This window comes from Mytilus californianus, unplaced genomic scaffold, assembly GCF_021869535.1.
Source record: "Mytilus californianus isolate M0D057914Y unplaced genomic scaffold, xbMytCali1.0.p SCAF_2, whole genome shotgun sequence".
Lineage (NCBI taxonomy): Eukaryota > Metazoa > Mollusca > Bivalvia > Mytilida > Mytilidae > Mytilus > Mytilus californianus.
The window spans coordinates 23,195,323-23,467,280 of NW_026262668.1; the positions used below are offsets into that span (position 1 = coordinate 23,195,323).

Below are 271,958 nucleotides of genomic sequence, written 5' to 3' on the forward strand. Positions count from 1 at the left end.
AATTCCTTTAGCAATGCTAGTGATCAGATAAGGGAAGGTCCGAATTTATTTAAATAAGATTATTACATAAATGAATTATGAACACACTTGATTTTCGAAAACATTTTTACACGGAACACTTAATTTATCACTTTGAACTTTTTAACTAATTTCCATTAACATTTCTTGTTTCAAAAACTTAGTAAAAAAAACAGTTTCAAAACGACAGACCATAGTACTAGTTATTTAAAAAAAAAATATATATAATTACATTTTCCGTATCAAGTTAGTTAGGAAAGGTTGCATGCACAACCATGTCTATTATAATCTTTTTTTGTGACCCGGGAAACTGTTTAGGCTTTCCTTGTCGGGTAAAACAACCGTACGCTTGACAAGATATCGACACTCAATTACGGCTACGTTAGGTTACTGCTTGTTTTGGTCCTTTGTGGTTTATAGATATATCGTGGTTTTTATTCAGGGATGATGTCAAAATGGCCGCACGCGGAGAAGTGATACTCTAAATTTAAAATCGATGGTGATCTCTTATCTAGCAGAATTAAACTTTAATATTTATGAATTTGTGGTTTTTTATACATAATCAACATAATATCAATTTTTCATATTTTTGCGAAGTTTCCCTTTAAACGTCAGGTTGTCGATGATTTTTTTTTACCTTTTTATTATGTTATGATATTTTTTTCATTTCAACTTTTAGAATACAAGCAACCTTTTGTAAGGACATTTTTCTTCTATCCATTGACACAAGTTAAACCCTTAAAAATTCGCGTGCGTTTGAAACTGTATATATACGATCTATATCGATAGGTACTTCCTTAAATATCATTTCTTCAAAAAGCTTCTATTCTACTGCTTTTGTTAAAAAAAAACCCAGAAAACTCGGAAATCAACGGCAAAAAAACCCTGTAAATGAGACTCGAACCTTGAAGAAAGTCCTTTAACATCCCATTGAAAAGACTGAAAAAGTATTGTATTGACATCCGGCTAAATTGCTGGCTATCATAATCCAGAAAATACTTCAGCCATTCTTTCTAGTTGAAATATGTTAAAATAATATCAGAAAAAATATATTGAACAAAAAATAATCTGCGTGAGATTCGATCGTAAATCGCGTTGTCTAAGAGCGGTTACCACTACACTACGTTGTCAACGTCATAAAATTTAGTAAAAATATGTATTTACACCTACTGTATGTTATAGATTTTTTAACTTTTCTCCTCTTTTTCTACTTTTCTAAAAAGAAATCTTGGACTGGTGCAAGCTAACTCTCAAATTGATTACTTTACATGTTTACTCATTAAAACAATTTTCACGTTAATATTAAATAAAACTTGTTCTTTTCGGCGGTGATCTTTCGCAAAGTCGTATGCAACCGACTCGGTACAGGGTGTCTTGTCCCGAATTTACATATTATTCTGAGTATTTTTTACCCAAAAAAGAAAAATAATTTTTAAAATTATTAAAACTATATGTCGTTTTATTTTATGAGGTGAATAGTAAATATTTAACAAAATTAGGTAGACTTACTATATATTATTCATTTATCTTGTCAAATTTTAATTATTGTCCTGTAATATGGCACTTCTGTGGTGATTGTAATACCAGAAAAATAGAGAAAATACAGGAGCGTGCCCTAAGATTTATATATAAAGACTATTGTAGTACTTATCAACAACTGTTAATTAAATCAAAATTACCAAGTTTAAAAATCAGAAGAATTAGAATGATAGCAATAGAGGTGTATAAAATTATTAATAAACAGTGTCCATTATATCTACATGAACTTATTGAAATTAAAAAATGTGATTACTCTTTTAGAAATAACAACATAGCAGATGTTCCCAGGGTAAGGACAACTATCCATGGGCTAAACTCATTCAGATATGCAGGAGCCAAACTCTGGAACGAACTGCCGAATAAGATGAGGGAAGAAATGCCTTTGGGTCAGTTTAAAAGTTTGGTTGGTAATTGGGAGGGCAGTTCGTGTCAGTGTTCCTCCTGCAGATCCATGTACAAGAATTGTGGACACTTTTGAGGGAGATAACTCAATTTAAGAAATAATTCTTTTGAACTGGGTTTCTAATCTCCTTGACTCATCTGGTGTCCAGTTCGCAAGATAAGACAACACTCGATATGTGTCGCGATGGTCTATATATGATCATATATGTGTTAATTGATTAATCAGTGGAAATCGTTTAACATGTTAACTATCAGCAAGGATTTGTATAGTTTTAAATCCTTGCTATCAGCAAGACACTTGGTTTTAAAGGGAAAGAAAAATCATATTTAAATATGCAATTCCTTGGGCTGTAGTAGAAACAGAGACATATAATACAATTGTATTATATGTCTCTGGTAGAAAGAATTCACGACTAACTATGTCAAAAAAAGTTCATAGTTTAATTTTCATTTGGCATAATTACAAATCTTTCAAGAGAATCTTCTTTGTTCTTCTTGATTATAATAAAAAAAAAATCGGAAAAAAAGGTATTTACTATCTGTTTTATACGCCTCTGAAACCGTAAACAATTGACTTTACAATGCTACATACACAATGAGGTCATAAGTAAAGGTATTTTTTCACAGTCCTGAGTTGCAAGTAAATGGCACAAAGTCACACGCCTGACCGTCACACACTTGATAAGACAAAAATTCACAATTAAATAGTAAAACTGTTTACTATCGTTTGAATATATTAGAGAAGCTTAAATTATTGAAGTACTTTATTTTTATCACATAAATTCATTATACAGCTTGGGATATTGTTCGTTAGAATTGATAAATGAATTAAGACTTATCAAAATTAAATTCATGCAAAGGATATATTTCTTGGTACCATAAAGCCAGTCAAGTAATAACAAATTTTCGCAGCCTATTTTCTAAATAATCACTAGATCATTATGAGTTCTTTTACCGTGAATTAATTTTGTTTACAAAGTTGTTTCTACTTATAATTATTAATGTTCAAGAAAACACAAAATATTATTATGAAATAAGTTTTTCACATTGCAAATCAGAGACAAACTATCTCTAACCTGACTTCTGTCTGGTATATCATGGAAGTAATATTGAAAGGAATAACAACGTCGTCACTTCAAAGGTTTCATCTGCGTTACCGCCCATCTTTCGATAACTCGTTAATTGGTTTAATATATGGCATGGTAATTGACTCTCGGCATGTGATAGATCAAATCACTGACACTTTTCGGTCATTTTCGTGTTCCCGGAAAATTACGAATAGACCAGTTGTTGTCGTATGTACGTACGAAGTAACCCGAATAGTTCACTCGTTACATTCCGCTGCTGTACGCTACCGAATAGAGTCAGTCATTCAATGTTGATTTTAGTCTATTTTTCCTATTTATGTCTTTTTCGATCTTAATAGTTTAGGCCGACAGTTATCACATATTGAATTTAAGAAAAAGGGTGGATCATTTTCAATTTTAATACTTAAAACCAGTTAATTAAGAAGCCATTTCTGAAAGTTAAGAAGATGATTGTACAAAAAAATATGTGTCGACCCCCTTTTATTAAATACGAATAATCCAAGTCTTCCGTGTATACCAGGCAAATCAAATATTCACAATTTTAAACGTTTCTATTCTTTAATTTGTACATAAACAAATTCATATAAAATAAATTTGCGGTTAGACAGATAGCGTCAAGCTCGTTTTGTATGGTTGATTTTCTTTTTGCTGTAACGTGCTACATTAATATTAGTATTCAATTGTAAACACTTTTTTAAAATAGATATAAATTTAACATGTTTACGAACTTATGATCCCGATTTTAATTGTCCAGTTTCAATAACGTTATCAATTACTTGAAAGTAAATATTTTTATAAATCTCGATAAACTTGGCACATTTCAACAGTAAACTATTCTATGTCTACATCTGTCTACATTATTTTGTTCAACATCATGTGAAACCTGATCGATTCATCGGTATTTAACTGTTTTACTCGGGATCCGCTTTTAACCGGAAAATACTTTTAGAACAGTTTAAAACAAACGGTAAAAAGCAAAAATATGCTAAATTAAATACAATTTTCCATGCTAAACTGTTGTAGGTTGAACAATTCTCGTCCGTTTTTCAAGTTTTTTACATCATACGACTTCTTTCTGAAGGTAGAGGTTTTATATGACACAGCGCCACCTTCTTATTAATAGACCTCGGATTTCACACAGGTGCTTTATAATTACTGGACTCGATAAAATCACGTGACTGATAAGAAATTCCAGATGCCATTTTACAACCGCGGTATCACAGATAGTAACCAAAGGGGTATTGCCGCTGAGACTATAATTGGATAAAATCATATGACTTTAGTACAGAGCTCTGCAGGCTGTTAATACATGCTAATTAGTCGTTGTTATTCCTTTTAAATATTACTTCCATGGGTATATATACCATCTTCGTGTCCGGGGCTTTTATGTCCTACATTTGAAATGTATCCTCTTAATTCTAACAACAAATGGATATATTGGCTTTAATATAAATAAAAAGATGTGGTATGATGAAAACTTTCCGTCAATTGAAAGAACAAAATACGAGGATGTTAACAACTATAGCACACTGTACGTCATTCAACAATGAGTAAAACCCAGTTCTACATGTTATAAAAAGTTATATTATAAAATGCCCCGGTATGAAAAAATGAGAAATCATTTAAAAGAGAAAAACAATGGCCTGATTTATGTTATAGTATAGTTAAAAGATTAAAATCGCAACTAGTTAAAATAGCGGTGTTTTTTTCTAATTTTAAAAATCCATTTTTCGATTTTGAGACGCTTTAAAGAAGATTTGGGTAAAAAAGACTAAACCTGTGAATTTTAGAAAGTCTATTTGATAGATTTTGACAATTTTAAGGCTATAATAATTTTAAAGAGGTACATTAAAAGGCAATCTCACGTTTTTTCTTCTATTTTACTAGTGTGAAATACATACAGGTTGGTATAATTCCTATTTTTCGAAATATTTGCCTACTTCGTGTCAATTTTCGCTGTATCTGTATAACCTTTAGATAATGATGTTTATTCTTTACATAAACCCATATTGAAAAGAAACGATGGGAGTAATATGCAAAAACAAGACACAATACAATTTCATATGAAACTTATAAACTTCGAAAACATATGCGGTGTGAATATAAATTTTTCAATAAACTATAGAGCTTCATCTTCACATGTGTATCCGGGATCGTTTTCCGTCTTCCTCAAGCAAGTTTAAAAAGCAATTCATATTGATGAAGATAACCAATGTTTTCATATAAATTTACCTGCAAAATCGCTAAATAAGTTCATGAAAAAGCGTTATAGGTCTGCTATATACAACTTTTTATACAGCCATTGTATGAGGGTTCTTTGAATTTTAGACATAAACAAAACATGTCTATCCCCAAAAAAAAATTGTAATCACATATAGCCCGGTAAGCAGAAAGGCAAAATAGATTTTCAAAAATATTTAATATGCACTCATGTGGGACGGTAATTTTTATATAGACACCAATAGGAGGCTAATTGGAACTTAGACGATTAACTGGGGAAAAGGCATAGGATAGCAAAATTTCGGTACCAAATATAAGATGTGTGGCATAACCTTAAACAAACCAGAGTTAAGTTCTTTTCTAGAACTTGTCTTTTTTGTGTTTTCTTTATGCACGTTCTGTTAATCTATACTGAGGTTCAAAAGGGGGAGGGTTGAGACTTACAAAAGTAAGTTTAACTCGACCACATTTCCATATACATGTACTAGTACCTGTCCAAATTTTGGGGACCTCGTAAGTAGTTGTCGTATGTCATATCTTATTTGTGTTCGTTATTTGGAGAATGTTTGTGTTTATAACAGACATTAAGAAAAATAAGAAGATGTGGTATTATTGTCAATATTAGAAAACAATCCACCAGAGACCGAAAAACGAGGATGTAAGCAAACACCATTTTTTTTAAAATTCACATTGAACGTATAGACTCTGGGCGATTTCGATCTTGACATTTTTATAAAGGCATGTCTATTGTTGAGTATTTAAGTTGCCCTGTAAGAGCCGGTCTTTTGGAGAAGGCTATATATTGCTCTCTAGATGTCTTAGTTATTTATGCGCATGGTTGGGTTGCTATCTCATTTACCAGAAGTTCATGACTTCTGCATTTACTTATACCCCAAATCTACCTTCATTCGTAGAAAAAGTTTGGTCTGATAGAAATGATTACACTGATGTTGAAAGGCAAAGTAATATTATTTTTGAACCTGTTGCACATATCAAATAATATGTCAAAGAGTGCCCAACTGTTTTTGAATTTATTATTATGATTTAACTGTTGAATAAGTATTTTTTTATATCATCGGACATTTGAATGTTCTAGATGCACAATTAACATATTGTCGCCAATATTTCAAAATTCAAAATTTTAGTTAAATCTCTCATGCACACTAGACATGCTAGACGCGGTACGTCTAAACACTGCTAAGGAGTCCTTAGTGCACTAAGGACGTATACTATGCCACTAAGGACTAGATGGGGTGCTGTTACATGTATTATTTTTTCATTTTAAGTTAGAGATTGATATTTAATGCATAAATTAAAATTTTTTTAGAAAAATAATCACAAATAAACGAGTTATTAAGCATTGTTTAAGCACGTGCCCATTTTTCTTTGATATGCCGAAAATCAGTGAACCGATTGACACGTGCCTATACCACAACAACTGAATAAACAATCATAATCTTTTTATTTTAAGTAATTAACAATTGTATCGAAAAGATTAATGCTTAATGATTTATAATTAAATATGTTGTTCTTATTTGCAATGATTAAAAGGACAAATAATTTTATTTATTGTTTATATCTTTCTCGACAAAGTTATTTGCCATTTGTGCACGACTTTGATGTTCGCCAACTAATAAGTTAAGAGTGTGGTCAGCTTGTTAAATGTTTATGTAAGAGCATGGAAGTAATATGTAGAGATACCAAGACAAAAGGAATAGATATATTTATAAGTTTTTTGTTTTAATTTTAATTCCGACAAAGATGCGTGTTTCATTAAACTTTATGAGTAAATTCCGAAAAAAAAATACCAAAACCTGGTGTTTGCTTCTCCACTTTCTATTACTGCTTCATACTTAGTACGAATTACGATTGAATTGGAAAAAAAATCATGTGACGTCCTTGGGGTTATTCAAAACCACTAGTTTTCAACCAGTTTGATAGCTGTTTACAAAGGCTTCATACCGTATTATTTTTTTTATAATTGTTCGACATTTTTTTTTTTAAAGTATAAGAAGTTTAAATATCATTATCGAACTTTGAAGTTTCATTTTCCAATATATAAAGGAGACAAATGTTTTTTTTAAATGTTCCACAGTTTTTAGCACATTATTTACGAAAATTATCCCGTATGTGTTAATTTAGAGCTATAGATATAATTTTGACATAAAAAGGTTATGCTTCGTACGAATGCCTTGAAAATATGCTTTTTCATGGGGAATCCGATTTGTATTTTTTAACCAAATTGTCTGTTTAAGATATTGTATGAAATAATGACTATGTTGTATGTGCTTTACTCATTGTTGAAGGCCGTACGGTGACTTATAGTTATTAATTTCTGTGTCATTTTGTCTCTGGTGAAGAGTTGTCTCATCGCCAATCATACCACATCTTCTTTCTTATATTGGTTGCATGTAGTAAATATTTATTATCATATTGAATTCGTTTTTGTCCAGAAATATATTGCTCAAACGTTTTCTTCATATGATAAAAAATTTGAAAATGAACCATAGCAAACGCATAAGATAATTTCTGCCCAAACAGTTCATATATGAAATTAGTGTGGTTGCATGTAGTAAAGATTAGTAAAGATTTATTATCTTATTGATTTCGTTTTGTCCAGTAATACATTGCTTAACGTCTTCATATATCAAGGATTTGTATAGTGACTATACAAATCCTTGCATATATGAAAATAAATTTAGATAAATTGCTCTGGAAACAAATCTATCATTTACAAGAAATAATTACAAAATACTCTTGAGAATCTGAAAAAAAAAAACATGAATAAAATTTTAACAACTTATTCAGTGCGAAGTCAAATCAAAATTGATCACTGAAATATAATCTGAAAACAATTCATTTATTAGTATCCAACTTTTCCAATATTGTCGATTAAACACAACAGATAGCAGGATTCCCGTGTAATCAGTTATGGAATTTGACACGTGTCTAACGGTTCATTGATTTTCGGCATATCAAAGAAATACAGGCACGTGTCTACACAATGTTGAATAACTCATTTATTTGTGATTATCTTTCTATAAAATTTGAAATTAATGCATTAAATATCAATATCTACCATAATATGAAAAGACATTAAAGGTAATAGCACCCCATCTAGTCCTTAGTGGCATATCATAAGTCCTTAGTGCACTAAGGACTCCTTAGCAGTGTTTAGACGCACCCTGCTAGACGGGGCTATATATGTTCATGTATAAACATCCCTGAGTACAGAAGTTGACGGAGTTATAATACTTTATAATTACTGTCAAATGAATATCAAAATCAGCATGAATGTCGGTCTACATCTTTCATTAATTGAATAGCTGGCAGATGATAAAACAGCGGGTGGTTGTTGTTTAAATTCACACCTTAATATGGTTAAGATAAGAACACAATAAACGATACTTGTACATACCTTTTTCCTTCCAATAAATAAAATATGTATTATACATAATAAGTGTTTACGAGAAAGAAAAACAATTAAATGTTACTTTTCCCGAACCCTACAAAACTTGAATAGCAATACACAAATGCTTTGCATTTTGAATTAATTCATCATCCAACTTTTAGTATTTCAAATTCACATTGATTCCTTTGTTATTAGGTGTGTACTGCAAATAAGCTCTTTGTAATTCATTAGCAATTTTCTAATCACACAAAATGTGTTTAAGTTCTATCTATATATTTAAATTATCCGGATAATGTTTAAAATTTAAACAATTTTTAATCAGGACTAAAATTCAATTTAATATTTTCGTCATCATGAATTTATTTTAAACAATAATTGAAAAATGATTAATATTATTTTTTTTTAAAGTTTCGACGCTATCTTATATCAAACATTTTCCGTCTTTCCCAATATGGTACGTATAGATATCGGTTTCAGTTCTTTACAATATACGTATACATGAACTGACGTTTGAGAACGAAATAATCACCATATTCAAACTTCCAGGGACACCATCAAATGTAAACTTAAAATATTTTTTTTTGCACCTTCAGAAAGAAGAATTATACAAAAATAACATAGGACATGGCGAAATAATGTCACTGCAATAATGAATTTTATAGGAATTTTTTACTACCACTCGCCATCATTGAATTTGGTTAAGTCATGGAAGTAATATTTAAATATTACTTCCATGGTTAAGTTATGTAGGAAAAACGTATCTTTTCATGGGAAATTTTCAAATCATTAGGGACACCACTTTAAAATAACATAAAATGATTTTTTTTTACATCAAAATAAAGATAAATCTAATAACTTTTTCACCTGCCATGGCAATAGTTTATGATTGTACAAATAACATGTTGACAAATCATTTTAAAGCAACTATCATGTTTTTTCCATATACAACAATGTTAAATTTTATCAGTCCAAAAGTGCTCCCTTGTTGGTCACTGATAACGTTACCCCCGCTGAGCTGTCCCTGATTCTTGTGTATGTCAGTGAGTTGTAGATCATTTATTTATTTATCTTGTATACTCTGGCTTTTATATTTTCATGCATAACTTTTTATTTGTGTTTTAAATGCTTGAATTACTTTTAGTGCTTTATATAATAGCTATTGCATGAATGTTAGTTTATCTGCATTTTATGTTTGCTTTATATGCTTTAATTTTGCTTACAAATTGCTGTGCTTGAAAAGATTATTTATTCTTTGCATGATGTGCTTACTGTTTTATGTATTGTGCTTGTCATATATGTATGTCGGATAAAAGCTCTACAGAGCTTATGTTGTATTGTTATATGTATAACTGACTTTAAATAAATCTTTTATGCTTATGCTTATGCTTATGGCTGTTTATCGTGTGTGCCAAGTGCATATGTTTTCACCATGTAATGTGTTGATTTAAATCGATAAAACACAATCCACCTTGATAAAAAGATGAAAAATACAATTTGAAGTATGATGGCAAAATCTTAAAACTAAAAACCACACCTATCGAAGTATTCTTGCTTTGTTGAGGGCGTCTTGCAGTAACAGCCGAACGCGGATATTTTCAGCCCTTTCTCCGATTTCGATCCTAAACTACTATTTCGACGAAAATTGTTGTTTTTTAGGGGAGATTTTTGAGTCCCTCCGCCAACGCTGGGACTATTAAACTATAATAGTCCCAGGCCAACGTGAGCTAAACATTTCTTTTCTTAATCGGGAAACCCCATTTGTATGCCATCTTTATCACTAATTTTTACTGTGGCCCACGTTGGCGGAGGCCTTTTAAAACGAAGATATTGCAGTCCACAATCAACACTTTTCTATCTTTTGACGTAATTAACGGCACTTTAAGGTCAAGTTACAGTAAATGGAATATGTCACAGATTTCAGTAAAAATTTTCATACAGCTCTGGCTCGATGAACTACAACTGAAAATCGAAAAAATAATGCATTTATCTCATTTATCATTAGAATAACTGATTGAATTCTTTCAAAATGGGTGAACATTTGTATAGAAAGCACATAACATCGGCGAAAAACCGTCTAATATAATTAGTTGAAAATAATGCATGATTTTGCGCCATTTTTTCCGACTATAGCTTCTTGGGGCCTTCAGCGAACCCCAGACTCTTCGCTGATTTTTTTCAACTTTTAAAAGACGCTAGTTACAGCCCAGCTTTAATACCTTGTACGTATGCAATATATGTAGTTTGCAATTCAGAAGATTAACTTCCCATATCCAGAAATCAACGCCACTTTGCTTATTTGAATATTATATGCCAGCTTTAGCTGGCACTTATGATAGAAGCATCGAATTGGAATAAAGAACGATAACTCTCTCTACATGAGCAATCTAAAAAAGTTTCGTCACTCTCGTTAAATCTCGTACGATTTTTTTTTTTAATTTTCGAAGTAGATCAAGTCAAGTTATTTAACTCTTAAAAATATTTGTTTTCTTTTTTTTTCATTATATTTATTAAACAAACATTGTATTCTTGCTTGGCTCCAAATATAAGGTCCATTCTTCAAATAATGAAAACGAAATTAGCATTGGAATATCCGTAAGGACAATTTCAGGACATTAGTTTAACCCTTATATTTTTGATGGCTGCCAGATTCTCGTTTAATCGCGATCTTGAAAAAACGGGACAAAACGGAATAAATTTGATGTTAAAGGGAAATCACACTATTGTTTATACGCATCGCTCTCGGCGCCGCTATAGTGTCGTGACCGTATTATGACGTCGCCGTTTCGAGTCCGTCGTAAAGGTTGCTAATTTCTAAAATGGCGGCCCGCTCAAAGGGAAATGCAAATGACGTTTTGATTTAAGTGCAAAAAATGAAAATGCTACTCGAAACGGACAAAATGTATGGCAAAAAAATAGCCGAAAGTGGTATTGATATGGTCTTGAATTACCTTACGATTGGGTTTAATTCAAATGAGTTACTCTTTTTAAATAAAGATATTATTATTATTATTATTATTATTATTATTGAGTTAGTATTTACATACAATACCATTTATACAATTATTTTTCTTAAAGGTTTATTAATTTCACCGAAAAATATTGTTAGATATGAGAAATATCAACATTTTTTGTTGATCTGGTCTTTATTATTTGTAGCGAAATCCGTCAGCTCAACTTTTTTTTTGTAGAAAAACTTTTTTTATTTACTGTAAAGTTTATATTTTCATATATTAACAATTTTTTTTATCTCGCAGATTTCTTAGTTTCACGAAGAAAAAAAATATTTAAAAACAAAAGAGATATTTATAACACTTTTTATCGATTATTTCAGTATAATCAAAGCGTACATCGGCGAATGTGAAATCCGTCCGGTCAACTTTTTTTTTAGAAAAACATTTTGTTTTACTATGAAGTTTAAATTTTCATAAAAGATAACTATTAATCTCGCAGATTTCTTAGTTGTATGAAAAAATATTGTAAAACAAAAGAGATATTACTAGTAACAATTTTTGTCGATCAGTTCAATATTGTAAAGCGTACATCAGTGAGTGTGAAATCCGTCCGGTCAACTTTTTTTTGTTAGATTTTCATAAAATATAGTCTAATAACAAAAAAGTTCTGACTATTTATATCGCATCCGTTCAATACGGGCAATTGTCCTGTCATTAGTGTAACCCAACTGTTGGCAGCGTATCGTCGCGATGCGGTATGTTGGAATATACTGGGAAAAATAACAATATACCAGGAGTAACAGCATGTAAGCGTACAGCTTCCGGAATTTGTAGTTTTCTGTCCAACAGAGGGATGCAAATAAGAACAATGAGTTTCGATGTTCCTTTGGTGTCAAACGCCTCTCTCTCTCTCTCTCTCTCTCTGTTTCTTTTTTTTTTTGGGGAAGTGGGGTATGGGGGCACAAACACATGAACACGAGTGATTCGTAGAGTAATCATATTTGTTGAAATATCAAACGTTATTTAAGAATAACGCCAGTTAAACATCACTGTAAAAGAAGCATACAAAATTTTACATCGGTTGCTGGCTGTCGAAATCAAAGAAAATTTAGCACCGTATTATATAGTACATTATACGCAATCTTCCTTTAATGCTTTGTACAGGCTTACATAATTTGGGCACCAAAAAAAATCATATTTTGTAGTATTTCTTCATACTGTCAATTATAGCGAACTGTACGACCAGCAAGTTAAAAAAAATAAGGCCGCTAGACGTCAGAGCAATCTGGGAATATCAAACACTATGCCTAGTTATTTTTGTACTATTGATGACCGTACTGCCTACAACAACAACAAAAAATCCACACTGTATATTTGGCTTTACAAGACTCCAACAAGAGAAATATTTAACACATACACATGTATTTATGTAGAGTAACATGTCTTTCAGAGTGCTAATCTGTAACCATCACATTAAGGTCCGTCTTGTGAAAGAGTATTCATCTCATATAGAAAAAAAATTTGTGCTGATATTCATGTAATATTTGCCACTGAAAGTTTTGCAAAAATCAAGAAAAAACGAACACAAAAACAAAACAAAAACTAGTAATTCAGATGTAGGTTCGTGTTCAGATCACTCAATGTGATCACTTGCATGTCAACAAACAGTGATATAGGGAGATTGTCAGATTCCGATCATGACTGTAAAGGACAGCCATTTGTTTAATACAAAGGTAGCTGATTTACTCTTGATACCTTGGTTCTTTAAAAAAAAAACGGCCAACATGATATAGCAGAGTGCTGAAAGTAGCACACACAATCAATCAGTTATTTTCAAATTACCTATCATTAATCAGTTTTGGCAAAAAAAGTATATAGGCTATACCATACTGAACATAAATGTGATAAAAGAATATACAACTCAAGAAAGAGAGGTGCACCAACAGAAAATAGAAACTGCAATCTTTCTTTTAATTTCATCCGATCTCAGATCTCAAAATTTTAACTTTTACCAGAATTTATTCTATCTTACAGTATAACTCGGAAGTTTCTAAGTGGAACTCGAGCTTTAACTAGAACTCTTACTCGAATAAACATTCGAACTAAAAATAAAACTGGAACTTTAACGCTATATTTAGCTGGAACTCGAACTCTTATTCTACATCAAAGGTTATCCACACTCTTATTTGTCATCTGATAAAAAAATTCGTAAGGGTTCCACGGAACCCAGTGTCTCGCCTACTTTTGCTGTTAATCGCAGGCTCAACAAAAATGAGGAAAAAAAATCAATAAAAATATTCCTCTCGATACTATCTTTTGATTATAAGAAGCTTCTGTCCAAGTTTGGTATAAATCTAGGATAGTTTATGGATCTAATAAATGTTTTAAAAACTTTAACTGCATACTGTATGTAATGTTAACTGGAAGAAAAACTAAGTCCATTTATAAGTAAAATACGGATAAACAGGTACAAAATTTTGACAAAATTTCCTTCGAGATACAAGCTTTTGATCATAAACAAGCTTCTGTCCAAGTTTGGTACATATCCAGGATAGTTTAAGAAAGTTATTGAAATCTTAAAAACTTTAACCACAGAGTAAATGTATTGTTTCCTGGTAGAAAAACTAAGTCCATTTATAAGTCAAATATGGAAAAACAGGAATTTTATTTTTACAAAATTTACTTCTGGATACTATCTTGTGATCATAAACAAGCTTCTGTCCAAGTTTGGTAGAAATCCAGGATAGTTTAAGAAAGTTATTAAAACTTCAAAAACTTTAATCACAGAGTGAATATTTGTGCACGCCGCCGCCGACGACGACGACGACGCCGACGACGCCGACGACGGAATGTAGGATCGCTATGTCTCGCTTTTTCGACTTTAGTCGAAGGCTCGACAAAAAAACTAGAGTTAGATAAAATATATCGACATGTCCACAGAAACACGGATAGATGTAGCAGAACAAGAACAAAAAACTAGATCCGTTTATTACAAATTAAAAGATTTTTTTAAATACATCAACTGGGAACATTATATGTTCCTGATTTCAATATGGCGATGTGTATTTCATTGTCAATTAACTCTAAATTATCAGATGCATTGTATTTCTCATAACATACCAACGTTGAGCGATTAATCGAACGGTAATAAAATATACGTAATACATAAAGTTTTAATACACAGGCGATGAACATTGAACATATTATGTACAATGAACATGAAACGATGTATGAAAAATGGGTGCGGGATGATAGAACTCAGAAAAAAATTTGGTTTCCACAGTTCGAATAAATTATGAAGCGTTGTGTAATTACGGAACCAATTTTAAATTCCTACCGAAAATAGGTTTCTTTTAACGTGCTGAGTTTGTGGCATTTTTAACACGGCATTTCAGGTTTTATCTTCCCGGTGCGAATGGACAAGCTAGTGAAATTATGGTAACGAAATTATTCTGCCTGCAGTCTAAAAGGAACGTGTTACTTTTCAGCCCGGATACCCTCAGTCTTCCGAGGTAGAAGATTCTTTATCTGGAAGCCGAAAACTATTTCTATAATACGGCATGAAGCAAACATTCGTTTTCCCCATACAACAAATGCAATTTAAAAAATGAGATGACTTTATTACTTTATAATAAACTGTTCAGTATTGTATCTATGTTTAACGATTCGATAGATTGATAAAGATATCAATGAATAATCAAAATACCTTAAAAAATGTTCAAAAATGATATTATATTTTGTAGTGAAAAGGTTTAATTCAACCCAAGCGTTGCAAGAAATGCTGTTATGCCAGCAACGTCGTTCTATAACGTTAAAAGGTTATAGTTCCCGCCAAAATTCAATAATAAAGATTATTTCCGTTTTAGCGGATTTAAAACATCGGTGACCCCCCTTTTTTATTTATGCTTTTAAAATCTTCCCTGAAGCTGCAACTTATGCAGAAGTTTGAAGGGAAAAACATTAGTAGATTTTTTTTATTTCAAGAAAAATCTATTATAAATAGCAATTAAAAATGGCGGGAAATGTTCAAATGCCTTCAAAAATAAGGAAACCGAGACAAATAAATGTTCATTAGGTACAAGTTACATTTGACTGTTTTTGTTATTCCAGTTAAACATGGTTTTTCAATAAGTTTGTCTTTTTTTAACAATTTAGAGCGGTATTTCTATATTTCGTTATAACGCGATTCTTTAAGTTTTGATGACGTCATATCTCGAAAACAACATCGGTGACCCCAATTTTTTTTTCGCCTAAAATATCTTAATAAGTATGATCTGTCTACATGCAAAATTTCAATGAATTATTATTAGTAGTATAAATAGTGTGATTTCCCTTTAAATGTGACATGAATTCTTATTTGTTTACAAAAACAAGAATTTAGAAATTTTAGTAACTTGTGCAGTTTATTTCAATTTTATTGTACCACGGAAACAACCGAAGTTTGGACAACAACATCTTACGCCGTGTTTCGTCGTCTGCTTCATCTTTCCATTATCAGTGACAAATCTCCTAAATTACCACAGGTACTTCATTTAAAAGTCACAATATCATAATTAATGATAACATTTGAGTGTAAAAGTTCCGTCCAGCCATGGGAACACAGAAAAACCCTCTGCAGTGCAAGCAATAAATTTTGGGAGAAACGTAGCCGGACCTGGTGAAGGTAGTAAAATCTGCTACAGAATTTCCCATATCAAGTTACAGTGATAATGAAGTTGGTTATACTGTGGAATGTGGTCACTGTTATTCCTAGCTAACAGACAAATGCAGGTGTAATTCAAAACTTAACAAAAGTTTTAAAAAAAATATATATATTCAAATTCACAATCTTCTAATTTGGAGACTGTCACTGTACTTCCTTTGACAAACTCTCAACAAATCTTGTCATTAATTATGACACATATCTACCTAAAACAGTCCCAGGAGATGGAGACTGTTTTTTTTTCACTCTCTAAGTTTAATCATAGTAAAAGGAGACTTGAGTCTGAGTGATACATTTAGGTATATATTGTATGCTCCCATATTGTCCGAAATTGGATTTTATGGGAATTACAATGGAGTTATGATAACCCATGATAATACCATGACTTTTGATAGGTATAGAGCATGTAACTTGGAAGTATGTGGGCTACATACATCTTTTGAAATTCAAGCTGCAGACACATTATTTGGAGGCAATATAAATATTTGCCTCCAGCAGTCACCAGTATATTTTATGCGTCAGTTTAAACCTGATCAAAACATTTTCACTTTACCGAATACTTTTATCAGGTGCACATTTCAACCTATTATAGCAATAAACAATTATGGCTATAACGTCACAGTACCCAAATTGCACCAAGTACCCAATTTTCACCCTATGTGTATGTATGTATTCAACAAAAATAACTGCAGAAATCTTACAAGTTTTTTTTGAGACACAAATCGTTCACAGTGAGAATATACATGTATCAACAGATGAAGCATTCCTGGGAAAAAGTAAATCTACGAAAACATCAGTGTCGTCACCATGCGAAGTTATCTAATTATCATCTTTTAAAAATGTTAGCAACTTCACAACTACAAGTTAATTTTCATGACCAAAAAAGTACAAACAAAACAGCAATAAAATGCTTCGCCAAGCACAGCCTGATACAACCACAGATGTAGATTTAGCATATAAAAAACACCAAAAATTTTATGTCAGTTGAAATCAAACATATTTTAATTTTGGACCCTTCAAACTTTAATATGGACTGATTTGAAAACAGGTATCAGGTGAGCCCAAACATTTCTATTCAGCAGCAGTCTCCAACTACATATCTCCTTAATTTTATATGATAGTCCCACAAAAATGTTGAAAATGTGTACATTTAATTTTTTTTCTAGATTCTCTCATGTCATGCATGTGAAAGCGGTACCTTTTTGGTCACTATTTATGTGTTGCGTCTTAATATGAATTGTAACACTTTATAGTGACTGACCAGGTCAAACAAATACTTCTCAAGAAACATGCAGCAAAAGAAGACAACTTGGAACAGCACCAGCCACGCCAGACTATGTAGGAATAAAAACTCAAATCGGAATAGCATGGACGATATGTTAGTGATATGTCCTTGTGAATAGTAAGGAAAGCTATCAATAATTCCGCAATTTTATCAGGTTTATCGTACATTTTCTGTTCAAATTTTCACACAATCAGTGAATCGTTCAAAAAGGCTAAACTAACGTTTTATTACCAGCTGATTACTGTGAAAGTTTCAAACAATGACAAGTGTTTCATTCATGAAATAACGTGTGCGTTTCTGTGAAAAAAATCATGTGCAATTTTGTGAATTAAAGGGAAAGAAGATCCTTTTGCGGTGCACTTGTGCATGTCAATTGCGAACTAACCCAGTATATTTTCATTATCATGACCAGTCCACTGATAATGACGTCAACATTATCAAGGACAAGGAGTATACACATCAAAGGAAAAATGCACAAATTACCGATAAAATGAATTACACACACTGTTTCGTGTGTATCACCTCCCATATCAGTATTTGTTGCATTTATATATAAATGAGAAATAATCAATGTAAAAATGGTAAATTTTTGGAGAAAAAACCCAACAATTATGGAAAAAAAACAACCCAAAAATGTTGTTTTTGACCACTGACTCCTAAACTGTTGGTACCATAACCCCCAAAATCAATTCTAACATTCCTTTTGTGTATTGAACCTTCTGGTACAATTTCATACATTGTCATAGAGATCCATTTACTTAAACTAAAGTTATTGTCCGGAAACCAAATGTGTCTTCGGACAGCAACAGCGACATGATAGCATTACTCGAAAGCAAATGTTTGACATATTCCCCATTTCGATTCTCAATTTTATATTGCCGTCGTATAAAAACTTGAAAAGTAAGCTAATAAAACAAATTATGCAAGAAATGACATAAAACCGACTCTGAATTAGTACATGAAATTGATGTAGAAACCCACAAAAAGAAGATGATCAGGAATACATTTATACTGCTGAGCAGTGTTCTCCCCTCAAATTTTAAATAACATCCTAGAAAATAGATGAATCTTTAGATTATCAACTTAACAATCCTATTTATGGTTCCTTATATGCTTAGATGAAAATAAAAAACCTGATCAAAACATTATTCTAAGCAGGCTCACTGTAAATTCAAACTCTTCTTTTAACAATCAGAATGATCCTCTTATATGAGATGCAGGAAACTGGGAATACAATATGAACAACCAGCTAATTTAGAAAGTAAAAATAATTCAACAAACAGAAAGCGTTGTTTGCAATACTAAATAAAAAAAAACGCTACAACTTTTAGATATTGATGAAAAAGATATTCCAAATCATCCACCTTTTCATGAAAATCAACAAAAAATTAATTTAATAAAGTTATGGATTGTATAACTGTACAGTATTCATAGTTTTGAAATTAAACAAATGTCTTATTGTTTTAAATTTTATAAAATTTGCAAAGAAAGAAAAATGGATTTGAAAATGACAAGATAATGAATGTAAGCATTGTCATTTATAAATATCACCAATAAATTCATTTTCAGCAGAAACCAATAAGGGAGCAACCATTTAGCTTCAAAGGGGGGTATGGTTTTTTGTTTGAGTCAGATTTTTTACACGTGAAGCACTTCAATGCTATCAATCAAAATTATTTAGTCAAAATATAAACACTAGAAGGTATGGTTAAAATCTGGATTCAGAATATTTTTTTTTGTCCTCTGCTTGAACAGAGTATTTTTGTCATCAATTTTTAAAGAAAAATACTAGTCCAAATAATTATGACGTCCAGGAAGGCTATTTTAAATTTTTGCTTTGATGCTTCCTGCGACACACCAAAAAAAAATACCATACCTCTTACTGCCTTTTGAAGTTCAATGATCTTTCCCTAAACATTTTCCATCTAAACTTATTATTTTATTTTAGACAAAACCTATATGTAGGACATTCGTCCTGAACATGCATGACATATTTGCCACTGGGCGTTAAGCAAACCAACAATCAATCAATATGTAGGACATAGTTTTGGTAAGCTGGCATTCAAGGTAGCGCCTTCCTCATATTACTAAAGAAATCGGATACGGGTCACGGAAATAATATGCCAGCTTTAGCTGGCACTTATGGTAGAAGCATCGAATTGGAATAAAGAACGATAACTCTCTCTACATGATCAATCTAAAAAGTTTCGTCACTCTCGTTAAATCTCGTACGATTTTTTAAAAATATATTTCGAAGTTGATCACGTCAAGTTATCTAACTCTTAAAAATTTGTTTTTCTTTTTTTTTCATTATATTTATTAAATAAATATTGTATTCTTGCTTGGCTACAAATATAAAGTCAATTCTTCAAATAATGAAAACGAAATTAGCATTGGAATATCCGTCAGGACATTGTCAGGACATTAGTTTAACCCTTATATTTTTAATGGCTGCCAGATTCTCGTTTAATCGCGATCTTGAAAAAAGGGACAAAACGGAATAGATTCGATGTTTAATACGACATGAATTTTTATTTGTTTACAAAAACAAGAATTAAGAAATTTTAGTAACTTGTGTAGTTTATTTAAATTTTATTGTGCCACGGAAATAACCGAAGTTTAGACAACAACATCTTACGCCATGAATCGGCATGACGTTCATCGTCTGCTTCATCTTTCCATTATCAGTGACAAATTTCCTAAATAACCACAGGTACTTCATTTAAAAGTTACAATATCATAATTTAGGATAACATTTGTAGTGTAAAAGTTCCGTCCAGCCAAGGGAACACAGAAAAACCCTCTGCAAGCAATAAATTTCGGGAGAAACGTAGCCGGAGGAAGTAAAATCCGGTGCACTGCCTCTGATTGACCATGACCATTATTATTCATCTGCTACAGAATTTCCCATATCAAGGTACAGTGATAATGAAGTTGGTTATACCATGGAAGTATTATATTGACTACTTCCATGGTTATACTGTTGAATGTGATTTCTGTAGCTCACAGACAAATGCAGGTGAAATTCAAAACTTAACAAAAGTTTTAAACAAAGAAAATATATTCAAATTCACTATCTGTAGACTGTACTTCCTTTGACAAACTCTCAACAAATCTTGTCATTAATTATGACACATATCTACCTTAAACAGTCCCAGGAGTTTAATCATAAATTAAAACAGCTGTAAAAGGAGACTTGAGTCTGAGTGATACATTTATAGGTACATATAAATTGTATGCACCCATATTGTCCAAAATAGGATTTTATGGGAAGATGGAGTTATAATAACCCATGATAATACCATGACTTTTGATAGGTATAGAGCATGTTACTTGGAAGTATGTGGGCTACATCCTTTGAAATTCAAGCTGCCGGCACATTATTTGGATGCAATATAAATAATTGCCTCCCGCAGTCGCCTGTATATTTCATGCGTCAGTTTAAACCTGATCAAAATATTTTCCCTCTACTGAATACTTTTATCAGGTGCACATTTCAACCTATTAAAGCAATAAACACTTATGGCTATAACGTCACAGTTCCCAAATTACACAGAGTACCCAATATGCACCTATTCAACAAAAATAACTGTGGAAATCTTACAAGTTTTCTTTGAGACTAAACAATTTGTATTGTTATGATTTGACATTATACATGTCTTTTAACATAGGTTAATATATTTAGATATACACGAATCGCTCACAATGAGAATATATCAACAGATGAAGCATTCCCGGGAAAAAGTAAATCTACGAAAACGTCAGTGTCGTCACCATGCGAAGTTATCTAATTATCATCTTTTGAAAATGTTAGCAACTTCACAACTACAAGTTAATTTTCATGACCAAAATAAAATAAAGTACTAACAAAAAAGCAATAAAATGCTTCGCCAAGCACAGCCTGATACAACCACAGATGTAGATTTAGCATATAAAAAACGCCAAAAATTTTATGTCAGTTGAAATCAAACATATTTTAATTTTGGACCCTTCAAACTTTAATATGGACTAATTTGAAAATGGGTATCATGTGAGCCCGAACATTTCTATTCAGCAGCAGTCTCCAAGTACATATCTCCTTAATTTTATATGATAGTCCCACAAAAATGTTGAAAATGTGTACATTTAATTTTTTTTCTAGATTCTCTCATGTCATACATGTGAAAGCGGTACTTTTTTGGTCACTATTTATGTGTTGCGTCTTAATATGAATTGTAACACTTTATAGTGACTGGTCAGGTCAAACAAATACTTCTCAAGAAACATGCAGAGAAGAAGACAACTTGGAACAGCACCAGCCATGCCAGACTATGTATGAATAAAAACTCAGATCGGAATAGCATGGACGATATGTTAGTTATATGTCCTAGTGAATAGTAAGGAAAGCTATCAATTATTCTGCAGATAACGCAATTGTATCACTGTGGGTTATTGTACATTTTCTGTTCAAATTTTCACACAATCAGTGAATCGTTCAAAAAGGCTAAACTAACTTTTTATTACCAGCTGATTACTGAAAGTTTCAAACAATGACAAGTGTTTCATTTATGAAATAACTTGTGCGTTTCTGCGAAAAAAGTCATGTGCAATTTTGTGAATTAAAGGGAAAGAAGATCCTTTTGCGATGCACTCGTGCATGTCAATTGCGAACTGACCCAATATATTTTCTTTATCATGACCAGTTCACTGATACTGACGTTGACATTATCAAGAAGTACACATCAAAGAAAAATGCACAAATTACCGATAAAATAATTTACACACCCTGTTTCGTGTGTATCACCTGCCAAATCAGTATTTGTTGCATTTATATATAAATGAGAAATAATCAATGTGCAATTTTGTGAATTAAAGGGAAAGAAGATCCTTTTGCGGTGCACTTGTGCATGTCAATTGCGAACTAACCCAGTATATTTTCATTATCATGACCAGTCCACTGATAATGACGTCAACATTATCAAGGACAAGGAGTATACACATCAAAGGAAAAATGCACAAATTACCGATAAAATGAATTACACACACTGTTTCGTGTGTATCACCTCCCATATCAGTATTTGTTGCATTTATATATAAATGAGAAATAATCAATGTAAAAATGGTAAATTTTTTGAGAAAAAAAACAAAAATGATGGAAAGAACAACCCAAAAATGTTGTTTTTGACCACTGACTCCTAAACTGTTGGTACAATGATTATGATAACCCCCAAAATCAATTCTAACCTTCCTTTTGTGTATTGAAGTTGAACCTTCTGGTACAATTTCATACATTGTCATAGAGATCCATTTACTTATTAAACTAAAGTTATTGTCCGGAAACCAAATGTGTCTTCGGACAACAACAGTGACATGATTGCATTACTCGAAAGCAAATTTTTGACATATTCCCCATTTCCATTCTGAATTTTATTTTGCCGTCGTATAAAAACTTGAAAAGTAAGCTAATAAAACAAAATGCAAAAATGACACAAAACTGACTCTGAATTAGTACATGAAATTGATGTAGAAACCCACAAACAGAAGATGATCAGGAATACATTTATACTGCTGAGCAGTGTTCTCCCCTCAAATTTTAAATAGCATCCCAGAAAATAGCAAAATCTTTAGATTATCAACTTAACAATCCTATTTATGGTTCCTTCTGCTTAGATCAAAATGAAAAACCTGATCAAAACATTCTTCTAAACAGGCTCACTGTAAATTCAAACTCTTCTTTTTTAACAATCAGAATGATCCTCTTGCTGATATGCAGGAAACTGGGAATACAATATGAACAACCAGCTAATTTAGAAAGTAAAATTAATTCAACAAACAGAAAGCGTTGTTTGCAATACTAAATAAAAAAACAGCTACAACTTTTAGATATTGATGAAAAAGATATTCCAAATCCTCCACCTTTTCATGAAAGTCAACAAAAAATTAATTTAATAAAGTTATGGATTGTATAACAGTATTCATAGTTTTGAAATTAAACAAATGTCTTATTGTTTTAAATTTTGTAAAATTTGCAAAGAAAGAAAAATGGATATGAAAATGCACAAGATAATGAATGTAAGCATTGTCATTTATATAAATCACCAATAAATTCATTTTCAGCAGAAAACAATAAGGGAGCAACCATTTAGCTTCAAAGGGGGGAGGTATGGTTTTTTGTTTGAGTAAGATTTTTTACACGAGAAGCGCTTCAATGCTATCAATCAAAATTATTTAGTCAAAATATAACACTAGAAGGTAAGGGGAAAATCTGAATTCAGAATTTTTTTTTTTGTCCTCTGCTTGAACAGAGTATTTTTTTTCCATCAATTTTTTAAGAAAAATACTAGTCCAAATAATTATGACGTCTAGGAAGCGGCTATTTTAAATTTTTGCTTTGATGCCTTCCTGCGACGCATCAAAGCAAAAAAATACCATACCCCTCCTGCCTTTTGAAGTTCAATGATCTTTCCCTAAACATTTTCCATCTGAACTTATTATTTTATTTTAGACAAAAACTATACAGATATGTAGGACATTCGTCCTGAACATGCATGAAATATTTGCCACTGGACGTTAAGCAACCAACAATCAATCAATATATAGGACATAGTCATGGTATAAAGCTGGCATTTAAGGTAGCGCCTTCCTCATATTAATGAAATGATAGGGAATTTTGAAAAAAATGTCTGTTTAAGTGTTTTAACTTTAATTTAAGTGATAGACAGCAGAGGCGGATTTAAGGGGGGGGGCCCCTTTTGTGGGAAAATTTTGGTTGATTATATAGGGAATCACTGAAGCATGACTGGAACGGGCCCCCTCTTAGGCAGTCAGTGGGTCCCCACATATGAAAATTTCTGGATCCGCCACTGGAAAGGTTGCCGGGACAGAAAATAAATATACACAACAATATACACCATTTAAACGAAACAAAATGATTGTCGTTGCAAAAATCAAGGTTCCTGAGCTATTTTAAAAATCGAAGCGAGAGGCTTTTAACATTGCAGTATAAAATACAGGCTAAAATGGCTGAAAAGTCAAATTTGTAAACTTCGTGTTGAAAATTGGCTAACAGTAACAAGGTCATTACAAAAACAGGTTGCCGGGATGAAACTTGAAACTTGAATGTCCAAAGAATAAGCAAGTCCAAACCTCGTATGTGTAGTCGTTGAACTCTAGGTTCCCACGTAAAGTTAAAATGCCCCTATTTCAAGAAGAATAAACTCACGAAAACACGAAAAATTCACTAAATTCGCGTTCATTGTTTTGATTTTGACCGCCTGACAACTTTAGTCTTTACGGAAATATCAGAGTGATAATAAACAAGGACTCTGTGACGGGCAACTTATAATATCCGTGTTTTAAAGATTTTAATGATATCAAGCCAGTCCAGTTCAAACTATTATCACGTGGTACAATTCTCATTTACATATTATGAATATTAATTAGCATAAAATGTTCTCCTGGGCGCAGCTTGATACGACCGCAGAGGTCGAAGCCTGAACAGTTGGGGCAAGTATGGACACAACATTCAAGCTTGATACAGCACTGAATTTGAATTGTGATTAAATATTTGACACAGCATAGGTTTCTGACACAGAATGAATGTGGTCTAAGAACTTAAAATTTTTTAATTTATTTATTCAAACCATATCATTATTATTTGCTTTTATATATAAATCAGAAATAACCAATTTAAAATGGAAAATTTTAAAGAAAAAAAAGGAAAAAAAAAAATCCCCCCCCCCCCAAATTTTTAGAACCCCCTTATGATTCATCACCCCCAAACTCAATCCCAGCCTTCCCTTTGTGGTATGGTACCTTGCAGTACAATTTCAGAGAGATCCATACACTTGAACACAAGTTATTGTCTGGAAACTAGAAAAATGCTTGTTTTTTGGCCCCAAATTCCTAAACGTTTAGGGCAATTACCCCCAAACTCAAACCCAGCTTTCCCTTTGTGATATGGAACCTTGTAGTACAATTTCGTAAAGATCCATACACTTACACACAAGTTATTGTCCTGAAACTAGAAAAATGCTTGATTTTTTGCCCCTTTTTGGCCCCTAATTCCTAAAATTTTGAGGCAATTATCCCCAAAATCAATCTCAGCCTTACCTTTGTGGTATGGTACCTTGCAGTACAATTTCAGAGAGATCCATACACTTGAACACAAGTTATTGTCTAGAAACTAGAAAAATGCTTAGTTTTGGCCCCTTATTCCTAAACGTTTTGGGTAATTACACCCAAACTCAATTCCAGCTTTCCTTTTGTGATATGGAACCTTATAGTACAATTTCATAAAGATCCATACACTTACACACAAGTTATTGTCATGAAACTAGAAAAATGCTTGTTTTTTGCCCCTTTTTGGCACCAATTCCTAAAATTTGGAGGCAATTACCCCCAAAATCAATCCCAGCATTTCCTTTGTGATATGGAACCTTGTGGTACAATGTCAGAGAGATCTATACACTAACACACAAGTTATGATTGGAAGTTACCCCCCCCCCCCCCCCCCCCCAGAATATCAAATGGTCGTCCCCTTACTGGATTGAAATACACAAAGACGTAGATAACCTAAATATTAAATTAAAAATATGTTTCATAACAGGTAAGATATTTGAGGAATGTGGAATACCTACAAAAACAGCCTGCTCCAAGCTGGGACTATTATACTAACTTAGTATAATAGTCCCAGCTCAAAGCTACAAAAATATTCCCAATAAAAAAAAAAATCTAGAGAAAAACATACCATGGACTACAACTAGAAAATTAATGCAGAATGATTAAAAAGGAACAAAAAACAAGAAAAAAAATGAACCAAATTCAAAAGCATCTCTGAAAGAATGCATACCAAGTTTAACAATGTAATTCAAACAGGATTCAGGGCTCAGCAACAAAAGCACAACACCCTACTGGAAATATGTAAAAATGAAACGTGAAGACTCATTCAACATTTAAGGAATGACTGTAATATTTTTTCTGTCTATGACGAAATAACATCAAAAATGTGGTGCACACTGAATAACCCGCGTAGCGGGTTATTCTAAAGTGTGCACCACATTTTTTATGTTATTTCGAAAAGACAGAAAAAATATTACAGTCATTTCTTATAATTTAATTCTAAATTCCATTTTAAACCGGAGTAAACCATGAAAAACGTTGATGACGTCACGGTCACATGACAAAATTATGTCTATGAGCTGATAAACAAAACAACGTCAGCCAATCAGAAGACGCGTTACATCCAAAATTAAATTATTAAAAAAGGAACAAATCTTATTAATGACAGCACAGGAAAGCAGATCTAAAGCTATTACTTTAAAGGTATAGATCTGTATTTACAAAGTTCACAAACAATAAATCCTTAAACCATACACCTTATCGCTATTCCCGCTTGACCCGAGAATCTGTCCCGCTCGAACTTTTGACGTCATACAACAATCACTTTTCCATTGTGGCGTCAGACATTTTCTATTATGACGTCAAAATTTTACGGGAACTTGTGTGATGTCCAGTAATGGCGGACAAATAGCGATAAGGTGTATTGCTTCAGATCCGGATACACATATAAGACGCAACTTCTTACAACTTTAAATGGCTTCTTTCAAGAACCCGAGCATAATAATCCAATGCCACACAACAAACCATTGCATAAGCTCAAACATTTTCAATGTGGGATTCAGGTGAAAATATATATTTAGGCTTGTTCGGTGGCATTTTAAGGTGTTCGGTGGTGTTAGGCAGTGCCAGTGTGCAGCGTTGTTCGATGGTAAAAAGACTTACCGCGACTTTGTTAGTAAATACTATACAACAAGCATATATGATTTAAAGTGGTTTGAATACCAGACATTGCTCGTTTTCAGATTATATTTCGATAGCTACTGTTCGAAAAAAAAACATGTAACATGAATTTCATGTCCAACCATTTGAGCCCAAAATAGTAATAAAACCCTTTCATGGAACACTATTTAGTAAAAAAAAAAAAACTACAGACAAAGTATAACTGATATCAGAGACATCTGGGAACAGTATATCTATATCAATATATATGTTCCTGGAGACATATAATATATGTCTCTGCTGATATAAAGTGAAAAGAAGGTAGATTTGAAACAATATTACTGGTACCACTTTGACGGCACCAGATGACTTATGCAGGAATGTAAAATACTTTTGACCAAATCATAATCAAACAGAAATAGACACACGTAATGCGTGACTGAAATTGTACAAGGGTCAAAATTATGTAAAATGTACGTCAATTAACACTAAAACTCGTTAACTGACCATAATTTGATATCAAATGGTAAAACAGTAAAATGAGTACCAGAAAAGATGACTGAAACTGCTGTAGAAACTGAATTAATTGATTTTTATTCTAAAATCCTGCACAATAAAAAAAACTAATCCACTACTGAATGATATCTCAATACCAATTAAAACACTCCTCAAGATTTTAATATTGGCAAATTGACAGGAGTCACAAGCACAGTGTTAATTATGCAGGTGTATATTTACTAACAGAATGTAAGTTAAAACAAATGATTGTAGTATATTTTTATTCTCAACAGCTGCAATGATTTTATTATTTTTTCTGCATGATGATAACACTAACTCAGTAACTCTCCAATACTAAAATAAATAAATATATATATATATATATATATATATATAATTATATAAATTTGCATTGCATTGAACACTTAAATTTGTGGTTCACATATACCTAAGAATTCCATGAAAATAAGCACATCACGAATAAGAATGAATCCACAGTTACTTCCAATAGAAATAAAATCTAAACAGCAAATACCAAGCAAATAACCTTCCTCCTCCACAGAATCCCTATCGAACAATATAAATGTATAACACCCATGCATTCATCCATCCATTCATCCAAACAAATATGATTATACATCATAATAACAGTTATACTATTTTATTAATTTAAAACACAAATTCTGCTTCAAATTATGTTAATATGAAAACAGACACATCATATTAAATACCAATATAATATAAAACTACTTCTAATAAACTGCTTCGCTGAGCGCAACTGGATACGCCCGCAGAGGTCCAACCCTGAACAGTTGGGGCAAAAATGGACACAATATTCAAGCTTGATACAGGTCTGAATTTGGATTGTAATTAAATATTTGACATATTATAGGTTTCTGAATAAATGTAGTCAAAGAACTTGAAATTGGTTATGTGAAAGATTTCTTGCTGTTGTGCAATACACTGTGCTGTTGCGTAATACTTAGTAAATCTGTTGTCAGACTATAAACAAATAAAATCTTATAACTCTGAAACATAAAATCGAAAAACTTATAAAAATCAAAAGGGAGCTTACAAAAATAGATATGAACAATTTACCAAAGTTTCATAAAAAATGCTTTTGAGTTATTGTCTGAAAACTGGAAACCCCCCTTTTTGTAATGAATAAAACCCCATAAATCGGAAACGTATAGTCTGAATTTATAAAAATCAAATGGGAGCTCATGTCGATAAAAATAAACAATTCACCAAAGTTTCTTGCAAATTAGTAAAATTGTTTTTTAGTTATTGTATAAAAACTGGAAAATCCCCCCTTTTTTAATGAATAAAACCCCAAAACTTGGAAACGGTAAATCCCAAATTTATTAAAAACGAAAGGGAGCTCGAGTCAATAGATATGAACAATTCACAAAAGTTTCTTGCAAATTGGTGAAATTGTTTTTGAGTTATTGTCCGAAAACTGGAAAATCCCCCCCTTTTCAATGAATATAACCCCAACACTTGGAAACAGTAAATCTTAAATTTATAAAAAAAAAACGAAAGGGAGCTTATGTCAATAGATATGAACAATTCACAAAAGTTTCATGCAAATTAATGAAACTGTTTTTGAGTTATTGTCTGAAAACTGGAAAATCCCCCTTTTTAAATGAATAAAACCCCAAAACTTGGAAATGGTATATCAGAAATTTATTAAAAAAGAAAGGGAGCTCACGTCAATAGATATAAACAATTCACCAAAGTTTCATGCATATTGGTTAAAGCGTTTTTGAGTTAATGTCCGACATGTTGATGACGGACGGATGGACAGACGGACGGGCGGGCGGACAGACGGACGGACAGACGGTCAACGGTATACCATAATACGTCCCGTAAACAGGCGTATAAAAATGATTCGTTTCAATGAGGAAATCATTTCATGAAGTTCATAAAAAGTTACAAATGAAAGGCAGCAACAAGCTGGGACTGAGTCGAGGCTTAACAAAAGTAAAAGTATATTTCCTCTATCACAACACAGATGTCAATCTTCAATCACTGCTTTATCCTTAAATTTCCCAGCTCAGTGAAAATAATGATTAACTTAAAATAGACTTGTCTACCAAAGAAGACCTGTGTCACCTAGTTTCTCTAAATAATCATGATAATTTTAATAAGCAGAAATGCTAAAGTACATGTACCTTGTTTTTGTATGGGAAAAAATATTTCTGATAAAGAATTAAACAAGACTACACACGCTGAAATGTCTAGCCAGCTTAACTGAACATGATTGAATTTAATGCTGAAAATCTTTAAGAAAAAGGTTCTACAGGTATTACATAAACTTAAAATTATCATTAATCCATGATAATGAGGTCTAGGTAAGATGAATCATGGCAGATAGACATGCATACCTTATGATCATTCCTAAATAGAGTATTGAAAACAAGTAAAGTTGACCTATTGCTTTACTGTATCTTAAAAAAGGACCAAAACCAGGAAAACTAAAACAGCACGAACATGAGGTCAAGTTCTAGAGATACATGTCGGACAGACTTGTACACATTAAATCAATCCAGATAAAATAAATAGTGTTGACCTATTGCTAATAGCATCTTAAAAATTCGTAAGGGTTCCGCAGAACCCAGTGTCTCGCCTACCTTTGCTGCTAATCACAAGCTAAACAAAAATGGGGAAAAAATTATTAAAAATTGTCCTATACATACTATCTTTTGATTGTAAGAAGCTTCTATCCAAGTTTGGTAAAAATCCAGAATGGTTTATGAATCTCATAAATGTTTTAAAAACTTTAACTACAGAATGTATGTAATGTTAACTGGAAGAAAAACTAAGTCCATTTATAAGTTATATGCAGAAAAACAGGAAATAAATTTTTACAAAATTTCCTTCTAGATACTAGCTTTTGATCATAAACAAGCTTCTGTCCAAGTTTGGTACAAATCCAGGATAGTTTAAGAAAGTTATTAAAATTTTTAAAACTTTAACCACAGAGTGAATGTAATGTTAACTGGAAGAAAAACTAAGTCCATTTATAAGTAATATACGGAATAACAGTAAAATAAATTTTTACAAAATTTACTTCAGGATACTATCTTATGATCATAAACAAGCTTCTGTCCAAGTTTGGTAGAAATCCAGGATATTTTAAGAAAGTTATTAAAATTTTAAAAACTTTAACCACAGAGTGAATGTAATGTTAACTGGCAGAAAAACTAAGTCCATTTATAAGTAAAAAACGGAAAAAAAAGATTTTTTTTACAAAATTTACTTTTGGATACTATCTTATGATCATAAACAAGCTTCTGTCCAAGTTTGTTAGAAATCCAGGATAGTTTAAGAAAGTTCTTTAAATCTAAAAACCTTTAACCATAGAGTGAATATTTGTGGACGCCGCCGACAACGGAATGTAGGATCGCTATGTCTCGCTTTTGTGACAAAAGTCGCAGGCTTGACAAAAATGGACCTAACAACTAACACTTAACTTTGACCATTCAACCATAAAAAGGTAAAAGTCAATTGAACCCTTTGTAGGGGTACATGTACACTTTATGCGATCATTTCATACACCAAATATTGTTGACTTATTGCTTATAGTAACTGAGAAAAAGACCTAGCCATGAAACTCTACATTGAAAAATGAACCATGAAAATGAGCAGATAAACACTGGCAGACTGAAATATACACATTGCAATGATTCTATTTACCGAAAATAGTGTTTTCCAATTGCTAAGTGAGAAAATCACCTAATATTAAAACTGTGGCAGTTGTTGAGCCATGAAAATGAGGTTAAGGCCAACTAACATGTTAGTATGAGACTTCTTGCACAAGGACATACGAATACAGAATATGTAGGTCTTCCATCAAGGACAGCAGTCATGCCAGACATATGACTTCGTACACAAGGGCATATGAGTACAAAAAATGTAGGTCTTCCATCAAGGACAGCAGACATGCCAGACATATGACTTCTTACACAAGGGCATATGAGTACAAAATATGTAGGTCTTCCATCAAGGACAGCAGTCATACCAGACATGAGACTTCTTACACAAGGGCATATGAGTACAAAAAATGTAGGTCTTCCATCAAGGACAGCAGTCATGCCAGACATGAGACTTCTTACACAAGGGCATATGAATACAAAATATGTAGGTCTTCCATCAAGGACAGCAGTCATGCCAGACATGAGACTTCTTACACAAGGGCATATGAGTACAAAAAATGTAGGTCTTCCATCAAGGACAGCAGACATGCCAGACATGAGATTTCTTACACAAGGGCATATGAATACAAAATATGTAGGTCTTCCATCAAGGACAGAAGTCATGCCAGACATGAGACTTCTTACACAAGGGCATATGAGTACAAAATATGTAGGTCTTCCATCGAGGACAGCAGACATGAGATTTCTTACACAAGGGCATATGAGTACAAAATATATAGGTTTTCCATCAAAGACAACAGACATGGCAGTATGACACTTCTAACACAAGGGCATATGAGTACAAAATGTATAGGTCTTCCGTCAAGGACAACAGTCATGCCAGTATGAAGTTTGTAATACAAGTATGAAATACCTTTATGAAGATCAAAAATATTTTCCATGAACATTTCATTTTTTAAATGCATAAAATACAAAAATAATTTTAACAGGATGCTGTTACGAAGTCTCCCAAACAAAGTTCCCATAATTACAGTCATTCCCATGGTTGCCAGACATAGGGAAAAGTCCAGTAAAAATTGTTTTGGTCCAGTAAAGTGATATGCATTAGTGACCCTGGGAACTGACCCTATATATCATTCAAATCTTCGTGACATGCACACTTGCCAACTTTTCAAAATCTCCATGGGGGATTTTAAGCACAAGAGAACCTTATGCTCCTCTTATATTGTCATAAGTGTTCTTAATCAACTACTGTATTGTTTGAATTAGTATATATGTGCTTAAATACCCTTTTTACTAACTGAATGCCTGTTTTAAGGTTTTAAGTTTATATAATAAAGAATTTCAAAATTCAGGTCAACACCTCTTATGGGGGATATCCCCCATAAATCAGGATAGTCAGGTCTGGACATGACGAACAGGAATATATATGGTTTAGGGGTGGGGATCTTGACCATTTACAAGACATTTAAACATATTTAAATGACATGGGGTGGGGATGACCCCTTGGGTCTTACCCTGTATATCATTCAAATCATCTTGGCATGACAAACCAGAATACATACGGTTTAGTGGTGGGGATTTTCGCCATTTACAAGATATTAGAACTTTCTCAAATGGCAGGGGGTGGGGTGATCCCTGGGGACTGACGCTATATATCATTAAAATCTTCGTGACATGATGAATAGGAATATATATGGTTTAGGGGTGGGGATCTCGACCATTTACAAGATATTAGAACTTTCTCAAATGGCAGGGGGTGGGGTGACCCCATCTTCGCTAGCCAAGGGTTACGATCCACTTCCCTCCTCTCTGGATCGTAACCCTTGGCTAGCGAAGATGGGGTGACCCCTGGGGATTAATCCTTTATTTCATTTGATGTGCTGTATCATGATTAAATTTAATAGAATTTGGATTAGTGTTTCATGTTATTGCTGTTTGCCAATAAATCAAGAACTAAAAAGTAATTTTTTTAAATTATACTTCCAAGATTATATACACACATTTTAAAATGTTAAAAATGGGTGAAACATCCTCATTTAAGGGCAATTACTTCAAAAAGGAGTAAAAAACTTCTGAGGATATGATGGACAAAGACAAATTTTGCATTGCAACAGGCCTCCAACATACACCTCAGTGTTGTTTCAAGGGTTCTTTAAAGTAAAGAGTGCATGGCTATATATGAATATTTATATGGTTAATGGGTTGGAATCTTAACTATATTCAATATATTTACTCCCCTACCCCCATTGTAGACAAAATATATGATGCACTTAAAAGGTCTTGTCATGATGTCTCATAAAAAGATGTAAATGTGGGTAATGACTTAACTCATTACATTTACTATGTGTTAACTTTCTATTTTAGGCCAAATACGTCTTATTTCAACCTATTTAAGACATCTTAGTGACATCACAATCAACAATTCTAAACTTGAGTGTCCAGATTATATATATTCTGTTTATCAATAGAACTGACATTGTTTTGAATGGATTAAGCACTTGTATAATTTTTGCCATGTAAGAAGCCAAATAATGGCCCTTATTATAACTATATCCTCCGTTGTATGACAAACATCAAAAAACATTTTGCCCTAAATTTTGAAATCTAATACTTAAAAGATCATTGCATTTTACAGTAAAAATAAAAACAAAAGCAGTTCTATCACATCATTGATTGTTAATAATATTTTAAAATAATACTGTACATAAAAGAAAATTCCACATTAAAACCAAAAAACAAATGCAGGATGAAGTTTTATCACATCCTTAAACACATGCCTTGTAAAACAAGGAATTATTTGAATCTGGAATAATTTTGAATTCTGGAAAATTGATAAGAAATGTATGATGAAAATTTAAACCCCATTTAGGCGGATAAGCCATTCATGCATTGCTAAGGCAGGTAGTTAGTTCATACTGAAATATCAGTGAAAGTAAAATTAACCTCTAAGCCATGCATGCATGGTTAATAACCCTCTTTAGTTTGGTTAGTTTTTATCATACATTTCTTATCAATTTTCCAGAATTCAAAATTATTCCAGATTCAAATAATTCCTTGTTTAAACATATCTAGATAAAAAAAGGTCTTCTCACTTTTAGGCACATCCAGCATTTATGTCAATGTATGAACATGATTATTGTGGTGAAAGTATTGAAACTCACCTCTACCATTTGCCAAAGTAGTTTTGTAAACTTACATAATACATATATAAGCAAATTTTTGTTCTTCCCTCGTGATTATTCGAACTCATGCTGGGAGGTATATATATATATATACCCTGACACACACACAGATATTTAGTCTTTCCTGAAATTGTTGTTGTGCAATTTCCATAGATTAAAGGTATAGTTGTCATTTTTATTTTCTCTATTTTTGGTACTATGATTTTTTTTCTCCATAAAAGTAGAAACACCTACAGACTATCATCAACCAAATGTATTAGTTTCCTGAAAAAATCTTTATATTTTAATATTTAAATAAAAAGCTGTGCCATGAGCGCATGATACACCGTCACCTTTTTAGCTCGTCTTTATGCTTTAAATAATTTATATGATCAACTACAAATACTGAGAGCACTGCTAAAATAGACCCATCCCCTAATAAAAAGACATGCACACACAGTGCCTGAGTGGTACCCATTGCCACAAAACATGATTTTTATAGTTTGTTCTTGTTTTGTACTGTTACACAACTGTCCAAGGTTCAGGGACGGTTGAGCACTCACAAACATGTTTAACCCTGCCACATTCTTTAAGTGCCTGTACAGGAGCCTGTAGTTCAGTGGTTGTCATTGATTCATGTCTGTCATATTTGTTTTTCGTAAACTGTTTTGTTATAAATTAGGCCTTTAGTTTTCTCAATTGAATTGTTTCACATTTTTCATGTCGGGGCCTTTTATAGCCGACCACAGGGTATGGGTTTTTTCTCATTGTTGAAGGCCGTACGGTTGCCTATAATTGCTTACATCCACTTCATTTGAACTTTGGTGGATAGTTGTATCATTGGCAATCGTACCACATCTCCTTATTTTTAAAATGAACAATTTGGCACTATTAAGGCTACCTCAAGTTTAATTAAGTTTGTGGCCTCGATTTTTTAACAAATAAAATTCTATAACTGTCCAAAGTGTGAAAACTGGACAGTTTTCAACAATTTTTCAACTAATAAAGTTCCATAACTCATTAATGTCAAATCAGAAATTTATCAAAAACAAAAGGGAGCTTATTTTAATAGATATAAACAAGTCAACAAAGTTTCATGATAACTGTTAAAAGCATGTTTGAGTTATTATCAGAAATACTGGAAAATCCCCCCTTATTTATGAATAAAGTCACAGTACTCGGAAACTTAAAATCTAAAATTTATAAAAATCGAAAGAGGGAGCTTATGTCAATATATATAAACAATTCTTCAAAGTTTCATGAGAATTGGTGAAAGTGTTTTTGAGTTATTGTCCAACATGTTGACGACAGACGGACAATGGTATATCATAATATTATAAATTTGTTTATTTTGACTAACTTCATTCGTTCAGGAATAGTCACATGTTAAACTATATTTTCAAAGGTCGATTGAAAACGGCGGATAGAAAAGTGATATTGCACTGTTAGTTTTAGAATATCTGAAAACTGATATACTTTGTGACATATAATCTAATGAATTTCGTGATATTGTTAAAAGTTTTTTAAAATTGTATATTTATGATCGATTATTTGAAAAAAAATCTTCAAATATTTAAGATGTACACAAAAAAACATAAAAAATAATTGAAATAACAACTAATATGTTGTAATTGTCAAAGAGACAATATGATATTTATAAAATTTCAACAAAATTAAATGAATGAAAAATAGAATATAATACACTGATGATTTTGATACAACTATGGTAGGAAATTAATAATATAACAATTACAGCCTTCGTCCTCAATCAATTTACTTCTTTCAGGTCAATATATCCTTGTATTAACCTCATACAAAGGCTATAATTGTATAATATATGGCAAACAGTTTTACTATTATTCTAACTTCAAAATATTTCATATAGAATATAAGATATCTTATATAATCTAGTTTTTATAAGATATCTATCTGATATATTATATGAGATATCTTATATATTATATAAGATATCTTATAAAGTTTATAAGATATCTTATAAATATTTTTTATATAAGATATCTTATAACTATATTTTTTATATAAGATATCTAATATATTTTATAAGATATCTCATATAGTTATTAAGATATCTCAGATAATTTATAAAATATTTTATAGAGAAAATTATATGAGATATCTTATAAACAAAATTATATGAGATATCTTATAAATTATGAGATATCTTATAAACTATATGAGATATCTTATAAAGTTTATTAGATATCTTGAAGTTAGAATAAATAGTAAAACGACTTGCCATAATAATACGTCCTGTAAAGTGTAAACAGGCATAAAAAAATATAAATCTGTCATTTTACATAGAGATTAATACATGGCCTTTTCCATATCGGCCCGGGTATCATCCCGAGACCCCCATATCAGCCCGAGACGTAGTCGAGGTGCTGCTATGGGTCGAGGGATGATACCCGGGCCGATATGGAAAAGGCCATGTATTAATCTCTTTATCATATACTTCCGACAATTGTTTTATGTAAGGCAAATAAACAAATGAAATAACTAAAACAGTCAAAAACTTTTTAAAGAAGTTAAATCATGAATCCAACAAATACACTATAATTATCCAACAATAGCATCACTACCTCCATATATATTATGGTACCATTTCCTATAGAGGCATTTTGAAACATTAAAAATTTGGAAGCTGGAAGCATGGAGGAAGTATTTACAGTTTTATGATCATTATTACTACATGTTGTACTATATGAGATGATTCATAATTGTCAATGGCATTTGTTAGCAAGTACTAATTGTAAACTAGCATCATTTTGAAAATCTATATCATCGGATTTAGCCATGTTAACATCTTTTTTTCAATAACAGCTGGTTCTATATAAACAGATTTACCACTGGATCCAATAAACCTTATCGCTATTTGTCCGCCATTACTGGACATCCCAAAAGTTCCCGTAAAATTTTGACGTCATAATAAAAAATATCTGATGACACAATGGAAAAGTAAACATACGATACCGGAAATACCGGAAGTAACTTGCACGAGAGGCACTGTTATGGGTTTTTTGCACAAGACGCCCCTGGTATGGGTTATCAGCCCGGGTGGGAAATTATGGCTTGTGTACTTCCGTTCATTACACATATGCAAAAGCTATCATATTAATGCTAAGTATATGATAAATGAAGGTAAAGAACATTTCAATAAGTCAGTCTTATATAAACCTTATCTGACATTTTGTTTTATGACAACATCAAACAGAAATGATAAAAAATTAAAAAGTTATTCATACAGACAATAAAACAAATCAAACTTTTGCTTAATCATGTTAATGGCAAAGATGTTTGGACCAGCTGTTTTCCATCCTTTTGGGTTTTTTTTTATAGCACAGAATACAAATCTCAATAGATTTCAGGGTATTAACATTTCTGATAGTTCTCATACATTAGGTACATTAAAAGCACTTCTCAAAATCAATATTTTAAACTTGAAAGACAATGTTTTTTAAAATGTCCTTTTCTGTTTGAGAACCAGGGCTCTTGGTCATAAAACTATACTCATACTCAGAGTACAAAATGTATGCTCGAAGGAACAAATCCAGTATTTTGATTGGTTGAATTCTGAGTCTGAGTCTGATGATCGTACTCCAAATGTTTATGACAAGGCCAGGTGTCGTCATTCCTATAAAGTAAATTAAAAATAATATAACACTGGTTTTGAAAGTCTTTATAACCAAGAAAATATACTGTTGACACAAAAGACCGTGACAGAAGGGGCAGGGGGGAAAATCTTCACAGATTCAAATGTGGCAATGCTAATACAACTGCATTCAAAATATCAGTGTCATACCATAACTTGATCCCTTTAAACTGACACACACAACAATTGTTGAAGCTGTGGTTTCATCTTCACTGAAATTTTCACCTTAATGACTTATTTGAAATGTATTTAGCAAGTGTCGGTTAAATGTTTTTTTTTTTTAAACTAATCTGCTTAAATTTTGTATATTTTCCTGAAGTAAGCTTTTTTATGTATTCTATATGTATTACAGCATTTTCAAAAAACGAAAACAACACGTTCTAAATTTCATGCGTCCAAAGCGCTTTTCTGGATTTACCATCATTAGGAACGTCGAATATTTGAAAGCCAAAGATATATAAGACCTGAAACATTTGAAGAGCTATATGACCAAAAAGAACAATTCAACAATTATTATGATCATAGCTGTTCTTACAATGAAAACACTTATTTTGCCTTTGTTTTGTATTTGTAAAAAATCTCATCAAAGATATCAGGCTTATAGTTTTTAAAGGAGACCTTAAGCTTTCAGGATAAAACAATATCTGTATGATAGACTCTGGTATGAATTATATCCTGTTTTACCTGGCATCAAACTGTTACCATTCCTCAGCTTTCTGCAAAATCTTATCAACATTCTGAGGCACTTTACAGACATTTTAAATTGTAATTCTAACTATTTACCAGTACTTGTATTATATTATAGATAGCATACTGATAAATGTTTAACCTTCAACATGTTGCTATATAAGTTTTATTAGTATGAGATATTGATATTTTGTTAATTTTATGAGTGTATTGAATGTAACCCGCAAAAACACAAAATGCAATTTTACATGGTTACATATACCACAGACTACTGAAAATTTCCTTCTATTATTATGTCAAAAATAGAACTAAAACATTAAAAATTTTAATATTTATAATCTAGGAATCTTTTAAAACCAAGGGCTCCCATTAGATATTCTAATTTGATTTCTGAAGATTAGATGATTTTAATACTGACAGCCGCTTACAAAGCTGTATTGCTTTTGAATAAAGTACTAATATTATTACAAATACTGTTGAGTTTAATTGAGTTTTATGTTGAGATTTCATGAAACTGGTTAAGAGTATTGCTTCTGCCAAAGTTTCATAAAATTCTATGAAGGTTAGACAAAATAATTGATGTGTAACAAACTTTAATCCAAGAATTTATTTATTTGTTAAATGTAAAAAAAACTAAGTCCATTTAGTATCGTTTTCATAACCGTGTGGACGAGACTATTTTTTGACGTGCTCAAATCTCCCATTGACTGGGTTAAATTAGGTGAACGTTCGCCTGTAACGTCCACTTATCACGTGGTATTTATTATAGACATTTTAACTGTGGGGTCACCAAAGGTTCTCAACGCCTAAATCAAATAATTCGAAAAACTAGTACAGGAATAACCTTTGTGTTTTGATTAATACTGAATACTTAAACGTTCTTTACTTGCGTCTTTGTTATGTTTTGATAAACAATTTTTGTGGTATCGCACGTTCTTTAAAAGTAACAATTCATGTGTTGGCTATTATCTTTTTCAGAAGTCAAAGCGATTTACCCATTGCTGTTGTCTAATTTTTTCACTTAGTATCTTATCTTTTATCTTGTGTAAAATTTTATTTTAGAACGAATGCATGATCAACTCTCAATAGTTGTGCAATTACAAAACATAGACAAAATATACTTTTGTACGGTCTTTTTCCCACTTGCAAGCTTAAGATATTGGACAGTAAAAAGCTATTTGGATCAAACCTTATGAAATTTGCATTTTACTTCACGAAATACTAGTAGGTAAAATGTATAGTTTGGTGTATTTTGGAAACTGGAACTTTTCTGCTAAACTACTATACTTGTGAAAAACCCTTGGTAGCGGGTCCCGGTAAAGTGAGAAACGGAACAGAAACGAAACAGAGCGAAACGAAACGAAACATGGCGAAACAAAACGAAACATGTAAATTGAGAAACGAAACACAACGAAACGAAACAAAATCTGTATTTTGAGGAACCACCTATAGAAAATCTTCCTGACATAGCCGAAGATCAATGTGGGTTTAAAGGGCCCTTTTGATTGATATCATCTAATTGTTTGCTTAAAAATCGTCAAAAAAACAACATTGGTGGTATGTTTATCTTTTTGGACAATTATGCCTCCTTCTTTCCTTAAACTCTGGATCTGTCTCTGCTTTTTTTTTATATATGTATACAAAAGATCTCGTTTAATCCAAAGAGAACGTGTGATTAACGGTTTATTCGAACACACATTACACACTGGGATTAACTTCACTGTTTGCCGCACTGGAAAGAACGCATTACATACCAATTCTATTGAGCTTTGTATATTTCTATGCTTTATCAAGTCCCACATATTGTTATCATTAATAATATTATGATATATTAGTATGTATAACTTTTCATTCGATCACGTCTGTTAATATCATTGTATATACAATAATATGCAATAGGTTTTTATCATTTATTGTTTATGAGTTTGTGCCAAGAAAGGTATTTGATTGATGAATGAAACACTTACATGTACGTATCCCAAGTGAAAAAACCATAGCCAAAATATGTAAATGGTATGGACACTTTGCCATACATAACTTTAGGTAGTAGGATCCAAATGTTCAAGTTGGATGCATTCACCCTATATGTGGCTACAACATTGTCAAGTCCGACCTGGGACGTCAAAGGGGGGATTGACCACGTTGCGACCTGGCGTCTCTTTTGAAAGTACATGTGACCTTTAAAATGTTAAAACTGAGAATCAAATCAGTTTAGAACTGAATAGTTGCTTAAAAGTGACCTGGTGACCCGAGGCAATTTTTAATCGTGACCTTATGATCTAACTTGAGTGGTACTGGAGCACAGTCACTTTTCTCCTTTTATTCATACAATATTGTATGTTCGACTCGTCATGTTCTACTTTCTTTTTTAAACTTACGGTACCGAATATTGTGTTTTGTTATTCGCCATTTATCTTGACAGACGCGTGTTACTAGGTAAAGTATCTACCACATTTTCAAAAGATAAGCTACGAAGTACATACGGCATCTTCATACTGCATCTCCATACAGTTGAAGTCGATGGTACCTGTTGTAAGTAGTTTAAAAGGTTAATATGAATTGAACTTGTATTAAACGAGATTATGTCTTGCCTGATTTGCAACAAAATGAAAGAAGAAGCATGTCATCATGGTCATGGACTGCCATAATAAAAATTCTTTGAAACTTTAAAACAAAGAAGAAACGAGTTCAAACTAGAATATGTTATAGTGACGAATTAGAAATGGAAATATTGTGTAGACACCTATCTATTGTTGAAATTATACTATATGTTGCTTTCTAGGTGTCCTTAGTTTGTTCTTGTCGTTTGGTTGCTGTCTTATTGACGAGTAACCTACATTTCATACAGTTTTAGTTCCCTTGAGTGTACTTTTGAATCGGTGCATAAAAAATCATAACTAAACTGGTTGTTGTGTATAGATTAATTGTCTTTCTTTCCCTCAATAATTCTAGGAAGGTGAACCAAAGAGAGATGTACACAGACACTTGTTTCTATCAATATATAATACATATGAATAGTCGACCTTCCCATGTGGAGATGTACCTAAATTAAAAATATTAATATGTAAACAGAAAATAATGTTACACTTTTCAATCTTTAACTTCCCTTCCCTCCATTTTTTTTACTGTATCAATTTTAAAGACATGTCGCTTCTAAACAAAATCTGATTGATCTGCAGCTTACCCCCCAAACCTGCTTTGATACAAACTTGAATATGTTCCTCATTAAATCGATCACAAAACTTAAAAGGCATACATATCTAAATAGTCGTAATTAATTCCATTGAGCACGAAACTATAATCCGAATCAGATTTTATTTATTTGAATATTCTAAAATACATTTCTTTTTCGGCAGAAATTACAAAATAAAATATTATTATCTGGTTTGACTAGGAAACACTGATTTCATATGTAATGGTACACAAAATATTATAAAATATTATATGTCCCACCCTTTGAGTGGAAAACATATCATGTTTTAGCATAAAATCGTCTATTTTGGAGTGAAAAAAATTGGATGATTTAAATAAGTTAGATGTTTTTGATGGTCTTTTGGATTCTGTTGACAGTTTTGACTTTTCTACTCTAATTAAATGGTCGTTTTGTAGATCTGAATGCAAATTTTCTACTCTTTACACTACACCTCCACACAATCTTATCAAACAAAAGTTTTCTTATTTAATTAAATGGTCGTTTGGTAAATCTGAATGCAAATATATTTGCTGCAATTCATTTAAAGCCTTCTTCTCTAATGTGAAAGGTAAATATGCTAGATATACTTATTGGAGGTGGGATGAGATGATTGAAGCTGTTAATTTCCCCTTGATAATATTTATGTACGTTTTGGCAACAAAGTTTATCGACAGGTTGTAGGTATTCCAATGGGCACTTATTGCGCCCCTTTAATAGCAGACTTGTTTTTGTACTGTTATGAATCATAGTTTATGACCACACTAAGTAAAGACCCGTCAAAATTGCATTTGGTCCAAGGACACAGTTATCGTCCTTTGGTTTACGAATATAGTCCCTAGTGTGAACAATGTATAACTTGCATTTTTTTTTGATACACTTTCCCAATTTATTTCTTGATATTTTATGCATGAAATATTAAGTAAGAGGATGAAATTACATGTTAAAAAAATTTGGGTGCTGAATCATTATGTTAAGTAGTGATTTGGTCCAGTTAAAAAAGGTCAAAAATTAGAATGTTTGAAGCTGTCAAACTGAATTTTGGCCCCCCTTAACACAGAATTGTCAATATTTTGAGTTAGAGCTGGTAGAAGTTTCTATAATTTTGATATTATTTGTATCAATAGTAGTACACTACACTGTAAAAATCTTTTTGAGATAGAGCAGGTGCGATTTTTTTAATTTGAATTTATTGTCTAAAAGAAATGCACTACGAAATAACTGTATTCTCGGGCCATTTAACTGATAAATTCAAAAACACTTACCTTTATCTTGATGATATTTTATCGTTAAAAAATCAAGAATTTTCTAAATATACTGCCAAAATTTACGACAAAAGGGACGATTATTCGTTCCCGATTGTTATTTTTCCCTTTTTGGATGGTGATGTTCCATTGGCACCATCTTATGGTGTTTGAATTTCACAACTCGTTCGCTATGCCCGTGTCTGTTGTGACGTTTTTGATTTTAACGAATGTAATCTATGTATTACTGGTAAATTATGAAGCCAGGGATTTCGTTACCACAAATTACTTAAAACCTTTACTAAATTCTTCCATAGATATAAAGATTTTGTTTTGAAGTTCAAATGGGATAGCACATCCTAATTTTTTATGGAAATGTTGTTTACCGTGCCCGGAAATTTAGAAACGATCCTGGTAAACTTGTCGATCCGTGAAATAAACTTATTCTAAAAGGTTACCAATTCAACACTGTAATTAGATCATTGAAAATTGTTTTATTGGTATCAATATTGATTTTGTTGTCAGTAAATTAAAAGCTAACTAAATATTATTGTTATATAATTCATATGCACATTCATGGATCTACAATCTGTCGATACCTGTATCTTGGCATTACACAAGGTTGTGTTTTTTCCTCTGACTGTTTATGACGTCTGTACACTAAATCCATTGGATGTTGGATGTGTACAGATTGATAATTTAGTCTTAGATGCATGATTTTTTTATTTACTTGTTAGTGACTTTGAACTAGCTGCCAGTAACTTCAAGTACTCTCAGATCAGTACTTAGTGTCTTTTTGCATGTTGTTGGGATATACAAGTACCCGGCCACGTCCACTCTGTGTTTTTGTTAGATGTATGGTATTTGTATCCATCTGATGAGTTAAGCCTTCCCCAGACGATCCCCAGTAACAGCTATTCTAATTTCAATGTTCCCTCATTGTTGCACGTGACCAGAAGCCTTGATATTAGAACAGGCTCTGCAGCATAGCTGACGCACCTAAGCCTCACATTTAACAAAACAAGTTGACTAATTGCAACTAATGCACGAAGATACCAATGCAAATGACGAGTAATTTTTTCAAAGTTGAATGGAATATTCGGTGTCTTCGGCTATGCACATATCTCGTCAGGAAGATTTTCTATATGTCATTCCTCAAAATACAGATTTTGTTTTGTTTCGTTGTGTTTCGTTTCTCAATTTACATGTTTCGTTTCGTTTCGCTCTGTTACGTTTCGTTTCGCTCTGTTTCGTTTCTGTTCCGTTTCTCACTTTACCGGGACCCCTTGGTAGCAGAATGATTATGCACTGACTAGTCTTCTTTTTCTGAGTTTGTGTGTGTGTGTTGTTTTTTTTTTTGTGAGGGAGGGGGATTGGTTTTTTTCTCATTCACATACATGTACATGAACATTACTTTTTTAATTTTAGTGTCGATTTTTTTTTTCGTCCCTAACTTTGAATGTAAATCAATTATTTTTTTTCCCTCTTTTTTCTGCAACAAAGTATTTTTTTTCCTTTCCAATTTTTTTTAGAATCAATTTATTTTTTTTTTAAAACGGCCCAACTTACACACACAGAATAATTGACGGCAGTTTATATATCAACTTCGTCCTTTTTAAGATCACAATGAAAATGTGCATATGGAAATGTGAAGATATGATTGAAGCTTTAAATTTTCTCCTGGACAACATATATGTACTTTTCCGCAATAAAGTGTACAGACAGGTAGTAGGTATTCCTATGGGCACTAATTGCGCCCCTTTAATAGCAGATCTACTCCTATATTGCTATGAATCACAGTTTATGGCCAAAATCAGTAAAGACACGTCATTGTTACATTAAGTTGACACATTCAACAATACCTACCGCTATCATGATGATATTTTTTCATTAAATAATCCAGAATTCTCTAAATATACTACCGAAATTTACCCAAAGGAACTTATTTTAAATAAATCTAACATAAACAGCAGTAGTTGTCCTATTCTAGATTTAGACATTTCAATTTCTAAAGGGAAACTCCATACAAAAATTTACGACAAAAGAGACAATTTTTCATTCCCTATGGTTAATTTTCCTTTTTTAGACACAATGTTCCTTTGGCTCCATCATACGGTGTTTATATATCCCAACTCATTTGTTATGCCCTTGTGTGTAGTGATGTCATAGATTTTAACGAATGTAATCAATTTGATTTTTGATTTTTTGTATTTTAACGCCACTTTTTAGCACTGCTTTTGGGCTATTTCGTGGCGGCCAGTTTTTATTGGTGGAGGAAGCCGGAGTGCCCGGAGAAAACCACGGACCTTCGATAGGAAAACTGACACTCCTAGTCAATTAAGATTGGAGTCAAGTGCACTCGCACGAGCAGGGTTCGAACTCACAACCTGAGTGTTGACTGGCTAGTGATTACAGTAGTAACTAGATATCATTGAGATGGGAGCCATCTCTGTGGGCCCTGCTGTGAATAATGTGTGGTAAAAAAATTATATCGTTATCATTGGACATGGGGTTGTCAACTGAAACCAAAGTTTTTGACCTTGACCTTTGACCTAGGAAGTTGTACATAAATTATGACACACTTTCTGGTGTTGGTTTATATGCATGTCAAGTATAAGCTTTGAAAGCATTATAAACGATTCTCAAGATATAGAGCGGACACGATCTTTACCATAGGACATGGGGTTGTCAACTAAAACCAAAGTTTTTGACCTTGACCTTTGACCTAGGAAGTTGTACATACATTATGACACACCCTCTGGTGTTGGTTAATATACATGTCAAGTATAAACTTTGAAATCATAACGGTTCTCTAGATATAGAGCGGACACAATTTGTTACGGACAGACGGACGGACAGACAGACTGATCACTATAGGGAGTCCGCCATTCGGCGGGCCCTAACTACTTAGACCACTAAGCCACCAAGGCCCCTCTAATGTAATCAATGTTTCACTGGTAAATTATTATGTCAGGGATTTCGTTACCATAAATTACTTAAAACATTTACTAAATTCTTTCATAGCTAGCTACAAAGATTTGATCAGTAAAATTGGCTGTATTTATTAAAAATGGTATTTCACATCCTAAATTTTACGGTAATATTGTACTAAAAGTAAAAGTGCGGAAATCACTATGTGATCCGTGAAAACTTATCGACCCTTTAAACAAACTTATTAATAAAGGTTATCTTATTAATGTTGTAATAAGATCTTTGAATATTGTTTTCATTGGCACTAACATCGATTTTGTCATCAACAAATTAAAACATAACTAAATTTGTATTCTTTTTGAATGTTTTTTTGGGATGTATATATACACATCCACGTTTATTTTCTATTTAGAAATTGTTTTATCTATACATAACATCATACATATTTATTATAAGGTTAAATCCTAACTATCCTTCTGCCTGTCGTTACTTTTATTTTGGCATTGCACAAGTCATGTCTTCTTTGACTGTCCATGGCATTAAAACACTAAATCCCTGCCTGGGATGAGTTTTAACTGATTTTAGTCTCTGATGCATGATTTTTTATTATTAATTGTTTTTGGCTTTTTACTAGTAACTGCGAGTACTCTCAAATCGTACTTTCGTGTTAATTTGACCTGTTGACACAATTTGTAATGCATTTCTGTTATTCAGTGTTTACTTATTTTGTGTTATATCTCGTCTTACTATTTTTAATATGTACCACCTTTGATAAGTATTTAGTATGACAAAAAAAATTTCACTTCTGTACTCGTACTATGAATAAAAAATTTATTTTGTAAAAAAGGTTTCTGTACTAAACTTGCAACAAAATTATTATATTTAAATTTACCTGTGCACATTACTTATTTAACGCCATTTTGTCCTAGGTTAAAGTTGTCTTTTTGACATTGAAACATCTTTTTTATTTATATTGTGTCATAGATCAAACTTAATCGTTCAGTGTATATTTACTTGTTTTTGTGTATTGTCTTTTTGATCTAGTTAAGCCATTTCAATTAATATTTTATTGTGTGTCTTTTTATGTTGTAATGTTATACCACTGTTTCAGGTTAGGGTGAAGGTTGGTGCCTGTTTAAACATTTAAACCTGCTGCATTTTTATGCACCTGTGAGACTGTTGTTCAGTGGTTGACATGTCATATGCGTATAGTATTAATATTTAAGGTATAGACAGGTATAGACATGTCATATGTGTATTGTTTTATTCAGTGGTTGTCGTTTGTTGGTATGGTTCATAAGTGTTTCTCGTTTTTTATATAGATTAGATTAGATTAGACCGTTTGAATTGTTTTACACTAGTCTTTTTGGGCCCTTTATACCTTGCTGTTCGGTGTGAGTCAAGGCTCCCTGTTGAAGGCCGTACTTTGACCTATAATTGTTTACTTTTTATACATTGTGACTTGGATGGATAGTTGTCTCATTGGCACTCATACCACATCTTCTTATTTATATATAATATATGTACAATGCAGGAAATTAATTTTTAAAATGTGGTCAAAATTTGCTCGAAGCGGAAATAAGCAACAGCTTAATATGGATTGAAATTGAAATAATTGCTATAATTTACACAACGTTACTTTTTCCAATATAAACATTCAAAAATTATTATTTTTTTTTATTTACAACACTTTTTTCAAAGACCACATTGTGACTTCGAGATTGAGTTCAACCATGAAAGCACTTTTCCTTTTCTTTCTTCTGCTGTTAATTTAACTCAGTTATTTTTTGTCATGAATTGGTATGTTCGAGCATATTGTTTTTCTTTAATTGTTTAACATTTCTTACCGATATAACATGTTACTTTTATTATTCTTCCCTTAGTTTATTTATTTTGTATTCAAAATTATTTATTTTGTAAAAATATTTCCTTTCTCTATTGGTACTGTACAGGTATACCTATCAACAAAATTATTTTCATTTACCTGTGTTTAAAGTTATTGCAAATGGATGGTATTTTTGTTCGAGCATATTGTTTTTCTTTAATTGTTTAACATTTCTTACCGATATAACATGTTACTTTTATTATTCTTCCCTTAGTTTATTTATTTTGTATTCAAAATTATTTATTTTGTAAAAATATTTCCTTTCTCTATTGGTACTGTACAGGTATACCTATCAACAAAATTATTTTCATTTACCTGTGTTTAAAGTTATTGCAAATGGATGGTATTTTTGTTCGAGCATATTGTTTTTCTTTAATTGTTTAACATTTCTTACCGATATAACATGTTACTTTTATTATTCTTCCCTTAGTTTATTTATTTTGTATTTACATTGTGTCATAGGTCAAATTTATTTGTTCAGTGTATGTTCAATGGTGTTAATATGTCCTTTGATTGAGTTAAGCTATTTCAGTTGATATTTTATAGTGCGTCTTTCTATGTTGTGATGTTACACTATTGTTTCAGAAAAAGGGTGAAGGTTTGGTACCATTAAAACGTTTAAACCCGCTGCATTTGTTTGCACCTGTCCTAAGTCAGGAATCTGATGTTCAGTAGTTGTCGTTTGTTGATGTGGTTCATAAGTGTTTCTCATTTCTCGTTTTTTATATAGATTAGACCGTTGGTTTTCCCGTTTGAATGGTTTTACACTAGTAATTTTTTGGGGCCCTTTATAGCTTACTGTTCGGTGTGAGCCAAGGCTCTGTGTTGAAGACTGTACTGTGACCTATAATGGTTTACTTTTATAAATTTTGACTTGGATGGAGAGTTGTCTCATTGGCACTCATACCACATCTTCTTATATCTATTGATATCATCTTGTATGTTTTTAAATATGAAGAAAAGGGAATCCGGTTGTATGTCAATGAGACAAAAACAAATAAAATAAACAAGAGGCTCTCAAGAGCCTGAATCACTCACCTGTATTTCAGAGGAGAAGATTTTTAAATGTTAGCAAACTTGATGAACAAATTGTGTAAAATTGTCTTTAAAGGGCAATAACTCCTTAAGGGGTCAATTGACAATTTTGGTCATATTAACTTTTTTGTAGATCTTACTTTGCTGAACATTATTGCTGCTTACAGTTTATATATATCTATAATAATATTCAAAATAATAACAAAAAACTGCAAAATTTTGTTAAAACTACCAATTCGGTGGCAGCAACCCAACAATGGGTTGTTCGATTCGTCTGATAATTTCAGGGCGATAGATCTTGACCAATTAAACAATTTTACCCCATGTCACATTTGCTCTAAAAGATTTAGTTTTTGAGATATCAGCCAAAAACTGCATTTGACCCTTATGTTCTATTTTTAGCCATGGTGGCCATGTTTGTCGATGGATACAAACTTCGGATATAATTTATAAACAAGATACCCTAAGGAACATTTAGTTAAAGTTTGAAGGTAATTGGCCCAGTAGTTTAAGAGGAGAAGATTTTTAAATGTTAGCAAACTTGATGAACAAATTGTGTAAAATTGTCTTTAAAGGGCAATAACTCCTTAAGGGGTCAATTGACAATTATGGTCATATTAAATTTTTTGTAGATCTTACTTTGCTGAACCTTATTGCTGCTTACAGTTTATATATATCTATGATGATATTCAAAATAATAAAAAAAACTGCAAAATTTTGTTAAAACTACCAATTCAGTGGCAGCAACCCAACAATGGGTTGTTCGATTCATCTGAAAATTTCAGAGCTGATAGATCTTGACCAATTGAATAATTCTACCCTATGTCAGATTTGCTCTAAAAGCTTTAGTTTTTGAGATATAAGCCAAATTTGACCCCTATTTTCTATTTTTAGCCATGGCCCCCATGTTTGTTGATGGATCAAAACTTCGGATAAAATTTATAAACTAGATTTTAAGGAACATTTAGTTAAAGTTTGAAGGTATTTGGCCCAGTAGTTTCAGAGTAGAAGATTTTTGAAATAGTTTACGACGACGACGACAGACGACGGAAGACAACGGACGCCAAGTGATGGCATAAGCTCACATGGGGCCCTTTGAAAGAACCTTAGTGAGCGCGCTCACATACCACACGTCCCCACATTGTCATTGGAGAAATAAAATAAGTGTAAGAAAAAAAAATTGTATCAGAAAAAAAAATTGAATCATAATTTCCTGTCAATATGCACATCTACATAGTATGTCCTTATTATCTACACAGTTTCATGAAATTCTGTTGTGTGGTTTGAGAGGAGTTGCAATGAAAAAAGGTTGCAGTAGTATATTGGGCAAATAAGTTCAAAGGGGCGTAACTCCTGGAAAAAAAATTGAATCGTAATTTCCTGTCGATATGCACATCTACGTAGTATGTCCTTATTATCTGAAAAGGTTTCATGAAATTCTGTTGTGTGGTTTGAGAGGAGTTGCGATGACAAAAGGTTGCAGTAGTATATTGGGCAAATAAGTTCAAAGGGGCGTAACTCCTGGAAAAAAAATTGAATCGTAATTTCCTGTCTATATGCACATCTACGTAGTATGTCCTTATTATCTGGAAAGGTTGCATGAAATTCTGTTGTGTGGTTTGAGAGGAGTTGCGATGACAAAAGGTTGCAGTAGTATATTGGGCAAATAAGTTCAAAGGGGCGTAACTCCTGGAAAAAAATTGAATCGTAATTTCCTGTCGATATGCACATCTACGTAGTATGTCCTTATTATCTGAAAAGGTTTAATGAAATTCTGTTATGTGGTTTGAGAGGAGTTGCGATGACAAAAGGTTGCAGAGTATATTGGGCAAATAAGTTCAAAGGGGCGTAACTCCTGGAAAAAAAATTGAATCGTAATTTCCTGTCGATATGCACATCTATGTAGTATGTCCTTATTATCTGAAAAGGTTTCATGAAATTCTGTTGTGTGGTTTGAGAGGAGTTGCGATGACAAAAGGTTGCAGTAGTATATTGGGCAAATAAGTTCAAAGGGGCGTAACTCCTGGAAAAAAAATTGAATCGTAATTTCCTGTCGATATGCACATCTACATAGTATGTCCTTATTATCTGAAAAGGTTTCATGAAATTCTGTTGTGTGGTTTGAGAGGAGTTGCGATGACAAACTGTTGCAGTAGTACATTAAAGTAAATAAGTTCAAAGGGGTGTAACTCCTAGAAAAAGAATTGAATCGTAAATTTCCTGTCGATATGCACAACTACATAGTATGTCCTTATCATCTAAAAAGGTTTCGCGAAATTCTGTTGTAGAGGAGTTGCGATGACAAGAAACAGGACTGACGGACTGACGGACTGATGGACAGACGGAAGGACGGGTCAAAAACATTATACCCTCCGCAACTCTTTGCATGGGGTATAATTAAAGGTAAATGATTCAGTATTATTAACAACAAATGTACTACAGTTGTCCACACTGTAAGGGAATACCTCTATTGGTAAAATACGGAAAAATGAAAATAAACATTTTCAAAATTTCCTAAAATTCCATGAAGGTTTAACAAAGTTACTGATGACTGAAAAACTTAAACCTGATCAGACTAGATCTGTATGTTAACTGTAAAAAAACCCTCAAAATACGGAAAAATGAAAATAAATATTTCAAAATTTTGCTCTGGATACTGATTTTTGGTTATAAACAAGCTTCTGTCCAAATTTCCTAAAATTCCATGAAAGTTTGACAAAGTCATCGATGTCTAAAAAAAGTTTAACCACAGCCTGAACCTAAATGTTGACGACGGAATTTAGGATCTCGCTTTCGCGACATAAATGTTGCAGGCTCAACAATAAAAAAAGCCACTAATGCTCCCATATTTGTGATTTTTTTTTCATTCATCATTGTTAAATTAGAGCAGCTTTGTAGTTTCAGACGATAACTAGAGGCTCTCAAGAGCCTGTGTCGCTCAACTGATTCTTCTTTGGCAGGGGTTAAAAAATTGTGTTACAGCTCACTAGCCCAGGACTTGTTGGTAGCAGGTTTTTACTAGCCCTGTTAGTAGAACTGCTAGCCAATCAAAACTGGCCTGCTAGCCCGAGTATGCCTTACAAATTTAGAATTTGTTGCATAATACATAGTAGGTGTCCTTTGTTTTGAAGGCGGCAATATACACTGTATCTAATAAAATAAATTAAATAAATTGTTGTTTTATTAATTATAACAAGGATCTCTAGACATCTTTTGGGATTTCCCTTGTACTAACACAAGTTATTAAACTAAAGTTAGAGTGCGAAAACCAATGTGTCTTCGGACGACGACGACGACGACGCCAACGTCATACCAATATACGACCACAAAATTTTTTTGTGGTCGTATAAAAATTACTTTATAAGAACAATAACTCCAACAAGATGTCAATTGACAATTTTGCTCATGTTGACCTTTTCTTGATATTTTTGCAGTTTACAGTATATCTCAATCTATAAAGATACATGTATTAAGGTCTTCATCAGCACCTCATAAGGAACATTTATGCCATGTTTGATTTCATTCCATTCAGTGCTCCTCTAAAAGAAGCATTTGTATGTATTACCTGTAGAGTCTTATGTTAAACTAAGTCCCCTGCTGGCGGCCATCTTGGATGATGGTTCGGCTACAAAGTAACAACACTTGGTCAGCACCTTATTAGGAACATTCATGCCATGTTTGTTTTCATTCTACTCAGTGGTTCTCTAGAAGAAAACATTTGTATGTATTTCCATAGGGTCCTATGTTAAACTTACTCCCCCTGCTGGCAGCCATCTTGGATGACAAATCAGCTACAAAGTAACAACACTTGGTCAGCACCTCAAAAGAAACATTCATACCACGTTTGGTTTCAATCCATTAAGCGGTTTTCTAGAAGAAGACATTTGTATATATTTCCCATAGGGTCCTTTGTTAAACTAAGTCCCCCGTTGGCAGCCATCTTGGTAGATGGATTTGCTACAAAGTAACAACATTTGGTCAGCACTTCATAAGGAACATTCATGCCAAGTTTGGTTTCATTCCATTCAGTGGTTCTTCAAAAGAAGTCAGGAATCTGATGTTCAGTAGTTGTCATTTGTTGATGTGTTTCATAAGGGAGCTACCATTTGATTTTTATGGGGGGGCTAGGGTGAAATTTGAAAAAAATAGGCAGGACAGGAGTTTTGAGTAAAAAAAAAAGGCAGGATGAGCAACTTGGTAAAAAAAAAATTCAGGATGACAATTTGTGTAAAAAAATTCAGGATAAACTAGTAAAACTAGAGGCTCTAAAGAGCCTGTGTCGCTCACCTTGGTCTATGTGCATATTAAACAAAGGACACAGGTGGATTCATGACAAAATTGTGTTTTGGTGATGGTGATGTGTTTGTAGATCTTAATTTACTGAACATTCTTGATGCTTACAATTATCTCTATCTATAATGAACTTGGCCCTGTAGTTTCAGTGGAAATTATTTTGTAAAAATTTACAAAATTTATGAAAATTGTTAAAAATTTATTATAAAGGGCAATAACTCCTTAAGGGGTCAATTGACCATTTTGGTCATGTGACTTATTTGTAGGTCTTACTTTGCTGTACATTATTGCTCTTTACAGTTTATCTCTATCTATAATAATATTCAAGATAATAACCAAAAGCTGAAAAAATTTCTAAAAATTACCAATTCAGGGGCAGCAACCCAACAACCGGTTGCCTGAATGGTCTGAAAATTTAAGGGCAGATAGATCTTGACCTAATGAACAATTTTGTTTTTGAAAGATTTGCTAGAAATGCTTTGGGTTTAGATATATGAGCCAAAAACTGCATTTTACCCTATGTACTATTATTAGCCATGTCGGCCATCTTGGTTTGAGGGCGGGGTCATCATACACAATTTTTAAACTACATACCCTAATGATGATTGTTTACAACTTTAGTTAAATTCATCTTAGTAGTTTCAGAGGAGAAGATTGAAAAAGATAACAAAAATTTACGAAAAATTGTTAAAAATTGACTATAAAAGAGCAATAACTCCTTAAGGGGTCAACTGACCATTTTGGTCATGTTGACTTATTTGTAGAACTTACTTTGCTGAACATTATTGCTGTTTACAGTTTATCTTTATCTATAATAATATTCAAGATAATAACCAAATAAGGCAAAATTTCCTTAAAATTACTAATTCAGGGGCAGCAACCTAACAACGGGTTGTCCGATTCATCTGAAAATTTCAGGGCAGATAGATCTTGAGCTAATAAACATTTTTACCCTTGTCAGATTTGCTCTCAATGCTTTGGTTTCAGAGATATAAGCCAAAATCTACATTTTATCCCTATGTTCTATTTTTAGCCATGGCGGCCATCTTGGTTAGTTGGTTGGGTCACCGGACACATTTTTTAAACTAGATACCCTAATGATGATATTGGCCAAGTTTGGTTAAATTTTGCCCAGTAGTTTCAGAGGAGAAGATTTTTGTAAAAGTTTACGGACGACGGACGACGGACGCCAAGTGATGAGAAAAGCTCACTTGGCCCTTTGGGCCAGGTGAGCTAAAAAAGGCAGGACCGAATAGAGAAAATATAAAAAGGCAGGACAGAGATTACAACTAAAAAAAAAAGCAGGACAAAATTTTTCATCCTAGCCCCCCCATAAAAATCAAATGGTAGCTCCCTAAGTGATTCTCGTTTCTCGTTTTTTATATAGATTAGACTGTTGGTTTTCCCCTTTGAATGGTTTTATACTAGTAATTTTTGGGGCCCTTTATAGCTTGCTGTTCAGTGTGAGCCAAGGCTCTGTGTTGAAGACCATATTTTGACCTATAATGGTTTACTTTTATAAATTTTGACTTGGATGGAGAGTTGTCTCATTGGCACTCATACCACATCTTCTTATATCTATTTTGTATGTATTTCACATAGGGTCCTTTGTTAAACTAAGTTCCCCGCTGGCAGCCATCTTGGATGATTGATTGGCTACAAAGTAACAACACTTGGTCAGCACTTCATAAGGAACATTCATGCCATGTTTGGTTTCATTCCATTCAATGGTTCTCTAAAAGAAGACATTTGTATGTATTTCCCGTAGGGTCCTATGTTAAACTAAGTCCCCGCTGTCGGCATACTTGGATGATTGATCGCCTACAAAGTTACAACACTTGGTCAGCACCTCATAAGGAACAATCATGCCATGTTTGGTTTCATTCCATTCAGTAAAAGAAGACATTTTTATGTATTGTCCATAGGGTCCTATGTTAAATGAAGTCCCCCACTGGCGGCCATCTTGGATGATTGATCGCCTACAAAGTTACAATACTTGGTCAACACCTCATAAGGAACATTCATGCCATGTTTTATTTCATTCCCTTTAATGGTTTTCTAAAAGAAGACATTTGTATGTATTTCCCATAGGTTCCTATGTTAAACTAAGTCCCCGCTGTCGGCATACTTGGATGATTGATCGCCTACAAAGTTACAACACTTAGTCAGCACCTCATAAGGAACAATCATGCCATGTTTGGTTTCATTCAATTCTGTGGTACTCTAGAAGAAGTTCAAAATGTAAAAAGTTAACAACGACGACGACGGATGCCAAGTGATGAGAAAAGCTAACAAGGACCATGTGAGCTAAAAATAAGGTATGACCCCAAGTAAATACTAAAAGGTGATTCTTTACAGTGGGTTTCTCAATCATCATGATAAGTAATTAAATTTAAGAAGATGAATTTGAAAATTAACCAATTAAAATCAAGAATTTCCTTTGGTTGGTTAACAGTGATGTTTGGGGGGAAAGGTTATCTATTTGTCTTTACAAGCATGCAAATTACTATGGATTGATGTATACAGTATTTACTTAAAACATTTTAAGCACAGGTAGTTGGTAAAACAAATTTTGGTGGTGGGGTTTGAAAAAAATGCCTTCATAAAGTCTATATACTTTTTCCTAAAAAAAGACGTTATCAAAATTTATGGTAATAAGCAGAGCAAACAAATTTAATTACTCAGCTGTAAAAATATCTGTTGATCATATTAACAAATTATCAACATTTTTTTTATGACAAAAGAAAATGGAATACAGTACATCTATTAAGTAAAAGTTTGCTAGACTTACATGCAAGTCTTATGCAACAGATCCAAATGCACTGACTCAAGGTCCACAAGCACTTCTGTTATCACCTCTGTGATGATGGTAAGAAGAAAATTCCTGAACATCAAGCTTGCGCAAAATCTGAAGAAAAAAAGTGTAAAAGAATTATTAAAATTATAAAAATATTCATTCCCATTCTTTAAATAATACAAGTAAAAAAAGAGGGCAAAGCCAACAGATGATCCAATTGTTTCACAGTGTCTTTATTAAGGCAAGAGTGCACTGGCTGAAATGTCTTGTCTGCATTTCTTATTATGATTGATTTTAATTTAGAAAGTCTTTAAAATAAAGGTTATACTACAAGTATCACATAAACTTAACATTGACCAATAAACCATGAAAATGAGGTCAAGGTCATAAGAATCCTACCTGTCAGACATGTACATCTAACAATCATTCCTTACATCAAATATGGTTGACCTACTTGTAATAGTATCTGAAAAACGGACCAAAATTAAATAACTTTAACCTTGATAACTGATCCATGATATGAGGTCAAGGTCAGGTCAACGCTGGCTGATCTACATGTAGAACTTGCAAGGATCCAAAATACCAAACATAAGTATCCTATTACTTAAATAAGCAAGAAATTCATAGGTGAGAAATTCAAATGTAAAAAAAAAACCACTATAGTTTTTTTAAGCAGTCGCTGAACCATCAAAAATGATGTCAAGAACAATGGACATATGACAGACAGATACTTTGTATCATGAAAGAGAAGCAAAAGATACCAAAGGGACATTCAAACTCATAAATCAAAAACAAACTGACAACACCATGGAAAAAAAAAGAAAAAGATCAATAGAGAAACAACAGTATACAAAACATAAGGCACATATATCCAAAGTATGAAGCATCCAGGACTTTTTCCTTCTGAAATATATACAAATAGTTCACAAAACCACTGGATTAGATCATTATGTCCTGCATTTGGCAAGACAAAAACAAACAGTTAATGTTCTTGTGTAATTTTTATTGTCTTCCTAAAAATCCAGCTGTAACTATTATGAATAATTCCTTCAATTCTTTGTAAGTTCATTGCAACATCCTGGATGAAGATGTTGAAATTGGAAGTATATAATTCCAATTTTCCTAGAATGGATATTGCGTGTCCCTAGTTTGTCTAGGCTTTAGAAAAATGCAAGTTCCGTTTTTACATAATTTTTTGTGCTGAATGGAAGACTTTTTACAGCCAGTTCATTACCATTTCTACTGGCTTCACTCTTATGGGCAAATAATCTCCACGCAAATGAGATGTGCCAATGCTTATACAACTGCATACCAAATATTATTGACCTACCACTAGTGGTTCTCCATAAACAGACCTAATCACAAAAGAATACATTGTTGATGACGCTGCCACCTACGACACAAAAAACAGCATACCTATGTCTCGCTTTTTGACTTTGTCAAGTTGAGACAAAAAATGAATCATAATTTCTTGTGCACATTTACATAGTATGTGTCCTTATTATCTACAAAGTTTCATGAAATTATGTTGTGTGGTTTCAGAGGAGTTGCGATGACAACCTGTTGCAGTATTATATCTAGGCCAAAATTCAAAGTTCAAAGGTACATAACACATAGGAAATAAATGGGGAATGTGTCCATGGGACACAGATGATGCCCCCGCTGGCATATAACTTTAAAAAGGGACATAGCTCAAGAACTGTAAAAGTGACGCTACCCAAAATTGTAATTGATCTGAGTTTTGTGGTAATATAAGCATTGTGTATAAGTTCATAACATTTAGTTGAGGCAAACTTAAGTTAGAGAAAGGAAACAAAAAAATCAGCAATTTTTCCATTTGTAAAGGAGCATAACTCTAGAACAGTAAAAGTGACGCCACCAAAATTCCAAATTGATCTGTGTTTTGTGGTAATTAGCATTGTGCATAAGCTTCATAACATTTGGTTGAGGCAAACTAAAGTTAGAGAACAGAAATGAATATTTTAGCAATTTTTCCATTTGTAAAGGGCATAACTCTAGAACAGTAAAAGTGACGCCACCAAAATTCGAACTTGATCTGTGTTTTGTGGTAATAAGCATTGTGTATAAGTTTCATAACATTTGGTTGAGGCAAACTAAAGTTAGAGAACAGAAACGAAAAATTCAGCAATTTTTCTATTTGTAAAGGGGCATAACTCTAGAACGGTAAAAGTGACGCCACCAAAATTCGAACTTGATCTGTGTTTTGTGGTAGTTAGCATTGTGTATAAGTTTCATAACATTTAATTGAGGCAAACTAAAGTTAGAGAACAGAAACGAAAAATTCAGCAATTTTTCCATTTGTAAAGAGGCATAACTCTAGAACGGTAAAAGTTATGCCACCAAAATTCAAACTTGATCTGTGTTTTGTGGTAATGAGCATTGTGTATAAGTTTCATAACATTTGGTTGAGGCAAACTTAAGTTAGTGAATGGAAACCAATTTTGGGACGTATGTACGGACGTTCAGACGGACAAGGGTAAATCTTAATGCCCCTCCCCTATGGAGGGGGCATAAAAATAAAAGAAGAATGTGTCTGAGGATACGAATGCTCCCGCTCAAGCTTTGCAATTTTCTCAGATAAAAAGGGGCATTACTCTATAACGGTAAATGACTCACTGCCCAAGTTCGAATCTGTCTGCTTGATGTGGTTCTTAGCATTTACCAGTTTTATTAAATTTGGATGAGGAAAACTTAAGTAACATTACACGAAATCTCGGATTTTTAAGAGGTATGCAAATGTTATGGAAATGTATTCAGACACCGACATTTACATATATTTACAAACCGCTGCATATAGCTTATCTTGTCGTCTTTACATGTAGTAAATATCAACATTTCTTATGCTTTACCCTCCTATGGGCGGTTATGAGAGACCGCGGTTTATAAAATATATTAACACCTAATCAAACCTTTTAAAAGTTTAGAATTTACATATATGTATGACCATCTCAAAACTTTCGCAAAATTATGTATTTGTATACCTCTGCAAATGGAAATCTTTGTCATGGATTTTTCTATGATGTGAAACTAAAAATTTTGCAATTGTTCCAGTTATAAAGGGGCATAACTCTAGAACGGTTAAAGTGACGCCACCAAAATTCAAACTTGATCTGTGTTTTGTGGTAATAAGCATTGTGTATAAGTTTCATAACATTTGGTTGACTAAAAATTTTGTAATTTTTCCTTTTATAAAGGGGCATATCTCTAGAACGGTTAAAGTGACGCCACCAAAATTCAAACTTGATCTGTGTTTTGTGGTAATAAGCATTGTGTATAAGTTTCATAACATTTGGTTGAGGCAAACTTAAGTTAGAGAACGGAAACTAAAAATTTTGCAATTATTCCATTTATAAAGGGACATAACTCTAGAACGGTTAAAGTGACGCCACCAATATTCAATGTTGATCTGTGTTTTGTGGTAATAAGCATTTCATAACATTTGGTTGAGGCAAACTTAAGTTAGAGAATGGAAACGAAAAATTTAGCAATTTTTCCATTTGTAAAAGAGCATAACTCTAGAACGGTTAAAGTGACACCACCATAATTCAAACTTGATCTGTGTTTTGTGGTAATAAGCATTGTGTATAAGTTTCATAACATTTGGTTGAGGCAAACTTAAGTTAGAGAACGGAAACTAAAATGGTTAAAGTCATGCCACCAAAATTCAAACTTGATCTGTGTTTTGTGGTAATAAGCATTGTGTATAAGTTTCATAACATTTGGTTGAGGCAAACTTAAGTTAGAGAACGGAAACTAAAAATTTTGCAATTTTTCCATTTGTAAAGGGGCATAACTCTAGAAACGTTAAAGTGAAGCCACCAAAATTCAAACTTGATCTGTGTTTTGTGGTAATTAAGCATTGTGTATAAGTTTCATAACATTTGGTTGAGGCAAACTCAAGTTAGAGAACGGAAACCAATTATGGGATGTACAGACGGACAAGGGTAAAACTTAATGCCCCCACCGCTACTGCTGGGGCATAAAAAACAGATATGAAACAAAAATAATAATAACAAAACATGTATCAGTACACAGGCTTGAACAGGTTTCTTTTGCTTTTTGATTTTTAACGTAATTTCCAAAGCTAAAGAGAATAAAACTTGTAGAAAAATATGCTGAGCTGCTTAACTCGCATCTCTTTCAAAAAAGATATGAAACAAAAATAATTACAATAAATGTGGAATGTGTCCATGGGACACAGATGATGCCCCCGCTTGCATATCATATAAAATTATAAACAGACATAACTGAAAAACGGTAAAAGTGACCCTACCCAAATTTGAACTTGATCTGCGTTTTGTGGTAATAAGTATTGTGTATAAGTTTCATAAAATTTGGTTGAGGCAAACTTAAGTTAGAGAACAGAAACGAAAAATTTGGCAATTTTTCCATTTGTAAAGGAGCATAACTCTAGAACTGTTAAAGTGACACCACCATAATTCAAACTTGATCTGTATTTTGTGGTAATAAGCATTGTGTATAAGTTTCATAGCATTTGGTTGAGGCAAACTAAAGTTAGAGAACGGAAACGAAAAATTCAGCAATTTTTTCATTTGTAAAGGGACATAACTCTAGAACGGTTAAAGTGACGCCACCAAAATTCAAACTTGATCTGTGTTTTGTGGTAATAAGCATTGTGTATAAGTTTCATAACATTTGGTTGAGGCAAACTCAAGTTAGAGAATGGAAACCAATTTTGGGACGTACGTTCGTACGTATGTACGTACAGACGTACAAGGTTAACACATAATGCCCCCACCGCTACGGCGGGGGCATAAACTAGAGGCTCTCAAGAGCCTGTGTAGCTCACCTGTATTTACTGATGCTTTGGAAATCATGTAAAATATGACTAACAAAGGTGGCCTTTGTTAGTCTTGTATCATTTTTTAATTTTAGTTTCCTGTGTATAATTTGGAGTTTAGTATGACGTCCATTATCACTGAACTAGTATACATATTTGTTTAGGGGCCAGCTGAAGGACGCCTCCGGGTGCGGGAGTTTCTTGCTGCATTGAAGACCCATTGGTGGCCTTCGGCTGTTGTCTGCTCTATGGTCGGGTCGTTGTATCTTTGACAAATTCCCCATTTCCATTCTCAATTTTATTAAAATCATAATTAATAGTATTAGATATTAGATATTATAATGATATCTAAGATAATAATAAAAAACTGCAAAATTTCTGTAAAATTACTAACTCAGGGGCAGCAACCCAACAACGGGTTGTCGGATTCGTTTGAAAATTTCAGGGCAGATAAATAAAAATCTGATGAACATTTTTGCCAACTGTCAGATTTGCTCTAAATGCTTTAGTTCCAGAGATATAAACCAAAAACTGCATTTTACCCCTATGTTCTATTTTAAACCAAGTCAGCCATGATGTTTTGGAAGGCGGGGTCATCAAACATTTTTTAAACTATATACCCTAATAATGATTATGGCCAAGTATGGTTAAATTTGTCTCAGTAGTTTCAGAGGAGAAGATTTTTGTAAAAGATTACAAAAATTTACGAAAAATTGTTAAAAAATGACTATAAAAGGGCAATCACTCCTAAAGGGGTCGACTGACAATTTTGGTCATGACGACTTATTTGTAGATCTTACTTTGCTGAACATTATTGCTGTTTACAGTTTATCTCTATCTATAATAATATTCAAGATAATAACCAAAAACTGAAAAATTTCCTTAAAATTACCAATTCAGGGGCAGCAACCCAACAACAGGTTGTCAGATTTGTCTGAAAATTTCAGGGCAGATAGATCTTGACCTGATAATCAGTTTTACCCTATATCAGATTTACTCTTAATGCTTTGGTTTCAGAGATATAAGCCAAAATCTACATATTACCCCTATGTTCTATTTTTAGCCATGGCGGCCATCTTGGTTGGTTGGCGGGGTCATCGGACACATTTTTTTAACTAGATACCCTAATGATGATTGTGGCCAAGTTTGGTTAAATTTGGCCCAGTGGTTTCAGAGGAGAAGATTTTTGTAAAAAGCTAACGACGACGGACGATGGACGCCAAGTGATGAGAAAAGCTCACTTGGCCCTTTGGGCCAGGTGAGCTAAAAATATCATCAGTCCGACATTTAAAAAGCACCCTGCTAGTTTTTAATATCATTAATTATATCTTCAGTTCTATTTTGAATTTGGGAAGAACAATATCTACTTCATCAATTCAAATATTTGCACGGTCTCTGAAACCATCAATACTTAAACTTTGCTGCAAAAAGTACTATACAATATTTATAGATTATCACATGCCCTTTTCCATATTGGCCCTGGTATCATCCCGAGACTCCCATATCAGCCAGAGGATTTAGCCGAGGGTCGATATGGGTCGAGGGATGATACCAGGGCCAATGTGGAAAAGACATGTTATAATCTAATTATCTCATATTCAATTTCTGCAGAAAAGAGAAAAATGTTCAATTATAACTATTTAGTTTACCACAACAGGTAAATTCTAAAAAGATTTATCACATTTTCCATTTTTTTTTTTTTCATTTACTGCATACAAATTTATTGTAACATTTCCCATTATTTTTTAATATTGTAATACACAAAAGCGACAATTTGCCATAACTAGGGCCAAATCGACAACAGTTGGTTGGACATTGTTTTTAGTGGACATTGTAGCAGAATTCGCAGAATACAAACACCGTCATTGTTCGCCTTTGTCGTTAAGGACGCAATGACGTCACATCATTTGGAATAGGGGCACAATAACCAATAACCACTTTTTTGCCCCGGGCAGCAATATGAGTAGGACAATTTTGCGGTTATTACATATGCAAAACTCAATGTTTTCGTAACAAATATGTGATAAATGGATTTATTCCATATTATTATTATTTTAGTAGGTTTCTCTGTAAGAATTGGATTTTAAATAAAAAAGCATATTCACCTGAAGAAAAGTGTTATTCACCGCGCTAAACGTCACACGCTTTTACATGTAACGTAAAATGTTTGATGTGCAATTGGTTTGGGTAAATATTTGTCATTAAATACATTGTTTTCTCTCGGAATATGGAATAAAACAATTATTGTCTTTTGTTTCGGTAAATATGTGGTTTAACTGACTTTTGAAAAACTGATATTCATTTTGGATGTCGGCCTCAGTGAATATCAATTTTTCAAAAGTCAATAAAACCGCATATTTACCTCATCAAAAGACAGTAATTGTATAATACTTTCTTCGTAAATGCGAAATAATGCACACATCTTACAGCATTTACTAGGGTCTGGATAGGATCTTTCATATCTGTATTCTATGATAATTTAGATCATATTTCTCTATGTTTTATATTTTGTGTCCATTATCATGATTATTTTCTATTCTGTATATATAAGACCCATTTTATCTTATCTTTTGGGAGTCGATTATTTTCTTGTTTTATCTTTTGATTCTAATCAAGACCCTCATTTACATTTGCTGTACATGTTAGATATAAACCGCAGTCTTGCAAAGCTATACCTGTGTAAAGATTTGTTAACAATATCAATGTTTCATATTATAATTATGTAGTAAATAAAATGCATTTCTTTACGTAAATGAACGAATCCGACAAATGTTTGCAAATATAAACAAACATTTGACAGCATTTACTTTGGTTTTAAATGTTTTATAAACCGCGGTCTCTCAAAACTTTACATACCTGTGTAAAGATATGTTGCAAATATCAATATTTATCAAAAAACTATAATACTGGAAAGTATAAGTAAATAAAATACATTTCTTTACATACATGAACGATATCAACAAACGTCTGCAAATATAACATAAACATTTGACAGCATTTACATTGGTTGTAAATGTTTTATAAACCGCGGTCTCTCAAAACTTTACAAAGCTGTGTAAAGATAAGTTGCAAATACCAATATTTATCAAAATAACTATAATACTGGAAAGAATGAGTAAATAAAATACATTTCTTTACATATATAAACCATATCGACAAACGTTTGCAAATATAACATAAACATTTGACAGCATTTACATTGGTTGTAAATGTTTTATAAACCGTGGTCTCTCAAAACTTTGCATACGTCAGTAAAGATATGTTGCAAATATCAATATTTATCAAAATAACTATGATAATGGAAAGTATTAGTAAATAAAATACATTTCTTTACATGCATGAACTATGTTGACAAACGTTTGCACATATAACACAAACATTTGACAGCATTTATGTTGGGTGTAAATGTTTTATAAACCGTAGTCTCTTAAAACTGCCCACACCTCTGTAAAAGAGGTATGCAAATTGTAAACTTTGCATACATCTCCCCTCCAGGAAAGTGCATGCAAATCTATGGCCTATCTTTACATATCTTTGGAATATGAGTAAAGCTATGGAAATAAAATAATTATCTTTAGCATATCTTTGAGGACCTCCTAAATAATGTCAAAGTTAATAATACATTTACATATACATTATTAGGTCCACAAATATATCTGGAAGAAAAGTAGTTATATTTGTCAATCATTTACATGACTGCCCAAATTGATGTATATCTGCCTTTTTGTTTAGTGTAAGAATGTGGAAATGAAAATGGGATGGACAGAAAGCCAGGACAGACAGACAAACAGAAAGACAGAAGGACAGACAGACAAACGGAAAGACAAAAGGACTGACTGTCAAGGGTAATACTTAATGGCCCCTTTGCCTATGGCGGTGGCATAAAAGAATGAATCATAATTTCCTGTTGATATGCACATTTACATAGTATTTCCTTATTATCTACATAGTTTCATGAAATTCTACTGTGTGATTTCAGAGGAGTTGAGATCACAAGAACAGGACTGAAGGACAACTGAAGAACTGACAGGTCACAAACATTATACCCTATGCAACTTGGTTGCGTATGGTATAATAAAACAAAAAATTGAGAATGTGTCCATGGGACACAGATGATGTCCCGCTTGCATATAATGTTATAAAGGGACATAACTAGAGATCTGTAAAAGCCAAACTTGATCTGTGTTTTGTGGTAATAAGCATTGTGTATAAGTTTCATAACATTTGGTTGAGGCAAACTAAAGTTAGAGAATGGAAACGAAAAATTCAGCATTTTTTCAATTTATAAAGGGGCATAACTCCAGAACAGTAAAAGTGACGCCACCCAAATTCGAACTTGATCTGAGTTTTGTAGTAATAAGCATTGTGTATCAGTATAGGGGGAGGGTTTAGATCTCACAAAACATGTTTAACCCAGCCACATTTTTGCGCCTTTCCCAAGTCAGGAGCCTCTGGCATTTGTTAGTCTTGTTAGTCTTGTATGTTTTTGTAATTTTAGTTCATTTATTAAGTCAGAGTTTAGTGTGACGTCCATTTTCACTGAACAAGTACACTTTTATGCAGGGGCCAGCTGAAGCCCACCTCTGGGTGGGTGATTTTCTCGCTGTGTTGGAGACCCATTGGTGACCTTGGGCTGATTTCTGCTCTTTGGTCTGGTTGTTGTCTCTTTGACACATTCCCCATTTCCATTCTCAATTTTATTCATAACATTTGGTTGAGGCAAACTAGAGTAAAAGAGAGAAACCAATTTTGTGACGTACATACGGACATATAGATAAGGCTAACACTTGATGCCCCCTCCGCTGTGGCTGGGGCATAAAAAGCACAGTGGATGCTAGGGTTAATACAGTTAGGCTATATGGAGTCAATATCAAAAGAGAATAACTCTAACTGATAACAAATACTTTGACTTTCATTAATAAAAATATATTATGACATTGTGTTATTGTGACATCAAATAATTATGACATCATAACATTACTAAAGATCTAAATGTTTGACATCTAAATTCATTGTGAAAATGTCTACATGTCTACCATGTAGGTCAGAAACTTCTGAAATAAATGGGGAATGTGTCCATGGGACATTCATTATTTTTCTTGAGTATTGATTCATTGACACAAGCCCAACATATAATTTGATATACAAATCCATACCTTAAAGGTTGATACAAAATATATAGGAATAATCAATCTGAAATTTTAAAATAGCAACCGTAAAAAAATCATACTTGAAAGATGTTCTCAATTTCCTGTTCAGTGTAAGACAGTTTACTGAGGTCATCAGTCAAACTGTTCAGACTACGAAGATTGTTGTAATCATCCTCACTTATTGGTGGGTTTCTCCTAGCTGTATCTCTTAATATCCAAATAAGTCTTATAAGCAAAGACAGTTCAAGTTTCTCTGAGGTTGGCTTGTCTGAAAAATAAAGGTTGAACTGTTATTAAAGTTTAAGAATAATTAACCATAATGAAAAGGGTATGCAATAGTCATTTGAATTGACTCTCAAATGGTCAAAATTATTTTGATTCAAACAATATATATTGATAAAAATATATAAAGTTTGAATGAAAATAATTTTGACCATTTGAGAGTCAATTCAAATGACTATTGCATACCTTTTCAATATGGTTAATTACTCTTAAACTTTAATAACAGTAAATATATATTTTGATTGTGTAAAATTTTCAACAGAAAATATTCTAAACTCTGAAACATTTAAGTGTCACATAAATTTTTCATGAAGGTTCAAAAATAAAAGTAACACATACTAACAAAAGCTGATTTAGACCTGAACATTTCAATCATGATATAACAGATGTAACTTGTAAGTAATTCAATGGTTGGAACATCACAAGAAAAATCTAAATATTAGGCAGGTCATGTGATCTTCTAGCTATATATATAGTATGCTATAACACTGTACTGTTAACTAGAAGTGTGAGTGAACATATAAAAGGATAACCCAGTCTAGCAATACTATCAGCATATTGAAGTTGTTAATTTTATTTATCATCCGTTGAACAAGTAAGATCAGAATTTTCTTCCTTTAAGCACATCCTCGGGTAATGTTCTACAACTGTGTGAAGTTTCATCAATATCTGCACAGCCATTTTGGAGCAGCTGTGTTTAAGATAAGACTATTACCACATATTACAATACTAAAGTAAGTAAGTTGGATTATCTCCCCTTTAACTGTAGGACAGGTTTTGTATTCCTGAATGCAGTGTCTGTGGTTTTCTCCAATTACAGCTGTTTAAGAGGAGTAACACTTACATCATGGACCGACGGACAGACAGACAGAGAAACAGACAGATTCATATACACCCCCTCCAAAAAAAATTTATTGATTGATTGGTGGTTGCTTTATGCAGCATCAACAGTATCTCACATGGTATATAATAAGGCAACAATTTACTCATGGCTGATAAAAATCAAAACAGTACCATAACAGGACATGATAACATTGTAATTTTGGGTACCATGCATTTAACTTGTAAGAAGTGAATTTTGATGTTGCATTACTAGTAACATGAAGAAAATAAAATGTATTGGAAATTCTTGTTGATTTTTGCCTGCTGAATGCTTTGTTTGAATAAATTTAGTAAGGCCACATTTTAATACGCAAATACTTATCCCACTGTCAAACATCGGAACAGTATTTGAGTTCATCCACTGAGACTAAATATAACAAATCAGACATATTTAGGTTTTTGTTTTCTGGTATTCCATGATCAAATTATGCTCAGATAAATCCCAAGTTAAGAAATTATAATTTTATATGTTGCATTGCCATTTATATGTTTCACTGGTAACATTGAAGCTTTAATCACTGTCATGATTGGTTTATTTGTATATAAAGGTTGGCAGACAGATAAAAATCAATAAATAAACATTTAAAACTTCCCTACAGAATACTTTCAGCTACCAGTATATGTTTGGCTCAAATGAATTAATCAGCATCTGTGAAGGACTTCTAACAATGCATTCCCTAGTATATGTTCTATTAATCACAAAAATTATAAAGGTACCATTCAATAATGATTCTAGTTGTGTTGGTGTGATTTGTTTTGCTTCTTTGTAATCTATCAAAGTTGTTTTCTTTCTACTAATTACTGCTGGAAGTCTATCTGGTGGAAACTCCTTGTCAAATTTAACTCTTGCAGCTTTATTAACCATTCTGTTAATCTGAATAGCTCTTTCTTCTTCCTCATCAGTATCACTGTTTAGGTAAATAAAAAGCAATAACATTCATTAACTTTCAAAATCATCAATATTTTACATGCTGTTTAAAAAATGAAACAAATAAGAAATTTATTCCATGAAAGCTGCAATAGTAACTTAATAATAGAGACTTTACACATAAGTACCTGCAAGAATATCACAGGTTGTGGTTGTCAGTGAACATACAATATACTGAAAGTTTATATTAGAGGCTGTTTTGATCTTGTTGGAAAGCTCTTAAGCTTACTTGAAGTAACTGTCAAGATAAATAGAAATGTTTATTATTATTGGACATTAATAATTTTGTAAGGCATTATATATCTTCTTCAGAGATTTCACTGTGGCTGCATTGATAATTACAAATATTATGTCTTTTTTGTCAACTTTACATAGTTTGATTGATTAATGAAGCTCGAAACAAATGTACAAACATTACTCTTTACTAAAACTATTAAAAACATTTTTTGAAAAAACTCTTAAAGTCATATGAAATGAGTTTCTTGTAATTTTAGTGTTAAGGAAATTATTGAATCAATGCATGCATATATGTGACCAGGGAAAAAGCAGCTTCGTTTATTATTTTGGACTTTAATATACATTTCTCAATTTTGATATTTTAGACTTTAATTCTCTGTGTTTTATAATTCATATTATTTTCGTTTCTATTTACATTTCATATCCAGGACTTAAAATCAACATGCTTTGATATGCATTTAATTCTCAGTTTGGACATTGAGTGACATGTTTCACTCCGTTAGCTAATTAGTGACATTTTAACTTTTTCATAATTATATGTTTTTAAATATCATAATCAACTTTATTCTTCAAGTTCTAAAAATAGTTTAATCTTTGTCAGTGAACAATATCACTAAAATTAATGGTTATTTGTTATGTTTATTCTTGTCATTTCAATTGTGTATAAATAATTGTTTATAATTTTGATAAGCAAGATTTGGACTCAGGACTTTACACTGAACACAGTCCATCTGTAATAAAAGTATATATATATCCATGCTGAATTATTGATTTATTCATCGCTAGTTCCAGAGTCTCAAGAGTTAATTTTCACCAGAGTTTCAGTCTCAGAAGTGTCATTGCTATTCAGAGCATTCGTTCATTGTGTGATCAGGTGCATGACACAGTTTCAGTAACAAGAGGCCATTCAGTCAGGCTCTTGTTACACAACCTTATAGGTCACCCAGTTTCCCCGGTGACAGATTTGTGACTTCTATGCTCAGCACACGATCCAGAGACCTCAAGCAGCCAAGCGAGTTCCGCAAACAAGTATCATAGACAATATTCAGCGATGGAGTACAGCTTTCGACCACAGTGGAGACCATGGAATGTCCAGTCAGTTTACAGTCCAGCATGTGGAAGATGCGGAGCTTAAGAAATAATTTACTTGATAAATAATTAATATAAATCTTCACAATTTTAGATAAGTGTAAAGCAAATTATTATGTAACCCCTTGAGGGTTAAATGACAATAGAGAATTAAGGATTAGAGAAGTGTTATATATTCAAAAGGGATTTCTTACTTTTTAAGATAATTTAGGTTATGTCACAAAGACTTGATATTTGGGAAAATAGATAAACTAGCATTATTATGTAAAGTAAATATATTGAGTATTAATGTTATGTAAATTGAATAATGAAAAACAATATATGTTGGTTGACCATGTAGTAAGGGACAGTTGTGTTTTAGACTTTGATTTAGACAGTTATTGGATTGATATTAGACATGTTATTATATTATGTCTCGTGAACTTATGTGATTATTGTGATTGATAAATTATACTGTATGCTGAATTAATAAACAATTATATATAGAACTTGAATCTGTGTTACGTTAACATGTATTCATATGAAAGATACCAGCTAGTTCCCCCAACCTAGCAAGATGAGTAACCAGGTCAGGAACGAGCATAGTACTGGCCTTGGTTATATATATACTAAACTAAGTCAACATAGGGTTGAACGTTGTTTTCAATTTAGATATGTGTACAAAACTAGGTCCTATATGCACGCTTTTTACATTTATTACTAATCTATGACATATTATCGACAAATAATATTTCATTCAGTCTTTGTTAATTGCAAGGGAATAAACTTTTGAGGTTTATTGCTGAAGTTTACCAATTGTAACATTGATATACAATCAACTCAAAATTGTGGAGCATCTGAAAAATAAGTGAAATATTTTTTTTTATATTTTCCATGCGTTCGCCTTTGTTAATTAAATATTTCCACAACAGTTGTTAAATGATTTGTTGTATTAAATTTGTTTTTAAAGAATCAATTAATACTATTTACCTTCCAAAGCATGTTTGTTTACATTCTTTCATCACAGTTTTTACCTCACACTTGCACATGTTGCGCTGTGCAGTGGTCGAAGTTCTAATGAGAGGTCTCATAGTTTAGGTCACTGCATACGGTAAAATATCAGTGAATTAGAGAACAGGAAGACAAAATTTCAATAGCAGTACATTTCTGAAGATTATTTGATAAGATAAAGGTTTTACTTTACAAGAAAGTCCACATACACTTGTTTTATAGGAAAACTTAGCCATTGAAGTATATAAAACATATTCAACTTTTTTTTAAGTTTGAAGTATCATTTGACTTTAATCAATAGCCCATAAATAAATAAACCAATAGAAAATTTCAGAAAAATATGATAAAAAAAAAGGAATTCATTGAATCTGGAATAATTTTGAATTCTGGAAAATTGTTAAGAAATGTATGGTGAAAACTAATTAACATAATGAAGGTGTATATTGCAATGGTCTGAAAATTATTACATGCAATCTCAGTCATATTTGAAGAATTTTAAGTTGTACAACTCAAACAACATTAATTTTGTTATCTTTTTTTGTTGTAAATCTTCATCAGGAATGTTTAAACACAAAAATAGAAGACATTGATGTATGAGATACCTGAACAGATGAAGTGCTTAATGACCAAAAGTATCTAAAAAGAATAGCCAAATCCATCAAAGATAATCTTTGCCTGGGAGAGTTTAAACCTTGTTTCTTTAATTAATTTTTAAATCATCAACAGAAAATTAAAGAAACTAGCTAGAAAGCTATTGGAGTTTTGCACTTTTTTTTATAATTTTGTTTGATTCTAAATCTTTAAAACAATTAAAAGCTGGCACTGCACACTGTTGCTCCCCAAACTGCATATTTAATGAGAGAAAATATTTATATCAATTTTTAAATTTCTATTGTATGATGACCTTGATCTTTGAGCTTAACTGACCCCAAAATCAATAGATTTTCCCCCTAACCTATGTCTTCCATTTTAAAAGTTTCATTTAAACTTAAGCTTAAGTAACCTTATATTGAAAATTTTTTTTTTTCAAAAAATTTCTAGTTTTAGTATGTACAATGTAACAGCCACCTTGAACTTTGATATTTGACCTAAAAATCATAGGCTTCTTCCCTTTCCCTATGTCTAACATCTGTTAAAGTTTCATACCTAACAAGCATGGGAAACTCAAGTTACCATCTGCAAACCATTTTTTCATAAATATTTCTATATGACCCTTGCCATATTGACCAAAAAATCAACACACTCCTACACTTCATCTTTATCTTCCAATTTCACAAGTTTCATTCCAATCAAGCAAGGGATACTAAAGCTATCATTCAAAATCATTTGTTTCAGACTTCACAGATGAAATAAGACACAGCAATCACTACATACTCCTGAGATTTGTTTATGCCTATCTTAAAAAATAAACAGTTGCCACAGAGATATGTCTGCCTGTATGTAATTTTGATAGTTGAAATTTAAATTGCAATACTTCAACATGTATAGATGCCAAACATTCCAAATCAATGAACCATTAAACAAGAGGCTCTCAAGAGCCTGAATCGCTCACCTGTATTTCAGAGGAGAAGATTTTTAAATGTTAGCAAACTTGATGAACAAATTGTGTAAAATTGTCTTTAAAGGGCAATAACTCCTTAAGGGGTCAATTGACAATTTTGGTAATATTAACTTTTTTGTAGATCTTACTTTGCTGAACACTATTGCAGCTTACAGTTTATATCTATCTATAATAACATTCAAGATAATAACAAAAAACTGCAAAATTTTGTTAAAACTACCAATTTGGTGGCAGAAACCCAACAATGGGTTGTTCAATTCGTCTGATAATTTCACGGCCGATAGATCTTGACCAATTGAACAATTTTACCCCATGTCAGATTTGCTCTAAAAGCTTTAGTTTTTGAGATATAAGCCAAAAACTGCATTTGACCCTTATGTTCTATTTTTAGCCATGGCGGCCATGTTTGTCAATGGATCAAAACTTCGGATACATATTATAAACAAGATACCTTAAGGAACATTTAGTTAAAGTTTGAAGGTAATTGGCCCAGTAGTTTCAGAGGAGAAGATTTTTAAATGTTAGCAAACTTGATGAACAAATTGTGTAAAATTGTCTTTAAAGGGCAATAACTCCTTAAGGGGTCAATTGACAATTATGGTAATATTAAATTTTTTGTAGATCTTACTTTGCTGAACATTATTGCTGTTTACAGTTTATATCTATCTATAATAACATTCAAGATAATAACAAAAAACTGCAAAATTTTGTTAAAACTACCAATTTGGTGGCAGAAACCCAACAATGGGTTGTTCAATTCGTCTGATAATTTCAAGGCCGATAGATCTTGACCAATTGAACAATTTTACCCCATGTCAGATTTGCTCTAAAAGCTTTAGTTTTTAACATATAAGCCAAAAACTGCATTTGACCCCTATGTTCTATTTTTAGCCATGGTGGCCATGTTTGTCGATGGATCAAAACTTCGGATACAATTTATAAACTAGATACCCTAAGGAACATTTAGTTAAAGTTTGTAGGTATTTGATCCCAGTAGTTTCAGAGGAGAAGATTTTTTAAATAGTTTACGACGACAGGCGACGGACGCCAAGTGATGGCATAAGCTCACATGGGGCCCGAAGTCGGTGAGCTAAAAAGCACAGGCACAAATAATATTGTGGTATGAGATATGCCAATGCTAATACAACTGTATACTAAATATTATTGCCTTCCCTGTTTACTGACCTCATCACAAACTTTAACATGTAAGCTTTGCAAAATTTCCAAACATTTACTAGGTCTCTGTTATTTTAGCAAAAAGTTTGGCTATACATTGTTTTGTCTTATTTACAAGAAATCATCCTTAAAAATATTTCTTTTTTTATCCCTACCCAATTAACCCTTTAACACTTATTATGATATCGACTGGTATTTAATCTTACAGAATGGGATTGGATGAATTTATTATTCACCTTTGTCATGTTAGAAAGTGAATTTAACAGGAATTGTTAATAAAGACAGGGATGGCAACTATTGACCATGTTGACACATAGATATGTATCTATAACCAGTATATTTTAGATGTCAGTATGTCAATGAGCTCATTGATTATGTGAGATCAGTTAGATTTGTCAATATTAGTGAACTTCAGAGAACTTCCCTGATATGAACCATCTAAACTTGACCATTCCCTCCATCAGTTTCATGTATATAGTAAACTTTTTTTTACAGCAATCAGTGATTTATTAATGTTTTCATATATTACATGCCTCAGCTATTTGTACATGATTTGAATGATTTGTTGTTGTCGATTATTTTATGATGTATTTTATGTTTTAAGTGAAGATTGCAGGAGCAATCTTGGCAACGAGGGGAAGGGTATAACCAGTAATATTTCAGATGTCAGAATGTTAATATGTAAAATTCTAATAATTCTTGTATTTTGGTATTTGTTAAGATAATATATTTAACACTAGATTAAGAAATGATTTTCTTGATAAATAATTAATATAAATCTTCACAATTTTAGATAGGTGTAAAGTAAATTATTTTATTATACTTCATGTCAAAATGCCAGATTTTGATTGGCTAATACGAGGGTGTTAATTTACTCTATTACCCTTCATGGAGACGCTTGATCAAGTGTGCGCTTTATTAAATACGACTCTATCCTATGGCAAATACTCTATTACCCTTCACGGAGACGCTTGATCAAGTGTGCGCTTTATCAAATACGACTTTTTCCTATGGCAAATACTCTATTACCCTTCATGGAGACGCTTGATCAAGTGTGCGCTTTATTAAATACGACTCTATCCTGGCAAATACTCTATTACCCTTCACGGAGACGCTTGATCAAGTGTGCGCGTTATTAAATACGGATGGTTGTTATGTACAAGACGTCATAGTTTAATTATTACTTTGAATTTGAAATTTAATCGACAGTAATAACAGAACATTCAGTATAATAAATTAAATAACACATATCTGAGAGGGTGATAGAGCAGATTGTTACCCCTCGGAAAAGACATTGTCAACCTTGGCTTCGCCTCAGTTGACAATGTTTTCTCGGGGTAACAATCTGCTCTATCACCCTCTCAGCTATGTGTTATTTATATAATGTTATCCCCTGAGGGTTAAATGACAATAGAGAATTAAGGATTTAGAGAAGTGTTATATACATAGGGATTTCTTACTTATCAAGATTAGTTTAGGTTATGTCACAAAGACTTGATATTTGGGAATATAGGTAAATTAGCATTATTATGTAAAGTAAAAGATATTGAGTATTAATGTTATGTATAGTTGGATAATGAAAAACACAATATATATTAGTTGACCATAAAGTTAAGGACAGTTAGTTATTGGATTGATATTAGACATGCTGTTATATTATATCTCATGAACTGATTGGTGTTATTTTGAATATTGAATCCTGAGATTATAAACACTTGTATATAGAACTTTGAATCTATGTTGCATAAGCCATGTAGGCACGTGGTTAATGAAAGATATTAGCTAGTTCCCCAAACCTAGCAAGATGAGTAACCAGGTCAGGAATCAGCAAAGTACTGTCCTCGGTTATATATCTCCTTTATGTAATATTAATAGTATAATGCAAAAATGTTGAAATTAAAATGGCAATTAACTTTAACATGTAAATTATGCAAAATATTCAAGGTCAATGAATCAAGACTGAAGGTTCATGGCAGAATTACCTATTTGTAAATAAGAAAAATAAATGCATACCAAATACCATTGATTTATCATTAGTGCTTCCCTTCAAACTGACCTAAACCCAAACTTAAACAAAGTTTCAATATCAATATCAATGAACCATGCAAATGATTATACAACTGCATACCAAATATCATTGACTTACCATTAGTAGTTGCATAAGTGTCAAAGTCCATGACTGAAGGGACAAGGACAAATAATCTCTATTGAGAATAAAATCTGCAATGCTACTTACAACTGCCTACCAAATATCATTGACTTACCATTAGTAGTTGTAAAAGTGTCAAAGTCCATGGCTGAGGGGACAAGGACAAATAATCTCTATAATGGAATGAGATGTGCAATGATTCTACAACTACATACCAAATAGCGTTGACCTACCACTAGCAATTTTCTTTTAAACTGACCTAATCACTAATTTTAACATGTAAACTAAGCAAACGTTTCAAAAGTTAATAAAAGTACAGTGTTCCAATGTCCTCCGCGTTGCACATATTTTATCTATCCAAGGTACAAGGGCAATTACTAAAAGAAATCAGTTTTTTTGTTGTTCTTTAAAACTTTTTATTGATATCTTAGAGAAATGAAGGCTTCAGAGCAAATGCATACAATTTCTGTTATAATTAATATTTCCAAGAATTGTACACATGAGAGTGCTAACAATGCAATTTTCCATATAATTAATATTTCCAAGGGGCATAATTCTTTTAAAAATAATTGATCGGCACTGATTTTCTAACTCGTCAAAGACATTGATGGTATAAACCTTTAATACAAATTTCATAAAAATCTGGCAAGAAATGTACACATTAGAGTGCTCACAAGGCAATTTTCCATATAATTAATATTTCCAAGGAGCATAACTCTTTTTAAAATAAAGACGTTGCTGATGTTAACCTATGAAATAAGTTTCATAAAATTCTGGCAAGAATTTTGTACACATGAGAGCTCTAACAATGCATTTTTCCATATAATTAATATTTCCAAGGGGCATAACTCTTTTAAAGATAATTGATTGGCACTGATTTTTGAACTCGTTCCAGACGTTGCAGATGTTAACCTATGATATAAGTTTCATAAAAATCTGGCAAGAATTGTACAAATAAGACTGCTAAAGATGCAATTTTCCATATAATTAATGTTTCCAAGGGGCATAACTCTTTTAAAAATAATTGATCGGCACTGATTTTCGAACTCATCCACGACATTGCTGGTATAAACCTATGATATCAGATTCATAAAAATCTGGCAAGGATTGTACAAATGAGAGCGCTAATGATGCAATTTTCCATATAATTAATGTTTCCAAAGGGCATAACTCTTTTAAAAATAATTGATCGGCACTGATTTTTCGAACTCGTCCAAGACATTGCTGATATTAACCTATGATATCAGTTTCATAAAAATCTGGCAAGAATTGTACACATGAGAGTGCTAACCAGACTAGACAGACGGACATATGGACGCCCGGAATTTCTATGTCCCAGCAACGTGGGACAATAAACCATGACCAGGTGCTGCTCTGGCAAAATCCCCAGCTTCTTTATTTTGTCGCCAGTTTGGAAAACTTGGAGCAAACTTTAGAGCCAGCTAGAGTCTTGATTTCCTCTACCCAAATTGAAACCATGTTCAATTCAATTTTCGTATGCACAGTACATCATTTAACGTTAAGAGATGATTTGTCATGTAATGTCACAATTGCCCTGTTAGTTGATGCTTTTTCTTCCTTTCTATGAAAAAACAAAACAAACAGGTTCACTGACACCAGGGTGAGAGGAAATGTTTTAAAATTAAAAATAAAGAATAGAGAAAAAAATGGTAAAAAAAAATGAAGAAGAGAGAATAATTGGTGCTTATACAGAATAGAGAAAATTTGTTTAAAAAATAAGATACAGAAAATGAGGACCAAAGCCCCCTACCAAGACCTATTACTTTGCAACATAAATCAAAAGACCTTTGAAACCTACAAGTCCTAAATACAGAAGTATGTAGACAAATCTTGTGTAGGTATTTCAATACTTAGAAAAAATATAATTAAGTTATCTTTCTTGTATTCAGGTGTGCTTTAACTTCTTTGGAGGATTATACACAGTAGCCACAGTAGAAGTAATACAAATAATAGCTGCCAAGCATGGTATTTTAATGTCAAAAGTAAGGACAGGCAAAGACAAAATACATCTGAATTTAACTTATTTAATGGAATTGAAGAAAAACAATGTTTTTGAATAAGTTCTTTACGGTTTTTATCTTTCTGTCAAGTACAATATAAATTTGTCATCATGAAACTAGGATAAATGGGTGGTATAAAAATTTCATTCGAAATGACGAAATGCCGACTGACCAATTCTTTTTGTATTAATCAATTTTGATGTTTATAAATGATCCATAGGATAAGCGGATTACCTATAACAACAAATTATGACAACTTTTGTAACCGTTGATTAGCTTGGGATCGTAAACAAAGTCATAAATATGTCGCCAGGCCAGGTAAAATTTCGTACAATTTATTCCTTTACTTTCACAAATTTAGGTGACGATTCATTTTATTACCGTCACAGTCAAGAAATGAAAATTTTGACATGGGAAAATGTGGCCAGCAGTCATATTTTGTCGCCATGATGAAATAAAAAATCTCAATTTGCGACATTGGTGAAGCCCAGCGCAGTCCTTGCATGGTGACTGAGGGGTAGAGGCCACATAATCTCCATGGAAACAAAAATTACCAATGTAAATACAACTGCAAATCAAATATTTTTTAGCTATTACTGGTTCCCCTTAAACTGACCTAATCACAAACTAATACATTGTTGAGGCCACCGGAATCAGCATGCCTTAGTCTCGCTTTTTTCAATTAGGTAGAGGTAAGATATTATCAGCATACTGAACGATAATATGAGTTGAAATTGTGATGAAGAGGAAGCAAATTGTGTAAGGAGGCGATTAACAAGTTTTTAAGGCCTAAAACACAAAAACTGGTAAAATTGTCATTCAAGGGCAATTACTGCTGAAAAAAGTCAACTAAACATTTCAACCATTTGGCTTATATGTAGATATTATTTTGCTAATCATTTTACTGCTAAAAACAAACAATAGTGCACATGCTGAAATGTCTCGCCTGCTTTACTGACCATTGATTTAATGTTAAAAGTCTTTAAGATAAAGGTTTTACTACAAGTATCACTTAAACTTAACATTTTTAAATATCAATGACATTGAAGTCAAGGTCAGATAAATTCTGTTCAACAGACATGTGTACACCTTACAATTATTCCATACACCAAATACAGTTGATCTATTGCTTATGGTAATTAAAAAACAGACCAAAACACAAAAACTTAACATTGACCAATGCAATAACAACATCTATTGTTCTTTCATGTAGGAATAGCCAGAATATGAAAAGTCAAAATGTAGGAATAGCCAGAAGACATCGTGTGGCTGTTAAAGGCAAAATGTCAGGTAAAAAAAATCGCATTAACTTAATTTTTTTTCTGAATTATCTTAAAAAGGGCAAACCCACTTGATATGTCCAGTTCAGGCTCGGCACAACAAGTCAAATATATAAATTACCGGTCAAGTCCTGACAATGCGACTGTTTTGGGAGTCCTGCTTAAAAGGGCATTAGCTACCAATTCGACAAAAAGATTATAGAAGCACAAAATGAATGCGCTCATAGAACTGAAAAATTTGAAATTGGACATTTACCTATTATGGTCCAATATCCAAAATCTAAGTACATCGTTAGAATCAGCATATCAAAGAACCCCAAAAATTCAATTTTTGATGAAATACTTATTCATTAAATAATTTCTGTTCAAAGGGAAATAACTCAAAATAAACAAAAGACCAAATGACATAGAAATTAATTATTAATTTCTGTTCATTAATTTCTGTTCAAAGGGAAATAACTCAAATTCATATAATGAACATTAATTATTAATTTCTGTTCAAAGGGAAATAACTCAAATTCATATAATAATAAACTGCTTCGCTGAGCGCAGCTGGATACGCCCGCAGAGGTCCAACCCTGAACAGTTGGGGCAAAAATGGACACAATATTCAAGCTTGATACAGGTCTGAATTTGGATTGTACATACCTGCCAACTTTTGAAAATCCCCATGGGGGTTTTAGTGCGACAACAATTCCAAAGGTTACAATTCTTTGCAACGTTTTTTGCTAGTGCTGTTTTGTGGTCTAGAAAAAGTGTCATATTTGTATGATGAGCTTACAAGCCTTTTTCTTCTGTTTATTTGCATGATTCTAGTTATTATATCAGTAGAAAAGATGATCAAGTAGCTAGAATACCAGGATTTATTTTCTTGTGTAAGAATATTAAATGATTGTTCACTTTTCCAATTTAAAATTATGCACAAAGAAGGACATTTATTTGGTCCTTGTGAAAAATAAAGAACAGTACATTGTACTTTTAATAAATGATTTGGTAATTTAATTTAATACAAAAATGACAACTGTAGTATATGATATGTTACAGCAAGTGTAAATTGCCAATGAGTTAGTGAATAAACTTCTATTTATTATCTTTATGGTAGTAAGCTGTGTAAGAACCTCCTTGCAGATGAAAGTTCATCTGCCATGTTCACGATTTTACAACTTTGACTAACACACAGAGGAATACAACACAAGTTCAAAATCTAGCATGTCCCAATAATCTTGAGAGAAAACGTTTTTGATTGGCCTATTAATTTGATCATGAGAAACACAGTTTTGATTGGCTGATCACGATTGTCTTCCCTTGGGAACAGTTCAAAATCGAGAACAACCATATTTTTCGTGTAAATTTTCACAAAATCCTGTATTAGAGGTTTTTTCACAATCACGATCGTGCAATCGTGTCAAAGGATCAAAATCGTGAAGTACACGCCTAAATCGTGAAAGTTGGCAGGTATGATTGTAATTAAATATTTGACATATTATAGGTTTCTGAATAAATGTAGTCAAAGAACTTGAAATTGGTTATATGAATTGAATTTATATTCAATTAAAGATTTCTTGCTGTTGTGCAATACACTGTGCTGTTGCGCAATACTAAGTAAATCTGTTGTCAGACTATAAACAAATAAAGTTCAATTAATTCTCAATGTCATATTAGAAATTTATGAAAATGTAAAGGGAGCTTACATCAATAGATATAAACAATTCACCAAAGTTTCATGAGAATTGCTAACAGCATTTTTGATTTATTGTCCGAAAACTGGAAAATCCCCCCTTTCTTAATGAATAAAACCCCATAACTCAGAAATGATAAATGAAAAATTTATAAAATTCTATACTGAGCTTACATCAATAGATATAAACAATTCACCAAAGTTTCATAAGAACTACTGAAAGCATTTTTGATTTTTGTCCGAAAACTGGAAAATCCCCTTTTTTTATGTATAAAACCCTGTAACTCGGAAACGTAAAATCCAAAATATATAAAAATCAAAAGGGAGCTCATGTCAATAGATATAAACAATTCACCACAATTTCTTGCAAGTTGGTGAAAGCATTCTTGAGTTATTGTCAGAAAACTGGAAAATCCCCCTTTTTTTACTGAAGAAAACCCCATAACTTGGAAAAGTAAAATCTAAAATTTAAAAAAATCAACAGGGAGCTCATGTCAATAGATATAAACAATTCACCACAATTTCTTGCGAGTTGGTGAAAGCATTCTTGAGTAATTGTCCGACATGTTGACAACGGATGGACGGACGGACAGAGGTATACCATAATACGTCCCGTAAACGGGCGTATAAAAATTAATTATTAATATCTGTTTAAAGGGAAATAACTCAAATTCATATAATAAAAATAAATTTTACTACTGAAAGGTCAAAAACTCATCAACGAGAACAGCCCGCCCGCCCGCCCTACATCCCCAAATCAATAAAGATTTTTCTTTCAAAAAATCTGGTTAAAAATAGTAAAAATCATCATTAAAGGGCAATAACTTCAATAATGAGTCATCAGATGATTTCAACCATTTGTTTTATTTGTAAAACTTATCTTGCTGATTCATTTTTGCTATACAGTTACTCTCTATCTATAATAATTTTCAAGACAATAGGCAAAAATTTTAAAAGTTGGTAAATTCGTCATTTAAGGGCAATAACTCCTATAAAAAGTTGTCTGATAGTTTGAAAGTAAATGGACACTAGGTAGATCTCATCATTCCAAACATTTTCTGCCTCTTTCAGATTTTCTCCATTTATAGCAGTTTTAAAGATAATAGACCAAACTTGTATTTTACCCCTATGTTCTATTTTTAGTCATGTTGGCCATCTTGGTTGGCAGGCGGGGTCATCGGACACATTTTTAAAACTAAATACTCTAATGATAATTGTGGCCAAGTTTGGTTAAATTTGGATCAGCAGTTTCAGAGAAGAAGATTTTTGTAAAAATTAACGACAACGACAACGGACGAAGACGGACGCTGGATGCCAAGTGATCAGAAACAAGAGGCTCTCAAAAGCCAGAATCGCTCACCTACAGTTTTTTTATCTTGAATTATCAATTTAGGGGCAATAGCCCAAAAATCAGTTGTCTGATTCGTCTGAAAATTTCAGGGCAGGTAGTTCTTGACCTAATGAACACTTTTACCTAGTCATATTTGCTCTAAATGCTTTAGTTTTTTTGATATAAGCCAAAAACTGCATTTTACCCCTATGTTCTATTTTTATTCATGGCGGCCATGTTTTTTTACTAAACATAAAATAAAACACAAACTTTATACTAGATACCCTAAGGATCATTCAGCTTAAGTTTGGTTGAAATTGGTTCAAAAGTTTCAGAGGAGTAGATCTTTGAAATAGTTTACACCGGACGGATGACGACGACGGACTCCAACAGATGGCAAAAGCTCACACTTCCTTTTAGACAAGGTGAGCTAAAAAAAATAAAAAAATGAATTGGGAATGTGTCCATGGGACACATATGATGCCCCGGCTTGCATATGACATTAAAAAGGGGCTTAACTCAAGAACGGTAAAAGTGACACTACCCAAATTCGTACTTGATCTGAGTTTTGTGGTAATAAGCCATGTGTATAAGTTTCATAACATTTGGTTGAGGCAAACTTAAGTAAGTGAACGGAAACGAAAATTCAGCAATTTTTCCATTTGTAGAGGGGCATAACTCTAGAACGGTAAAAGTGACGCCACCTAAATACAAACTTGATCTGTGTTTTGTGGTAATAAGCATTGTGTTTAAGTTTCATACCATTTGGTTGAGGCAAACTTAAGTTAGAGAAAGGAAACGAAAAATTCAGCAATTTTTCCATTTGTAAAGGGGCATAACTCTAGAACGGTAAAAGTGACGCCACCCAAATTCAAACTTGATCTGTGTTTTGTGGTAATAAGCATTGTGTATAGGATTCATAACATTTGGTTAGGGCAAACTTAAGTTAGAGAACGGAAACAAAAAATTCAGCAATTATTCCATTTATAAAGGGGCATAACTCTAGAACGGTAAAAGTGACAACACCAAAATTCACAATTGATCTGTGTTTTGGGGTAATAAGCATTGTGTATAAGTTTCATAACATTTGGTTAAGGCAAACTTAAGTTTGAGAATGGAAACCAATTTCGGGACGTACAGACGGACAACGGACGTACAAACGGACAATGGTAAAACTAAATGCCCCTTCTGCTACGGCGGGGGCATAAAAATTTTTATAGGTATAAAACTGTTCTGCATTCATCTTCATCAAAAATTCATAGAAAAGACTAACAACATTACAGTGATTTTTTTTGGAAGTTGTTGATTAAAATCGTGTGGTTTTACCTTTCAGGATAAACAGGAAGTCAATGTAAGTAGAAAATGATAAAGGAAAATCTGCGATTCCGAACTCAGAAACAATTTAACAAAAAAAAAAATATATATATATTCAGTTATTTGTGGATATTGGTTTGCTGAACAAATTGCTGCTTACAGTCTCTCCATATCTATAATCAAATTCAAGCTTACAAAAAACAGCAAAAATTATATACCAATTCAAAAGCAATAAGCCCATGTACTGGGCGTCTGTTTTGTCTAAATATTACCTCCCAAACAAATCTTGACAAATCTTGACCAGCTGTGAATTTTTGACCATTACCTGCCTACGTTTGTCTAACTTTGTTCATTATTTTCAGAGGAAAAGATTTATGAAAATTATCAAACATGATAAACAAATTGTGTAAAATTGATTTAAAAGGGCAATAACTCCTTAATGGGTCTAATGACAATTTTGGTCTTTTGACTTATTTGTGGATATATCTTTACTGAAAATTTATGCTGTTCATAGTTTACCTTTATCTTAAACAATATTCAAGATAATAACCAAAAAACCTGCCAAATTTCCTTAAAATTGACAATTCAGGGGAAATTACCCCAATACAGGTCGTCTGATTCGTCTAAAAATTTCCAGCCAGGTATAACTTAACCTTATAAACATTTTTACTTCTGATCAGATTTGCTCTAAATGCTATGGTATTGAGATATAAGCCAACAAGAGGCTGTCAGAGTGACAGCAAAGCTGGATTTTCCTGCAGAGGTCGAACCCTGAACAGTTGAGCAAGTATGGACACAACATTTAAGCTTAAAACAGCTCTGAATTTGGATTGTGATTGAATATTTAAAATAGATTATTATCTAATTTATAATGAAAATGATATTTGCAAATCTGAACCCCCAAACAGGATCGAGTAAAAATTAAACATTAACACACACAACAAAAATAAAATACCACATAACAACTGTGACATCTACCTTCAAAACACACATGACTTAAAAAAAATAGTTATTAAGAAATTTTTGACAACTAATGACTAAAATTAATTGAACAGAGACAATCATTAATAGACTAAAATCCATATATATACTTATTAATTAAACCATTTATGTTCAAAGGGAAATAACTCAAACTTATTTCAATGTACCAGTGATGTAAGCAGCAAAAATAGTTCTCTAAATTAGATATGATTTAACCACTAAAAAATAGTTCTCTAAAATTAGATATGATGTTATATCTATTTTCAAATTATAATAAAAATTCTAAATACCACTTAGATTCAGCATAACAAAGAACACCAAGAATTCAATTTTTTTTTAAATAAAAAAAAAGTTGTATTTTTTACCCTTTGGACCTAAATGTAGACAAATTGGAAGACAGGCCTCAAAATTAAAAAAAAAATCTAACAAGAGACCAAATGACAAAGAAATTAATTATTAATTTCTGTTTAAAGGGAAATAACTCAAATTCATATAATAAAAATAAATTTTGCTACTGAAAGGTCAAAAACTCAACAACGAGAACAGCTAAAATCGTGAAAATTAAACTTGACCTTCGGTTAGTCACAGGAAACAACATATCTAAATTTGAAAAGATGTCGTCAAAGCGTTTTCATGTTAATGAACGGACACTGTTTGGCAGCCACCTGCCCGCCCGCCGTACATCCCCAAATCAATAACCGATTTCTTTTGAAAATCCGGTTAAAAAGAAAAGAATGTCAACATTGAAAAGTGAAACAAGGAACCACTAGGAATAACCATTTCATTCACTGATCCTACTCACAAAAATCATTCTTGATGGTGTACATATATTTTTAACCTTTAACATGAAATCTGATTGCACGTGCTTGCTATCAATATATATTTATATTCATGTTTATATCGGGTTATATGACCATCGGCAGTCCATTGGATGTAATATTAATGGATAATTAGATAGCTTCTGGTCTTAAATATGTATGAAGTGCTGATCCATTATAGTGAGCACGTCTAGACAAAACTGAAGTAGTTCCTTTGGCTACCTTTACAGGAAACTAACTTCCAAAGCTCGAACTACAAGGGAAATTACTTTACACAAAATATTATAACCATCATTTTGTTTATTTGAATATTCACCTATGTTTATGTTCTTCCTCTCCACCACTGTCAATCTCATCTTCATCTGAAATCACAAAAAGGAAGATTTTATTAATATTCAAGCTGTAGATCATTTTCAGTTCATACATTATTTTTATGCTTATGATCATTCTTTTTCAACCAATACTTTTGTAAAAGTCTGCTCACAACCAGATGCCCATGTTCAAGTGAACAATCAAATTATGAGATGCAGATAAGAAGAGGGTCGTCCTGAACATGCATGAAATATTAGCCACTGGACGTTAAGCAACAAACAACCAATCAATCAGATTAGAAGAAATCAGGTATATTCTATTCAATCATAGCTAATTTATACAATATCTAAACACAGCTTGTACCAATAATTCATTACCGTCTCCAAGGGCAAGGGGTTTTAAAGTTGAGAGCTGAAACAATTTTTAAACATATGCACAGGGATGGCTAAGTTGAACAAAGTTTTTGACCATGAATTTCACTGTACTGTTGCCTTCCTACTACTTAAGACACCTTCTGGTAATGGCAAATATACATGCCAAGTTTTATTATTGTACCCAACTCGAACAGTCTAAGAGGCTTGAAAGTCTAAGAGCAGAAATTTATATTATCTATTTAGACAATTTATATACAGAAATTTAGTAGAAAGCTTGGTACATTACATTTGACATCAGTATGTGTGTTGCCAAGCTTTATTATGTACTTCAGGACAATTTCAGTAACTAATTTCTGTATATAAATTGTCCTGTCAGCCAAGTTCAATAAAATTGCAGACTCTTTGAAGTGTTGTTGTCATATACAGTATTTCAAGCTTTGCAATAGTTTGCATTTATTTACAACCCTGCCTTTCAAGGTATCAACTTCAGGCGACTATCAAAAGTAAACACAACAGCGTTGGTTCATCACATAGAGTTATAATCATCAAGTTTTGTTCCAACTATAAACTGTTGGAGATTTTGGTTTGGTAAATTTATTAGCTGAGATAAAATGAAATTTGAATGAGTCTTTGTGTAGTTTAGGAAGCCAATACATAGTAGGGACTTTCAAATTTTCTATAACCTGCTAAGTCAATTTCCTGGTCATAACACTAGTTAGGAGGTAATTTAGAATAACATCTAGCATACCCTGCTGATGCAAATATCTATCTGGTTTCACTCTACATGCTCTATTTTGTGTGAAAGGGATTCTCTAGGTTTTCATTTTTTATGTTAGTTTTTCTTCACCAGGACTTAAAATTACTTTAAGATACTCATTCTAATGTGCTTGAAATTGAATTGAGAAATACTAAGCAACTTTTTACTTACACATTAAGCATACAAATTTACCTGAGGTAACTTCTTCATGGTGTAACCTCTGCTCTAACTCTCTAGATACTTTTTCACTTATTTGTTTCTTCTTTTTCAACTTGATCATCATTGGTTTATACTTGTTGTCACTCAGTCTATTTAGTGGCTTAATATAAAATAACCATAATAAATATAAAATTAAAACACAAGTGAACCAACGCCTGGTAAATCTTCTGTCAGTAGATTCCATAAAGTGGATACCTCGGGTATGCAGGGTCGTTACGATAAAAACATAAAATGTAGAAGGTCCAGTAACAACAACACTTTAAGGAATGTTCCAGTATTTTATTGCGATCGACATGTTTCGGTGGCTAGGCCACCATCATCAAGATAAACAAGAGTGCATACGCTGAAATGTCTCGCATTCTTTATTAATCATTGATATTATGTTGATAGTCCTAAATATAAAGCTTTATTACAACTGTCTCATAAACTTAACATTAACCAAGTAAACTAAACATTGACCAATGAACCATGAAAATGAGGTCAAGGTCAGATGAACCATGCTAGGCAGGCATGTACAGCTAACAATTCTTCCATACAACAAATATAGTTGGACCTATTGCTTATAGTTTAAGAAAAATAGACGAAAACACAAAAACTTAACACTGAGCAATGAACCTTGAAAATGAGGTCAAGGTCAAATAAAACCTGCGTGACTGACATATAGATCATAAAATATTTCCATATACCAAATATAGTTGAACTATTGCATATAGTATTAGAAAAAAAGACCAAAACTCAAAAACTTAACTTTGACCACTGAACCATGAAAATGAGGTCAAGGTCAGATGACACCTGCCAGTTAGACATGTACACCTAACAATCATTCCATACACCAAATATAGTAGACCTATTGCATACAGTATAAGAAAAACAGACCAAAACACAAAAACATAACTATAACCACTTAACCATGAAAATGAGATCAAGGTCAGATGACACCTGCCAACTGGACATGTACACCTTACAGTCCTTCCATACACCGAATATACTAGACCTATTGCTTATAGTATCTGAGATATGGACTTGACCACCAAAACTTAACCTTGTTCACTGATCCATGAAATGAGGTCGAGGTCAAGTGAAAACTGTCTGACAGGCATGAGGACTTTGCAAGGTACGCACATAACAAATTTAGTTATCCTATTACTTATAATAAGAGACAATTTAACATTACAAAAAATCTTTAACTTTTTTTCCAAGAAGTCACTGAACCATGAAAATGAGGTCAAGGACATTGGACATATTACTGACGGAAACTTCGTAACATGAGACATCCATATACAAAGTATGAAGCATCCAGATCTTCCACCTTCTAAAATATACAGCTTTTAAGAAGTTAGCTAACGCCGCTGCCGCCGTAGCCACCTCCGCCGCCGGATCACTATCCCTATGTCGAGCTTTCTGCAACAAAAGTTGCAGGCTTGACAAAAACAATACACAAAATCATGCTAAGGTACAAAATCGGGTTGAGAAAATTAAAACGTCACAATGTTGCTATGGTGAGTAACGTTATAAATAGCAATTGAAAGAGAAAGTGAAAGTAAGTATATATGGAAGTGAACTATCAAAATAAAATAAAATAAAATAAATGTTTTTGTTGTTAAAATGTTTGTTAAAATTGTTCTGCCATCATGTGTTAGCATTCTTGCACAGTGGAACGAATTATACAATTAATTATTGTCAGTTGTGTTCTGTGTAAACTTTGTGTTCAATTAACGTCTTTATTTCCAAATATAGACGACATTTTACTGGCAATTCCGTACCATTTCGACTGGCTTCCCTTTGCCAGAGGTACTACTCCCAATCGCGTCGGGAATGCTGTAAAGTGTTTGACCGCCGAAGGTATAGGGATAAAATTAAATAAAATTATATCGTTGGTCTATGATGAATGTAAATGTTGTGTTCCTCCATTAAACTGTCGGAAGTGGCTGGTAATCTATTAATCTGGTAAAGTTGGTAGTATGTATGATTAACGTATTTTCTGGAACTTACTTCAAAGTGAATTTCATAATAAGAAGTCTGGTGCATATAATTGCCAATGAATTCTGTAAGAGAAAAATAGTCTTATCACAGTTCTTTTCCTCCTGTGCACTTGTTTTTGGTTGAGATGGTTCATCATAATTACAGCATTCCCGACACGATTGGGAGTAACACAAAAACTTAACATAAGCAATGAACCATGAAAATGAGGTCAAGGTCAAATAAAACCTGCCAGACTGACATGTACATCTTAAAATATTTCCATACACCAAATATAGTTGACCTACTGCATACAGTATTAGAAAAACAGACAAAACACAAAAACTTAACATAGAGTAATGAACCGTGAAAATGAGGTCATGGTCAAATAAAACCTGCCAGACTGACATGTACATCATAAAATATTTCCATACACCAAATATAGTTGACCTACTGCATTCAGTATTAGAAAAACAGATCAAAACACAAAAACTTAACATCGAGTAATGAACCGTGAAAATGAGGTCAAGGTCAAATAAAACCTGCCAGACTGGCATGTACATCGTAAAATATTTCCATACACAAAATATAGTTGACCTATTGCATACAGTATTAGAAAAATAGACCAAAACACAAAAACTAAACTATTACCACTGAACCATGAAAATGAGGTCATGGTCAGATGACACCTGCCAGTTGGACATGTAGACCTTACAATCATTACATACACCAAATATAGTTGGCCTATTGCTTATAGTATCTGAGATACGGACTTGACCACGAAAACTTAACCTTGTTTACTGATCCTTGAAATGAGGTTGAGGTTAAGTGAAAACTGTCTGACAGGTATGAGGACCTTGCAAGGTATGCACATACCAAATATAGTTATCCTATTACTCATAATAAGAGAGAAATTAACACAACAAAAAATCTTAATTTTTTTTTCAAGTAGTCACTGAACCATGAAAATGAGGTCAAGGACAATGGACATATGACAGACGGAAACTTCATATCATAAGGCATCTATATACAAAGTATGAAGCATCCAGGTCTTCTACCTTCTGAAATATTAAGCTTTTAATAAGTTAGTTAACGCCGCCGTTGCTGGATCACTATCCCTTATTATATGTCGAGCTTTCTGCGACAAAAGTCGCAGGCTCGACAAAAAATGTGAGTTGTCAGAATCAAAGTATATGTTCATCTGTTTAAAGTATTATTTCTTTTCAATTTTGGGAAGATGATGCTTTAACATTTTTTTTTGGAAGCCTGCTTACAAAAATGTGGTAATCATATCCTGGTAAATTTATTAAAGGAGAAGCAAGAGGCTCCACAAAGCCTGAATAGCTCACCAGGGACTCCAGGGAATATAAAGACCAAATTTCAGTTCTTTTACAAAACTATTTTTAAGTTTTCTTGAACAGAGACTCTTAAAATGTTTGCAAACTGGGTTTTTATTACATTTGTTAGTGTCGTTCTATAGCAATGAACGGTCATAATTCATTAACGTCAAAAGTGAAAATCATCAATATATAAATTGACCTCAATTTTGTCGCTGGTAACAACATATTAAAGTTTGCAAAGCATTGGTAGAGCAGTTCTCAAAGAGAGGCAGAAGATAACAAAGGGGTAGTCAATTACTCATCAGTCAAAAATGAAATGACTATTCCATGGCAAAAAAACAAAAACAAACAACTTTTTACCTTAACTGTATTTGGCAAAACCTTTCAGAATGTTGGATCCTCAGTACTCTTCGCCATCGAAATTTATTTGGCCTTTTTAACTTTTTTTTAATTCGAGCATTACTGATAAGTCTATTGTAGACGAAACGGGCGTCTGGCATACAAAATTTTAATCCTAGTATCTACCTTAGCTATGTTTGGCAAAACCTTTCCGAATGTTGGATCCTCAATGCTCTTCGACATCGAAATTTATTTGGCCTTTTTAACTTTTTTTTATTCGAGCGTCACTGATAAGTCTTTTGTAGACGAAACATGCATCTGGCATACAAAATTTTAATCCTAGTATCTACCTTAGCTATGTTTGGCAAAACCTTTCAGAATGTTGGATCCTCAATGCTCTTTGACATCGAAATTTTTTTGGCCTTTTTAACTTTTTTTTATTCGAGCGTCACTGATAAGTCTTTTGTAGATGAAACACACGTCTGGCATACAAAATTTTAATCCTAGTATCTACTTAAGCTATGTTTGGCAAAACCTTTCCGAATGTTGGATCCTTTTTTTTTTTTTTTTTTTTTTTAACATTAACAAATTCTTTATTGCACTAGTATCTAGTTGTTAACAACTGCCCTATATAGTACAACCATTATATATAGACAATAATAGTGCATTGACTTGACATATCAACGATATAAGGATGAGGCTTAGAAACGGGGAAATGCGAGGCTCTGCCGAGCTTTTTCCCCGTTTAGGGCCGAATCCTTATATCGTTGATATGTCAAGTCAATGCACTATTATTGTCTTTATACTGCAATCTAGAAAAAAAACATTTTCAATTGTTGTTCAATGTGTAAATGTTATTTATTTGATTTAAATATTGGAAACATCCCCCTTTAAAAAGGCCTTATACCGGTATCAGGCGGAGAAATAGACAACGCAATGAAATGTACATTACCTGTTGAAACCCGCAATCAATGGTGAACGAATTCGTTTGAGTATGGACTAAAATATCAACAATAAGCATAAAACATAATGATTTATAGGTTTCAAACAAAAAATATTAACAAGTGAAATATGTTTTTCCAAAAATTGTAAAAGAAATAAGTTTGGGTCGTTCCACGCTTCATTGTATACATTGGAAACGAGAACAGGTTGAAGAGGTCGTATGAATAATTAAATATAGTTTCGGCAACTTTCTATTTAAATATTCATGAGGAAAAGTGATATCGGGTCAGTGACTGTATATGACATAGCAATATACAGTCAACGCATTTTGACTGCTCAAATAGAACGAGTGCAGTATAAATAGGTTTATCCCTGTGTGTTAATCGTCAAATGAACCAGGGGATTGACTTGACGAAAATATATATTCTTCATTGTTAGAATAATTTACATTTGCATTTTACATTCATTTTGCGGATATCTGTTTTCTCCGTTTACGATTTGTTATTTTCAGTGATTTATTTATAAACCCTACAACACGTGTGATTTTCCGTTGGATAAATTTTGTCTATAATATTCTATCAAGGTAAGTTTCAAATATAATGTGCCACTATGATTAATATGACTGAATGTATGATGTTCTTCTATGTGTATATATATCTATTTGAAGTGTCTTCAATCTTTGATATGATCTGATATTATTCTACGTTCACTGAAACGAAAGTAGATATTTCAACATGTTTGATTTCTTCAAAATAGAAAATAAGAAGATATATTGCTAATTTAGAAAACCGCTTTGTGTCCTTTGCTAATTTCATTTGGATAATATTACAAACATCGTGACCCATGGCCATTATGCATGGAATCAGTGATTTTTCTTGCGTAAAGGGAGAAAACTCTTTTTATGCATTACATCCGAATGTTGGATCCTCAATGCTCTTCGACATCGAAATTTATTTGGCCTTTTTAACTTTTTTTTATTCGAGCGTCACTGATAAGTCTTTTGTAGATGAAACACACGTCTGGCATACAAAATTTTAATCCTAGTATCTACTTAAGCTATGTTTGGCAAAACCTTTCCGAATGTTGGATCCTCAATGCTCTTTGACATCGAAATTTATTTGGCCTTTTTAACTTTTTTTTTTATTCGAGCGTCACTGATAAGTCTTTTGTAGACGAATTACGCGTCTGGCATACAAAAATTTAATCCTAGTATCTACCTTAGCTATGTTTGGCAAAACCTTTCAGAATGTTGGATCCTCAATGCTCTTCGACATCGAAATTTATTTTGCTTTTTAATTTTTTTTTATTCGAGCGTCACTGATAAGTCTTTTGTAGATGAAACACGCGTCTGGCATACAAAATTTTATTTCCTAGTATCTACCTTAGCTGTGTTTGGCAAAACCTTTCAGAATGTTGGATCCTCAATGCCTTTCAACGTCAAAATTTATTTGGCCTTCTTAACTATTTTTTATTCGAGCGTCACTGATAAGTCTTTTGTAGACGAAACATGCGTCTGGCATACAAAATTTTTATCCTAGTATCTACCTTAGCTGTGTTTGGCAAAACCTTTCAGAATGTTGGATCCTCAATGCTCTTCGACATCGAAATTTATTTGGCCTTTTTAACTTTTTTTTATTCGAGCGTCACTGATAAGTCTTTTGTAGACGAAACACCTGTCTGGCATACAAAATTTAAATCCTAGTATCTACCTTAGCTGTGTTTGGCAAAACCTTTCAGAATGTTGGATCCTCAATGCTCTTGGACATCGAAATTTATTTGGCCTTTTTAACTTTTTTTTATTCGAGCGTCACTGATAAGTCTTTTGTAGATGAAACACGCGTCTGGCATACAAAATTTTAATCCTAGTATCTACCTTAGCTATGTTTGGCAAAACCTCTCAGAATGTTGGATCCTCAATGCTCTTTGACATCGAAATTTATTTGGCCTTTTTAACTTTTTTTTATTTGAGCATCACTGATAAGTCTTTTGTAGACGAAACACACGTCTGGCATACAAAATTTTAATCCTAGTATCTACTTTAGCTATGTTTGGCAAAACCTTTCCGAATGTTGGATCCTAAATGCTCTTCGACATCGAAATTTATTTGGCCTTTTTAACTTTTTTTTTATTCGAGCGTCACTGATAAGTCTTTTGTAGATGAAACACGCGTCTGGCATACAAAAATTTAATCCTAGTATCTACCTTAGCTATGTTTGGCAAAACCTTTCAGAATGTTGGATCCTCAATGCTCTTCGACATCGAAATTTATTTGGCCTTTTTAACTTTTTTTTATTCGAGCGTCACTGATAAGTCTTTTGTAGACGAAACATGTTTCTGGCATACAAAATTTTAAACCCAGTATCTATCTTTGTCTATGATGAGTTTATTTATTAAAAACAGGGAAACAACTTAAAATCTGAATTCTAAATGTTTATTTCAAGCGTATTATATTTTTATGTGATGAATTATCTGAATTTTTATTGTTTAACTATATTGCAATCATAGTTAGTTAAACAATAAAAATTCAGATAATTTAACTATATTGCAATCATGCGCTGGTGCTTGTTCCACAGGGCACTGGCATGCATCTAGTGTGGTTGTTTTTATTAAAGCAGCTGCTGCTGGCTAGCCTACATATGTAAGAGAAGAGAGTGCCGAGTGAGTAAGCCTCTCCTGCCAGTACATAGCCTCTACAGTGTCAAGACTTCTACAGTGCCCCTCCGCGAGTTAGTAAAAGTAGATGGAACAGGTTCTGGTAAAATAAAAACAGACACAGGAGAAACAGTTCTTTACTCAGACAGAGATGACAACCATCATTTTAAAGGAGTAGCCATCATTCTCAAGAAAGACACTGAGAAGGAACTTATTGAATGGAAACCTGTTAATAGTAGATTGATAACAGCAAAATTGAAAGGAGTGCACACCAACATGACATTTATACAATGCTATGCACCAACAAATGACAGTGATGAAGCTTTGAAAGACACCTTTTATGAACAACTTCAAGCAGAAGTGCGATTGGTACGTCATGATCTTCTGGTGGTGATGGGTGATTTGAATGCCAAAGTGGAAAACTGTGATGGATGGGTAATCTTGATGTATGGACAGGCAGTAAACAACGTCTATTTCGTTTGACTGCATGTGTAATCTCAACTCTTTATAACAACATATTACATATAATAGAACAACGTTAACAAAAGATATAGTGACGTTAACAATGGTTAAATGAAAACAGCGTTAAAAGTAGCGTTAAAATTTGACGTAAATTAAACTGTCTCTAAATCAAAGACAGAAACAGCAACACTGATATGGACAGAATAATATGAAAACATGGATGTGGTACTATAAATGATAATGGAGAAAGACTAGTAGAATTATGTGCAGCTGACAACCTGGTAGTAGGAGGAACACTCTTTCCACATCAAGATATACATAAATTAACATGGTGTTCTCCGAATGGAAGGGATAAGAATCAGATTGACTACCTTATGATAAATGGTACTTGGAGGCATTCATTACTAGATGTTAATGTCAAGAGGGGGCAGATGTTGGAAGTGACCATCACCATATTACTGCAAATATCAAAATGAAATTGAGGAGTACAGAACGTAAAACACTCGTCCCTACACGTTATAATATCGAAAAATTACAAGATCATAAAGTAAAGAATGCATTCATCCTTCAATTAAGAATAAGTTTCAAGCTTTGACAGATAATCCTGACATGATCGCATCAGAAACAACAGAAGTCAACTCAAAAATGGGATCAAATTAGAACAATATACAAAACAACTAGAGAGGACTGTCTGGGTGTTAAACTTGGTAAAAAGATGTAGAAGTGGATAACACCAGGTACTTGGAAGGTTATAGAAGACAGACATCATATGAACAAGTAGACATAAAATCTGAAAGGCTACAAGAAAACACAAAGCAACCTATAGAGTACTAGACAAAAATGTTAAGCGAATGGCTAGAGCAGACAAGAGTGCACACGCTGAAATGTCTCGCCTTCTTTACTAATCATTGATATTATGTTGATAGTCCTAAATATAAAGCTTTATTACAACTGTCACATAAACTTAACATTAACCAAGTAAAATAAACATTGACCAATGAACCATGAAAATGAGGTCAAGGTCAGATGAACCATGCTAGGCAGGCATGTACAGCTAACAATTCTTCCATACAACAAATATAGTTGACCTATTGCTTATAGTTTAAGAAAAACAGACCAAAACACAAAAACTTAACACTGAGCAAAGAACCTTGAAAATGAGGTCAAGGTCAAATAAAACCTGCGTGACTGACAAATAGATCATAAAATATTTCCATACACCAAATATAGTTGAACTATTGCATATAGTATTAGAAAAAAAGACCAAAACTCAAAAACTTAACTTTGACCACTGAACCATGAAAATGAGGTCAAGGTCAGATGACACCTGACTGCTAGACATGTACACCTTACAATCATTCCATACACCAAATATAGTAGACCTATTGCATACAGTATTAGAAAAACAGACCAAAACACAAAAACTTAACTATAACCACTGAACCATGAAAATGAGGTCAAGGTCAGATGACACCTGCCAGTTGAACATGTACACCTTACAGTCCTTCCATACACTGAATATACTAGACCTATTGCTTATAGTATCTGAGATATGGACTTGACCACCAAAATTTAACCTTGTTCACTGATCCATGAAATGAGGTCGAGGTCAAGTGAAAACTGTCTGACGGGCATGAGGACCTTGCAAGGTACGCACATACCAAATATAGTTCTCCTATTACTTATGATAAGAGAGAATTTAACATTACAAAAAATCTTAACTTTTTTTTCAAGTAGTCACTGAACCATGAAAATGAGGTCAAGGACATTGGACATGTGACTGATGGAAACTTCGTAACATGAGGCATCCATATACAAAGTATGAAGCATCCAGATCTTTCACCTTCTAAAATATAAAGCTTTTAAGAAGTTAGCTAACGCTGCAGTCACCGTAGCCGCCGCCGCCGGATCACTATCCCTATGTTGAGCTTTCTGCGACAAAAGTCGCAGGCTCGACAATAAAACAGCTTACATGGAAGGCCTTGCTAGACAAGCAGAAGAAGCAGCAGAAAAGGGCGAACTGGGAAAAATTTATAAAATTACAAGACAAATCTGTGGCAAATTTCGAAGCACTAATGATGTCCCTATAAAAGACAAAAATGGAAGGCTATTGACAACAGAAGACAAGCAAAAAGCCAGATGGATAGAACACTTCAAAGAAGTACTAAACAGACCACCTCCAGATGACGAAGCAATAATAATGAAGCAGTTCAAGATTTGGAAATAAATATCAACTTACCAGACTGACAGGAAATAATAACAGCAATAAAATTGTTAAAAAATGGAAAATCACCAGGGTAGGATAATCTTAATGCAGAACTTTTCAAAGCTGACCCAGAACTTGCAGCTGAAATTCTTCAACCACTATTTACTTCAATTTGGGAAGGAAAAATAATACCTGACGATTGAACCAAAGGCATAATAATAAAATTAGCCAAGAAGGGAGCTCTAATTAGTGACTGCAACAACTGGCGAGGTATTACCCTCCTGTTAATTCGAAGTAAAATCATGGCCAAAATTATTATCCAAAGAATAATTGATCCAATTGATAAACAGCTAAGAGAGGAGAAAGCAGGGTTTCGTTAAGGTAGAGGATGCATTGATCAAATATTTGCTCTTCGTAACATCATCGAACAATGTACAGAATGGCAAAGGCAGCTTTACATCAACTTTGTGGATTTCCAGAAAGCTTTTGACAGCATCAACAGAAAGAGCTTGTGGTGAATACTTAGAGCATATGGAATTCCAAAAGAAATAGTCAAGCTTATCAAAAGTTTCTACAACAATTTCACTAGCAGTGTAGGGCATAACAACATCTGGTTTGAGGTAGAAACAAGAGTTAGACAAGGATGTGTGATGTCTGCTCTTCTTTCATGTCTTTTCAATTTTGTAAAATTTATTTCACCCAGGGCCTGTATAATGCTGGAAATGCCTTTAAATGTTTTTTTTAACACCCTTCAAAAAAAATTTGGGCAAGGGTCTTGACCTCGACTAACCTGCCTGGTCTGGGGGGCATTCACATGATTCACCCAATATAAGTATGCTGAAAGAAAAGATATAATAATGGTTTTTAGAAAAAAGTAACACTGAACAATTCTGAAAATGGAACATATCAAGGAAGAATTATTAGCAACCCCCCACCCCCTGAAAATCAAGTCATCCCATTGTAGTCTTACAATAGTAACTGAAGACCCCTTATCATTATCTAAATTAGTTTTCAAGTTGTGACCATTTGAAATTGTTTTTTTACATTTTTCCCATAGACTTCTATAGTAAACACCTATATTCTATTTTTATCCATGGCGACCATGTTGGTTGTATGGCCGGAACATCAGATATATTTTTCAATCAAGATACTCTAATAATAATTGTGGCTAAGTTCAATTCCATTTGGCCAAGTAGATTAAGAGGAGAAGTAATTTACAAAAAATAATGAAAAATTGACTTTAAAGGGCAATAACTCCTTAAGGGGTCAATTGACAATTTTGGTCATAAAAAAACTTATTTGTAGATCTTACTTTGATGAACATATTTGCTGTTTACAGTTTATCTTTATCATAATAATATTCTGAGGAAACAGAAAATAAAACACAAACTTTATTCTAGACAAGCATTCTGAGAGTATTGCATGGCAATACATAGTCCCCTACCAGGTAAAAGTTCATTATACTGGAACAAAATGCTAACTTGTTATATAACTTGTCATGGTGTAAACAAAAAGTAAATATCAAGTCAATATCTTCAAGAATGACTATTAAATCAGTGTGGAAAACTGATTATATTAGTGAATTTTTCAAGGCCAAGTACCAAAACTTTGCATAAAATTATCAGACCAAAACAAAAATTTAAACTTCATCTGTAACTTGGCATGATAAAACTATACACCAATTATCAATCAATATCCTCAAGCATGATGAAAAAAGTGTGGAAAACACTCTTAGAAATTAGATATGATTAATAGTTCTCTAAAATTAGATATGATTTAATACAACGTATATCTATTTTCAAATTATAATCAAATATAATTATTAGTTCCAAATATTTTTCTTTCATTTGTCACAAACTAATATAGATTTGTAACTTATCTATAAAATGTCGACAACTTTTATCTATACACAATGTAATGTAATGAAATATATACCTCAATAAAAATAGATTATTATCTAATTAAAGAATTTCACCCCATAAACAAATTTTACATATATAGCATTCAGAAAATTAGTTTATACAATTATCAAACAAACAATTTACCAAAGAATGTCTTTTAAAAAATGAGTTATCTCCCTTTGTATAGAAATATGGTTTAACATACAAAATGTAGTATTCTAACATTAGATATGGACCATGATAACTCTGGACTAAATCATCAGACAGGAACCAAATTCGAACTTGATCTATAACTTGTCATGATAAAACTGTATACCAAATATCAAATCAATATCTACAAGAACGAAGAAAAAAAGTGTGGAAAACTGATTTGCGGGACTGACAGCTGGACAGACAGACAGACAGACGGAGTGCAAACCAAAAGTCCCCTTGACTTCGTCAATAGGGGACTAATAACCTAAGAATCATTCAGCTTAAGTTTGATTTAATTTGGTTCAGTAGTTTCAGAAAAGAAGATTTTTTCAAAGTTAGAAAACATGATAAATAAATTGAGTAAAATTGTCCTTAAAGGGCAATAACTCCTTAAGGGGTCAATTGACAATTTTGGTCATAAAAACTTATTTGTAGATCTTACTTTGCTGAACATTTTTGCTGTTTACAGTTTATACTTTATCTATAATAATATTCAAGATAATAACCAATAAAATGCTTCGCTGAGCGCAGCCAGATACGACAACAGAGGTCTAACCCTGAACAGTTGGGGTAAGTTTGGACACAATATTCAAGCTTGATACTTTCTGAATTTGGATTGTGATAAAAATTTTGACATAATATAGGTTTCTAACACAAAATTAATGTGGTCAAAGATCTTAAAAATCTGAAATGGGACATTTAATTTACCTAGAATGGTCAGTTTTTGATGAAATCAAACAAAGTTTAATTTTGGACCCTTTTGACTACAATGTAGTCCAATTTAAAAATGGAGCCCAATTCTCCAAATAAATTGCTTCGCCGAGCGCAGCTGGATACAACCGCAGAGGTCCAACCCTGAACAGCTGGGGCAAAAATGGACACAATATTCGTGCTTGATACAGGTCTGAATTTGGATTGAAATTAAATGTTTGACACATAATAGGTTTCTGACACAGAATAACTGTAGTCAAAGAACTTAGAATTGGTTATATGAATTGAATTTATATTCAATTAATTGCTTTTGTGTAATTCACTATGCTGTTGCAAATTGCCCCCCCCCCCCCTTTTTTTTTTTGCTTTTGTGCAATACACTATACTGTTGCAAATTGACCCCTCCACCCCAAAAAAAAAATAAATCACCCCCTTTTTTTTTTGGCAAATATTTTTCACCCTCCCTCCCCTTCCCCTTTTTCCAAAACCCAAAAAAAAATCTTTCCCTCAAGATATGGTCATTATCTCAATTCAAATTTCCAATGGAGTTTGCAACCATAATTACCCATTTAAATACATCATAAAAGTCTTAAAATAGAAAATGACATACATAATCATGTCTAAAAATAATATATCTTTAATCAGCATTTTTATTAGTAACTTCTAAAAATTAATTGACAGCTAATCACCTCAAGACAATATAAAATTTCTTTATACATAATTTTAAAGCAGTGTAAGGGAGGTAATCCAAATTTAACATTGTACTTAAAAGTGATTGTCCATTAACAAGGAAACCCTTGTTTTCCCCCTTTTTTGCCCCTAATTCCTACTGTTTGAGCCATTACCCCCCAAAGCCAATCCTAACCATCCCTTTGTGGTATGGAAACTTGTTGTACAATTTCAGAGAGATCCATACACCGTTCCACAAGTTATTGTCTGAAAACTAGAAAAAATGCTTATTTGGGCCCCTTTATTGGCCATTAATTCCTAAACTGTTAGGACCATAACCCAAAATCAATCCCAACCTTCCTTTTGTGGTTATAAACCTTGTGTTTAAATTTCATAGATTTCTATTTACTAATTAATACTAAAGTTATTGTCCGGAAACCAAGTGTCTTAGGACGACAAAGACGATGACGACGATGTGATACCAATATACAACCACAAAAATTTTTTGCAGTCGTATAAAAACTAATACAAGGTTAGAACCCCCAAAAATTAAAGACTTTAAATTAATCCCATTGAAATTGGTTAAAAGATTTGTATTTATTTTCAAATGAAGATTTCTTGCTATTGTGCAATACTGTGCAATTTAAGATTTCTTGCTATTGTGATATACTGTGCTATTGTGCAATACTGGCCAATTGAAGATTTCTTGCGATTGCGCAATACTGTGCTATTGTGCAATACTGTGCTATTGCGCAATACTGTGCAATTGAAGATTTCTTGCTATGCGCAATACTGTGCAATTGGAGATTTCTTGCTATTGCGCAATACTGTTTAATTGAAGATTTCTTGCTATTGAGCAATACTGAGAAATTGAAGATTTCTTGGTATTGCGCAATACTGTGGTATTGAACAATACTGTGCTATTGCACAATACTGTGCTATTGCACAATACTGTGCAATTAAAGATTTCTTGTTATTGTGCAATACTGTGTAATCATTTGAAATTTCAAAAATTTTGAAGAAAAAAAATATGAACCCCCAGAAAAAAATAATCCCCCCAAACTTTTTGAGCCCCCACCCTTGAAGTAATTACCCCCAAATTAATTCCAGTCTTCCCTTTGTGGTATGGAACCTTGTAGTACAATTTTAGAGAGATCCATACACTTAAACACAAGTTACTGTCTGGAAACTAGAAAAATGCTTGTTTTGGCCCATTTTTGCCCCTAATTCCTGAACCGTTGGGGTAATTACCCCAAAACTCAATCCCAGCCTTCCCTTTGTGATATGGAACCTCGTGGTACAAAATTTATTGTCCGGAAACTAAAAATATGCTTGTTTTTGGCCCCTAATTCCTAAACTGTGGGTACCATAACCCCAAAAATCAATGCCAACCTTCCTTTTGTGGTATTGAACATTCTGGGAAAATTTCTTAGAGATCCATTCACTTAAACTTAAGTTATTGTCCGAAATCCAAATGTGTCTTCGGAAGATGCCAAAGCAGACGATGATGATGACGACAACACCATAGCATTATACGACGCAAAATATTTTTTGCGGTAGTATAAAAACTGCAAAATTTCCTTAAAAGTACCAATTTAGTGGCAGCAACCCAACAATGGGTTATTAAATTCATCTGAAATTTTAGGGCTGATAGAACTTCACCTAATGAACTAACTTTTATCCCATGTCAGATTTGCTCTAAATGCTTTAGTTTTTGAGGTATATGCCAAAAACTGCATTTTACCCCTATGTTCTATTTTTAGCCATGGCCGCCATGTTTTTTTTAAGAAACAGAAAATAAAACACAAACTTTATTCTATATACCCTAAGGATTATTCAGCTTAAGTTTGGTTGGAATTGGTTCAGTAGTTTCAGAGGAGAAGATGTTTGAAATAGTTTACACCGGATGGAAGACGACGGACGCCAAAGTGATGGCAAAAGCTCACATTTCCTTTGGAAAAGTGAGCTAAAAATGAAGCATCCTGTCGTACAACATGTACAACCCCAAATCAGTAACCAGTAACAATTCAATTCTTCAGATTTTTGAAAATTTTAACCCCAAAAATTTGTCAGTCCTTAATTACTGTTATACCATTGTCATTCCCTAATATTGATTTTGTGTCATAAAAATAGATAATTTTCACATGCAAATTCAAAGAATTTGGATAACTTGAGGAATATAACTGGTATAATTGATAGGAGCCACTACAAATCTATCTTGAGGACCTACTCCAGTTAACAAGAAAATTGTAACATGTAATTTATTTTTTAAAAAAGCTTCAACCTATGGAATGTTGAAATTTTCTGATGCACCGCTAATTGAACCCCAAACTGCAATAATTTTTGTACATATAAACAGAGATTGAAGGTGAACTAAGTTTTTGTTCTTGACTTTTTATGTATGATTTCTTTCCTAAATTGTACTCAACACCCCTTTAAGTAACGGTGAATAATTACGCCAAGTTTCATTACCCTACTCTAAGGTGTTTTAATAGCATAAACAATATTTTACATACTGTGGATTCATTTATTTTCGTGGGTATCAATTTTCGTGGATTGTGGAAAACTTGCATACAAAGCCTATAGAAAATTTGTAATTCGTTGAACATTTGAATTCGTGGTTCACCTAGCTATTCCCACGAAATCCACAAAAATTGGTTTCCAACAAATAATTATGAATCCACAGTATGCACAGGGGTGGCTAATTAAGTTGAACTAAGTTTTTGAAAAAAAATCTTTTCAAAGATACAAGGCTTGACTATGGACTTCCCTGTAGAATTTTGTTCCTTGTATGTGACACACCTTCTAGTACTAGTGAATAATCATGGCAAGTTTCATTACCAAACTCCAGGAATTTAAAAACAGCAGGAGGATTTGTGATGGACTATGCACAGACAGAAAGGCTGATAACTAAAGGACTTCCACAGATCAATAGGTGGGGCTCTAATTATGTTTTTCAAATAACACACCATTAAATTAAAATAATGATTTTTGGTAAAAATGTAAATTAAAACATAATAAAATAAAATGCTCCACTGGGCGCAGCTTGATACGACCGCAGAGGATTGAACCCTGAACAGTTTGGGCAAGTATGGACACAACATTCAAGTTTGATACAGCTCTGAATTTGGATTGTGATTAAATATTTGACACAGCATAGGTTTCTGACACAGAATGAATGTGATCTAAGAACTTAAAATTTTTTAATTTACCTATTCAAACCATATCATTATTATTTGCTTTTATATATAAATCAGAAATAACCAATTTAAAATGGAAAATTTTAAAGAAAAAAAATGAAAAAATAAATCCCCCCTCAAATTTTTTGAACCCCCTTATGATTCATCACCCCCAAACTCAATCCCAGCCTTCCCTTTGTGTTACAATGTATGGTGCCTTGCAGTACAATGTCAGAGAGATGCCTACACTTGAACATAAGTTATTGTCTGGAAACTAGAAAAATGCTTGTTTTTTGGCCCCTTTTTGGCCCCAAATTCCTAAACGTTTAATGCACTTACCCCCAAACTCAAACCCAGCTTTCCCTTTGTGATATGGAACCTTGTAGTACAATTTCATAAAGATCCATACACTTACACACAAGTTATTGTCCTGAAACTAGAACAATGCTTGTTTTTTTGCCCCTTTTTGGCCCCTAATTCCTAAAATTTTGAGGCAATTACCCCCAAAATCAATCCCAGTATTCCCTTTGTGGTATGGTACCTTGCAGTACAATTTCAGAGAGATCCATAAACTTGAACACAAGTTATTGTCTGGAAACTGGAAAAATGCTTATTTTTGGCCCCCTTTTGGCCTCTTATTCCTAAATGTTTTGAGCAATTATCCCCAAACTCAATTCCAGCTTTCCCTTTGTGATATGGAACCTTGTAGTACAATTTCAGAAAGATCCATACACTTACACACAAGTTATTGTCCTGAAACTAGAAAAATGCTTGTTTTTTTGCCCGTTTTTGGCCCCTAATTCCTAAAATTTTGAGGCAATTACCCCCAAAATCAATCCCAGCCTTTCCTTTAGTGGTATGGTACCTTGCAGTACAATTTCAGAGAGATTCATAAACTTGAACACAAGTTATTGTCTGGAAACTAGAAAAATGCTTATTTTTGGCCCCCTTTTGGCCTCTTATTCCTAAACGTTTTGAGCAATTATCCCCAAACTCAATTCCAGCTTTCCCTTTGTGATATGGAACCTTGTAGTACAATTTCAGAAAGATCCATACACTTACACACAAGTTATTGTCATGAAACTAGAAAAATGCTTGTTTTTTGGCCCCTAATTCCTAAAATTTTGAGGCAATTACCCCCAAAATCAATCCCAGCATTCCTTTTGTGATATGGAACCTTGTGGTACAATGTCAGAGAGATCCATACACTAACACACAAGTTATGTCTGGATGTTACAAAAATGCTTATTTTTGGCCCCTTTTTGGCCCCTTATTCCTTAACTGTTAGTACCATAACCCCCAAAATCAATCCCAACCTTCCTTTTGTGGTATTGAACCTTGTGGTAAAATTTCATAGAGATCCATTTTCTCAAACTAAAGTTAGAGTGCGAAAACCAATGTATCCCTGGACGACGACGCCAACGTCATACCAATATACGACCACAAAAATTTTGCGGTCGTATAATAAATCGTTATTTACCAGTTAGAATGTCCCTTAGATGATTTTAACTTGCATAGGACAAACAAAAATATAATATATTGAGAATTATTTTAGAGATCTAAATGCTGCCTTTAAATGTAATTTCTAAGAAATATTTTTACATGTTTTCATTTACCCTTTCCTGATAATGTATGAGTTTTCTTGACATGATGATTACCATTTAAGAATACATCAATGGAAGACAAGCTTACGGTAAGTAAAATGTCATCATCCATGATACGATTAAGGAACACAAAAATAAATACAGAAAAAATATGAAACAAATAAAATAAATTTAGTAAAGATTATGGAGTGGACAAGATAGTTGACTTGACAACTCTATCATAGGACTGAAAATTTTATTCAAAGCAGTTTGTAGAATGTAAAAGAAAGGATATTGTGTTTAAATTTTTGACACAAAATCTCTAGTGTTGAAACATAAATAAATTTATTGAATACCTTCTAAAGAAATTTTAAAACTTTGATTTAGATTACTGAATAATTTAATAGAACTAATTCAGATATAATAAAATGCTCTGCTGGGCGCAGCTTGATACGACCGCAGAGGTCGAACCCTGAACAGTTGGGGCAAGTATGGACACAACATTCAAGTTTGATACAGCTCTGAATTTGGATTGTGATTAAATATTTGACACAGCATAGGTTTCTGACACAGAATGAATGTGGTCTAAGAATTTAAAATTTTTTAATTTACCTATTATTGTCCAATATCCAAAATCTAAATACATGGTTAGATTCAGCATATCAAACAATACAAAGAATTCAATTTTTTATGAAATTAAAGTTTAATTTTTAAACCCTTTTGACCTCAATGTGGACCAATTTGATAACGGGGCCCAAAATTCAAAATACATGGTTAGATTCAGCATATCAAAGAACCCCATATATTCAATTTTTGTTGAAATCAAACAAAGTTTAATTTTGGACCCCAACTTGGACCAACTTGAATACTGGGCCCATAATCAAAAATCTAAACACATGTTTAGATTCAGCATATCAAAGAACCCCAAGAATTCATTTTTTGTTAAAATAAAACTAAGTTTAATTTTGGACCCTTTGGACCTTAATGTAGACCAATTTAAAAAACTGGACCCAAAATAAAAAATCTAAATACACGGTTAGATTTGGCATATCAAAGAACCCCAATAATTCAATTTTTGATGAAATATAACGAAGTTTAATTTTGGACCCTTTTGACCTCAATATGAACCAATTTGATAGCGGGGCCCACAAATAAAAAATCTAAATACATGGTTAGATTCAGCATAACAAAGAACCCCATATATTCAATTTTTGTTGAAATCAAACAAAGTTTAATTTTGGACCCCAATTTGGACCAACTTGAAAACTGGGCCCGAAATCAAAAAATCTAAATACATGTTTAGATTCAGCATATCAAAGAACCCCATATATTCATTTTTTGTTAAAATCAAACTAAGTTTAATTTTGGACCCTTTGTGCCTTAATGTAGACCAATTTGAGAACTGGACCCAAAATTAAAAATCTAAATACACGGTCAGATTTGGCATAAAAAATAAATAAATGTGGTCAAAGATTTTACAAATCTAATGCGCCATACTGTGCAATTAAAGATTACTTCTTGAAATTTTTTAATATTTGAAATTTGAAAAAAAAATAATATTTGAAGAATAATTCTGTTTAATATCTGAAATCTGAAATGAGAAAAAAATTGACCCCCCACAATTTCTTTTTACCCCCCCCCCCCCCCCCCCCCCCCCTTTTTCCCCCAAAAAATTCTTTCCCTCAAGATATGGTCATAATTTCAATTCAAATTTTCAATGGAATTTGCAACCATAATTACCCATTTAAATTTACCATAGTGCTAACTTAATCTATTTTATAATAGAATTTAAAATATGGTGTCAAATCTTTCATATGGATTTTTTTGTAAAAAAAAAAAAGATGCAACATTTGTAGATATTTTTACTGGTCTTCCTTTATAAATATGCATTTCTTTAAACATAATTTAAAAGCAGTGTAAGGGAAGTAATCAAAACGTTGTATGTGGATTACCTTCCTTACACTGTTTTAAATTGTCTTAATTGTTCATTAACCATTACTTTATACATAATTTAAAAGCAGTGTAAGGGAGGTAATTCAAATGATGTATTTGATTTATCTCCCTTACACTGCTTTAAATTATGTTTTGTACTAAAGTATTTGTCCATATAAAAATGCTTGTTTTTTGCCCATTTTTTGGCCCCTAATTCCTAAAATTTTGAGGCAATTACCCCCAAAATCAATCCCAGCATTCCCTTTGTGATATGGAACCTTGTGGTACAATGTCAGAGAGATCCATACACTAACACACAAGTTATGTCTGGATGTTACAAAAATGTTTATTTTTGGCCCCTTTTTGGTCCCTAATTCCTTAACTGTTGGTACCATAACCCCCAAAATCAATCCCAACCTTCCTTTTGTGGTATTGAACCTTATGGTAACATTTCATAGAGATCCATTCCCTTAAACTAAAGTTAAAATGGGGAAACCAATGTGTCTTCGGACGACGCCAACGTCATACCAATATACGATCGCAAAATATTTTTGCGATCGTATAAAAATCAGTTCCACAGAAATGTCTTGCGAACAAAATGTTATAGTCACAACACTCATACAAAAAGGCCCCAAGTCCCATAATTTCTTTCAAGATGAAGGTAAAATATGGTCAACTACACATGATGGTAGAAAATCCTACCTGGCATGGAGCTTTCTGTTAAATGGACCAAGAGAACATGCATTCACAATATGTCATAGTTACAATACTAAAATAAAATGGTCATAATAAGTAGTCCAATAACTCTCGTAAAAACTGTAAAATCAAACTATGATATAGCCAGGTCAAGGAAATATGACCTCAAATAGTCCTACCAAGTATGAAAGCTTTATTTCAAATAGTCTCTCAGTTTTGATTTGTTTCGGAAGGATGGAGACCATTACAATAGTCCCTGTGACACATGGGGGATAATAATATAGTTAAATTGTCTAAAGAAGACCTAGTGCCGGTCTGCATCTTCTTAAACACTGAGAAAGTTACTGATGAATATGATATGGACCTATTCTTAGTCTGTATGAAGGACTTCTGGTGAAAAATTTCCTGCTTTGTAGCATAAGTGTTTATGGACTGACGGACAGACCTACAGACAGGAGACAGGTCAATAGACAGATTGATTACTATAAGGCACCACAGACTAGAAATAGGACCCTTATTTAACTGCCTATATGGGTTATAATAAAGTGTTGTGAATTATTAAGTGGTCTAATCAACCCCCTAGGAAGAACAATATAATTGTTATACATATAATAAGATTTTAGTGATTTGCGATTGATAGGCTGACATTTATTAATGAATATCTTAGGTTAGCATGCACAAAAAGCATAAAAAAAGCAACCAAGTCAAAATCTTTTTTTATTCAAATTTCGCGATGTTTTTTTTTTTGCGGAGTTTTGTCGTATCCGTATCCGTCTTGAGTTTGTTGCATAGAATAACCTGATCCGATCTGACCGCGCTTTATCACAGGACAATTTGTGTTATGTATTAAAGCTGCCAATTGATACGGATGAAAAACAACGTGTTACCGTCTAGGGAAAACGGTACTATTACATTTTCCCAGCATTAGGTTGGCCTTTTGTGTACCCAAGGCAGGTGAAGGATGTCAACTTAGGAGCGCTGTGATTGGATGTAAGGGTACAATATATTTTTTTTATTTATCTATGAATAACCGCAGTGTGTATATTTACAATATAAATTTTGAAACCCATTGAAATATTTTCTAGAGAATTATTGGAAAAGACTTCCAAAATTTAATAAATTTGGTGTAAAATGACAGTGGGCATGGATAACATAAACAAGCTCCGTTGGAAGTTGGTCATGATACTATTTGGCTTTAATCATGTTAATTTTTAAAACAGAATAATAAAGTACTAACACCACACATAACTGTTTTATCCAGGTTTTTATTATAAAAAGTGGTAAATTTAGAAAATGTTAGTATTGTCGCCTATGGTAGAATAAGTAGTACCGTTTTCCCTATACTGAAGATGGCCAGGGAAATCAAAATCAATCAGACTTCAGTTATATTATACTATTTTGAAGCTTTTGATAAGTACATTTGATTTTTATCACAAAGAATAGAAATTTTTCACTGAAACAATACTGTGTTGAGAAAAGTGCTGAGTCATCATAATAAGTCAAATTGATGGGTACTGATATAAAACTTTATTCTAGGATTTCAATATTAACTATATTGTATAAAATGCACCAAACTATAGTTTTTTGTATTTGTTTTCACCTTTCGAAATGATTAATTCAATTGGAAACACCAGAATTCAAGTCGCGACAAATATTTTTAACTGAAATATTTGCCTTTTTTGCTGTGTAAATCCCTAAATGTATCACTTGGGTATTTCTCTAGACATAATCTATTGAAATGGGAAATTGTCTGGTTAAGTTTGTACTGTTTATGGAGTAAGACAATATTTGGTCATACTAGAAGCATTTTTAGTGTTAAAATTGTCCATCTAAGAAAAAAAGAGGCCCACTTGAGGCTAAATTTAGATAGAATTTATACTCTCCTGTGCAAAGAATTGTTCACATGCTTGGCAATTCATGCAGCAAATATTTCAATAGTGCTTCATTTTGTAGTTTCTATCTTTAATTATAACAGGCATGTATAATTTTTCATTTTCTACTGTTTGAAAGGATTTTTGTTGGAAATTAATACTCCCAAGGGACATAAATTCAGCATTTTCATAGATTAATACAGGCAACATAGGCAACTTTACAGCTGAGTATTTTGCATATTTAATGTTTTAAGTGTCTAATATCTTTGTTTTTATCATCTCAAGACAGAATAATAGATTTTATAACAAGCTCTGAAATTTTGAACCACAATATGGCATATACTAAAGCATGGAATGGAGATTAGTATGAAAAATCTTGAAATTGTGCTTATGTTGTAAATTTTGGATAAAATGAATACAAATTGAATGGAACTGTCATTTTTATCTGTTTAAATGGAACTGTTTATTATTCTTTTCAAATAAGATAAGATATGCTTGGATACAGGTTGTTTATTAAGCCTTATCTGAAAGAAGTAGAGAAAGAGGTAAATCAGCATGTAGGGATGGGGACATAAAATGATCCATGTTTCTTTAAGTAGTGGGGACATACAAGTATTTATTATAGCCAAGGTTTTCACAATAACCCAGTATTGCATTAATGGTGTCATAAGAGTTCTTTATATCTTTATGTCACAGTATAGGGAAAACGGTACTATTACATTTTCCCAGCATTAGGTTGGCCTTTTGTGTACCCAAGGCAGGTTAAGGAAGTCAACTTAGGAGAGCTGTGATTGGATGTAAGGGTACAATACATTTTTTTATTTATCTATGAATAACCGCAGTGTGTATATTTACAATATAAATTTTGAAACCTATTGAAATATTTTCTAGAGAATTATTGGAAAAGACTTCCAAAATTTAATAAATTTGGTGTAAAATGACGGTGGGCATGGATAACATAAACAAGCTCCGTTGGAAGTTGGTCAAGATACTATTTGGCTTTAATTTTTAAAACAGAATAATAAAGTACTAACACCACACATAACTGTTTTATCCAGGTTTTTATTATAAAAAGTGGTAAATTTAGAAAATGTTAGTATTGTCGCCTATGGCAGAATAAATAGTACCGTTTCCCCTCTAGTACAAATAAAGGTTATTTGAATTTTGTATTCAAATAAACTTCTTCCATTCTTCTTCTTAGTATGAGCCTCCTTAAATTAGGAGACCCTCCAAATATATGGAGTTTTTCCTTAACTTTAAAATTTTAAAGAATAAAATAAAAAACATTTTTTCCAACATATGTACAGCACATATAAATATAAAACAATAAAAGTATCATGCATGGCATATTTACAGGGACCTTTTTATTAATTATTTAATTTCATTTTCATAGCTTTTAATATTTGTCCAGAGCTTCTTTACATTTCTTACAATTGTTATATGACAGACTCTGTGTCAGTATATATATATGTCACTTATGATAATCACTATTTTCATTTGGTTGTCATTTACTCCATTTTGAGATATATATGTATATATATACGTATATGCAATATATGTCTTGCTATTTGTGGGGCCTCGGTGGCCGAGTGGTCTAAGTAGTTACTACTGTAATCAGTAGCCAGTCAACACTGAGGTTGTGAGTTCGAACCCCGCTCCTGCGGGTGCACTCGACTCCAATCTTAATTGACTAGGATTGTCAGTTTTCCTATCGAAGGTCGGTGGTTTTCACCGGGCACTCCGGCGTCCTCCACCAATAAAAACTGGCCGCCACGAAATAGCTCAAAAGCGGTGCTTAAAAGTGGCGTTAAAACACCAAAAATAAAAAAAATCAATCTTGCTATTTGTTGTCCATAATTTTCAATCTTTCTAATATGCATTTGGAATAACATATTTCTGGTTTTGTTTTCAATATTTTCCTTGAATTTTTCACAGTTATTAAACAGCTCCTTATATTTTGAACAGTCTATAAGCAATTGTACTATCGCAGTTTTGTTAGTGAAGGTGCAGTTCCATTTTGTTGGTGTGATTTTATCAGTGATCTCTTTTCTTATTTCAGGGAAATATTTTTCCCTTGTAGTACTGAGTATAAACTCATTTAAAATGTTTGTCTTTACTTACAATGTAAACATTCAGAAACTAGAACTAGAGGCTCTAAAGAGCCTGTGTCGCTCACCTTGGTCTATGAGCATATTAAACAAAGGACACAGATGGATTCATGACAAAATTGTGTTTTGGTGATGGTGATGTGTTTGTAGATCTTACTTTACTGAACATTCTTGCTGCTTACAATTATCTCTATCTATAATGAACTTGGCCCAGTAGTTACAGTGGAAAATATTTTGTAAAAATTTACAAAAATTTACAAAATTTATGAAAATTATAAAAAAATGACTATAAAGGGCAATAACTCCTTAAGGGGTCAATTGACAATTTTGGTCATGTTTGACTTATTTGTAGATCTTACTTTGCTGTACATTATTGCTGTTTACAGTTTATCTCTATCTATTATAATATTCAAGATAATAACCAAAAGCTGCAAAATTTTCTTAAAATTACCAATTCAGGGGCAGCAACCCAACAACGTGTTGCCTGATTGGTCTGAAAATTTCAGGGCATATAGATCTTGACCTACTGAACAATTTTATCCCGTCAGATTTGCTCTAAATGCTTTGGTTTCAGAGATATGAGCCAAAAACTGCATTTTACCCTATGTTCTATTTTTTAGCCATGTCGGCCATCTTGGTTCGCGGGCGGGGTCATCGGACACATTTTTTAAACTAGATACCCTAATGATGATTGTGTACAAGTTTGGTGAAATTTGTCTTAGTAGTTTCAGAGGAGAAGATTTTTGTAAAAGATTACAAAAATTAACGAAAAATGGTTAAAAATTGACTATAAAGGGCAATAACACCTTAAGGGGTCAACTGATAATTTTGGTCAAGTTGACTTATTTGTAGATCTTACTTTGCTGAACATTACTGCTGTTTACAGTTTATCTCTATCTATAATAATATTCAAGATAATAACCAAAAACAGCAAAATTTCCTTAAAATTACCAATTCAGGGGCAGCAACCCAACAACATGTTGTCAGATTCATCTGAAAATTTCAGGGCAGATAGATCTTGACCTGATAAACAATTTTACCCCCATGCAAGATTTGCTCTAAATGCTTTGGTTTCCAGAGATATAAGCCAAAATCTACATTTTACCCCTATGTTCTATTTTTAGCCATGGCGGCCATCTTGGTTGGTTGGCCGGGTCACCGGACACATTTTTTTAACTAGATACCCTAATGATGATTGTGAACAAGTTTGGTTTAATTTGGCCAAGTAGTTTCAGAGGAGAAGATTTTTGTAAAAGTTAACGACGACGGACGACAGACACCAAGTGATGAGAAAAGCTCATTTGGCCCTTTGGACCAGGTGAGCTAAAAAGTGTGAACATTGAGGTGGAATGCTGAAAATAAACTGTTAATAGAAAAGATCTTATAGTACATAATTATAGATCCTGGCATATATGTGTCTGACAATTTATACAAAACTCTATAATAGTCTTTCATTTTAAAAGTTGTTTACAAGGTAAAATAATTTGTTCCACTATTTTTCTCTAAAAGTAAAAACTAGAGGCTCTAAAGAGCCTGTGTTGCTCACCTTGGTCTATGTGCATAATAAACAAAGGACACAGATGGATTCATGACAAAATTGTGTTTTGGTGATGGTGATGTGTTTGTAGATCTTACTTTACTGAACATTCTTGCTCCTTACTATTATCTCTATCTATAATGAACTTGGCCCGGTAGTTACAGTGCAAAATATTTTGTAAAAATTTACAAAAATTTACAAAATTTATGAAAATTGTAAAAAATTGACTACAAAGGGCAATAACTCCTTAAGGGGTCAATTGACAATTTTGGTCATGTTGACTTATTTGTAGATCTTACTTTGCTGTACATTATTGCTGTTTACAGTTTATCTCTATCTATAATAATATTCAAGATAATAACCAAAAGCTGCAAAATTTTCTTAAAATTACCAATTCAGGGGCAGCAACCCAACAACGTGTTGCCTGATTGGTCTGAAAATTTCAGGGCAGATACATCTTGACCTAATGAATAATTTTATTCTCGTCAGATTTGCTCTAAATGCTTTGGTTTCAGAGATATGAGCCAAAAACTGCATTTTACCCTATGTACTATTTTTTAGCCATGTCACCATCTTAGTTCGCGGGCGGGGTCATCGGACACATTTTTTAATCTAGATACACTAATGATGATTGTGGACAAGTTTGGTTAAATTTGCCTTAGTAGTTTCAGAGAAGAAGATTTTTGTAAAAGATTACAAAAATTTACGAAAAATGGTTAAAAATTGACTATAAAGGGCAATAACTCCTTAAGGGGTCAACTGACCATTTTGGTCAAGTTGAATTATTTGTAGATCTTACTTTGCTGAACATTATTGCTGTTTACAGTTTATCTCTATCTATAATAATATTCAAGATAATAACCAAAAACGGCAAAATTTCCATAAAATTACCAATTCAGGGGCAGCAACCCAACAACGGGTTGTCCGATTCATCTGAAAATTTCAGGGCAGATAGATCTTGACCTGATAAACAATTTTATCAGATTTGCTCTAAATGCTTTGGTTTCAGAGATATAAGCCAAAATCTACATTTTACCCCTATGTTCTATTTTTAGCCATGGTGGCCATCTTGGTTGGTTGGCCGGGTCAACGGACACATTTTTTAAACTAGATACCCCAATGATGATTGTGGCCAAGTTTGGTCAAATTTGGCCCAGTAGTTTCAGAGGAGAAGAATTTTGTAAAAGTTAACGACGACGACGACGACGGACGACGGACGCCAAGTGATGAGAAAAGCTCACTTGGCCCTTTGGGCCAGGTGAACTAAAAAAAAGAATTTCCCTACCTACCTACCCACACCTGAGACTGGTGGGTAAGGTTTGGGCAAACAGAAATATTTTTAAGTCTGGCCTTGTATTATTAAATCATTTTGCTAAAGTTTGTTAAACCAAGTGCTTTTGTGTATTCTCTACATTCAGACTGAAATGTGTAAAACTTCTATCAATTCTTAATGTAACTTGGGCATTTTTTATTCAAGATAAAGACATCTAATGCCACTACTGCATGTACATTGAAAGTTTCAAAGCAGGCCACATCTCCTGTTTTGACTATTAGATGCATTTTTATTGAATCCAGTGGCTTAAATTCAATGGATAAATCAAGATCCTTGGATCACTATTGTTATTTGTCAGTAAAACAAAATGAAGAAAAAGTCATCAAAGTTATATACACAATATAATGTGTGTCAATCAAGAAGACAGTGAAGAACTGAAATGCATTCGAAAATATACTTTGGTACTTACCATCTCTAGTCCATTCCATATTTCTTCAAACTGTTCTTTTGTAATAACTTTCTCTGAATGTAAAAACGTATTCCTAAAGAATTTAATCCTAGATATATCAGCACCTATAGATTTGTCGTCCGCAAAAGGCAAAATGTCAGCAATATCCAAACGAGTTAGATTTCTTAATAGAACAATCATCAAACGTAAGTCAAAAGTTTCTGATAAAGGTTTCAAAATGTTATCTGCAATACAATAAAAAAAAAAACAAGATAAAAATACCCAGATTGATGGCTGTTTAACATCCAGTGGCAACTATTACATGCAATTTCAGAACAAGAACATTTGTTTTGATGTGATGTGATTATGAACCTTGTGTACTGTATACCTTTGAACTAGACATAATTACCGAGGAGAATTTTTAACGAATGCTTTACAAGGTACTGAGGATTCTTTATGTTTGTGGATACCAATTATCGTGGATTGAGGAAAACTTGCATTTTCATGGTTTTGCCAAAGTCTGCACACATTCTGATAGAAAATTTGTAATTCATTGTACATTGGAATTTGTGGTTCCCGATCGCGAGTAACCACGAAATCCACGAAAATTGGTATCCAACGAATAATAATGAATCCACAAGTAAGTAAATAGAAATGTAGCTCTATTAAGACACTTTATTCCGACTCCCAGCTGACTAGTCTTAACTTATACTCCTAAAACCTGCATGCTTAGCAGAGACAGCAAACGCAAATTTTACAAGTCTCTAATTTGACCCTGTTGGGGTGGTTTCATAAATATGGAAAGTCATAAAATGATATAATTAGGCTGCATGTTCAAACCTTACAAAATGATACCACACCCTGGCGAACTCCAAAATTCCCAAAATGATACTGATAAGAAAAACAAAATAGCACATTACAATAGCATTATATGATTAATATTGTTAGAAGTTGTCCATAAATAGTAATGAGAGATTTAGGAGGAGTTGTGTTTACAAAATGGGTAACCCATATATAAAGCAATCGCAACGACCAAAGGTTTCAATATTTCAGTCTCACTAAATTCAACTTTCTATACATAATGCCTTATGGTTTAATATATGGTGGTTTTAAAAATTGGCCAATTATATTTAAAGATGGCCACTGGTGGCCATGATTTCATATGGCTAAACAAAATTTGGTCAGAAGGGTACATTAGGCCAAAAAAAAATATATGTCTGTTTACGGTTACCTGACTGTCCCTACTTTTAAGCACCGACCCTAAGTCATTTTATTTCCTTTGTAAATGGAAAAATAAACTGAACTCGTGTCTAAAGAAAAGTTAGTGTTGCAAATAATATAAATCAATTGCCTGATACATCCTAATGTTCACAATCGTGAACATGACAGCTGTTTTAAGGAAATTCGCAACTCGTGTGATAAAATAAACACTTTGCCGCCATTTTTTTCCAAGGGAAATAATCCAATCATTAAAAATTTCGGTAAACTCGGCCCATGATCAACTCGGACCACGACAAGATGAAACGGCATGAATCAAAATCATGTCACAAAAAATAAAATGAAAAAATAAAATAAAATGGAAATACCGACCTACCTACCCTATTTTTTTAAAGTATGTAACCTTAAACAGACATATATTTTTTTTTTGCCTTATAGCTCCACAGTCTAAAGTTTAAGATATTGTCAAATTCCATAATGTACTATAGTGAAAAGATGCCATTAGGTACAGATCAAATCCCACGACACAACAGTTTTCAGGATCAAGGGTTGCAGTCGAAGTTAACTATGCTAGAAACTACCGTGAATTATAAAAAAATTGGACCAAAATTGACATAACAACACAAATAATGCTTCAATCAAAGTGCTTGTGAACACTGAAGGGTAAGAAGATGTGGTATGAGTGCCAATGAGAAAACTATCCATCCAAGTCACAATGTGTAAAAAGTAAACAATTATAGGTCAAAGTACGGCCTTCAACACAGAGCCTTGGCTCACACAGAACAGCAAGCTATAAAGGGCCCCAAAATGACCAGTGTAAACCAATTCAAACAGGAAAACCAACAGTTTAATCTATATAAAAACGTCGTAAGGGTTCCACGGAACCCAGTGTCTTGCCTACTTTTGCTGTTAGTCGCAGCTAGGCTCAACAAAAATGGGGAAAAAATTATTAAAAATTTTTCCTCTAGATACTATCTTTTGATTGTAAGAAGTTCTGTTCAAGTTTGGTAAAAATCCAAGAAGGTTAATGAATCTAATAAATGTTTTAAAAACTTTAACTACAGACTGTACGTTATGTTAACTGGAATAAAACTAAGTCCATCTATAAGTAATATACAGATAAACAGGAAATAAATTTTTACAAAATTTCCTTCTAGATACTAGCTTTTGATCATAAAGAAGCTTCTGTCCAAGTGTGGTACAAATCCAGGATAGTTTAAGAAAGTTATTAAAATTTTGAAAGCTTTAACCACAGAGTGAATGTAATGTTAACTGGCAGAAAAACTAAGTCCATTTATAAGTGAAATACGGATAAACAGGATTTTTTTTTTAACAAAATTTACTTTTGAATACTATCTTATGATCACAAACAAGCTTCTGTCCAAGTGTGGTACAAATCCAGGATAGTTTAAGAAAGTTATCAATTTGAATAAACTGCTTCGCTGAGCGCAGCTGGATACGCCCGCACAGGTCCAACCCTGAACAGTTGGGGCAAAAAGGGACACAATATTCAAGCTTGATACAGGTCTGAATTTGGATTGTAATTAAATATTTGATATATTATAGGTTTCTGAATAAATGTAGTCAAAGAACTTGAAATTGGTTATATGAAAGAGTTCTTGCTGTTGTGCAATACACTGTGCTGTAGCGTAATACTTGTTGTCAGACTATAAACAAATAAAATCTTATAACTCGGAAACATAAAATCGAAAATTTATAAAAATCAAAAGGGAGCTTACAAAATAGATATAAACAATTTACCAAAGTTTCATAAAAAATGCTGAAAGAATTTTAGAGTTATTGTCTGAAAACTGGAAAATCCCCCTTTTTGTAATGAATAAAACCCCATAAATCGGAAACGTAGAGTCTGAAATTTATAAAAATCAAAAGGGACCTCATGTCGATAGAAATAAACAATTCACAAAAGTTTCTTGCATTTTGGTGAAATTGTTTTTGAGTTATTGTCTGAAAACTGGAAAATCCCCCCTTTTTTAATGAATAAAACCCCAAAACTCAGAAGCGGTAAATCCAAAATTTATAAAAACACGAAAGGGAGCTCACGTCAACAGATATGAACAACTCACAAAAGTTTCTTGCAAATTGGTGAAATTTTTTTGAGTTATTGTCTGAAAACTTGAAAATCCCCCTTTTTTAATGAATAAAACCCCAAAACTCGGAAACGGTAAATCCAAAATTTATAAAAACCGAAAGGGAGCTCAAGTCAATAGATATAAACAATTCACTAAAGTTTCATGCAAATTGGTGAAACTGTTTTTGAGTTATTGTCCGAAAACTGGAAATCCCCCCTTTTTTAATGAATAAAACCCCAAAACTCGGAAATGATAAATCTGAAATTTATAAAAAACGAAAACGAGCTCATGTCAATAGATATAAACAATTCACCAAAGTTTCATGCATATTGGTTAAAGCGTTTTTGAATTAATGTCCGTCATGTTGACGATGGACGGACGGACAGACGGATGGACAGACGGTCAATGGTATACCATAATACGTCCGGTAAATGGGCGTATAAAAACTTTAACCACAGAGTGAATGTTATGTTAACTGGCAGAAAAACTCAGTCCATATATGAGTAAAATATGGATAAACAGGATTTTTTTTATTTTAATTTTCTTCCGGATACTATCTTATGATCATAAACAAGCTTCTGTCCAAGTTTGGTTGAAATGCAGGATAGTTTGAGAAAGTTATTAAAATTTCAAAAACTTTAACCACAGGGTGAATATTTGTGTACGCCGAAGGAATGTAGGATCGCTTTGTCTCACTTTTGCGACAAAAGTCGCAGGCTCGACAAAAACAAGAAACGAGAAACACTTATGAACAACACCAACAAATGACAACCACTGAACAACAGGCTCCTGACTTAGGACAGGTGCATAAAAATGCAGCGGGTTTAAAGGTTTTAACAGGCGCCAACCTTCACCCTAACCTGAAACAGTGGTGTAACATTACAACATAAAAAGACACACAATGAAATATCAATTGAAATGGCTTGACTCGATCAAAAAGACATAATCACAAAAACAAGTAAATATACACTGAACGAATAAGTTTGATCTATGACACATAAATACAATATAAATAAAAAAGATGTATCAATGTCAAAAAGACAACTTTAACCTAGGACAAAATGGCTTTAAATAAAGTACAGGTAAATTTCATTTTGCAATTTTGTGAATTTCTAAATAAAATATTGAATTGTATTTTGGTAGGCATTTTTGAGTTGGGAGTTATCTTCCTTTGTTCATTGTACTTTTGTAGTTGAACCTAATTTCTATGGGCAGACAACGTGAAGAAATTAATTTAATTTCAATCTCATTCAATTCCTACAAACGATTGAAATACACATCATATTGTAACCTAAATATCAAAGTATAACATATCATCAAAGAATTGCATGACATTGACTGTTTGAACTATCAAAGGTAGTGATCAGCCTTGGAAGATGTAGATATCAAGTCAGTACCATGGGGTTTTGATTGCATTTCATGCAATCTTTACCCCAAAATAAGGATCAAAACTTCATAATTTATAATGTGGTGTGCCATTTAAAAGTCCTTTTGTATCATTTCTAAAATTTATAGTTTTCCAGTCAGATTAAAATAAAATGCTCCGCATGACACAGCTTGATACGACTGGGGAGGTCAAACCCTGAACAATTGGGGCAAGTATGGACACAACATTAAAGCTTGATTCAGCTCTGAATTTGGATTGTGATTAAAATTTGACATAGCATAGGTTTCTGACACAGAATGAATGTGGTCTAAGAACTTAATCAAGAAATTTGAAATAAGACATTTACCAATTATGGTCCAATATTCAAAATCTAAATACATGGTTAGATTCAGCATATAAAAAACTCAAAGAATTCAATTTTTGAAGAAATCAAACAAATTTTGATTTTAGACCCTTTGGACCTCAACATGGACAAATTTAACGGTGGGGCCCAAAATCAAAAATCTAAATACACGGTTAGATTCAGCATATAAAAAAAACCCATATATTCAATTTTTGTTGAATCAAAAGAAAGTTTTATTTTGGACCCCAATTTGGAAAAACTTGAAAACTGGGCCGGAAATAAAAACTCTTAATAAATTTTGAGATTCAGCATATCAAACAACCCAAAGAAATCAATTATTGTTAAAATCAAACTAAGTTTAATTTTGAACCCTTTAGACCTTAATGTGGACCAACTTGAAAACAGGGCCCCAAATCATACATCTAAATGCACGGTTAGAATCAGCATATCAAAGAACCCCAAGAATTAAATTTTTGTTTAAATCAAACAAAGTTTTATTTTGGACCCTTTGAACCTTTATGTTGACCAATTTGAAAATGGGGCCAAATTTCAAATCTAAATACACGGTTAGATTCACCATATCAAAGAACTCCAATAATTCAATTTTTGAAAAAATCAAACAAAGTTTAATTTTGAACCCTTTGGACCTCAATGTAGACCAATTTAAACTAGAGGCTCTCAAGAGCCTGTGTCGCTCACCTTTATTTACTGATGCTTTGGAAATCATGTAAAATAAGGTTAAAATCATAATTAATAGTATTAGATATTAGATATTATAATGATATCTAAGATAATAACAAAAAACTAAAATTTCTGTAAAATTACTAACTCAGGGGCAGCAACCCAGCAAAGGGTTGTCGGATTCGTCTGAAAATTTCAGGGCAGATAAATCTAAATCTGATGAACATTTTTGCCACCTGTCAGATTTGCTCTAAATGCTTTAGTTTCAGAGATATATACCAAAAACTGCATTTTACCCGTATGTTCTATTTTTAACCAAGTCGGCCATGATGGTAGGAAGGCGGGGTCATCGGACAAATTTTTTAAACTAGATACCCTAATAATGATTATGGCCAAGTATGGTTAAATTTGTCTCTGTAGTTTCAGAGAAGAAGATTTTTGCAAAAATTTATGAAAAATTGTTAAAAATTGACTATAAATAATTCCTAAACATTTGCTAAAGGGGTCGACTGACAATTTTGGTCATGACGACTTATTTGTAGATCTTACTTTGCTGAACATTATTGCTTTTTACAGTTTATCTCTATCTATAATAATATTCAAGATAATAACCAAAAACAGCAAAATTTCCTTAAAATTACCAATTCAGGGGCAGCAACCCAACAACAGGTTGTCAGATTTGTCTGAAAATTTCAGGGCAGATAGATCTTGACCTGATAATCAGTTTTACCCTTATGTCAGATCTACTCTAAATGCTTTGGTTTCAAAGATATAAGCCAAAATCTACATTTTACCTCTATGTTCTATTTTTAGCCATGGCGGCCATCTTGGTTGGTTGGCGGGGTCATCGGACACATTCTTTAAACTAGATACCCTAATGATGATTGTGGCCATGTTTGATTAAATTTGGCTCAGTGGTTTCAGAGGAGAAGATTTTTGTACAAAGCTAACGACGACGACGGACGACGGACGCCAAGTGATGAGAAAAGCTCACTTGGCCCTTTGGGCCAGGTGAGCTAAAAAGGGGCCAAAAATCCTAATGCACAGTTAGATTCAGCATTTAAAGAACCTCAAGAATTCATGACTAAATAAAATCCCATTGAAATTGGTTAAGAAATTAACAATGTATATAAAGTATTAGAAAAGTATTGTTTTTTTGGTCTCTTTTTCAATGTTTTTAGCCCTTAATTCCTAACAACAGTTAGGGCCACAACCCCCAAAATCAATCCTAACCTTCATTTTTGGTATGGAACCTTGTGGTACAATTTCAAAGAGATCCATAGACTTATACTCAAGTTATAGTCTGGAAACCAGAAAATCCCATTTTGGCCCCCTAATTCCTACATAATTTGGGCCATAACCCCCAAAATCAATCCCAACCTCCCTTTTGAGGTATGGAACCTTGTGGTACAATTGCATAGAGATCTATACACTTTAAACAAGTTATTGTCCCGAAACAAGAAAAATGATTGTTTTTGGCCCCTAATTCCCAAACAGTTAAGACAATAACCCCAAAAATCAATCCCAACCTTCCTTTTGTGGTATGGAACCTTCTGGAACAATTTCATAGAGATTCACTTCTCTTATACTAAAGTAATTGTCTGGAAACCAAGTTTCTTCGGATGACAACAATGACGATGATGCCACCGCAAAGGGCATCACCATATCATCATATGGCTGCAAATTTTTGCGGTTGTAAAAAAAATATCTAGGGCCAATTTTAACCAATCATTTCCCTACTCTTTTAGATGGTTTGTAGAAGGTTTAATCAATTTTGAAGTTTCATAACATTTCACATTGTACTTTACGAAATGCAGAATTTCAGGTGGTATATCAAAATCAAGGATTGCTGCCAGTTGTGTTTTTCACCAGTACTGAACCCATAAGAATCATTTGTACAAGATCTTCAGTGCACCATTTCTTTCAAAGTTTGGTTAAAATTGTAAAAGATGATGAAAGTTTGATTTTAGCATAGGATTTCAATGAAGCTATATACCGGTATATGACATCACTGTAACTTATGATGATGTTTGCCACCTGATAATGGTTAAATGCCAACAGTTTGTAGATGGTCTATTGTATCAAAACTTGTTTCTTCTTATATTATGACCTCTTACCTCTAATATTTATTTTTGTATTGGTGAGTTGCTATCTCATTGATGTATATCAGAAGTCCCCTTTTATTCATTTATTTTGTAGTTGAGGGACAAACTTTTCTGTCTAATGGATAAAATTAAATACTTACTTTTTACAAATTCAAATGATCTTAAAGCAGAATCAGTAAATGGACAGGCTTTCAATTTAATAGCTCTCTCAAGTTTACCACTTAGGTCCCTGTACTGGTTAAAATATCTAGATGTCAACATCAAAGTCACAACCAGAGATGAATTGTATGGCCTAGAAATAAATTTTTATCACATTAATGTCAATGAATATTATTCATACATTTAACCATATGATGTCATTGATCATAGAGGTCGGTCAATTTAAAACCTATCCAATCGTACCTGAGGTGCATTGACATATATGTATCTTGGGACATACTAAAATAATATGTCATACAATCCTTGAGTGAAATATTGTTGAATATGTGTAGGAGCTGCTCTTACGAGATACGTGGCACTATGTGTGACAGTGTGTAACAAGTGTAAATGCCCAAGTTTAATTATCTCGCATCTGGAACATAACAAAATCAAGTGCACTTTATTTTGAGCCACACAGAATGTAGAAGTTTAAGTCATTAAATTTAAAGATTTCCAAATGGTACATTTCTAAATATAAGGTAATGCAAGATTAAGAAATGAAGCAAACTCAGCTCCTTACCTGAAACAGTAAAAACCATAAAACAGGCATGAAATAACGAAAAAGGGGAGGCAAGTGTGACAGGCCACTGCAAAAGGTAGGCAAGGTAAGTGATTTATTTTGCCCCCAAAATCATGTCCATTATGTCAATATGAAATTTTTTTTCTTTTTTTTTTTTTTCTGTGTTGCATTTGGTAAGTTTTACTGTCTTCGTGCCATTGCCCCATATCTGTTGTTTTTTCACAAGCCTACATTTGCTAATGATAAAGCCCGCCCCTGCTCTAATACTACTAATGTTCAATTACAACAGTCTAGTTACTTATTGGGTAATATTTTGTTTTGCAAAAAGTTTCCATATGTGTAGTAAAAATCAACAACAAGAATGGGTGGGAATTTCAGATCCAGATAGATTTGTAATCTTGACCTTTAGTTATGAGTATCAAAATTTTTTTCACATCATATCATCTGGTAGTAATTAACATTAATACTAAGTATCAACAATTATATCCAAGGGTACAATAGTTGCTATTGAACATTAAGCAAAATTCAATCAATCCAAGGGGTACTCAACTATATATTATTCAAAAATACTGAACAATAAAATTGAGAATGGAAATGGGGAATGTGTCAAAGAGACAACAACCCAACCAAAGAGCAGATAACAGCCCAAGGCCACCAATGGGTCTTCAACACAGTGAGAAAATCCCGCACCCGGAGGCAGGCTTCAGCTGGCCCCTAAACAAAAATGTGTACTAGTTCAATGAAAATGGACGTCACACTAAACTCCAAAACATATAAATGAACTAAAATTAAAAAACATACAAGACTAACAAAGGCCAGAGGCTCCTGACTTGGGACAGGCGCAAAAATGCAGCGGGATTAAAAATGTTTTGTGAGATCTCAACCCTCCCTCTATACCTCTAGCCAACGTAGAATAAACAAACACACAGCAATACGCACAGTAAAACTCAGTTTAAAAGACGTCCGAGTCTGATGTAAGAATAGGTAACAAAAGAAACTAAGCAAAATGACAATGATACATAAACAAAAAATTCGTAAGGGGTTCCTTTAGTCGCAGGCTCAACAAAAATGGGGAAAAAATTATTTAAAATTTTCCTCTAGATAATATCTTTTGATTGTGAGAAGCTTTGATCCAAGTTTGGTAAAAATCCAGGATGGTTTATGAATCTAATAAATGTTTTAAAAACTTTAAGTGCCGACTGTATGTAATGTTAACTGGAAGAAAAACTAAGTCTATTTATAAGTAATATACGGATAAACAGGAAATAAGTTTTTACAAAATTTCCTTCTGGATACTATCTTATGATCATAAACAAGCTTCTGTCTAAGTTTGGTAGAAATCCAGGATAATTTAAGAAAGTTATTAAAATTTTAAAAACTTTAAACACAGAGTGAATGTAATGTTAACTGGCAGAAAAACTAAATCCATTAATTTATAAGTAAAATAAGGATAAACAGGATTTTTTTTTTACAAAATTTACTTCTGGATACTATCTTATGATTATAAACAAGCTTCTGTCCAAGTTTGGTAGAAATCCAGGATAGTTTAAGAAAGTTATTAAAATTTTAAAAACTTTAAACACAGAGTGAATGTAATGTTAACTGGCAGAAAAACTAAATCCATTAATTTATAAGTAAAATAAGGATAAACAGGATTTTTTTTTTACAAAATTTACTTCTGGATACTATCTTATGATTATAAACAAGCTTCTGTCCAAGTTTGGTAGAAATCCAGGATAGTTTAAGAAAGTTATTAAAATTTGAAAAACTTAAACCACAGAGTGAATATTTGTGGATGCCGCCAACGACTAGACAACGACGACGGAATGTAGGATCACTATGTCTCGCTTTTGCAACAAAAGTCGCAGGCTCAATAACAAACATCTTTGCTAGCCAAGGGTTACGATCCACTTCCCTCCTCTCCACCCTTGGCGGATTGAGATAGAATTTCGGAGACACAAGGTAATGATTTTCATCCAATCAAAAAGCACCTATAACATGATCACGTGTAAATGTAGAAAGTGTATGTAAACAATTGCCACGTGCTTATTGTGCAACAAGTCTTTACATCCCTAAACATACGACTATATTTAGTGACAATTTGAATGTTTTTAATCAACTAATAGAAGTTCCTGTGTATGTTTCTTGCACAAATGCATGAATGTCAACGTATATTTTCGTTTCCTGCTTTACCAAGTGTGTAGAATCTAGACGCTACCATGTTTTTACCTCCAAATTGAAGAGTTCAAATGCTACCATTGGTCAAAAATAATGTATTCGGAATGGGCGTGACTTTAATCTACCGATAGATGGCGCAACATTGTTATCACAAATGTTGGCTTAATCTGCCAAGGGTGGAGAGGAGGGAAGTGGATCGTTACCCTTGGCTAGCGAAGATGGACAACAAAGGACTACTAGCAGTTACTGACATGCCAGCTCCAGACCTCAATTAAACTGATTGAAAGGTTATGTTTTCATCATATGAAAATCAAGCACAATCCCTCTCGTTAGGGGTTTAGTATCATACCATCATAAAATATATGAGAAGAACATAACCTGTATCATGCCAACAACTGGTTTTAGAATAAATGTGTTTATTTCCAATGCAAAGACCCTATGAGTGAATCAATATTAATACCAAAATATGACATCTTTAATGACCTGACAACAGTATCGTAACTATATCCCTTCTGAATAAGTCTGTTTAAAGGTTTGGTTAGCTTTTGAGGTGAATGTCGACATTTTTGTGCTTTGTATAGAATATTACCATAAAAGATTAGATGTGAAATACCTGAACGTATAAGATGTCTGCATGTTGATTTATATTTACGAATGATGTCCTTGTACCGATGATAAAATTTAGTAAATGTTTTGACTAGTTTGTGATATCGAAAACCCTGGTGTAACAACCCTTCAGTAATGCAGCGGTTTCATTTGTTAAAATGAAATAAGTTGTTACATACACAAGCGAATCGAACAAGTTGAGATATATAAACACCATAAGATGGTGACAAGGGAACGTCACCATCTAAAAATGGATAATTAACAATAGGAAATGAAAAATCATCTCTTTTATCATAAATTTTGGTATTAAGCTTCCCATTAAAAATATAGATATCAAGATCCAGGAAAGGGCAGTGTTCATTGTTAGTATTAGCTTTATTTAAAGTCAGTTCAGCAGGATAATATATTTAGTGTACATACTGAAGTCATCATTATTGAGAGCCAATATATCATCCAATTATCTAAAAGTGTTATTAAATTTTAGTATCAGATGTTGTTTCGATGGGTCTTTGCTGATTTTAGTCATAAATTGTAACTCATAACAATACAAAAACAGGTCCGCAATAAGTGGTGCACAGTTAGTCCCCATTGGAATTCCGATAACTTGACGATATACGGAATCTCCATAGCGAACAAAAATGTTGTCTAGTAAAAATTCAAGGGCAGTAATCGTATCAAAGCAGGTCCAATTGACATAGTTCTTTTGTCTGTTGTTACTAAAAAATGACCTGAAAGAGTTAGAACATATATATTTGCATTCTGAGTTTTTAAATGCCCATTTAATTAGGTGTGTGAATTTTTTCTTAATAAGATTATAAGGCAAAGTGGTATATAGGGTAGAAAAATCAAAACTTTGAACAGATTCTAAATCACCAACATGAGCATGCAATTTATCAAGTACTTCCAACGAATTTTTAACACTCCAAAAGTAATTAATTCCACTATTTTCAAAGGCCTTATTTGAACAATCTATTACCAGGTTTTTGATTGTACCAAGTGTACTAGTAAGTAGAATAGACAGTTTAGTAGTGGAACAATGGCTTGAAGACGAAATAAATCTATATTTGTAAGGTGTTTTGTGCAGCTTCGGAAACCAGTACATAGTTGGAACTTTCATCGTATTTGGTTCTGCTTGTAAAGAAGTAGCTAAAAGCTTATGTTTGTTACAGATGTCATTTTCCGAAAATGGAGTCAGTTTGAATGTTGGTGAATTCGTGATTTCCTTTTGCAGAACCTCAATGTAAAATTTAAAAAATGATATTATTAACAGCCTTATTCTGAATTATTCTGAAGTTCAATAATTTGCTCTTAAATGAATGATAAAACAGCTTTATCTAAGAGAGGTTAAAGCCAGTCAAGCTTAACATATATACAATTCAAATACCCAAATCTAATAAATTGCTGTTGGGGAATATCAATCATCCTATAAATATAATTTTTAAAACAATTTGAACCTCTTAATACTTGAAGCTTGAAAAATCAATATAAAACATGACTTTTTTAGAACAAACATATAAAACAAGGTCATAAAACAAGATAGATATTGAAAATACAATTACATATGTATACAATTCTGTCAATACTATCACAAGCCTTATTAGCATACAAAAAGCCATACAAAATGTAACAGAAGGTTACAGCAATACAGCTATAAAATGTTCATTGTTCTCACAAGGTCTTTATTGCAATAATGAGCAAAGCGATGTGTTTCGAAATGGTTTTCTCTAGAAAAGCAAAATGTGCTTTTAGTTTTTATGGAGAGATGACATCATTACAGATTTCTTGATTAGGAATCAAACAGTTAAAATTACACGAGTCATGATCAGATAATAGCTTATTCCAGCCCTTTGAGCTTGGTGATAAATATATCTAACAAGGTCTGGATTAAATAAGATTTGGAAAAAGTGAAGACATTTAGTAAATGTTATTGTCAGCAAAAATTTCACCCTTTTCACAGACACTTGAAAATCACTGAGGTACTCTACATTTCCTTCTTATGATATTTTAAACATTGATACCTATTTATTTATGTTTTTTTTTTGCCCTGTGGTTGTCTGTTTTTATTTGTCTAAAGACTTTGGATTTGATACACATCCCCTATTTTGAAATGATTCACAAATGATTCAGTCCATTTTTTATTTATTTTCATTTTTTTTTTGGTGGGGGGGGTTGAGTATAACAAACTTTGCTTAGCATAATGTAATACTTTTAAACTTACTTATGGTCTAAAACTTTTACTGTGCATCTCGGAAAACTTGTTTGCAATTTTTCTGTTAAAGCTCTTTCAACTTTCTTTAACTCAGCTTGGATGTTTTCATATTCAATGTTTGTAAAAACCACACTGACCTTATACAAATTTTCTCCTGGAATAGACAAAATTACAAAAAATAATACAAATGGAATAGATATAACAATTATAGGTTCTAAATGCCTGTGTTGATCACCTGGGTCTATGTGCATCATCAACAATGGTCACTCTCCAACATTATAGACTAGTTCATAATTCATGACTAAAATTTTATTTTTTGTATTTTAGTTTCTCATCTACTACAGTTTTTGCCAAAAATGTCAAAATGGGTACAAAAATCATCATTAGTTAAAGGCATTCACTGCTATGATAACTGGACTGACAAATTCAGCTATATGACTTAATCATTTTAATTGTAGATCTTGTCTTGCTGATCATTTTTGCTGTTTGAAGTTTCTTTCTCTTTTGCTACTTTAGTTTTTGCCCAAGATGTGTAAAGATCCTAATTTAAGGGCATTCACTCCTATAAGGAATTGACCGACAATTTTAGAAATGTTGACTTGTAAATAGATCTAGATTTGCTAATGAATTTTGCTAGTTACATTTTCTCTATATCTATTACAGATTTCTAGGTAATAGGCAAAATCAAAAGAAAATTATCTTAGGGCAATATCCCCTAAAAGGAGTCAACTTAGGATATCTACTTTTTTTATTTAGTAGTAGAAAATAATCTTGCTGATAATTTTTGCTATTTATATTTTCTCTCTATCTATTATAATTCTCAAGATAATAGACAAAAACGCCCAAAATTGGTAAAAATCTAAGGGTAATACTTCCTATATATATATATCTATAAGCGATAAGAAGTCACTTTTTTCAACTAGGGATTGACCATTTTGTCCATGTTTGACTTATTGGTATTAATCTTGTCTTACTGATAAGTTTTGCCATTAAAAGCTTCTCTCTATTTATTATGGTTTTCAAAATAATAGACATAAACCTAAATAAACTGCTTCGCTGAGCGCAGCTGGATACGCCCGCAGAGGTCCAACCCTGAACAGTTGGGGCAAAAATGGACACAATATTCAAGCTTGATACAGGTCTGAATTTGGATTGTAATTAAATATTTGACATATTATAGGTTTCTGAATAAATGAAGTCAAAGAACTAGAAATTGGTTATATGAATTGAATTTATATTCAATTAAAGATTTCTTGCTGTTGTGCAATACACTGTGCTGTTGCGCAATACTTAATAAATCTGTTGTCAGACTATAAACAAATAAAGTTCAATTAATTAACAATGTCATATTAGAAATTTATGAAAATGTAAAGGGAGCTTACATCAATAGATATAAACAATTCACCAAAGTTTCATGAGAATTGCTGACAGCATTTTTGAGTTATTGTCCGAAAAATTCCCCCTTTTTTAATGAATAAAACCCCATAACTCAGAAATGATAAATGAAAAATTTATAAAATTCTAAACGGAGCTTACATCAATAGATATAAACAATTCACCAAAGTTTCATAAGAACTGCTGAAAGCATTTTTGATTTTTTTACCAAAACTGGAAAATCCCCCTTTTTTTATGAATATGAATAATGAACTCGGAAATGTAAAATCTAAAATATATAAAAATCGAAAGGGAGCTCATGTCAATTGATATAAACAATTCACCACAATTTCTTGCAAGTTGTTAAGGATTATTGATTATTGTCCGAAAACTGGAAAAATCCCCCTTTTTTTAATGAATAAAACCCCATAACTCGGAAACGTAAAATCTAAAATTGATAAAATCGAAAGGAAGCTCATGTCAATAGATATAAACAATTCACCTCAGTTTCTTGCAAGTTGGTGAAAGCATTCTTGAGTTATTGTCCGAAAACTGGAAAATCCCCCTTTTTTTAATGAATAAAACCCCATAACTCGGAAACGTAAAATCTAAAATTTATAAAAAACGAAAGGGAGCTCACGTCAATAGATATAAACAATTCACCAAAGTTTTATGCAAATTGGTTAAAGCGTTTTTGAGTTAATGTCCGACATGTTGACGACGGATGGACGATGGACAGACGGACAACGGTATACCATAATATGTCCCGTAAACGCCCGTTTCGGGCGTATAAAAAATGGTAAAAATCGTCTCTAAAGGCAATTACTTCATTGAAGAGTCAACTGACAATTTCGGCCATGCTATCCCACATGAAGATGTTGTCTTACTGATCATTTTTGCATTTTTAAGTTTCCCTCTATTTATATAAATAGTTTTTAAGATAATAGGTAAAATCACAAAACATTTGGTAACAAACCATCATTCAACGGCAATAACTCATAGAAAGAGCTGACTATTTCCGACATGCTGCTTTATTTGTAGACATAGTCTTGCTGGTAAATTTGTCTAGTCAATGTTTCTCTTTATCTATTTTAGTTTGCAAGATAATAGGCAAAACGAAAAAAAATCGTAAAAATCAATCTTAAAACGGACTTAATCAAAAAATGACTGCAACATCCATAACCAATTTCTTAAGAAAACTGATGGGATTATTTCAAGTATTTGGCAATATAGCCTCCTAACTTTATCATCGAGTAAGAAGCTGGCACTGGCAACTGTGGTTCTGTAAACTGCCTAATATTTGAGAGAAAACATCAACTCAAGGCCTTGAAATATGAGTATGCTTGGAGTGACAAATAAAGATGTACTATTATTCATTTACTTATAATTCTTTACCTGTTTAAATGTGTTATAATTCAAAGTAGGCAATGGTTGGATGCCATCCCAAAACCATATTAAAAAATAATTTATATTTGTAACAGTGACCTTGATCATTGGGCCTGTTGACCCTAAAATCAAAAATTGTCTTCCACTTCCCTACATATTCAAGCTGAACTCCAATCAAGCAAGGGAAACTGAAGCTACCATCCAGAAACCATTTTTTTCAACAAATCTTTATTTAAGTAAGACTTTGAACTTTGACCTATTGACCCTAAAATCAATAGGCTTCTTCCATTTCCCTATATTTAGAATAAGTTTCATGCTGATCAAGCAAAAAAAACTCAATATTACCATCTGGAAGCCATTTTTCATGAATTTTCTGTTTAAGTAACAGCAACCTTGACCTTTAACCTATTGATTGCAAAATAATAGGCTTTTCCTGTTTCCCCAAAACTTTCATCTTGGTCAATATCCCTAATATGCCTCAAAATGAGGTCTGCAATGATATTGGACATGGAGCTATTTTTAATAATTGACTAGGCTTAGCCATTTGTGCTTTTTTGAAGAACAGAAGACAATAGGTATAAAAACTATGGAGTTAATAAATGCTTGTTAAGAACTATCCTGAGGAATTTAATTGTGTGAAAATAGGGATATTTCCCTATTCGAAGGAGACAAATATTATGGAAAATAATACCCCTTAAAGTTTAACCACACATGTGAAATTGTCTCAGCCTAGGTTAAGCCATCATACATATTAAAGTTTATGATATGGACAAAGGAATTGAAGAAAACACCACTCAGTAACAGTAACATTGACATTTGACTCCAAAATTAATAAGTTTCTTTCCCTTCCCTTTATCGTCCATCTGTATAAGTTTCATTCCAATAACGCAAGAGAAACTCAAATTACCATCTGGAAACAATATTTTCAAAAATTTTCTATTTTAAGTAACTATGCCCTTTGACCTAGATATATCAACCACAAAATCAATAGCCTTCACCCCCTTCCCTATATATTCCATGGGTATAAGTTTCAAGAAAGGAAGACAAAAGTTACCAGTCTGAAAAACTACTTTTAGTACAGTTACCTTTTGATCTATTTACAACCATATTATTAGGTTACTTAACCTTACATTTATTTGCAATCTGTATAAGTTTATTCAATGCATCTACCTACTTAGTCTGGTCAACCTAAGTTCTACAGTACAACAGTTAAACCCCTGACACAAATCAGACAAGATTTTACTATCATAGGGGTCAAAGGTCAAAGTCAATGTCACAGTGACCTGATTTTGGTATGTGACACACTGCCTTCCCCTGATGCATTTGCATACCAATATAAAAATAAGGAGATGTGGTATGATTGCAAATGAGAGAATTTTCCACCAAAAAAATAGGCAACTGTACTCCTTCAACAATGAGAATAAAATGCTTCGCAGAGCGCAGCCTGATACGACCGCCAAGGTCGAACCTTGAACAGTTGGGGCAAGTTTGGACACAATATTCAAGCTTGATACTGTCTGAATTTGGATTGTGATAAAATTTTTGACATAATATAGGTTTCTGACACAAGATAAATGTGGTCAAAGAGCTTAAAAATTTGAAATGGGACATTCATTTTACCTAGAATGGTCTGATATCCAAAATCTAACAACATGGTTAGATTCAGCATATAAAAAAACACCAAAAATTTAATTTTAGTTGAAATCAATCAAAAGTTTAATTTTGGACCCTTCAAACCTTAATATGAACTAATTTGAAAACCGGGCCCAAAATAAAAAATCTAAATGCACAATAAGATTCAGCATATGATATGCATACAGCCGCAATAATTCAGTTTTTGATGAAATCAAACAAAGTTTAATTTTGGACCCTTTTGACCTCAATGTAGACCAATTTAAAAATGGGGCCCAATATCCAAACTAGAGGCTCTAAAGAGCCTGTGTCGCTCACCTTGGTCTATGTGCATATTAAACAAAGGACACAGATGGATTCATGAAAAATTGTGTTTTGGTGATGGTGATGTGTTTGTAGATCTTACTTTACTGAACATTCTTGCTCCTTACTATTATCTCTATCTATAATGAACTTATACCCGGTAGTTACAGTGGAAAATACTTTGTAAAAATTTACAAAAATTTACAAAATTTATGAAAATTGTAAATAAAATGCTCCGCTGGGGCGCAGCTTGATACGACCGCAGAGGTCGAACCCTGAACAGTTGGGGCAAGTATGGACACAACATTCAAGCTTGATACAGCACTGAATTTGGATTGTAATTAAATATTTGACACAGCATAGGTTTCTGACACAGAATGAAAGTGGTCTAAGAACTTAAAAATTTTTAATTTACCTATTCAGACCATATCATTATTATTTGCTTTTATATATAAATCAGAAATAACCAATTTAAAATGGAAAATTTTAAAGAAAAAAAAAGGAAAAAAAAAATTCCCCCCCAAATTTTTTAAACCCCCTTATGATTCATCACCCCCAAGCTCAATCCCAGCCTTCACTTTGTGGTATGGTACCTTGCAGTACAATTTCAGAGAGATCCATACACTTGAACACAAGTTATTGTCTGGAAACCAGAAAAATGCTTGTTTTTTTGGCCCCAAATTCCTAAGCGTTTAGGGCAATTACCCCCAAACTCAAACCCAGCTTTCCCTTTGTGATATGGAACCTTGCAGTACAATTTCATAAAGATCCATACACTTACACACAAGTTATTGTCCTGAAACTAGAAAAATGCTTGTTTTTTTGCCCTTTTATGGCCCCTAATTACTAAAATTTTGAGGGAATTACCCCCAAAATCAATCCCAGCCTTCCCTTTGTGATATGGTACCTTGCAGTACAATTTCAGAGAGATCCATACACTTGAACACAAGTTATTGTCTGGAAACTAGAAAAATGCTTATTTTTGGTCCCTTTTTGGCCCCTTATTACTAAACTTTTTGGGCAATTACCCCCAAACTCAATTCCAGCTTTCCCTTTGTGATAAGGAACCTTGTAGTACAATTTCATAAAGATCCATACACTTACACACAAGTTATTGTCCTGAAACTAGAAAAATGCTTGTTTTTTGCCCCTTTTCTGCCCCTAATTCCTAAAATTTGGAGGCAATTACCCCCAAAATCAATCCCAGCATTCCCTTTGTGATATGGAACCTTGTGATACAATGTCAGAGAGATCCATAGACTTACACACAAGTTATTGTCATGAAACTAGAAAAATGCTTATTTTTTGCCCCTTTTTAGCCCCTAATTCCTAAAATTTGGAGGCAATTACCCCCAAAATCAATCCCAGCAATCCCTTTGTGATAAGGAACCTTGTGGTACAATGTCAGAGAGATCCATACACTTACACACAAGTTATGTCTGGAAGTCACAAAAATCCTTATTTTTGGCCCCTTTTTGGCCCCTAATTCCTTAACTGTTGGTACCATAACCCCCAAAATCTATCCCCACCTTCCTTTTGTGGTATTGAACCTTATGGTAAAATTTCATTGAGATCCATTCACTTAAACTAAAGTTAGAGTGCGAAAATTAATGTGTCTTCGGACGACGACGACGACGCTGGACGACAACGCCAACGTCATACCAATATACGACCACAAAAATTTGTTTGCGGTCGTATAAAAATTGACTATACAGGGCAATAACTCCTTAAAGGGTCAATTGACAATTTTGGTCATGTTGCCTTATTTGTAGATCTAACTTTGCTGTACATTACGTGTTGCCTGATTGGTCTGAAAATTTTAGGGCAGATAGATCTTGACCTAATGAATAATTTTATCCTCATCAGATTTGCTCTAAATGCTTTGGTTTCAGAGATATGAGCCAAAAACTGCATTTTACCCTATGTACTATTTTTTAGCCATGTCAGCCATCTTGGTTCGCGGGTAGGGTCATCGGACACATTTTTTAAACTAGATACCCTAATGATGATTGTGGACAAGTTTGGTTAAATTTGTCTTAGTAGTTTCAGAGGAGAAGATTTTTGTAAAAAATTACAAAAATTTACGAAAAATGGTTAAAAATTGACTTTAAAGGGCAATAACTCCTTAAGGGGTCAACTGACCATTTTGGTCAAGTTGACTTATTTGTAGATCTTACTTTGCTGAACATTATTGCTGTTTACAGTTTATCTCTATCTATAATAATATTCAAGATAATAACCAAAAACGGCAAAATTTCCTTAAAATTACCAATTCAGGGGCAGCAACCCAACAACGTATTGCCTGATTGGTCTGAAAATTTCAGGGCAGATAGATCTTGACCTAATGAACAATTTTATCCTCGTCAGATTTGCTCTAAATGCTTTGGTTTAAAGATATGAGCCAATAAAATGCTTCGCTGGGCGCAGCTTGATACGACCGCAGAGGTCGAACTCTGAACAGTTGGGGCAAGTATGGACACCACATTCAAGCTTGATACAGCTCTGAATTTGGATTGTGATTAAATATTTGACACAGCATAGGTTTCTGACACAGAAAGAATGTGGTCTAAGAACTTGAATTTTTTTAATTTACCTATTATGGTCCAATGTCCAAAATCAAAATACATGGTTAGATTCAGCATATCAAAGAACCCCATATATTCAATTTTTGTTGAAATCAAACAAAGTTTAATTTTGGACCCCAACTTGGACCAACTTGAAAACTGGGCCCATAATCAAAAATCTAAACACATGTTTAGATTCAGCATATCAAAGAACCCCAAGAAATCAATTTTTGTTAAAATCAAACTAAGTTTAATTTTGGACCCTTTGGACCTTAATGTAGACCAATTTAAAAAACGGGACCTAAAATTAAAAATCTAAATACACGGTTAGATTTGGCATATCAAAGAACCCCAATAATTCAATTTTTGATGAAATCAAACAAAGTTTAATTTTGGATCCTTTTGACCTCAATATGAACCCATTTGATAGCGGGCCCACAAATAAAAAATCTAAATACATGGTAAGATTCAGCATATCAAAGAACCCCATATATTCAATTTTTGTTGAAATCAAACAAAGTTTAATTTTGGACCCCAATTTGGACCAACTTGAAAACTGGGCCAAAAATCTAAAATCTTAATACATGTTTAGATTCAGCATATCAAAGAACCCCATATATTCAATTTTTATTGAAATCAAACAAAGTTTAATTTTGGACCCCAACTTAGACCAACTTGAAAACTGGGCCCATAATAAAAAATCTAAACACATGTTTAGATTCAGCATATCAAAGAACCCCAAGAATTCAATTTTTGTTAAAATCAAACTAAGTTTAATTTTGGACCCTTTGGACCTTAATGTAGACCAATTTAAAAACGGGACCCAAAATTAAAAATCTAAATACACGGTTAGATTTGACATATCAAAGAACCCCAATAATTCAATTTTTGATGAAATCAAACAAAGTTTAATTTTGGACCCTTTTGACCTCAATATGAACCAATTTGATAGCGGGGTCCACAAATAAAAAATCTAAGTACATGGTTACATTCAGCATATCAAAGAACCCCCATATATTCAATTTTTGTTGAAATCAAACAAAGTTTTATTTGGGCCCCAATTTGGACCAACTTGAAAACTGGGCCAAAAATCAAAAATCTAAATACATGATTAGATTTAGCATATCAAAGAACCCCATATATTCATTTTTTGTTAAAATCAAACAAAGTTTAATTTTGGACCCTTTGGACCTTAATGTAGACCAATTTGAAAACTGGACCCAAAATTAAAAATCTAAATACACGGTTAGATTCGGCATAACAAATAATTAAATGTGGTCAAAGATTTTACAAATCTAATGCGCCATACTGTCCAATTAAAGATTACTTCTTGAAATTTTTCAATATTTGAAATTTGAAAAAAAAATAATATTTGAAGAATAATTCTTTTTAATTTCTGAAATCTGAAATGAGAAAAAATTGACCCCCCACAATTTCTTTTTACCCCCCCCCCCTTTTTTCCCCAAAAAAATTCTTTCCCTCAAGATATGGTCATAATCTCAATTCAAATTTCCAATGGAGTTTGCAACCATAATTACCCATTTAAATTTACCATAGTGCTAACTTAATCTATTTTATAATAGAATTTAAAATATAGTGTCAAATCTTTCATATGGATTTTTTTGTGAAAAAAAAAGATGCAACATTTGCAGATATTTTTACTGGTCTTCCTTTATAAATATGCATTTCTTTAAACACAATTTAAAAGCAGTGTAAGGGAAGTAACCAAAACGTTGTATTTGGATTACCTCCCTTACACTGTTTTAAATTATCTTAATTGTTCATTAACCATTACTTTATACATAATTTAAAAGCAGTGTAAGGGAGATAATTTCAATGATGTATTTGATTTATCTCCCTTACACTGCTTTAAATTATGTTTTGTACTAAAGTATTTGTCCATTAACCAGGACAACCTTGTTTTTCCCCCTTTTTTGCCCCTAATTCTTAAACGGTTTGAGCCATAACCCCCCAAAGCAAATCCTAACCATCCCTTTGTGGTATGGAAACTTGTAGTATAATTTCAGAGAGATCCATACACCATTCCACAGTTATTGTCTGGAAACTAGAAAATGCTTATTTTTGGCCCCTTTTTGGCCCCTAATTCCTTAACTGTTAGTACCATAACCCCCAAAATCAATCCCCACCTTCCTTTTGTGGTATTGAACCTTATGGTAAAATTTCATAGAGATCCATTCACTTAAACTAAAGTTAGAGTGCGAAAACTAATTCGTCTTCGGACGACGACGCCGAACGACGACACCAACGTCATACCAATATACGACCACAAAAATTTTTTTGCGGTCGTATAAAAACTGCATTTTACCCTATGTACTATTTTTTAGCCATGTCGGCCATCTTGGTTCGCGGGCGGGGTCATCGGACACATTTTTTAAACTAGATACCCTAATGATGATTGTGGACAAGTTTGGTTAAATTTGTCTTAGTAGTTTCAGAGGAGAAGATTATTGTAAAAGATTACAAAAATTTACGAAAAATGGTTAAAAATTGACTATAAAGGGCAATAACTCCTTAAGGGGTCAACTGACCATTTTAGTCAAGTTGACTTATTTGTAGATCTTACTTTGCTGAACATTATTGCTGTTTACAGTTTATCTCTATCTATAATAATATTCAAGATAATAACCAAAAACGGCAAAATTTCCTTAAAATTACCAATTCAGGGGCAGCAATCCAACAACAGGTTGTCCGATTCATCTGAAAATTTCAGGGCAGATAGATCTTGACCTGATAAACAATTTTACCCCCAAGTCAGATTTGCTCTAAATGCTCTGGTTTCAGAGATATAAGCCAAAATCTACATTTTACCCCTATGTTCTATTTTTAGCCATGGCAGCCATCTTGGTTGGTTGGCCGGGTCACCGGACACATTTTTTAAACTAGATACCCCAATGATGAGTGTGGCCAAGTTTGGTCAAATTTGGCCCAGTAGTTTCAGAGGAGAAGATTATTGTAAAAGTTAACGACGATGGACGACGACGACGGACGACGGACGCCAAGTGATGAGAAAAGCTCACTTAGCCCTTTGGGCCAGGTGAGCTAAAAAGTAATACAAGGTAAGAACCCCCAAAAATTAAAGACTTTAAATTAATCCCATTGAAATTGGTTAAAAGATTTGTATTTATTTTCAATTGAAGATTTCTTGCTATTGCACAATACTGTGCAATTGAAGATTTCTTGCTACTGCGCAATACTGTGCAATTGAAGATTTTTTGCTATTGCGCAATACTGTGTAATTGAAGATTTCTTGCTATTGCGCAATACTGTGCAATTAAAGATTTCTTGCTATTGCGCAATACTGTGTAATTGAAGATTTCTTGCTATTGCGCAATACTGTGCTATTGTGCAATACTGTGCTATTGTGCAATACTGTGCTTTTGCGCAATACTGTGTTGTTGCGCAATACTGTGCTATTGCGCAATACTGTGCAATTAAAGATTTCTTGCTATTGCGCAATACTGTGCAATTGAAGATTTCTTGCTATTGTACAATACTGTGAAATTGCGCAATACTGTGCAATTGAAGATTTCTTGCTATTGCGCAATACTGTGCAATTGAAGATTACAAAAACTTTGAAGAAAAATAATATGAACCCCAAAAAATTGGAAAAAAAATCCCCCCTCCCCCCAAACTTTTCGCACCCCCCCTCGTCCTTGGAGTAATTACCCCCAAACTCAATCCCAGCCTTCCCTTTGTGGTATGGAACCTTGTAGTACAATTTTAGAGAGATCCATACACTTACACACAAGTTATTGTCTGGAAACTAGAAAAAATGCAATGAAGTTTATTAAACTAAAGTTATTGGCAAATATTGGCAAATTTCCAATGGAATTTATTAATAATAAAGTTTTTGGCAAATTTCCAATATACATAATTCAAAAGCAGTTTAGGTGAGATAAACAAAAAAGCTTCATCAGCAACATTTTATATTGGCAAATTTCCAATGAAGTTCATTAAACTAAAGTTATTGGCAAATTTCCAATGGAATTTATTAATAACAAAGTTTTTGGCAAATTTCCAATATACATAATTTAAAAGCAGTTTAGGTGAGATATTCAAATGAGTTTCAATTACCAACCTTACACTGCCTTTTAAATTATGTTTTGTACTTAAGTAATTGTCCATTAACCTGGAAACTTTTGCAACTTATTCCTTAACGGTTTGAGCCATAACTCCCAAAGACAATTCTTACCATCCCTTTGTGGTATTCCAATATCCAAAATCTAAATACATGGTTAGATTCAGCATATCAAAGAACCCCAAGAATTCAATTTTTAATGAAATCAAATAAAGTTCAATTTTGGACCCTTTAAACCTCAAGGTGGACCAATTTGACGGACGACGATGACAACGACGACGCCAACGTCATACCAAAATACAACCGCAAAAATTTTGCGGTCGTATAAAAACCTATACCATATATTCAGCTTTAAAAGACTCCACCATGAATAATATGAAACAATTCAATTGAGAAAACTAACGGCCTAATTAATAACAAAACAATTTAAGAAAAACAAATATGACAGACATGAACAATCGACAACCACTGACCAAGGCACCTCAGACTTGGAACAGGCACATATAGAATGTGGCGGGGTTAAACATGTTTGAAGGCACCAACATTAACCCTAGGTTGGTCAACCTAAGTTGTACAGTACAACAGTTATGCTCAGGGCTCAAAGTGGACAGACTGACTGACAAATGGACAAGATAATTCCTATATATATACCTTGTTTAGTTTGTAGGTATGTTTTGTCTAAGTACATTTAAAGTGACAATTACAATGATGTGTTTCCTGTTAAAATTATGACACATTACATCAATATATTGATATATTATCCTGAAATAACCATATAATGTCTGGTTAACACCATGCTATACCCAAAATTAAGGTCATAATACTCAGTCATTGTCAGTAGTACCTGAGTTAAATGTGACAGAAATATTTTTTGGACAAACGGATAAAATGAATGAACAGACAGGGAACAAAGGGTCAGGCAGACAAGGTGAATGCAATAAAACCACACCTCCTAGAGTGTTGGATACAATAACAAATATATATAGAGAGCTGGACATGAGGCTAAGCGATTGGTGCTGTAGTGTATCAAAGGTGTGTCAGTTCAAATCCTGTTGAGGGACAACAGCATTAATTCTAACACTGTTGGGTTTAATTTTCAGAAATATGTATATATATATATATATATATATATATATATATATATATGTATAAATGTCTAACTTAAAGATGCTAATTGATACATTAAAAAAGTTCTATTAGATTTTAAATAGATATATACAATATTTCGCTAGACAAACTAGCTTCATCAGGCATGTGCATCTATCCTGGTGAAATCGGATGCATGACAAATAAATGGAGAATGTGTCCCCATGGACACAGATGATGCCCCCGTTAGCATACAATATTATATTGATTGATTGTTGGTTGCTTAACGTCCAGTGGCAAATGTACAATATTATAAAGGGACATAACTCAAGAACAATAAAAGTGACGCTACTCAAATTTGTAATTATCTTAGTTTTGTGGTAATAAGTATAGGTTTCATGTTTGTCTTGGTTGGGGCAAACTTAAGTTACAGAACGTAGACTAAAAATTTTGCAATTTTTCGATTTATAAAGGGGCATAACTCAATAATGGTTAAAGTGACACTACCCATATTCAACTTGATCTGTGTTTTATCAGTGGAAGGTAAAATTAAACATTGTATTGTATAAAGCATTGATTGTAGTTGATTCAACTATAATCATGGACAAAGGAAGATAACTCCAAGTTTAATAAATTGCTTCGCCGAGCGCAGCTGGATATGACTGCACAGGTCCAACCCTGAACAGTTGGGGCAAAAATGGACACAATATTCGCGCTTGATACAGGTCTGAATTTGGATTGTAATTAAATATTTGACACATAATAGGTTTTTGACACAGAATAACTGTAGTCAAAGAACTTAGAATTGGTTATATGATTTGAATTTATATTCAATTTTTTGCTTTTGTGCAATACACTATGCTGTTGCAAACTGACAAAACCCCCCCCCCCCCCCTCAAAAAAAAAAAACTGTACCCCCTTTTTTTGGCAAAAAATATTTGAAGAAATTTCCTTTTTAATTTCTGAAATCTGAAATGAGAAAAAATTGTCCCCACCTCACAATTTTTTTTTAAAATTTCCAATGGAGTTTGCAACCATAATTATCCATTTAAATACATAATAAAAGTCTTAAAATAGAAAATGACATACAAAATCATGGCTAAAATTAATATTCCTTAATCAGCATTTTTAAATAGTAACTTCTAAAAATAAATTGACAGCTAATCACCTCAAGACAATACAACATTTCTTTATACATAATTTAAAAGCAGTATAAGGGAGGTAATCCAAACATAACATTATACTTTTTTTTTATTGTCCATTAACCAGGAAACCATTGTTTTCCCCCCTTTTTTGCCCCTAATTCCTAAATGGTTTGAGCCATAACCCCCCAAAGCCAATCCTAACCATTGCTTTGTGGTATGGAAACTTGTGGTATAATTTCAGAGAGATCCATACACCGTTCCACAAGTTATTGTCTGGAAACTAGAAAAATGCTTATTTGGGTCCCTTTTTGGCCCCTAATTCCTAAACTGTTAGGACTATAACCCCAAAATCAATCCAAACCTTCCTTTTGTGGTTATAAACCTTGTGTTGAAATTTCATAGATTTCTATTTACATTTGCTAAAGTTATTGTCCAGAAACCAAATGTCTTAGGACGACGCTGACGCTGACGATGTGATACCAATATATGACCGCAAAAATTTTTTTGCGGTTGTATAAAAATTACTTGAATAATGACATTATTGATATTTTTAGAAAAAAAAATGAAAAATTTAGCCATTTTTCTATTTGTTAAGGGGCATAACTCTAGAACGGTAAAAAGTGACACCACCAAAATTCAAACTTGATCTGTGTTTTGTGGTAACAAACATTGTGGATAAGTTTCATAACATTTGGTTGAGGCAAACTAAAGTTAGAGAACAGAAATGAAAAATTCAGTAATTTTTCCATTTGTAAAGGGGCATAACTCTTGAACGGTAAAAGTGATGCCACCAAAATTCAAACTTGATCTGTGTTTTGTGGTAATAAGCATTGTGTATAAGTTTGATAACATTTGGTTGAGGCAAACTTAAGTTAGAGTAATAGAGAACAGAAACCAATTTTCGGACGTACGGACAGACGGACAAAGGTAAAACTTAATGCCCTCCACTTCGGCGGGGGCATAAAAATATTTTTGTAGCTTTAACTACACGCAGTTGGAATAAAAGTTTAAAATATTTATTGATGTTGTATAATTGTACAGATTTCAAGATTATTGTTTTGATTTGATTTTAAATTTTTTCTCGTCTCTTTCATGGAGTCCATCAGGTTCAAGAGTCCGTAACTGGTGAATCCAAAATCTCTCTCTCTTTTGTCTCCCTTGCGTGTCTCAATTTTGGTTTTTCTCAATGATTTGAAATGTGACGTTTTCAAAATCATGCTCTTCTCTTAAAAGATGTCATGTGAAAGGGCAGTTTCTTTCTTTTGTATAAAATGACCAATGGTTATTCAGTCGGATGTTGAATGGTGTTTCTGTTTCACCAATATATTGCACCTTGCAAATTCCATGCACACATTAGAACATAAATACAATTTTGCGTTTTGCAATTGGATGTTATAAATATGTTGTATTTATTTTTTGTGACTGTGTTGATGAATTGGGTTTCAATGTTGGTGACTTTCATAACTTTGCAGCACTTACAGTTGCCTCTTCCGCATGGTTTATATCCTCCTATTTTCGATGTCTCTTGTTTAGATATTTTCGATGTAACTAGAATATCTTTGAGGTTTTTGGGTCTGCGACTCTGCGGTTAGCCATGACAGGAGGTGTTGGGAAAAATCTCTTTTAAGGAAGGATCATTTTCAATAAGACGCCAGTGTTTGTGGACAATAGATGAAAGATTTGTCAGGTCAGGATGAAAGCTGACAACAAACAGAATTTTATTTGTTTGGGCTGTCTTTTCTTTGTATTCAAGTAGGTTTGTTCGGTCTTTTTTTTTGCTTTACAGAAAGTGTTTTTGTCCTTATTACCTCTTGATTTAAGTTGCTGTCTGAGTTGTCCCAAACGGTGGTATAATTTTGATTCTGATGAGCAAATCCGCTTTAACCTGATAGCTTGGCTGTACGGAATGCTTCGGGAACAGTGTTTTGGGTAACAACTCTTCGGAAAGAGAAATTGGTGTTTGTGTGAAGGTCGGTTGTCATGACTCCATTTTGTAAAGTTATGGTGATGTCGAGAAACACAATTTTCTCATTTGAAACTTCAGATGTAAACTTGATAGATTGATGAATGTTATAACAAAGATCAAGACAAGAGTGCACACGCTGAAATGTCTCGCCTTCTTTACTAATCATTGATATTATGTTGATAGTCCTAAATATAAAGCTTTATTACAACTGTCACATAAACTTAACATTAACCAAGTAAACTAAACATTGACCAATGAACCATGAAAATGAGGTCAAGGTCAGATGAACCATGCTAGGCAGGCATGTACAGCTAACAATTCTTCCATACAACAAATAGAGTTGACCTATTGCTTATAGTTTAAGAAAAACAGACCAAAACACAAAAACTTAACACTGAGCAATGAACCTTGAAAATGAGGTCAAGGTCAAATAAAACCTGCGTGACTGCCAAATAGATCATAAAATATTTCCATACACCAAATATACTAGGCCTATTGCTTATAGTATCTGAGATATGGACTTGACCACCAAAACTTAACCTTGTTCATTGATCCATGAAATGAGGTCGAGGTCAAGTGAAAACTGTCTGACGGGCATGAGGACCCTGCAAGGTACGCACATACCAAATATAGTTGAACTATTGCACATAGTATTAGAAAAAAAGACCAAAACTCAAAAACTTAACTTTGACCACTGAACCATGAAAATAAGGTCAAGGTCAGATGACACCTGCCCGCTAGACATGTACACCTTACAATCATTCCATACACCAAATATAGTAGACCTATGGCATACAGTATAAGAAAAACAGACCAAAACACAAAAACTTAACTATAACCACTGAACCATGAAAATGAGGTCAAGGTCAGATGACACGTACCAGTTGGACATGTACACCTTACAGTCCTTCCATACACCAAATATACTAGACCTATTGCTTATAGTATCTGAGATATGGACTTGACCACCAAAACTTAACCTTGTTCATTGATCCATGAAATGAGGTTGAGGTCAAGTGAAAACTGTCTGACGGGCATGAGGACCTTGCAAGGTACGCACATACCAAATATAGTTGAACTATTGCACATAGTATTAGAAAAAAAGACCAAAACTCAAAAACTTAACTTTGACCACTGAACCATGAAAATGAGGTCAAGGTCAAATGACACCTGCCCGCTAGACATGTACACCTTACAATCATTCCATACACCAAATATAGTAGACCTATGGCATACAGTATAAGAAAAACAGACCAAAACACAAAAACTTAACTATAACCACTGAACCATGAAAATGAGGTCAAGGTCAGATGACACCTGCCAGTTGGACATGTACACCTTACAGTCCTTCCATACACCGAATATACTAGACCTATTGCTTATAGTATCTGAGATATGGACTTGACCACCAAAACTTAACCTTGTTCATTGATCCATGAAATGAGGTCGAGGTCAAGTGAAAACTGTCTGACGGGCATGAGGACCTTGCAAGGTACGCACATACCAAATATAGTTGAACTATTGCACATAGTATTAGAAAAAAAGACCAAAACTCAAAAACTTAACTTTGACCACTGAACCATGAAAATGAGGTCAAGGTCAAATGACACCTGCCCGCTAGACATGTACACCTTACAATCATTCCATACACCAAATATAGTAGACCTATGGCATACAGTATAAGAAAAACAGACCAAAACACAAAAACTTTGACCACTGAACCATGAAAATGAGGTCAAGGTCAGATGACACCTGCCAGTTGGACATGTACACCTTACAGTCCTTCCATACACCGAATATACTAGACCTATTGCTTATAGTATCTGAGATATGGACTTGACCACCAAAACTTAACCTTGTTCACTGATCCATGAAATGAGGTCGAGGTCAAGTGAAAACTGTCTGACGGGCATGAGGACCTTGCAAGGTACGCACATACCAAATATAGTTATCTTATTACTTATAATAAGAGAGAATCTAACATTACAAAAAATCTTAACTTTTTTTTCAAGTAGTCACTGAACCATGAAAATGAGGTCAAGGACATTGGACATGTGACTGACGGAAACTTCGTAACATGAGGCATCCATATACAAAGTATGAAGCCTCCAGACCTTCCACCTTCTAAAATATAAAGCTTTTAAGAAGTTAGCTAACGCTGCCGCCGCCGCCGCCGCCGGATCGCTATCCCTATGTCGAGCTTTCTGCGACAAAAGTCGCAGGCTCGACAAAAATCATTTAGATGTTCTGCAGTTTCGTTCCATTTAATGTTGATGTCATCAATATAACGGAGCCATGGAAAGGGTTTGTATGGCACACTCGAAAGTATGCGTTCTTCAAGATTCCCAATGAAAATGTTGGCAAAAGAAGGTGCTATTTTGGTTCCCATACTGGTACCGTCAATCTGCAAGTAGTGCTGGTTGTTGAATACAAAATTGTTGTTTTCGAGCACTAGTTCCAGCAACTGAACCAGACAGTCAGTTATATTCTTAGACATTTATATAATTTTAATTTAGTAACTGTATCAGTTTATTTTCACGAGCTGATCCACGCTTAAATAGATTGAATGTTGACATTATATATATATATATTAGGGATGTCAACGAGTACTTGAGTACTCGAGTATTGCTCGGTAGAACTAAGTATGGAATACCAAAATGTTACTCGACTAATCGGTTTCCTGTTAGAATGTTGTTGCACTCTTAAAGAATTGATATTTTTATTAAGAGTGCCTCCCGGGAAATTAAATATTAATCAAAAATAAAATACGTTTCAAATGTTCGCGTTTAACATGTTTAATTGTCATTTAAAATTCCTCCAAACATAGGTAGGCTATGAACAAGAGCACCTTTCCAAGGCTTACTCTTTTAGCTAATCATGTCTTAGTAATTCCACCTCCATACCTTCAGGGCAAATATTTTCATCAGCAGGACTGTTAGTTACGTAACAAAGTTGAGAAATCGACTCGTCACAGAAAAAGTTGACAAGATTATTTTCTAAATAAGAACAAATCCGAGATTGCACCCTGTGTTGACCCTCAGAAACTGGTTAAAGGCATCAGTAAGTTCTAATTGATCATTAAATGTGTTTTTTACAATTCCCAAATACTATTGTTTGAGTAATCACTTTTCTATAGATGTTTATTTATTAATTGATTAGATTATTGCCAGTTTACATGATTAGTACATGTGGTAAATGAGCTATTGATTATGGTATAAAATTCCTGGGACTATTATCTAGTCCTAGGTAACGAGGGTTTTACGTCCATTAGACAACATCCCAAAATACGTAAAATGGGTATAAATTTGTGTTTCCATTTTTGTAGATGTTTTTCCGAGCGATTCCTCGAATATCGCTCGGTAAATCCAACGAGTACTTGATTAGTAAATCTTCACCGAGTTGACATCCCAAATATATATATAAATATACTTACTTTCATCAATAGCTTCAAAGTTCTTTAACTCACATACTGTAAAAGGTGGAATAATTTTTGCTTCTATAGCAGAAGAGAGTGTGGATTTTAAGTCATATTGATCACTTTCTTCAGTAGTTATCTCAAAGGTTATGAGCATAAATACAGGTCTGAAAAAAATAAAAGTCAAATTTTAAGTAAAAAGATACATTGACACCTTCCATATAAATTGAAAGCAGCAATCTGATGAACTCTTCATGGCTTATATAATGTTATTTCATCAGATTTACCCTAAAGCAATAAAACTGAGCTGTAAAGAATGTCATAATTATTAAATTACTAGAGGTTCCAAGGAGGCTGAATGCTTTCATTTTTAACTATGTTTTTTTTTTTGATAGATCTTTTTTGTTGATTATTTTTCCTGTTCAAAATTAGCAATGTTGGCTAATTTCAGAAACATTATGACATTGCCCAAAATTGTTTTTTGCAAATGAATAGACAACAAGAGGCTGATTTTCCTGCAGAGGTCGAACCCTTTTAAACAGTTGAGCAAGTATGGACACTACATTTAAGCTTAAAACAGCTCTGAATTTGGATTGTGATTGAATATTTGACACAGCATAGGTTTGTGACACAAAATGAAGTGGTCAAAGAACTGAAATATTTGAAATTGGACATTTACCTATTATGGTCCAATATCCAAAATCTAAGTACATATTAGAATCAGCATATCAAAGAACCCCAAGAATTCAATTTTTGATGAAATCAAACAAAAGTTTAATTTAGGACCCTTTGGACCTCAATGTGGACCAATTTGATAAAGGAGCCCACAATCCAAAATCTCTCAATACATGGTTAGATTCAGGATTTCAGAGAACCCCATAAATTCATTTTTTGTTGAATCAAACAAAGTTTAATTTTGGACCCTGATTTGAACCAACTTGAAAACTGGGCCCAAAAATCTAATATTTAAATACAGGTTTAGATTCAGCACTTGAAAGAACCCTATATATATTTAATTTATGTTGAAATGAAACACAGGTTAATTTTATCCATAATATTTTCTGTGCAAAGGGAAATAACTCAAACTGGATAAATAGTTCTCTAAAATAAGATATGATGCAATTTTTCAAATTATAATCAATAATATAATAACAACAACCAGTGATGACTAAGTTCTCTAAAATTAGATATGATTTATTATCTTACCTCCTATACATTTCTAGGAATATGATTGGTTAAAAGCGTCCGCGTGGAGACCGTGTATATTTCATATTAGGTTAGTAGGGAGGCGGGGCTTATTTCAATACATGGTTAGTAGTGGAGTTACGTCCCTTTATATAGTAAACATGGCGTGGACGAGAGGTTCAAAACAATTTGCAAGCACAACAAATCAAGAAATTGATGCCAAAAGATTAAATGTGAATGCCAATAATACCCTGAAAGCAAATAGAAAGTGTGCAAATATACTCCGGGAATATCTGCAGGAGAAAGAACAAGATTATGACTTTGAAAAATTTGATTGTGTGCGGCTGAATGAGACTTTGGGTCATTTTTATGTCGATCTAGGTAAAGCGGATGGTGAGCGATACAAAGCATCGTCACTGGAGTCCATCAGGCATGGCATTAACAGATACCTTAAGGCTCCTCTGCACAGTAAAACATTCGATATTGTGAAGGATTCTACATTTAATGACAGTAACGCAAACTTTAAAGCCGTGTTGGCAGTATTGAAACGTTTTGGACTAGGTGACATTGAACATTTTCCCATTATTAATGAAGTGGATCGTCAAACACTGTATACATCCATGTATCTTTCACCTACAACACCAACTGGCCTGGCAAATAAAGTTCAATTTGATGTCAGACTTTATTTTTGCAGAAGAGGTATAGAAAATATGCAGACTATGACAAAATCTACGTTCACAATTAAAACTGACAATAAAACATGACTTAAATATGTAACTAAGGCAAGAGATGAGCTAACAAAGAATCATAGAGAATCAGATAAGGAGCTTGTCTCTGGAGTAATGCCAGAATCACCAGGTGAGTGTATAATAATAAAAAAAGGGGGGGAGGGGGTATCATTAGACAATCAAAAGGACGAAAAAGATAATAGAACGTTACACCGTACTAATTGTGTATTAAAAATATAGGACGCTTACTAACTTCATATCAAATATACAACATCGCCACACGGACATTAATAATTATTAAGCAATGATATTTCTGAAAATATAAAACTAAAAACAACAAGTAGTAACCAATAGTTATCAAAGGTACCAATATGATTATCTAATTATAGAGTGAGTCAGGAGCCTGTTATTCATAGTTTGTCGTTTATTGCTGTATATTATACATGTATTTCTCATTTGAATAAATTTATATGTGTCATTTTGGGACCTTTTATAGGTATGATATATATCAATGTAAATACAAGAAATACATAGTATCTACGTCTTTGTTCTTGATGTTAAACCTTAATAAACTTAAATGATTTCTCTATATTTCAGGACCTGTGTATTGTCCTGTTGCCTCATACGAGAACTATATTCGTAAATTACATCCATCAAATGATCGTTTATGGCAGAAACCATTGGATAGTTTTTTCTACAGAAGCTGATGTTTGGTATTGTAATATGCCACTGGGAGAAAAAAAACTAAGTACATTCATGTCAGAACTCAGTAAGAAGTGTAAGTTGTCTGTTGTTTATACCAATCACTCAATACGAGCAACTGGAGCAACAGTTTTATCACAAAACATGTATGGATCTGCGCAAATAATGGCAGTCACTGGACATAAGTCCGTACAGTTACTCACAACTTACCAGCGTGTTGATACTGACGAGAAAATAAAAATGGGTAAAACTATATCTGACAATCTTGTGCAAAGAGCAGCTCTTGCTTCCAACCATACATGCCATAGTTCCAATAGTGAGTCATTTATGGAACAAATACAGGATATTGACATTGGGGATATTTTAGGAGACTTTGATGACAACAGGCCGAAACCCATCCAATACAGGCAAACAACCACATGTATGCAGTCGACAAAACCTCAGAGTCAAATCTTCTATGGCAATGTAACTGTTATACATAACCTGACCATCAACAAGTAGTTGTGATGAAAATATGACATTTGTCATGTTGACATTATCATTTATTTTTCAATTTTGTACACAAAAAAAATGTGTTGGATCTTGACTTTGGCACTATTTGTCCTTTAAATGTATTGAACATCTTGTTTTAATTAATATTGTTATATCAAGGTTATTGATATTAAATTGTTATTGTTGACATTAATTTTTTTGTTAAAGACCAATGAAAGTAGATTCTTAAAATTGTAGACTTGAACACTTTAATTTAAAAATAAGAAGATGTGATATGATTGCAAATGAGACTACTCTAGTCTAAATTCAACAAATAAAGATAGTCGGTAAGATAAATTCGTTACATAGTGTGTTAGTGACCTAATACGATATATACGGGGTCAGTAAATTCCATATGGGGTGAGAGCGAAGAAGAACTAATAACATTCAAACATTGTAAGAATCATCATATCAATGAACCAAAGAATTCACTTTTTGATGAAATTAAACAAAAGTTAATTTAGGACCCTTTTGACCTCAATGTGGTATTAACTTATTAATAATGAAAAGAAATACAGGTTTAGATTAAGTATTTCAAAGAAACCTATATATATTCAATTTATGCTGAAATCAAACACAGTTTAATTTTGGACCCCGATTTGGACCAACTTGAAAACTGGGCCCAAAATCAGAAATCTAAATATATGTTTATTTAAAATAGACAATATAAGCTTAGTTTTTAAAAGGAGTTCACTTCATCAAAAAAAAAATATATAGCATTCAGAAAATTAGTTTTTACAGAATAACAAACAAACTTGCCACAAAATTCTTCAAACAATTTACCAAAGAAAAGAAGTAAAAATCCAAAATTTTATTTATCATTAATACAATGTCTTTTCAAAATCTATTAAACTTATCAGTAACAAGAAATAATTGTAACAGGATGCTGTTACGAAGTCTCCCAAACAAAGCTCCAATAATTCGTCATTCCCATGGTCGCCTGACATTGGACAAAGTCCAGTACAAATTGGTTTGTGATATGCATAAGTGACACCTATGTCATTCAAATCTTCTTGAAATGACGAACAGGAATATATATGGTTGTTTAGGGGTGGAGATCTCGACCATTTACAAGTTCTTAAACAGGAGGGGGGTAGGAGTGACCCCAGGGGACTCGCCTTTTATTTCATTTGATTTGTTTTATTGTCCCATACAAGAATATATATGGATTCAGGGTGGGGATTTTGACCGTTTACAAGTTATCAAAAAGAAGGGGGTGGGGGTTACCCCCAGGGGACTTCCCCTAAATTTCATTTCATTTGTTTTATTGTCCCATACAAGAATATATATGGTTTTGGGGTGGGGATCTCGACCATTTACAAGTTTTCAGAAAGAAGGGGGGTGGGGGTTACCCCCATGGACTTCCCCTATATTTCATTTGATTTGTTTTATTGTCCCATACAAGAATATATATGGTTTAGGGGTGAGGATCTCAACCGTTTACAAGTTCTCAAACAGGAGGGGTGGGGGTGACCCCAGGAGACTCACCTTTTATTTCATTTGAATTCTTTTATTGTCCCATACAAGAATATATATGGTTTAGGGGTGGGGATTTCGACTGTTTACAAGTTCTCAAACAGGAGGGGATTGGGGTGACCCCAGGGGACTCACCTTTTATTTCATTTGATTTGTTTTATTGTCCCATACAAGAATATATATGGTTTCAGGGTGGGGATCTTGACTGTTTACAAGTTTTCAAAAAGAAGGGGTGGGTGGTGAACCCAGGGACTCCCCTAATATTTCATTTGATTTGTTTTATTGTCCCATACAAGAATATATATGGTTTAGGGGTTGGGATCTAGACCATTTACAAGATAAAAGCACATTCTCAAATTGAAGGGGGTGGGGGTAAGCAGGGTTTCCCCTGGGTTAATTGATTTTTTCGCCACCTCTTTCGCCAAAACAATATATTTTTCGCCACTTTCAATATTTTTTCGCCAAGTAACATGAATATAGTTTAAAAATTTTCCTTCTGTCTAACAAAAAAAATGAGTTCGCCCCATTATTATCTCTGATTATTCTCTTAATCTTATCTTTTAATTTACATTGTAATGAATGAACTCTAAACATTTACTTTACAGATACTGTAAAAATTGCAATATAGATGGTGATATCATCATTTTGACTTATAGGAACATCTTCAATAAGTTTATCAAATATATATTTCCCTTATAGTTGAAGGATATAGACTAAAGGCAAAGATTTTTCTTAATTTTGTATTTATTTCTTCATGACGACAGTTTTCTTTTCCGGACCATCGTAGATGAAAAAGTCGAGACGTAAAACTATGCTTGAAACACGTGCGTCGCCAAAACGATTTTAAAGTACCCTCTCCAAATCAATTATTTTTATCAAAGTTAAAGGATAAATTTCTAAGTCGGAGATTGTTCTTCCTTTTGAACATTTTTCGTCATAACAAGTTTTCCTTTCAGGACCATCTTAAAAGTAGAAGAGGGGACGTAAAACTATGCTCAAACATGTGCGTCGCAAATTAGTTAATAAATCCTTTATGTGACAGGTGACGGACTCCATTTAACCACATCATTTCGTCAAACAATTCAATCAACATCTCTATTAATAAGTCCATTGTTGCCTTCAGCTATAAAATGCAATCAGCTGATTATTAATTTTCTGTCAAAATCTTAACGAGTTCAAGGTGAATTCCCAGTATTGCCTGATCAGGTAAAGTCAGAGAAATCCGAAAAAAAACAAAAAACAAGATGGATGAAATCAAAATGTTATATATATTTCTTTCGCCAAATTCTTTCGCAAATTATGAATTTTAATCGCCACAATTCTATTTTTTCGCAAAATGCGAAAATGGCGACCGACAGTGGAAACCCTGGGGGTAAGAATAAATATGGTTTCGGGAAACTTAATTATCTACAAAATGTCTAATAATGAACAGTAAATTTCAAACTTCATTTATACTTTCCTACTAGTAAATTTCAAACTTTATATATACAGTCCTACAGATCTTATCAGGAAACAGAATATTTTCAAATAAATCTGTCACTTCAATTTTTATTTTGAGATAAGACATTTACTATGCTTAGTCATAATATGATAACAAGAGAAAAATATTTAAAAATACCACTTTTGGATATTAAAACTGGCGATAACTCAAAAAGGAGAAATACTAAAATCGTGAAAATTGAACTTGACCTTCATTTAGTCACAAGAAACAACATATCTAAATTTGAAAAAAAATCATCACAGTGTTGAAGAGACACTGTTTGGCAGCCGCCCGTCCACCCGTCCGCCCGCCGTACACCCCAAAATCAATAACTGATATTTCCTTCGAAAATCCAGTTAAAAACAAAATATACTTATTTTTGTTTTGTAAACCCAAAATAGGTTAATAGATGTATTGATATTTATTTGCATAAGGTTGATTTCTATCGGACGCCACTCATATAAACAGTATTTATGAGAACCGTGTAAGTTTTCATAATGCTTTTGTAAATGTGATTAAAAAATTCTCACCCAAATTCTAATACTTTTACTTCCTGCTGTCCCTTTACAGATGTATACAAATCAGCTACATCTTGTTCAATTTTTTGGGCTTTTTCTTTAAAAGCTGTAGTACTTTTATCTGTTAAATCACTGGTATATTCAAGATCATGATGTATCAACTTGATTTTGTATTTAACTGAAATATACAAATAACTTATATATAGTATTAACAAATTCATGAACTATGGTTAATTTGTTTTTTGTAATTTTGTACCTTAATGTCTGAACATAACAAACAAAAACTAATGTATATTATAATTTTGAGTTGTTTATTTACTGTAAAAAAATATATCTAGGTTGAAGACTGTCAGGAGGATTTGATTACACAAAATTGATATCAATTCTTTTGAAGGTTTGCTGAAAAATTACTATTTATTATATAAGTTCCTAAGTCTGGAGTTATTTTTCTTAATTTCTCAAACAATTCCATAATAGCAGGTGCACACTTTCAATATGGTGCTATTGTAAATTTTGATGAAAACAAGCATTCTGTGAGTATTGCATGGCAATACATAGTCCCTTACCGGTTACAAATTCATTGTAATGGAAAGAAATTCTAACTTGATCTATAACTTGTCATGGTGTAAACTACATAAAAATATCAAGTCAAAATCTTCGAGCATGATGTTAAAAAACTGTTGAAAACTGACTATTTAAGTGAATTTTCTATGTCCAAAGACCATAACTCTGCACAAAATTATCAGACTGGAACAAAATTCCAACTTGATCTGTAACTTTTCATGATAAAACTATATACTATTCAAATCAATATCTTCAAGAATGACAAACAAACCTACCACTAAATTCTTCAAACACTTTACCAAAGAAAAGGAAAAAAATCCAAAATTTTGAGTTTTAAAAATATTTTAAAATAAAATGCTCTGCTGGGGCGCAGCTTGATACTACCACAGAGGTCAAACCCTGAACAGTTGGGGCAAGTATGGACACAACATTCAAGCTTGATACAGCACTGAATTTGGATTGTAATTAAATATTTGACACAGCATAGGTTTCTGACACAGAATGAACGTGGTCTAAGAACTTAAAAAATTTTAATTTACCTATTCAAACCATATCATTATTATTTGCTTTTATATATAAATCAGAAATAACCAATTTAAAATGGAAAATTTTAAAGAAAAAAACAAAACAAAAATCCCCCCCCCCAAATATTTTGAACCCCCTTATGATTCATCACCCCCAAACTCAATCCCACCCTTCCCTTTGTGGTATGGTACCTTGCAGTACAACTTCAGAGAGATCCATACACTTGAACACAAGTTATTGTCTGGAAACTAGAAAATGCTTTTTTTTTGGCCCCTTTTTGGCCCCAAATTCCTAAACGTTTAAGGCAATTACCCCCAAACTCAAACCCAGCTTTCCCTTTGTGATATGGAACCTTGCAGTACAATTTCATAAAGATCCATACACTTACACACAAGTTATTGTCCTGAAACTAGAAAAATGCTTGTTTTTTTGCCCCTTTATGGCCCCTAATTCCTAAAATTTTGAGGCAATTACCCCCAAAATCAATCCCAGCCTTCCCTTTGTGGTATGGTACCTTGCAGTACAATTTCAGAGAGATCCATACACTTGAACACACAAGTTATTGTCTGGAAACTAGAAAAAAATGCTTATTTTTGGTCCCTTTTTGGCCCCTTATTCCTAAACGTTTCGGGCAATTACCCCCAAACTCAATTCCAACTTTCCCTTTGTGATATGGAACCTTGTAGTACAATTTCATAAAGATCCATACACTTACAAACAAGTTATTGTCATGAAACTAGAAAAATGCTTGTTTTTTGCCCCTTTTTTTGGCCCCTAATTCCTAAAATTTGGACGCAATTACCCCCCAAAATTAATCCCAGCATTCCCTTTGTGATATGGAACCTTGTGGTACAATGTCAGAGAGATCCATACACTTACACACAAAAAACTTTTTACAAAATTTACTTCTGGATACTATCTTATGATCATAAACAAGCTTCTTTCCAAGTTTGGTAGAAAACCAGGATAGTTTAAGAAAGTTATTAAAATTTCAAAAACTTTAACCACAGAGTGAATATTTGTGGACGCGGCCGCCGCCGACGCCAACGCTGACGGAATGTAGGATTGCTATGTCTCGCTTTTTCAACAAAAATCAATCCCAGCATTCCCTTTGTGATATGGAACCTTGTGGTACAATGTCAGGGAGATCCATACACTAACACACAAGTTATGTCTGGAAGTTACAATGCTTATTTTTGGCCCCTTTTTGGCCCTTAATTCCTTAACTGTTGGTACCATAACCCCCAAAATCAATCCCCACCTTCCTTTTGTGGTATTGAACCTTATGGTAAAATTTCATAGAGATCCATTCACTTAAAGTTAGAGTGCGAAAACCAATGTGTCTTCGGATGACGACAACGACGACCCCAACGTCATACCAATATACGACCGCAAAATTTTGTTGGGGTCGTATAAAAATGAGTTATTTCCCTTTGAACAGAAATCTACTAATTAATAAGTATTTCATCAAAAATTTAATTCTAGGGAAAGGGCTTTAACTGAACAAAGAGAAAAGATGAAATCGTGAAAATTGAACTTGACCTGTAACTTGTCATGATAAATCAATAAACCAAATGTCAAATCAATATCTTCAAGCACGAAGAAAAAAAGTTTTGAAAACTGATTTGCCGGACTGACAGATGGACAGACAGACAGACGGACGGACAGACAGACGGACGGAGTGCAAAATAAAGTCCCCTTCGACTTCGTCGGTAGGGGATTAAAAATCCTTCATGTTGGATTGTCCCGATTGTGCATAAAATATTTGCTACTGGATGTTAAGTTATTTGTTTGAAATATTATCAAGCCTGAATTTGTAGCTTATGATAAATTGATGCCAACATTTAAAGTTGTTTTTTTACTTTAAGCAGGCACATATGTTGCCCCAAAATTTGTGATCTGGTGAAAAAAGCATCAATTTTGAAGATTCTTTTACATGTTTCTTGAAAGGGAAGACCCAGGGTTGCTGATAGATGTGTCTCACTGTAGTCTGCATATAGAGTGGACCCCAGTAAACACATTGACCCACAAAAGTGCTCAGGTCTGAGTGAAAGTGATCTGGGTATGGCAAGTCTAAAGAAGGTAATTTCAACCAAAAATCTTGATTTTCCTGTATTTTTAGCTTCACCTGAATCTGAAACCAGAAGTAGTCGTTTGTTAAGCATATTAAATAATAAATGCCATTAGTAGTTATATGCCTGCTAGAATATACTGTTTTTGGAAGTTTTAAGCCCTTGTACTCATGGCCCAGATACAAAACGAAAACCCTGGCCTCTAGAAAAAATAGTTCCAGCCTTAAATTGTGGGAACATGCATACATTTTTGAAAAAAAAAAACATATCAAATAGTTGATCTCTTAAAGGATGGAGAGCCATTGCAGCCAAAAAATGACATTTTGTGTAGAGACTGTAAAATTAATGTCTCCACAATGTAAGGTTAATGCAAATATTCATTACTTGAATTATATATGAAACTTTCTTTCCACACTGTTAAAATTGGTTAGACCAATTTATAACAATACATTCAGAAGTTATTTTCATGTTTTTATAATAAAATCTAAATCTATTTCAACCAGTTTCTGCAAATTTTGAAATAGCTCAAAAAAGCTTAAAAACTTCAAAAAAATCAGATGAAAACTGAATCCTGGTAACAGTGTTTGGGGACTTTTGGGATTTATTTTAAATTTTGTGGGACATATAGTCCTAGAATTATGTTATGCAGTATTGCTGTACCTGTTTTAGGATATAATAAATCAAAATCATCAAGGTTAATATGTTTATCTGTTTTCAAATCATTGATTTTTAGAGATCTCTTCTTTAGTTCTGCTTGTAGTACTTTAGGAGAAAATTCATCATCAAAAATACTTTTCACTACAGGCTTTGCTACTTTCTCTAACATCAACTTAATTCTGAACGTAAAATCCTCCTCTGAAATAAAAAAAAAAAAATTCACATTCCCCTCCATAACAAAATAATAACAAATAGTTTTGAACAAAACAATTTTTCTGTCTCATTAAGGTAGACACTTTGATGTTCATACAATAAATCCTCTAAGAAGAGTTTCAATTAGAAGGTACTTGAGTTTGTAAAAGGGCCATAAGTTTGAATTAATTGATAAATTGTTAATGTTGAACCCCATTTTCAGCACACTTACCACAGCAGTGTTTATTGGTGGAGGAAACTCTAATAAACAGAGAGAACAGCCTCTCATAGAAAGTAAAACTTGCAATCCTTTTGGTACAATAATGTATCCTACAAGTCAACACACTTGCCCAATATGGTACAACCTGTAAAGCTCCAACTTGTACGAGTTCGTGTTTCTAACAGGCACCAATCTGTTCTTTATAACACTTAATGTAATAGTATCTAATATATAAATGACAACGATCTCGAATATCAACATATTGTAATTTCAGGATTTCGTCTTCGTAGACTTATGACAATGACAATGAGCAAGGAATCGCTCCTGCTTATATACCACAATGGTAGCCTTACCATTCTATGCGGAAGGGTGTTCTTCCAAAGTGCCTCAATAATCGTATTAAAGCTTCCTTTAGAACACCCTTCACATTTGACCTGACCCAAGGTTTTCCCCACCAAATATCTTATTCTTTTCTATGTTTTATTAAAGTATATACAAATACATATAATAAGGCTTCTACTGAGCTGTAACTAAGGTAAACTATCTAACATAAGATACAAATACTGTAAACCAACTAATTTTCGCGAGCGTTTTATTTTCGCGACTTTCGGGAGTAGAAAAATAACGAGAATATAAATCGTCATGAATATGTAAAACTTTTTCCATATTTAATTACATCAAGTAAATTTGAGAATCGCGAAATTAAGTCACCGCGAAATGGGCTAGAAAGGGCTAATCGTGAAATAAACTATCCGCCAAAATAAGTTGGTTTACAGTAATTAAATCATCACATAACTCACGCCTCAAAAGACATGCGTCCCGCATGACTAAAACTAACTTTACAATGGATAAAACATTGAAGTACTATATAAAAACTTTAATTCAGTTAAGTGTACAAAATCTTTTCAACAACATAATCTGCCATCATGAATATGTTCCTGTGTATCATCATTAGGCAAAATTGTCTCTGTTAATAGCAATGTCTTGCAAATAAGGAGTCTCTACTGGGTCGTTTTCAACACTATTGTATTCAGTGTCCAAGAAACTAAAAGTGCTATTAATCGGTTCTGTCCTTTATGTCTGTTTGTTCTTTTTCTTAAGTCTGTCGACATGTACAACTTGTGGTTTCCCTCTTTGTCCACAGTCAACTTTATAAGTAAGGTCACAATATTTGTCGAGGATTTTGAAAGGACCTTTCCAGAAATTAGTCAGTTTTGAAGACATCCCAGGTTTCTTCGCCGGGAAATATACGTGCACCTCTTCATCTTTTCTGAAATTTTGGTATGATAATTTGAGGTCGTGATAGTGTTTCTGTCTCTGCATCTGCCCTTTGATTATACCTCTGACAAAACTGTGGGAGTTTTCTAACTTCTTGAGCTCCCAAACCCACTTATGTGTAGGGATGTCTTTTCTGGATGGTGGCATTTCATACATAATATCTAAAGGAGTTTCTCTACCTAACATGAGACTATTTGGCGTTTGTCCAGTCGTCTCATGTTCTGATGCCCTATATGCCATCATGACAAAAGGGATGTATTCAAAAGATTCCGTCCACTTTGCATAGTAGTCAGAAACTACCAATATATATCTGTTGCCACCATCTGTTTCGGGCAACTCTCCAAGGATATCTGTGGCTATCCTTTCCATTGGCCCATTAGCTTCTACTAAAGTCATTGGAGCTCTTTTGCACATTTGTCACATCCGTTTATATAAGTACTGACATATCGTTTTGTAACCTAGGCCGATAATAAGATTGTCTAATATTTGACCAAGTTTAATGGATACCCAAATGAGCAGAACATTTCTCATCATGTGAAAATTGTAAAACCTTCCTGCGTTCTGATAAGGGCCTGCATTTTAACAATTTTGGTTTCAGGGTCTTAAAACTGTCCATAAAAAAATCTGTCTCTTAACTATAAGTTGTTCCATTGACACCAAAGAGATCTCAAGAAAACTCCCTTATCGGAAATATCTTTGGAATCAGGACGTTCATCTTTGTCTACCCATTCAGTCACTATTTTCAGGTCATGATAATTTTTCTAAATTTCATTTAAAGAAAAATCATGATTACCACTGTCATCATCTTCGTCATCACTGCCACCAAAATGGGTGATAGCATTACCAGTATCATGTTCAATGGTCTTCATTCTCCGCCGAATCAGTCTCTTTTTCTAAACCGGAATGATAAAGCATGGACCATTTGACTTTCTGGGGGGCGAGGCCTGAGTTTTTTTGAAAAAAAATAATCTGGCCTCTATTTTGACAAAAAACAAGCATTCTGAGAGTATTGCATGGCAATACATAGTCCCCTACCGGTTAATATTCATTTTACTGGAACAAAATGCTAACTTGTACTATAACTTGTCATGGTGTAAACAAAAAGTAAATATCATGTCAATATCTTCAAGAATGACTAAAAACAGTGTGGAAAACTGAATATGAGTGAAAAAAATATTAGATATGATTAATAGTTCTCTAAAATTAGATATGATGTAATACAGTGTATATCTATTTTCAAATTATAATCAAATATAATTAATAGTTCCAAATATTTTTTCTTTCATTTGTCACAAACTAATATAGATTTGTAACTTATCTATAAAATGTCAACAACTTTTATCTACACAATGTAATGTATTGAAGTATACATTAATAAAAAGAGATTATTATCTAATTAAAGGATTTCTCTTCATAATTTTTTTTTATATCTTTAGCATTCAGAAAATTAGTTAATACTAAATAACAAACAAACCTGCCAAAAAATTCTTCAAATAATTTAACAAAGAATGTCTTTTAAAAAATGAGTTATCTCCCTTTGTACAGAAATATGGTTTAACATAGTACTCTAACATTAGATATGGTCCAGAGTTATGGTCCATAACTCTGGACTAAATCATCAGACCGGAACAAAATTCGAACTTGATCTATAACTTGTCATGATAAAACTATATGCCCAATATCAAATCAATATCTTCAAGAACGAAGAAAAAAAGTGTGGAAAGCTGATTTGCCGGACTGACGGATGGACAGACGGACAGATGGACAGACGGACAGAGTGCAAACCTAAAGTCCCCTTTGACTTCGTCAGTAGGGGACTAAAAATAATCTGGCCTATTCAGTTGGTAAAAAAATATTCTGGCTTCATCTTCAGCAAGTATGACATGTATGATGTATTTGATGAAAATATTCTTGCTTTGGATTGACTGAAAAAAAAAATATTCTTGCTGGGTTTGCATGATAAAAAAAAATCTGGCTTGATATGAAAACCCAGGCCCCTCCCCAGAAAGTCAAATGATCCATGCCTAACCGCATTGTTTGCAAGGAATGCAACTAAGTGCCTCTGCATTCCTATGTTGAATTCCTGGTCGATGTTGAATTTGCATCTCAAATGAACCTATAGTGTCTCTATCCATCTAGCTATCTGTTTTCCGGGTTCTTAAAGTTAAGTAGCCACTTTAATGATCCGTGATCAGTTCTTACTGTGAACCTTCTGCAATAAAGCTATGGTTTGAAATGTTTTAAAAAAAAACCACAGCAAGCATTTCCTTGCATGTCACACAGTACTTTCGTTCTGATTTTGAAAGAGAACGACTAGCGTAAGCCACAACATGTTCCAGCCCTTCATGAGATTTCTGAGATATATAGGACAGCTCCGATTGCCAAATTGCTTGCATCAGTATCCAAAATAAATTCTTGTTAAAATTTGGATATTTAAGCACTGGTGCGTTGATTAATTTACCTTTCAATTGGTCAAAAAATTCTTGACATTCTGAAGTCCAAACAAACTTTGTTTCTTTCTCTGTTATTTTGTGTAATGATTTAGCAATATAGGCAAAGTTTTTAATAAACTTTCTATAGTAACCACAAAGACCCAAAAAGGACCGAACCTCAGTTATATTTGTACGAGTGGGCCAATCTTTCACAACTTTAATCTTGTCGGGGTCGGTGGAAATTCCTTCCTCAGAGACAATATGTCCTTAGAAACGAACCTTGGTGGTACACAAGGTGCACTTCTTTGCCTTCAACTTTAACCCAGCCGATATAAGCCTGTCAAAAACTTGTCGTAGGTTATCAAGCATCCCATCTAATGTTTTTCCAAAAACGATTATATCGTCAATGTAAACCAGACATGTCTCCCACTGCAAACCAGCTAGTATGGTTTCCATCAACCGCTCAAATGTCTGTGCAGCGCAACACAACCCAAATGACATGACCCGAAATTGAAATAAACCCCTCTATGTTGCAAAAGCTGTTTTGTACTTGTCATTTTCAGCCAATTCTACCTGCCAATATCCCGAACAACAGTCCAAAGTACCATTTATTTCCCGCTCAATGGTCTAACGAATCGTCAACCCTCAGTAGAGGATATGCATCTTTATTAAGTGTCACACTTATGAAACCTCTATAATCGACTCAAAAACAATAACTGTCGTCCTTTTTCTTTACTAAGTAAAGACTATCCCTGCCGCCCAGGGACTGTGGGAGGGTTCAATAATTCATTTTTGTAACATTTGGTCAAGGTTATCATTTATTACCTTGTTCAAATGATAAGGTGTTCGACGAGGCGGTTCTTTAATTAGCCTTGCGTTTCCCGTATTGATTTCATGTTTTACAAGATTGATCCTTTCCAGGTTAACATCAGAAGATGCCAATAAGTCCTGATTTTCTATCAGCAAAGATCTGACTTTCTGTTTGTCTTTAGAAGTCAATTCGTCTCACTCAGATGTCCTGTCCAAAAGATCTTGTAGATCTGATCTTAGTCCGTCACGTTTCTGTTCATTTGAACACATATTTCCGTCTAGTACTTGATCAACATTAGACATTTGGGCTAAAGTAGTACCAGGATAGATTGTCTTAGGATCTAGCTCTGTGTTCATTAACCTAACAGGGACTTTTTCACCTAACCTTACCAACGTTCTAGCAGTCAAAAGGTAGTCTTTTCCTGCATGTTCATTTGCTTCTAACAAATCATTGTCAGCAGGTAATTTTTACCTTCTGCTAAACAAACCGTGCCATTAATGACAATTTCTGTCCTTGGCGGTATGACAACTGCTTCTGAAGCAACCAATCGGTAACAGCCTATTGATCCCTGAAAACACAGATCTACCTTAAAATCCCCAATATAAAAGAGCCCATTTTTAACATCAATTGAACAATTGTGGCTTTTCATGAAGTCCATACCAAGTACTAGTATACCATCAACTTGCAGATCAGTCACAACAGCTTCAGATTGCAACTTATTTGGACTGAAACGCAGATTGAAGCTGCATTTTCCTCGAAGCTCTAGCTTATTGCCACATACTGACCTAACAATTGTTTTAACCTCGTTTAGATATGATTTATCTAATGGAGTCAACATATCGTATAACTTAGAAGAAACCAATGTCAAAGTTGCTCCTGTATCAACCACAAACTTTGCATCCATGTCCCCTACATTTAGTTTGATATACATACCAGCATTTTCCGATGCTGTAGTAACCGCACCTTCATTTGTCTTACGATTATGCTGTTTCCCAGTTTTCATCAAAGCTTTAACAGACCCATCCCCCTTATTTCCATTATAATTGTTCTTGTGAGTTCTAATATTTCTTGAGGGTAGGTGACAGTTTTGGGCTAAATGACCGAATTTGCCACAATTGTAACAATTTGTATTTGTCCCCTTATTTTGAGTATATCTCGTTTTATTATAAGAAAACCTCTCCTTTGTCCCAATAGTTTTTAATTTTGCCACTTCAGTTGTAAGAGTACTTAGACTTTTCTCCATTGTTTGCATCCATGATGCAATGTCTTTCGTTGTTGATTCAAGATTTGTAATCTTTTCTTCCCTATCTAACTCGTCATCATCATAGTCTGCCGTAAATAACTTTATTTTTCAGCTTTATTGTCTGCCTCTAATTCAACGGCAAGTCTCACGGCATCATTGTAACCTTTCGGTCGCGATTGTTTTATTCTAAGTTGCATTTCCGAATCTATGAGCGCGTCAATAAACTGCTCTATCCCGAGAGTTTCGCGTACATCCAACAGGCAGTAGGATATGCCAAGTTGGACAACCTCCGAATTGACTGACGTACCTCAGGAAGTGATTCGCTGGCTTTTTGAAGTCTTTCTTTAAACTGAACTCTGTATAATTCAGTTTGACTAGAAGGCGCAAATCGCTCTTCAAGTGCACTGACTAAATCGGAAAACTTTTGTCTTTTCTCACTTGGTAAATCTCTTAAGTACAGCCTGTGCTTGAACCATTAAGGATACCGCTAAATATAAGCCCTTTTAATTCTCCGACCAAATATTTACAAGTGTACACATTTCAAAATGGGACAAATAGTCCATCCATGTTGTGCTACCGTCATATTTACAGGGTTTAATTTTTACACCAAAGTTATCTGTGTGGTCAGTATGTCGGTACTTTGATTTTTGATCTTTTTCCCTATTTATACTTTGCACATCTCTAACATAACTATTATCTATAATACTGTCAAACTTTCTCACAGTGATTTGGAGGAAGGGGATACTTTGCCGTTACCTATATACGGCCAAGTATCCCCTTCCTCCAAATCAATGTGATAAAATTTGACAGTTTTGTGAGTATTCGGGTTGGTGTATGTTGGCAAATCACCTTTTTTATTATCTCCCTTTGTTGACAATGAGGACCCTTTTGATTCCAGACCCGAATCATTTCTGGTTATAAAAACATTTTTTGGACGTACACCTTGATCTTTTGGTGTTGACTAAACAAAAATCTTTCTGTACATTGTTCCTTCCATATCTTGTATTTGTTTTGTCAATCTTATCATCAAAAGACATTATTGTATTTTAATTTATGATTTAACCATGCATGCACAATATAACAAATGTCAATCAAGGTATTGCCTGTACCACTAGCGATCGTTTATCCCTAATGTAAATAATATACACAACTAAACTATGGGAAATTTAAAACTTGAACAGGACAATTTTGATAATACAATTTATTTTGATAATACAATTTACAACTACGATCTGTGAAATGTTTGAACATATAAATTCTCACAAGACAATTTAGATATAAATTTATGAGATGATCAATTTGTTAACTTTCACAGTGGATTTGAAAATGAACAATTTGAATCCCACCGCTAGCCACCAAATTATGTAAAGTGTACATAGGATAAGCGTGTCTATTTCTATTTTAGAATAGGTTTGTTACCAGTTTGATACTGGATCCAAAATGTTCTATTTACAAAATATCGAACAAGCAAACTTTATTCATAAATTGACATCAATGAACTAAAATATGTACAACTGCTCTTTGCATTCTTTATTGAACTATCTATAACTATTCTACTTCAAATATACACAACTGGTACATTTGTACTATTAAAAATTTGTCCTGGGTCAGAAACAAACTTGTCCTTTTGGTACAATTATGTACCTTACAAGTTAACAAATTTGTCCAATACGAGCTCCAACTTGTACAAGTCCGTGTTTCTAACAGGCACCAACCTGTTCTTTATTACACTTAATGTAATAGTATCTAATATATAAGAGACAACGATCTCGAATATCAACGTATCGTAATTTCAAGTCTTCGTCTTTGTAGACTGATGACAATGACAATGAGCAAGGAATCACTCATCCTTATATACCACAATGGTAGCCTTACCATTCTATGTGGAGGGGTGTTCTTCCAAAGTGCCTCAATAATCGTATTAAAGTTTCCTTTAGAACACCCTTCACATTTGACCTGACCCAAGGTTTACCCGCCAAATATCTTATTCTTTTCTATGTTTTATTAAAGTATATACAAATACATATAATAAGGCTTCTACTGAGCTGTAACTAAGGTAAACTATCTAACATAAGATACAAATAATTAAATCATCACACAACAATATCAATAATACATTTTCAATCTGTTCAATATAAACACTGATCGATCTAATCATAAAAAGTTGATTTCTGACAAAAATTTTAGCATTGTTCCTATTGAAAATTTGCATTTTTTGTTTTTGTTTAGTTATAGAACACATTTAAGAAGGCCTTAATTTAATCATCATCAATTTTTTTAGTGTTTGAATCACTGTTTACATTCAACAGATTGAAAATATATTATTGATATTGAATAAATACAACATCACATGCAGTTTTGTTAGTGTAAAACATATATTTTTATCTTTTAGAAGATAATTATTTTACTCCGGTAAATAAATCAATGAGTGATGGATTTCTCTTAGCAGAAATTTAAAGGTCCCCGTGAAAAAACTACACAGAGAACAATAGCTATTGTATTTATTCAATGGGATAATAGAACTGACAAAAGTTTAAATAGATTAACCAATAGTTTATACAAACAAAATTGTCTTTGTAGTTGTGTATGGTGTACATTTTGTGCTGTGTTATTTGTTGTCCCATAATGTAAACATACTTGCTGCGTTGAAGACCCATTGTTGGCCTTCGGCTGTTGTCTGCTCTTTGGTCGGGTTGTTGTCTCTTTGACATATTTCCCATTTCCATTCTCACTTTTATTTGAAGTTTTTATAGGTGGTGTTTTATTATCTGTAATTGTCTCTTGGTATGTAAATATGCATATAATTTTCTGTTTGTATGATAATAAACCAAATCCTTAAGATCCATTGTTTCTTATTTCTGATAACCAAACTCAAATTGAATATCATAATCCACAAAGTCCCCAATGGTGAGTTTTAAGTCAAAAGTAGATTGTAACAAGTCAAAATTTTATTCACTCACCATCAGCGAAATTAAGCATTGTAGATCTAAACCAATTTCTGAATAATTTAATGTTAGCATAAATGCGAAAGGAGGTATCTGTGCGTAAACCAAAACATAGTCTCAATAAATCATACTGGCTCAAAGCAGACAGAATCTTTGAATGAATAATATTTATTAATAATACAATTAATTCAGTAACAAAATATTTTGGCCTTTGAGAAACACTCAGCATAATTAAGAATTCAGGAGTTCCTGCCGAGCAAGTCAAATTTCAACCTGTAGTGTGATGCCTGCCTGCCCGATAATATGCCAGCCAGGAATGTGAAGCGAGGGTTCTCCACCAAGGAGATGAGACTAGACGTCTCATCTGCAGCCAATGTGTGCAAGGTCTGCATGGGGGATAGCCCATGTGGTGCTATTACAAGTAGCAAGTAGCAGGGTCTATCAATCTGGCACTGGAATAAATTTGATAAAAGTCCCTGAAATGCTTGGGGATGATTGAAATTTTAGTGATAAAATTCCATCAAGGAAAACAAGTTGAAAAAAATAAAAAATATCACTGGTAAAAGCTGAGATGTTTCTCATGTCATGAACATTATTGAAGGTGTTGGTGGGTGGTAAATTGAATTCTAGCACTGTTAAACTGGCAAGTTGAACATAGTTTGACTGCTTTGAACCACGAAACTGATTTCACAAAGACCATGCATATGGCTTAAAACACAGATTTGGGTACATCAATCATCTAGTGGTGGAGACTGTAATCACTGACCTTCAGTTAATATACTAATTAATGTGTAATTATTTTTATGAGATCTGAAATTATCCTGCCTTTCACCACAAACAGTGAATAATTGCAACATGTATCTGATTAAGAATAGATTAGTATGTCCCCTGGTGAGATTGTAGTGTAAAATCAAAGTGTCAAATGCCAGAGAAATTAATCTCAACTTGCAGGGGTTCAAATTAACATTTGGTACTGGAAGGTCAAGGACCTTTGACACTCCAAACTAAAAGGTCCACAACCTAAATCCCAGGTCCTACATTTACATGAAATATTTCATAACTCAGTAAGATACAAAATTAAAGTGCTTTTGGAGTAAGGTTAGTTTGTTTCATCATACTTGAACTGCATGTGCTGTTTCGTTTCTCATATAATGGGCTGTTAAGCGAATAAACAGTTTACAACCTTCAATATTGAAATACTGCTTACACATCAACACTATTTTTGCACTGGATTTCAAGAATAAATTCATAGTCACTGAAAGGTTTCCCATTTCTGCAATACTGTATGCAGTGTTAAATTAAATTTGGGTCACTTTCATGGATAAGATAAATGCTGGGGTGTCACTTCGTATGTTTTTATTGGGTCTATTTTAAGATTTTGTGTTCCCCTTACTTTCTTTTTCTGAATGGGTAGGGAACTTCTGGCAGTATGTGCATGACATAAGACCAGTTGATTCATCAAAATATAGCCACGGTTCGATCGATTTTCCAGTGGGGCTTAAATGTCCGTTCCCGTTTTTCACGATCGCATTTTTGGTCTTTAGTGAGAGAGATCTTCATTTGATTTCTTTTGAAGACGTCAAAGACACAGGCACTTGTTTCTATCCATGGGAAGGTTGAATATCCTTCTTATTTATGGATAGTCGACCTTCCCACGGATAGAAACAAGTGCCTGTGGTTGAAGACCGTTCATGATCTTCAGGCTTTCTCTTGGAAGACGTGACACCAAAGTGAAACGGACTCAGTTTGTTCGAAAATGTCTAAATGATTAAATGATTTGTCGCGTGACTTCTCGCAACTATTCCAAGAAATACAAGGTTAAAAATAACTTTTATCACTGGTCGGCAAGGTCAGGGATGAAACAATTTTTTATCTCAATTTCAGTAATAATATGGCTTGAAAATGACGATACAGATGGTTAAAAAGGTCAGCAAAGATCATTTTTATTTCCTTTATATCGAAGGTCCGTCGGGCGTAGCTAGTAACCAAAACGAAAGTCCAACTGCAACAGTGGAAGGTCACGGACCTCGGACCACCGCTAATTTGTTATTTATAGTTTGTTCTTACGTTGTGCTATTACACGACTGTCCCAGGTAAGGGGGAGGGTTGAGCGCTCACAAACATGTTTAACCCCCCACATTCTTAATGTGCCTGTCCCAAGTCAGGAGCCTATGGTTCAGTGGTTGTCTTTGGTTCATGTCTGTCATATTTGTTTTTCATTAATTGTTTTGTTATAAGTTAGGCCGTTAGTTTTCTCAATTGAATTGTTTTATATTTGTCATGTCGGGGCCTTTTATAGCCAATTATACGGTATGAGTTTTACTCATTGTTGAAAGTCGTATGGTTGCCCAAAATTGCTTACATCCACTTTATTTGAACTTTGATGGATAGTTGTCTCATTGGCAATCATACCTCATCTCCTTATTTTCTTATTAATCTTTGTATTACTGGTAAATTATTAAAAAGGGATTTCGTAACCACTAATTAAGACCTTTACTAAATTCTTCCATAAATACAAAGATTTGGTTTGGAAATTTGGCTATACCTGTAGAAAACTTATTTCAAACAGGATAGCACATCTAATTTTTTATGGAAATGTTGTTTAGAGAGCACAGAATACTAGATAGGATCAGGGTAAGCTTATCAATTTTTTAAAACTTATTCTAAAAGGCTAATTATTCAACATTGTAATAAGATCTTCGAATTTTGTTTTTATTGGTATAAATATTGATTTTGTTATCAGTAAATCAAAATCAAACTAAATATTTTTTTTATATACATTCAAGGCTCTACAATCTGTCAATACCTGTATTTTGGCTTTGCATAAGGTCATGTTTTTCTCTGACTATTAATGACGTCTTTACACAAAATCTATTGGATGTTGGATGTGTACTGATTGATATGTTGGTCTAATATGCTTGATTTTTTTATTAGTAATTATTGGATTTTAACTAGCTGTCAGTTACTGCAAGTATTCTCAGATCTGTACTTAGTGTCTTTTTTGTTGTGGGGATGTATAAATACCCTGCCATGTCGAGTTTGTGTTTTTGTTAGATGTTATTCTACTTTGTATCAATCTAATGAGTTAATCCCTTTTCAACCGATTTTTATATTTTGTTCTTATGTTGTACTATCACACCACTATCCTAGTTTAGAGTGAGGGTTTGGCGCAAACAAACTAGTTTAACCCAGCCACATTCTGTATGTAGAAACCAGAAATTCCTAGTTTTTTTACCCCTTTTTGTTCCTAATTCCTAAACTTTTTGGGTAATAACCCCAAAATCAATCCCAACTTTTCTTTTGAGGTATGGAACCTTGTGGTTCAATTTCATAGAGATCCATACACTTATACACAAGTTATTGTCCTGAAACAAGAAAAATTCTTGTTTTTTGCCCCTTTTTGGCCCCTCATACAAAAACATTTAGACAATAACTCCTAAAATCCATCCTAACCCTCCTTTTGTGGTATGGAATCTTTTGATACAATTTCATAGCAATCCATACGCTGATTCTCAAGTTATTGTCTGGAAACAATAATGCTGACGTCATAACATTATACGACTGCAAAAACTTTCAGTCGTATTAGAATAACCAACAATATCATGGATATAATCCCTGATACGGTAAAGTGAAAATTTTTCCAAAAGGTTGTATTTTTGCTGATTTACCAATTGAGATAAAAATTGCCAAAATGTCTCTTCACATAAATGATCTTTACGGGAGATAATCATAAAGGACAAGAAAATAAATCTGCGTTACTATGAAAGGGAGATCACTGACTTTAAAAATGCCTGTATGTTCAAATAACAGAATTACAAATGTTAATATGTAATCAGTTGTTGTCGTTGGTTCCTGTCTTTCATATTTGTTTTGTTATAAATTAGACCGCTAGTTTTCTCATTTTTCTTAAAGTAAATTGTTTCGTTATAAATTAGGCCGTTAGTTTTCTCAATTGAATTGTTTCATATTTTTCATGTCAGGGCCTTTTATAGACTTTTATTGGCAATCATGTCACATACCCTTATTTTTATATAAAAGAGTAAAATGCAAACGTGCAAACTGGTTTGGCAATTGAAATTACAAATTAAAACTTCACAAAAATAAACCCCTTTATAGCATAATCGTGATATATCTATATACACATTGTGTGGAACTCGACATCTTTTATGGACACTTCGTTGTCTGTTGTTGAAAAATGTATGTTGACCTTTTATCTACTTTTTTTTTTTTGGGGGGGGGGGGAGAGGGATTGCCAGGGTGATTTCTAAATATCTGTTTACTGAAAACCTCAATTCAATTTATCCACAAATTAAAATGAGAGTTTCTATCTGTAATTGTTGTCATTACTTACTGAAAACATTAAGCTCTGCTTTTGAAAGTTTCTCCTTAAATTTGATTGTGTAGTGACCTCTGTCCATCATTTGCACTTTTTCAATTTTGAGTATGTATATATGGTTTTCTTTCAATTCTTTAAATCTCTCGTCTCCTAAAGAAGAAATTGCATGATCCCCTTTGCACCATTTAACTTCAGTTGCTTCTTTGGTAACTTCACATGTAAATATGACATCTTCATGCTCAAAACATGTAACATCTTTCAAGTCAGCAACTATTTCAACTGAAAAAATGATGATATTAGCATTGGCAATTATTTGTCTATTGCTAATATATAACTTCCACTTCAAAGTTTTGTGGTAAAGTTAATGGCTGTCATAACTATCCATAATTCTCAGTGGTGGATATACGAATACTTTTATTGGTTTCTTATACAATATTACAGGATTAAGATCGATTAACAAGTGAAATCTTCTGATGAAAAAAGAAATTACCAACCAAAACGGGTATTTCAAGAATATGTACAAATAGATGTTTAGGCTACACCAATTTGATTAATAGTTCTTCAGATTTTCCTGCTCCTGTTTTGGAGAAAATGACTTTTCAATAAAAAAAAAAAATTACGGCTTCGGCAAATTTTTTGTCCGCATGCCGCTCCAAAATTAGTTTCTACATGAAATTTTTATTTTTCACATAGACGCTTTTCTGTTGTATATAATGCTATTATAGTTTTAAACGCACATGTGATAAATCAATTAGTAAATAAGGTCAATAAATTGCTTCGCCAAGCGCCGCTCGATACGACCGCAGAGGTCCAACCCTGAACAATTTGGGCGAAAATGGACACAATATTCGCGCTTGATACAGGGTCTGTATTTGGATTGTAATTAAATATTTGACACAAAATAGGTTTCTGACACAGAATAACTGTAGGAGTCAAAGAACTTAGAATTGGTTATATGATTTGAATTTATATTCAATTTTTTGCTTTTGTGCAATACACTATGCTGTTGCGAGTTTACCCCCCCCTCCCCTCCTTTTTTTTCACCTCGAACCCCCCCCCCCCCCCCCCCATTTTTCTCCAAAAAAAAAAAATTCTTTCCCTCAAGATATGGTCATAATTTCAATTCAAATTTCCCATAGAGTTTGCAACCATAATTACCCATTTAAATACATAATAAATAATCATGGCTAAAATTAAATATTCCTTAATCAGCATTTTTAAATATTAACTTTTAAAAATAAATTGACATTTACTCAAGTTATTGTCCGGAAACCAAAGCTGACGACGACGACGTGATACCAATATATGACCGCAAAATTTTTGTAGTCGTATAAAAATCGGGATGCCAACATGCAGTTTTGTCAGCTCATTGCCGTGGACAAGTAGCTATAGAACACACTGTTATTTGAAATGCTTCTCGTTTTACCTTTAAAAACTGTTCTAGGATGCAAAAATTAAAAATCTTTCGTTTGATGACCACAAACACATCAATATTTGTTAGAACCATCGTCACCCCAGATCCTTGTTTCAACAGGCATAGACTAATCTATCTTTTGGATGAAATGAATTGTAAATTCCCATGAACTTTTTAACAAGAGTGCACACTCTGAAATGTTTCGCCTACTATACTGACCATTGATTTTATGTTGATAGTCCTACATATAAAGTTTTACTACAAGTATCACATTAACATTTATGATCCAAGAAAATGAGGTCAAGGTCAGATAAACCAAGCTGGAAATACATGTACACCTTTAATACAATCCCTCCATACACAGAATATAGATGACCTATTGCTTATAGCATAAAAGAAACAGACCAAACCATGGAAATTCTATATTGACCAATGAACCATGAAAATGAAGTCAAGGTCATTTGAACCCTGCCAGACAGACATGTACACATTAAATTTCATTCCAAATATAGTTGACCTATTGCTTAAGGTATCTAAGAAAAAAAGTTAACCAGGAAAACTGAACATTGACCTATCAACCATGAAAATGAGGTAAAGGTCAGATGATACCTGCCAGACAGACATATACACCTTACAATCATTCCATACACCAAATATAGTTGACCTATTGCTTAAAGTGTAAAAAAAACAGACCAAAACACAAAAACTTAACATAAGCAATAAACCATGAAAATGAGGTCAAGGTCCAATAAAACCTGCCAGACTGACATGCTCATCATTAAATATTTCCATACACCAAATATAGTTGACCTACTGCATACATTATTAGGAAAACAGACCAAAACACAAAAACTTAACATTTAGCTATGAACCTTGAAAATGAAGTCAAGGTCAAATAAAACATGCCAGACTGACATGTACATCATAAAATATTTCCATACACCAAATATAGTTGACCTACTGCATACAGTATTAGAAAAATAGACCAAAACACAAAAACCTAACATTGAGCAATGAACTGTGAAAATGAGGTCAAGGTCAAATAAAACTTGCCAGACTGACATGAACATCGTAAAATATTTCCATACACCAAATACAGTTGACCTATTGCATACAGTATTAAAAAAAAAGACCAAAACACAAAAACTAAACTATGACCACTGAACCTTGAAAATGAGGTCAAGGTCAGATGATACCTGCCAGTTGGACATGTACACCTTACTATCATTACATACACCAAATATAGTAGACCTATTGCTTATAGTATCTCAGATATGGACTTTACCACGAAAACTTAACCTTGTTCGCTGATCCATGAAATGAGGTCGAGGTCAAGTCTGTCTGATGGGCATGAGGACCTTGCAAGGTACACACATACTAAATATAGTTATCCTATTACTTATAATAAGAGAGAATTTAACATTCCAAAAAAATCTGAACTTTTTTTTCAAGTAGTCACTGAACCATGAAAATAAGGACAAGGACATTGGACATGTGATTGACGGAAACTTCGTATTATGAGGCATCTATATACAAAGTATGAAGCATCCAGGTCTTCCACCTTCTAAAATAAAAAGCTTTTAAGAAGTTAGCTAACGCCGCCGCCACCGTAGCCGCCGCCGGATCACTATCCCTATGTCGAGCTTTCTGCGACAAAAGTCGCAGGCTCAACAAAAAATCTTAAAAATTTGAAATGGATTGAAATATTTGTATTAATTTTCAATTGAAGATTTCTTTCAATTGCACAATACTGTGCAATTGCATATTTTTTGCTATTGCGCAATACTATGCAACTGAAGATTTCTGGCTATTGGACACTATTGTGCAATTGGATATTTCTTGCTATTCTGCAATACTGTGCAATTGAAGATTTCAGGCTATGGCGCAATACTGTGCAATTGAAGATTTCTTGCCATTGTGCAATATTATGCTATTGCGCAATACTATGCAGTTGAAGATTTCTTGCTATTGCACAATACTATGCAATTGAAGTTTTCCTGCTATTGCGCAATAGTGTGCTGTTGTACAATACTTCATATAATAATTTAAATGTGATGTTTGGTGTGTATCTCCTGCCATATCAGTATTTTTTGCTTTTAAATATAAATCAGAAATAATAAATGCAAAAATGGACAATTTTAAGAAAAAAAAATCCCCCTCCACCGCAAATATTTTTGTAACCCCCTTTTAGTAATTACCCCCAAACTCAATCCCAGCTTTCACTTTGTGGTATGGTACATTGCAGTACACTTTCAGAAAGATCCATGCACTTAAACATAAAATGCTTCACCAAGCGCAGCTGGATACGACCGCAGAGGTCCAACCCTGAACAGTTGGGGCAAAAATGGACACAATATTCGCGCTTGATACAGGTCTGAATTTGGATTGTAATTAAATATTTGACACATAATAGGTTTCTAACACGGAATAAATGTAGTCAAAGAACTTAGAATTGGTTATATGATTTGAATTTATATTCAATTTTTTGCTTTTGTGCAATACACTATGCTGTGCTGTTGCGAATTGACCCCCTCCCACCCCCAACAAAAAAATAAAAAATTTACCCCCCCTTTTTTTTTGCTTTTGTGAAATACACTATGCTGTTGTGTATTGAACCCCCCCAGAAAAAAAATGTTTAACCCCCCCGCCCCTTTTTGGCCCCTTATTCCAGAACGTTTAGGGCAATTACCACCAAACTCAATCCCCGCCATTTGGGATATGGAACCTTGTGGTACAATTTCAGAAAGATCCATACACTTACACACAAGTTATTGTCCGGAAACAACAAAAATGCTCGTTTTTGGCCCCTTTTTGGCCCCTAATTCCTAAACTGGTGGTACCATAACCCCCAAAATCAATCCCAACCTTCCATTTGTGATATTGAACCTTCTGGTAAAATTTCATAGAGATCCATTCACTTGAACTAAAGTTATTGTCCGGAAACCAAATTTGTCTTTGGACGACGACGCAGACGACGACGACATCATACTAATATACGACGCAAAAAAAATTTTTGCTGTCATATAAAAAGGCCAAAACACAAAAATTTAACTTTAACCACTGAACCATGAAAATGAGGTTAAGGTCAGATGACACCTGCCATTCCATACACCAAATATAGAAGACCTATTGCTTATAGTATCTGATATATGGACTTGACCATGAAAACTTAACCATGTTCACTGATCCATGAAATGAGGTCGAGGTCAGATGAAAACAGTGTGAGGGGCATGAGGACCTTGCAAGGTACGCATATATCAAATATAGTTATCCTATTACTCATAATAAGAGAGAAATTAACATTACATAAAATCTGAACTTTTTTTTCAAGTAGTCACTGAACCATGAAAATGAGGTCAAGGACAATGGACATATGACAGACAAAAACTTCATAACATATCGCATCTATATACAAAGTATGAAGCATCCAGGTCTTCTACCTTGGAAAGTATTAAGCTTTTAAGAAGTTAGCTAACGCTGCCGCCGTAGCCGCCGCCGGATCATTATCCCTATGTCGAGCTTTCTGCAACAAAAGTTGCAGGCTCGACAAAAACCTTCTTTCCTCCACAAAAACATGAATGGTCAGTGCCTTATATATATAATCATTAATAAAATGCTATTGTATTTTCAGAAGACCTTCTTTATAACATAATACAGTAAATAATATATGTACATTTTTCTAGTTTCAATTACCATGTATGAGGGAATGAATGGGTTACCATGAATTGGGGGTATGAATGGGGTTTACAGATTACAGAATAATGGTAAAAAATGTAAAGATTAGAACAAAATGTGCCCAAAAAATATAGAAAACAGATTAAAGGTATGATGAAATATAAAGAATAAAGAGAACATTTGGCAGAAAATCAAAGAGTAAAAAGAAGTGGTAAAAAAAATGGAAAGATATAGAAACGAAGAACCCCCTCCCCTTCTACACACATACCATCCCACTACCACCAACCACCATCGCATATATACATATCTAAACAAATATTTAATTTTGGTTTCATTATGGGTGCCCCCGAGACATCAAGGTTCTGGATCCGCCCCTAATTCAAAAATGGCTTAAAATACATACAGTTTGTAAAACAAATATTAAGTCTCTCTACTGTACACAACAGCACCATACATGAAACTGAAACAGAAACAACACATCTCATAAGTATGAAAATAATTGTTGAAAGATTTGGCATATTATTTGACCAAGTCAAGTGCAAATATAGCTAGCTAGCTAACAGTAAAAGTCTGAAATGGTCTATATCATTACTCGACTGTACTGATTTTTACTCAACCAGTCTGAATTGGTCTGAAATTTCCTCGATATTACTCGACTGTAGTCTGAACCATACTTAACAGTCTGAACTTGTTCTCGACCTTTACTCAACCAGTATATTTACCATTTTACAAGTGTCTGAACCATTCTCGACCAAGTCTGAACTATGCTCGACCTAGTCTGAACCATGCTCGATCTAGTCTGAACTATACTCGACCAAGTCTGAACCATACTCGACCAAGTCTTAACCAACCTAGACCTATTACTGCATCTATCTATTGTATTTCATCAATTTAGGAACTATTTTTTAGTTATTTCCCTTGGCTAGAAATTTGAACAACAATTTGAATGTATTTAATATAGCATAAAATATACTAGAAATTTCTACCATTATTCAAATATCTTAAATATTATTCAAAACTTTTTCAATACTTCAGATATATTTTATGGTTACTGAAAAATTATTAACACTAACTTAAGAATGGTAAAAATTTAGTTAGACGGACAGAAAGTCACAGGACAAAAAGTCACAAATAATTTGTTTTTAATTGTTTGAATATATAAGTGAAAGATCTTGAAATAATTACTTTTTATTACATTTATGCATGTTACAGTTAAGGAAATTGTTCATAAGAGTTGATAAATGATGCTAAGGATATATTTCTTGGCACCATGGTCCATGAAGCCATTTAAGTACCAAGAAACTAGACAAATTGTTTTCTTAACAAATATTTTATCATCATTGGCTTTTTTAGAATACATTTTTGTTTACAAAATTGCTTTATATATTATAGTTAAAAAAAAATACAAAAATGTTTTTAAAAATAAGCGTTTTCTTATTTAAAGAAAAATAATCTCGAAAAGAATTGTGACCTTTTGTCCTATGAATTTTTGTTTGTGACCTTTTGTTTGTGACCTTTTGTCTGTGACTTTTTGTCCTGTGACTTTCTGTCCTACATTCTAAATGCATGGTGTCAGTCCAGTTTAGTTAATAACCCAGTTAACACTTTCTTTTTGTATATAATGCTAGCAACTTAATAAATTTACCCTTGTTTTATAAGGTAAACGGACTGAAAGTACCAAATTTGATAGGACAAAAAGTCACAAATAATTTGTTTATAATTGTTTGAATATATAAGAGAAAGATCTTGAAATAATTACTTTTTATTACATTTATTCATGTTACAGTTAAGGAAATTGTTCATAAGCCTTGATGAATGGAGATTATCAAATTTATATCATACTATTGTAAATAAACCATTTTGTAAGACGTTTCGGCCACTGGCGAAGAAAAGGCATTGTGATTTAAGTTTTACAGGATGTTTAAAATTTATAGATCTCTGACCAGGTGTACTATTTTTAATGAGTGTGCCCCAACCAGGAGGAATTACTTAAAGACCTAACTTGACCTATAAAAGTTACCAGGTGGTAAGCAATAAAACCTATATGGGGATGGGAGGAGCTTGTTGTTATCAACATCCTATTTATAAATATACACATCATCTGTTTACAATAATAACACATGGCTGTATCTGAATGATAAATTTTATGTATCTTTGTAACAGAAGTGTACATTTGTAAGTATAATTAAAATTCCACTGAATGATGAAAAATAAAAAGTATGAACAATTTACAGTAAAAACCTACATGAAAATCATAATTAAAAAAATAGAAATACAAAAAATTACAGAAACTATTACACAGTATTAAATTTCTTGTGCTGTGATTATTTCTGATAAATTACAAAAACAAATGTCTTGAAAACTGCAGAAAATGAATTTTATTTGAAATATCACATTTAAAACACTGTTTTTGTTCTACTGTCTATGGTTTCTTTTTGAGTAAATATTTTTCATAAATCTTGACCAAATATTGTCTCTAAATTTGTATGTAGCTCTTTTGTAGTTCTTCTTCCCTTTTTTACTACTTGGCATCCTGTGATTTTGTTTAATTGACACTGAAGTAAAGTCGCTATCAACATTTTCATTCCAGTGAAGTACACTAAGGTTGGCTCGGGCAATGTATTGGCTATCACCGAACGCAATTCTTTTGTTTTGATAAATATTTGTTACATTGTTAAAACTTTCAACATAAAATGTATCCCTACCAAGAACATAATCCTTTGCATATTTGTATACAGTTGCATTAAGTATAACACTTAAAAGAAGTTTTTCAGCAACTGGAGAGGTTATTACAATTCGTGACGGTTCATATTTGGCATCAACCTTACACCGGGCACTCTCATGGCAGTCAGTGTGAATATTCTTATAGTGATCAAGGATATTTAATAAACTCTTCTGCAGTTTCTTTTCATCTTGGTTGCAGTTCTGGATAGCCCAATGCATGTGGGTAGCCACAGGTTCAACCTTGTCCGATAACTGGAATGACCATGTTTTTCCCTCAGAAGATTTAGATCCAGTTGACACCTTCTTTAATGCTGATTTTACAGACTTAACACAATGCCAAAAATCATTCTGAATTTTCCCTTACATATTTGTTTATTGACAAATTCCTGTCATGGCAATGAACATTCACTGTTACATCGTTTTCATGTAAATAGTTGAAGATCTTCTCTGTCCCAAGTCTTTCATGTCTTTGAGATACAGGGTCCATTGTTTTTGTAACATATTCACAACTAATAACTTTATGTGTTTTTTCTCCAATGCAAACAACACTTGTATCTTTTGCATTCTTACGCCAGCCGTGTCTTGCATCTGACATAATGTCTATCTTGCTATCAAGTTCTTCATAAGATGCTATCTCTTGTAAAAGTGCTATGTCAGTTGAATATTTATACTCCTCTTGTATGTGCTGACTGTGAACATTGAAAAATGATGTACGATTTTCATCACTTATAACCCCTATTCCTGATCCTTGTGCAAATCTCTTGTAGACTGCAGGCAATATTCCACTACATGTAATCCCATGATTCACTCTACTATTCACTAAGTAATCCTTTGTTGGCAAATAAGGAGAGGAGGACCAAGAAAATACATGAGGTGTCTCTTTATCATTACATTTTAGGCTTGTTTTGCAAACATGTCCTTTTTTCAACATTTTTGTAGGTTTAAGTTTTTCTTTACAACATCTTGCATGCCAATCAACAACCAATATAAGCCTCTTAAATGAATCTTCTGCAGTCAGAAAAATATGTTGGTTTGTGTCTACTTTCTTTGATCTGATATATGTGGATGGACAGGGTTCCTCTTGAAACTCTTTTGACTGGGTGTTACTTGTATCATTCTCTTCATTCCATTTTTGCAGTAAAGCTTCAATAACCTGCAGGTTTCCCATAGGTTTGTTGTTTTTTTTAGTCAATTCTTGTCTAATTGAAGCAAATTTTTCAAAAATTTCATCCTTCTTTTCCTCAGTACCTGACACTTCAATCCGAAAACACGGAGTTCTTTTTCTAGTTTTTTTCACACTTTCTGACATTTTCAACAAAGATCATTTACAACAATAATTATACAAAATACTGTAAGAAAGACTGATGGTTATTTTATCTGAAATATGGATCAATCTATTTAACTTAAGAAAGGTATATAAGTATTCAAGTCAAATATATATGTAATATATTTTGTTAATCATTTTTGATAAATTTAGGAGATAAACCTTTATGAGCTTTGAAAAAAAAAAATTATGATAAAGAATTTTGCTGTTTTGTTTTTAACTTTAATCTTTATCATTCTTAAAAAATTTCTCACACCCCTATACTAATGTATCAGTTACAGTTTTAGTACTTGCAGATATGTCCATTCCCGCCAAATATCAATGATATGCAAACACAACATGTGTAAAATATCACTGTCATAGGGCATTTTTGAGGTCTTACTTGGGATAAAGAAAATTAAAAATTAAAGATTTTTTGCCACAAATATATCTGATATTTTTTTTTTAATTGTTGATTATTATTTTACCAAAAAGAATGTATATTAACGCTTCCAAGTACTTTTATTAAATCTAATCAAACCGAAATCCTAGTTGTAGATTACACATCCTAGATTTTGGAAGTTCATTTTCATCTTATAAAACATGGAGGGAAACAATGAATGTAGTAATGTCACTTCTGTGTTATCACTCGAAGTAACACAAGAGCAGAGAGATGCAATATATCACTTTTTTGCTCATAATGATTGGGATTTAAAAGAGGCTTATTCTGACAAGAATAAGGTGAACGATTCTGAAAGTAATGAATATTCAGAAAATTATCACATTGAACAGGACCAAGAGTCACCTGAATGTCCATATTGTTTATGTCGCCCATGTATAACAGATGAACAAAATAGACAATTGTGGTGGGAAAATGAAAATTGTGCACCTCATGAAAGAAATTCTTTCTTTAGAAAAGATAAATTCAAACGTTTTTGGACAAACCTTTTTCATAGAGGGGTGTGGAATGACCCAAGATATTTAAGGAGAAAGAGAGACGCACTTAAAAGGGACAGACCAAGGAGAAAATATACGTATCACAGGAGAGATTTAATACCAAAATGTGTCCTTGAATTGGTTAGGAAATGGTTCCCAAATCCGTCATGTCAAGAATATATGGGTCACAAATGGGATTAGTGTTGTGATTATTACATATCTTCCCTATTCTAGTATACATTGGACGTTTCTACCAAATCTAAATGATTTTCACTAAAAGTAAATTACCCAATTTCATATTAATAATATTAACCTGGACAAGTTATTATGAATCAATGGAATTCTTAAAAGTCATTACTGTGAAATGGAATAAAGATTAGATTAAAGCTGTACACATGCAAGATAAGAATTTTTCACTTATCAGCACGTGCATGTGGTATTTATGTAAACAAAAACAAAAAACAGCTGATGCAAGCTCCGCCTTATCTGTCAGTCTGGGAAATTCAAATTTTGAAAATCTGACCACTTGAATTTTTAAACATATCAATATTTCTTATATTTATGGATTTTTTTCAACATAAGTTTGTCAAAATGCAGATAATTTATGTTCCTACTTGGTTTACCATTCCTAAAGGAAACAAAAAATTATTAGTTGAGATATCTGAAAAAATGTTCCTTACACTTCAAAGCTGCAAAGAAAACCTAAGAAGCCATAATATTTTTCATTGGATTCTATTTATTCCCCGAGTCCGGTCTTTAATAGTTTACCCCTGATCAGAAGAACAATTTTAATCATTTTTTAATTTTTTTATCCCTTTTAGAAATTCTTCTCAAATTTAGCCCAACAATGTTAGATCTTCAAATTTGTGTTATCAAATTTTTGTTCTTCCCTCTGCGGGATTCAAACCATTGCTTCTGTGACATTGTGGCAACACCACCTGCACCGTGTCCAGCGCCCTAGACCACACGACCACCTAGGTTACATAAAAATATAGCTTTCGGTGGTCCATGTAATACCTTTCCTCATCGGCTTTATCTAGGGTTGTAACACAGTACATGACGTATAGTGGCAAGTAGATGGTGTACTTTTCAGATCAGCTGAAAAAAATATATATATATATGCCAAATTATAATAAGAATAGATATATTTCTAATATAAGGTTAAACAATTTAAGTGATTTAGTTGTCTGTTGTTAGTTAAGTTAAAAAAGATAGTAATATATCTATTTTATGTAACCATGAAATCTAATGTAGTTTTCATTTAAGAATTTAGGTGAATTAACAAGACTAATTTTTGTTAAAAAAAAAATGGCAAACAAGGATCACCTTAATAAGGTTTTATTACCCTCAGTACAGGTGTGTTTTTCAGTCTTTTTTTTTACCAAGACTCAGACTTAAAAACTAGATAATTTGACTATCTCGATTTGATAAATGTGATAATTATTTTAGAATGTAAAAGTCTGTAAATATTTCTTTACTTTATTGTGGCTGTTGTCATGTCAGATAAAAAGATAGTTATATAAACAGTTGAAATTAGACACAGATGCCCTGCTTGTAAATATGCATGAGTCAACTTCCACATACAGATGCAGGACTCATGTAGTTAAGACTGTTTTGTGGTAATAAGCATTGTGTATAAGTTTCATAACATTTGGTTGAAGCAAACTAAAGTTAGAGATTGGAAACGACAGATTTAGCAAGTTTTATGTTTATAAAGGGGTATAACTCATGAATGGTAAAAGTGACGCCACCCAATTTCAATCTTGATCTGTGTTTTGTGGTAATAAGCATTGTGTATAAGTTTCATAACATTTGGTTTAAGGCAAACTAAAGTTAAAGAACAGAAACAACAGATTTAGCAACTTTTATGTTTATAAAGGGGCACAACTCATGAATAGTAAAAGTGACGCCACCCAATTTCAAACTTGATCTGTGTTTTGTGGAAATAAGCATTGTGTATAAGTTTTATAATATTTGGTTGAGGCGTACTAAAGTTAGAGAACGGAAACCAATTTTTGTGGACAAACGGACAGACGGACATACGGGACGGACATGGGTAACACTTAATGCCCACAACACCTAGCGGCAGGGTCATAAAAATAGGTCGAGAACTGGTCCAGAATGGGTTAAGACTGTTTCAGACTGGTCGAGTAATAGTACAGACTTTTGTCAATGGCTAAGATAAGGTCAAGTACAAATCAGTATAGTCGAGTATGGTTAAGATTGGGGTCAAGTAATATCAAGTAAAATTCAGACCAATTCAGACTGGTCGAGTAATAAATCAGTACAGTTGAGTACAGATATAGGCCATTTCAGTCTTTTACTGGTTTGTAGGATATAGATAAGCAGGAGCATCTTTATCCTGATATGTAAAAGTACTTAGTGGTTTAAGTTGGGGGTTTTTCAGAAAATAATCAACAGTATCTTAGTTTATTTTATGCATACAAAGCGATGGAAATCACTTGTGGAAAGATTGTTAGTGTTGACTACATAATTTCATATCATATTTTCGTTTTCCATGAGGTATGGTGATGGACAAAAAAACTTCATATAATAAAAATAAGTACTGTTGCATACAGCTACATTTCTTTAATAAACTGCTTCGCTGAGTGCAGCTAGATACGCCTGCAGAGGTCCAACTCTGAACAGTTGGGGCAAAAATGGACACAATATTCAAGCTTGATTCAGGTCTGAATTTGGATTGTAATTAAATATTTGACATATTATAGGTTTCTGAATAAATGAAGTCAAAGAACTTGAAATTGGTTATATGAATTGAATTTATATTCAATTAAAGATTTCTTGCTGTTGTGCAATACTTAGTAAATCTGTTGTCAGACTATAAACAAATAAAGTTCAATTAATTCTCAATGTCATATTAGAAATTTATGAAAATAAAAAGGGAGCTTACATCAATAGATATTAACAATTCACCAAAGTTTCATGAGAATTGGTGACAGCATTTTTGAGTTATTGTCCGAAAACTGGAAAATCACCCCTTTTTTTAATGAATAAAACCCCATAACTCAGAAATGTAAAAGGTAAAATTTATAAAATTCTAAAGGGAGCTTACATCAATTCATACAAACAATTCACCAAAGTTTCATAAGAATAACTGAAAGCATTTTTGAGTTTTTGTCCGAAAACTGGAAAATCCCCCCTTTTTTTATGAATAAAACCCTGTAACTAAGAAACGTAAAATCTAAAATTTATAAAAATCGAAAGGGAGCTCATGTCAATAGATATAAACAATTCACCACAATTTCTTGCAAGTTGGTGAAATCATTTTTGAGTTAATGTTCCACATGTTGACAACGGACAGACAGACGGACAACGGTATACCATAATACGTCCCGTAAATAGGCATATAAAAAGATCAGCAAATTTTTCAGTAGAATGAGCTAAATGTGTGTCACCATCAGTTGGTCACTAACTACATATATTTCATTTAAATTGCAATTCTATATTTTCATCAAATCAAGTTCAGTTTCAATTTTACTTTTTTTAAACAGAAGACATTACCATTATATACATAAAATATAGATTTCTCTAAATAAAGTTAATTTTGAACTGGTAGTTGTTCAGTTAACCTTTGACTAAGAATTAAATAGGCTTGAAACTTAGATCTTTGCCTCCCAAAATTTACCTGCAAAATGGTTGTTTTGGAGGACAATTCCATGTTAAAATATGTACTTTTTTTCTGACTCCTAATGATATGTTCCTGATTTTTACTCTGAAAATGATTGGCTGTAGGGTGGCATAGAGTAATTTTCATTCCTATAATCCTGGTATAAAGTGATCTTTCTATTGTCCAAAGATAGAGATATTTTTAATTTTTGAAGCAAATTCTTTGAATATTTAAATTTTAAAATGTTTGCTAATCTTTTTTCTTGACAATCATCATCATTATAAAGATGATGGGTGGAAAAGGATTTTTTTTTCTTCAACAAACAAAGAAGGATTTTTCATTGCAAAAAATACATCTCCTGTATTCATACACCCTATCCAAATACCATATACTATTCAACTAGAGAGGTGATCTAGTGATTACAGATACCCTCCCACCCCCACCCCACCCAGCAGGGACTAAGAGATCATGATTCTGTTTCTGTTGCAGCATTCTGTAAAATTTTATAAGATGTTGTAGTATGTTTCTCATAGTTCAAAGTCAGTGTATATGCATGAAAATTTCCTGAATACCCTCAAATATTCTATATAAATATTATGAAAAAAGTGGAGTGCAATGATGACCATTCAAATAGACCTTACCTAAATTTTGTCTTTTACTTATTTCAATTCAAGTCAGGTGCTCACCTGAATGCTGATGTTAAATCAACAATCTAAACAAACCTCAAGTACATGATACGCCCGTCGTCTATTGTGTGAGGTTTTATGCAATAATCATAAATCGTTTCTGAGATTCGGCGCGACATGTGAAACCCCCCTTTTTTTATAAAAAAATCAATAACTCTAAAATAAAATTTTGAATCATCACCAAAAAGTATACAGATCTTTAGATTAATATAACTAAGAAGTGTGTAAAGTTTTAAGCAATAATCATCAATTGTTTTAGAGATACGGCACGACATGTGAAAAAAAACACCCCCCCCCCCGTTTTAGTTACAAAGTCCCGTAACTCAAAAAGTTTTAATCTTATTTTCACCAAAAAGTATACAGATCGTTTGACCCTCATAAGAAACAACTATGATAAGTTTCATGAAATTTGGATAAGTCGTTCTCAAGTTACGGTGCGACATGTGGACGCCGGACAGATGGACAGACAGACAGGCAGATGGACACCAGACATTTGTATACCATAATACGTCCTGTCAAAGGGCGTATAAAAAAGTAAATTCATATAAAAAAGGAATACAACTCTGGTATAATTCTAAAAGTTTTGGTTATTTATTTTAAATTGTCCTTCAATCAAGAACCATAACTTGCAATAGCTTACACTGGTTTTTTGGGCTAGGTGAGCTAAAAAGACCAAAGTAGCAAGTAATTGACAAAAAAAAAATTCATACTTCAATAAACTGCTCTCAAGTTTATATAAATTCATTTTTTTTTACAGGTCATTGTATCATTATGGGACCTTTAATACAAAGTTATATATAAATTTAAGCATTATTAATATATCTATCATTTAAAAAAAAACCAAATAAATTAATATAAAAATATGTGGCATGATTGCCAATGAGACAACTATCCACCAAAGTTCAAATGAAGTGGATGTAATGCATGCTTTTCGAAGTTTCATACTTTCAACTTTGATAAAAAAAGTAATTTCTCATATGCAGCAAGTTTTTTTTTAATGACAAATAAAGATTTGACTCTATATATATGAAACAATTCTTTTAACTCACAGAATAGAACTATCAAATTATTACCTATCAAAAAGACAAATCCATTTATAATAATGGCTGTGTTAGTTCTGTATGGAAGCACTGAAAAAGAAAATCAAAATATTCCTCTCTAATTTGGAACAAGATCAATTATCATGCATCTAAAGTAACTGAAAACTTTAAAATTACTAATCATCAAACTTTAAAAGGACCAAAATATGCATTAAGATGACAAAGACAACAATTGGAACATATGTACCTAAAGTAGCAATCATAAGGGTCTGAATGAGGTGTCCTTTATTTCTTTATTCTTTAATTCTTTTGGACCATTTTTTTTCTAATCTTCATTTATTTTCCCCTTATTCTCTCTTCTTTATATCTAAGAACCCCATTATTCTCTAGTCTTTAATTTTTTGCCTATTTTTCTCTATTCTTTATTTTGGACCTTTATTCTGCACTTTTTGCCAACAATTCTCTGTTCTGTAAACTCCATCCAGACCCTCAATTATACATGCAATATTATAGAAATAAATAAAATTATGAACAAAAGTTATCATATCAATTTTCTTTTTTGAAAACTTAAAAAATTAATCAAGTTTTACACTACAAAGTAAATAAACCGAACATCTAAAACATCAAATTAATAAAAGAACAGAGTTCCAATGTCCCCCACGTTGCACATATTTTATCCTTCCAATAAGGGCAATAACTAAAGAAGCACTTTTTTTGGTTCTTTAAAACTTTTTATTAATATCTTAGAGAAATGAAGGCTTCAGAGCAAATGCAATGTGATTTCCATTATAATTAATATTTTCAAGGGTATAACGCGTTCAAAATATTTTATCAACACTTATTCTAAAAAAGTGTCAAAGATATTGCTGAAATAAACATATGATATGAGTTTCATAAAAATCTGGCAATAATTGTACTCTTGAGAGCACTGACAATGCAATTTTTCATATAATCAATATTTCCAAGGGGCATAACTCTTTTACAAATAATTGATCGGCACTGATTTTGAACACACCAAAGACATCTGACAATGATGATATAAACCTATAATATAAATTTCATAAAAATCTGGCAAGAATTGTACACATTAGAGCACTCATTGAAGGCAATTTTCTAAATAATTAATATTTCCAAGGGACATAATTCTTCAAAAAAAATAATTGATCGGCACTGATTTTCGAACTCGTCAAAGACATTGCTAATATAAACCTATGATTAAAGTTTCATAAAATTCTGGCAAGAATTGTTCTCATGAGAGCGCTAACAATGCAATTTTCCATATAATTAATGTTTCCAAGGGGCATAACTCTTTTAAAAATTATTGATCGGTACTGATTTTCGAACTCATCCAAGACATTGCTAATATAAACTTATGATATAAGTTTCATAAAAATCTAGCAAGAATTGTACAAATGAGAGCACTAACAATGCAATTTTCCATATAATTAATGTTTCCAAGGGGCATTACTCTTTTAAAAATAATTGATCGGAACTGATTTTCGAACTTGTCCAAGACATTGCTGATATAAACCTTGGATATAAGTTTCATAAAAATCTAGCAAGAATTGTACATGTGAGAGCACTAACAAAACCGGACGGATGGACGGACAGACGCCCGGTATTTCTATGTGCCCTGCAACGCATTGCGCAGGGGACCAAAAAGTGAATACAGGCCTTCATTGTTTTTATCTTACTAAAGTGAATACAACTTCTTACAATGGATCAAACATTCTTTTGTGTTTAAAATAAATTGTACAAAATAGATAATTTCCATTGTCGTAATTTAAATTAGAGTTATTCTCCTTTGCCACCATAACTGAGACAAAATGCACAAATATTTCATTAATCAACCTAATTCAACTTGTTATACTTACTGCTAGTCTTCACAGAAAATTGCTTTCTAAATAATTGTAATCTTTTAGCCATGTTTAATTCATTACAATAAAGTTATGATCTTTCATCAGACTTGCTTGTGCCACTGTTTAAAGGGGCATAAGCTGTTAAATTCAAGTTCACTGATTTGACTCAAAATCTCATATTTTATTTATAACATACTCAAACGTTTATTCAAATTACAATAAAAAGTCCTAAATAAACATTTTACAATGCATGGACACTTTAGAATGTTTTAACATTTCGTGTATATTTTATATATAAAATAGATGCCATCTAATTAACCATAGAGATGATCTCAGAAGAATTTCTTAGGTCATATGACCTGATGTAAACATAACTATAAATATAAATACACAGGCAAGCATGTGCAAACGTATAATGACAATTTTTCTAGGTCTGTTTGATTTCATGTCAATGAATGACAATGATGATGTCATAGATAAAACAAAATATGCAAATCATTGTTTTACCTGTATTTGAATGACTTTTTGTGGGAAAAATCAGTCAATAAAAGGGACACTCATGGTGGCTGCCTTGTTTCACTTTTCAATGTTGACATTCTTTTCTTTTCAATAACTAAACATGCTTATCCCTTGCATAGCCCATCCCAGTTAAGGGTTAAATTGAAGTTGGCATGAATATGGATTCAAATAAGTTGTATTATTGACTTGAAAGCCAAAAATACATCATCAACGTTTTTAAGCTTTTTTTTGACAAATTTGAACATTTTCATTTCTTTACATTATCCAATTTTTAAAAATATGTTTATGTAAAATTGAAACATAATGTTCAAGGTCAAAGGTCGAGGTCATTAGTGATCATTGACCTTTTAATCTTGAAGTAGTCCATATGGTCCATTGATTATTACTGAAGACCCCATGTGTCACTAACTGTTCTCAAGTTATAATGATTTAAACATAAAATTAAAAGAGTTCTAACGTCCCTCCCATAGCACATATTTTATCTGTCCACAGGGGCATAACTCTTTTAATAAAATGCTTCGCTGGGCGCAGCTTGATACGACCGCAGAGGTCGAACCCTGAACAGTTGGGGCAAGTATGGACACAACATTCAAGCTTGATACAGCTCTGAATTTGGATTGTGATTAAATATTTGACACAGCATAGGTTTCTGACACAGAAAGAATGTGGTCTTAGAACTTCAATTTTTTTAATTTACCTATTATGGTCCAATGTCCAAAATCAAAATACATGGTTAGATTCAGCATATCAAAGAACCCCATATATTCAATTTTTGTTGAAATCAAACAAAGTTTAATTTTGGACCCCAACTTGGACAAACTTGAAAACTGGTCCCATAATCAATCAAAGCACGAAAGCGCTGTAAAGGCAGTTAATTACAGGTTGTGTGTATTTTAAGTCCAGTTATATCATTATCTTGCATAGTACAGTGTACTTATCAGAGGTGGCTTTCAGTATTTAAGATTTAGAGTTCTCTAATGATATTGAATAAGTTTTATGAATGTCATATTCTGAGCACTATATGAAGGCGATTGTTCTCACTTGTTTATGAACTAGTGCATTATGTCCAGTTTGTACCTTTTTTATCTGTTTATAGTCAAATTAGTTATCAAAGGTACCAGGATTATAATTTAATACGCCAGACGTGTGTTTCGTCTACATAAGACTCATCAGTGACGTTCAGATCAAAATAGTAACAAAGCCAAACAAGTACAAAGTTGAAGAGCATTGAGGACCCAAAATTCCAAAAAGTTGTGCCAAATACGGCTAAGGAAATCTATTCCTTGGATAAGAAAATCCTTAGTTTTTTCATTGGCAATCATAACACATCTCCTTATTTATATAATGATCTAAATCTTTCTTTATATAAACTTTTGATTTGGTACCATAGAACTATGTAGAGTAAATGTACATTGCAACATGTCAACTCTTTCAACTCCAAGCAAAATTATATTTCCAAGCATAAAGTAATTAATGCATGAAATAAAATGCTCCGCTGGGGCGCAGCTTGATACGACCGCAGAGGTCGAACCCTGAACAGTTGGGGCAAGTATGAACACAACATTCAAGCTTGATTCAGCACTGAATTTGGATTGTAATTAAATATTTGACACAGCATAGGTTTCTGACACAGAATGAAAGTGGTCTAAGATACTTAAAAAAATTTAATTTACCTATTCAAACCATATCATTATTATTTGCTTTTATATATAAATCAGAAATAACCAATTTAAAATGGAAAATTTTAAAGAAAAAAAAGGAAAAAGAATCCCCCCCCCCAAATTTTTTGAACCCCCTTATGATTCATCACCCCAAAACTCAATCCCAGCCTTCCCTTTGTGGTATGGTACCTTGCAGTACAATTTCAGAGAGATCCATACACTTGAACACATGTTATTGTCTGGAAACTAGAAAAATGCTTGTTTTTTGGCCCCTTTTTGGTTCCAAATTCCTAAACGTTTAGGGCAATTACCCCCAAACTCAAACCCAGCTTTCCCTTTGTGATATGGAATCTTGTAGTACAATTTCATAAAGATCCATACACTTACACACAAGTTATTGCCATGAAACTAGAAAAATGCTTGTTTTTTGCCCCTTTTTGGCCCCTAATTCCTAAAATTTGGAGGCAATTACCCCCAAAATCAATCCCAGCATTCCCTTTGTGATATGGAACCATGTGATACAATGTCAGAGAGATCCATAGACTTACACACAAGTTATTGTCATGAAACTAGAAAAATGCATGTTTTTTGCCCCTTTTTGGCCCCTAATTCCTAAAATTTGGAGGCTATTACCCCCAAAATCAATCCCAGCATTCCCTTTGTGGTATGGTACCTTGCAGTACAATTTCAGAGAGATCCATACACTTGAACACAAGTTATTGTCTGGAAACTAAAAAAATGCTTATTTTTGGCCCCTTATTCCTTAACTTTTTGGGCAATTACCCCCAAACTCTATTCCAGCTTTCCCTTTGTGATATGGAACCTTGTAGTACAATTTCATAAAGATCCATACACTTACACACAAGTTATTGCCATGAAACTAGAAAAATGCTTGTTTTTTGCCCCTTTTTGGCCCCTAATTCCTAAAATTTGGAGGCAATTACCCCCAAATTCAATCCCAGCATTCCCTTTGTGATATGGAACCATGTGATACAATGTCAGAGAGATCCATAGACTTGCACACAAGTTATTGTCATGAAACTAGAAAAATGCTTGTTTTTTGCCCCTTTTTGGCCCCTAATTCCTAAAATTTGGAGGCAATTACCCCCAAAAATCAATCCCAGCATTCCCTTTGTGATATGGAACCTTGTGAGATCCATACACTTACACACAAGTTATGTCTGGAAGTTACAAAAATGCTTATTTTTGGCCCCTAATTCCTTAACTGTTGGTACCATAACCCCCAAAATCAATCCCCACTTTCCTTTTGTGGTATTGAACCTTATTTTAAAATTTCATTGAGATCCATTCACTTAAACTAAAGTTAGAGTGCGAAAACGAATGTGTCTTCGGATGACGACGCCGACGCCAACGTCATACCAATATACAACCACAAAATTTTTTTGCGGTCGTATAAAAAGGAGTTCTTAATTAAGAAATAAACTGATTCGCTGAGCGCAGCTGGATACACCCGCAGAGGTACTACCCTGAACAGCTGGGGCAAAAATGGACACAATATTCAAGCTTGATACAGGTCTGAATTTGGATTGTAATTAAATATTTGACATATTATAGTTTCTGAATAAATGTAGTCAATGAACTTGAAATCGGTTATATGAATTGAATTTATATTCAATTAAAGATTTCTTGCTGTTGTGCAATACTTAATAAATCTGTTGCCAGACTATAAACAAATAAAGTTCAATTTCTTCTCAATGTCATATTTGAAATTTATGAAAATCAATACGGAGATTACATCAATAGCTATAAATAATTCACCAAAGTTTCATGTGAACTGCTTAAAGCATTTTTGAGTTGTTGTCCAAAAACTGGAAAATCCCCCCTTTTTTAATGAATAAAACCCCATAACTCAGAAATGTAAAATCTAAAATTTATAAAATTCTAAAGGGAGCTTACGGATTGATAATTTAGTCTTAGATGCAAGATTTTTTTATCAGTTGTTAGTGGCTTTGAACTAGCTGTCAGTAACTGCTAGTACTCTCAGATTTGTACTTAGTGTCTTTTTGTTGTTTGGATGTACAACTACCCGACCACGTCCACTTGTATTTGTATTTATCCATCTGATGAGTTTAGCCTCTTTCAACTGATTTTTATAGTTCTTTCTTATATTGTACTGTTACACCACTGTCCCAGGTTAGGGGGAGGGTTGGGATCCCGCTAACATGTTTAAGCCCGCCACATTCTGTATGTACATGTATGTGCCTGTCCCAAGTCAGGAGCCTATAAAAGTGTAATTCAGTGGTTGTCGTTTGTTTATGTGTTGCATATTTGTTATATTTGTTCATTTTTTTACATAAAATAGGCCGTTAGTTTTCTTGTTTGAATTGTTTTACATTGTCATTTCTGGGCCTTTTATAGCTGACTGTGCGGTATGGGCTTTGCTCATTGTTGAAGGCCGTACTGTGACCTATAGCTGTTAATTTCTGTGTCATTTGGTCTCTTGTGCATGTGTGGAGAGTTGTCTCATTGGCAATCATACCACATCTTCTTTTTTATATTTACATCAACAGATATAAAAAATTCACCAAAGTCAAGGTGAGACAACAAAACTTAGTTGTAAGATCTCTGAAATTTTTTACAGGGTATGAGTTTTTCTCATTGTTGGAGATTGTACGGTGACAGTAACACCTGTAACTGCTTAAACCCATTTCTTATGCACTTTAGTTTGATAAACTCACTGAATATCATACCACATCTCCTTATTTTTATATGCATTACAATTTACATGTGCATGTAATTGTAAATATATATATATCAGAACAAAATTCATTGCGTCACTTTTATTTATGCATCCTTTGGCACAATACAAGTTCTAAAATTACACAACATACAACAACTAAATGTTATTTCAGATGAAAGTTTTGTTTCAGTTTCATTCATAGGATTTATTAGAATTTTGTATGTTTTGCCAAGTCCAATAATTCGCTCTATGTGACATAGAGACATAGTTGACTAAACCACCAAGTGTCGAACATTCAAGAATTTTCAGTGTTTCTGTTTTTATTTGATGAAAAGGTTGCCTGAGCTCTAGGAGCTTTAGGTTTTATCACGGGATATTCTGTGCTGTCAATAATAATCCAAGTCGTAGGAAACTTTAATTTGAAGTTGGATGGTGAAAAATACCTGACTAAACCACTAGATGGCCAAGTGTTAGCCTCACACCACTGTTTAGACATAAAAATAATCCATGTATACACAATATTCTTAACACTAGATTCAATCTAGAATCTAGACAGTTCAAAGTTGGTTGTATGATGCCTCAATTTCATCAAAGTCATAAAAAAACTGATTTTCAACTGACACCCTATCAATTTGAAAATATATGTATCTCAAACAATGTGCTGCTGGACCAAGTGTGGTCAAAACAAATAAAAATTTAGTATACAACTCTGAACCGGTATAAAAATGCATGGCTGTGTCACGTGTCTTCATTTCAAAATTCTCTGCTGAAAACATAGGCATTGATGGTGTTTGCGTAATTCCATCTGTGAAGCTCAACATTAGCTCGGCAGTTGGTGGTGGACAGTCATAAATCCTTTCTGCAGTATGAATGACTTCTTCAGGAAAACCAACTTTACAATCAAAACTTTCCTCTAGATTTCTACTACAATATTCATCAAGTTTAGTTCTTTTGTTTTCACAGGAAACTGCCCTGATTTTTCTTTTTGCGGACGATTCAGTCTCTTGCTTGGTCCAGGAAAATAGGCTGGGAATTGCAGTAGACTTAAGTCTCTGTATGGTGGGTTTGCGCCCTGAAAAAGGTTATAAAACATTAGATTTTTTATAATTAAATGAACTTCCATTAGCAATGTATACTTTGTACTACCTGGCGAAATATTAACTAGATTTATTCATTACAATCTGGATAAAACTATGTTTGCCTGATTCAATGTATGTTATGTAAATCCAAAGGACAAACAATGAGAGACTTATGCAACAAACGTACATTGTTTGTACCTAAATAACTATAATATAGATGAGAGCATGTCATTGTTTTGTTCCTGTTAACATTGTCATTGATATTTTTCAAGAAAGTCTATGAGGCATAGCTTATGCATTCCTGTCATTACTACATTAGCATAATTACTGCTAAAATAATTCTCAGTATGATATACCTCTTGTAAGAAATCATTATAATTGTAGCAATCACCAAAAAATTTCAAACAGATCACATTGATACGTAATCCAAAAAATTATGACGTCTTGAATTACCCACCCCCTTTTATTCTAAAACGATAATTGCGGTTGTAAACAGACTTTGGTTTATTCGCATGGAGATTACATATATAACTATATATTTCACAAAGAAAATAGAGTTTTACCATGAATAGTTTCCTGCACGTAGTCTTTTTCAGTAAAACGTGCCTTGCAAACAACAGCTGATTGAGATGGACTCCACGATATCATCGTGTTCTCATCCAATCTGCGTATGGGCCATGGCGTTGATCCAACTTTTCCTTCTTTTTAAGTCATTTGGAAATGCATGTTCTCCTCTTAAATGACATCCAGGTACACAACAACAAGTACTTGGCATCGTTAATTAAAAATATAACCAGTAACTGAAATAGTTGCACAGTGCAGAAACCGGAAGAAGAGGAACAGGATCCGCTACCACGGCGCCACCTATTCAGGAACGATAATTTGCTACTTTATATTACTGCGAAAATAACGTTAGACGGGTTCACGTGCATAAACAGAAATGCGCTTTAAATTGTATAATATAATTCATGTTCAGTCGACCTTTAATTATTATATCAACGACTGAAATGATTTATAAACATCTAGATTGCAGATAACACTCGAAATTAACCCGAGCTCTTTCCACACGGAATTCAAATAATTCTAGTTTGTCAATCGGTTGACTGCTTATAATGCAAAATACTAATATATCAAAAGTTTTTAAAACTAACAAAACACAATGATCGTTTCTCTATTTCCCAATGTAAATGAAATGAAACAAAAAACATTTTATATCGCAATAAGAAGAGGAGAGAATTCAACATTTCCGGATCTACTTGGAGTCTAATGACCCCCCACGTAGATAAGTTGGATATCGCGGAAGGAAGGATTAACCCGGCAACTAGAAAGGCATTAAAGCACTGCCTTTAAAAATCTAAACATGTGTTAGATTCAGCATATCAAAGTACCCGAAGAATTCAATTTTTGTTAAAATCAAACTAAGTTTAATTTTGGACCCTTTGGACCTTAATGTAGACAAATTTAAAAAACGGGACCCTAAATTAAAAATCTAAAAACACAGTTAGATTTGGCATATCAAAGAACCCCAATAATTCAATTTTTGATGAAATCAAACAAAGTTTAATTTTGGACCCTTTTGACCTCAATATGAACCAATCTGATAGCGGGCCCACAAATAAAAAATCTAAATACATGGTAAGATTCAGCATATCAAAGAACCCCATATATTCAATTTTTGTTGAAATCAAACAAAGTTTAATTTTGGACCCCAATTTGGACCATCTTGAAAACTGGGCCAAAAATCTAAAATCTAAATACATGTTTAGATTCAGCATATCAAAGAACCCCATATATTCAATTTTTGTTGAAATCAAACAAAGTTTAATTTTGGACCCCAACTTGGACCAACTTGAAAACTGGTCCCATAATCAAAAATCTAAACACATGTTTAGATTCAGCATATCAAAGAACCCCAAAAATTCAATTTTTGTTAAAATCAAACTAAGTTTAATTTTGGACCCTTTGAACCTTAATGTAGAGCAATTTAAAAAACAGGACCCAAAATTAAAAATCTAAATACACGGTTAGATTTGGCATATCAAAGAACCCCAATAATTCAATTTTTGATGAAATCAAACAAAGTTTAATTTTGGACCCTTTTGACCTCAATATGAACCAATTTGATAGCGGGCCCACAAATAAAAAATCTAAATACATGGTAAGATTCAGCATATCAAAGAACCCCATATATTCAATTTTTGTTGAAATCAAACAAAGTTTAATTTTGGACCCCAATTTGGACCAACTTGAAAACTGGGCCAAAAATCTAAAATCTAAATACATGTTTAGATTCAGCATATCAAAGAACCCCATATATTCAATTTTTGTTGAAATCAAACAAAGTTTAATTTTGGACCCCAACTTGGACCAACTTGAAAACTGGGCCCATAATCAAAAATCTAAACACATGTTTAGATTCAGCATATCAAAGAACCCTAAGAATTCAATTTTTGTTAAAATCAAACTAAGTTTAATTTTGGACCCTTTAGACCTTAATGTAGACAAATTTAAAAAACGGGACCCAAAATTAAAAATCTAAATACACGGTTAGATTCGGCATATCAAAGAACCCCAATAATTCAATTTTTGATGAAATCAAACAAAGTTTAATTTTGGACCCTTTGGACCTCAATGTGGACCAATTTAAAAACGGGGCCCAAAATCCAAAAACTTAATACACGGTTAGATTCAGCATATTAAAGAACCCCAAGAATTCAAGAATAAAACCCCATTGAAATTGATCAAGAAATAAGCAATTTATACGAAGTATCTTCTTTTGAACAATACTGTGCAATTGAATATTTCTTGCTATTGCGCAATACTGTACAATTGACAATTTCTTGCTATTGCGCAATATTGTGCTATTGGATATTTCTTGCTATTGCGCAATACTGTTAAATTGAAGATTTCTTGCTATTGCGCAATACTGTGCAATTGAAGATTTCTTGCTATTGTGCAATACTGTGCAATTGAAAATTTCTTGCTATTTCACAATACTTATTATATAATAATTTACACATCCTGTTTGGTGTGTATCTCCTACCATATCATTATTATTTGCTTTTAAATATAAATCAGAAATAACCAACTTAAAATGGAAAATTTTAAAAGAAAAAAAAAAGGAAAAAAAGAAAAAAAAAAAAAAAAAAAATCCCCCCCCCCCAAATTTTTTGAACCCCCTTATGATTCATCACCCCCAAACTCAATCCCAGCCTTCCCTTTGTGGTATGGTACCTTGCAGTACAATTTCAGAGAGATCCATACACTTGAACACAAGTTATTGTCTGTAAACTAGAAAAATGCTTATTTTTGGCCCCTTTTTGGCCCCCAATTCCTAAACGTTTCGGGCAATTACCCCCAAACTCAATTCCAGCTTTCCCTTTGTGATATGGAACCTTGTAGTACAATTTCAGAAATATCCAAACACTTACACACAAGTTATTGTCATGAAACTAGAAAAATGCTTGTTTTTTGCCCCTTTTTTGGCCCCTAATTCCTAAAATTTTGAGGCAATTACCCCCAAAATCAATCCCAGCATTCCCTTTGTGATATGGAACCTTGTGGTACAATGTCAGAGAGATCCATACACTTACACACAAGTTATTGTCTGAAAGTTACAAAAATGCTTATTTTTGGCCCCTTTTTGGCCCCTAATTCCTTAACCTTTGGTACCATAACCCCCAAAATCAATCCCAACCTTCCTTTTGTGGTATTGAACCTTATGGTGAAATTTCATGGAGATCCATTCACTTAAACTAAAGTTAGAGTGCGAAAACCAATGTGTCTTCGGACGACGCCGGACGACGCCGGACGACGACGACGCCGGACGACGACGACGACGACGACGACGACGACAACGACGACGACGACGACGACGACGACGCCAACGTCATACCAATATACGACCAAAAAATTTTTAATTTTTGCGGTCGTATAAAAACAGTTGATCACCACTGATTTCCAAACTGGTCCAAGAAATTGCTGATATAAACCTTTGATATAACAAGAAATGATTGTAACAGGATGCTGTTACGAAGTCTCCCAAACGAAGCTCCCATAATTCGTAATTCCCAGGGTTGCCTGACATTGGGCAACGTCCAGTGAAAATTGGTTTGGTCCAGTAAAGTTATATGCATTAGTGATGCCTGGGGACAAACCTTGTATATCATTCAAATCATCTTGGCATGACAAACCAGAATATATATGGTTTAGGGGTGGGGATCTCGACCATTTACAAGAAACTAGAACATTGGGGGTGGGGAGGAACCCCTGGGGACTGGCCCTATACGTCATTCAAATGTTCATTACATGACGAACAGGAATATATATGGTTTAGGGGTGGGGATCTCAACCATTTACAAGATATTAGAACTTTCTCAAATGGCAGGGGGTCGGGATGACCCCTGGGGACTAACCCTGTATATCATTCAAACCAACTTCGCATGACAAACCAGAATATATATGGTTTAGGGGTGGGGATCTTGACCACTTAGAAGATATTAGAACTTTCTTAAATGGCAGGGGGTGGGGGTGACCCCTGGGGACTAACCCTGTATTTCATTTGATGTGCTTTATCATGACAAACCAGAATATATATGGTTTAGGGGTGGGGATCTCGACCATTTACAAGATATTAGATCTTTCTCAAATGGCAGGGGGTCGGGATGACCCCTGGGGACTAACCCTATATATCATTTAAACCATCTTAGCATGACAAACCAGAATATATATGGTTTAGGGGTGGGGATCTTGACCACTTAGAAGATATTAGAACTTTCTTAAATGGCAGAGGGTGGGGTGACCCCTGGGGACTAACCCTGTATAACATTTGATGTGCTTTATCATGACAAACCAGAATATATATGGTTTAGGTGTGGGGATCTCGACCATTTACAAGATATTAGAACTTTCTCAAATGGCAGGGGGTCGGGATGACCCCTTGGGACTAACCCTGTATATCATTCAAACCATCTTAGCATGACAAACCAGAATATATATGGTTTAGGGGTGGGGATCTTGACCACTTACAAGGTATTAGAACTTTCTTTAATGGCAGGGGGTGGGGGTGACCCCTGGGGACTAACCCTGTATTTCATTTAATGGGCTTTATCATTTAGAACATTTTCAATTAAAAAGATTGTGTCTATCACAAACGGTTTTCAATTTATAATCATTTTAAAATTTTAAAAAATAAAATCCCATAGGGTTCTATAGTAAAACCCTTTTTTCTTTTTGCCCCTCAAAGTACCCCTTTATAAACCCCATTGCTCAAACAAAACCCTGATTGCACCACTAGACATGTTAGTCTAACATATTGTGAAACCCTAAGTTAATCTGACAAGCGGTTTTGGAGAACGGGTGCGGACAAGTTCAAATTTAAAAGCGGCGGAAGAAGAAGAAGAAGAAGAAGAATAATAATAATAACAAGAAATGATTGTAACAGGATGCTGTTACGAAGTCTCCCAAACGAAGCTCCCATAATTCGTAATTCCCAGGGTCGCCTGACATTGGGCAACGTCCAGTGAAGATTGGTTTGGTCCAGTAAAGTTATATGCATTAGTGATGCCTGGGGACTAACCTTGTATATCATTCAAATCATCTTGGCATGACAAACCAGAATATATATGGTTTAGGGGTGGGGATCTCGACCATTTACAAGATACTAGAACATTGGGGTGGGGAGGAGTCCCTGGGGACTGGCCCTATACGTCATTCAAATGTTCATTACATGACGAACAGGAATATATATGGTTTAGGGGTGGGGATCTCAACCATTTACAAGATATTAGAACTTTCTCAAATGGCAGGGGGTTGGGATGACCCCTGGGGACTAACCTGTATATCATTCAAACCAACTTCGCATGACAAACCAGAATATATATGGTTTAGGGGTGGGGATCTTGACCACTTAGAAGATATTAGAACTTTCTTAAATGGCAGGGGGTGGGGGTGACCCCTGGGGACTAACCCTGTATTTCATTTGATGTGCTTTATCATGACAAACCAGAATATATATGGTTTAGGGGTGGGGATTTCAACCATTTACAAGATATTAGAACTTTTTCAAATGGCAGGGGGTCAGGATGACCCCTGGGGACTAACCCTGTATATCATTCAAACCATCTTAGCATGACAAACCAGAATATATATGGTTTAGGGGTGGGGATCTTGACCACTTAGAAGATATTAGAAATTTCTTAAATGGCAGGGGGTGGGGTGACCCCTGGGGACTAACCCTGTATTTCATTTGATGTGCTTTATCATGACAAACCAGAATATATATGGTTTAGGGTTGGGGATCTCAACCATTTACAAGATATTAGAACTTTCTCAAATGGCAGGGGGTCGGGATGACCCCTGGGGACTAACCCTGTATATCATTCAAACCATCTTAGCATGACAAACCAGAATATATATGGTTTAGGGTTGGGGATCTTGACCACTTACAAGATATTAGAACTTTCTTAAATGGCAGGGGGTGGGGGTGACCCCTGGGGACTAACCCTGTATTTCATTTGATGTGCTTTATCATGACAAACCAGAATATATATGGTTTAGGGGTGGGGATCTTGACCATTTACAAGATATTAGATTTTTCTCAAATGGCAGGGGGTCGGGATGACCCCTGGGGACTAACCCTATATATCATTCAAACCATCTTAGCATGACAAACCAGAATATATATGGTTTAGGGGTGGGGATCTTGACCACTTACAAGATATTAGAACTTTCTTAAATGGCAGAGGGTGGGGGTGACCCCTGGGGACTAACCCTGTATAACATTTGATGTGCTTTATCATGACAAACCAGAATATATATGGTTTAGGTGTGGGGATCTCGACCATTTACAAGATATTAGAACTTTCTCAAATGGCAGGGGGTCGGGATGACCCCTTGGGACTAACCCTGTATATCATTCAAACCATCTTAGCATGACAAACCAGAATATATATGGTTTAGGGGTGGGGATCTTGACCACTTACAAGGTATTAGAACTTTCTTTAATGGCAGGGGGTGGGGGTGACCCCTGGGGACTAACCCTGTATTTCATTTAATGGGCTTTATCATTTAGAACATTTTCAATTAAAAAGATTGTGTCTATCACAAACGGTTTTCAATTTATAATCATTTTAAAATTTTAAAAAATAAAATCCCATAGGGTTCTATAGTAAAACCCTTTTTTCTTTTTGCCCCTCAAAGTACCCCTTTATAAACCCCATTGCTCAAACAAAACCCTGATTGCACCACTAGACATGTTAGTCTAACATATTGTGAAACCCTAAGTTAATCTGACAAGCGGTTTTGGAGAACGGGTGCGGACAAGTTCAAATTTAAAAGCGGCGGAAGAAGAAGAAGAAGAAGAAGAATAATAATAATAACAAGAAATGATTGTAACAGGATGCTGTTACGAAGTCTCCCAAACGAAGCTCCCATAATTCGTAATTCCCAGGGTCGCCTGACATTGGGCAACGTCCAGTGAAGATTGGTTTGGTCCAGTAAAGTTATATGCATTAGTGATGCCTGGGGACTAACCTTGTATATCATTCAAATCATCTTGGCATGACAAACCAGAATATATATGGTTTAGGGGTGGGGATCTCGACCATTTACAAGATACTAGAACATTGGGGTGGGGAGGAGTCCCTGGGGACTGGCCCTATACGTCATTCAAATGTTCATTACATGACGAACAGGAATATATATGGTTTAGGGGTGGGGATCTCAACCATTTACAAGATATTAGAACATTGGGGGTGGGGGGAACCCCTGGGGACTGACCGTATACGTCATTTAAATGTTCGAGACATGACAAATAGGAATATATATGGTTTAGGGGTGGGGATCTCAACCATTTACAAGATATTAGAACTTTCTCAAAATGGCAGGGGGTCAGGATGACCCCTGGGGACTAACCCTGTACATCATTCAAACCATCTTAGCATGACAAACCAGAATATATATGGTTTAGGGGTGGGGATCTTGACCACTTAGAAGATATAAGAACTTTCTGAAATGGCAGGGGGTGGGGGTGACCCCTGGGGACTAACCCTGTATTTCATTTGATGTGCTTTATCTGGACAAACCAGAATATATATGGTTTAGGGGTGGGGATCTCGGCCATTTACAAGATATTAGAACTTTCTCAAATGGCAGGGGGTCGGGATGACCCCTGGGGACTAACCCTGTATATCATTCAAACCATCTTAGCATGACAAACCAGAATATATATGGTTTAGGGGTGGGGATCTTGACCACTTACAAGATATTAGAACTTTCTTAAATGGCAGGGGGTGGGGGTGACCCCTGGGGACTAACCCTGTATTTCATTTGATGTGCTTTATCATGACAAACCAGAATATATATGGTTTAGGGGTGGGGATCTCGACCATTTACAAGATATTAGTACTATCCCAAATGGCAGGGGGTCGGGATGACCCCTGGGGACTAACCCTGTATATCATTCAAACCATCTTAGCATGACAAACCAGAATATATATGGTTTAGGGGTGGGGATCTTGACCACTTACAAGATATTAGAACTTTCTTAAATGGCAGGGGGTGGGGTGACCCCTGGGGACTAACCCTGTATAACATTTAATGTGCTTTATCATGACAAACACGAACATATATGGTTTAGGGGTGGGGATCTCGACCACTTACAAGATATTAGAACTTTCTCAAATGGCAGGGGGTCGGGATGACCCCTGGGGACTAACCCTGTATATCATTCAAACCATCTTAGCATGACAAACCAGAATATATATGGTTTAGGGGTGGGGATCTTGACCACTTACAAGATATTAGAACTTTCTTAAATGGCAGGGGGTGGGGGTGACCCCTGGGGACTAACCCTGTATAACATTTGATGTGTTTTATGATGACAAACCAGAATATATATGGTTTAGGGGTGGGGATCTCGACCACTTACAAGATATTAGAACTTTCTCAAATGGCAGGGGGTCGGGATGACCCCTGGGGACTAACCCTGTATATCATTCAAACCATCTTAGCATGACAAACCAGAATATATATGGTTTAGGGGTGGGGATCTTGACCACTTACAAGGTATTAGAACTTTCTTAAATGGCAGGGGGTGGGGGTGACCCCTGGGGACTAACCCTGTATAACATTTGATGTGTTTTATGATGACAAACCAGAATATATATGGTTTAGGGGTGGGGATCTCGACCATTTACAAGATATTAGAACTTTCTCAAATGGCAGGGGGTCGGGATGACCCCTGGGGACTAACCCTGTATATCATTCAAACCATCTTAGCATGACAAACCAGAATATATATGGTTTAGGGGTGGGGATCTTGACCACTTACAAGGTATTAGAACTTTCTTAAATGGCAGGGGGTGGGGGTGACCCCTGGGGACTAACCCTGTATTTCATTTAATGGGCTTTATCATTTAGAACATTTTCAATTAAAAAGATTGTGTCTATCACAAACGGTTTTCAATTTATAATCATTTGAAAATTTTAAAAAATAAAATCCCATAGGGTTCTATAGTAAAACCCTCTTTTCTTTTTGCCCCTCAAAGTACCCCTTTATAAACCCCATTGCACAAACAAAACCCTGATTGCACCACTAGACATGTTAGTCTAACATATTGTGAAACCCTAAGTTAATCTGACAAGCGGTTTTTGAGAACAGGTGCGGACAAGTTCAAATTTAAAAGCGGCGGAAGAAGAAGAAGAAGAAGAAGAAGAAGAAGAATAATAATAATAATAACTGAGCAAAAACAATAAGTCTTCCCAAACTTCGTTTGGGAGACTTAATAATAAGAACTGAGCAAAAACAATAAGTCTTCCCAAACTTCGTTTGGGAGACTTAAATATCAGGCAAGAATTGTACATGTGCAAGTGCTTACAATACAAATTACTATAGAATTTACATTTCTAAGGTAAACAACTCCTGACAATAGACATTATGATATTAACCTTCCATATAAATTTCATAACTATCCTTCAAGAAATGTAGGCTTGAGAGTTCTAAAACGCAATTTTCCATATAATTCATATTTCCAATTGGCACATAACTCTCTTGAAAATAGTTGATTGGCATTGATTTTCGAAATTGTCGGAGACATTGCTGATATAACCCTTTGATATAAATTTGATAAAAATCTGGCAAGAATTGAACATGTGAGCATGCTTACTATGCCATTTTTCATATAATTCATATTTCTAAGGAGCATAACTCTTATAATCAAATTGATGGAAATAACTCATGGAAAGATTGGAAGAGTAGTTTGAATAATTTAGGTATGGTGTGGACAAAATAGAACATTAATAAAGCACTATTGCTGACAATTGTATTAACCGCAGGTCTTTAGAAGGAAAAGCACTTTTCCAGATGATAAAATGAGCTAAATGTGAATCAAATTGAATTTCGTTTAAACTGCAGTTAATATCTTAACCAAATAATGTTCCCGGAAACATGTTCAAAAAAAAAATGTGAATCAAAGATTCTTCTAATATTGAGTTTACCAAGTATCCTTGTAAGACATAGGACCGACAGATAGACTTGAAACTAAGAATTTTATTGTGTTAAAAAATAATCTAAAAGTTTTTTTTGGGGCATTTTGTAAGTTGAAACATAGGTATACTATTTTTCTCCTCTGAGAATTGCTTATTGATTTTGAAAACAATTATCATAATTATATGACATTGAAGATTAAAATTGTAGAGTGTATTTTAATCAATTTATAATTTAAATATCTTTCAGCAAAGGGCATTGAAAATGTACTTTTTCAACATAAACAAATTAAAAAACTTATTTGTTGAAATGTGGATTCTTTCTTGATTGCAAAAATATATATACACTTCTTATATTCAAATGACAAAAATTGATAACAGACATTTGATTGAGAATAAACTAAAGAAAAAATGGTTTGTTCTTATTAAGAGTTTTATAAATTAAATAACTGTTTCAAGCCAATCACTGATAAAAAAATAAGCAAACTAACCTAAATTGTTGATTAATTACAGATGATTCTTGCAGATTTATCAAGTAAATTATAGGCCTTACTTGAATACCTTTTATATATTTATATTTAGATTTCATTTTTTTTTTTGAAAAAAAGATCTTGTTAATCCTTAATTAATCATTTGTCTTTCAGACAAAATTTACACAATCACTTTTGTACTGTAGATCAAAAGTAATACACTGTAACAGGCAATGAATAAATCTATCATCTATATATATCAAACATATCTAATATATGCATTTGTGTATTCAATTATGAGGTCAAATATTTGTGTATTGAGATGTTTATTGAAGGGTCTGTATAATTATGTAAGACTGAGGTTGATTACTAATGTGGTCAATATGATTGGCATTTAAGGAGGTGGGGCATTGTAATTAAGGCCCCACCTTGTCTCTGATTGTTTGGTGATCATGACAGTTGTCAATTATACTAGTATTGTATCATTACTCAATTACCTAATCAAAATGACAAAAAAGCCTGGACATCAACACACCTTAAAGACATACATACTTGAATGAACTGCTCCAAAAATATAACTCAAATTTTTTACAGTTCATATGTGCATATGTGCACAGATATGAGAACTATAGGGAACTATATTTCAGTGTGTATACATTTTATAGATTTAGTAGCTAACCTGTGCTTAGTTACTTGTTGTTAGGGAGGCCGGTGCCTTAGGAAAGATTTAGAACAAGTTCCAATCTTTCCAAAAACAATTGATCTGCACTGTATTTGGACATGCTGATTCAAACCTTTGATATAAATTTCATAAAATTCTGGCAATTGTACACAGGAGAGCCCTTACATTGCAATTTTCCATATAATAAATGTTTCCAAGGGCATAACTCTTTGAACATTGATCTGTACCTATTTTCGAACTTGTCAGAAACATTGCTGATATTAACCAATGATACAAATTTGATAAAAATCTGGCAAGATCAGTGGCAGTAAGATTTAAGGAATTAAATCTTTAGTTTTCCTTTTATTAGGCCTAAAAAAAAAATATTTGTGTTTCCGGTAAATCATTTTGAAAAATAGGGTTGGTAGGTCGGATTTTTTTTTTTTTTTTTTTTTTTTTTTTTTTGACATTGTAAACGAAATCCGGAAAATTATCATGGTTTTTCCGGGTCCGTAATTAGTTTCAAATACCGGAAGTGCGGCCATTTGCAATGTTTTTGAAGCACCTGCGGTGCAAATTTCTTTGATTTTAACCTATTTGGAATACCTTTTGACATAAATAAAATGTTTTACTGGCTTTCTGTGCCAGTAGAAGCAAGTTAGATAAATAATTATGTCGATTAACAGAAGCCTGTGTCAAAAACAGTGTCAATTGATACCTTTTTTTTTGAAGATCCAATAAAAAAATTAGGGTCGGGGCTAAAAAACAGGGTCGGTCGGGTTACCGGAAACACAGATTTTTTTTTTCTCGGCCTTAATTGAATTGCTTTTAATAATAATATTAATATAATTATTATTTCCTCAAGCTGTTTATTCATTCATTCTCGTTAAACAACACTTGGCAAAGGCATTTTGCACAGCGAAAATTAACTATTGAAATATTAAAACTATTGTTGAAATACAGATTGAGAACAATCTCTACACTGATGGCAGCAGACTTAGTTTCTTGTTTTAAGAAAATTTTAAGAATCTACAATAAAAAAATCAACAATAATAAAAATTAATCAACAGCTTAAAAACATACCGGTACCATTAATCACATTGCCATTTTCTTCAAAATTACTGAAATCTATTCCTTCTGATTCATTTTCATTCCTAGAATACATGAAAGTAAAAACATGAAAATGCATAAAATTTTTAATGTCAGTCATTAAAAGTGCCCTTCAAATTTTTTTTTTTTTTTTTGGCATAGTGTTAACTAAAGATCCTGAGGGGAAACACAAAAATATTTTTCAGTATCCAAGCTACTTTCACTCAGGAAGCAGTTGAAATGAAGCTTTTCATCCATGAATAAGGGTAATAAAAATTGGCTAATTTTAAAATATACAGATTCAAATATATATATATATATATATGTATGTATGTGTCCAGCACATGTGTTTGGAAAAAAATATATATTGTAACTATGTCCCTAAGCTTTAAATAAAAACATACCAAAAATTTCTGGTATTCATGCTTTACTTTTCATATAAAATAATTACTAGTTTTAGTTTTAGTGACTCACTACATAAATTCGAACTCTGTCTACAAGTTTTGGTTCTTAGCATTGTGTATGAATTTCATAAAATTTGGATGAGGAAAATTTAAGGTAGCGTGCTCAAACAATAAACTGCTTCGCTGAGCGCAGCTGGATACGCCCACAAAGGTCCAACCCTGAACAGTTGGGACAAAAATGGACACAATATTCAAGCTTGATACAGGTCTGAATTTGGATTGTATTAAATATTTAACATATTATAGGTTTCTGAATAAATGTAGTCAAAGAACTTGAAATTGGTTATATGAATTGAATTTATATTCAATTAAAGATTTCTTGCTGTTGTGCAATACACTGTGCTGTTGCGCAATACTTAGTAAATCTGTTGTCAGACTATAAACAATTAAAGTTCAATTAATTCTCAATGTCATATTAAAAATTTATGAAAATGTAAAGGGAGCTTACATCAATAGATATAAATAATTCACTAAAGTTTTTTGAGAATTTCTGACAGCATTTTTGAGTTATTGTCCAAAAACTTGAAAATCCCCCCTTTTTTAACGAATAAAACCCCATAACTCAGAAATGTAAAATATAAAATTTATAAAATTGTAAACGGAGCTTACATCAATAGATATAAACAATTCACCAAAGTTTCATAAGAACTGCTGAAAGCATTTTTGATTTTTAGTCTGAAAACTGAAAAATCCCCCTTTTTTTTATGAATAAAACCCTGTAACTCGGAAATGTAAAATCTAAAATATATAAAAATCAAAAGGGAGCTCTTGTCAATAGATATAAACAATTCACCACAATTTCTTGCAAGTTGGTGATAGCATTCTCGAGTTATTGTCCGAAAACTGGAAAATCCCCCTTTTTTTAATGAATAAAACCCCATAACTCGGAAACGTAAAATCTAAAATTTATAAAAAACGAAAGGGTGCTCACGTCAATAGATATAAACAATTCACTAAAGTTTCATGCAAATTGGTTAAAGCGTTTTTGAGTTAATGTCCGACATGTTGACGACGGACGGACGGACAGACAGACGGACGGACAACGGTATACCATAATACGTCCCGTAAACGGGCGTATAAAAATGGGACAGACGGAAGGACAGTATGAAAGATGAAAAGACGGACAGAAGGACAGTCAAGGGTAACACTTAATGCCCTTATTACCTAAGTCAGGGGCATAAAAATGTAAAAATTTCAATAACATTTGACATTTTAAGGCTCTCTTTACAATAAACTCATAACATTATGTCTTCTTAAAATGGAGCAAAAACATAAAACAAAGTGTAGTGGTGAAATGATGTGCACAACTACAAAATCTATACTATTAAATGAGAAGACCTCATTTTGTGTGTCGCTTCTCTTCTTTCCACAATAAATTAAACATCATGCCTCTGTGTCCTATAGGTACAATGCATAGTCGCATTTATCATCCTTGCTTATGATTATTCAGTTTTGGTTATTTTGGGAGAAAAATAAAAATAAAGGCGTCCGGATATGGTTTCCATCATCGGACTGACTTTTGAGTCGTATAAAAGACTTCCGTTTAGGACTGATTCAAATTTACACATAATTTTCATAAGTACTTGAGGACAGGACAATTATTTTCGCGTTTTTCTGTTTACTATGATCATACATATACTATAAATAAAGTGTATTTGCTATTTACTATCAATTCCAATAGTTTATTATCCACGGCGGTCACTAATATATTATTTATCAGTGACCGTTTATAGTATTTAAAGTATATGTATGTTCATAGTATACAGAAAAACAGAAAACAAAAAATATTGGTCTTTGGGAAAAAAGGGGGAGGGCTTAAAAAATATTGCCCTGTCCCCAAGTACCTATGACTTTTGATACCTTTCCTGAAATTCTCCAGTTATAAATCTTTTTTTTTGAAATGCCCGCGATTTCGCGGGTGTGTTCTAGTTAAGTTATAAATGTTGAATAATGCCAACTAGGTCTTGACCTAGTTCCATGATTAAAAGTCAGATATTACAAGCATTCTGAGAGTATTGCATGGCAATACATAGTCCCCTACCAGCTAAAAATTCATTGTACTGGAACAAAATGCTTACTTGATCTATAACTTGTCATGGTGTACTATATAACAAATATCAAGTCAATATCTTCAAGCATGACAAAAAAAGTGTGGAAAACTGATTATTTAGGTGAATTTTCTAAAAAAACAAACTCTCTAAAAGTCTTATTGAAGCATTCATCCTTTTGATTATTGATGAATAGCTTGGGTTGATTGTCCAACTGCTGATATCTCCTGGACAAATGCTGATATTTGTATTTTTATCCCCCAAGTTACAATTCATTTTAGAAATGATTGATCTGTCATTGACTGCATGAGTTTCTCTGCATTGAGAATTGCAATATTGAAAAATGCAAGACATTAAATTAGCATTTGGTGGCAATGGCTGGAATACTGTACTAATTTTTTTATATAAATGTCTGATAAAAGTTAAATTCAAAATGATCAAAATGTCTATCAGTTAAAAACATAATTTCTTCTATTGTTTTGGGCATTTCACGAGTTGACACACATTTGTGTGTTAACCTAACTACTACAGAAATCATTGAAATTGAAAATTAAAAATATTTTCGATGAACATTATACATGATCATGATATAGTTTTAAAAAAATTGAATATAGTTGGTCTTATAGATTGGTATGAATATTGCCCATTTCAATTTTGAAGATTATAAAATGACCAACCACTGTTTCTGTGACAACAAATAAAATATCTCGGAAAGTAAAGCAAAAATAGGCTGAAGAGTTCACTTATATTGCAAGTGAAAAATCTCATTATTTCAAAAGGAACAGCTCCTTAACCTTTTGTCCAATATAGAAAGTAGGAATGTTGTATGAAATTGGTGTAGATAACACTAATACAACAATTTACACAGATGTACAAACAAGAAGTAGATGTGGGACAGTTATGACAATAACAGTGTAGCTAACCTAAATGAAGCTCATATCCAAAAACAAAGATACAGCAGTTTTTAGTTTCTGAAAATAAATGACTATTTCTTCTTTTTTAAATTTTGTATGTACATTACATTTCATTTATATTATGTTATACATGTAGGTATGATATGTACGTGTCTTGAAGTTCCTAACTTGAGGCTTAAAGTTATCTGAGCTCGAGTGTGTTGCTCACAAGTAATTTTTGAAAAATTCTGACTAATGAATATGTCAATTTAAAAAAATTTAGCATGGCTTAAAACAGCACATTGTAATAATTGAAAAGTCAGTTAAAGAATGTTAGACCCTATCTCATAGAAAATCAATCTTATCATCTGGAATTAAAACAACCACTTTACCATTTTGACACTGTGAAAAGGATATTACCCTAAAATGATAATATTGAACTGAATTAATTACATTTAGACAAATATCAACAAGGCATTTTGTAATATACATCTCATAAACAATTTAAAGATTATTACAACACAGGACTTATCAAGATCTATACCAAATGTATATATGCTTGTTGACCTGTTGGTGACCTTCTGCTGTTGTCTGTTCTATGGTCGGGTTGTTGTCTCTTTGACACATTCCCCATTTCCATTCTCAATTTTATCTATCACACAATGAAGTATTTTTTAATTTCTAAGAGTTATTGCATTCTTTTATTTCTGCATGATTCTTTATTGACTTTGTCAAAATAACAATGCTTACTTGAAATGTGTTATCTCTTTACATGTAAAACTTCTTTCATCTTGTGGTACACACTTGTAGTCTGAAATAAAATACAACTGTGTTAAACTTTATTAATTTCCAAATGGAAGATTTTGAAACTTAGGGATTTTCTAAACTCTGAGAAATTCATGAAAAGTTTTAATTCATAGAGTAAGGACAAGATCTTGGAAAATATCCTCCTTAGCAGACCTTGTTGTGTAGCACCAAAGCCATCTACATAATCCACAAAGGTTAAACTGCCCATACTGGTAAATAAAAAAATGTTTAGACCAGTATTTTTTTAAATATTCTTCTTTTGACAAACATATATAAACTATTTTAATAATTTAAATAGCATTTTTAAAAGTCAAACAGAACTTTTCATACATCTTTGTTAAACATGTCAACAAAATGACAGAGATGGTAATATTGCAATATTTTCCTTTAAAAAAACAGATAGTATTTTTCATTCATTTTTAACAGAAACTTATTACTTTAGTATCCATATCTGTTTCATGAAAGGTTCTTTTTGATATACCTGACGAGAGTTTCAGTCCATTGTTACATTTTTTGATGAGACAGGTGCAGTCCTCTTGAACTGGATCACAAGAACATGGATCAGAACGGTTTGTAGAAACAAATGCATAGTTCTTTGTATAGTCACATCTACATTTTCTGTCTGCAGTTGTACTACCATTGCTGTATATAACTTGCCCTTCCTCATTGCATGGTGTTTTTTGGAGGATACAGTTAGTTCCCTGAGTTGAAGAAAATGGTCTTGATTGGTACCGTTCATCTGAACAATCCACAGTATCAAAATTACCTAAGTTGATTACGGACTTTTCTCCTAGAAAAAATCATTAAAAATAAGCATATATACATTTGGTATAGATCTTGATAAGTCCTGTGTTGTAATAATCTTTAAATTGTTTCTGTATTTTATAGTGTGATTGAAAGGGAAGTTATGACAGTACTTTTAAAAAAAAATATTCATGCGATTATCTGTCATTGTTTTAGGACTAAAAAGCCAGAATCCTTTAATTTCAAACTGTCATATTTATACTGGATGTTACAACATAAACAAACTTTCATCAACAATATTGTTGTAAGATCTTCATAAAAATTTTGTACCTGTTTTTGTAAAAGCATTGAGGAATAATATGTGAATTGCAACAGTTGTAAACAGGAATGAACGTCTATGATTAATAACACTTATAACTTTCATTTTGAGAAACCAGAAGTTTTCAAGCTGATTATAAGTTACAAAAGAAATCTGACTTTTGACACACTTTTCTTTTGGCTATCAAATGACATTAAATCAATGTTTTCATGAATCATACTTTTAAAAGTAATCTAATATGAATAATAATAGTTTTATTCATGTATTCAGCATTAAAATAGTTCACATTTTACAATTAAGCTTCTAATCTTGTACTTGTCAAAATAGATGGGGACACTTGCATGCATGCATGATGTGTAATGAATATTAGTATTTTTACTTAACCTAAAAGTTTCTATTGAAATTGCATAAAAGCTTTAATATTTAAATCTAAATTATCGATAGTTTTGGCTTGTATTATTAGGTACTATTATGTCTTTGATCTCATTAATGGCTTTATTAATTGTTTTTGGTGGTCTGATTATGAAAATTACAATTTTGTAAACTAAAAGTAACCTATAACTTCATAAAGACTCTTTGAAGTGTTGTTGTCAATTTTAATTATATAAGTAACCTAGTCAGCTTGGAATGAGCTAAACAATGCAAGTACGAATGTAAGACATGCAAGACATGAAAGGGAATTTATCTTAGCATGCAGCTTGGCCCTTTTGATCCCAAGTGTGTCTTGACAAATTCTAGCACAGAATTCCCTCAAACAGATGCTTTTGGTCTTGAACTTGGAGTGAAGTGAAAGTTTTTACTTCATGTTGAAGACCTTGTGCTGACTTTAAGAAAAAGAACAGCTATAAAAGTACTGGTAAATTGGAATGTTTTATAGAAATCTAAGTTCATGCTGATATAAGATATTCCTTTGGCAGATATGTCAAAATTAATGTTTAAGTATGGGAAACTCAAAAAATCATTTGGATCAAAAATCAAAATAGGAGGCGCACTATGCCATTAGATTCTAAATATCTTGTGCAAGATTGAAATAATAAAATCTAAAATTTATAAAAATCGAAAGGGAGCTTACGTCAATAGATATAAACAATGCACCAAAGTTTCATGAGAACTGCTGAAAGCATTTTTGAGTTATTGTCTGAAAACTGGAAAATCCTCCTTTTTTAATGAATAAAACCCCACAACCTCGGAAACGTAAAATCTAAAATTTATAAAAATCTAAAGGGAGCTCATGTCAATAGATATAAACAATTCACCAAAGTTTATTGCAAATTGGTGAAAGCATTTTTGAGTTATTGTCCGAAAACTGGAAAATCCCCCTTTTTTTAATGAATAAAACCCCATTACTCGGAAACGTAAAATCTAAAGTTTATAAAAAACGAAAGGGAGCTCATGTCAATAGATATAAACGATTCACCAAAGTTTTATACAAATTGGTTGAAGCATTTTTGAGTTAATGTCCGACATGTTGACGATGGAGGGATGGACGGACAACAGTATACCATAATACGTCCCGAAACGGGCGTATAAAAATCCATCACTATCAGTGGTCTCGTTAGCCCAAAATAGAAGGGCGCCGCGCCCTGGGTGCCTTCATCCGCGCCCTTTTGCCCTAAAGCCTTTTTCTCAAAAACCCTTGTGCCGTTTTGGTAAAATTGCCTTTTGTTTCATCGATTTCTTATCACAAAGTTAAATTACATATATGACACCAGGTGATTGCCCCCAGGTTAATCATGTCATTACAATCAATTACAGTGGATAAGACTTCAAAGGTGCTAATAACTAGGTAATTTAATTAAGACAATGTACCTTTTTGTCATAAATTTGATGAATGTGTCAGCGAGTGTTTTTAGCTTGGGTCGGCATTTTCAATCTCCAAGAAGAGTGTATAAATGAAGACTTTCATGACTTTAGAATAGAATTTAAGTCATCAAAATATGATGATAAACTATGCCTTCACAGAAACGCCGTCCATCTCAACTTGTGAGCGACAAGCAAACAGTAAACATGTTCGAAATTAATTTTGGAGTTACTTCCCCTGTTTTAGCTTATTACAAATGTGTGCTCCTAAAATATTATCTAGTATTAAACATAGGAATAAATAACCAATTGAATACAAAATTATATAAGAATGTTATCTTAAGGATATTAACTGTCTTTGAACATACCAAAAAAAAATTATTGCAATTTATTTTGAATAATCATACTTTTAGCAATCCATGTTCTATATATTGTCAATTAAGAAATTTATCAGTTCAATTGTTATAATGATGTTAAGCTGCAATCCTACATAAATGGGTAGTGTGAAGTTAAACTATCATGACATCAACTTGATGAAGCTTTACTAAATAATTCCTTAACACAAACAATGAAAAAAAGTTTTGAGGGCCGAACTGTAGCTGAAAATTTTGAAATAAGACAACTCTGTCACATGTATGCTAAATTATGAGATGTTTAGTTTATGTTGTTTTTTTTTGGAAAAGGGGGGGGGAGAATAGTAAGTTAATTTGCCTCTATTGGTTTATAGTGATGTGATGTATGAATGTGTATTGACATGTTTTTTGAACATGTCGAATGAATTACATTTTCTAATGCAAATTTTATAGAATAAATAATCAAAACAACAACTTATGCATCTTTATTAACAACATATACAGTAAAAAAAAGAATGTGAACTCGTGATACACACAGAAACGTAGACAAAAGAAATGAGCAGTGCCTTTTCCTTTCATAAAAAAGTGCCCTGCCCTCCACTGGCACCCTGCCCCTTTTGATTTCTAGCTGGAGCACTGACTATGATTTGGAGATTAGAAAAGATGAATGGACGAAACCAACAAATGAAAAAAGTTACTATATACCTCTGCTTTAATAATTCGGTAAATTCAGAAATTATTGCAAGCATTTATTATTGCGATTTTGTCATTTTAGACCAAAATGCAATTATAATTTTTTGCGATACTGAGAAAATCCCGCTTCATTCATATAAAAAAATCCAAAATGCAAGTTTAAATTATTGCAATTAAAACCCTGTCACATTTTTCACAATAACAAAAACATTGCAATAATTTACGAATTTTCAGTAAGTCCTATCAGAAGGGTATCTCTATATGATACAGCTTATCTGACATTATATTATACTTCTTTAAAACATACCTGGTGGTTTTTTTGATGGTCCTTTGCAGTTTTCTGAGTAATTCTTGTTTACTGAATCATATAAACAAGTGTAACTGGCAACTGCTGGGCATTTCACAGAAGCAGTCAAATACAAATTATGTGCATAAGGACAGGTAATGTTGAAAAAAGATGATACTGCATGTAGAAACTGAAAAAGATAATAAATAAATAGTGCACATCATAAGTGTATCATACCAATAATGCATATCATAAGTGTATCATATGAATTGTTTTGACAATAGTGAACAAGAGTAGTGTGATCAATGGTGCCCCTACCCTTCTCTGCACTAATTGCACTTAAAAATGATAAAAGTGACTTAACATGACCTTTATTATAAAGTTAGTATACAGGTTTGATTGTTTTATTATTTGAATGACATTTGATACTGTTCAAACTTTACATATATTACTTATTATTTTGAACACCAAAATTTATATGATTTTGTAATACTTCATCTTTTTCACTAGAAATACGACCAATTCTGCATCTGCTTCTTTCATAAGACTAAGCTTGATGTAATATCAATAGGATGACTCCATAATTGATGCAAGTTCTTACCTATTTTTACTTTCTTTCTACTATTTTTTCAATTTGCCCTACTTTCATGACTATAGTTTATTATTAAAATTTTGCATTTAAGCTGTTAAAGTTCACAATAAATATAATGTATCTTACAAGCACATAAAAGATGATAACGACTACTGCCATAATTGTCTAAGAACTTCATATTTCGTTCTTCTTCATATCTGAAAAGAAACTTTAACAGTAATGATAAAAGTAGAAAAACTATAAACATGATTATCGCTATTTTGTGTATTTTTTCTTTTCTTTTTTTTTTTTGTGATAAATTTTCATATCATGTTTCTCGCTGGAGATAGGGAATTATCGTCAGAAACTAAGGGTGCACGTGACGTTGTCCATGTAAATATCAACAACGTCATAGGCAAAATAGCAATAAACAGATTATCAATGGGCTTTCAAACTCAAGGATGTTTCTCAGCCACATCCAATCTCAGGGCTATCGGCCTTCAATGAGATTGTAGCTGAGAAACACCCTCTAGTTTAAAAAACCATCCATAATCTATATTTGACATGATCAAAGAATAGGTAGTTATACAGGACAAACACATGGCTGTAACATGTGTAAACCCATCCCTTTATTTTAACCGTTTAAGGATGTTTGTTACCCTGCATGCCCTGTTTCATAATTTTTTTTCAAGGAATGTTATTAATTGATATTATATATATATATATATATAACTCGTCTCAAATTTAGTCCAACAATGTTAGACCTTTCAAATTTGCGTTAGAAAATTTTTTGTTCTTCCCTCAGCGAGATTCGAATCCTTGCTTCTGTGACATCGTGGCAACACCGCCTGCACCATGTCCAGCGCCCTAGGTGGTCGAGTGGTCTAGGGAGCTGGGCACTGTGCAGGTGGTGTTGCCCGGATGTCACAGAAGCAAGGGTTCAATCCCTCTGAGGGAAGAACAAAAATTTGCTAACGCAAATTTGAAGATCTAAAATTGTTTTGCTAAATTTGAGACTGTTATATATATTATGGTGTTAGCCCTGTATAACCATGTGTTATCCGATGGAGAATGTCTGTCATAAACTTGTCACATGTTTAGACGTGTATATATATATATATATATATACAAGTCTAAATTGAAAACAACGTTCAAACCTATGATTGCGTTGGATAAAAACCGCAACTTTTATACGTGTGCATGCAAAACAAATTTCTTTGTAGAGGGGTCTAAATACAGCGCAAACAACATTTTCCAAAAGACCAAAAAAGTGAAAAAGTATATTTTAACAAAACGCATTTGACTAGCAGGTCGAACAACGGATGTTCTTAAACCCTGCTGACTGCCATGGCGATTGCCAAATAAACGGATCACAGATGTAACACAATGGATCTTAATTATTAATTTAATACCAAACAGAAAACAATAAACTTGCGGAAAAGATGGTATACCGCAAACATGAGGTGCAAAAATTTATACACCATATCCGGATTTCGACAATTAATGTCTCTTCAGTGATGTTAGGAATCGAATATATATATATATCATATAGCCTTGTTGGTAGAGTGGTCTGGGCAGCTGGACACAGTGCAGGCGGTTTTGCCACGATGTCTAAGATGCAGGGGTTCAAATCCCGCTGAGCCTGAGGAAATGTTTACACAAATTTGCAGATCTAACATTGTTGGGCTTAATTTTAGATGAAGTATTCAACTGATTTTTATAGTTTGTTCTTATGTTGTACAGTTACACCACTGTTCCAGGTTAGGGGAGGGTTGGCGCCTTCAAATTTGTTTAACCCCGCCACATTCTATATGTGCCTGTCCCAAGTCAGGAGCCTGTAATTGAGGGGTTGTTGTTTTTTGCTGTTTCTCATATTTGTTTTTCATTTATTGTTTTGCATAGTTTGTTCTTATGTTGTGCCGTTATACCACTGTCCCAGTTTAGGGGGAGGGTTTGGCACCAAACAAACTAGTTTAACCCTGCCACATTCTATATGTGCCTGTCCCAAGTCAGGAGCCTTTAATTCAGTGGTTGTCGTTTGTTGCTTTATATCATATTTGTTTTTCGTTTATTATTTTGTACATAAATCAGGCCGTTAGTTTTCTCGTTTGAATTGTTTTACATTTGTCATTTCGGGGCCTTTTATAGCTGACTATGCAGTATGGGTTTTACTCATTGTTGAAGGCCGTATGGTGACCTATAGTTGTACATGTCTACATGTCATTTGGTCTCTTTTGGAGAGGTGTCTCATTGGCAATCATACCAATTCTTCTTATTTATATATATATATATATATATATATATATATATATATATATATATATATATATATATATATTCCAGATCATACATGCCATATGTGTATTTGGACCATACATGTATGGTTATGACCATATGTGTATATATACTCATATGGTCAGACAATATGTGTATGGTCTGCATTATTAACATGAGCATAATGATGAACGTTGAAACGGTGTCTCATTAATTAGAGTTTCTAAAAATGAAATTTTGACTTATTCAATCATATGGTAATTATTGTTACATGATTTATGCTAAAATGTGAATTCTACTTACAATAATCATAGTAAAATAATTTTTACATGCTCATTATTGATTAGTCATTATTGATTTGTCCTTACGAAACGAAATATGTCCACTTTGTCTTTGAAAATTAACTTCAAGATATATTTCAATAAACTACTTAGCAAGAAGTCAATTGCTTTTAAACCTCACAGGAACTTTGGCCTTTGAACCAACTCTTTTTTCTTCTTTTTTTTTAAATTATTTTGGTGTTTAAATTTGTTTTTATTAAATTGAAATTTTTGAATATTTCTAATTGTTTTCAGTAAAATAATGTGCTCTTGCTCATATTCATTACATCTTACAGTGACAGTAAGATCATATGAAGAGGAGCAAGAACACATTAAACGAAAATAAGTAGAAATAAGAAGAATATTGTTTCTTAAATAATCATTAAAACAATAAGAAAAAAAGTACACTTACGGACGAAAAAGTAGAGAATAAAGGCTATTTAAATTGATTCTATATATAGCAAAGCTAATATAACAGATACAACAAGATTCAGACAGTACGCAAAATTAAAGATAAAGGAATTCAGTTTGCAAATTGTGCCCTTTTGCTTTCAGAGAATGAGCTCTGTGTATTTGCGAAGAAAGTTAGAACTTATTCAATAAATACCTAATGTAACCTAAATGGTCTAAATACTCATATGGTTCAGCCCGTTAATAACCAAATGAGTATAATACTCATATGGTCCGGAACATATTTATATATATATATATATAGCGTGCCTAGAAAATCAACTTAACAATGTTAGAGTAGATCTAATTCTTTATTACTTTCTCCCCGACCGGGGATGCATGGAACCTGACTTGTAGAAGTCACTTTTTGTTTAAAAATGATGGGAGGTAACTTATGACACCAAATATTCTGACTTTCATAAGTAAAGTCAGAATATTATGACTTGTTTATATCAGAGCTCTGACTGATCTTCAATCATTGTCTTGATGACAGGGTCATCTCTCATGTAAATTATCTTCTCTTGTAAAATGATAATCTCCATTGTAGTTTCTCCTTACTACTTAAATATTGAAAAACATTTACTAAGAAATAAAAAAAAGTAAAAATTGTATATAAATAACAGAAATGATAAGAAAAAAAACAACAAAAAGATTACCTATTAAATCATCTACTAAAATGGATCGTTTCCTCTATGTACTCAGCTAAAACTTGAATGATAATCTCTGCATTTGGCAGATCGATTGATAATAAATTGTCTAAATTTGTTGGAATTTGACCGGTTATATGAAGTAAATTTGATGAAATAATTTGTCTCTGGCTTCGGAATTTAGTTCACACTCAAAAAGGTAGTGTTGAACATCTTCTTGTTTACAGGTTTCACAGATTTCAGAGGTGATGTGTTGATTTATTATAAACTGGTATGCATTTCGTTTTGAATAACTTGTTCTTAAACTGTTGATAAGGTTGAACAATTTTTTTGATGGGAAGTCTTTTTTTATTTTATTTTTAACTTCAGGGTGAAATCTAAAATAATGACGTCGGAATTGCTGTTTTCCCATCTTCTATTGCCAAGGTGTCTGGCAGCTTCATTGATTCCTCTTATGTTGGCATGTCCTGGAGTCCAGTTGAAATTTATCAAAATTCTGTGTTCATTTAAAAATTTTATTTTTCCTTTGATTTCATTAATGGTTTGATGGTAATTGTCACTTTTCCAATTAACAGATAAGATACCAAATTGCAGTTTGACTGTCCGAAAAATAGATAAAGTTTCAATAAGAGATTCTGAAAAAGTTTCGATATAATCAAGTACAATTGTTATTGCTACATGTATATTTATAAGTTCAGCAAGCAAGAGTGATCCTTTGTTAGATTTATACAGGTTTTTTTAATTTTTCTTCTTGATTATTTATGAAATTTATAGATCCAGCAAAACATGGGCCTGGATTTCCAAAACACGACCAATCTGTAAAAGCGACTGCAAAATTCAATGTTTGAGATTTGAGTTGTTCAGATATAATATTCTTTCCTTCTTCAATGGGCTGTTGTTCTGGATTTTGAACTGCCAATATTTCTCCAGTAATCAGGGGCTCTAACAACTGATACAAGATCTTGTTATTCATATTGTGGTTCTATCTTGTTTATATCATGTTATATCAACCATGTCAACCATTTCTGTATTTTTCATCATGTCCTTTGTTTGTTGATACATTTTGCCCGATGGTGAAATATATTTACCTGACTGTTCTTCCTGTTTCCAAATTTTCTTTCAATTGGCATTTGAGATATTTGCCGGTCGACAAATATGTAATTTTACATATTGTCTTATCAATACAACTAGCCCAAATAATTATGACGTCTTGCAAGGCTATTTTAATTTTTTCTGTGATGCCGTCGTAGGAAGGCGTCACAAAAAAAATTAAAATAGCCTTGCAAGACGTCATAATTATTTGGACTACAATCACAGGGGTTTGTTACAAATTGCCGGGTTTACTATCCATACGGACCCCGAAAAAAATCACATGATTTTTTTCGGGTGTTGGTATGGATAGTAAACCTGGCAAATTGTAACAAACTTGTAACAAACAGTAACAAGACATTTCAGCACCCAGACAAATCGGCACCCAGGTACAAAGACATATCGGCATCCGTTTTGGACATTTCGGGATCAGGACATTTCAGGACCAAGACAATTCGGAACCTCATTTTTTTTCTATATATATATAATTAGAAAAATAAAAGAATTGTTACAGTAATATTAAAATCCGTAAATAAAATATGCAATACAGAATTTGAATAAACTGCTTCGCTGAGCGCAGCTAGATACGCCCCATAGGTCCAACACTGAACAGTTAGGGCAAAAATGGACACAATATTCAAGCTTGATTCAGGTCTGAATTTGGATTGTAATTAAATATTTGACATATTATAGGTTTCTGAATAAATGTATTCAAAGAACTTGAAATTGGTTATATGAATTGAATTTATATTCAATTAAAGATTTCTTGCTGTTGTGCAATACTTAGTAAATCTGTTGTCAGACTATAAACAAATAAAGTTCAATTAATTATCAATGTCATATTAGAAATTTATGAAAATAAAAAGGGAGCTTACATCAATAGATATAAACAATTCACCGAAGTTTCATGAGAATTGGTGACAGCATTTTTGAGTTATTGTCTGAAAACTGGAAAATCACCCCTTTTTTAATGAATAAAACCCCATAACTCAGAAATGTAAAACGTAAAATTTATAAAATTCTAAAGGGAGCTTACATCAATACATACAAACAATTCACCAAAGTTTCATAAGAATTGCTGAAAGCATTTTTGAGTTTTTGTCCGAAAACTGGAAAATCCCCCCTTTTTTAAGGATAAAACCCTGTAACTCGGAAACGTAAAATCTAAAATTTATAAAAATCTAAAGGGAGCTCATGTCAATAGACAGTCAGGGGACTTATTAAAATAAGTGATTTTTAAATCACTTATTTAAGTAGCAAATTCGAAGTTTTGTCACAAATTGTGATATTGTAGTTTTACCAAAATTTTAAACACATAGGTTTAGATAATATCTTTTCATTAGTAAAATTGAAAAAAATGAACTTTTTTCTTCTTTTAAGCAGCAAGGTTTATGCCTTTGATGCAATCATTTAGCTGCAAATTCTATTTTAGTTGAAAAAATGCTATAAAAATGGCTTTACATAATGAACTGATACCTTCTCAACAGATTTTTCCCAGCAGTGGGAGTACTTTTCCTGTAAAATTCAAGGTTTCATCTTACAGATTATGTAATAAAATTCTACTGTTCGCGATCAAAATTTCACTGTTCGGGGGTGTTGAAATTAGTGGGTGTTATTAAAATAATGATATTTAAAGAAGTGATTTTTTGGAAGGAAATTGAGGTATGATACTTAAACAAGTGATTTTTATGTCATTATCCTAGATTTAGTACAAGGTCATCACCTGACATGACCTGGTCATCCTATCAACACAGATGTTGGTTCTGATAATTTTAGCAACATAATTAGTCCCTGGATCATTAGTATTCTATATTTAAAGCTACAATAATATTAAATCACTTAGTCTAGTGATTAATTTGTACTACTTAAATAGGTGATTATTAAAGAAAGACAACTCTTACTTCCAACCTTTATGGACATAATGTTACTTGAATCAGTGATTTAGAAAATCACTCATTTAAGTAAGTCCCCTGACTGATAGATATAAACAATTCACCACAATTTCTTGCAACTTGGTGAAAGCATTCCTGACTTATTGTCCGAAAACTGGAAAACCCCCTTTTTTTAATGAATAAAACCCCATAACTCGGAAACGTAAAATCTAAATTTTATAAAAAACGAAAGAGAGCTCATGTCAATAGATAGAAACAATTTACCAAAGTTTTATGCAAATTGGTTAAAGCATTTTTGAGTTATTGTCCGACATGTTGACGACGGACGGACAGACGGACAACGGTATACCATAATAGGTTAATGGCCCTTTTTTTTACCGCCTATAAATGGTTCATTATATTTTGATCAAGAATTTAATAATTGATTTTATCTTTATGAGGTGCCGATTTGTCTAGGTGCCAATTTGTCTGGGTGCTGAACTGTCTAGAATTCCATGAATGGTGAACTCTATGAAATCAATTTTCATGCATATGGAAAAAAAATACACACAAATAAGACAGCTACCCAAATGACTAAGCTGCAATAGTCTTCACAAATAAACCACTTCATAAGATACTTCATCGAAGATATCATATTCAATAATGTCATAAATTAGTGCAGGAATTAAATTGGTTATTTGTAAAAACAGTCGAAATTATTGCTATATTAACACTAAACTTGCAAATTGAGCTAGACAAATTGAGGTCATGCCCACATACCTTTATCAGTCCAGGTAATTTTGATTTTTGGTTCATTATGTTTTGATCAAGGACTAATAATTGATTTTATCTTTCGGTGCCGATTCGTCTATGTAAGGTGCCGATTTGTCTGGGTGTCGAAGTGTCTTTCTAGGGTGCTGATTTGTCTGGGTGCCGAACTGTGCTACGATACAACATGACCAAGCGGAACAATATTCTTACCTATGGATAAGTGTTGCAAGTGATCTCTACACATGAATCATATAGGGAAAAATGAACTAAACTTTTATATTAAATGCCACGAATTTCTGTATTAAATAAGCCGAAAACAGATGAGGACAATCGGCATATATATTTTCTTCAGTCCTCAATCTACTTTCGTTATTGGCTTCAGGGGAATACAAGTAAGGGGGAGGGAAACCAATGATAATATGCTGGGAAGATCTTATTCGAACCTGTTGGTACTTTACCATATCAATTGAGTAAATATAAGAGATTATTGAAAAATAAATCGTATCTTGCCATTGGTTTAAAAACATTTCCGTCAAAATGACAATAAGTTATAACATGAATATTGATATATTTGAACTCTATTATTCTAAAATTAAAAGGCCAATACAGTTTTGTTTACAAACTAACGCGTATTAATTACAGCCATGCACATGTTTAAATAGGGATCATAATAGGTATATATGATTATAAAATGGCAACATTTAAAAAAAAGACTTTAAATTTATTTGTTTCTGTTGTGCACATATTTTTGTACTATATTAACGATTTGATGACACTCACAGGTAATTTGCATTCTAACTGCAATGCTCCTTTCATGAAACGTGTCACCAGGTTGTTGTATTTCAACTGTTCGATAGTTCTTAACTTCTGTTACTCCGTTGATTCACTCTAGAGTCAGTGATGATTATTTCATTTTTTTTCGTCTTCATCTTTTATAGACTATTCTTCTATTAATAAAAGGATGAACTATTTATCTATTTACAACAAAAGCGGCTTGCTTATGACAGCACCTTAGACAACAGAATATTTTAGGACCACTCTGTATTTGTCAATGTGAAATCATATAATATGTACATAAATAAACATTATTGTGACTTTTTCTTTTCTTTTCATCTTATCATTAAAATATATTAAAGAGTTTATAGAAAAAAAATCGTAAGGGTTCCGCGGAACCCAGTGTCTCGCCTACTTTTGTTGTAAAAGTGTTATAGTAGCAGGCTCAACAAAAATGGGGGAAATTATTGATTTTTTTCCTCTAGATACTATCTTTTGATTCTGTCCAACTGAAGTGTGGTTAAAATCCAGGATGGTTTGAATCTAATAAAGGTTTTAAAATCTTTAACTGCAGACTGTATGTAATGTTAACTGGAAGAAAACTAAGTCCATTTATAAGTAATATACGGAAAAACAGGAAATAAATTTTTATAAAATTTCCTTCTAGATACTAGCTTTTGATCATAAACAAGCTTCTATCCAAGTTTTAAAAACTATGCTAACTGGCAGAAAAAATAAGTCCATTTATAAGTAAATACGGATAAACAGGATTTTTTTTTTACAAAATTTACTTCTGGATACTATCTTATAATCATAAACAAACTTCCTTCAAAGTTTGGTAGAAATCGATGATAGTTTCAGAAAGTTATTAAAATTTTAAAAACTGTAACCACAGAGTGAATATTTGTGGACGCCACAATGTAGGATCGCTATGTCTCGCTTTTGCGACAAAAGTCGCAGTCTTGACAAACAGATGTGGAATGATTGCCAACGAGACAACTCTCCACAAGAGACAGATGACACAGAAATTAACAACTGTAGGTTACCGTACGGCATTCAACAATGAGCAAAGCCGTAAATACATATATAGATATAGGAAGATGTGGTATGAGTGGCAATGAAACAACTCTCCGTCCAAGTTACAATTTATAAAAGTAAACCATTATAGGTCAAGGTACGGCCTTCAACACGGAGCATTGGCTCACACCGAATATAGTCAGCTATAAAAGGCCCCGAAATGACAAATGCAAAACAATTAAAACGAGAAAACTAACGGTCTAATTTATGTACAAATAAATGAACGAAAAAATAAATATGTAACACAGCAACTAACGAAAACCACTGAATTACAGGCTCCTGACTTGGGACAGGCTCATACAGAATGAGGGGTTAAACATGTTAGCAGGGCTATGGTAGAATATTCCAATATAAGAAAAAAAACCATAAAAAGCAGTTAAAAAAGGCCTCAACTCATCAGATGGATTCAAATAGAAATACATCATACAAAAACAGACTGTATATTATCCTTTCATTTATTTAATAAACAGGATAGATCCACCCTTTGACCACAACCTGTGATATATTAATTCCAGGCGAGGAGCCAGTCATTTTGAAAGGGGATTCCGACTCCAGGAACACTCGCGGGATCTGCCGATGATTTCACGGGTTTCATTGTGTTTAGGTGTTTTTTTTTCAATTTGAGGAAATAGGCAGTAGAATTATTTGTAGGTTTTCTTAGCGTGGATTTCAATTGTGTAATCTCAGCAGGCAGATGCATGTCATGCCCCAGTCACACTATACCACGATCGCATCACGCTCACCGCAATCTAAAATAAATTCAGATCGTGGTGAGGTCGCGATAAGAGCGGCATGAAATGTAGATTTTCGTTGTTTTCGCGATGCTACTACGTCCTCGTTACGATTCTACAACGATCTTGCTACGATTATACCACGTTCTCACCACGCTTATTCTGCGACCTCACTACGATTATTTCGATCTTACTACGCTTATCACGTTCTCATTACGACCATACCACGATTTATCCGATCTCACCACGCTTCTTCTGCGATTATAGCACGCTCTTACCACGATCATTCTACGATATTACCACGTTTATACCGCGATCTAACTACGCCCTCAGCAGTAACGTCAACATCACTATCCATATCTACCAGAACTCGTGGGCGTGGTGGTGACGGAAAATGTAGTCAGAGGGGCCTCTGGTACGAATCCTGATCCAGTAGAGATGTCGGATCAACCAATCAAACTTGAATCACAACGTATTGCTGATCTATCCAGATCAACTGACGATATTTTATTGAACAAAAGTGGGAATGATACAGATGTGTAAAGCATGGTTGAGCTGTTGAATATTAGGGTCATGAGGTCCAAATTACATACAGACAAACAAAACATGGAGAGCTTTTATATATTTTATGTGACGATGACAGTGAGCATGGCTAGAACTCGAAATGGTCGTAGTATGAACGTAGTCAGGTCGTAAGACGGGCGTGATGAGGACGGCATGAGCAGTGGCGGATCCAGAAATTTTCATAAGGGGGTCCCACTGACTGCCTAAGAGGGGGCCCGCTCCAGTCATGTTTCATTGATTCCCTATATAATCAACAAAATTTTTCCCACAAAAGGGGGCCCGGGCCCCCTGGAAAACCCTCTAAATCCGACTCTGATGAGCGTGCTAGAATCGTACTCAGGGGCAGATCCAGCCATTTTAAAAAGGGCCGGGGTTCCAACCATATGTCCCGATTCAAATGTATTGATCGTCCATAAAAAGGGGCCGGGGTTCCAACCCCCGGAACCCCCCTCTGGATCCGCCACTGGTACTATGGTTTTGAACAGCGTAGTATAAACGTGGTATAGTCGTAGTAGAAGCGTTGTTTGGTCGCGGGGAGAACATGATGGTCGTAATAACGTCGCTGTGAGATCGTAGCGCAATCTCTCAGACTAGATTCGCGCTTACGCTACGCTCTCGCTACGCTCTCGCTACGATGGTACAGCGACCTTTGCGATCTTAGCACGACTTTACTGCGCTCTCGCTACGCTTCTACTACGACCTGATTTCGGCACGACCGCACCACGATTGTTTTGAACATGTTCAAAGTTGGCCACGCTCATCACGGTCATGAAGACCTCACCACAACCTTACTGCGATCTTCACGATCGCACTACGATCGTCAAAATTTGCATTTGTTTCAGAGATCGTAGTGCGATCGTGGCCTAGTGTGACTGCGGCATAAGGAGCACTATTAAAACTTAAAACACTAAGTCAAAAACTCAAATACAAACTGTATGTACATAGTTTGAAAAACTGGATTCCCCATTTACTTTATTTCGTGTCATTCTTTTTTTATGTTTTTGTTCCAAGAACAGAATTCAATCCCTCAAAACAACCAGCTAACTACTTTTTCATGTAGTATGTCTCTGCTTGAACATAACATATTGTGATTAAAAGCACCGAAAACAAATTTTCAAAAGTGTTGGACAGACTGAATATTCCTGGATCATTTGATTCCATTTCATTTGTTCTTGAAAACTGGGACCATTTATATTAAACCTAGTTGAAAATAATCCAAGTCAATATCCTATTGAGTTCTCATTCTAATTTTCATTGCCTTTGGTGGCTATTTTGAATTCTCTGTTGACCCAAAATAGTACCTATTGTTAATATGACTGTAATTGGCTGTTATGTTTAGTTTCAGTGAGTTGGCTGGTTTAAGAGGAAGCCTTGATGGTTGGTTATCTTGTCGGAATTATTTTACACTTTGTAATCTTTGTGTCTTTCATAGATTGCTACACAATGCCATACATAACTGTTACCTGTATTTTCTAACACTAACTTTGGTCTCTGGTGGAAAGTTGTCGCATTGGCAATCATACCACATCTCCCTAAATATATTGATACAGATCCAAGAAAATAGAAGCTACAAGTATCATTCTATTAAACATACAAAATTTCTGAGAAAGGCAATTCTGTACTTTTGGATATATGTTTTTTTAATTTTAGTCAACTTGAACTTTCACATAGACAGTTAATTTATATGTGAGCCTGTCTGTTTTATTTAAATGGTTGACAATATATCATTTATCCATTTCATACCCTTGTGACATTAAAATATTCTGAGCATACATGTAACATGACATGGGAAGAAAGATAGTCACACACATACCAAATAGTTCTTATATTTGGGATATTACATGTGACTGTTAATACTAATATATATGTTAGTATTTTCATGATAACAGGTCTAATAACCACTTGACTTGGTTAAAAAAAATCTTGGATTCTATGAAAAGGAATGCTTTTCCTTTTAAATGCAGCTTGAAAATGTTGAGTTGATGCCTATTAGCAATTTTAAGATCTGCCATGTCTGCTGTGTAGCTACATCTTGTTTCCTGGTATTTTAGAATTAATTGCAAGCAGCCACAAAGGTCCAGACCTGGTATTGTTCTTTTTTTTTATATTTTATGATGCTCTTGTTAAAACAGTTTTTAAATTTTCAATATCTTTTCTGGTACATGCAGCTCATTTTTACCTGAAATAGAGAAGAGTCATATAGATATTTTGATAATATAAATAAAGAATAAACAAAATTGGCATGTAATTATATAAAAGATCAGTGGCAGATCCATACATTTTCATAAGAGGGGACCCAGTCATGTTTCAGTGATTCTCTATATAATCAACCAAATTTTTCCCACCAAATGGTTGGCGGCCCGCTGCCCACTTTCTAAATCCACCTCTGAAGATAAAATTGTCTTATTGTTACTGCTGATTCATTCAATTGTGTATACAACAGAGGAAAACAGTCCAATAAAATTATATTTTCTAGAAGTATGTTAGATGAGTAATGTACTATTGACAAACATTAACAAGTCCATTTGCCTTGCTTATATACTCAAATGACAAAAAATTGTTTTTCTTAACTGAAATATAGAACTCTTATAAATGTTTGTACATTCACTGATAAGCTGATACGTCATTTCTAATAATTATATCATACATGTATATGTACTTACACCTTAAATTCAAACAGTCTCTGTATGTACATGTATCTCTTTCTTTCCATTCCACATACCTCTGCAATCAGATCAGCATCTGCAACAACCAAAATCTAAAGGTGTGAAAAAAAAAATTGAAATTTTCAAGTGCAATTATATCAAAACAGCAAAGATAATGAATATTAGAAATGTGCCATTTTGCACATATACATGTACCAAGGGGAAACTCTTTCCAAAGCTATATTTTATTTATTGTTTCATTGCATTAAATAGAAAATAGGCAGGGGTGTAGCTGGACTTACATAAAGTGCAATCATAACTATTGCCGAGCGATGCGAGGCGAAATTTTTTTTGGACCATTTTATGCAGAAAATGATAAATTTTTTCAGGCATTTTCCCGGTATGCCATGCTTATGAAATTCACGCCCAAACTCCTATTTTGTGAATACTTGTGGACTTTATAGTGATTCGGCAAGGGAGGAGGCTATGGACCGCTCAAAGTCCCCAGCTGGTCCAGGGTAGCACCCTAGTCGGGGATCCAGGGTAGCACCCTAGTCGGGGATCCAGGGTAGCACCCTAGTCGGTGGACCAGGGAAGCGAATCCCCATGAAGCTCCGGGCATATGAGTAATTACAGTGACTGCTTTGAACATGAAAAATACCCTATCTGTTTCTTACTATACCATATTTTCATGAAACGATAGTAAAAGTCTAGTGAGTTCTGTAATTTGCTGCTTATATTATTAACATGGTTATTTTCAAATATAAAATAAATTTTATAAAATGGGAAGATCAGGAAGAGTCGACAACCGAATACGTTAATCAATGGACAATTGACAAACCCGGCAACAGATAAGACACAAAAGGAGAAAAAAACCATTCAACATTGAAAACTAAATACAGATGAAAAATACGGACCCAGAAAACAATGTGGCGACCTCCGGTGCTCCAAAAGGGTAAGCAGTTCCTGCTTCTTGCAAGACACCGGTAGTGTTTCTCACGAAGGTCATTCTCAAATCAAAGGAGAGGTTTCTACGACAACGGTAGAAGGTCATTTGGGGCACAGATACCCCAGGTGAATCAATAGTCTTTTGGACGAACGGACAATGGGAATACGAAATCTAACGGCCACTTTTAAGTCTTGACTTATAAGTAAGGGATATAAATCTAAGATGTTTTCAAGGTGATTGTATTGAGCCTGTATTATTAAATGTTAATACTGCATGTAAGACTTAAAGTATAGTTAATATCGAAAGTCCATATATCTATTTTTTGCCAAGGCAAATGATCGCAGAACTCTCTCGGTGTTGATATCCATTTCTTTGTGAACATGTATGAGCGCCAACGAAGATAGTCTGTACTGTACCATGGTTGAACGGAGATAAGTTTTTGGTCGCCTAAATGCACTAAATGACCGTTCAGTAGTTGATGTAGTTACTGGCATTGTAACTAGAATTGAGAAGATTGCGAATATTGAAGGATATATAGTTCCTTATTAGTCACTGCTACAGACGACATCAGAGATTTTGGCTTTAAACACCGCCCGACACGATAATCTGTAAAGACTAAAAACTATCCATGATTCAATTTCAGAATTTTTTAATTTTTTTTGGTGAAAAAAATGTGCGAGCAAATGATTTTTTGCGTAAAGGCAGCTACGCGCCTGATAGGGATAATGTGGCGCAAAAAAGCATATAAGATTTTTGAAGAAATTCACAGACTTTATACCGAGATTTTCGTTATAAAATTTTTAACATAGATTACTCACTTGTTTGTCCATGATGTGCTAGCGTTTGTTATTTACAAAAAGGCCTAAATAACCTTTACATTCTAAAAAAAACCTTGTGCTAAGTCACTAAAGTCAAGTGCACCCTAGAAGGTGTACTTGAATTGGTCCATATTTATATTTGTTCTAATCAATATTTTGATTTATAAACTTGTCCTAAGGAAAATATTGCTAGCACTGCATGCAATAATGCTCTATCTATCAAGCATAGAATGGTCAAATATTAGCGTACAAGGGAACGGCTGGATTTTCTTTAAAATTTCCATGTTTAGCATTGAAACAACAAAAGGGTACATAATCCTTAAAGAGCTCTAATTAAGAGCTCATGTTCCTTGTTATTAATATTTATATATGCAACCGACTTTAGATAAAGATTACTTTGCTATACTTTACTTAAATGACTATGACATGTATGAGACACACTTTTAATATAATCAGACATATTGTCTCATTGGCACTCATACCACATCTTCTTATATCTATATACAAACTGTATATTATTTCAAACAAAGCTGTCCAGTCTTTTGGGTTTTTTTTATGGTCATGATCATGGATTAAAAAAAAATATGAGTAAATATACTTAAAAGTTCACAGGCGGATCAAGGGGGATGGGGGGCTTGGGTCAGTCAGTGGGCCCCCCTAAGGCTTATAAAAAGTTCTGGATCCGCCACTGAAGTTAATCACTTTGGTTGCCTTTATGAAAGGGGCAAAAATGCTTACCATGTGCAAAGATTTAATATTGACCTGACAATTGAGGTATACTGAGAGTGTACAACAGTACAACATGGTACATTTTTGTAAAAAATATACATGACTATATCAAGCAATGTAAATTATATAATAAAATCTAGGGTGTTATTCACTTACATTCTGCCAACACTTAAAGTAGGAACTATTTCTATGTTTCGTCATGACTGTGAAGTAAACAATTTGTGAGGTGGTGTTTGATTAGCATATCAATAGAACAACAACAATGTCAACATGCAACTGCAAACTCGTTATTTTGTTGATTGATTTTATTTTTGTCATTCAATATCGAGTAGTAGAACTTTATACACAATTTGTAATGGATAATATGTCAAAAAATGAAATAGTTTATCTTTTTATTTCATTTTCTTGAAAAAAGTTGAAATCGCAAGTATCTTGCGATTTCGTTTCAATAATTTTCAATAGCACAACTTTTTGGTCGTCTGGTAACAATAGTTTTTACAGTGCGATTATTATTGTCATATAGATAGATCGCAAGTTCATGTTATGAAATATTATGTAGAAGACTTACGTGTCATTCTGATATATACGATCCGCTAAATCAACCTTTTTGTAAACACAAAACTCGGTCTTCCTCGCATAAACATGGCGGTTGCATTATAGTAAGGAGACCAAAGTAAGTGTTAGAAAATACAGGTAACAGTTATGTATGGCATTGTGTAGCAATCTATGAAAGACACAAAGATTACAAAGTGTAAAATAATTCCGACAACATGAAGGTCTATTAACAGGACAGATAAAATCAGGACAGTTATTTTCGATACGTTTTCATCTGTAACTTTTGTTTTAACCAACATATTGTTAAAATTTAAACTTAATAATAAAGAACAGGGTATATACTTACATTATTTGTAAAAAAATTAAAATAAAAAAATTAATAAGTTAAAAAAAATCTGCCAGGACAGTTAAATTTTAAGAAAAAAATGGCTGAAATTGCCGAGAAAAATTTACTTATAATTGAAATAATTTCTCAAAAACAACTGTCTGGCATAACATTTTTGTACGATTATAAAGTTTAGGGAAAACTCATTCTAAAAATCTAGAATTAAATATTTTTTTCAATTTTTAAAGGTAAAAAAAATCCGCCAGGACAGTAGCCTATTACGTTAGACATTTTGTTGAAATCAGCTCAAAATCAAAATATAAAGTTAAATATCTTCTTCAAAATGAATGCCTGGTAAGCAAATTTTGGTTCATTGGAAAGTTTAGAATATAAGCTTTATGAAAATATAAAATTATATAAACTTTTATTTTATTAACACAAAAAAAATCTGCCAGGACAGTAGCCTACTCCGTTAAATTTCTGTTTAAATGAAATAGTTTCTGTATTGCGATTGTCTGACAAACTATTTTGTTACTGTTATAAAGTAACAGAACCAATTATCAAATAAAATAAAGAAATTGAACAATTTTCATTTTCAAAGTAAACAAAAATCTGCCAGGACAGTGACTTATTATGTCTTAATTAACTTGTGGAGAAATTTGTTTCAAATCGAAATAGAAAGTTGAATAGATTATTATCATTTTTGTTATTCGTTGTAAAGTTTGAACAATAAATTTTAGGAAAAAGATAAAAATATTCATTTCATAATAGATAAATACCTCAAAAATCTGCCCAACAGTCGTCCTATAGCTAAATATTTGGTTGGCACGTGTCAAACTTTACGACCAGTCATTGAATCTGTGTATTTGTGTATTCTGTTATGTCAACCGTAAACGAGCGTGTGGTAATGAATACCTATGAGAAGATATTTATTGTTTTAAGTTATAATTATTTATTAAGAATACAGTTGAAAAATAATAAATAGAAGCACTATTTGATTGTATATTTAAAAGTTAAATTTGATTAGATCTCAATTTTACCGCAAGCATCTAAGAGTACGTGTTATAGTAGTATCAGAGCACACTAACAACATCTTCAGAAATACAACCTTCACATGATAAAAAACGTCTGTTGGTCAAGATTCCAGAAGTTCAGAAACAAACTAATTCCATAGATTGTAGGTTGTTCGTAATTACAAATGCTGTAGAATTTTGTTTTACAAGTTTTTTTTCAGGTTGGATACATGTAGAATTTGACACTAAACTTTTTAGAGAACATCTTGTGATTTGTTTGGAAAAAGGTGAATTTATTCCATTTCCAAAGAAAAAATTAGCATGAAAGGTAAACCGAAATATAAAACTAGTGTGGTGGAATGTAATTGTAAGTGTGGCAAATGTGATTCAGTAGAAGACATGTTAGGGGGATGAAAGAAGGCTCTAAACACATTACTAATTAGTGAAAATAAATACCTTTTGAAGGATTTGACACCAATCAGTGACTTTGAAGTTTTTATTACTGTCAAAACATAATTTACCTGACTGAAATATGGTTTCTATTTTCTCGTTCAGGTCCGATTTTTGGAACCAACATTTAATTTTTATAAAATTATTTGTCATTTTGATGAAATGTTTTATTGATTCCGAGTATAAGAAAATCAAATTGCAAGGAGATTGATTGAAAAATTATAAAAGTTATAGAACTTTAAAAAATCAGACCATCGATTTAGGTCATTTAATTACCCGTTCAGGTCCGAGTTTTGACACCCACAAAATATCATTAATTAATTCTTTTAAATTTTGATAAAATATTGGAATTTTCATGTAACAAAATCTAAAATTGAAGGAAATCCATAGAAAAATTTAAAAAAGTTATTGAAGTTTGAATAAGTCTGACCTTTGAATTTCAGGTCTGTTCAGGTCTTTTCATTTCTCGTTCAGGTCCGAGTTTTGGCATCAAAAAATTGTTTTTATCATATATATTTGTTCTTTTTAATTAAATATTAAGGTTAACCTTTAATAAGATTTGAATTTGAAAAAATCCATTGGAAAGTAAAAAAAGTTATTGTAATTTGAATAAATCGAATCGTACATTTTCAGGTCTATTCAGGTCTATGGCTGATGGCTGGCGAATAAATAAAAAAATGTTCTATCTCCACGTAGACTACTAGCAGTTGCTTTTTCAAGTCAAATATCAAACATTTCAGCCACATTTGATTAAGACGTTAACATGCTAGTATTTATCATTAAATCAATTGTCTAGGTTGTGTAGGCATAACTTTGAAGGGCCGAAATGAATAACAAAAAAGTTTAATGTGTGTTACGTCTGCAGACTGGATAATGCATTAAATGGATGCGTTTCGATCACACGTGGTTTTGTTTTAAAAAGACACCCTTCCCCAATACAAGACCGGAGAAGTTTAAGTGACTATAATTCTACACTCATGTGACTCTTGCTTGTGTAAACAGTATGCTTTGGTTGCCCTTTCCTTAAAACTTCACAGCGTAAACCTTTTTGTTATTGAATAGTTTTAAATATTTAATAACTCACTTTTTCTTAATCGTGCCATTACCCCACCAATGCATACATTATCAACTACTAACTCGCGGCAACGAATTTTTATATGAGCGTTAGTTGTGAATTTTCCCACAAAAAATAATGGACTAAAATGTTATATTCTTCTTGTAAAATTTGTTACTCGAGTTTTTCACGAAAAGTTGCTTTTAAATGTAAATATATATAAACTACCAATTGAACTAACATCTGACAAATTGCTCTCCTTATTCGTATATATACAAAAACAATAGTGTTATATCCTGTTATACTTACAACAATAGTATCTATTTATTTCCTCGATTATACCTCCAAAATGGCATCGAATATTTTAGTTTTTATATTTGTTTTGATTATACAAAAATCAGCAAGGTCTATTATGATGAATACCCCAAATGCGTGTGAGGCAAATCAGAAAGGGTAGGTATTTCACAATATCAGAATTTGATGGCTTCTGAGTATAAAAATTAAAACACAATCATGTGTTCACCAATGATTTTTGGTACTGCATTTAAACAGCTGTAGGAATTCTAACAGGATATTTGTCTAGAATTCAAATTGAAGCTGTTGAAGACACATGTCTGTTCGCAGCAACGGTTCATGAGCTTCTACGTCCGCTACGTGAAGCAGTTAAAAAGCTTTTTAAAACTGGTGGTCAGGGGTTTCTTTCATGTAACTGCAAAAGTGGTAAAAACAAGGAATTATTTGAATCTGGAATAATTTTTAATTCTATAACATTGATAAGAAATGTATATGATAAAAACTAACCCAATATTAAGGAGGGTTAGCTATGCATGCACGGCTAAGGGGGGTTAGTTAGTTTATACTGAAATATCAGTGAAAGTAACTTAAACCTTAGCCATACGCTAAAGTTCGGTAAGTTTTCATCATAGTATTACATTAATTTTCTTATCAATTTTTCCAGAATTCAAAATTATTCCAGATCCAAATAATTCCTTGTTTAAATGTAAAAAGCAAAAGATGTTGTGCATTTCCCAATCCCATAATTTTCTCACAAGCTCAAACAAATGATATTGAACTTTTTTTGCATTTTGTAAATAAGGTTTACTGTGTAGTCATGAAATAGATATGCTAGTGTGTATCAATGCTTTTTTAACCAATTCCACATTATAAATTATTGTACAAGTTATAAGTGAATTCTAGTCAAATTGTTCACAAATTGTAAGTTGTACAAGCACCTTTTGGACGAATAACAATTTGAACAAAGTTTAAATACAAATTATAATTTGTACATTTTTTTTATACAAATTATAATTTGTACAAAATGATAACTTGTACACAACATATACATAACTTGTTCAAAGGATGGCAAAGCATGATCTATTAAGATTCTAAAATTTCTGAAGAATGCTCGTTTTTAATATCGTAGATATTCTCTGTATTACAAACATTTAGTGAAAAAGTTTAAACTGGCAAATCGAACCTTTTATACCTACGTTTCATTAATAGAAATGTCATGAGCTGTACAAGTGTCCAGTTTGAAGACCATTATATAAACGTACAAGTGTATGCTTAAAAAAATATGCAAATTAACCTGTTTTCAGGTTATATTTCTTTTCATATGTATGATATTATATTCTATTGGCAGAATTTGTCAGATGAGAAACGTTTAAATTACTAAAGTTAAATTATATCAGCGCTTTGATTTTCTTTTATTCAAATATTTAATTAATAAGTATAATAGTTTGAAACCCTGTACAAGTATAGAAGGAAAGAAAAGCAAAATATGACTATAACTGTTTATCGACAAACAAATTTATTATTTCCTGAACAATTATTTGAATTAAGAGCTGCCGCCCTTGTCATTCTAATCAATTGTTGTTACATTCATGTTCTGACTTATAGTGCCTTATAAGATTTTGAGAGTAATGTTGACAGCAAAAATAAGACTGAAAAATGCTATTTTCTGTTGAGACACACAAGTTTTTACTTTGCGTAGACGTGGATAAAATATTTCAATTTAATAACGATTTCAAATGCAAATGCATGATCTGTAAAGTTTTTTTTCAAATTTTTCTGAAGAATGCTCTATTTAAAAATTGTAACTTATGAAAATTGTTTGAAAAAGAACTGGCAAATAGAACCTTTCATACCTTATATTTCTTTGACAGTAATAGCACGAACTCTTCCAGTACCCAGTTTGACAATATTTGAATGTTAATTAAATTACTGTGCCCGTGTGTTTAAATAAAATGCTTATTAACTTGTTTTTAGATATCCGGAATCATGCTTTTTTCATTTACTGGTTACATATATATAACATAGGCTAATTTTTCAGATTATAAAATTTCAATTAAGTTAAATGATGACATATTATATGTGTGAACATTCTTTTTTCATATTTATATAGCTAATCAAAGAATAACTATGACTGATAATGGACAAACAAAAGTAATTTAAGTATTTCTCTTAAAAGTTGAATTTAAACTAAAAGGATTAACTTTAAATGATATATGTTCTTGTAAAACTGTAAAATATGATTGTTATAAATGGAATGAAGATGACGTTAAAAGGGACCTTGCAGCAAATTCCACAATCAAATTGATGGACTGATGAATAGTTTATCCGATGAGCCAAAGAATATCGACAAAATTGTGAATAATATTAATTCGTGTCTGTCTGATATTGTCAATAAATATACAAAAACACAAGTGACGAAAACTTTAAAATGTGAGTATTGTAACAGCACAGAGCGAACTTATAAACCTATACATATAAGGCAAGATACACCGTGGATAAACGATGACTCTGAACAGTTGTATATAGAATATAAACGCTCGTTGAATCAATTTAACCAAAGTACGTGTGAAGAAACCAGACTTATTTTAAATCTCACTAAACAAAGATTTAAACGATGTGAAAATAGTTTAAAAAAAACAGAGGGGAAACATGTTGAGTTCTATTAGAAAAACGAATCTAAAGTACTTTTATCGAAAATTCAGAAAACGAAAAAAGGCCATACAAAGCAACATAAAATTAAACGATTTTGTGAAGCTTTTTAAAAACTTAGTTTCAAAAGAAGAAATTGATGACAGACCGGAAGAAGAAGACACCAATGAAGTCATTTATGAAGAATTGGATCGACCTTTTACAGAGCAAGAAATTGATTTGTGTGTTAAAAAACTGAAAACTGAAAAGGCAACATGATATGACAATTTATTAAATGAATTTTTGAAGGAGTGTAAATTAACTCTACTAGCTGCCACTGTTATGTAAACTTTTTAACGTAATACTCATTACCGGGTGGTTTCCAGAAATATGGGTGTTTTAGTTCCGCTATTTAAGAAAGGTCCAGTTGATGATACAGGAAATTACAGAGGAATTTCGCTTGTGTCTCATGTTGGGAAATTGTTTACTTCTGTCATTAATACAAGACTTTTAAAGTGGTGCAAAGAATACAGTATATTGACTGATGCGCAGTTTGGGTTTGTCCCTGGATATTATGGAAAGCCACATGGGACCTCCCGACTCCGTACAAGTTTTATATAGTACTTTCACGACCGTGTAAGATTTCAGAATCCGTGCATGTTTTTACCGATTCCGCGAATGTTTTGTACCGACTCCGTGAAAGTTTTGGAGCGAGTCCGTGTAAGTTCCTGACCGACTCCGCGAATGATGTAGACCGACTTAATTAACTATGGTACACACGACGCCATTTTTACCCTTCATTCTGTTGTATCTAAAAGTTTACGTAAAGGAAAACGTCTCTATTGTTGTTTTATTGATTTTGTCAAAGCTTTTGACAGTGTGTCACATTATGTTTTATGGCAAAACATGTTGAAATGCAGTATTAGTGGACACCTTTTGAATCTTATTAAATCAATGTATTCTAAGTTAAAAACTTGTGTAAAATTAGATTGCGAATTTTCAGAGTTTTTCCATTGTAATGTTGGCCTGATGCAAGGCGAATCATTATCTCCATTTTTATATGCAATTTATGTAAATGACATAGAAATTGAGTTAATTAAAAAAGGAATAGAACCATATGAAGTAAAAATGTTAAATCTTTATCTTTTTATGTATGCTGATGATACAGTTCTCTTCAGCGAAAGTATTTCTGAATTGCAAAAAATAGTAGTCACTGTATATGATAGTTCATACCAGAATGGTCTTGACATTAATTTGAGAAAAAAAACAAAATAGTTGTATTTCGTAACAGAGGTGTACTGAAAGAGAATGAAAAATGGTATTTAAATGGTAAAATGATAGAAATATGTGATCCGTTTGTATATCTTGGTTTGTTATTAAATTATAGCGGCACTTTACTGTAACACAGAAAACACTATCTGAACAGGGTAGAAAGGCTACATTTTGTTTATTGAGTAAGATTTATGATGATTGTTATAATACTGAGACTTTGATATCCTTATTTGATACATATGTAACAAGTATTGTGAACTATGGTTGTGAAATATGGGGTTTTCATAAAGGATCTGATATAGAAACACTTCATTTGTATTATTTAAAAAGAATTTTGAAAGTGAGAAAAGGGACTGTAAACCATATGTGTATTTTGAACTTGGGCGTTTGCCATTGTATGTAAATAGATATGTAAGAATGGTACGTTATTGGTTGAAGTTATTAGAATCTAATAATTGTATATTGAAGAGTATTTATGAAGATATATATGAATCTAGTTTTGTTAAACGGCAGGACCGTAACTACATTGAGGCAAATGAGGCAAATGCCTCATGTTGGAAATTAAAAAAAAAAATTAATAAGTTGAAACAAAAGCTTGTCTTTATCAAATTGTTTTCACGGCGAGTGTCTTGCAAGAAGCAAGTTCTGTTCACCCTCTGACGTCGATCGCCCCTGTTTTTTTTTCGGTATCCTGTTTCTCATTTATTTTTAGTTTTCAGTGTTAATTGTCTATATAAGAATTGAATGCTTCTTTTTGTAATTTTATTGGGGTGTAAAAGTGTTGACCGAAGCACATTTTGTATGAAGCACGGAAGCGCTTGATTCTAGAAATGTGCGCACGATCAACACTTTTACAATCCAATAAAATTACTAAAAGAAGCATTCAATTTTTATAATTACATTTTTATGCTAGGGTCATGAAAAATCGATTTCTATCATTTATTTCTTTAATTGACCTGTGCACTTTATTATGATGGCACGTGTCATCATGAATGTTACGCTTCATTGGGATATGAAGATTAATGTTAGTATGACGCGCAAGCAAAATAACGGATTCTCCTGAAACATACATGTAATGTAATTATAATTTGTTGTTATGTTCACGGGTTTGTCTTTTGTTCATTGATTGCCCTTCTTCATGACTATTGTCCTAGCGTTGAATTTCATTTGTAAATTAGTAATTTTGTTTTGAACTTGAGTTTTATTATATTAAAGGACCTTTCGTCTAATTTTAAAAACTACTTTAAATTGTAAAAATATGTATCGGTTAGTCTATGAAACATTGATAATAAAAAAATTAAACAATATCGAAATAGCGTAGTCGGAGTGGTCGTTAATGACGGGTGAACGGTTGTGTGGTTTGGCAATGTAACATGTCCACCGATGTCCAGATATAGTTCGAGAAAATGTTTTGAGAAGATACGAAACTACCGGACATAGAAAAATTGGTCGTTTTGTCATGGAAAATTATACTTTATATTAAAGAATACAAAACTGACTCTGTTTTCTGTTAAACTAAAAAGATGACATGGGTGACATTGAAGTGAGACAACCAATCCCCCGGAATCAAATCATTTAAAAAGAAAAATAATGTATTGCTATATGACCTTTTACATTGAAGGGCGTAAACTTGCATTAAGCGGTGTTCAGGCCCTTTAATAGAAAATAAAGGGATATGGAGTGAATGTGCATGGAAAAAATACAAATTATCAATGAACAGGGCTTTTATTCCTGTTCTTCATCTTGACAGTCGCTGGAGGAACTTCAACAATGAACGAATGATTCATACCTTACAACACTACAAACCAGTAAAAGTCTGAAATGGCCTATATCTGTACTCGACTGTACTGATTTTTACAGTCTGAATTGGTCTGAATTTCACTCGACATTACTCGACCCCAGTCTTAACCATACTCGACTGTACTGATTTGTACTTGATCCTTATTTTTGCCATTGAAATTAGTCTGAACTATTACTCGACCAGTCTGAAACAGTCTTAACCCATTCTCGACCTGTACTCGACCTATTTTTTTCAGTCTAAACCATACTCGACCAAAGGTCTGAACAATACTCGACCAGTCTGAACCATACTTGACCAAATAACCTCTACTTTTTCTAAATTTTAACTGTTAAAATAAATTTCTTTTTAACTGACAACAGCCACAATAAAATAAGGATATATTATAAAACAGATTTTTACATTCTTACATGATTCTCAGATTTATCGAATAGAGATAGTTAAATCAAATTATCTTATATAATAATTTAATTATATTAATTTTAAAGTTTTAGAGTTTTGTTAAAAAAAGATTTTAAAAGACCTAAAAACCACACCTATACTGAGGGTAATTAAACCTTATTAAGGTGCTTCTTGTTTGGCATGTGTTTTTTTTTTAAATTAATTTTCCTAAATTCATAAATAAAAACTACATAGGTTTCATGGTTACATACAAAAAATGTACAATAGTTATATTAATATCTTACTAATGAGGTAACAGCCAACAAAATCACTGAAATTGTTTAACCTTATTTTAGAAATATATCTATTATTATAATTTGGGATATATTATATAAAAAATATATATCAAAAAGGGATGATAATTAAAGAAATTAATAAAATTGTTCTTCTGATTAGTGGTGAAGAATAAAGTAATACCTCCTGCTTGGGGCAAACTCATGAAAAAGATCACACCTGGTCAGAGTGTATTAAACTCTAAATAACATTCATTCAAAATTGCAACATCCTGTGAAACTTAAATCGCAAGGCCTTTTGAATTCACTAGATAAGTAATACACGAGTTTAAGAAAAATAGGGCTTTCTTTTTACCTGTAAAACACACATGTACTGAGGTAATTAAACCTTATTAAAGTGCTTCTTGTATGCCATGTCTTTAATTTTGACAAAAATTATTTAAATTTAATTGAAATAATTTTTTACTGTAACTTTGGAACACATTTCCTTTTTTAAAAGTTTATCACAGGATTACTATGGAAGTTCTATTATCATGATTATATTAAATTCTTGGTTTAACAAAACAAAGGTGTCATTTTTTAAATTTATTAAGTTGCTTTATATGCTATTTTATATATTTTTAATAAAAAAAATGTTCACTGCATTATTAAATAAACTCAACTGACACCATAAATCTATACGAGGCTTAAGTTAATGGTGAAAATTGTCCAATAACCAAAAAATATATCTGAAACATTCAGAAAAATTTGAATAACATTGAAAATATTAGTCACAATTCAGTTTTGAGATTATTTGATCAGCTTGTTTTATTTTTATTTTAAAGGTGATATAATTATATGTATGTATATAAGTGTTGATAAATATGGTGATGAAGTCATATTATGTTTATTATGAAATTTTGGTTTCAATGCTATATTGAATACATTTTTAATTTCAAATTGTTGTTCAAATTTCTAGCCAGGGAAAATAGCTGTTGTTAAAAACAGTTCCTAAATTGATGAAATACAATAGATAGATACAAAAAATAGGTCTAGGTTGGTTAAGACTTGGTCGAGTATGGTTCAGATTAGGTCGAATATGGTTCATACTAGGTCGAGTATGGTTCAGACTAGGTCGAGCATGGTTCAGACGCGTATAAAATGGTTAAGTACTGGTCCAGTAAGGGTCGAGTACAAGTTCAGACTGTTAAGTATGGTTCAGACTACAGTCGAGTATTATCAAGTAAATTTCAGACCAATTCAGACTGGTCGAGTAAAAATCAGTACAGTTGAGTACAGATATAGGCCATTTCAGACTTTTACTGGTTTGTATTGCAATAATGTCAAGACAGCCCCTAGCGTCGACTTAAGCAGTACTTAAAGTAGCTGTGAATAAATTTCAAAGTCACAAAAAAATTACACCAAAGTCTAAACACAATACAAGACCAGAACAGGCAGATCCGATATTAATCACCCGATATACATATAAAAACAGCACAAATATGTAGCAATGAGGTCTTAAGAACAGTTTTCCTGAGTCTACCATGAGTGTACCCTTTCTATCCCAGTTAGGAATTACATCAATTTGTAATTGAAATGTGTTGTAAAACTGAATTCACATAGTTATATCAATGATAATCAGCCCCTTCTTAACTTAATTTAAAAAAAAACAACATAATTGACAGGTATAATACGTTTTTCCTGCAAGCAGAAACTCAATAACAAACAAACAAAAAAACAGCAGCAGCCACACACTTAAAAATGTGAATTGTGATGTTTGCTTTATCCTACATATCGGTCTTTTGATAGTGTCCCTAAAAACTAAAAGTCTTACACTGAATCTAGATATTTTACTTTGAGACCAGAATATTGTCAAAAAAATAATTAAAACAAAACTTGTGTTTCGGATTAAGAAAAGGTCTGGGAAACGCTCAGAATGCACGATTTTGCGTCATTTTTTCCAGAGCTTCTTCGGGCCTTCAGCGGCCCCGGACCCCTCGCCGGCGAATAATTTTGCATCACTTTTAACAGAGGTTAGTTACGGCCCTTAAACCGAATGATAAACTCAACTGGAGTTGTAAGATAAAAGACATACTAAACAGGTATGGTTTTAATGATATATGGTTAGCGCAAAGTGTTGGAAATAGTCAATTACTTTTACATGAATTTAAACAAAGAGATGTTGATAATTATATAGACGAAGGCTTGTCATTTTTTTTAAAATACTTCAAAATGTAATTTGTATCAATATATACATGATGGACATACTTTGCAATTTTATTTGAATCGACCATTGAACAGTTTATACCAGTCATATTTAACTATATATAGAATCAATTCACATTCACTCAATGTAGAAACTGGAAGATACTTTAATATTTCCAGAAATGAGCGTGTTTGTACTATGTGTGATAAAAAAGTAATCGAAGATGAATATCATTTTATATTAGAGTGTGATGAATATTTAAATGTCAGACGTAAATATATTAAGATATATTATTATAGAAACCCATCTATTTTCAAACTAGTTCAGTTGTTATCTGTAAGAAATATTAAGGAGTTAAATAATCTGGGTAATTACCTTTATGAGGCAGAGAAAATTCGTAACACTTGATTGTTTCTTATGTAATGTTAATACCAATGTAAATTGTATGCCAAACTCCGCTACATGTTAGAAATTGTTTATGACATTAATGCTGTATATGTAAACTGTATGAATTGTGTATATGTTTAATCCTATGAGCTGTATTTGCTTACGGAATAAAGTATTATTACAAACATTTACTTCACAGTCCCTTTCGTTATACTTAATTAGTGTTACATTAAAATTTCCAGGCTAGATTAGGAAAAATTTCAACTGGGTAAATGTGAAGCAACAATAACGTCATCCAATCGAACTGCACAAGATTCAATAACAATGACTCAAGTGTCCTTATCAAAATAGGTATTACTGATAAACTTTCAATCAAATTTTTTGCCAGAATTACAAAACATAATTACTCTGCTGGAATGGCGACGTTTTCCGATCTCTCATTGGTGTATTAATATAGATAGAAAATTTTAGTTTCAAAAGTATAAAGTAAAACGATAGTTTTGCGCTATCTTTTGGCTTTAATAATTTGGTCACGCTTTCCGAATATACACCAAAGTGAAATTCAAACCTTAAAGATTGATTGACTTGATGGAAAAGGTCCCGATGTGAAATGCATCAATCTTATTTATTTTGAAAGATTGTCGGAGAAAACTTTTAACTATTCGTTGGGATAATAAGGATGTAAACACTGTCTCTACTAATTGATTAGAACTTGTATAAGTCGTATTTTCAATGCAGTCGCAAATACTAACATATATATGAGTTCCACAAGTTCTAATCAGTTAATATAGAAACATAATTATAATGAGTGTGGATACGTCTAGGGTCAAAATGAATGTTTTCATATATTTTTCAGACAATTCTATTGTTGTGCCAACTACGAAGAACGAAATAACACTTGCATTGGTAAGACTTACAGGTTATCAATGTGCTCTTAATAAATGCTGAGGCTAATTTGAAATAAATAAATTACAAATACAAAGACATTTAAATATACAAATAGATAATAGATAAATAGTTTGGCTAGCCATAAAACCAGGTTCAACCCACCATTTTTTTTCTTAAAAGAAAAATAATGTCCCGTACCAAGCCATTTGTTATCAAATAGTCTGTTTCTATGTATGTTGGCGTTTGATTTTGTAACAGTTCAGTGTTTCTGTTGTTCCTTTGTTTTCCCCTTATAGTTGATGTGTTTCCCTCGGTTTTGGTTTGTGACCCGGATTTGTTTCAGTTAAATCGATGTATGACTATTGAACAGCGGTATACTACTGTTGCCTTTATTTAGAAAACTGAAAAAGTGCGCTTTCATTACGCAAGTAGGAAAAATCATTTATTCATCAAGATGACCGGGAAAAAATATCTACAGTAGATTGTCTCGGGTTTTCAAATTTATATCCCATGTATTGAGTTTTTAATCAAAATCGTTAATTGTCTGTAAATACAAAATCAACAACCCGATGTTTTGTTTGTGTATGACTACTTGAACACCACAATAATAACCCGAATAATTCAGGTCCTACTACAGATAAAATATAAAGCGGATTGAAGCAATTATTGTTGACCATAAAGAAAAGGAAGCAGAGGTATTTAATTCAGTTACGCGAAGAAATATATATCCACACTGAAATGTATATTTATACAAAAGGTAATACAAATAAAATATAGAATTCAAGATGATAATTCGACAGGAAGAACCCATCGAAACCTGAAACACATGTGAACATATGCTTGGGCTCGCATATAATTTATATAATGTAATGTAAATAATTTGTATTGTACGAAAACTTGTCTTATAATTGTCATAGCTTTAAATTTGATGAAATAGTCTTGCTTTTTATAATAAATTAACGGTGTTTTTTCTTGAAACAATAACGCAAAATTTACACCGCACTTATACAAATATGTATTCATAATAGTTGACATTGTACTGTAAAATACTATGTGACGCTTTTTGGAAAGCTAAAATTAAATGCAATTCGTATTTATAGATATAGAATATAAACTTTGTATTGTCTTTTCAAAGCATGTAAATCTGGATTCAAGTCGAGAAATGGAACACCTTGCATACCTTGTCCAGAAAACTATCATGGCAACAGATGTGCGTTTTTATGTAACTGTAATAGCCTACAAAGGTGCAATAATAATAATGATTTGAAGAGAAGATACTAATAATCAATAAATATTGTAAAGTCAATAAGATTGCAACTTAACAAAAATCTTAGACTTATAACCTTTTATTAGAACCTGAATATGTCCGTAGCATAATCACACACTTCACGCTATTTTTCCAGCTTTACATGATATCAGAAACTTACTAAGAATGCTTATCAAGAGATAAAAACGACGAATATATACGTGTTCTTAAAAATTTCACAATCTTTTGCCTCAAGCTCATCTCCATAAGTTTTGGGGGTATTTATTTTTTCGGAGAATTCATGTATTGGTTGGTGGTTAATGTGGTATAATGAACTGACCAATATATAATCCCTGTTATTATCTTTATGTATGTTACATGAAAATTGCAATTTCGAAGAAAAATACACCTATCATATTTTTGCACCCTTTCTCTATTCATAATATCTGGATGGATTGATGTTGAAGCGTAGACAATAGTCGATGCATATTTATGAGAATAACATCTTGATGATGTAAATGAAAATGAATGTAGACATAAAAGAGATGTGGTGGTGTGATTGCTAATGAGAAAGCAATCCACAATATACCAAATGCCGTAGTTGTAAGACACTAATTAGGTCCCAATACGGCCTTCAACCGTCAATGAGCAAAACTAAAAAACGACCAAATGTAAAACAATTCAATTTGAATATTGCAGATAGCACTAAACAACTAAAGTATGAAATAACATGATAATGACCAGTACACATGCATGTATCTTCAGGTGTGATAACATCAATGGATGCATATCAAGACAGACAACTATTTTATCAACAGAACACCACAATGCAGGTACACTACACATATGTAAATGTTTTACTATTTTTACTGCACAAAATGTGAATAAGAGAACAATAAGAGTTGTAATGACTGAGTTACTTACATCCCAATTGTGAACTTTTATTAAATCACTTGTATTTATCGACAACCCAAAGATTGTATCCACTGCTGTGAATTTATTGAACGAAGAGCTTTGAAAACCGTATAACTGTAATGATCTTTTTCAATTTAGTCCATAAACAATGTCAGACTTATCAATAGCACCAAAGGATAATGTTGTATAAAGACAAAAAAAGCACTGATGCTCGGCTCTTTTTAAAGAGGACAGATTTACTTGAGTTTTGGAATGCTCTCTAATTAACATTTCCCTCACATGTCTAAATCTAATCGTTATAAACAACAAAATTGGAAAAAGGGTTATGAAATGAAGATCTCAGTATGACGAGAGGGTAGAAAGGGGTATTCGTGGGAAATTACAAGAATGCCATTGAAAGCAAACGTGGATGTGACCCCGCTCCGGCAATTGCGATGGTAACGGTAGCCATTTCAAAATTTTTAAACAGTGAAAGCACATACATTCATGACGAAAAATATTTCTTTTAATTTTCAGAAGTTTGGATCATTTGAAATTTTTCGCATGTTTCTGATTTCATGGTAACGGTGACTATTTCTAAAATTCCAAAGACAGATACCAAAACGAAACAAGAAGTTCCACGCATTGTCGTGTTAGGCATATCCCAATTCGTAATTCAAGGTATCGGCAAAAGTCGTACACTAGATTTGAAGTCATTCATTTCAGTATGTGAATCGTGTGATGAAAATATTAACTTGCTTCAACATATCTAAAATTAAAAGTTTTAGCGAAAAGGATGTAAGTGTCAGACATATCCGAAAAGCACCTTTAAACTCATCATTGTCAGACTGTTTACCAAATATGAAGCCCCTCTGTTCAATAGTACATCAGAAAAGTGTGACGAAAAGTTTTGTTGGACTAACGAACGGACAAACGGACTAACAAGATGATTCAATATACCCTTCTTTGATTAGGGGATAAAAAACAGTTTTGTCGTAGATCAATCTACTATATTTTCGAGATTTGTAGTGCACCTCGGTAGACCAATCACACTATAATCATTGATATATCCATCCCTCATCACATACTGAACGGTAATTGAATGGTACATATAGGGAAAAACATCAACATTATCTCTCAATTGGTTATTATTCATTTTACGGACATAAAACAATCCGCCATTCTAAGGAAAAGTTATGTTGCTTCTTATGTCATGACACATAACTAGAAATGTGACACGTAAGAGATTTTCTAGATATCAAGACGAAACCTCTGTGTGTGTGTGTATATGTGTGTGTGTGCCGGGGAGGGGGGGAGGCGAATAAGAGAGAGACAGGTAACGTCAAAAGTTTCATTTTGCAATAACATTTATTATGAATATATTTTGTAGTGAACACAACTGAGGCATCAACAATGGTAACAGATTTTGAAGCGAAAGAAAAAGGTTTTTGAAGATTTTGTAGTTGATACCTCAATTATTTACTTTAAATGCATGTATATCGAAGCAAATGTTTCATATTACATATCACACAAGAGAAGTTATTTGTAAATGAGAGGAGGAAGACACCAAAGGGATATTCAAACTCAGGCGGAATGAACTGACAAACAACAGTCAGAAAAACAACACACAACATAGAAAAGTAAAGACTGAGCAACACAAACACAACTAAAAACAGAAGGGGGTTGCAAGTGCTCCAGAAGGGTAGGCAGATCCTGCTCCACATGTTGCATCTGTCGTGTTGCTCATGATATTACAAACCCGGTAATAACTCTAATCCAGTAGGCCACTGAAAAGAGGAAAGGAGGACAGGATTGTGGTTACGACAATTGGAACATATCCGTTGTCATCTATGAAACACATATCCCATAATGGTCACCGACTCGGGACTGCGTCCGTAGAAAAGGAGAGTTCACAATTCGGAAGCTGACTCATCTCTTTAGTCGTAAAGTTTTGTATTTTTTACGCCTGATACAAGCCTAATATATGAATTTAGTATAATACTTGTGTCAGAAAATGTAAAAAATGTTTAATGTCACTTAATACTTGGGTGAGTTACATTTGGAGACATCGTTGGTCTTTCAATTTCTAGACTGCATGTTGGCAGATACGCTTCGCTGATAATGCTATAAGCTAATTGATAACAACACTCACATATAAGTCGGGGAATAGTCGAAGTTATTATTTTGTTTTATATGTATTTGGATTTCAAATTGTTTTTTAAATGGCCAAGGACGTACCTGATGACGGTTATGCAAGAAATACTACTTTCAGCAGTCTACGCTAGTGACTAAAAGATCAGCTGTTTTTAGAATTTCAGATCCAATAAAGTTAATAATCGCACAAATATAATCCGGTATGTTATCTGGCTAAATATCAACAAATATCACATTTTTCAAGTGAACTGAAGGATAAACAAAATGTGTCATTTGTTTCAGACCGATTGTCCAGCTATTTTATATGGCTAATTGATAATCAATCTGAATATGACTGAATACCATTAATGTCAAAAGAATTGAATCGTTAACAAAATCGAATATTGGTTGTTATTTATTTTTCCAGCTGTTTTGTCAATATTTTACAATATAGATTAGACAAGTGTGCCTCCAATCAGAGATTATACAACTATGTTAATGTTACAATATTTTTTAATGTAAAAAAACCCAATATGTACTATTGCGCGTAATCTGCTTGTGGAGAGTCGGGAAAAGATGTTTTATACTTTTATTAAGCCAGATGTTCACATGCATATGCTTAAAATAATTTACATGAAAATTCAAGTTTTAAACATTCAAATTATCTTTCAGTTAAGTACACTAAGTCTTATTATTCTCTATTTTCTCTGATGAATATGAACCATTTCTTTTGATCAGGGATTTCCATACGAGACCTACTGATATCTTCCGGGTCAGTCACTGGTATCATTGCGATTATTGGGCTTTGTTATTGTTACAATAAACACCGAAGAAAAACAGTCATCAACTCCACAGCAGCAATTATCAATGATACTCCTCCAGCCGAAAATGATGATTTTAGAAATGAAATATTTGAATTGAATGAAAGTATATACCATACGATTGATGAAAACAATATGGTAAATTTAGTTCCACACGAAAACCCATATTTAGAAGTAGTAGATGAATCACCAAGTTCTGATAAATTGACAAGCAGTTCTGGAAGCATGAAAAGTAGCAATAGTTCCACGTCTGGCTACCTTCACCCGTATCACAGCTTCATTGCTACATCGAATGATCATCCATACGACAAAATCCAACCTGTTAAAGAAACTAATGATTCAACCACAACCAATATTACAGACGATCAATATCAGGAATGCGTCACTCCTCTTGAAAAAATGACTGATAAAGTAAACCATCCGCAAGGAAGTACAAATCAGGTTAAAAAAGTTATTGTTCATCAAGGTGAGAGGAGTTGTTTAGGCTCTGAAAAAGACGAAACTATAACGTCTCATAATAAAGAAGAAAATGTCAATTCAGAACACTAATATTACAAAAAGAATTCGTGTCCAATTGAATCTTAAAATGAAGAAAATAGTACCTCATGTGAATAAACTCATCAAAGATACCAAGATTAAAACCAAGTGAAGTCTTATTTACATTTACAAATTGAAACTTCAACTTTAACAGATTATAGATAAAACCTACCAATAACAGTTTAAACAAGAATGTATCCATAGTACACGGATGCCCCACTCGCACTATCATTTTATATGTTCATATATTTATATGTTTATATAGGGCCGTGAAATTGGGGTGAAAACTCTAATTTGGCATTAAAATTAGAAAGATCATATCATAGGGAACATGTGTACTAAGTTTCAAGTTGATTAGACTTCAAATTCATCAAAAACTTCCTTGACCAAAAACTTTAACCTGAAGCGGGACAGACGGACGGACGAACGAACGGACGCACAGACCAGAAAACATAATGCCCCTACTACTATCGTAGGTGTCGCATACAAACAGATTAGACAAGCAATGATTGTAACAGAATGCTGTTACCAAGTCTCCCAAACAAAGATCTCATAATTACAGTCATTCTCAAGGTCGCCAAGACTTTTGGCAAAGTCCAGTAAAAAAGGGTTTGGTCCAGTAATGTGATATGCATTAGTGACCACTGGGGACTGACCCTATATATCATTCAAATCTACGTGACATGACAAACAGGAATATATATGGTTTCGGGGTGGGGATCCTGATCATGTACAGAGATATTTGAACATATTCAAATGAAAAGGGTGGAGATGACCCCTTAAGTCTTACCCTGTATATTATTCAAATCATCTTTGCATGACAAACCAGAATATATATGATTTAGGGGTGGGGATCTTGACCACTTACAAGATATACTAGTAAGAACTTTCTCAAATGGCAGGGGGTGGAGGTGACCCCTGGGGACTAACCCTTTATTTCATTTGATGTGCTTTATCATGTAAAACATTTTCAATTTAAATGATTGTGTCTATCACTTATTGTTTTTAAGTTTTAGTCATTTGAAAAGAAAAAGAATTTAAATCCCATAGGGTGCTATAGAAAACCCCTCCTTTCTTTTTGCCCCTCCAAACTTTGTTTGGGAGACTTAAATATTAAAGATGATGTGATTACATATTAGTTAATAATATGAACGGTACCAATTTTACTGCACCAGATGCACATTTCAATAATAAATGTCTCTACGGTAATGCTGGAGGCCAAAATATTTGCAAATCCAAAAACTTTATAAAATTTTTAGAGGATATAACTCAAGCAGATCAAAACTAGAGAGGTGATCTAGTGATCACAGATATACCCGCCCACAGCAACTAAGAGTTCGTCATTTTGTTTCTGTAGTAGCATACTGTGAAATTTTGAAAGATATACTATTTTTGCCATAGTTCAAAGTATAAATATGATAGAAACAGGCCTGCATATTGTCTTTCCTTTACTAGTATTTCAATTCGAGGCAGGTGCTCACCTGAATGCTGATCTTAGGACAAACAAACAAAACAAAAAAATATTTATTTCAATCTAACAAGGACTACAAAAGTATATTCATATAATACAGTTTTTTTTTTTTTTTTTTTTTTTTTTTTTTTGAAGTTTTTAGGAAAATACTACTGTTAGGTGGTCTTAGCCATTCCATTCAAATTTCAATCATTTTCTCGATTTTTTATCCGGAAACCAGAAACTTTTGATTTTCTCTAAAAATCAAGAACCATACCTCTGGAATTGTAAAGGTGAAAACGACGAAAATCAAAGCAGTTGGAAAACCAAATAAAATACAAACTTGAAGAGGATTAATAACCGAAAATTCCGAGATGTTGTGTCAAATACGGGTTAATCAATGCATTGGTGGTGGGTCGAAAAACCTGAGTGTTTTGAATGTTTAAACATTTGATAAACATTTAATTAATAGAAAATAAGCATATCAATGATACATCATGTCAGCACAAATGATGGGTTTGGGATACATCCCACCAGCAGTGGCATCGACCCAGCGGTTGTAAAAACTCATCAAAGATACAAGGTTTATAATTTGGTACGCTAGACGTGCGTTTCGTTTACATTGGACTCATCAGTGACCCTCTCATCAAAACGATTCAAACACAAAATCATCAATATATGAAAACGGCGAAAATAGATGCCTATCTTTAGTGGTCCAAATCATTCCATTGAAATTTCCATTAATTTAAAAAAAAAGTTCACTATAAATCATCTGGAAACAGTAAATAAAAAATTTTGTCGAACAGTAGAGTACCATAAATCTGTAACAGTACAAGTAAAACGCCGACAATCGACCTCAACATGCCTTTAGTGATTATAAACATTTGAATAAAATTTGAATTAATTTCAAAAAGATTTTTTTCATGTATCATTTGAAGAGTGTGATAGCCGGTCAGACGAAATTACGGGCAGATATGAGGAGGAATTCTATATAGCTCCCGACTCTGTCGGTTGCGGGTATTATAAAGTATGTACACATTATGAAACGAGTTCATACCTTTTCTTCAATATTGACACAGATGGACGACTTCATACTAAAATCTATGACAAACGGGACGATTTCAACTTCCCAATTATCAATTTCCCATTTCTCAGCATTAACATACCTTCTGCTCCATCGTATGGTGTTTACATATTTCAGTTGATACGTTATGCTCGTGCATGTTCACACTATAAGGACTTCATATACAGGAGTGTGCTCCTTACGCAGAATTTGCAAACAGAGTTATTAGGAGAAAAGATTAAAAATTACACTCCGTAAATTTTATGGAAACATCACGAATTAATTGATTTATACGATGTGTCTGTCTAAACTAACTTACGACATTTTTACCACGTCTTAAATTGTGGATTACCATCTACGTCGTCTGGTCTGCTAAGTACCGAAAGTGACCTATTGCCGAATATGACTGTTTTCCCGATAGTGAATTCGCATTGCTATTAGACGTGTCTCGGTATTTATGCATCCAACATTCATGTATTTAGTTATGATGTTTCGTTTGTAATTCTTGTTGGATATTGTGTTATGTCATATCGTTTGTTGTTTGAATTCTTTTTTTATTTTCTACATGTATGTAAAAGTTAAGATAATTAATCAGCTAGTTCATTTATATGATTTTTAGTTTAGATCTACTATATGCACAGGATTTATTTGTTTTTACAGTTTTGATTTAGAAGAAAAACCGACATGGTTAGAAAATACAAATAATTACACCATTACTAACACAATTCTATATTAATATTATTGTAATTGTTAGAAAATACATAAAATAACACCATTACAAACTCAATCCCAATTTTATATTTCAATTTTAGAAATTTACCTGTCACGGCACTTCTTGTGGTGTTGATACATTCGTGTGACGCACAGTTCATAATTTTATTGTGGTGTAAATGGGAGGTGTCCGTTGTTATTCTGTGGTTTACATTTTGTAATTGACTATTATATTATTTATTCATGTATGTCTCTGTCCTGAGTGTTCTTGCGTTTAGTTGTAATGTATTCCTGTCACGTACTGTTGTCATTTTAATAGTATTTTTAACATTGCCATATAAGCGGGAGGTTTGGCTAGCCATAAAACCAGGTTCAACCCACCATTTTTTTCTTAAAATGTCCTGTACCAAGTCAGGAATATGTATGTTGGTGTTTGTTTTTGTTTATATTGTTCCGTTTTTTCCTCTTGAAGTTAATGTGTTTCCTTCGATTTTGGTTTGTGACCCGGATTTGTTTCAGTTAAATCGATTTATGACTATTGAACAGCGGTATACTACTGTTGCCTTTATTTAAGACAACCATAAAATATCATACTCAGTCTGGTAGTTGATGAAAAATAATCTCACAATAAACAAAATTATTACTGGTATATCGAAGTGGTGACTTTATTTCTAATAGGTTCCAACGTATTACGATTGCTGTTAACATATATTATCAAATCAATATCATAATATCGAATTCGTGGTGAAGCATCATAATGTAAATCTATATGACACCAAAACAAATCACGTCAACATGTGGGAAAGGTAATCAATCATTATAAGTCACTCGTGTCTTCCTGTTCTAATCTATATTACCGTCATCTTGCATAGTAGTAAGGTAAGTATGAGTTTTAAAATGAAGATTAACGGAAAATCTTTAATACATCGTCTTTGCTTACTTTTGCTTAAATTGGACCAGTAGTTTGAGTGAAGAAAGTTTAGCACAGAGCAAATGCCAAATTATGGCCAAGTAATTGTTGATTTGATCACTTCTTTGAACCTTTTTTTCTTGAAACTAATGTAGATTTGACAATATCAAATGGGAAACATTAAATTGAGAATGGAACCTACATGAAAAAATTAACAAAGGTATAAAATTTTAACATTTATATAAAATAAGATGTGATATGATTCTAAATGTCACAACTATCTACAAGAAACCAAATGATGTATATCTTAGAAACTATAAGTCACCGTAACTCCTTCAACAACGAGCAAAGACCATGCTGCATAGCAAGCTATAAAAGTCCTTACATGACAAAATGTAAAACAATTCAAATGAGAAAATCAACGGCAGGATAAACGCACAAAAACAAACGGAAAAACAAATGATATACAGCAACAAACGACAACCACTAAATTCCTGGCCCCTAACAGCACATGAGAACAAACAATAAAACTCAGTTGGAAATGGCTAGACTCATCAAATCTATATATAACAAGAAGCAGCTTACGAAAACTCAAAAGACGACAAAGACGCAAAGTACTGATCTGAGTACTCACAGCTACCGAAAGCTAGTTCAATGCCAACTAGAAGCTCTAAAAAGTAGATCTTGCCTTGTGGATCATCTAAGAATTTTAGGTTACTATTTAATAAAGTTTTCAAGATAATAGGTAAAAATGAGAAGAAAAAAAACAGAGGCTCTTAAGAGCCTGTGTCGCTCACCTAGGTTTATGTGCATCTTCAACAATCATGAAAATTGACACTCTTCAACATTGGGGACTAGAATAGAATTCACGACAAAAATATTTCTTTATTGATCATTTTTCTGTTTATAGTTTCTCTCTATCTCCTGTATTTTTTGCCCAAAAAAACACAAAAAGGGTGACTAAAATTTAAGGACAATCACTCCTCTAGAGAGTCAATAATTGGATTCGGCAAAATTTGACTAATTTGTAGATATGGTCTTGTTGATCATTTTGGCTATTTAAAGTGGCTAACTATCTATAATAGTTCAAGATTAAAAGAATGGTCTTGTTGGTCATTTTGGCTATTCAAAGTGGCTAACTATCTATATTTGTTCAAGATTAAAAGCTGAACACTAAAAATTTGTAAAAGACATCATTCAAGAGCAAAACTCCAATAAAGAGTGGATCGACAATTTGACCGTACACCTATTTGTAGTTATCGTCTTGCTGATCATTTTGCCTGTCTAAGTTTCTATCTATCTATTATAGTTTTTTTAAGATATTAGGCAAAAACATTAAATATGATAAAAATCGTCATTAAAGAGCAATAACTCCAATAATCAGTGAAATGACGATTTCAAACATGTAACTCATTTGTAGATCTTGTAATGCTGATCATTTTTGTTTATTTAAGTTCCTATCTATCTATTAAAGTTTTTCAGTTTTATACAAAAAAATAAAAACAAAATTGATAAGAATCGTCATTAAATGGCAATAACTCCAATAAGGAGTCATGTGATGCGATTTCGGGTTTTTGACTCAATTGTAGATCTTGTCTTGCTGATCATACTTGCTACTTAAAATATTCTCTATATCTAATATAATTTTGAAGATAATAGGCAAAAATGAAGAAAAAAATGGCAAAATTGGTCATTTTGGGCAATTACTCCTACAAGAAGTCATCTGACTGTGTTTGTGTAAATTTACAATATGTATATCTCATTATTCTGAATATTTCTGCCTCTGTCAGATTTTCTCTATTTATAGCGGTTTTCAAGATAAAAGACAAAACTTGCATGTTAACCCTATGTTCTGTGTTTAGCCATGTCGGTCATGTTGCTTGCATGCGGGGTCATCGGAGTCATTTTTAGCTCACCTGACCCCAAAGGGCCAAGTGAGCTTTTCTCATTACTTGGCGTATGTCGTCCGACGTTGTCGTCTGTTAACTTTTACAAAAATCTTCCCCTCTGAAACTACAAGGCAAAATTTAACCGCACTTGGCCATCATTGGGAATTCTAGTTTGAAAAATGTGTCAAATGACCCCGCCTGCCAACCAAAATGGCCGACATGGCTACAAATAGTTCATAGGGGTAAAATACAAGTTTTGCTTATAGATGCATTTCTGTAAATATCAACAATGCAATTTCCCATAGGAACTCCTTTCACGGCTAAAACTGTACCATATTTACTATGAAGTTTTTGAAAAAAAAATATATCCTAAAATGGAAAGTTCATATGCACTACTATTTTTTTCAAAGGTCAAAATATAGGGCTGTGCGGCATATTTTCAACGAGTTTAAATTTACATTAAAATTCTATGGTACCCCTACCTTGATTTAAGGATTTCCACAGATTTTAACTTGATCACTATGAATATGAATATTTACTGGTAACATTCCCAAGTTATGTCTCTACGAGATGAAACTAAGATTTCATATCTGGGAACCAGTACATGAACAAAATTTATTATCTATGAATACAAGTGTGGACACAGATCAGTGTGGATAGTATGATTGGATGTTTGACAGTGTTTTATATGACAAAAGGGGTTCTATGTTTTATGTTTTCTATATATTAACTGTGTTGCACAATGACAACCAACATGAGCATTAGGGGTGGTGTTTATGTAATATTTTTTAGTTTTTTATGTTCAACACGGGCATGGAAGAGATACTAATTGCATTAATTACCAAATGATTATGATTGAATATATATGTTCCACATCTTTGATTTTGGATACATTTTGTAGCTAGGAGAGGAACACATAATAGGTTCATTTTTTTCTTAATGTGATTTTTTTATATGGGAGATGGTATCTGAGAACATGTATTTGCTTACTATTTGTATGGTTCTATTTATATTACTTTGTGGGGGATTGTCAGTATCATAAGTAAAAGATTTCGGTTAAATGTGGAAATTGTTTCTCAGTTTAGAAGACATTTAAAGTTTATTAGTAATGACAATGTCTGACATGATGATTGGGGCTAGATGAGCTAGAAAGTGAATTTCTGTGTTATTTTTTATTAATTCTTTGAAAATATCTCCTCCAAAGCTGGTCAAAGCAAAAAAAAGTTTTGACCAGTATGAAAATGATATCAACAAAAGAACCTTTGTGAGCACGCTTCAAAGACTCATAACTAACTACAGAAGTCATATGATAAAATGTCAAGTGGATATTATGAACATCTACTTAATATGTCTAAATATCTATAAAAAGTTTTAGTATTCAATATGAAAAAGCTATTGCAAAAGTATTCTCTTTTCAGTTTTTTTTTGTTATATGGATACAAATATAAGTGATACCAATACAGTAAGGCAGTTTTGTTATGGTATGAAAGTGTAGTAATTAACATTTACTGTTAATTCACACAAATTAAGAAATAAACAAATGAATGAAAAATTTTGAACATGTACAATGAAATATATTTTAGAAATCAATTAGGCCAGATAGGCCTTATAAATTTTGGTCTTTTTCTTAACATACTGAATAACCATTTACACTCAGGACTGAGTCGCCAGTAGGCAGTACAGATGTAAAAAAATAAAATGTAACAAAAGAACCTAGCATCAAACAGTAGCATTGTTTGGTGAATTTGTGCTTTTTTTTTTTTAGTTTGGCTAATGGACAAAACATGTTTGGTTCAAATCTAAATAAAATGCTTTTATCTCCCTATTACTTACATTGAACATAGAATGGATACTACTATGACAATTCCTTGTACATGAGAGTTGTCTGTCAAATCTTTATTTCACAAAGAATGAATTGCATAACAATGAACTGAGCTCAAAGCAAAACACTTTAATAATACACTTAGACAATGAGCTCAATCCAGTGATATACTTTGTACTACAGGTCCTTCATGAACATCCTACTGGCCAAAACCCTATCTCACAAACATGCCATACTACATGGTTGGATCAGAAGTCCTGAAAAAGACATGAACTTTATTAACATATTTTAAGTATATACACTGGTTAAAACTTTCACAAATTTGTGGTAAAATTATTCAGTATCTAGTAACTATCAATCGCTTCATGCACAAATTGATATAGGTTGAGTATCCCTCTGTCAGAAATAAGAACATACCTCCACCTAATTTTAGTTAACTGATGAAGAAACATTCAAAACTATAAAATGTTATCTAATAGACCAGCTGCAATGAAATCCCAGTTTTCTAAAATGGTAGGTGGAACCTAAAACTCAAAAGATTTTAAACTATGCATTTTAAATATTGCAAATATACATGTAATAATAATTCTTCTAAAAAATTCGCTATATTTTTCCTTTATTTGTCTTTTGTTCGAGACTGTATATTGACCTCTAGATGTCTTTCAATTACATCCAGTTTGGCGTGGGTTGATGTTTGATTGTTGTACATGTTATATATCGACGTGGGTTTTGTTTATACAAATTAGGCGTGAAATAATTTTGGTTAACTGAAATCCTTTAACTTACTTCCAAATTAATGTTAATACTGAGGGAAAAAATTACATTGCTAAATAACCACTTTAAAACACATGCAAACTTTTTGAGAGGAAGGCATAATGCATGTAACATCTATTAGATCTTTTTTTTAAACCATTCTAAACTACTTATAAGTGATAAAGTTTGTTAACTGTTACTTACCTTCAAAAAGGGGGCTGCATTCACTTTACTACATAAACATATAAATATAATCAACAATACTGAGTGCAACACCTAGGATAAATAGAGGATTGTTTTGTAAGAATAGTTGCTGAAATAAGCAGGCAATATTCAAAGTAGAATAAAAAAAAATTCAAACTTGATCTGTGTTTTGTGGTAATAAGCATTGTCTATAAGTTTTATAACATTTGGTTGAGGCAAACTCAAGTTAGAGAGCGGAAACCAATTTTGGGACGTACGGACGGACGTACACGTACGTACGTCCGTACGTACAGACGAACAAGGGTAAAACTTAATGCCCCCACCGCTACGGCGGGGGCATAAATATTACAGGACTGTGTTTTAAAGTAATAAGCATTGTGCAGGGCTCACGTGACCATGCTACTGGGGCGACAAAGTCGCTTTCCTGGTCGCCACTTCGCTTTGACCTACCTTCAAAAGCGAAATCTAGTCGTCCTGTTGTTTACGATACTCAAATTCAGTCGCTTTCGTCATCGGCAATATTCAACATTTACCAAGTCGATGAAACAGCAATTTTTCATTTGAAGTAAAGAAATTCAAAGACATAAACGATTTATTTTCTTTAGGAGGTTAAAGCATTGATTTTAAAGTTGGTTGCATGTTATTTTCATAAAGACAATTTTTTTAATCACTTCTGGTACTTGTTACTCAAGCGTAGATCAAATCATTCTAACTTTCGGAAAAATAAGCTTGTTACTTCATTAGAACGTGATGAAATTAAAGATTTCTTGCTGTTGTGCAATACACTGTGCTGTTGCGCAATACTTAGTAAATCTGTCGTCAGACTATAAACAAATAAAGTTCAATTAATTCCCAGTCATATTAGAAATTTATGAAAATGTAAAGGGAGCTTGCATCAATAGATATAAACAATTCACTTAAGTTTCATGAGAATTGCTGACAGCTTTTTTGAGCTATTGTCCGAAAACTGGAAAATCACCCCTTTTTTAATCAATAAAACCCCATCACTCAGAAATGTAAAATGTAAAATTTATAAAATTCTAAACGGAGCTTACATCAATATAGATATAAACAATTCACCAAAGTTTTATGCAAATTAGTTAAAGCGGTTTGGAGTTAATGTCCGACATGTTGACGACAGACAGACAGACGGACAACGGTACACCATACTACGTCCCGTAAAAGGGCGTTTAAAAATGACAGGATGTCAAACCACACCAAAACCTTCTGAAGGAAACACTAAGTTGGCATTTTTTTTCATTGACAACCCTGTATAACCTTGCAGCAGTATCGAGTCTACATGCATTACCTTGTATATTTCATGTACATTGAACTTAAAAATATGTGGTCATTGTCAAAGTTAGTTATGTCAGTTATAATTTACACATTTACTGAAACATGCCAGAGAAGTGCATGTACAAACTTTTGAATTTGATCTGCAAACTGGGAAAGCCATCCTTTTTTATGAATAAAATTCCACAATTTATTAAATTGAAACGGAGCTTGCATCAATAGATATATATAAACAATTAACCAAAGTTTCATGACAAATGACAACTGCTAAAAGCATTTTCGAGTTAATGTCCGAAAACATGGAAATCCCCCTTTTTGAATGAATAAAACCCCTTACATTGTAACTGGATAACATGGATAATGTAAATTCTTAAATTCCAAAACAATCTAAAGGGAGCTCACATCAATACATGAATATAATCCCGAAACGGGAAACCTAAAATTTATAAAATAATCAATTCACAACAGTTTCATGCAAATTGGTGAAAGCGTTGAAGAGTTAGTGAACAAAGCATTTTTAGAGTTAATGGGCGTTAACATGAAAATCACCCTTTTTTAATGAATAAAACCTCACATTTTGAAAATGTATATTATAAAATTCCTAAAAATCTAAAAGGGAGCTCACGTCAGTAGATATAATCAATTCACCAGAGTTTCATGCAAATTGGTGAAAATATTAATGAGTTAGTGAACAACATACTAGAAAAAGACAGATCAGGTCAGACAGACGGACAAAGGCATACCATAATATTTCTCATGAACAGGCGTATGAAAACTGCAGGGTACCATTCCAGGCCAACACCATCTGAAGGAAACACTATAAGGGAGCTTCCTTTCCATTTTTATGGGGGAAAAGAGGGGGGGGGGGGGGGGGGGGGCTAGGATGAAAAATTTTGTCCTGCATTTTTTTTTTAGTTCGAGATGTACATGTAATCTGTCCTGCCTTTTTATTTTTCACTCTTTTTTGTCCTGCATTTTTTTCTATTAATTTATCCCGACTTGTTTTTACATAAATTGTCATTCTGCCTTTTCTTTCATATTGTCTCATCCTGCCTTTTTTTTTCAAATTTCATCCTAGACCCCCCCCCCTAAAAATCAAATGGTAGTTCCCTAGGTTAGCAAACAAATTATTTTATTTTTACATTGACAAACCTGTATAACCTTGAAGCAGTATTAAGTTCATGTATTATCCCGCATATTATTACATGTTCATTGAACTAAAACAAATTGTGGTCATTGTCAAAATTATAATTTACAGTTTACTTTTCCAATGCTTTCAATTTAAGATTAGGGCATTTTTGTCATTGGAATTGAGTTTTGTAGTCGGGAGATTACTCAAACCTCCAACGACTGTTTTGCTACACCAGCTAGGGCAGTGGGACATCAGCTGGTCCCATATCAGATAGATGATATTTGCATGTCCAAAGTGGATGTGCTGCTTTGTTGCTTCTGGAGGCGACTGGATACATATAAATCAAGCCTCAATTTATTCATTTTTCTCTTCATTTAAGTAAGTTTGATCAACCTGCCACCCGTTATCTTCTCATATTTGGACAGTTTTCACATTGACCTATCAATACTGGCATTTTAGATCATTTTAACTTTCACTTTATAAGAATGTCACATGACCAACATTATGGGAACTAATGTATGCAAATGACCCTAATTCAATAGGAAAACATTATCTATATAAATCGAGCCTCAATTAGTTCATTTTTCTCTTCATTTAAGTAAGTTTAATCGACCTGTCACCCGCTAATTTTTCATATTTGGACAGTTTTCACATTGACACATCAATACTGGCATTTTTACTTTAACTTTAAAAGATTGTGACATCACCAACAGAAAAAGTAATTTACAATGCATTATGAGAGCTGATTTATGAAAATGACCCTTATTCAATAGAAAAACATAATCTAACACCTCGTCCATTTATGATGCAAATAAGCTGAATGGCCGTGTGTGTTCAATTTGAAAATAAAGAGTTAAAATGCCGGAATCTCAAAAACAGATGTTGGACATCAGAGTAAATTAGGACTGTATGAGTTTTGGGCAATTTGTAGGGGGGGGGGGGGGGAAGGGTTCAAGGGAAGCAAATGCTCTTTAAATTATGCATGTTTCAAAAATTGGGGAAAAATTACACAGAGAGTTGAGTCAGACTTAATTTAAATAATGACTAATGTAGACTTACCTTCTAATTCTATAAAAAAACAATTCACAACTACTGAACAGGAACAATCATGGTACTTTTTTGTCTATGAAACTACACTATGACATCCGATCTGCAAAACCTACAAACAGACACAGAAATATCATCAAATAGTGAAATATAAGATTGATTGCACCTTGTATGGATAGTTCCGACACGTGTTACATGAGGAGCCCGTTTGTTTACAAATAATAATGTCACGTGATCACGCACTGACCGTCACAAATTTTTATCCTCCGCCATTATTCTCATTACACAATATTACTGTACTTACACAATTCACAAATGCATAACCCATTTATCTTGCGGATATGCAATGGGAATGAGCACGGTTATCAAAAACTACAAAATTATTGCATGTACAGTTAATGAAGAAGTTATAATTTTCATCAAATAGATAAAATTTTCACTCATGACACAAATCGACTGGGTGTCATCGCCATCGGGGATAATTGATAAATGGGATTAAATTGACCGCCAAGAAGGTGTAGAGAACCACCTCTTTCAGAAAGATGCTGATAAACTTATTTGGTGACACAGATTATTTTCTTGTTTAGGCGCGAAATATATGCCTACTCTTAATGCTTGAAGTAACAAAATTTGTATAGAATTATATTTAACTAAAGTTCAGCGTAAATATGCAGAAGCATGACAATACATTAATGATAAAATGTGTAAATATTTCTGTAAAAGAATATAATTTTACTTTACCAGTATACTTCACTTAGAATTACATTTGAGCGCAAGAAAATCTCTATGTGAATCGGCTGAAGATTACCTCGGCTGAATCCCGGGGTCGAAGTTCAACATATCAACGGAAATTTTTGCGTGTGCTTGCGTTGCTTTAGATCGAGGCCACAGCTTTTCAACCAATCGGGGAATGTTTACTTGGGGCATACATCTATTTTTACTGCAGGTTTCGACATGTTTAAATCGGGATTATAGAAAAATGGAATGTTGTTGGTAGATACAAAACAGAAAATGATGAACACTTTTAGCAAAAGATAAATTGGATCGGGGTTCTGTGAATTCACATTATTTGTACAACTCTCATTACTCTTGGGAAGCGTGTGCTTTACATCGAGGCTTGAGTTGCTTTACATCGAGGCTTGCGTTGATTTACATCGACGCCATAGTAGTTCAACCAATCGGGGAATGTTTATTTGGGGCATACATCTATTTTTACTGCAGGTTTTGGCATATTTTAATCGAAATTAGAGAAAAATGGAATGATGTAAGGAGATGTAAAACAGAAAATGATAAATAGTTTTAGCAAAAGATGAATTGGATCGGGGTTCAGTGTATTCACATTTTTTGTACAACTCTCCTTACTGATGGCAAAAAAATGGAATTTCCGTGACCTAAATGGTTCGCGAAAATTAATATTTTTATATATATATAGTAATTAGATATCTCCCCAAAAGAGGCATGGTTTGAAAAACAGCTGTATTTTCAAAGTGCAACCTATACTAACATTTATTCCAATAGAAAACTTTCTAAAAACACTTTTTCTCACAACAATACTTATTTATCAGTATTATAGCCTCAAAGCAATCACTGCATATATTCTATGTTTTCTTTTACAGTACATTTTATACCTCCACCCCTGTATAAATTTTTTAAAGAATTTGAAAACAAGACTTTAATTATTGCAAGCTTACCCTATGAGCATGTTTTCTGACATAAACTGTCTAGAACCTGTTTGAAACTATTTTGATAACAAATTGAAAGCATTTCAGAACACTATAAATGTAATGTTTAGCAGCTAATCATTCCAATATTCAAGATTATATAAAGTAACCAATACTGCCTCTGTCTCCAGTCTACATCTTACTGTATATAGATATAGGAAGATGTGGCATGAGTGCCAATGAGACAACTCTCCATCCAAGTAACAATTTATAAAAGTAAACCATTATAGGTCAAGGTGCGGCTTTCAACACGGAGCATTGGATCACACCGAACAGCAAGCTATAAAGGGCTCCAAAAATTACTAGTGTAAAACCATTCAAACGGGAAAATCACCGGTCTAATGTATTTAAAAACTAGAAATGAGAAACACGTCTGAACTACATAAACAGACGACAACTACTGTACATCAGATTCCTGACTTAGGACATGCCTATTTGTCAATGAAAGTTCACAGTTAGTGCCTCAAATGGTCAGTTTATAAATCTTGTCACAACAGTATCATCTCTTACCATGTATCTAACATAACTAAGCTAATATTTGAACTAGAAGTGTTTAAACAAAGCCATATTTGCAAAAGTTGTATGTATGAAGATACCAGTCTGATGTATGAATTCACTAAAAGTTTTATAGAAATGACTGCGAACATCTGATTTTGCATAACTTCCAAGTACAGTTATTGGCTTCTACTCAAAAGACCTTTAAAATGATAAAGTCATAGCATTTACAAGTCAAATTATTTGTTTTATGACCCAGGGGGTAGGCATTTTTCTCTGTTTTTTGCCCCTGGGGCCTCAAATTTCCTAAATTATTCTGCTGTTTATAACAATATGGAATATTTAGTGCATAGTTTTGATAGAACACACTATTGTAAGTTTTAATGAGGTATTTTTGTATTTCTAGCTTGTATTTTTTATGCCGGAGTCACAAAAAAGCACATTTAGGTGCTACGGCTTATTTTTGGGTTATCGACAGGATAAAAACACCCCACCAATAATATTCAGGAATGATCTATGAGTTTCAATGACTGCGAAGAGTAAATATGAGCACTTCTAAACAATTTAAATTAATAATATGCATATATTATGAATTTATTTTGTATTTAAGTAAACTATGTATACTGTAAACTGTGAATTTATGCTGAGTCATCATAGTTAAGGGCCAGGATTTTTCCCAATCTTCATGAAATATTTATAAAACTTCATATTTGTGTTAATTTCATTAAAATCTCTGAGATATACCAGATTTGGTGAAATTCTGTATGTACCCAATATAGGTTGCATTTCTGTAAATATCAACGATGCAATTACTCATAGGAACTCCTTTCACGGCTAAAACTGTACCACTTTTACTATGAAGTTTTAAAAAAATATATATCATAGAATGAAAAGTGCTGTGCGGCATATTTTCAACGTTTATATGCCCCGAACTTCTACGAGTTTAAACTAACATTAAAATTCTATGGTACCCCTACCTTGATTTAAGGATTTTCACAGATTTTAACTTGAGCACTATGAATATGTATCAGAGCTACATTTTGAATATTTGAGTTAAACAGACCTCCATCAAAATTTCAGACCAAATTTCATTTCAGGCAAGAATAATGCTGTTTAAGTTTGTGTGGAGTTCAATATTTATCAATCTGAATAAACAACAGATCCTGTGTCCACACTTTGCTTATAATGATCGGACAACACTCTGTTCTACTTTCTGTTACAACAGAACCTGAGGACTAATTTAATAGTATTTTAATAGTATTTTGCTTCTTGAATTGTAACAAAGACCTATGCAAAGCCATTGTTATATTAACATAAACTGTAAGTCTAAGGAGATTTTTTTTTCATGATTGAGAGATCAGATTATCTCTCCCCTCCTCTCCCATAAAAAAGCTGCATTTATAACATGACTTTTTCCAAGATGATCTTTATCATTTTTGAAAAAAAATCATTTAATAACTGTATTTTTATTGACCTCATGGTTCTATCATAACAGCTGGTTCTGTCTTAATGTCTATATTCAGAACAGAGTTATCTCCCATTGTTCTGGAAAAAGTAAACCAAACATACCAAACTCCAAGGAAAATTCAAAACGGAAAGTCTCTTAACAATTGGCAAAATCAAAAACTCAAACACATCAAACGAATGGAAAACAACTGTCATATTCCTGACTTGGTACAGGCATTTTCTTATGTAGAAAATGGTGAATAAAACCTGGTTTTAAAGCTAAAATTCCATTATATTGACAACAATGCGTGAACAAAGCAAAGAGACATAATAGGTAAAAATGTCAAAAATAGGGGTACAGAAGTCAACATTGTGTTATAATCGCAATCACTTTAAAAACCAACAAATATGTCAACAAAGAAAAACAAAATTACATAATAGACAAGGCACATACGCAACATTGAAACACAAGAATACAAAAAATGACAACAACACAACAACACAATGGCGGGATGTACAAGTTCCGAGCCACGTCTAAAGGATATTACCAAAAATGAAAACTAAGTTATGTAGGTTGCACTTTGTAAATACAGCTGTTTCTCAAACCACGCCTCTTTTGGGGAGATATAGAATATTCAAAGATAATTAATTTTGTTTATGCACTGGTTCCTGGATATGATCTCTATGTTTCATCTCGTAGAGACATAACTTGGGAATGTTACCAGTAAATATACATATTCATAGTGATCAAGTTAAAATCTGTGGAAATCATTAAATCAAGGTAGGGGTACTATGGAATTTTAATGTAAGTTTAAACTCATAGAAGATCGGGGCATATAAACGTTGAAAATATGCCGCACAGCCCTATATTGCAACCTTTGAAAAAAAATAGTAGTGCATATGAACTTTCCTGTCTAGGATATATTTTTTTTTCAAAACTTCATAGTAAAAAGGGTACAGTTTTAGCCTTGAAAGGAGTTCCTATGGAAAATTGCATTGTTGATATTTACAGAAATGTAACCTGTAACTGTTTGGTTAGGGCATTTGAAAGTTCATCATCCGGAAATTCTTAATTCAGATTCTGAGCTTCTTCTTGAAATTCCTGGGTCCCTGGTGTTTCTCGTGCATGTCTTGCAAGAGTTTAAGTATGTCTTTGAGATATTTTCTGTCGTTTTTTCCATGGACACTTACAATGTTTATAGGTTTTAATATAAAGCTGTCCGCGATTCATTAGTCGTTTTTCGTGTCTGTATTTTTCACTGAGAACTGTAATCCAGGAAATGATACAATTATAATTCGGTTTCATATTGAAAACAATCTATGAACAATCTTCTACATTCAAGTTACTTCTATAACAAACAAAGTAAAATTAAAATTGTGAATGGAAATGGGGAATATGTCAAAGAGACAACAACCCGACCAAAGAGCAGACAACAGCCGAAGGCCACCGATGGATCTTCAACGCAGCGAGAAAATCCCACACCCGGAGGTGGTCCTCAGCTGGCCTCTAAAATAAAATTGTGTACTAGTTAAGTGAAAATGGACGTCACAATAAACTCCAAAACATATAAATGAACTAAAATTAAAAAGCTTACAAGACTAGCAAAGGCCAGAGGCTCCTGACTTGGGACAGGCGCAAAGTCGTTGAATATAAAGTAAAATTATAAATTTTGATAAATGATTTAACTGTATAGAAAAAAATGCAAAGATGCACTTGGAATGCAAATATGTAATAAAAGTTTTCAGTTATTTACAGGTAATGGGTGTTTGACCTGAGAAACTTGGGTCTTTGACAGATTATTATGAAATTTCTACAAACATATAGAAAGAGGCAAACCGTATGTTAGTAAATATCCCAAAATACAAATTTAACCAAAAATGTTGACTATAAATGAATTTGGTTGCTGCATTTATAGATGACGAAAACAATACAAGTTGAAACACTTGAGAAATTTTCCGACAGCTTGAAACATTACTATTAAAGTGAATTTGTACCAGTATATTAAATATACTAAGGACTTTGTAAATCTACTTTTGCTTACTTAGATATTGACCTTGGCGCAACATTCTTAGTTCTGCTCTGAATTAATCATTTAATACATTTCCAAGAACACTTCCAATATTATATGAGACTTCAAAGCTACAACATTTTGTTTTAAGTGTGCTTTGGAATATATTTTTTTTCCTTTGTAACAATCAATACCAGTGATGCAAATGATCATAAGACGCATTTATATAGTTTTGCAAAAACTAGATTCATATTTAAAAAAGGAAGAAGTTCGAAGTTCACGAACATAATGACGATACAGTATGTTAATATAAATAAGAAGATGTGGTATGAGTGCCAATGAGAGAACTCTCCATCCAAGTCACTATGTATAAATAGTTAACAATCAGGTCAAAGTACTGTCTTCAACACGGAGCCTTGGCTCACACCGAACAGCAAGCTAGAAAGGGCCCCAAAATGACTAGTGTAAAACAATTCAAACAGGAAAATCAACGGTCTAATCTATATAAAATACGGGAAACGAGAAACACCTATAAACCACACCAACAAATGACAACCACTTAACAACAGGCTTCTGACTTAGGACAGGTGCATAAAAATGCAGCGGGTTTAAACGTTTTAACAGGCGCTAACCTTCACCATAACCTGAGACAGTAGTGTAACATTACAACATAAAAAGACACACCATAAAATATCAATTGAAATGGCTTAACGTTTAAACAAAAACAAGTAAACAAACACTGAACGAATAAGTTTGATCTATGACACAATATAAATACTATATTAAAACATAGGTGCCTATATAACATAGACGTTACATGAAGTAATAAAAATGATGTAGGGGAAGAGTGTCAATAAGACAACTCTTACCTGGGACAAAATGGCGTTAAATAAAACAACGTACACAGGTAAATTTCAATGTTATGATTTTGTTGTAAGGAGTACGGAAGTAAACATATTTTACAAAATTAATAAATTTGTTGTTCAGAATACGAGTACAGAAGTGGAAATTTATCGTCATACTAAATACTTATCAAAGGTGGTACGTATTAAAAATAGTGAGACGATATATAACACAAAATAAGTAAACATTGAATTACAGAAATGCATTACAAAATGTATTAATAGTTCAACTTAACATGAAAGTACGATTTGAGAGTACTCGTAGTTACTGAAAACTAGTTAAAGGCCAAAAACAATTAACAATAATAAACCATGCATCAGAGACTGAAATCGGTTAAAACACATCCCAGGGACTCAGTGTTTTAACGCCATGGACAGTCAAAGAAGACATGATTTGTGCAATGCCAAAATAAAAGTATCGACAGGCAGTAAGATCGTTAGGATATAACCTTATGATAAATATGTATCATGTTATATATAGATAAAGCAAACCCTAAATAGAAAATAAACGTGATGTGTATTTATACATCCCAAAAACCATTCCAAAAGAATACAGATTTAGTTATGTTTTAATTTGTTGATGACAAAATCGATGTTAGTGCCAATGTAAACAATATTCAAAGATCTTATTACAACATTAATAAGATAACCTTTACTAATAATTTTGTTTAAAGGGTCGATGAGTTTACACGGATCACATAGTGATTTCCGCGCTTTTAGTACAATATTACCGTAAAATTTAGGCTATGAAATACTGTTTTTAATAAGTTTTCTACAGGTTCAGCCAAATTTACTAATCAAATCTTTGTATCTATGAAAGAATTTAGTAAATGTTTTAAGTAGTTCATGGTAACGAAATCCCTGACTTAATAATTTACCAGTGATGCATTGATTACGTTCGTTGAAATCTATGACATCACTACACACACGGTGCATAACGAACGGGTTGGGATATATAAACACCGTATGATGGAGCCAAAAGCACATCGCTGTCTAAAAAAGGAAAATTAACAATAGGGAATGAAAAGTTTGCCTTTTTCGTAAATTTTAGTATGTAATTTCCCTTTAGAAATTGAAATGTCTTAATCTAGAAAAAGACAACTACTGCTGTTTATGTGAGATTTATTTAAAGTAAGTTCCTTTGGGTAAATTTCGGTAGTATATTTAGAAAATTCTGGATTATTTAACAAAAAAATATCAACAAGATAACGGTAGGTATTGTTGAATTTGTCAACCAAATGTAACAATGACGTGTCCTTACTGAGTTTAGCCATAAACTGTGCTATACAGAAATAAATCTGCTATTAAAGGAGCGCGCGTAATTGGTGCACATAGGAATACCTACTACCTGTCGATACACTTTAACGCCTAAACGTACATATATGTTGTCAAGGAGAAAATTTACAGCTTCAATCATATCTTCACATTTCCAGGAAGTGTATCTAGCATATTTTCATTTTTCGCTACAGAAAAAAGGCTTTAAACAGTTACAGCAAATAAATTTGCAATGAGATTTTTCAAAAGACCATTTAATTAAATATGAAAACAAGTTTGTGTGGAAGTGTAGTGTAGAGAGTAGAAAAATCATAACTGTCAACAGAATTAAAAGGACCATCAAAAGCACGTATTTTATCTAAAACCTCTAAAGAATTTTTAACACTCCAAAAATAATTAATACCATTATTTTCATAAACTTCATAACAAAAGTTTATAATAAGCTCTTTGATAGTAGTAAGGGAGGTAGTTAGAAGCACTGACAGGTGAGTAGTAGAACACTTACTAGATGCGGAGTTGAAACGAAATTTAAATGGTTGTTCATGTCATTTAGGAAACCAGTACATAGTCGGGACTTTCAAATGTTTGGAAGAGGCTTTAAGCTGAGTAGTGGCAGTGATATGCTTGTTTACAATTTGACTCTCTGTAGAAGAATTGATAATTTCGTTTTGGAGAACTTCCGTGTAGTATATTCGTTACACCACCACTACATTATTGAATGATTCGTCTGCCGGTACGAACACAAACCGCTTTGCGAGTACTTGGGGTTTATTCTTTATTCTAGAAATGGGTATATCATGAACCCTATTATCAATTTCAGAAATGTTTTCAAAATGAGATATACGAATATCAACAGTATTCATAATTTTATTCAAATAACTGTCTA

At 33.0% G+C, this 271,958-nt stretch overlaps 2 protein-coding genes and 2 long non-coding RNA genes across 4 annotated transcripts; all 4 read right to left on the minus strand.

Annotated features, from left to right (window-relative positions):
• Nucleotides 1-36,957: 36,957 nt before the first annotated feature.
• On the minus strand, nt 36,958-223,882 carry LOC127729509 (uncharacterized). The gene is made up of 21 exons (XM_052237342.1): nt 223,720-223,882; nt 216,235-216,305; nt 215,538-215,706; nt 211,803-212,111; nt 211,265-211,325; nt 207,104-207,174; nt 186,619-186,675; nt 176,672-176,728; nt 171,195-171,458; nt 157,726-157,920; nt 153,917-154,082; nt 147,303-147,451; nt 128,324-128,468; nt 122,744-122,895; nt 114,801-115,024; nt 86,753-86,879; nt 85,434-85,479; nt 68,283-68,473; nt 66,482-66,669; nt 56,424-56,540; nt 36,958-38,349 (listed from the first exon to the last, which is right to left on the minus strand). The coding sequence occupies exons 2-20, from the start codon at nt 216,265-216,267 to the stop codon at nt 56,460-56,462; spliced, it is 2,685 nt and encodes an 894-aa protein (XP_052093302.1). The 5' UTR covers nt 216,268-216,305; nt 223,720-223,882; the 3' UTR covers nt 36,958-38,349; nt 56,424-56,459.
• Nucleotides 133,504-134,644, minus strand: LOC127729541 (uncharacterized). The gene is made up of 2 exons (XR_007994686.1): nt 134,078-134,644; nt 133,504-133,754 (listed from the first exon to the last, which is right to left on the minus strand). It is a non-coding gene; the product is annotated as an uncharacterized LOC127729541 (long non-coding RNA).
• LOC127729527 (uncharacterized) lies at nt 193,411-195,760 on the minus strand. Its single transcript, XM_052237364.1, has 2 exons — nt 194,968-195,760; nt 193,411-194,397 (listed from the first exon to the last, which is right to left on the minus strand). The coding sequence occupies exons 1-2, from the start codon at nt 195,050-195,052 to the stop codon at nt 193,883-193,885; spliced, it is 600 nt and encodes a 199-aa protein (XP_052093324.1). The 5' UTR covers nt 195,053-195,760; the 3' UTR covers nt 193,411-193,882.
• A 4,336-nt stretch (nt 223,883-228,218) lies between the features above and the next one.
• LOC127729533 (uncharacterized) lies at nt 228,219-232,468 on the minus strand. Its single transcript, XR_007994673.1, has 3 exons — nt 232,365-232,468; nt 229,319-229,397; nt 228,219-228,834 (listed from the first exon to the last, which is right to left on the minus strand). It is a non-coding gene; the product is annotated as an uncharacterized LOC127729533 (long non-coding RNA).
• Nucleotides 232,469-271,958: the final 39,490 nt, after the last annotated feature.

Excerpts from the sequence above, each read along its gene's own strand:
- LOC127729527 (XM_052237364.1), bottom strand. The coding sequence starts at position 195,052 with ATGATATCGTGGAGTCCATCTCAATCAGCTGTTGTTTGCAAGGCACGT. Across the intron at positions 194,398-194,967 it reads CGTGCAGGAAACTATTCATG|GGCGCAAACCCACCATACAG; the intron begins GTAAAACTCTAT and ends AACCTTTTTCAG.
- LOC127729509 (XM_052237342.1), bottom strand. The coding sequence starts at position 216,267 with ATGGCAGTAGTCGTTATCATCTTTTATGTGCTT. Across the intron at positions 147,452-153,916 it reads GTAAAAGTATTAGAATTTGG|ACCTGTATTTATGCTCATAA; the intron begins GTGAGAATTTTT and ends TATTTTTTTCAG. Across the intron at positions 85,480-86,752 it reads CCATGAAGAAGTTACCTCAG|ATGAAGATGAGATTGACAGT; the intron begins GTAAATTTGTAT and ends TTGTGATTTCAG.